General features: G+C 43.4%; 17 protein-coding genes and 1 non-coding gene across 55 annotated transcripts in view; 9 read left to right on the top strand and 9 right to left on the bottom strand.

Moving 5' to 3' along the window:
- The window catches only part of LOC101172483 (GTPase IMAP family member 8), a 10,455-nt gene extending 1,160 nt beyond the window's left edge, over positions 1–9,295 (bottom strand). Inside the window, exons 1-6 of one of the 2 annotated variants that reach the window (XM_023954020.2) lie at positions 9,147–9,295; positions 5,415–6,149; positions 2,069–2,767; positions 712–1,485; positions 446–613; positions 1–370 (exon numbers count right to left, since the gene is read on the bottom strand). The exon at positions 1–370 is cut by the window's left edge and continues 1,160 nt beyond it. In XM_023954020.2, the coding sequence (XP_023809788.1) occupies positions 162–370; positions 446–613; positions 712–1,485; positions 2,069–2,767; positions 5,415–6,149; positions 9,147–9,162 (2,601 nt within the window). In that variant the 5' untranslated portion in view covers positions 9,163–9,295 and the 3' untranslated portion in view covers positions 1–161. The remainder of the gene's footprint in view (positions 371–445; positions 614–711; positions 1,486–2,068; positions 2,768–5,414; positions 6,150–9,146) is intronic. The other variant, XM_078945664.1, reaches the window with a different exon arrangement.
- A 4,081-nt stretch (positions 9,296–13,376) lies between these two features.
- On the bottom strand, positions 13,377–23,364 carry LOC110014813 (peroxidasin homolog). The gene is made up of 7 exons (XM_020701873.3): positions 22,924–23,364; positions 22,311–22,349; positions 17,379–17,669; positions 16,881–17,174; positions 16,522–16,794; positions 16,345–16,429; positions 13,377–14,960 (listed from the first exon to the last, which is right to left on the bottom strand). The coding sequence occupies exons 1-7, from the start codon at positions 22,952–22,954 to the stop codon at positions 14,798–14,800; spliced, it is 1,176 nt and encodes a 391-aa protein (XP_020557532.1). The 5' UTR covers positions 22,955–23,364; the 3' UTR covers positions 13,377–14,797.
- Positions 23,365–26,423: 3,059 nt separating this feature from the next.
- Positions 26,424–61,606, top strand: LOC101171983 (capping protein, Arp2/3 and myosin-I linker protein 3). 5 transcript variants are annotated; one of them, XM_020701861.3, is made up of 40 exons: positions 26,424–26,686; positions 28,413–28,507; positions 30,672–30,722; positions 30,843–30,902; positions 31,951–32,072; positions 32,212–32,306; positions 32,570–32,640; positions 32,759–32,832; positions 32,907–32,982; positions 33,070–33,158; positions 34,714–34,808; positions 35,075–35,161; positions 35,595–35,704; positions 35,801–35,878; positions 35,974–36,050; positions 36,455–36,559; positions 40,989–41,058; positions 42,103–42,184; positions 42,270–42,366; positions 42,564–42,618; positions 44,114–44,286; positions 44,368–44,436; positions 44,803–44,896; positions 47,464–47,562; positions 47,639–47,758; positions 47,831–47,944; positions 48,014–48,189; positions 48,310–48,397; positions 48,484–48,591; positions 52,799–52,865; positions 53,182–53,369; positions 53,798–53,877; positions 56,183–56,356; positions 56,767–56,953; positions 57,028–57,724; positions 57,821–57,921; positions 58,746–58,827; positions 58,997–59,068; positions 59,347–59,454; positions 60,909–61,355. In XM_020701861.3, exons 1-40 carry the CDS (start codon positions 26,629–26,631, stop codon positions 60,947–60,949), a joined length of 4,485 nt encoding a protein of 1,494 aa, XP_020557520.1. In that variant the 5' UTR covers positions 26,424–26,628; the 3' UTR covers positions 60,950–61,355. The 5 variants fall into 5 exon arrangements, with proteins under 5 accessions (XP_020557520.1, XP_020557517.1, XP_078802612.1 ...); XM_020701858.3 differs by having other exon boundaries at positions 58,701–58,827; XM_078946486.1 differs by lacking the exons at positions 59,347–59,454; positions 60,909–61,355 and adding an exon at positions 61,497–61,606 and having other exon boundaries at positions 58,701–58,827.
- A 14,700-nt stretch (positions 61,607–76,306) lies between these two features.
- Positions 76,307–82,931, top strand: nrl (neural retina leucine zipper). The gene is made up of 5 exons (XM_023954018.2): positions 76,307–76,477; positions 77,991–78,788; positions 78,873–79,154; positions 80,158–80,376; positions 81,375–82,931. Exons 2-5 carry the CDS (start codon positions 78,171–78,173, stop codon positions 81,534–81,536), a joined length of 1,281 nt encoding a protein of 426 aa, XP_023809786.1. The 5' UTR covers positions 76,307–76,477; positions 77,991–78,170; the 3' UTR covers positions 81,537–82,931.
- A 535-nt stretch (positions 82,932–83,466) lies between these two features.
- LOC101155178 (GTP-binding protein REM 2) lies at positions 83,467–92,117 on the top strand. Of its 4 annotated transcripts, none has more exons than XM_011473766.3 (6): positions 83,467–83,816; positions 83,936–83,996; positions 84,785–85,094; positions 85,230–85,303; positions 88,194–88,371; positions 91,443–92,117. In XM_011473766.3, exons 2-6 carry the CDS (start codon positions 83,943–83,945, stop codon positions 91,730–91,732), a joined length of 906 nt encoding a protein of 301 aa, XP_011472068.1. In that variant the 5' UTR covers positions 83,467–83,816; positions 83,936–83,942; the 3' UTR covers positions 91,733–92,117. The 4 variants fall into 4 exon arrangements, with proteins under 4 accessions (XP_011472068.1, XP_078801784.1, XP_078801783.1 ...); XM_078945658.1 differs by having other exon boundaries at positions 83,509–83,816; positions 83,943–83,996; XM_078945657.1 differs by having other exon boundaries at positions 83,544–83,851; positions 83,943–83,996.
- Positions 92,118–96,811: 4,694 nt separating this feature from the next.
- On the bottom strand, positions 96,812–107,269 carry paics (phosphoribosylaminoimidazole carboxylase, phosphoribosylaminoimidazole succinocarboxamide synthetase). The gene is made up of 15 exons (XM_011473765.3): positions 106,816–107,269; positions 106,172–106,663; positions 106,046–106,099; positions 105,375–105,959; positions 105,201–105,266; positions 104,808–104,950; positions 103,366–103,405; positions 103,075–103,272; positions 98,921–99,099; positions 98,649–98,828; positions 98,455–98,568; positions 98,277–98,360; positions 97,984–98,164; positions 97,136–97,294; positions 96,812–97,050 (listed from the first exon to the last, which is right to left on the bottom strand). Exons 1-15 carry the CDS (start codon positions 107,171–107,173, stop codon positions 96,884–96,886), a joined length of 3,000 nt encoding a protein of 999 aa, XP_011472067.2. The 5' UTR covers positions 107,174–107,269; the 3' UTR covers positions 96,812–96,883.
- On the top strand, positions 103,568–111,892 carry ppat (phosphoribosyl pyrophosphate amidotransferase). Of its 2 annotated transcripts, none has more exons than XM_004067627.5 (11): positions 103,568–104,044; positions 107,595–107,661; positions 107,782–107,988; positions 108,149–108,261; positions 108,334–108,479; positions 109,604–109,676; positions 109,758–109,909; positions 109,980–110,107; positions 110,201–110,422; positions 111,279–111,399; positions 111,476–111,892. In XM_004067627.5, exons 1-11 carry the CDS (start codon positions 103,917–103,919, stop codon positions 111,631–111,633), a joined length of 1,515 nt encoding a protein of 504 aa, XP_004067675.2. In that variant the 5' UTR covers positions 103,568–103,916; the 3' UTR covers positions 111,634–111,892. The 2 variants fall into 2 exon arrangements, with proteins under 2 accessions (XP_004067675.2, XP_078801782.1); XM_078945656.1 differs by lacking the exon at positions 103,568–104,044 and adding an exon at positions 105,394–105,570.
- Positions 111,785–117,155, bottom strand: LOC101171480 (uncharacterized). 3 transcript variants are annotated; one of them, XM_011473760.3, is made up of 6 exons: positions 116,688–117,155; positions 115,999–116,062; positions 115,009–115,064; positions 114,835–114,868; positions 114,670–114,756; positions 111,785–113,618 (listed from the first exon to the last, which is right to left on the bottom strand). In XM_011473760.3, exons 1-6 carry the CDS (start codon positions 116,754–116,756, stop codon positions 112,246–112,248), a joined length of 1,683 nt encoding a protein of 560 aa, XP_011472062.1. In that variant the 5' UTR covers positions 116,757–117,155; the 3' UTR covers positions 111,785–112,245. The 3 variants fall into 3 exon arrangements, with proteins under 3 accessions (XP_011472062.1, XP_078801781.1, XP_004067825.1); XM_078945655.1 differs by having other exon boundaries at positions 116,600–116,739; XM_004067777.5 differs by lacking the exon at positions 116,688–117,155 and adding an exon at positions 116,147–116,577.
- On the top strand, positions 116,714–124,689 carry aasdh (aminoadipate-semialdehyde dehydrogenase). The gene is made up of 14 exons (XM_011473761.3): positions 116,714–116,955; positions 117,035–117,155; positions 118,733–119,016; positions 119,088–119,280; positions 119,352–119,593; positions 119,667–119,767; positions 119,841–120,013; positions 120,673–120,952; positions 121,023–121,135; positions 121,204–121,861; positions 121,927–122,090; positions 122,696–122,821; positions 122,911–123,042; positions 124,299–124,689. Exons 1-14 carry the CDS (start codon positions 116,714–116,716, stop codon positions 124,683–124,685), a joined length of 3,216 nt encoding a protein of 1,071 aa, XP_011472063.1. The 3' UTR covers positions 124,686–124,689.
- A 66-nt stretch (positions 124,690–124,755) lies between these two features.
- Positions 124,756–151,827, bottom strand: cracd (capping protein inhibiting regulator of actin dynamics). 2 transcript variants are annotated; one of them, XM_011473762.4, is made up of 9 exons: positions 151,657–151,827; positions 132,866–133,034; positions 132,239–132,371; positions 131,990–132,145; positions 131,700–131,885; positions 129,170–131,624; positions 127,301–127,494; positions 127,072–127,228; positions 124,756–126,881 (listed from the first exon to the last, which is right to left on the bottom strand). In XM_011473762.4, exons 3-9 carry the CDS (start codon positions 132,278–132,280, stop codon positions 126,721–126,723), a joined length of 3,351 nt encoding a protein of 1,116 aa, XP_011472064.1. In that variant the 5' UTR covers positions 132,281–132,371; positions 132,866–133,034; positions 151,657–151,827; the 3' UTR covers positions 124,756–126,720. The 2 variants fall into 2 exon arrangements, with proteins under 2 accessions (XP_011472064.1, XP_020557469.1); XM_020701810.2 differs by lacking the exon at positions 151,657–151,827 and adding an exon at positions 145,263–145,410.
- Positions 151,828–162,382: 10,555 nt separating this feature from the next.
- Positions 162,383–193,015, top strand: prrc2c (proline-rich coiled-coil 2C). 7 transcript variants are annotated; one of them, XM_023954002.2, is made up of 34 exons: positions 162,383–162,507; positions 165,865–166,034; positions 166,569–166,743; positions 171,804–171,907; positions 172,185–172,310; positions 172,443–172,738; positions 172,900–172,979; positions 175,848–175,984; positions 176,098–176,185; positions 176,567–176,750; positions 178,313–178,940; positions 179,983–180,146; positions 181,044–181,299; positions 181,383–181,593; positions 182,470–184,896; positions 185,380–185,537; positions 185,644–185,795; positions 185,873–186,260; positions 186,360–186,445; positions 186,534–186,728; positions 186,809–187,066; positions 187,152–187,244; positions 187,348–187,449; positions 187,531–187,699; positions 187,809–188,033; positions 188,104–188,225; positions 188,295–188,443; positions 188,529–188,760; positions 188,885–189,013; positions 189,098–189,292; positions 189,503–189,603; positions 189,955–190,081; positions 191,186–191,422; positions 191,516–193,015. In XM_023954002.2, exons 2-34 carry the CDS (start codon positions 165,920–165,922, stop codon positions 191,771–191,773), a joined length of 8,367 nt encoding a protein of 2,788 aa, XP_023809770.1. In that variant the 5' UTR covers positions 162,383–162,507; positions 165,865–165,919; the 3' UTR covers positions 191,774–193,015. The 7 variants fall into 7 exon arrangements, with proteins under 7 accessions (XP_023809770.1, XP_023809775.1, XP_078801767.1 ...); XM_023954007.2 differs by having other exon boundaries at positions 162,435–162,795; positions 187,812–188,033; positions 188,885–188,995; XM_078945641.1 differs by having other exon boundaries at positions 162,435–162,795; positions 187,812–188,033.
- Positions 193,016–193,192: 177 nt separating this feature from the next.
- On the bottom strand, positions 193,193–199,144 carry myoc (myocilin). Of its 2 annotated transcripts, XM_023954016.2 has the most exons (4): positions 198,508–199,144; positions 195,921–196,013; positions 194,195–194,406; positions 193,193–194,115 (listed from the first exon to the last, which is right to left on the bottom strand). In XM_023954016.2, exons 1-4 carry the CDS (start codon positions 198,992–198,994, stop codon positions 193,534–193,536), a joined length of 1,374 nt encoding a protein of 457 aa, XP_023809784.1. In that variant the 5' UTR covers positions 198,995–199,144; the 3' UTR covers positions 193,193–193,533. The 2 variants fall into 2 exon arrangements, with proteins under 2 accessions (XP_023809784.1, XP_078801780.1); XM_078945654.1 differs by lacking the exon at positions 195,921–196,013 and having other exon boundaries at positions 198,508–199,143.
- A 1,392-nt stretch (positions 199,145–200,536) lies between these two features.
- vamp4 (vesicle-associated membrane protein 4) lies at positions 200,537–220,316 on the bottom strand. 8 transcript variants are annotated; one of them, XM_078945659.1, is made up of 9 exons: positions 212,910–212,940; positions 212,266–212,376; positions 210,080–210,181; positions 207,091–207,137; positions 206,871–206,921; positions 205,154–205,254; positions 203,717–203,796; positions 203,581–203,632; positions 200,537–200,633 (listed from the first exon to the last, which is right to left on the bottom strand). In XM_078945659.1, the coding sequence occupies exons 2-9, from the start codon at positions 212,266–212,268 to the stop codon at positions 200,560–200,562; spliced, it is 510 nt and encodes a 169-aa protein (XP_078801785.1). In that variant the 5' UTR covers positions 212,269–212,376; positions 212,910–212,940; the 3' UTR covers positions 200,537–200,559. The 8 variants fall into 8 exon arrangements, with proteins under 8 accessions (XP_078801785.1, XP_078801789.1, XP_078801786.1 ...); XM_023954008.2 differs by lacking the exon at positions 200,537–200,633 and adding an exon at positions 202,673–203,510; XM_078945662.1 differs by lacking the exon at positions 200,537–200,633 and adding an exon at positions 202,673–203,510 and having other exon boundaries at positions 212,731–212,918.
- Positions 220,311–223,132, top strand: rangrf (RAN guanine nucleotide release factor). Its single transcript, XM_020701773.3, has one exon. It carries the CDS (start codon positions 220,311–220,313, stop codon positions 220,875–220,877), a length of 567 nt encoding a protein of 188 aa, XP_020557432.1. The 3' UTR covers positions 220,878–223,132.
- Positions 223,081–224,926, bottom strand: itpa (inosine triphosphatase (nucleoside triphosphate pyrophosphatase)). The gene is made up of 8 exons (XM_023954017.2): positions 224,773–224,926; positions 224,551–224,608; positions 224,405–224,469; positions 224,242–224,315; positions 223,737–223,768; positions 223,544–223,656; positions 223,393–223,469; positions 223,081–223,253 (listed from the first exon to the last, which is right to left on the bottom strand). Exons 1-8 carry the CDS (start codon positions 224,833–224,835, stop codon positions 223,121–223,123), a joined length of 615 nt encoding a protein of 204 aa, XP_023809785.1. The 5' UTR covers positions 224,836–224,926; the 3' UTR covers positions 223,081–223,120.
- A 36-nt stretch (positions 224,927–224,962) lies between these two features.
- mettl13 (methyltransferase 13, eEF1A lysine and N-terminal methyltransferase) lies at positions 224,963–235,592 on the top strand. The gene is made up of 9 exons (XM_023954011.2): positions 224,963–225,210; positions 228,158–228,430; positions 228,501–228,972; positions 229,050–229,249; positions 230,217–230,400; positions 231,106–231,267; positions 234,393–234,605; positions 234,969–235,100; positions 235,180–235,592. The coding sequence occupies exons 1-9, from the start codon at positions 225,058–225,060 to the stop codon at positions 235,461–235,463; spliced, it is 2,073 nt and encodes a 690-aa protein (XP_023809779.1). The 5' UTR covers positions 224,963–225,057; the 3' UTR covers positions 235,464–235,592.
- A 145-nt stretch (positions 235,593–235,737) lies between these two features.
- dnm3a (dynamin 3a) lies at positions 235,738–255,884 on the top strand. 12 transcript variants are annotated; one of them, XR_013655475.1, is made up of 21 exons: positions 235,741–236,144; positions 240,045–240,118; positions 240,310–240,459; positions 240,542–240,745; positions 240,923–241,039; positions 241,520–241,680; positions 241,747–241,877; positions 241,957–242,092; positions 242,186–242,253; positions 242,326–242,464; positions 242,536–242,622; positions 242,713–242,774; positions 242,848–242,905; positions 244,767–244,793; positions 245,211–245,324; positions 248,842–248,951; positions 253,455–253,566; positions 254,068–254,214; positions 254,330–255,033; positions 255,127–255,199; positions 255,300–255,884. XR_013655475.1 is itself a non-coding variant. In XM_078945648.1 (20 exons), exons 1-19 carry the CDS (start codon positions 236,005–236,007, stop codon positions 254,570–254,572), a joined length of 2,280 nt encoding a protein of 759 aa, XP_078801774.1. In that variant the 5' UTR covers positions 235,741–236,004; the 3' UTR covers positions 254,573–254,576; positions 255,300–255,843. The 12 variants fall into 12 exon arrangements, 8 of the variants coding, with proteins under 8 accessions (XP_078801777.1, XP_078801775.1, XP_078801779.1 ...); XR_013655474.1 differs by having other exon boundaries at positions 255,297–255,843; XR_013655476.1 differs by lacking the exon at positions 244,767–244,793 and having other exon boundaries at positions 235,738–236,144; positions 240,923–241,021; positions 255,148–255,199; positions 255,300–255,843.
- Positions 247,318–247,415, bottom strand: mir199a-1 (microRNA mir-199a-1). The gene has a single exon (NR_107086.1). It is a non-coding gene; the product is annotated as a microRNA mir-199a-1 (primary transcript).
- Positions 255,885–280,935: the final 25,051 nt, after the last annotated feature.

The following is a 280,935-nucleotide window of genomic DNA, read 5'->3' as shown; positions in this document are numbered from 1 at the left end:
AGTGAGGATTCAGTTTATTAAATTTTAGGTAGGTGGACTTTAAAGATTCCCGTAAAACCTCTAAAACCATTCTTTACAGACCTGCTTTTCCTTCAGGACCTTTTTTATCTGGTCTGGTCTGAGCAAAACCCAAATCCTGGGTCACCAGTTCTAAGGTCCATTCAATCGTTTTCTGAATCTTTCTGACCAGTCATCAGAGAGATTTGTGAATTGTATCCTGAAGATCTGGGGAAGTTGATCGTCATCTGGTTGTCCTTATTTGTGCTGATCTGAAGACTGGCCACCCAAGCCAGAACTTGGTGAAAACTGCTGGTTGGATTATGTCGTATGAGGGAGCCAGAGATAGAAGATGCCGAAGTTGCACCACTGACTGAAAAGGACAAAAACGGTTTAGGTAAAACTGTGTTGACGTGTTTACCAGCAGAGATCATAATTTCGAACTTACAGTTAGGCATCAAGGCATCCATGCTGCTTCTAAGGAACTCTGTGGATTTCAGGATTTCCTGATCCAGCCTTTCAACAGCCGTATTTATTTTTGCATTCATTTTCTTCTCCTTTACTTCTCTGTTCTTTTGATCAGCAGTCCTGCCCCTGGGTTTGGCCCGGTCACCACCTGGAATTTGTTGCAAAAAAACCTGGTAAGACCTCATTTTATGTGTAGCATACCATGATATTGGACAGAGTGATAGGACCTGAGGGTGTAATACTCACGGAATCCTTTAGTTTCAGATCTGGACGTGGTCTCATTCAGGTCCTCTTGCAGCTCGAGGAGTGTTGTTTTGAAGTTGCTCATCAGCTCCAGCTCCCTCCTCTTGAATTCTTTTTGCAGCCGTTGTTTCAGCACATTCTTCAGCTGAATCCTACAGAATTTCTCAGAGATTCTCAGGTAGACATCATTCATGTTGGGGCAGAAGAGCTGGCCTGTGTTTGCTGCCACCATTTCCTCTATCTTTTCAAACAGCTTTGTGACCTGACTCAGATCTGATTTCCTGTTGTTCATGGAGTGGTATCTGTTTTTACACTTGTCCACCAACCAGCGCAGAGACTCTTCTCTTTCAATGTGCTCTTCTATGGATTTGTTTGGTAGTTTGTCTTCATGAGTGAACAGAACTAGTGTGTGTTTCCAAATACTGGCACCAAAAAGGTTGACGTGCTCCTCCAGCTTGACTTTCTCTGTCTCTGTGAACTTCAAATCCAAAGGAACCACCAGCAGCACAGCATGAACTCCTGACTCGCTCAGGGACAGACTTCGGACTATTTCTCTGTCCATCTGCTCTGTAGAGCAGGAGGATTCCCTCCGCCACCCAGGTGTGTCAATCACTGTGACCTGTCTGTCGCCAACCTGCCTCACTTCCTTATGGCACTGCTCATCCTGACCCGCAGAAAAGACCTCTTTATGCAGGATGATGTTTCCTGTTGAACTCTTTCCAGAGGACCTCTCCCCGAGCAACACAATCTTCATCTCTTCCAGCTTGTTCCTCATTCCTGAGGAGAAAATAACTTCCATCATCTCAGAGTGGGATGCAAATGAACACAAATATTCTTTTTTCAAAGAAAAAAAACCCTTTTTCTTTGGTAAACATCTTGAGTTTTTCATAATAATGAGCAGTTTTGGGTAAATTACTTCTAAAAAAAAAAAAAAAAAAAAAATGGGGAAATTCTTCTCCACATTTGACCCATCCCCTGGGGGAGCGGTGAGCTGCAGCTGAACTGCACTCGGGAGGCAGTAGTGTTAAGGGCCTTGCCTAAGGACCCCCACTGGGTGATGTTAACTGCCCGCCATTGATATGGTAATTGCCCCCCAGTACCATTGCTTATTCCCCTCTGGGAATCGAACCCTGGATTCCTGCATGGTAGCTTGTCACCTTACCAACCGAGCCACCCAGCCAACATGAAAAATCCTTCATTACTTTACTCGGTTACTGATTAATTATCATTACCTATTTGAAAAAGTAATTCACTACTCATTACTTCACCTTTTTTTACTCTCAGATTCAAATTCTCAAGAGGAAAACATTTTGGACGAACTGGATCCTCTCGTCTCTCCCTCCCCCCCCCAATAACTCACCTGTAAGGAGATTCCTCTGGGTCTGGACCAGCTTCTGCCTCAAAATGGCTCCTTCTTCCACACTTCTTCGTTTCTTTTCCAGGCTCATAAAAATCTGCTGGTCTGGAATAAAAGGCTGCCATGCGTTTGCAGCCACAGTCCCGGTGATTTTCTCTAGCAGCTCTGTGACCTGTGTGTCTTCCTCTGCATTTTTGTTATTAAGAACGTGGTATCTGTTTTCACACTGTTCAATCAGAGACTGTAAGGCCAGCCCTTCACCTTCAATGTACTCCTCTATGGTGCTGGTTCTCAGCCAGTCTCCTCTACTGAAAACTAGGATTGTGTGTTTCCACACTGCTTCACCGAGGAGCTCCACATGCGAGGTCACTGCGTCCAGGTGCTTGGCGTTGAAGGAGGTGTCTGCGTCTATCACCAGCAGGAAGACGTGGGGTCCAGGGGGACACAGAAACAAGCTGCGCTGCATTTCGTCCTTGACTGCCTGGGGGGTGTCCTCCGCGGGGAAACCTTTCCACCAACCTGGACTGTCAACCACAGTTACTTCAGTTTGGTCCACAGAACCGTGCCGCACTTCCGAGTGCACTGTTCGTTTTCCATCATGTTCTTTGCAGCCCAGGATGGTGTTCCCGACACAGGTTTTTCCGACCCCTCGGCTGCCCAGCAGAACTATCTGGAGTTTTGGGATGGGCATCACATCTCCTGCTGTCAGACGAAACAGACAATGATTAGGTGTGGAGTTCATAGTTTGAATACCCATCATTTAACCCTTGTGCTATCCTAGGCACTTTAACATTGGGAGTTGGGTCATCTAGACCCACTAGACAGTGCTCTGAACCTTTTTTCTTCAATGATTTGTGATCTTCACTGGTGTCCATGGATTACATGAAATCTTTCCACCTTTATCCACCTTTGTCATGGTAGGGAGAACACGCCAATGTAAGGGTGGGGTCATCCAAAATAGCACAAGGGATACATGAATGTTTGTTTTACAATAAAATAAATGCTAATGGTAAAAATTTACAGTTTTCAGATTTCTATTAAAATGTGAGAAAATAGTCTAGTGATGTGTGCACAGAAATGATCGACATCTGAGTGGATTGATCATGCGTAGTTTTTCTGAAACTGTCTGCAGAGCTATGATGGGGGCGGCCGTGGTGCAGCGGTAGGGCGGTCAACCCATGATCGTAATATTGCAGGTTCGATTCCCGCCTTGCACGCCCATGAGTCAAAGTGTCCTTGGGCAAGACACTGAACCCCACCTTGCCTCTGGTGGTAGGTGGGCACCTGTGTTTGGCAGCGGAGCTGCCACCAGTGTTAGAATGTGTGAGTGAATATGTGTGTGTGACTGGGTGAATGGGTCCGTGACTGTAAAGCACCTTGTCCTTGTAGGAAGAAAGGCGCTATATAAGTGTACACCATTTATGATTAGAATCACTGTAAACATGAAATACTTTCTATTCATAAGAAAACACGTCTGTCTAAAGGCAGAAGAAACTTGAACCAATACCTGAAATGAAACAACTGCAGATATTTGCAGAACCGGTGAGCTTTTATGAGTCCTGATGGATTCAAATTAAGAAAATACCTGAAGGAGTTCTGGAATTTCAGTGGTTTCTTGTTTGCTTTCCTGCCTTCTTCTGCATTATGAACTGACTGTAACCCTTGTGCTATTATAGTAGGGGTGTGCCAAAATATCGATATGGCGATATATCACGATATTTAGTCCCGGGATTGATTCTCGAGACGTCTTCGTCAAGTATCGACCTTTTATTTACGTTTAAAGACCATGTAAAAGGTTATATTAACCATCCTTTGGTAAGACAATTCTTTGGAGGGTTGATAGGGGGCGCTCGTTGCGAGATTGGCTGTTGCGGGCGGGACGAAGAAGAACACACATTCAAACAAACATGGCGGGGGGGAAAAACAATGAGAAGCGAAAGCAACAACTTAAAAGACGCGCCGGCAGCATGGAAGCTGCATCAACGGAGTTGTGTGAGAAAGCCGTGGCTGTTGCTGGCCTGAAGCCGACACAGCCCAGCGCGGATACCTTTTTCCACACGAAGCTACCACCGTTTTCTGTGAGAGCACCGGCAATAACAAACGGAAAACAAAACGGGAGGTGGAGAACGAACGAGGGATTTCGGTTTTTATTGAATCCATTAGAGCCACGCTTTGACATTCCCTCTTGGAAATACTGAAAAAAGGATCCCTGCGCTGTACGGCCAGACCAGAGCTACAGTTGAGATGGAAACGGAAGAAAGAGGCATCCCTGCCCATGGACCCCCCTTCTCCTCTGCGGTAGACGAGCAGCTTGACGCTAAAAGCCTGTGGTTCTCCAGAAAAACATGAAACATACATCGCATGCAGCTTGTCCCCAATCGTGTTGTTCACAAAGATGTTTACTTTTGGATGCACTTTAAGTTCTTCGTGTATTTTATCCCTGGTCATTTATTTTGAAAGCAGTTTATGTCTTAAATAACTTAAAGGAAAGGTCCTAGCTACTTGATTTTTATTTTTCTGGGAGAATTTTATTTTTGTTTACTCCACATTTACACTAAATCGTGTCATTTATTTTTAACAAAGACGATATAATTTGTTCACAGAATTAATATCTGATTAACAGCTATTTCTTTTAAATTAAGAAATGGCTATGGTTATGTTTTTTAAAAGTTAATAACAATGTGTCTGGCATCTACTTGACTTATTCATTTTTTATCCTGTTTACAGCAATTTTGTACTAATTAATGACACTGCTGTTCATGTTCACTATTGTTTAAACCAAATTTTACAGATATTTCCAAATGAAAATTGTCATTGTTTGTCAAAGACAGAGTATTACTGATATCAGCAATGTTACACAAAAGTCTGTTATTCATTACACCAAATAGGACACAAGTTGTTCGTTATCATTGTTTAAAAAATAAATGGGGAAATATTTTCCAAAAAACAGTTTTTCAAGTTCTTCTTTCTTAAAGTTTGATATATCGTGAGTTGTTAGAGACAAGATATATCGATTATCACAATATCGCCATATCGTGATAGTATCGTTATCGTGAGTAATGTATTGCAAATCGTATCATATCGTGAGTTACCCAGTGATTCCCAGCCCTATATTGTAGGCACTTTAACATTGGGAGTTGGGTCATCTAGACCCACTAGACAGTGCTCTGAACCTTTTTTCTTCAATGATTTGTGATCTTCACTGGTGTCCATGGATTACATGAAATCTTTCCACCTTTATCCACCTTTGTCATGGTAGGGAGAACACGTCAATGTAAGGGTGGGGTCATCTAAGATAGCACAAGGATTAAATGAACTCTTTAATAGACCGTTTTTCTGCTGTGTTCACCTTGAATGAGTTTCAGCATACGTTGTCTCTCTTCCTCAGCTTTTCTTCGTCTCTCTTCCGCTCTTGAAGCCACCTCGTCTTGCTTCTGTCTGATCTTCTTGAGAATGCGCTGGTCTACTTCGTAGCATCTGCCGCTGTTGTTCCTTGCCATCTCCTCAATCTTCTCCAGCAGCAGAGACACCTGAGATGAGTTATCTTTGTCCTTATTGTTGAACATGTGGTATCTGTTCCCACACTTCTCTATCAGCCACCTGAGGGCCAGTCCTTCGCTCTCGATGTGTTCTTCTATGGTCTTCTCTCCCAGGAAATCTCCAAAAGTGAACAGCACCATACTGAATCTCCAGGCATGCTCTCCCAGGAGCTTCATGTGCTCCTCCACAGTGATCTTTTGCTCCACAGAGAAAGCCGAGTCCACAGGGATGACCAGAAGGAAAGCGTTGGGGCCCGGTGGACACTTGGAGACATTGAGCCTAAACCTTTGCTGGTCTCTTTGTGGGACATCTGAAAGGCAGAGAGAGCTTCTCCACCCTGGAGTGTCCACCACAGCCAGCTTCCTGCCCCCCACCTCCCCCTCAATCATTTTGGACTGATGCGTCCTGATCCGGCCGAAGTCGAACTTTTTCTGCCTCAGAATGGTGTTGGCAGATGAACTCTTTCCTGCCCATCTCCCACCAATCAGCACCAGTCTGACCTCTGACAGGAAGGGGCTCTTCGGTGAAACACATTTCCCATTGTCTGAAACACAAAGATTAATTCATGATCTGTCATTTCATAAGCTCAAGTATAAACCAACAGGGACCCCCATTTAGGGTCCCTTGGTGGGGAGGGTGAGGGGACGTCACTGTGAGTAATCAGGAGATGTCCCCTTAGTGCCCTACCCGCCAATTTTAACTGCACCCCCCTTAGTACACACACCCCTCCCCCCTCAATATATACATCCCAACATAAACACAAACACATGCACACACACACCTTCTCAAACACACATACACGCACACACTTTTTGCAAGGAAGGTGGGACCTAGGACCATCTGTCCCCTGCCTCTTCCCTGGTGGGGGGTACGGGCCCCTTTGCAACGGCGGCCGTGTCCCCGGGGTGCCGGCTTCCTGGGCCCGGCGGTGCTCTCTCCGCGCGGTGGGGGGGTTCACATTACATCTGAGCCGGGGGTGTTTGTGTCCCTGGGGGGTGGGTTCTGGTCCTTGCTCCTGAGCGCTGGGCCCCGCCAAATTTCCAACTGTGGCCGAGCCTGGTCGGGCCATATTTACAGCACCCCTTGTGGGCCCTCTTTTTTCCCCGGGGTTCCCCCATCCTGGGCGGGGGCGTCGGGCCCCTGCCTCGCTCCTCCCTGGACCGGCCGTGGGCCGGGCGGATGGCTGCCTGGAGTGCGGAGCGGGTCTCCCTTGGGGGGTCCTGGCTCGTACCTGGGGTTGGGGCGGGGGGATGCCCGGAACTCCTGGGTGGTGGTGGGGTGCTCGTCTGGGGCTGTGGGCGTCCTTCTCCGGTGGGGCCCTGCGTTGGGTTCTCCCGGCGCGGCGGGGGGGCTGCTCTCCTGGTTGGGCTGGGGCGGCGCTCTCTTTCCCTCCGTGCTTCCCTGCTCTCTGGCTCTGGGGGCCTGGCGGCGGCCCTGCTGGCCCTGGGCTGGGTGGCGGGCTTGGTCGCCCGGGCGGCGGTTGTTCCCTGCCGGTTCCCGTGTGGCGTTGGGGGGATTCCGGCTGCCGCTGCTGCTGCGGTGGGGGTCTTGGGGTGGGGATGGCTGGGCATTCTCCCTCCTTCTTTTCACGTTCCACCATCCATTTTAGAAGAACATAAACACTCACCTGAGCACTGGTGTTAGCTCACCTTTGCACTAACAGTTGGCACGATTGATTGACTGAAATATTTCACACTAGTTGGTTTTAAGGCATAAGTATGCGTGTGAACACTATCTGTTTTGTGTACATGTCGACAGGTGGACATTTTTGCAGCTAGCAGGTGTGTTTATAACATTTGAGTGTGTGTGTGGACAGGCTCCGCCCTTTTTTTTTTTTTTTTTTTACTACATTTGAACCTTACCATAATGATTAAAAACCAGTAAACTTGTTGCTTTATGCTGCTTCATGGTCTTATCCCCCTTCCCCTCCTATTATCACCCCCTACCCCCCCTCTCTCTAACATCCCTCTCTCTTCTTCCCTCCTTTCCTTTTCCGTCCGGTCCAATACCAAAGATTTTCAGACATGATTGAAATTAATAAAGTTTGGCCTCAATTACAAAAGGGATTTATTCAGACATACCTTTGGTTTGTCTGAAGATTAATAACCCCTCTTGTTAAAGTAAAATATGTCCAACACAAGAGGCCCTCAGCTCTCATCTGTCTGCCCAGCTGTTGGACAGGACAAGTTAAAAAAAAAAAAAAAAAACTGCACAAGACAAAAGCAGGAAAGCTTATGGCTACTCAGCTGAAACAGAAAGAGGATAACTTTATAATATTTAAAAATGAGGAGGGGATTGTAGTTTAAAACAATCTTTTTTTTCTGTCTGCTCCTGATTCACCATGATATGAAAATAGAAGTATTCAAAAATACAGTTTAAATCTTAATTTTCTTTATAAATGTCCTCCATCATGAGAAAAATGCTACAACAACATGTTAAAAACAACATTTGCATTGGAGTAGGTCTTGAACACTCTCCTTCAGGTATTTATTTAAAAACTGTCTTTTTGAAATAACTTTGAAATTAAGTAACCCATTAAAAAGCAAAATTCAACAAAAGTAAAACAAAAACTAAATAGAAAATGAATCATGAAAACATGCAAACAGTGAAAAAGTTGACGCACGCAGCACCACATTTCAGTTATGTTTGTTAATGAGGATTTTTCGCACTGGTTTGTTATTACCTCAAAACTAAACTGTTTTCCAGCACATAAAAATGACATTTGCTGTTCTAAGTTAAATCCACTTACAACCAGCCTAAATGAGGACAGTTTGAGTTTGCAAAAGAAATATGAAAAATTTCACAAGTCAACTTTTTAAATTTTTTATTTGTACATTTACTGTAAATATGACAGCCTTGTTCCTCCTTTTCATTCGGAATGTTGTTTTGGTGTTTTTGGGCTGTCGGGAACTCAGTGTGTTTGTCTTCCTTGAACTAAAAAAAAAAATCTGGTCTGACTGGTTTATGCGGTACCTAAGTTCTGCTTTTAAGTGATTGACTTCAGGCTTTGCAGCCTAAATGCAAAACTGTTGCTGGAATAAAATGACTTTATCTGAAACTGAAAAGTTTAAATTGTTGCAATAATACCAAAAAAGCAATCTGTTTGCAAGATTTTAACAGTCAAGTTTCAAAGAAAACAATTTTTGTTGGTTAAATGTCCTGCATATTTCATTAAAAAAATCCTGCAGAGTGTTAACCTAAAACTTTTTAGACAGGGTTCAAACAATTCTTACAGTTGATAGAGAAGTGTTGCACAACCAAACTCCTGCAGCAAAGCCCATAAATGAACTTCATCACTTTATTCTCTTCTAAACTGATGAAATGCAAGTGAATTGTGTAAACAGAGTTACGCATTTCCCCAATAGCTACATGTAAAAATGTGTTGGGGTGGTTTTGACTTAGCACCTCACAGATTTTCTTCTTTTACTTTAGTCTGCAGACTCTTCCAACTAAAACCAGCAACCAAATCTAGACACACACTAAGGTTTTAGAGACATTAAAGAAAAAAAATATGAATTTTCAGAGCAAAATATCAACTCACCAACTGCATCGCCCATTTTGCTCCTCTGTTTGTTCTTTTTCCACAAGTGATGTTTAAACTCCTGTGAGATCTATGGAAGGATCAGAACAGATTCCTTCTCTCGTTGCAGCAAAAGAGAAAAGACCGAGCTGTCCCACTGCAGAGGTGTGTCCCAGTTCTAGTTTGCAGCAATGTGGTCTAACCTGTCAAACCCAGACAAGTGTTTGTGTGCTTGACTAAAAACACAAAAGTGAAAGAAAACATCACTAAGATGAAAACGCAGAAGACCCAAATGCTTTATGAAGACTTGATACAAGGATTTGATTTTTTTATAAAAGTCAGATGATTTGAGGATTGTACACAGAAAAAAAACTTTGAAATGTATTTGCAAGAAAAGTCAGCTGTTCTGTTGATAATCCTGTACAGATGGAATCCTGACTTGTGGCATTTTTCAAAGGGCAGCACACATTTCCCCTGTGTGGGACACATTGTTCATATAATTAAGTATCCATCCAGAAATTTAAACGCACAAATGTAATGATACTGGAGCTGCTTGTGCCATTTGTGTTCTTTTTATTTGTCTTTTTTGCTTCAGTATCTTTACAGGCTCCTTCCTGCAGGACATGCGGCTGTGAAAGAGCGGTCAGGTCAAATGCTGCAGATCTTTCTCCCTGTGTGCATGTTATGACAACAAGTTATTCCACATCCAGACACCCATCCATCAATTTTCCGAACCTGCTTAATTACTTTAGGAGTCACAGGGTTGCTGGAGCTTATCCCAGCGAATGTTGAGTGAAGGCAGGGTTCACCCAGGATGATTCACGAGTCCATCGCAGCAGCGCACAACAATGCACAGATACATTCACAGTTTAGAGTGATCTATAATCTATAATTTGGTCTGTGGGAGGACAGCGGATTGCTCAGGGAAAACCAAGAACACAACTCACAAAAACTATTCAATGCATACCCTCTTGAGATGGGGCGCCCACATTCGAGGACATCATGTTTTGGGTGTTTCTAACATGTTCTTTTGGCATTTTTCTAATGATGGAGGACATTTATAAAGACGTTAAAACTCAAAATATCATTTCTGAGTATCTCTTTCCCACCTGGCAAATGATGTCTTTTAGATAACTAATATACATCCACTGTAAATGTCTGCAGGACATCTTTGACAACTCTATTTTACTACTCTTTTAAATGTTAAATTAGAGGTCTACGACACATCTACCTGTCATCATTAAATCTTGGTATACTTCTAGTTGTCTTCCAGAGTACTTTTTCTAAACATCCATTCATCCTTAGAACGCACTGAGGCTATTTGTTCACAGAAAACTATGACAAAGTTACAGACACCTGCATCAAAACAACAATCAAACACATATTTCTGTTTAGATTTTTAACTTGTCGTATGACTAAACAAACTGATGGTAAAAGGTTTCATGTTTTATCAGAGTGGATTATTGTTATTAGAATGAGCTGATAGCACATTTTCTGATCTTCTTCTGCACAACAGAGTCTAGTTGTGGTTCAGAGGCAAAGTTCTAAAAGTATAGAAATTGTATTGACATATATAAAAGGAGGAAAAGGATGAAGGCGCACCAAAGTCTATCAAAAGAAACATGTTTAACTTGACTTTTCTATTTTCAATCTAGGAAATGTTTAAAAAGCTTCACTTTTAGACGTCTAACAATATACAATCATTAGATGTCTACAGGTAGACGTGTAGGAGACATTTACTGTATATGCAGACATCTTTCAGAACACTATTGGTGGACCTCTGATGGAGAAACAAAATAGAGATGTCTAGAATAATATTAGACAACTAACAGACATCAAGTCTCTTCCATCACGTGAAGAAACTACCCAAATGGCTCACTTACAACGGGCAAGGCTTGGAGAGGCCGCGATGCAATTAGATGTGGGAAAGTCGTCTGCTAGAGATATAAACCGCAATGTCTAATAGACCTCTATAAAGTGATCTTTATCAGATTCATTATGCATATCTACAGCTGAAAGCTTTGAAATAGCTGTGATTAAGATATTTAGGATACATGTCCGTGCCTAGTGGGTAATTCAAATTGCATACAAAAAGATGCCGTTTGAAAAAGCTTGTAATTGTAACATAGAAGCTATAGTTGGTTGTCCACAAGATCCCTGCTCTGCTCCATTCTGAAGCATCCACTTGCAAATAAATAAACACATTCATTTCCTCATTTTCCTCATCCAAGCTGGTCTCTGGCTCAAAACTGTTGGGCTGGATAGCTATTATTTTGCTCCCCATTTTTGTTGCACCGGTAACATTCGGTTGGAGGGGGCTGAGGGGCTGTAAGCCAGTGGGAAACTGTATAAAATCACTGTATGTTCCACTATATAATGGCTTTGCCATTTTGTAGAAGCTAAAATTCCAAAATCCAGTGCCCTAGAAATTTCCCAGAGGCCTCTGTGAAATACTAGTGTGCATTGATGCTCACTAGATTAGCAAAGATAGACCACCATGAATGGTGTTTGAATGTGAAATAAACGTTAATGTTAAATATTAGTTTAGGTGTTATGATGGTAATCAACAGGATGGGGTTTTCCCAGCATGTAGCAGTCAATCAAAATGCTAATCATTTTTCCACAGACATAAGCCAAGCACTGTTGTGTTACAGTTGATTGTCTACAGTGCATTTATCATTTATCTTTTCGTCAGTATTAACCTTTGTGCTATCTTAGATGACCCCACCCTTACATTGACGTGTTCTCCCTACCATGACAAATGTGGAAAGATTTCATGTAGTCCATGGACATCAGTGAAGATCACAAATCATTGAAGAAAAAAGGTTCAGAGCACTGTCTAGTGGGTCTAGCTGACCCCACTCCCAATGTTAAAGTGCCTAGGATAGCACAAGGGTTACAGTACACATTATTAAGTCATTATGCATAACATTCCCAAAAACTATATTTTACTACATTTTACTGAGTCTTTGCATTCTTAGCATTTCACTGTAATGACAATAAAATATTATATGTATGTTTATAAGTGACTAATATAATTTGCAAATCAGAAAAAGTGCATTGAATATTATACAGTATAATTTACATTGTAAATGCATTGCTATTTTTTATTTATTCATGTTCCCCCCATTTTTTTAAATTCTTGAAATAATGTTTTTATAAGACTAGTGTGGCCTTCTCTTCTTCTGTCCTCAGATGTGCTGCTAAAGAGCCGCTCCAGTCATCTCCACCTCTGCAGTGCAACCCAGAAGTGATGCAGCAGCATCAAGCGCTTCTCCTCCTCCAATAGACCTAGCTCACTCCTCTAACGCAGTGTTTTTCAACCAGTGTGCCGCGGCACACTAGTGTGCCGTGGGAGATGGTCAAGTGAGCCGTGGGAAATTGCCCTCATTCACTGATCTAAAAACATTTTCCATCTTCAGGATATCAGCTCTGTGTTCATCCAAACAGGCCCTGATAAAACACTGAGTAGTTAGGAATATAAAAGATCTTAAAATTACTTTTTCTTTGTGTTTATTTAATTCTATTAAAGACATTTTGATAAGAATGCAGGTACCGCGATTTAGCTGCAGCTATTACTGTGTAAGGAAAAGTCCCGCCCCTTTAACTGTCTCCGCCAATCATTCTTGAAGGCTTAATCACATGTCATCAGTCTGACCAATCAGAAGTGGTTAAAGTCTTCACTTCCTTGTTCTTAATTCTGCTGATAGAGTTGCTCAGTTCTAACAAAAATACCAGCTAAAGCTCGTCTTTAGCTGGTGGTTCATCTCTTAGAAAAAAAACAGCCGCAACTTCCTGCTTTTTCTGCCACAATTGTCACAAAAATCCACATGAGATTGCGGGGGGGGGGGGGGGGGGGGGGGGGCTGTCGATCAGTGCAGACCATGGATTTCTGCTTTTTTTTTTTTTTTTGGGATGCTGGTGTGCCGCGGAATTTTTGTCAGGGTTAAAGTGTGCCGTGGCTCAAAAAAGGTTGAAAAACACTCCTCTAACGGATACGGTGACTGCTACAGCACCTGCTTGCAACCCTTGTGCTATCCTAGGCACTTTAACATTGGGAATTGGGTCATCTAGACCCACTAGACAGTGCTCTGAACCTTTTTTCTTCAATGATCTGTGATCTTCACTGGTGTCCATGGATTACATGAAATCTTTCCACCTTTATCCACCTTTGTCATGGTAGGGAGAACACGTCAATGTAAGGGTGGGGTCATTTAAGATAGCACAAGGATTAAGAATCTCTGCCATCCTTCCTGTTACAGGGAGAATTGATTCAAACACTTGAAATTTACGAAGATGCAATAACTTCTAACTGGACTTGCCATGATAAGTGTAAACCATGTGGTCGCAAAACAGTTGTCATGTGAAGATCTTGTAAATGACTCTGATGCAAGAAAAACCAGAAGAGTAAATCTGTGGAATGTTTAGTCAGATTGAGGATGTGTGGTTTAAGAAATTCAAGTTAAGGCAGCAGCAAAACACCACCTTGTCTTTGTAAAATCCTCTTTTAAATGAAAAAAACATAATCCTATGTTTGTGTTAATGTCCCTCATTTACGTGTTTTCTTATATTCTTTAAGCTATTTATATTGTATGTAATTGTATATCTTCAATTGTTCATATTTTAGCCCATGGAACACGGTGGCCCAGTGGCTAGCGCTCTTGCCTCACAGCATGAAGGCCCCCGGAACAAGTCCCGACTGGGGGACCTGAAACAGTTTGCATGTTCCCCCCGTGCATGTGTGTGCTTTCTCCAGGGACTTCAGCTTCCTCCCACCATCCAAAAACATGCTTCATAGGTTCATTGGTTACTCTAAATTCCCCCTAGGTGTGAATGGGTGTGTGATTGTGGCCGTGCAACAGGCTGGTGACCAGTGCAGGATGTCCCCTGCCTTCGCCCACGAGTGTAAGGGATAGGATCGGCTGCCGGAACGGAAGAAGATGGATACTCATATTTTGTATTTGATCATTTAATTCTTTTGATGTGCAATTGCCTTGCTTAAATGTAAAAAATTTGCAGAGACAAAGTTATTACGTTTCCTGTGAAACACTAGCAGAGTAACTACAGTAATGCAAGGGTGCACAACTGAAAATCTTGCCTAGGGCACCAAATTGGCTGGGGCCGGCCTTGCACACAACGATGGCTCATTCCATTTATGTCCTTGGCGGGGGTGTGAGCCTCAAGTGAACTTCCAAGACAAACCAGCAGCTCCTCTCTATGACCGTCCATGGGCACGGACAATTTAAAGACCCACAGCACTCTTACGGGTCTGCCTCCAGAACCTTTGGCTGCCTGCTTGATTGAATGGTTTAGCACATTCAGAGAAGTTTGTTTTTAATGAATAGAGTTCATTACTCATTCAAAGCAATAGAAAGAAACAAAAACATTTTCATTTTCGGTTGTTAAAGAGTTTCAGGACTGTTCAGCGATCACACCACTTTAATGCAGCACAGTCCACAGAACAGAGGTCTGACCCATCTCTTAAACTGGCCTCATCACAGACCTGAACACAGGACAGAGAGATCAGAACAGCAAAAAAGAAATCTTTTGTTTTAAATTTCTAGAGTCAAAAATACTTGGCCCTTTGGCTGCCTGCTTCCACGTGGAGGATAAAACAGTCTGACAAATCGGTCTGACTGTTTTTAACTGTCAGCATGAACAAGCCAGGTCCTTTAAGTGCCAGGATACATCTGCTTGTCCATCAGACTGGTCATCTCCATCCAGGACAGGTCCCACTGTACTTCTGTCACATCCTGCTTGGTCTCAGGCAGAGGCACTGATGGGACATCGCCTTTAGTAAGTGGCCAGCAGCTCCGCGAGCAAACCATCTGCTGGCTTCAAATAAACACATAATTATCAGTAAAATATCACACGGTCGGATTATTTAGGAGTCAACCCAGATTACTATCAGATTACCATTACTGTCAGACTGTATAAAGCAGTGACGTGCAGTCAGGGGAGGCAAACTATAGCTTAAAAATACATAAATAAAATAAAATGAAATGAATATACTTTTTTAAAGGGCCCCTATCATGCAAAATCAATTTTAAGTGTATTATAATGTCCATGCCCCACCATAAACATTTGAGCTGTTCACACATTTCTGAGTATTCTTCTAAAAAGAAGAAGAAGGAGAGAAAGGCGGTGCCAAAGGGATTGAGTCGTCGTACTTCCGGGTTGGAAAAGAACTCAAGAAAATAACTAGTATTTAATTTAAAAAAACGTGTTCATCAATAATAATAATGGATTAGATTTATCTGTGCTTTTCCAGACGCTCAAAGCGCTTCCAATGTGTCCATTCTTCATTCACTCCTCACGTATAGTAGGTGATGACAGAGGCGTGGCTGCCAGTTCACGCCTACGTCCCTCTGACCATCAGCGGGACATTCCTACACATTCACACACCAGTGGAACCACACTGGCAGCAGGGAGGGTGATGTTTATTGCCCAAGGACACAACGACAGTTGACTGGGGGGAGCGGGGATCGAACTGCCGACCCTTTGATATTGGACAACCTGCACAACCTCCTGAGCCATTATCAGCTGCATGGATAGTGTTTACTATAAAAGGCTTAAGAATAGCATGATATAGCCCTTTTAAATGAAAAATAAAAATAAAATGTTCATTTTTAGACATTTCCTTTCAGTTATTACTTTTTCTGTGCGGGTTTTCAACATTTCTTTGGTGAAAAAAAATAAGTGAATTTATGAATTTCCTGTTCAAATACACGAGAAAGTGGCAGATTAAGCCCCAGCGGTCTCATTTAGTCTTTTTTATCAGCTGAAAATGCGCATTAGAAACACAGCAGGCGAGGCCCGCAGTACCCCTTTTTTCAAGGCAGAGGGCGCTGGTGACCTCAGAGAATGGGACACTAAATGATAATAGAATTAGTGGTAGCAGTTAAGTGTAGCCATCCAGTTATTCTTTAATATTGTTTAGCATACATTTTCAAATGGAGGATTTAGCGCCGCATGGACTTCCTTTGCAAGTAAGTCAGTAGTAACAATTTTGGTGATTTTTTTTACGGTACATCTTGTAAACGGATTAAAAATGTTGAATTGAAATTTTAAACAACACATTTTAACTGCTGCCAATCAAATGGTGAGAAAGCTACTGTGTAGGGTTCATTTGTTTGTAAATCTGACTGATGATGTCAGTGCCTTACCAGCCGTGAACCCCACCACACGTCACTGGTACAGAGGATATCCTGTATCTCACCTCCTGCTGTGAATTATCCAAACTATGAGCGGAATGAGACACAGAAGCACTATGGTAGACGACACGGCAAACCACTTCCAGCTGCCTGATGGTGAGAATAACATGACAAATCTCTGTAAATGCTGTTCTAAAACTGAATCTCATCATTCCAGATGAGCTAAAAGTCACTGTACTGACCTCGGTCAGGTGACACAGACAGCCAGCTCTCTGGACTCTCCATCTTCCTGTCTGGACTCGAGCACTTGTAGGAGCCTTCATCTGTTATTTTAACCCCCCCAATGGTCAGAGTTACAGCTCCATCTGAGCTGAAAAAATTAAAAGTCCCGATATCCATTCCGTCCCTAAAAAATGTTGCTTGTTTTTGCCTTTCTGTCCTGTACTGACAGAACAAAACCACTTCATCCCCCAGGTGTACGGGCAAGGCCGGAGTCCTCAGAAGCATGTTGCCATCTGTCAAGCAAATAATCAGATGTCATGATTTTATCTGTTTTATGTTAAAATACAAACACAGTATGTGGTAATCAGTTTAGACTCACAGTTTACTGTGATGTTAACCGAATTGCTGCGGCCTCCAACACCCTCACACCAGAACAATCCACTGCTTTCACTGGTGGCTTCAAAAGACCAGTTACTGGATGTTTCTGGGCAAACAGCGCCCCCTGGTGGTGGACATGGTGTTCTTTGATCCACTGTCGTGATGTTCGGATGGACAGGAGAAAGCTGCTTCAGCTCCCACCCCTTGGGAGACGTGGGGCACTGCACTGAAAAATTATCCCCTTTGAAGATTTGCCTGGTGTTGGGTGTCAACGTTAGTGAGGGAGGGGCCTCTTCTGTTGAAAGAGAAAAAAGAGTCGGCACAATTTTATGTTGGCTGTTTGCTCCTGGTTAAAAAAAAACAAGCTTTTAATCTGCACTAAAATAAAGATGGTTCTGCGTGTGTCTCTGCAGTTTGAAGATACTTCCAAAGGCGGTTACACGTTTGGAGTTTAAAGCATTTCTATGCACTTTCATCTGGAGGCGTTGCAGCTTCTTACCTGACACTCTGAGCACAACCTGAGCCTTAGAGGTGAGGTTGCTCTCTTGCTGTTCTGCTTTGCACCAATAACTGCCTGCATCCTCCTTTGTTACTGCCGTGATGGAATAGCTGTCTCCATAGAGCGAGTGCCTGTGGTTTGGTGTGGAGGCAGCGTGGGATGTGTGCCTGTACCAGAGGTAGGTCCATGCAAAGGAGAGGTTGGATGCCATTCTGCAGTAAAGAAATACACTCTCGCCGACGAAGATTTCTGGTCCCGGAGGCCACACAGACACGATGGGTACAGAAAGATCTGCAAAGGCAGACATGCGTCATTACGGCGTCCCCTTCAGGACATCCTCCTCTGTCTAGGAAGTCAACCGCACAAGTTACTGGGAAAAAACGCATGACAACTGGGTTGCAATGATTGATTCCTTGTAAAGACGATCCGATTCATATCATAATTTGCTGATCCGGTTTTGAGGGCAGGAGCCCATTATTTATATTATATTATTTATATTTCTTCAGATTTGTTGCTGAATAAATCATTAATACTTGAACACATTTTTTTTTACTTTACACATTAAATAACAAAATTAACTTACTGACTTGTACACACTTAGTTAATTTTGTTCTTATAGTTTTGAGTACTTCTATCCTTTTGAGTTCTCTCTGAGGCCTGACGCTGGAGCAAAGGGAGGAGCCGGACGACTTCCTGAACATTTCTATTTGGAGACGATGGAGGGGGAAGACATGGTTTATTCTTTAATTGAACCATTGGTTGCATTGTTGGAATATGTCAAACATGTTTTGAAGTGTAAGTTTAGTTTTGTTTGTTAAAGCTTTAAATTACTAGTAATTTACTTCTTCAGTTAATATTTGGATTTTTAATGTTTCATATTTGTAGTTCTCTCCCCTATTGTGTTGTGATCAGCCAGTATAAAATCTCCCTATTTCCTGTTGGTGGGTCAGTTTGGGTTCAGTTGGTTTGAGCTTTTCTTCACGATTCTCTCACTTAGATTTGTTTAGTTGTTCCCATTTGAATTCAGACCCATGCCATTTTTGTGTGGCGTTGTTAAACAAGAAGTATGGAGCCCGTGACCTGACATGGGTAAAATGATAAATATCTTGTTCCCACAAATTAATATCTTGTTCCCACGCATTAATTAATTTGTGCGAACGAAATAATTATTCACGTCATAAGTCATTCACAAACACGGATGTGAGCAACATTTGGATTTAAAGCAGATACCTTCACATTTCTGTCTGTGTCTCATTACATTAAACGGAGGACATGGATGATGTTTAGAGATCAAATTTATTTATTAAAAAGCACAAAAGCATCAAACTCGTTAGCAGTCATTTAACATCCAAAGGCTAGAAGGCTACATGCTACATATCCCATCATGCATCACACATCCCATTACGCATCTCGACCAATCACTGTGGCCCTGTAACTGTGGTGCATTCAAATGCAACAGGATAAATAATAGGCTACGTAGCATGTAGCCGACTAGCCTTCGGATGTAGAGTGACTGCTAACGAGTATGTTAATAAAAGATAAGTCCTGAATATTACTATTCCTAATTAACCCTAAACTCCAATATCAGCTGGCTGTCCGTCTGGCTGTCCAGCCAGCTGCCTGACTTTTCGGCATGACAAGCAAAAGAGCTCCGAGACAATAATAAATCGATCATTCTTGTTTTTATGTTTCCCGTCTTGAACGAATGTGGGTCACAGAGACACGAAAGTACCGGCAGAAAGCGGCTTTTGCAGCAGAATGGAGTGCGTGTGTAAATGAATCCAGACATGGAAACCTGATTCCCAATGCTTTTGTGCTTTTTAAAGTAAATTAATTTGATCTCTAAACATCATCCATGTACTCTGTGTAATGTCATGAGACACACAGACAGTAATGTGAAGGTATCTGCTGTAAATCCAAATATTGCTCACATCAGTGTTTATGAATGCCTTGAATGACGTGAATGATTATTTCGTTCGCACAACTTAATTATTGCATGGGAACGAGATCTTAATTTGTGGGAACGAGATATTCAATATCTTACCCATGTCAGGTCACGGGCTCAGTAAGAGTGAATGTCAAATCCATTCACATTTTAGTTTCCTAAAGTTCAGCCCACTGTTGTTTTTCCACATCCAAAGACTCCAAAGGGAACATTCTTAGAACATTCTAGAACACTAGATGGTCACATGACTTTGATCAATTCAAAGAGTCTCCACTCATTGGACTGGAATGATGGACGGATCAGTTTTTGCTGACATCACGTGTGTGTTGTCTGCTGTGATGCACTTGGTCGTTTTTACGTTATTTTAAAATAAACTCACTGTGTCTCAATTCAGATGGTATTTTCTATTATTGATTATAATTGATTTATTTCATTTTGAAACAATTTTATAATGGTAAAGGTTGATTTGATTGACAACTTGCCTCAGACAGATTGATTGGACTGCAAAAATATAAATCAATACAATTCATTTAAATTGATTAATCATTACACCGCCAATCATATATACATTCTGTCAGAACTCATTCCTTAAGAAAAAGTTGTTTTAGCAAATCTGTCAGGTTTTAAATGTGAGAAAATAGGTTTTAGGAGAACCTCTGTTGAATTTAGAATCTCTCTGTGGCATGAGAGCAGCAGAGCTACTGACAGAAAAGCACTGGAGAGAGTGTTGAGGTCGGCGGAGAAAAATCATTGGGGTCACACTGCCAACCATCTGGGACCCGGAAAAACAACACTGACTGATGAGGGCAACACAGATCACCAGGGGCTCCACCATACATACATATATACCACTGGATTGGCCGTCACGCGATATATGACGTTACAAACGTGCGCCATTGTGATGCATTGAGTCTTGCCAAGTGAAGTAATGAGGAGGTCCACACAGGTATGCAAAGAATCACAAAAGGGGACGCAATGTTTGGCCATCAACTGCAAAAATGACAACAAAATAATCAGATGGAGAGGAATCACCTCTCAGAGGTTAGTGATCACATTTTGACAGAGAGAAATCAGGCTGAGAAGCGTGATGTGAATGTTAAAGTTTGAGTCATCCATGCATATTAACAATTTGTGTTTTAATGTTTTATTTATGTATGTATGGACCCTTTTTTTATTTCACAGCAAATACCCTATAATCATAACATTAAAATTACTTATCAATTTTTGAAGATGATTAAAGTTATTGATCTCCAATCACTTCACTTACCCCAAAAACTGATTCATGATTTTTCTAATGAAAAATAATTCGCACATATTTTTCACTTTTGATACTTGATCTGTAAATGCTATGAAGATTTCTGAAACACTGTTATGTTTATTTCTTCTGATATAGTGTTATTTTTAATCATAGTGATGATTTTTCTAATGAAATTAACCTAAACATATTTTAGATAACTGATGTGCTATGTTGATATCCAAAATAGAGTTATGTCTATTTTACAGAATTATTAGGTAATTCATCGTTGTCATGTGATTCATTGATACTTAAGGATTCTTAATGACCTGAAACTGTTGGTAAGGCATGGGCATCTCATAAAAATGTAGGAACCGGATGATGATAAAACATGTAATAAAATGGTTACGGTAGAACAGAGGTGGGATTATATAAGTTTGCTTCCTTCCACTCCCTTTCAAGCAATCTTTGATTTAATAACTAATCATCCTAAATTTGATACATCTGTATCAAACTGTATCTGTATCAATGTATAAATGCTGATTGTATTGTTTCGTGCGTTATTCTTGCTTTGATTTTTTTTTAAATAAACCATTTCAAATCATATCAAATAAAGTAAAAAATTAAATTTTTATTACCTCCAAATTTGACATACTTGCTGTTTTGAAGACGTGTTTGGGATGTAGTGCAGGGACAACCTGAACTACAACTTTCACAAAAGCCTTTGTAGCTGAAGATTAGACAATTTACAGCCAAGCTACTAATTTCTAATAACTAAGCAAAACTACCTTGCTGATAATTTACACACCTGTTTAAAACCTACAAAACAGCAGTTAGTTAGTTAGTTGGTTACACTAATTAATGGCAAATTGTTCATTTATTTGTTTTGTTTGATTAGGACTAAAGAGAGCAACATTTACCAAAGTGTGTTATGTGGTTTATAATAAAACACATATAAAGTCTTGCAGTATTCACAGATTAGTCTTTGGAGATAGTAAATATCTAAATATACCAGGATTTCCAAGCTTTAATTTGAGCTATGTTTCGTGAAAATCAGTTAGGAAATGAAGGAGCTAGCTGGATTTTTGTGGCTGATTCCTGCCTGTCGTAAACTGGAACAGCAGGGTTTTTGTTGACGTGACTTAGTGCATAGCAAAGGCACCTGCACGCGCATATCACTGTGTATAACAGCAAATATGCAAAGGCCAATCCAGTAATATATATCCACCAGCCCAACTCATACCGCAGCCTGCCATGCAGAACAGCGAGGCTGCATGAAAGTTTCTGCCATCAGACTCCTCAACTCCTTCAAAGACCTCGGCTTCTAAAAATACCTGTTCACCAACGTCTTCCCCTGTTTTTCTTATCTCACACCTTGCACACACCACACAAATCCCGTTTTGCACAACAGTTTATATTGCATCAAACCTCTTGTTTAGTTGCACTTATTGTATTTCTTGTTCATTTTTAAATTGCACCTGCCTTACTGTTGAGTTTTAACCCGGTATGTGCTCCTTCTATTACTCTGATGTCTAGATGCTGTTCTGTTCTGGCTGGTGACTTGTCATTTAGCTATGCACAAATGACAAACAAATAATCTGAGTCTGAATTTTAGTTTAAGAGTCTAACAAAAAAAAAAGACAACTGAGGACAACTTACAATAAAATGAACGTTTCGGATTTTAATCATGCCTTTGTCACTTGTGTAATTGCGGTGTGTGTATAGGGGGCAGGTGTTTTTCTGTTTAATTTACCTTCAAGAGCAAAAGCGTGAAGAATAAATGCAGCCACACCTGAAACACAGAAACACACAGCTTGCCCTCAGTGACGTACCACACAACCCTTTGATTTAGACTTGAAACGCTGACATTTTCAGGAGAAATGTGGCTCCAACATCCAAACTGCCTTTAGTATCAGATAGCTGAGTTTCCCATTCTTTAATGAGGCTGTTTAGACTGTTACCCACCCCATGGGAGAGCAAGGAATGCACATTTTCTAGCTGCTAGACAACCACACTACCCGGCAATGAAACTTAGTGCTGCTTTGGTTCATGTACACATAAGTCAAGACTGTCACAGACAAAATAGCCAACACAACAATTTGGCGGCCTCATCCCAATCATTTCTATTAGCCCAGTTTCCGTTCTGGACGCTGCACATCATTTTAATTTAGCACAGACTGACAGTCCCAGCTGCAGCTGTTAAATTTACGAGCCTGCAAACCATTCTACAGTTATCTGCATCGACTTTAGCAAAGGAGCCCAGCTTTGGGCTGACATCAGCTCCGCTTTGACAGCTGAAGGCATTTTTAAGAGACTTGGATGCCAAGTCATCAAATTTGTCTCTTGTAGGTGTCTGAGGAACTCACCCAGCAGCGAGGGAACGAGGATGGTCTTCATTCTATCCAGGACTGAAAGTCCAGAAGCAGCTGTGCGTCTCCTTTGCTATATCTTAGAAAAATAAATCAATGAAAAATGCCACTTTTCTGGTGCAGACTACACATATATTCCCAAGATCCAGCAGCTATTTTTCACATAGGGTGCCTTTTTTAGAGAGGAGTGACTGTCACAGAACACGACAAACAGAGATGGTCATCTTGGTGGAGACGTTTCCTTCCTCTGTGGACTTCATAATAAGCCATCTGAGGGCAGATTTGAGCACCATGAAGGAGAGGGCTGAAAAATCCCCAAACCATAATAAAACCAATTCATCATCCAGTTCCTACACCAGTCCTGCTTCCTGCTCTGGTGCTGAAATGACCAATTGTTCTGACTCCAAGGAAAGCAGTGTTTCATTTCCTTTTTGCCACCTTTTGTTTGTGTAACCCACCAAATAGTTTGATAAGCACTGGAACTCTGTTTTGTGCAAATGCCCCCCCCAAGGATGAACCCTAATGACTTTGCTGATCCCGACCTTTCCTGTAGCGCCTCCAGCAGGCTGACATTTGCAGTTCAGGCGGAAATGTCTTCCTTCACAGCAACCAGAATGGTTAAGCTAACATTTTCTTGACCCTCCTCAGTATGAAGTGAAAAACTATGGATTTGACTTTTAAAAAAACAATCCCATGTGGGATAAAGTAAACATGAGGTTCGGTTTAGGACTATTTATTCTGACTCGCACACAGATGTCAAAAACCAGCTGTCTCACTAAACCCTGTCTTGGGTTTGTATCTTGTGTTTTGCCTCACTTTCTAAAAAACATGATCAAATTAAAAGAAATGCATAAATTGTCAAATCCAATCTTCTTTGAAAGAGAAGATTGGATTTGAAAAAACGTTTTGAAAAATCTACTTTCAAAGCGTTCCCAGTGGTCTTTTATTTATAATTGTGCTCATTTTAGCCAAAATCTAAAAACCTGTGTCGTTTTCTAGGACAGTTCAGTAGAGTTCATTAGAAATTCACCTCCGAGTTGTGGGCAGGACTGTTGGGGCCCAGTAAGCCCGCCCTGACTTCCCATCATCCATCTGTTTACACTCTCTTGCGCTAGCTTACAGCCCCTCAAAACCCCAACCTAAGATTTGCGGTGCAACAAAAATGGTGAGCAATTTTGGAGCTATCCAGCCAAACAGTTTAGACCCAGATCTCAGTTCAGACGAGGAAAACAAAACATTCATGGATCTATTTGTCTGCAAGTGAATGCATCAGACTGAGCGGAGCAGGGAGCTGGTGATCTGCCGATTGTAGCTTCTACATCACAAGTAGGATCTCATTCCAACCGCATTCTTCCGTCTGCTCCTGATTCACAACAACTTAATTAAAGAAATACTCAGAAATGCAATTTGAATCTAAATTTTCTTTACACGTGCCCTCCATCATGAGAAAAAAAACTACAAGAACTACTTAAAAACATTTTAAAAAATCACATTTTCATCAGATTGAGTCTTTAAAACTTTTTCTTAATTATTTGATATCAAAAGAAGTTCTTATTTAAGTTCTTTTCCGCTTCTGTTTTCTACATGCTTCTTTCTTTTTGATAAATACTGACCGCTTCCTGTCTCTTATCAGATAGAGTCTATCTGATAGACATTTCTACAGCTATTAAGACCAATGAAAGACTGTAAAACCTTGGGTTTGAGCATCTTCTTCATCTCCAGAACCTTCTAGGAACTCTTGAAACAGGCATTGTCATTTATGTTCAAATCTCCTGATGTCTCAGACTATCCAGGCTCCATCAAACAAGAAATATTATTTACTACACATGTAACCCCTTGTGCTATCCTAGGCACTTTACCATTGGGAGTTGGGTCATCTAGACCCACTAGACAGAGCTCTGAACCTTTTTTCTTCAATGATTTGTGATCTTCACTGGTGTCCATGAAAAATCACATGAAATCTTTCCACCTTTATCCACCTTTGTCATGGTAGGGAGAACATGTCAATGCAAAGGGGGGGGGGGGGGGTCATCTAAGATAGCACAAGGGGTATTTAGAAAGGTGCCATGGTTTTCTGAAGTCTTTATCTGTTCCAAATCTCAGTGTCAATGTTTTGTAATAGGGATGAAGGCCATCAGTCCCGTGAGTGAAAAGAAGCTTTGACTTGATAGGAGAAACACAACTGATGCTCAAGGAACATTTAGTGAGTGTTACTAGTTTTGAATGAGACAAACAAAGTTAAAGCAAAAATTGAAATTATATTTCTGTTAACTTTGTTCATGCTTCTTCAGACCCTGAACCAAACATCTGGGTGGAAAGTTGAGGTGTTACCCCCACACCTGAGTTAAAAAATATCAATGGAGACCTTCACAACTTAATTAAAATATACTGTACTAAATATTCTGTACTTTGGTAATTCTTATTGATGCTACTTTATTTGTATTTTATTGATCTCACAGTCTTTTTTGGGTTTTCACTTATTAATAATTACCCTCCGTCACCTTTAGCCTGAAGGGTACAAACGTCTGTGATTGCCGACAAGAGGGTCACATTTGGACTCATGAGGGCATTGACCCCTTCACGCCACGAACGCTAGTTTAGTACCGTTTCATCCAGGACTCCATTTAATTTAGATTCACCTTGAATGGAAAAAACACTCAAGAATGTTTTTATATAATTGGAATTCAATCCGATTTACTGATCTAAAATGGATTCAGATCATCTTTATCCAAACTTCCAGCAGTGAGACTCAGACAGAAATTCCTGCTACTGAACAGTGAAGTTTTCCAGATTCTTGGATTTCTTCCAGATCATCAAGTGTAAATGAAATATGTGTCCAAATATATAAAGTAAACTAAAATGAATGTCAGATCCATTCACATTTTAGTTTCCTAAAGTTCAGTCCACTGTTGCTTTTCCACATCCAAAGAATCCAAAGAACATTCTTAGAACATTCTAGAACACTGGATGGTCACATGACTTTCTAAATTCAAAGAGTTTCCACACATTGGACTGGACTGATAGTTGATCAGTTTTAATGACATCACATGTGTGTTGTCTGCTGTGATGCACTTGGTTGTTTTTATTATACATTAAAATAAACCTACCATATCTGTACAAATGGCATCTATGTCGATATAAAAGGGTTTTCTTTCAAACAATTTAAAAAACATAGGTCGATTAACAATTTGTCTCAGACTGATTGATCTGGTTGGATGTAAGAATTCAAATTGATTCTTTTATTAAGTTGATTAATCGTTACATCTCTAGTAAAAAAAAACACCAACCAATACTTCCTCCAAATTTTAAACCCAACAAGCACGTGCAGAACTAAATAAATACATTTTGGAATAGGTTTTCTTCTTTGTAAAGGTCCATCTGATACCCTTCGTCACAGGTAAGTACAGCAGCCTCATTATATCTCATTGATCCCGCCTCCCCCTCCTCATCATCCTCCCTCCTCCTCCTCCTCCTCCTGTTCCCATATCCAGCCTCTCATTCTTCACAGAGCATCTTCCAGGAAGCTTCAGCTTGTCCGATGCTCCTCTGAAATGCCGAGAAGAGAGACAATCCTATCTGTCCTTTTGTGACAGAGAGGAAGAGCAGGAGGAGGAAGGCAGCGAGAGGGAGCGCAGGGAGGAGGGAGAGAGGTCCAGCGGGGGGAGGAGAGAAAGGGGGAAGCGGCAGTAGAGAGGAGCAGACATGGCTTCTAAAGAGCTTACAGCCTCTGGTTTCGTCAGTGTGAGCAAAGACATTACAGGTGGGTTCACGCTCGCTTCTTCTTCTTGCTCTCCTTCTCATCCCCGCGTGCGCCAGCGGCGCGTGGGGCCGCGCGCGGAATCCTCTCTTCCGCGTGGCTGTTGGAGGCTGCGACCGAGCACGGATGCTTGTGAAAAGATCCACCTTCATGTCGAGTCCCGAGGCTTTCCGGGGGGCTGTCTCCCCCTCAGTGCACGCGAATTATATTCTGTGCAGATGAATTATTTAAGGGAAAGAAAATATCTCACAATGCTTAGGGGGGCTGCCCTGAAGGGAGGGGGGTTACAGGGACTTGAAAAAAAAGAAGAAAAAAATCTAACATCAGCTTTAGGCCAGGGGAGGAAAGGGGCGTTGTGGAAATGATGCTGAACTCGTGGGTTTGATTTCTCCTCAGCCTGATTCTGACCCTCACGTGGTCCACTTCGTCTTTGTCTGTTTGCGTTCCTGCAGCCTCGGTTCTGGTCCGGTCGTGCAGGTGCGCGTCAAAGTGTAGAAGGATGAAGAAGTGATGAGGCAGATGTTCACTCTTCCAATGTTGAATCCCACCCTGGACCTGTTTCTGTGCTTAAAAGCAACAGTTTCCACGTGTCAAAGTCGCAGCAATGCCCACAAACTCACGGATGACACGCGCAAGCGCGCGCCGCTGCGTTAATTACTCCTAATGACTCTATTAGGCGCTGATGTGAATCCCTGCCTCTCCTCTCAGACACCTGCCGGGCGGCTCCGCCTCCTGCAGCCCTACCGGCGCACGCTGCCAGCATGGAGCACCTGGTGGTCTGCAAGGTCACCTGAAAAAGGATAGAGCGCAGCAGCTTTTATATCTAACAATGAGTGCAACATGTGTGAGAAGAGCCTTAAATGATGCAGATGGCGGAGGGCTGTTGGTGCTTTTCTGGAAACTGATGTGCACTCAATAAAGGGGTTGCAGTCCATGCTTTCATTTTGGCTCAAGAAGTTGATCCCAGAGCCTTTAGTATTGATTTCCTCAATCAACTCATCAGGCCGCATGCTGAGCTGATACAGTAATTGAGAGGCTGAATCATATCATTCCTGCTGGCCAGTGTCTGCTTCAGCGATGGCTCGATTTTCCGCTGGTGCAGCAGGCGGGTCTTGTTCAAGCAGGGGTCACAGCACAGACTGAATCAGTGACTATCACATGCATGTTTCGCCCCACAAGAAAGATAGAGCATAGGGGGACATGAAGTTCAGTTTAGCTGTGGAGACTCCGTGGGATGGGCCAGTTAGACACACACTGAAGGCGGCATCGTTTCACAAGAGCTTATAGTGTCCCATCTTTCCTTGGTTTGTTGAATCAAACCAAAAAGCAGCTGCAGATGCGTTTCCCTGCTCGACGCAACTCTCAGTCTGTCCTGCTCTTTGAAAACTGGCTTTAACTTCAATGACCATTTTTCTAGTTTAGTCAGTATTGTGTTTGTCTGTCAAAAACACTGAAAAGCCTTGGACTTGTGCATACTTCCACCTCAACCTCCAGGCAGACTTCAGCTGTTTAAAAACAGATCTGAACAGACACGACGTTCTGCAAATAATCCTGCACAGCGAACGCGACGTCCCATTTTGTGTTCATCGAGGTGTCAGTCTATTGAAGTGCCCTATAACTGAGACACACCATAAGATTCTAACAGCACATTTCGGATTCACGCTGATGAACTGAATCTTTTCAGACCCACAGAAAGATAATCTGTGTAAATGTGTGTTTTCCTCCACAGAGAGCATCAGGAAAATCATTGATAAATCTTTGATTAAGTTCGTTTGTGGAATTAAGCTTGACACTAAAAGTGGAAAAACGGAGGACAGATTCCTGGTAAGGATTTTTTTTCTGTCTCTTCACATTTTCTTAACTCCCAGTTTGTGCTGATAGACACCATATTGCTGCTGCAGACACATTCGAGGGGCTTGTTTTATGCATTTGCAGTCTTTGATGTCAACTTCCACTGAGTCTTCCACCGTCACAGCGCTGATATCTACGTCAGCAGCGAGCTTGAACGTCTTGCTTCTACAATCACTTTGCGACTGCACCACTAACAGTGTGGGTCTCATGTTGGATGGAGTGGATCTGTGGGAGGGTCCCCTGCTTCATGGGCCACATGGAAGCGGTTGGGGAGCTGAACAGCCTTTGATAATGGGAGCTTTCAGAGCAGAGTATGGGACAGAGATGTGAAGCCACTGTGGGGGAAAATGAAGCTCTGCCATATATCTGAATTGAATCTGGGCCATTTAGTTTTCACACTGAGCTAGAAATTAAACTGGATCCTATATGAAGGCATATTTATAATAAAAACTGCTGTAACATTAGTTTATTTTATCTTCACTTTACTATCTGAGCTTTGTCTGCTGCCCATCAATTAGCAAATGAGTTTTTCCAAAAGGTCTCCTCTTGGCTGAGAGTGCCTCACTCACTGGGTGCTTTAATGGTTCATCTCACAGCAAGGATTGGGAGAAATGACAGTGATCTGTTTGATATTTATATGTCTATCTGCCAGAAAAAAAAAAAACGTGTCCCATTTACCGCTTCCTCTCAAAAAGCTAATCTCAAAAGCAATGTCTCTTTCTCCTGCTGCTTCCAGGCAGAGGACAGAAAAGATCACACCTCCACGGACCACATATTTAATTTCGGCAATTGCAAGTCTTATATGTCCATGTGTTGACATTTTTTTTTTCACTAATTCATTAAGATATTGGGGCAGAATGATGGTGTCAGATCAGTTGAAGGGTTCATTATCTCTTATGTAAACTTCACCAAAAATGCTGCTCTGCAGCAGCTCTTATACAGGAAGCGGGATGTTTGCACGCCGTCCCTTTGAAGTGAATTACTGGTAGAAAGGTTTGTCCACCTGCCTGCATCAGCAGGATTTACTTCTGTTTACTAGCTCCTTTAGGAACCAGCAGTGGCCTGGAGTCATCAAGGTAATGTGATATGATCTGGTTTTTCTAATGAACCCCTTCCTGAGAGCCTTTGAAGTAAGCGTTTGCCTCGGTCTCACAGTGTGCTTCAGACAAACCCGTGTCAAAAAAGACACTGGAGCAGTAATTTAATTGATGTTTCTCATTGGGGCGACACGTGGGATTGGTGGCGTTGTTCTCTCCTCTGGGGCTGTTTTAGCAGGTCCATTTAAGGGAAGGTAGTAAATGATCGGGACTGACGGAGCAGAAGAAGAGGAAGAGCAGAGGGCAGCACTCAGGGCTTTGTGGAGAGCAACAAAATGCCAAGGAATGGTAGCCTTTTGTTTGGCCTGATAGAGAGAGGCACTGACTTTTTTAAGGGTCTGTTTGCCAAATAAGAAATTACTGCTCACTGGGAGGAATCGGAAGGAAAAATCAAGTGTTTTCATGCTGAAAAAACCTAGCTGCAGGCACAGAAGTGCTGGGATTGTTCATTCAGATGGAAATGCACAAATTATTTCTGGACTTGAACACTTTTTTTTTCTTTTTATCTAAATCCCTCTCAACTTTGGATTAAAAAAAAAACCTCACTCAACTGAGAAGATGTAGAAAAAAAATATGAATACTTGGCATCCCAACCCAGTGTGACCAGAAAGATTATGCTTTGAGAGGAGCTGGAGGATGAAGAAGATTAAAAATCTGCAGTTGTTCCCTTTTAAGTTCTCTCATCAAAGTGGAGCCAAATGGCTGAAGGAAATTGCTCATTGACCCAACGCCGTCTGAAATTACACATATCGCACACGTCAGCATATGCCCACAACCCAAACAGATTATTGTTCATCGTTTGTGATTTGAGGGATTGGGATTCAACCAATTCAACAAGTCTGCATTTATTATCCCTTGGCACAGGATTGGTAATCTATCACTGCTTGACAATAAATACTGTCGTTCTGCTTTTAGCCTGATCAATACAGCAGAATTTCCTCTCATCATTACCATGGAAACTCCTCCTCCCCCCCTGGACTGTGACTACGCAGTCCCACTTAAAATCACTTATATCTTCTACTTTATTTCCTTCTTTTAAGGTGCTCACAACATGGCGCCTGTATTTCCTGGCTCCGAAGATCCCCGCTAAGGTACTCCTCTTAATCTATTGTGGAAAAAAAACAATGTTTTTATGATATCTGAATTTCTAATGTCTCCTTTCCTGACGTCATCTGACATCTTTGCTCTTCAAACTGTGCTTTGGACAACAGGCGGAAACAACCTTCAATTTTTTGGAGATCAGAGCTTTGAGTTCTCATCCTGAACACCAGGTATATTTTCTTTTCTTTTTTTCTTATTGTCAAAACAACCTTATTTGGGCATTCTTTCATTGAGAATTCTGCATTTAGACATCCTAATTTACTTTGAATTGAAACATTGGAAATAAGCATTTATCAAAGTCAAGGTCCCATCGTTGAGAACAAATGTCACACACCCAGGTGTGTGACATTTGTTCTCGGCACAGCTGCGTGTCAGTGTTGCCAGATTGGGCAGTTTTCCGCCTAATTGTGCTGTTTTGGTTTTAAATTTGCGGGTAAAATTGGCTTTAGGCAGTTAGGCATAATTTGGGCTGTTTTAGGATCGGTCGGCGGGTTTGTCATGAAAATATAATAGCAGACTAAATCAGGCTGTGTGGCTGTTGGAGTTCTATGTACTGGAGCCCTACGTTAGATTTCATTAATTTCACCACAGACAAAAACCACAGACAGCCACGGCAGGGTTGCGTCAGGAAGGGCATCCGGCGTAAAACATTGCCAAGTTAACCATGCGACTCATCCTCGTGGGAGGGTTGTTTTGCTGTGGCGACCCCTGATGGGAGAAGCCGAATGTGAAAGAAGAAGATATATATATATATATATAAAAAATCCTGAAATGCTTTCAATTTTTACACCATTATCAGACACTTGGCTGAGTCGGAAATCTTTTATTTATATAGTTATAATCTATATTTTTAAGAAAGTACTGTAAGTTGACCACTTAAACGACCACTTTACCACCAGAAGAATGCAGCAAATTAAAACAAGCCTTAATCCTTTAATTGAGTGAAACACGTAGAAGGATTATTTCAATGCTGGAGGTTAAAAAAAAATTAAAAAAAACCTGAGTTGAGTTCTGAAATCATTTAGCAAACAAAATAGACCAAAATCTCTGAGAGCTGCATTGGATAAAGAAGCTAAGGTCAGTGCCTAGTTCAAAGGAGAGAAAGGCAAAGCATGCAGAGCCCAAATGTGCTTTTGTAAACATCAAATCAATGTATTTCTGTAACACTGACCCCCATCTGTTGTTTGTTTCACACAGTCTGTTACACTTTGTCTCCAGGTTATCATCGACACAGACAAGTCCAGCCACTCTCTGCGGTTTGAGTCCCGCGATCATCTCAGCCATGTGGTCAGCCATATCAACTTTGCTCTGTCTCGAATTTTCAACAACTCCATTTTTGCGTGAGTGTCCAGCCTTCATACCGTCCCATGTTTGATGCATTGGCTGATTAACGGAGAATCCTAAGGGTGACCTTTATAAGGGCGGTTGTCAAAAGGTGCACGCTTGCTTACAGTGTTGGTGGTCCTTTTATGTTGGCAGCCCGTCCATATGTCACTCAGACAGTGACCTTTCCGAGGGCAGCAGGAAGTATTCGCCCAGCTCCGAGACTTCGGTGGAGACTCAGAGAGCCTGTGGTAAAACAGACCTCCTCATTTAGCATGTGCTGTCTGCTGTACTTTGCTTGGCCGGCTGGAAGAGAACCTGGCATGTAGGCCTTGCAAATGCTCCCCCAGATGTTCAGCTTAAAGCTGTCGTGCAGACAAAAGATCGATCCACTCGAGGAATGCATGCGTGTGAATTTGCCCCGATTTTGTGTCAGAAGCAGCTGCTCGTATCCTCTCTGACTCCTCTTTTCTGTTTTCCCCTTTTGTTTTCCTCTCCCGTCTGCGTCTCTCAGGAGGCTTCTCGGAGACCTATGCCGCTCTGTGTGACTATAATGGCATCAGCTGCAAGGAGGAAGTGCAGTGGGTAAGAGCTGTGGGACTGTGTCTGTGCCACTGTGAGAGCTTTTAGCGCTACACGCCGTACAGCACAAAGTGAACAGTCACGCTGCATCAGACGGCCTCATGTGTGATTATGTTCCTAGGATGTGGACACCATTTATCATTCCCAGGACAACAGAGAGTTTAACCTCCTGGACTTCAGCCACCTGGAAAGCAGGTGATGACTGAGAAGCGGTCAAACACTATTAGGTCCAGAAAACGGCTTTTGTTCATCTTATTTACTTTTTACAGAGATTTGGCCGTCATTGTTGCATCAATGGCCTACAACACATGGTTCACCAAACTGTATTGCAAAGACCTTCGCCTGGTGAGCATAAACACCCCTGACTATGCACGCTCAGGTTCTGATGAGTCACACAACCCGCAGCAAGTGCGACCTGTTTTTTCTTAACAGGGGTCAGAGGTCACTGAGCAGGTCCTGCACACGGTCAGCAAATCGTCCTGCTTGGAGGAACTGACCCTGGAGAATGCGGGGCTAAAATCGTGAGTTTTTAAAACTTTTCTGAACTTTTTGCTGAGTTAACGGACTTCATTATAAATGCTTAGAAATTAAAGTCTTGAGCCACACAGGCCCCCCAAAAATAAAAATAAATATTGTTAGTCAAAAAGCTGCTAATTTTATCTGAATGAAGATAATAGTATCTTTGGTTGAAAGATAACAGAAAACCTTGAAAAGTTGGATGAGTTTTTACATTTGAATAAACAGGAATAAATATTTAATTCAAAGCATAAAATAAATACTATAAATAATGTTCAAAATGTTAAATTGTACACCTCTAAATGAGTTCATGGCAACTTTGATGCCAGCTGCAGGTTTCAAAATAGCTGGACAAGGGAACAAACCTGTGGCAGAAAGTAGCACTCTTGAAGTCTATTCTATTGGATAAACTTGAGTAGTCATAACAAGTAGACTATAGACCATGTACATGTAGGGTTGAAGGTATCATAACTGAATACTTCTTCAGACTAAATAGATTTTTTTTGTTTACAATACATAGAAAGCGTTACTTTTAGTTCAGACTTTGTAGTACACTTAAATAAACTACTTTTTGTTAACTGAAGGTTCAAAATCATAGATATTTTGAAAAGATTCAGGACAATAAACATTTAAAATTTTGGACCATGTTCAAATATGGACTTCATAAGAACCAACATCTGAACCAACTGGACATAATGGACAGACTGGACAGAGCATTAAACATTAACATTAAAGTTTTACAGCAACATGCACTCCTTTCCTGCCACCGTCTAGCTTTTTCAGCTCAAGAACATTTAGAACACTGATAAATGAAAGTACGTCAAAGATGACCAGAAGCTCGTCAGCAGCTGGATATCAGAAAATAACGAGTTTACCCCACAAGCTCATGACCTGTGGTCTTCAAACTATTGAAAGGGCCTATATCCTGCTTTTTTCAGCCGATGACCTATAACCCCATGGAGAAGTGGCCGCTTGTTTTCATGGATTTGGTGGAGCTGGTGCTCAGAGGAATGCTCAGAAATACAGATCAAAAAACCGCTTTGGGGTTTCTGTTTTTGTTTCTGTTTTTGTAAGGAAAAAGCTCAAAAACTTGATTTAGCCTGAAATAGGCCCCTTAAAACAAGGGCATGCACCAACAAACAAGACCCGTGACGTTTCAAAGGAGCACGTGTCATTGGTATAAGTGCCTCATTTCTCTGTTTAAACATTTCTGTGTTTTCTGTGTTTTGTTGTGAGTAAAACATTGGTTCTAATGATTTGAAAGCCTTTTTATTTCCTTCAAATTGAAAAATGTGTCAATCTTTCTATAACTCAGAATCCACTTTTGGACTTTTAAAGACTCACTCTGATCGAAAGGTTGTTTTTGGTGTCTTTAACAAATGTCTTGTGGCATTTTTTCTGATTACTGAGGAGAAAATTAATATTAAAACTGCATTTCTAAACCCTTTTACAAAAGATCGAAAGAGGGATTAGAGTGGGTCTTTCTTTAAAAGGTATTTTTATTGACAAAAATCCATCTTTAAGGAATAACTTCTGCACTGTGTGGGTGTGTGGCTGCAGAGACTTTCCACAGAAGATGTCAGCAGCTCTTTCAGAGAACCCTTCCTCAGTCATCCACTCGCTCAACCTGTCCCACAACTCTCTGGACAACCAAGGTACGTGCTCGCACTGCGCTCGTCTCTCACTGCTGGAGCTGCTTTGATGTGATGACATGAAAGAACTTAGAAAGAAAGAAAGCCTTTGCTTTTAGTGGTGCTTACAGTTTAATGATCACAAGAAGCCGACTTTTTCTAAGATCAGTATATTATCAAAAGAATATTTACTTTGAATACAATTCCCCTGGTATGTTCTTACCATTTTTCAAAGCTCATTCTGTATGTAGAAACAGAACCATCCCTTTTATCGCATCACTTGTGTGCAGGCGTGTCCAACTTGATCCAGCAGCTGTGTCGTCTCAGCAAAGGTCTTCGTCTCCTCAACCTGTCCAAGACGTCTCTCACCTCGAAAGGTTTGTCTCCTCCTTGCTGCTTCCTCTCCGTCTGTTGACTTAAGAAGTGCTTCATCTCCAAGCGGCACAGTAACCCTGCCGACCATAGGAGAAAAGCAGGTTGGCTCCTTCTCTGGGTTTGAAGATGTACAGCCTCCTAAGCTGCAGATGATTTCGCTCCAAAGAGCTTGGCCTCATGTTTTGCTCTGCCATTACTCCACATTGACGTGAGGTGTCTCATGCTACTCAATTCATTCATCTAACCCACAAAGAACTAAGCTATTGCTCTGAACTGTGCAGTTTCATGTAGCATCTTCTGATACCTGCAGTTCCCAGATCTGTGTGAATTATGTAGGAACACAATATCGCATGCTCTGGTTTTTCTAATTTTTTTTTTTTCCATTTTGCCATCTGGACCCCTGGTATCTGCTTCCCTCTGTCTCTTCCATGTCAGGTCTGGTGTGTCTGTCTCAGGCTCTGTGCTCCAGCGATGAATACTCCAACTCCCTCCTGCACCTGGACTTGAGCAAAAACCCAGGGATCCTCTCAGGGGAGGACGCCTCGGTCAGACGGCACAATCCATCTGGAAACAAACACACAATTATTTAGAGAGATTTAGTTTTCCAGCCTAACGCCGTCCCTCTGCTCTGCTGCCTGCAGAACTTGTATGTCTTCTTGTCTCAGCCCAACTGCCTGGTCCACTTGGATCTGTCAGGCACAGATTGCTGTGTTGACTCTGTGAGTATTAACGGCCGGATCCGCGTTGGTGTGTGACATTTCTGCCTGTGCCGTCTTCAGCTCAGATTAACCGTCTCCACCCTGTGTCCGTGCAGCTATTTGGGGCTCTTCTAAGGGGGTGTTGCGCTGATCTTTCCTTTCTGAATCTTTCCAAAAATGCCTTCTCCCACAGGTTAGTCATATGTTTACGATCACCTGAACCATAAAGAGTGCTTTAAATCCAGATCCATGAAGATACATGTATGCAGTGATTCCATCATAGAAAAGTCTTTATTTATTTATTTTTTCCCGCATCTACCATCCATTCTTGTCTTTTCTTTTTGGTTAGTGGCTCTGAGAAAAGATGATGCTGTCTTTTAAACCCAGAGCAGTCCTGGTGTCTGCATAGATTTAGCTCATGAATCTGTATTTATCAATTGAAATCTTTTGCTTGTCGCTCGCGCTCAAGCTGAATTTGTTTATCATTCTGCACGTGCTTCTCTCAGTGCGTATCCATCAAACATGTTAACAATTCCAGTGTGTGGCTGTGATCATCTTTCCCTGTCTTGATCCTGCTTTTTTTTTTAACTATAACAGGAAATTGAAGGATACGTTGCCGTTGTTTCGACAGTTCTTCAGCTCAGCCTTCAGCCTCACTCACGTCAACCTTTCCTCTATGAAACTGCCTCCTGATGTCTTGAGGTCCGTCCACCTTTTATTCTCCCGCTCAGATCTGAAGATCTTTTCTTATCTCAATTGCTGCATTGAAAGCTGTACGAACATGAAGATGCTCATCTGTGTCTGTGTTCTCGAATAGAATAGCTTGCAGAAAATGCTGTTGAAAGACGATGAGTTTTTAAAATGATCGCAGACCGTTCAAAGATTATGACTGTCACTAGATGAACATATTTGCTGTGATACTAAAGTTGATTGTGTGAAACAAAATGACAAATGTTGTCTATGAATGAAAAGATAAATACATCAAGAGGTAGCCTAAAAATAGAAAGAAAACACTCATCTTAGGAAGAAAAGCACATTTTAAAATGATCTGTCCATACAGAAAGTCATTTTTACTAAACAAGAAACCTCATAATAAGATGTCAGAAACAAGGAGTTCCGCACAAGCGTTCAAAAAAGGGGACAGAAGGTAAAAAACCTAACTGTTAGACAGAATTAACTTGAACTGAATGCTAAACAGACCAGAAATTATAATATTTTTATTAGATCTAAACAACTTGTATTTTATGGGTTTTTATTAACTGAACTGTAGTTCATTTTGATTACAGTGACCAAAAAAACTAGTGTAATAAGTGGAAATTACTCATTTTAGAGCAAAATGTGAACAAAGTGAGAAAACTCAAAATCTAAAACTAGCGCTTATTCTCAGAACATAAATCTACATTTTTCTTTCCAACATATTGACAATAAATGTCAGTCTAAAGTCTTGAAGTTTGAGGCTTTTTTCAGTCTTAAATCAATTTTGTGAAGAGTTTGGAGCACAAGAATTTGGACTTATTTTTTAAAATAATTTACGTTTTTCTAGATCTTAGCTCATAATGAGACGAACAATTCAAAACTGTGCTGATTTTGAGAAAGCTGGGAAAGGTGTAGTAGAGAAAAAAAGAGTTAAAACGACGAAAAACCTGGAAAATGCATAGAATGTCCAAAAAACAAGGTTTGGAATCTTTGCAAGTGTCAAATATACGGTGGCCCAGAGGGGTCACACACAACACCTTAGATTTCGCAACACAACAAAAAATACCACACTTCAATTCGTCACATCACTAAAAAAACACCAAAGGGCTGCACGATATGATGAAAACTCGCAATGTGCGATATCAGTGATTAATATTGCAATGACGATATAACTAGCGATGTATGAACAAATAGCAAAACATTTCCTTTTCCATTTCACTGCAACAGATTAATTTCAATAAGAGTCAACATAACTTAAATTATAATCCAAATGACCCTCGTCTACACAGGAGGCAAACATCTAAAATAAAAGGGCTCCATCGATTGGTCAACAACTTGAAGGGCTCCATCGATTGGTCACATGCATAAAGGGATTTTTTTTTGATTTGTTAAATACTTCAAGTTGCCATTAGATTGTTTTAGCACATTTGAGATCGATTTATGCGGACTTTTGCAATATGCGTATTGCACAGCTTGATATCGCGATAACGATAAATTTGAGATTTATTGTGCAGGACTACAACACAATAACTCACAGCACGAAACTTTACCTCACAACACAACACTTTAACTCACAACACAACACTTTAACTCACAACACAACACTTTACCTCACAACACAACACTTTAACTGACAACACAACACTTTAACTGATAACACAATAACACAACACAATAACACAACACAATGACACACAACACAATAACACACAACACAATAACTCACAACACAATAACACACAACACAATAACACACAGCACAATAACACACAACACAATAACTCACAACACAATGACACACAACACAATAACTCACAACACAATAACACAGAACACAATAACACACAACACAACACACAACAGAAACAAATAGTTTGCTTTGAAAACACTGAGGAGTATTTCACCCAAGTCTTGCTGTGAAATCCTGCCCAGACGTTCCTTTGAAGACGACCTCATGTTCCTCAGCCGAGCCAATAGTAAACATTCCTCCTCTCAGCTATTTTTCTTGTCCCTCCATTTTCTTTGCTGCGTTCAACTTGACACTCCCACATAAAGACACATGCTTTTACTTCCTAACAGGACCCCAGCCGCTTACTAATCATGAATATAATGTGTAGTTCTGTGCATTTTAAGAAGGCTTTTATTTGGTTTGTTTGCAGACTTAAATAGTGCAAATATATCCATGCTGTAACAATAAAATCAACCTCCACAGAAACACTTTAGGCTGGTGTGAAACAACTGTGCTGAAATTCTCCTGCAGCTCAAAGGCTTTGTGAAGCTGCATGTTTCTGCTTGATGAAAGCTACGTCCAAGTCAGTGTGCCTTCAGACAATTCTGTGTCACAAAGGGGGGTTGAGGGACTATCCAGGTGCATTGAGGAGGCGGCAGGAGGCTCCAGGAGAGCAAGGTCTTTTAATGCTCCAAAAAAACAAAATAAAAGACCACTGCAGCAGGCAAGCAAACTCAAAACTAGAAACAGACTAACAGACTACTAACAGACTACTAAAAGACTAACAACAGACTCCCAACAGACTCATACTGGGTAGCTTGGTTGGTAAGGTGAAAGGCTACCACGCAGGGAACAATTCCCGGAGGGGTATGAACAATGTTAACTTGGGTACTGTAATGTTCGGTCTATAGAGCGCACCTGATTACATGCTGCACTCTTCCTATTTAATGAGGATTAACCATTTTTTTCATACAGAAGCTTCACTTGCATACAATCTGCAGGTTATGGCATTTCATCTGATGCGTCAATGATTACCTTGGCCCAAATACTAAGAGACCTTAGTAGTCTCAGTGTGGGAGAAGTAACTAGAAGTTTAGCCTATTTATTTGAACACACCCACATCTGCCAAACAGCATGGACCTGACTTCAGCTCACAGCTCCCTGAGTTATGGTGAGAAAATTCACACTCAGATTCCCCACAAGTCTTAGGGGTTTAAGGCGGGGCTAACCCCCGGTTCGCCACACTGTGTTGTAGATTGGGGATGTATATGTGCTGAAACCGCATGTGTGTTTAAGAAGGAGCAGGGAGCTGCAGCGGAACGCGAGGGCAGCTCTCCCCTCCTTCCGGCAGTAACACGGCAGCAATTTGGAAATAACAGGGCTGGTTGAAAAAACATTCCAGTAAAAGAGAGCAGCAGTGACTTATAAGTGCGCTGCACGCGCGCGCCTTGGCGCAGCGTGTGTGCCAGAAGTTTCCTATCACAACAGTGAGGAAAACTTCTGGCACGCAGCAGACCGGCTTTTCCAAACCCGTTGATGATGGTGAATTTTTTTCACACTGCTTTTGAATGCTTTTAACTTGAAAGCTGTGTCATATTGTAGTGGCGGTCACATTCACGTCAGGTCTAACGGTACTAAAGGATGGTGGGATGCGGCTGAGCATGGGTGTTTCTTTTATTGCACCATGACTGAAGTGTCTAAGAGCTGAAGTAAGGTCCATGCTGCTTGGCTGCTTGTGTGTGTCAAAGCAATTGCGCTTGATGCCAGACATAGAACTGCGCAGGCAGTCTCCCCTCTTAGACTGCAGGAGTGCTCCTGGCGGCTGTTAAAGACGCATCATTAAATAAGCAGCAGGGTCAAAGGTTCGTGACAAAAGTAGTGACTTACAGTCCGGAAATAGGATAATGGGAATTACAATAACCATATCAAGCCCTTGGGCAAGACCCTTAACGCTACAGCTCACTGCTCAGGGGATGGGTCAAATGCAGAGAAAAATATCCCCATTGTGGGTTAAATAAAGTATCAATTATTGATTATTATTGTAACAGACTAACAATAGAATCACAACCGACTACAAAAGATTCTGGACCAGCACCTGAGGAAGGGAAAGACAGGACTTAAATACATAAAGACAAACGAGACACAGGTGACAACAATGAGGGCAGATGGGGACCAAAGTAAAACTCGATACAACAACAAAACAGGAAACCTTTCAAAATAAAACAGGAAACCAAAACTCAAAACATGACAGAACAAAAAGAGAACAAAACACAAAAGCAAAGAAACGTAACCCGTAACATTCTGATGTAAAAAGCTGTCATTGCCACCTCAAACCGTTATTTCTCTGCCAAATTAGAGGAATCTTATCAAACACATTTAATATAAGATGCAAAAATGTAACACTTTACCTAGCATATTTTCACTTATAATAGCAAATAAATTAGCCAAAAAAATTGAGTGAAAAATTCTCTATTTCCATAAATAAATCAAGGTTTTGCTTCTGCTTTGCCCCAGTTCTGAACCAGTTTGCTCAGATTTAAAATTCATATTGAATCGCTCTAAAACTAAGACTCCTTGCTGAGAGTTTTAATGCAAAGTCAGCCGATTTGTGAGAGGATTCTTAAAAGCTTTATGAATACGGCCCCGGGACTTTAGTTCTCCTCCTCTTGTCTGCGTCAATCACTGCTCCTCTTGCTGCTCCCACAGGGCTCTTCTGACAGGGCTGACCTCCAATCCTCATATCAACGATCTTCATCTGGACATCAGCAGCTGCGAGGTAAGAACTTCTGCTGCATCCAAACAGGAGGCAGAACTAGAGAAGAAAACTTGCTTCTGCAGCTTTCAGTGACCTGTTATCTACTGCAGGGAGGCTTTTCTTCAGTAAGAAAAAAGAAGCAAATAACTGCTGTTATCTTCAAACACTCCCTCCATGCTTAGACTGCTGGTTAAAAAGTGGTTCATAAATATTCCTCACATTCATATTATGAGAGATTTTATATTAAGATCCATTTTCTCTGAAAATATGCAGAGAACTCTCATAGATTTGACTTTAGATCCTCAAGAGAAATATTTAAAAACCCATAACAAAACTTTGTTTTTTACATGTTCTTGTGCCCTTTTTCCAATGATGGAAGACATAAATATAGATAATTAAACTTAAAAATGCATCTCTGAATATTTTCTTTATTCTGCAAAAATGTTGCTGGAAAAAGATTGATGTCGGTGCTACAAGCTCCCTGCTCCGCTCCATCCACTTGTTGACAAAGAGATCCTTGTACGCCTTTGTTTTCCTGGTCTGAGCTGGAATCTGGATCAGAACTGTACGACTGGATAGCTCCAGTATTGCTCACCATTTTTTTTTTTTGGGGTGTTTTGGGGTGTGAGACGCTGTAAGCTGGCGGTGGAGTGTGTAAACAGATGGATGGCGAGATATGGGGCGAGCTTGCTTCTCGTCTTTTACTGTTTCACTCCCATCCACAACCCAGACGGAGGTGAATTTCTAATGAACTTTTGCCGCTCTGCAGAATCTATGTCCGAGAAAATAACATTGGTTTGTTGATTTTGGATAAAAAATATTGTTATAATTATATTATGTTATAATATTTATCATTATAATACCTCTGGGAGCGCTTTTACAATAGATCAAAAGATGAGTAGAGAGGGTTTTGCAGAGAGTTTTTACCTGCAGATCAGAAGGACAGCTCTCCACTCAGCAATTGAGGAAGCATCTATAGAATTCCCTCCTGCAGGAAAACAGAAGACTTTACCAAAGACTGAACATAAAAATGACTAAACTTCACTTCTGTCCATTTTTCTTCAGCTAAGATCTGCGGGGGCTTCTGTAATCCAGGAACTCCTCCCCAGAGTCTCATCCATCGCTACGCTGGACATCTCTGACAACGGTACCAGGACACGCTGCAGCTCACACTCACCTTGACCTGATGAGCTGGCCTGACGGTTAAACGGGTCATGTGTGTTCGTTTGCAGGTTTGGACACAGACCTTCTCACGCTACTGCCTGCCCTGTCCAGACACCCCTCCCTGAAACACCTCCACATGGGCCGAAACTTCAACATCAAAAACAGGTGCTGCCTCTCCGTGAGATGCCACTGCATTTATATTGGAGTTTATTTGAACACAAGCCTGCATATGCTCCATATGGCTGCTCGAATAAACACATCTGTGACTTTTTTTTTATCTGACTGCTTGAGTGGAACGCTTGTAAGCAGATAAAGCAGTTTGTGGCAGCTCACACAGCGGCGTCTCCATGTTTGCTCGGCAGGGTTCTGGATGAAGTCTTGCAGAAGCTTGTTCAACTAATACAGGAGGAAGAATGTGTAAGTTAAGACACGGAAAGATGCACTTTCAGAAGAAGACGTTGTGATGCAAACAAAGACAGAAAATTAAACATTTTGGGTTTTTTTTAAAACCCTTTGATGAAATCCACAAGAGACTTTTTCGATAACATGTAATATATACACACACACACACACGCACAAACACACACACACACACGCACACACACAATGTCAGTTTAAGAGGCAAAAATGTGACATGACTTTTCCAGGGAAAAAACGCCTTATTTAAACCACTGTCTTAAATAGGATACTCAAGTTTTTGACTATGTTGTAAAAAACAACTATCGACTAATTTTCATTTTTCAACACAGTGAGTTGTCATTTAACAAAAGAAATAACAATAGACGAGTTATTCTTTACGTCGGAGTATTAGGGCCACCATAAAGAAAGAAAAAAACCAAACATGTAAGAATGACGCTGAAAAATTATGAGAAGAAAGTCATCCAATCTGGAAAAAGAATATTCACATTTACAAAAAAAAAGTTAGAAAGTCATGCTTTAGAGTTTTTAATCTTGGTAGAAAAAAGTCATGGTTTTTCAAAAATAAAATAACATTTACCTTTTGAATATTTTTCCACAAACATTACTTGTTTGAATTATAGTATGTTGCAGACTATTCCGATGGAAATCAGACTGGTACTCAAGGATCTCGCTGAACTTGCTTTACTTTGTTCTAAATGTACAACTTTTATTTTCATAAAAGTGCAACTTTATTAAAAAAAATAAAACATGACTTTTTCCTTGAGAATTTATGGCTTTAAAATCATACATTTAGCATTATTCACTCGTAAAGTTTTGACTACTTTTTGGCAGAATCTTTTGACTTTTTTTCTAATAACTTAATTTCCCCTTTTTTGGTGAGCGTAATACCACATCATAACTCTCACTTTGATGTTTTGAAAATTAGCAAAACTTTCCCTTAAAAACATATTTTGGAGATTTCATGGAAGCATCCATTTTGAAATCAGCGGGGAAAGTCCTTCTACTGCCCCTAGTGGAATAATGATGAACTACATGGCAGAAAACAGACCAAATGATGTATAATACTTTTTTTTAAGAAAAGGTCTTATCATGCTAATGAGATAGGGGTCTCAGAAATGCATGTACCAAATATGAAAGCAATGGTCATACAGGGTTAAAATTAGTTAAACTCAGAAAAGATTTAATTAATAAAAGATGAGTGAGGGAAAACGTGTGATGTCATTTCACATAAAAAATCAAACATCATCATTATTTGATGATGTTTTACTTAGATATGTCTATATGATGAATTATTTCTTCCCCTCTGTCAACATACGTGGCACAATTTCTACATCACTACTCACATATGTTGTGATTAATTCATGAATGCAGCTTGTAAGGTCATGTTGGCAAGCTGCACATCAGTATTCAGTAAATCTTTCCTCCTCCTCTTCATCCTGGGGTCGTCTGCCAGTTTTTTCCTAAAAAGTAATTTTTCCACTGTCCACCCCAGGCCCTGCAGTCGCTGTCCCTGTCTGACTCACGTCTGCGCTCTCGGGGAACTGTGCTGGTCAATGCCTTAGGCAGCAACACCTGCCTGAGAAAGGTTGACCTGAGCGGGAACAGCATGGAGGACATCGGAGCCAAGATGCTCAGCAAAGCCCTGCAGATCAACACCACTCTCAGGTGAAGAAAATGTTGGGGGGAGGGGGGTGCTATTCTTTTTCTCTGATGCTTTTTCCATAACTGGTTGTGGATGCCCTGCAGGAGTGTGACATGGGATCGCAACAACACTTCTGCAGCGGGGTTCCTGGATGTGGCACGAGCTCTTGAACAGTAAGACGATTATGACACGGTCTGTTGCATGTAAGCGGGTGTTTTTCTGTGAATGATGAGTTCCCTCATTCGCCTTCAGGAAGTGTAGACGTTTGACGTCACTGAAATTCTGAACTTCAGGGGAACAAATTGTTGCATTTCATGTTTTATCTTTAACAGTCCAGACTTCCCTCGAGCCCGGGATGACTCGGTTGCACAGATTAATGTGCTACCAGTTGCAGGGGAAATATTTTGGGATTTACTCTGTCCAGTGGGGGTTTTAACCTTTGCTAACCATCGAATCTGTAACCCACTTCCGTTTCTCTTTTTAGTTCAGCACGTTGTCCTTGGGTAACGCAGCTCCTCCTTTGCCCTCTCCCCTCTTAGTAATTTCACCTTGCAGTACATGCCTCTGCCTCTCAGCGACATCAGCCAGGCTTACCGCAGCGCACCTGAGAGGACCGAGCTGGCTCTCACCAAGGTGAGCAGCAGCACGACAATGTCAGGGAAGTCTACCCAGAATCCCCTCATTTAAACTCATACAGAGCTTGAATACAGCAATGATTTGTGATTTTTGCAAAAGGCGGTAACACTCCTTACAGTGAATCAGCATGAAGCCTAAACCTTGAATAGATTCTGCTTAACTAATGCAGTTTTGAAAAGAGTCCCGAAAACTTTTGTTTTGATGTAATCGATCTTTTCTGAGGTCACAGTAATCTAGAGAAGGAAAGACTGATTTATGCTAACCTTCCGGAGGTGCTGCTTTAATTTAGCTGCGAGCAGCAGCCATGAAGAGCCTATTGAAGCCCGCTGCCCCTCCTCCGGCATGCATAACAAGCCTGTGAGCTTTTCGTGCACTCCTTTGTGAGGAGCAATTGGGACTTAAAGCACTTTCACGCTTTGCTGTTTGGTCCGCAACACAGTTTGTTTCATTGTTGTCATTTCCTCATTAAGGAACCTTGTCAGGCTGAGAGAAACAGATTCCAGGAAGCACACGGCTCAGAAAATAGTAAATAGTTTATATGTCAGAGTCTGATGGAACTAGGACGCTGCACCCTCAATCTAAAAGGCACAACAGGAGGGGAAGACATGTAGCCACTTCTGGGTGGCAGCAGTGAGGAGTGATAGGAGAAAGGAGGAGAGACACAGCAACACCCGAGCAGGTCACAATGCGCTGCCAAAACGCTAGAAACTGTCTCACATGAAAGTCCAAATATTAGAAGCACAGGCAAGGGGCAGGCAAACTCCGTGGTCCAGAACATGAAGCAAGAAAATCCACAGCCAGAGAACAAACGAGGACTGGAACCCATGAACAGGCAGCTGGAGAGTCTCTGGCTGCAGATGACTTCCAGTAGAGGGTCTCTGGGAAGAGCCTGCTTTAAAAAGCATTAAGACGGGGGAGAGTGATAGTGCTGATTACCTGTCAGCCAGCTCGTCACAGGTAGAAACAGGATCATGACAAAATAAGCTGCTCTTGTAAGAGTTTCTCGAAGCAGCTACCGATAAGGAATATGCACAGCTGTGTCATGTGCATGGATCTGCAAAGGATGCTTTTAGAGTGAGTGTTGTTTGAGAGGTGGAGCTTCGGTCTGCAGCATTTAACCAAGAGAAAAGGAGGCAGTGCTGTGGGTGCAAAATGTTCACAAAAAGCCTTCAATATGTTAAACACTTCTTGCTACTCACATTTGAAAATAGTACTTGTAAATATATATATAAAATAGCTTTATTGGGATTTTTAATTTGTCCCTGGGTGTTTATCTGAGTGTGTTTCTGCACCGGGCTGGTGACATGTCCAGGGTTGCCTTCATCCAACATTAGCTGGGTTGGCTTCAGTAGCCCCGTGATTCAGCGGGTTCTAAAGATGGCTGAATGGAAGCACGCTGTGGAGTTTTTTCTTACTAACATGTACAGAAAATAACTCTATTTGGTTTTCTTCCACTCCTTGATCTGTGCAACAGTCCATCTGAATTCATTCTGCAGTGAAGCAGACCAGGGTTCACCTGAAAGTAAACAGGAGTCCTCATTTTCAGACAAAATCAGACTTACTAAAGAAAAAACATTGTTGCCTTGACAACTTTCTAGTAAGCATGCTTTTGGGCTGTGGAAGGCAGCTGGAGAAAACCCAGTCATGCACAAGGACAACAAGCAACCTCCACACAGAAAGGTCCCAGCCAGAATGTGAAACAGGGCCCTCTCTCTGTGAGACGAAAGTGCTAACCGCTACACCACAGTGCAGTCCAGTGTGAATCCAAGGAAGTGCAACTTACAAAAATGTTTCAAATATGTCTGAGCAGTAAACATGGTGTGAGAAGCAGATGAAAGCATTCATCAAGAAATAACGGTCAGGGTTCTACAAATACTAGTTTGCCTTTTTTTGGAGCCTTTTTTCTTTCTTGGAGCAACTTTTCAGCCAATAGTGCCCCCAGACAAACAGCTGACATCGTTTCTGTTTGGGTGACTCATTGTGAAACAGAGAAGCCAAAAGAAAGTCTTAAAGTTATTTGACATTTCCCCCTAGATATATTAATTTCACAAATGTAAGAAAGAAACCTTTGATTTGATTTGATTTGAATTCTTTTGTGCATGAAGAGGTACATTCTTGTACACAAAGATAATCAAAACATAGAAGATAAAATGGTCGCAACAACAATAGAAATTCACATAAATAAACAAAAAATACATTGAAACTAAACAGAAAAAGATCTAAAACACAAAAAGTCAACATTTTATTGTCAACATCAAATGGTTATCATGAAGTAAACAACTGTTCGCTGTCACTGACAGATTTGGGGCTGTGATCCCACTTGTCTCAACATACTCTGGTTCATAAGGATTTTCTTCTGTTTGCTCTTTGAATATTGGTGCTTTAACAAAGGGTATGATCTTACAAAGAAGATGAACAGCAATGTGGGTGAATACTTTAAAATCAGATTCTTTAACAATCATAGCCTTGAATTGGTTAAATAAATACTTTGCTTAAAAATTGTAATGTAAAACAGCTACTAAAGTCCTCCTCTTCCTCTTCATCTGCCTCATGCCGCCTCACAGATCCAGCGTGCTCTGGTGAGGAACAACCAAACCCAGCGCTTCTCCCAGAAACAGGCGCTGCGGCTGCACCAAGGCTTGGTCACCAGCACAGCTGAACAGGTAGAGCTCATCCTCCGGGTGCGTTTGTCAGCGCTTGCCAAGTGCCTGTCACTCTAAGGCTTGCCTTGTTTCCAAGGTGATGGAGCGTCTCAGTGTGCGCGTCCAGCAGCAGGTGTGTTTGTTGCGAGGCATCGGAGAGAAGGAAGAGATTCAGGCTGCAAAGCAAGTCCTGAAAGAGGCCAAGAACTCCCGCGCTGTGAGTGTGGTGAAGCCTTCCACTTTTTTAGTTTCTGTTATTAGAATCCATCCATCTGTCTTCTCCACCTAGCTGTACCCGTCACTGTGCGAGCTGGCTCATGTGCTGTCTGTGGACGGTCCAGTGCGGCAGAGGCTGGACTCGCTGGCCGGTGAACTCGCCAGAGCTGCTGATAAGGAGCTGCAGGTACAGCCACGAGTCAAAAAACGATGCGCCTCGGCTGACAGAGTTGCTGATAAGTGGCGTCTGTTGCAGGTGATCGTGGACTCAATGGTGTCTCTCTGTCGCGAGCTCTGTCCGTTATCTTCTTCTGCAGCAGAGAGATTAACTCCCCCGCTCTCATCCGTCTCCGAGCGCGTGTCCATCCCTCGCTCTGCAATCCGCACCGCCCTCATGGAGAGGGCAGCACAGGACATTCACCGAGCTCTGGAGTAAGATGGGAATGAAAGACGGAATTTGCTAAATAAGATATTGATTTGCTCTCACTTCCACTAACATTCTTCATTTTTACCCCCCCATCACCACCTCACCCATGTCCTCTCATTTCCTAGAGAAGTAAAGCTGTCTGTGGTTTCCTATCTCACCAACTCCATCGTGGACCAAATCCTGCAGGAGCTCTACAGCACTCATAAGACTCTGGTAAACCACCAACATCTTACTTTGAATGAAGTGTGGTCGCAAATTGAGAGAGAGGCGGGTTTCAAAGAGCGTGCCATGTGTGTCAGAGCCAGCAGGTGTCTCAGCTCAAATGCTGGGAGGAGGGAACAGCTTGGAGGTTTAACAGACACAGAGACTCTCTGGACATCACGGACGAAGAGCTGGGCACCAGCATCGTGAGTGCACACACATAATAAACATTGACCTAAACTTGCATCCATAAGTATAACAGAAATGTTTTCCTCTGCTTTGCCTGATTTAACATGTTTTATTTTAAACCCTTTGTACAATCCCTCTGTCCTCTGGAAAGACTGACTTATCTGAATAAGACACCCCCCCTCCCTGGACTGGTTATTAAACTGAAGCATCACAACTAATCAGAGCGAGTGGTTGAATCTTGACAGAGCTGGAGAACATGAGGGCTTCTCTCACTGGGCTCCTGTATTGAAACATTGTTCTGACTTTTCTGACAAGAACTCTACAGTTAAAGGTCAACAAGGTACAGCCCCTCCACCAGAAACACTTAAGCAACGCTTCACTTGATGATGTATTGTCAGTTCTGTTGGCCTTCAGAGGTTTGCACTGATTGACGCACAACACCCTGATGTCGATATCTGAAAACGTAAAAAAGCTCAGGACACCAAGTGGATTCTTTTTTTTTTATTTGTAAAAAATGTTAACATCAGTGTTTGATCTTCTTTGAAATCATAGATTGTGCTCAAGTTAATAAAACAGATTCTAATAGAAGATAAACATCAAATCATGCAAACTTTGTTACTTCCTGCAAATTTTTGCTTTGTTTGACAATGATTTAATTCAGTTTAATATATATCGCACAATATTACAATGGGCTTCATTCCAGTAATTGTATAATAAACATTAAATCATAACTTGACTTCATAAACATCATGTTTTTAGATATTTTACACAACTGGTTCAGGAATAATTGCTGCTGCCCTAAGACTTGGCCTTAGTCCCAACTGCCCTTACAGGTGGGTCAAAAGTGGGCAAACCTGTACAAGTAGACCTCTCTGTGGCCAGGTTTTGGTGGTCAAATTGTGTGGGCATACAGGTGTCCTGCGGGCACTGATGTATATCACCTGCACACCCCTTGTGTGCAGCATTTATACGCTGTCAGTAAGGGCCCAGTATTTGCACCTCAGCAATGGCTAGTATGCGGCTTAAGGGCACCGTACTTTATAAGTGTGTGTGGCTTTTTCTACCCTCACAAAAACATTTATAACATGCTCCCTTTTCGTGACTTCCATTAAGGTGGTTGCACGAGTCCGAAGAGAACTCCGAGACACTGCGCTCCCTTTAAGATGTGACTGCTCCTCTATGACCATTCAAAGGCCATAGGGGTCAACCTCTCTGCAGGTCCATTGGACTCAGGAATACGTTCTGCCTAATTAGGTTTACTTTAAAAGAGTTAGCAAATCTTCTATGTCAAATTCCTCCATTCTAAAACCTCTTTTAAGTTTTTTATCATGTAAAATTGTGCTGCTTCATAGCTAAACTATATAACCGTTATAAAGTAATTGTCTTCCAAAGTTTGTTTCCGTTCTATATTAAGAAAACTTTTTTCCTTTTTTATCTTTTATCTGTTTCAAATGTAACAATTGTTATTTTTGATGAAAAACTGGCTTTGGTTCACATCCATACAAGTCTAGTTTCTTGTGAAATAAGCAAAAGCACAATGTTTTCTAAAGTTAATCTAAATCTTCACTGAAACTCCTGTCTATGATTATTAGTATAAAATGTAGCACATTTGATATTAGCAAATTTTTTAAAAATCTGCCATGGTTGAGCTCCTATTTAAACACAGAAATTGAGATTATTCGTTTTCTTTAAAAGTTTAAATTGATTTTTTTCCAAGATAAATGAAGAAAAATGTTTTTTATCAATGATTTAGCAGGAGAGTTAATTTAGGATGAGGTTTGTATGACATGAAGCTAAAAGGAAGAAAAGCAAACTGGGAAAACAAAAGCAGTTTCTCTGTTGGTTAAAGAATAGCAACATCTCAGCTTAAAAAAGTTATAATCTTCTTTAAACTCCTCACAAATAACACCTAAAGAACTTGGATGTTTCATCAATCATACTTTGTAAAATGTATTCCTATTTTTTTTTTATATTAAAAATATATAATAATTCTTCTTTTTTTTTTAGACTTTTCTAATTCCAATCTAGTGTAATCAAGCAAGACTTTATTTACCGTACAAATGTAGATTATTGGATGAGCTGTGTCGGGAACTTTCTTTAAATCCTGTAATTGTTGAAAAAAGGAACTTAATACTCTCTAACTTCAAATGTAATCCCAGAGATTTGAAAGACTGTTTCAAATTCTGTTGTAGACTTTTTTTTCTTTTCCTCCCAGGCTAACATGAGCATGTTTTCATCCTGTTAAAGACCTCTTACAGCTTCTAAAAGTGTCACAGAGGTGAACTGTGATCAAGAACAACCAAACTCAAGGTGACAGATCCGTATGAGACACTGTGTAGTCAACTGCTGATGACTTAAATGGAACTCTAAGCATTAGTAGGAGCAATGAGGCCTCTTAGCTTCTTGTTCACAGCTAAAAATGTCCTGTTTTTCAGTTTTCATAAATACCTTCAGCTCATTTCTAAATAACAGTTAACCGCAGCCTTCTTTCCCATTTTCTCCTTTTTACTCAGTTACAATCACGCATCTCTCTGTTCTCCAGGAGAAACCAACCCTGGAATAGACGTGTGTTTTAGTGTCTGTGCTGCAGGAAGATGCTCTAAATATTTAAAAACCAGCAGATGTTTTTTTTTTTTTATCTCTCTGTTCAGTCATGCTCCTCTGAAGCTCAAAGAACATCAAAAACATTTGAGGAGTCATTATCATTTTTTTTTATAGTTCATTAAAAATAACAGTTAACACATTTGGGAAATGTTGAGCTTCAGCAGCATCAGGCTGCAGTTAAACATCACTGCGTGTATTTGACATGAACCAGTCAACATGGTTCGTAAAGAGATTGTCTGGCTTTGGGTCTGGACTTAAATGATGTTTCTTGACCTTTTCCAGCCTTTGTTTGGTTTGCTGCTGGATCATTGTCCGGTTCCATGACCCAATTTCAGCAAAGCTTCAGCTGTCAGACAGCTGGCCTCACATCTGACTCCAGACCTCTGGAAACAAAGGAGTTCATGATCAGCAGCTGCCCATGAACCACCTCTGCTACCACACTTTCTATGCTGTAAATGCTTTTTTTCCCTCTTGGTTTTGTCTGTTGTTGTATAAATATACTGTTAATAAATCTGTTAACGTGAAATGATCCAAGATAGGCTCCAGCAACCCTTGCTACACCTTGTAACATAACTGAAATGCTACGACTCAAAAACTCTCACCAAGTATCTAGTTAAAGTTAATCTGAGATTTAATTACAGAAGAAAAAAAACTATTTACACAGTAATAAACAAATTAAAAGACCAAAGCCTGTATGAGCAAAGAAGAACGTTTAGCCCTGTTGCTGCCATCTTTTGGGGGGGGGGGGGGGGGGGGGCTCTGTCAGAAGTCAGAGCTCGGTCTTCCCCTCTGGTCACCGGCGGGAACCGTCTCCAGAGTACTGACTGCACTACATCTCCCAGCAACCCACACCTGACTTTCATTTGCAATCAATCACAGTACACCTAAACACTGCACTGAGCCTCACTCAGTGTGAAGTATTGTTTGTGCCACTCTGCCTGCATTACTGAACGTTACATCCAGATTCCCTCACTCTGTTTGTCTCTGACTCTGTTTGCCTGTCGCCTGCCCCGAATCTCGCCTGGATCCTGACTACTCCTGTCTCTCCTCTGTTGCCCCCATGCTCATTATTGACCTCTGCCTGCCTTACCCTGATTTAGCTTTGTGGACTTTTAGCTGTCCTAATAAACCTGCTGCATCTGGAACCAGCTGTCTGTCTGTTCTTGTGACAGGTTCCAACAGAAGATGCTCAGTATCTAAATGCTGCCCTGGAGGTCCTCATCCAATCAGGTGCTCTGATTAATCAGGCACAAATCTACGAACAAAGAGAGGCAGGAAACCTCCCAGTCTAACAGAAGATGTACAAGAAAACAAAAGACACAAAAACTATTCAAAAGTACACAAAAACTAACAAACAGAATTACAGCATCAGTTGTAGCTCCCCATGAGTCCAAACTGGACTAAAAGAGCAATGGAAGATTGACCTTTATTTAATTTAAATTACTAGCTTATTAAATATAGATATCCATATTTTATAGAATCATACAGAATTTATTTCAAAATAGAAATAAGAATTGAGTTTGAATCCAATCCATCATTTTGGCAGTTAGATTAGTCCTAATTTAACTTTCCTTTCATTCCCTTCTCAACATCTGAACTCATCTCTTCCTCTGGTTCCAGGACACAATAGCCATTAAGAAGCGCAGCTCCAGAACCAGGAGAATAAGACCCGTCTCCACCAGGCTGAGTGAGGGCTGCTGTTTTTCTCCCATTCTCCACTCTCACCTCTAACATCATCCCATCTCCCACTGTTCCCTTTTGAAGTTTTCCGTCAAGATCCTTTGTTGTCTCTCACCTCCTCATCTGGGATGGCTTTTAATGGCTGTTTCAATCCGTCCTGACCTCCAAGCCTGAGTTAGTGTGTCCCTGAGTGGTCATGGATTTTTTTTTCATGTCATAAGGTTTCCTCTAAGCCTGAGGCTTCTTTTCCTCTAGATATTTCTGTCTCTCCTCCGTGCCTTCAAATCTTTAAAAAATGTTTTTTATTTCTTTGCTTCCATCAGGTCTGTGTGATGACTCCAGCTCCTCTCCGCCCCCGTCTGTGCCATCGTACTCGTCGCCCCTGTCCCACTCGGCATCCTGTGACGGGCTGTCTGAGCTGCCCACCCAGGGTCTGCCGCTCCATCATGTGACACGAGTTCGACCCAGGCCGCCACGGAGGCACAAGGGGGGCCACATTCCTGCTGACACGGTGGGCAAACATTACGCTATTAAACTTACCAAGTTTATTATTCTCTAATCTTTATTTTCGGACCACACTACAGAGACTGAACAAGGAAATTTCCCCCCGTTTCTTTCAGAACAATTGTATTTGCTTTAATATGAGTTGTTTTCTTCTTATTGTATTGACTGACCCTTATTTTCTGTTATTTTCAACTTTTGTTTTCTGAAAACGTCATTCTATCACAGTGTAATGTTTCTTGTTAAGTCAACATGTCGCATATCAAGTGTAAAAACATATATTGACTAGAAAGGATCAGAATTTAACCAAACTGCGCTATAGTATATATAAAAGCATCATTTTGATGGGATGAATTTAATGTGTTTTATAGCCTTCATAACATTTTACAATGAAGGGCACAGAGCAGGTGTCCCCTCATAGTGTGTGTCTGTGTGCAGCCCTGCAGTGAAAATGGAGGGATAAGCCCTTTGGATGATGGACTCCCGGATTTCTACACCAAAAGAGTTCTGCCTGACAGGTGACATCTGCCTTCATGTCCCCACCTTCATCGTTTCCTCTGACAGTTTCATGACCGAGCTCCGCCCCATGTCAGGATCATTTGGCAGAGCTTTGAAAATCAACAAACCAGAGTCTTTCACTGCATCAGGGACAGCTGTTCAAATATGACAGATGATGAATTGTTTTCTAGATGAATGAACTCCAGTGCAGCAAATACTTAAAAATGTCAAGTTTACTTTGAGAAAACTCACTGGATAGTCGGCAGTGGCTCTGAGGAGACTTTAAACCAGCATTTGGCACAAACAGGTTTACTATAAACAACATGTCCCCTCATCATGTGAATTGTTCTTATTTAAAATATAACAAATATGGTTGCAGTCACTTGCTTACAAAGAAACACAACAAAAAGAGACACTTTGAACAAGCTGAACTGAAGCTGAAGTCTGTGAAAATGGTGATTTATTTGGTCATTTCTTACGTTCTCTAACTTCTTAATTATGTTTGCTGTCACTTAAATGTGGTTCACTGGATTTTTATTCATTGCAAATGTTTTCACATCCTTCAACTTCTGAGATTATGGTCGTTTCCTGATCGCCTCTGCTGAGTAAAGGATTAAGATCAGTTTGATGTGAAGCTGATCCCTTTACACCGGCTTCATAACAGCTGCATTTGCCCTGTGCGTGTTTTCATCATTTTCATGCTCTTTTAATGTTTTTAGAGTGTATTTCGTCTTCTAATTTATCCTATTTGCTTTGAATTAGTGGTCACCAACCTTTTTTATGCCGCGGAGCGGTACGACGTCATAGAACGTTTTCACAGACCAGTCTTTAAATTTAATTTGACGATCGCTTCGATGACGGAGACACAGAGACATGACGAGACAAACTCTGACATTTTAATTTGACAGGGATTAGGTGTCATCATCCTCTCTCCTTCCCACACTCATGGTGCAAAAAAGAAGTACTGTCTATTAAATGTAGCTTTCTTTTTTTGGAAGTGGAAGGCTCATCTTCTGTCTCCTGGCTGGGCGTTTTCCCCTTGGCAAAGAAACTTTCCAAAGACGTTTGTTTTTTACTCAGTTTGCTAGCTCCTGGGTTTTATTTTAGCGGTATCCCATCACGTGACTGATAAGAGCGCCTTGGCCTGCGTCAAGAGTGACAAAGACGGATGGAACGTAGAATCTGGCAATTTTTCAAAATAAAACATCTTTCAGATTCCGAAAGAAATAAAACGGAAGTAATGTATGTTTTTTTTTTTCTTTCTGTGCGGCCCGGTACCAAATGACCCACAGACCGGTACCGGTCTGCGACCCAAGGATTGAGGACCGCTGCTTTAAATCACAAACCCTCACTGAAGCCCCAGTGTGTTTTTTTATGGTTACCAGAGTTCAGTCAGATACCCTTGTGAGGTGCATTTTCAGTTCTGTGGACTGAGCTTCAGCAGGCTGCTGGACCCAAAGTCTGTCTGCAGACTCAGCTCTTACTTTTATTTGTATTCATTTCTCTATTTGCTTTTTTGTTTTTTTTTGTACTTGTGGGTTATTAATTTTACTTTACTGTCATCAGGAGGGCTGTCTACTACAGGAGGGCTGTTAGGTTGAGGAAGGTGTGTAATGTCGTGCCAAAACGTTGTCAGTGTCGAGCCTTTTCTTACCTTTTTTGCACCATTAACTTATGGTGATTACCATACATTACAGCTGATAGATTGTCTCTGCTGGTTCTGAGGAAGAACCAAAAATAACAAACCGTTTTGGTGTTTGGAATAAATACCAATGTCTCTACTTTTATCAAGAGCGTCAAACAAAAGTAACCCTCATAAATGTAGTTAGAAGTTAGAGAGGTGCCATTATGGTTAAAATAGGAAAAAGAGGGTTCTTCTCTTGATTGTATCCAAACTTAAACAGCGGTGAAGCCTGACACCAAATAAGATTAATTTAGAAATCAAATAATTGTAATTTTAACAAAAATTACGTTAGCCAAGACCTTTTTTGATAAAAAATTAACTTTGCTTTTCAAAAGACAGAAAACATGAGTAATCGTCCAAAACCAGTCATTTTTACTGTCTTAGGTTTTAGTTGTTCCAGTGTCAGTGTTCTGTGGTTCTCTGTAACTCATAGAGCTGTTGTGATTAAAAAGCAAGCTTAGACTTTAACCGCGCACGCAGAGAGATGCAGCCCAGCAGAGCTCAGCCTGCAGCAGCAGAGCAAACAGAGGCACAGATGGCTGGGAAGAATGCAGACGCTTCCCAGCCAAAGGGACTCATGTGTGAACGCGCCAGAACTGGACACCTTTTTTGTGACATTCGACTTTTCTCGACTCTTTCAGTCAGCTCTCGTCTCTGCACAAAGCACACTCTCTGAGGCGGAAGAAGAGGAGGAACATGCTGGCCATCTTTGGCTTCCGCAAAAACCGCAACCAAACTCTGTCCAATCAGGGCCCGGAGTCGGAAGCAGAGCTCTTTGGCGATGGGTGTCACACTGTTGCCACGGCCCCCACAGGGTGAGTGAATCATAAGAACACACCCCTACAGGAACATGTGGCTTTAACACACTGTGCTGTGTCTTTAAAACAAAGAAGAGAGCAGATTCTGCCCTCCATCGCTGCATATTTAGGATTAATCCTTCTGCCCGACCGAGGCTCATGAATGCGTGGCGAGTAGCGCTCTGAATCTCGTTGTTGTCTTTATAGAAATGAGACGTCTCAAAGCTGCCACAGCAAGACCTGGCTGACATCAGTGTGTATTCCGGTCTAGCTGGCAGCTGGCTGCTTCCTTTGCTCCGTTCTGGACCCAGAAATCAACAACGATTAGAAATAAACATGCTCGCGTAACACAAATTAGGACCTCAACAAGTAGGAATTTGACTAGAAAAGTGGTCGATCTCTCATGATACACACATGATGTATTTTAGGACAGCCTTGGAGAATGTTTACACCCTCCTCCAGCCTCCACGCCCTGCTGCCAGAGTGGGATCTCCCAGCAAGGGGTCTGATGGGAAAATGAACGACTATCAGGGGAAAAGTGGTCTTGTTGTGAGTCCACCACCTGTGCCAAGCATCCCTCACCCAGGAAAACACCCCTTCTATTCTCCCAGAGAGGTACTCTCGCTTCGATACTTATTAGTGCAAACCCCCCTGAGGTTTTTGACTGAACGGTGTTTTGTCTTTGACAGATCTCTGAAGTAGACGCTGTGTTTGAACAGCCGGGAGAGATGGACAAGTACTGGGCTGATGACAAACAGAGGGCAACAGAAGTGCTTCTGGCGGACAAAGAGTGGATGATGGAGGCCCGGCCCGGAAGGGACAAAGACAGAACTTTTGGAGAATTCAGAATGACAGACAGACAAGCCGAGAAGTACTGGACTGAGAGCAGACACATGGAGAAACAGTGGACAGTGGACAGACACACCCAGAGACAGATTGACAGGAAAATGGAGAGACAGTGGATGGGTGGCAGACAGATGGAAAGGTCGTGGTCAGAGAGCAAACAGATGGACGTACAAGTGGACGGTCAATGGACGGAGAGCAGACAGCTAAGCAGAAAGACAGACAGACAAGTCAAAGCGTTTCATTTGTGCCAAAGGCCGTTGCCTCCGTATCCGTCGGACAGGACGCCCTCGCCAAACCAGGAGGACGATGCCCCGAAAAGAGAGGAAGAGGCAGTAGACTGGTCCCCACAGAACATGGACGGCCACAAAGGCGCGAGTCCCGATGCGGGAGGAGGTCCAGCTGAAGGATGGAGGAGCAGTACAGGAGGAGGTGTCAGTCGTGTCTGTTTATCGAAACCGGATCCTCCACCACAAAGTAGTAAACCCAACCTGTCCAAGCTGAGGCAGAGGCCCCGACGAGAGAGCTCAGACGCTCTTCCAGGTACGACAGATTCCTCCAGAGCCTGTCACTGCGACATTCTACTCATGCCCGGATGACAATATCATCTTTTGTTGTTGTTGTTGTTTTTTGGTTCAGAGGAGGACGGAGATGAGGGGACGGATTGTGAAAGAGTTGAGAGGAAAGAGAAAGAAAAACTACAAGATTCTGACGGTCAACCCCTTTCAGCTCTTGAAAAGGTTAATTTAACCCTAAAAACATTTTATGTACATGAAATATTACCTGATCTGCTATAGAAAATAATCAGAATACTTTTAATTCCTGTTCTGATCATCCTTTGATGTATTATAAAAGTTTTCCCAGTGATCTTTTAATTATGATGATGCCGTTTTATCCAAAATCCAAAAACCTGTATTGTTTTCTAGGACATAGTTTCTGCAGAGGAGCAGTAGTTCATTAAAAAATCACCTCTGAGTTGTGGGCAGGAGTTAGCCTGCACTCATTTTCCATCATCACATTGTTCACACACTCTACCGCTAGCTTACAGCCCCTCAAAACCCCAACCTTACATCACCAGTGCAACAAAAACCAAAAATAGGCAATACTGGAGCTATGCAGTCATACAGTTTTAATCCAGCTCAGACAAGAAAAACAAAGATGTTCATGGATCTATTTGTGGATGAATCAGAATGGAGCGGAGCAGGAAGCTGGTGGCCCACCGATTGTAGATGGTACTACATCCTTTTTAATGACATTTTTCATCTGCTCCTGATTACATCAATTTGAATAAAGAAATCCTCAGAAAGGCAATCATAATTTTCCTCATACAGGTCCTCCATCATAAGAAAAAATACTACAAGAACACGTTAAAAACACCAAAAACACCATTTTCATTCGAGTGGGTCTTTATAACAATAAATTATTAGAGACCAGAATTTAATTTAAGGAATCTCTATTTCCACACTCCTCCTCTGTGCACTCATTCTTAATGAATTTCTCCGTTTTCTGTATTTTCTAGTTCTCTTCTCAGTCGAAAAGCTCTTCGCATTTCATTTTTCCAAAGGAGTCGGAGTGGAACCTGCCTCCCCCTCCTGTTCCACCTCCCATCAACAAGCATGGGCTGCCGGACAGAGCTGCAAGTCAAGGTTCTGACCCAAAAAAGCTTAGACTTTGCCGTGATTCAAAAAATGTCAATGCAGAGCCATGAGATGCTGTGAAGACATTTATATGAACAAATAAATATCTGATGCTTGGAGAACATGTAAAAGTGCGGGAATAGAGGATTTCCTAAAAGTGTGTCATGCTTGTTCTCAGGTGATGAGGGGCTGAGGCCTCAGGCTCCAGTGAAACCTCAGAGGAACAGGAAGGCGATGTCCTGTGATGCAGGTACCATCACGTTTTCATATCCTTCCTTTCCAAAGAGTAAGAGCAATACTTTACATTCATTTACAAAGCTATGACTGAGAATGTATAAAAGGAATGTCGATTTTAAAACCAGATTTGCTTGAAATGTGTATTTCCTGCTGAGATTTCTTGAGCATCCAGTGTCTTTTTTGCATTGTGTCAGATTCCTGAGCTTTAAAGATTTGTGTGTTCTGCTTTTGTTTGTGTGTGCGTCTGAATCTAACTGTCTATCTGTGTCTCCTGTCGCTCATTGAACTCAGGCACTGACAGGGAAAGCCCTAATAACCTTGAGAAGCCCCAACATCGCAAACCCCCAGTGAAAAAACCTAGACTGCCACAGAACAGAAATAAGTCTCTGGACTTGTCTGGTACACGTCTCCATGTTTCTATGTGTGTTTGTGTGTCACTGACATGAGGGTGGTATCTCACCGAGTGGAGGCACAAAATTACAAAAAAGTTGTTTCTTAATTGAGATGGCCCTGAGCGGCTTTTGCCTAGTTGTCACTTCCTGTGAGCTGGAACACAGCTGGGCTTCAGAAACCTGCTGAGCAGCTTCCACTCCCCGCCAGTGAAAGGATCGGATAAGGTCCTAACAGAAATGTTCTTTCTGTTCAGGAAAATATCATTTTTGTTGTAAACTAAATTACAATAAAACCCTTTTTCATGCTGAAAAAAGTAACAGAGACAGATTTTGTGTTTGTTCTAGTAAAAAGAGGAGGAAAGAAAACAGTTTTGTTGCCACACACGTCCGATTTTCTAACATGTCTGGTGTCACAGGACAGTTTTAAAAATTACATTTAATGTTTATTCAACCAAAGCATTCAATCTCTGCAAGTTTTTTTAGTTTTTGGGCTGCATGGTGACGCAGTGGTTAGCGCTCTTGCCTCACAGCAAAAAGGGCACCAGTCCTGGCTGGGGACTGACTGGTGCCCTGAAACACAATCACCAATGGGGTGTTGAGTTTGCTAGTTTAACCCGTGCTTGCTTAGGTTTTCTCCAGGCATTCCGGCTTCCTCCCACTGTCCAAAAACATGCTTCATAGGTTAATTGGTTAATTTAAATTGTTCCTAGGCGTGAATGTGCGTGACTGTGGCCCTGCGACTGACTGTCGACCTGCCCAGGGTGTACCCCGCCTTTGCCCAACAGTGGGTGGGTTAGGCTCCAGTGACCCCGTGACCCCAAAAGTGATCAATGAATGAAAAATCTTCATTTGGTTTTGTGAACAGAGCTGAGTACATTTACTTTTTTGTATACTGTCCATTATACTTTACATCTCTTAGATTGACTGCTAAGAGATGCTTTTTAACCTAAGATAATGAAACAAACGTTTTATTACAAATAAAACAAAGGCTTTATTTTAGATGTTTCCAATTCGGTCAATTCCTTAGGCATAATTCAAAACAACAAATTGAAAACAAATATGCTCCTGTCAAAATGTTACGCATTACTTAAGTAATTTTTTAACTTGTTAAATTTTGCTCTTATTCATTATTTCATAGATTTTCTTTTACTTCTATGTGAGCTTTATTACTCTGAAATGAGATTACTATAACTTAAGTAAAAAAGGAAATTCTCATTTCAGTCTCCAACTCTTTGAGATAAATTGTGGACACAGTCAGACACTTCTGGACTGTTTAGAGGGAATGTTTGTTACAAATTTTACAACAAAATTACGATGATTTGAAGGCGTTTTGAATGTCTGCTCTCAAATGTCCAGTGAGATAAAACCCTTAATGAATAGAAGGAAGGCTTCTAACAGCTGCAAAGTCAACGTTAATAAGTACTAACATCGGCTTTTTTGTGGTTTTTTTTCCCCTCACAGAGAGCATCCCCTCGCCGCCTGATCAGAGTGAGCTGTTGTGATGCTTGAGACGTCCGCCTATGGTTGTCATGACATCAGTGGAGAATTTCATGCAGCAGATAAACAAACAGGATGGCGGGTCTGGGAGAAAACACGACAGGCATTATAGAGCAGCAGTCATGCATCCCTGCTCCAACGCTCACTTTCTCATCCCAACCACGTCTTGTCTTTTTGCTTTGCCCTCACCTGCTCAACTTTTTTTGTGGCGTCAGTCATTTATCAGCATTTGCTTCTTCAGCAAAGCCTAGGTGTGCTCCGATGCTTTGCTAGAAAGATAAAAAGGTTTCCTCAGTAGAATGTGATTTCTTAAACTTGCGGTGCATTTGATCGTTAATCTGGTTTGGTTGCCTTGATTGACACTTAAAATGAGTTGCTTCTTATTAAATAAAACTTGATGATTTATACACAGTTTTGCTTTCAGGAACTGAAAGGTGATATATTTTATAGAGAAAACAAATATTATGTATGAGCTCCTTCACTGTATGAATAAAACACAAGGAAAAAAAACCTGTGACTTAAAGCTACATTTTCTTTTATTGTTTGTTTCAGATTTACTTTAAGATGATGCACATCCTCAGCAGCCACATTTTTTATTGTGTGGGGATATTGAATAATATAGAGAAGGGATTTTTCCTTTCTGGAAGGCTAAAGACATGTTTTTGGGAACAAAGCAAAAACTGGGCGGAGGCTCCAGGGAAGGCCCAGGACAAGCTGGAGAGACTATGTCTCTCTCCTGGCCTGGGAACGCCTCGGGGTCCCCCCAGAAGAGCTGGAGGAAGTGGCCGGGGCGAGGGAAGTCTGGGCTTAGACTGCTGCCCCCCCAACCCGGTCCCGGAAAGGAGGAGGAAGATGGATGGACGGAAAACAAAAACTGATCTTTGGGATCTGTTATTAGAGGGACGTAGCTCAATTTTTTAGCAAGATTACATAAGAGTGGACTGGTACAACAATAAAAGTGCCTTAAAAACTGGAATTAACAAAGATTTTAAGTCTAAACTCTCTATTTTCTAAAGGAACTGTTACCATTTGCAGCTTTTTGAATGCTGAAAAAAAGAAAAACCGACAAAAATTTGTATACTGTACAAAAAAAGACGTTTTAGAAAAAAAGGCATCATAATGGAATTGCTTCTAATTAGTGCAGTAATCTTGTGATTTCTCACTTTGATCCCTAAAAACAGAAGTCATTAAAATGACAGGTTACCCAATTTTGGTTTTACTGTAACAAGCCTCCAAATCCCTGCTTTGATTTGGTGTGATCGTGCGTTGATGATAAATTTACCTCCTGTCTTCAGAAATCCCCCTCCAGTTGGCATGGCGATGTGGGGCACCGTCACGTCAAAGAATGTGAAACAGCAGGGGGCGTCTGATTCCTGCAGATGAAGCAATCACTCACAGAAATACACAAACACAAAAGAGGCGGTCTCACAGGTTGTCATTAGCAACTGGGCTGTGACCTTTTTCCCTAATTTAAATAAATATATATATATATTTGTGTTTCAGCTGCTAAGATGCAGGAAAAGGTTGTTTTTTTTATTTTGCTGTGAGAAATGTTTTAGGAGTATGAGGAGATGATGAAGCCGTTTCCAATGACTGAGATTCATCCTTGCATTCATTTTGCACATGCAAATATTGTAGTTCATCACTGCTTTTCATATCAGGAATATCCCCCAGAAGATTTTGCTTTCAATGATACAAGGGTTGTTAATGTCTGACATTATAACGTTTGAATCTCTGATTTATTTCAAAGGTAAAGTGTCATGGCCTGAAACCACTTTTTAAAGCAGATCATAGCTTTAAAACCTGAATATGAGCTGAGCCTCTGCATCACTCCTACAGAAAATGTGGGATTTCTTATCTCTGACTTGCAACAAAAAAATGATTAATAAAAACTTAACTTAGGTGTGAAAACTCATCTCAAGTTTTGTCTATTTTGGATCAAACTTGATAACATTTTTCCTTTCCCAAATGCAAAAAACAATTCACAGCAAGGCTGAGCTTTGAAATGTGTTCGAAGAGTTGATGTTTCCAAAATTTTTCTAATTTCTGAACTCAAACACACAGAAACTGCCCTGCTGTGGTTACAAGGCCAACCGAGTATTTTCTTTTCAGCTGATGTGGGGACACATTACATCCCACAGGAGGCATATGAACACGTCCCACTCTTCTCATCATTCTTCCGCTTGTTACCAAGCAACATGGTCGCCTAAAAGCCAAGGAAAAAGAGCCAGAGAAAATGTGTGGGAAGAGAAGAAAATGGATTTGAAAAAATGGATGCAGGCAAACCAAAGAAACACACAGGACTGTCCTCGTACAGTAATCCACCGCCTCATGGCAAATTAAAAGGGCCTTAGAATTCTGATCGCTCCTCAGAGCTGCAAAAAGATTCATTCTGTGTTGTTATCTGACTTAAAAGCCATCTTCCTTTGCATGCACTGATCTAATTACAATGTTCCCCAAGCTGTCAGAACATCACTTTACAGGGAAAATTAGGGTGCTATGTAATTTTATGCAATTAGGAAATATGTCTACAGAAAGTCACAAGTGAGCTGTTCCGCTGAGTTGTCATGGGAACCGTTTCCCCAACAAGTGACAGGAGGGGCTGCCTTTGGAGTCACCTTTTGGCCAAGCAGCCTGTTGATCAGATTAAGTGGCTCAAGTGCGGACAGTTACTGTTTTAACGAAGCTGCCCAGCATTTGCTGCACGCAACCCAGCACACACTTTTACTCAGTTCTCCTTTTGTAGGAGCAACGCTGCTTTAACAATTTAACACATCATGTGGCCCTTAAAACTAATGCATATACATTGACAAATTACCTGACTAGATTCTCTGACATCATATTAAAACAGCTGTGTTGTTACCAGTTTCTGCCACATTTCACTGTGAAGGTCACACTGTGAGGCTGTGGAGGAATGCTAGAAACTGGAGGAAAGCAACAGCAAAACTTAATAAATGTTTAAACAGCTGAACGCATGAGCAAAAAGCAAAGAACTACACAGAAACATGACAAACAAAACTGAATCATGAGGGACTGACAACTATTAACCCACTTGGAGAGTTGTGTTATTTTTACAACTTCCACCATTAGCTACTGCTTCAGCCCATTCAGGTCCTCCTGAAGTGTACAATCTAATGATTTTTAAGCCCCCACCCCCCTTCATTTCTGATATGAGGTGGTTCTTGGGACATTTCTGCATGTCTGCTTCTTTATGTTGTTATCTGAGCTTTTTTAAAACACTTTTCTTATACTCTCAAGTGTTAGATGTAATCATTTTCCTTTGGCTTTTACACAATTGCAAATATATTTTCTGTTGTACTCTCTCAGAAGTAGACACTGATATAGTTTCGCTCAACACTGTCCACCCCAGCAATCATCGCATCTGAATTCAGCTGATAAAGTGTCTTCAGTACATAGAGTGTTTTGCAGCCCCCCCAATCTAAAGCGTGACCAAATATGGGTTGATCCTTACGAGCCATTTATAAACTGCTTGTGGACAGTTACTGCCCCTTGGAAAGGGCAAATTCTGAGTGCAAACATTTTGAAGCTTATTAAAATTTGTTTACTTTGAAATGTGTTGTGTTGTGACCCTTCTGGGCCACCGTACACTAAGGCCCAATCTGTAATGGACAGTACCTAAGTCTCACATTTCACATTTTTGTTTTGATGTGTTGAAGATTTGTTATATGTTTGTGGCTTTGGTTGGTGTTATAAAGGTCACTGTTCATATTCTGTACTTTATGGTTCTTTGCAACAAAACATATCCCACAGTTTAGGAGGCTGCAAAACACTCAAACTGTCAATAAAGGTTTCTCGTTCATTCAGGTGGTGTAGTCTGGAGGTTGAGTCTTATCAGCTGGACTTAAAAAAATGTAAGTCCAGCTGTTAAATACAGCAACTGTTAATATATTTATTAATGCCATACAAGCAATTTATATATTTACTTATTTTATTAGTATTTCCTTGCAGGTATGCAATAAGAACATAATTACAAATATCAAATACACACATGTTCAAAAAAAAACAAGAATAGAAATAGAAATAAGGTAGGGGGTTCAACTCTACGAGAAAATGTTGAATCTATCACATGGACAAGGTTTTGATTGCTTTGTGCTTCTCAGAATTACGAAATACTATAAATATCCTGGTTTAACTCAAAAAAGAACACAATGAAACAGGGTTTTCGACCAGAGAATTTACATTTACGAATATAAAATTTGGCCAAAATGAACAAGAGATTTAAAAGTAAAAGTAAACCAGAGTCCTTTTGTATATTTTTGGAGATTAGACATATTTGATAAAAGACATCTTTCCAGAATAAAACAAGACAAGAATCAATGTTATCATTAATGACATCACACATCTTCTGCCAAAACACTTTAACTTTAGAACAATACCAAAAGAGATGGATGACTGTTTCAGGGGAATTGCATCAAAAACTACAGTGAATCAATGTTTAATCTAAATCTATTTTAAATAAACATTTTAGCTGGGTAAATTCTGTAAGCAATTTATAAATGGCTTGTAAAAATCACCTCCTATTTGGTCACGCTTTAGATTGGGGGGGCTGCAAAACACTTAATAAACGGTTCGTAAGAGAACTGTTAATTTATTTTTTAAACCAATACAAGTAATTTATAAATAGCTTGTGAATAGGATTAAAAAATGCTAATAAATGTGTTTATGAGCATCTTAATACCACATTACTTATGCATGTTTATGTATTTATAAACAGCCTATTTAAACTTGTTAGTCAGTTGTAAGACATTTACTAATGCTAACTAATGTACTTATAAGCGGCTTACTAAAACATTACTAGTGCCTGTTAATGTCTTATAAATAGTTTATTAAAGACGTTTATTAAAGCGTTACCGTTTAATTGAATTCAATTTAAATAAATACCTTAAAATGTTGACTTTTATTTTAAAACGTTTCATCCTGTTGCCGCCAAAATACGATCATATGTATGTCATCACTGCAGGTTTTTTGTTGCTTCAAGGTTTAGGCATTAGTGTCATTTCTCCAGCTTTCTGTGTGGCACATCAAAGAGAATCAAAGTTTCAATTAGCTGATGCCATTATCTTCTACACTGTTTTCCTTTACGCTTCATTTTCATTAAAAGGGTCAGTGTAGGGGTTCATTAAAAGGAATAATGTTCAGTTTAAAGTCTCCCATTTATGTCATCTAAGTGGGGGGGTCACATTAGAGGTAATATTTCAGTAATGCCCCAGTCACAGCAGTCATTACAGGAGAAAACTGATCAAACCTCTAGTATGCAGGTGGTCCCAACAATATATCATGGTCATTGGTGAACTTGTAGGGTGAAAACCTTCATGCAAATTTTTTCTACGGACGTTCTGCGAGTGACAGGTGCAGTGAAGACTTATGCAACACTCAAGGGTAGAGTAAGAAGCCACCTTCTTCTATTCTTGCTCTGATAGCTTTTTTGCTAATGTTCTTGCTAATACTAATTTTTTTTCATGATATTTTTGCTGTTGCGCAAATTATTCAAGTCATAACCTGACCAATCAGATGCTTCCATAAAAGTAGGTGTCCACGCGTCGAACGCTCAAAGCGTTTGATTGACAGCTTCTCCAGACCCCGTATTTTAGTGGAAAGGGTGTGGTCTTCTAATGTGCTCACTCCTGTTTGGACAAAGTGGTTGCCAAAAAACTGTAGACGGTCCAATCACGGCTTTTTGAGGATGTCCGCTTCCAACATGGCAAGCAACATATCATGGAAAAATGGCAACTGAATTGATTTCCTTTCGTTGGAACCAGAACAAAGGCATTTTCTATGGGTGACATCAAACACGATTAGTCCACTTATAATATACAGTCAATGGGCTTTACCGACAGGTCTCTGAATTGTAGAAATGCCCTGAGAAGAAGCCAATTTACAAAAGAATAGCCACCAAACGGCTTAGCCAGCAAGTTGGACATGTCTTGAATCAGAATAACACTAGCTAATGGGCAACAGTCCGGAGAGAATCAGTTTAGAGATAACCAAAAATATTGCTGTTAACATTTGACTTAGTAACTTTAGAAACGACACCCCATTTCCCATTCAAATTGGAAGTATTAGCGTTTAAAAAAATGTTTATGTCAATTTTTAGCCCATTTGAAAAGTTGTAAATTATTGTTTTACAGCTGCAATGAATAGGCAGAGTTAATGCTTTAAGAACAACAAGCTTTACTGACCATGCTTTTTTTATTTCAAAAAGAGTACAATCTTGTAAGAATTATGGAGAACTTTTTCAAAAAACCGCGAGAGGAAGTGTGAAATTTGTACTGTGTTTAAAGTTTCAAAGCAGTTGAGCTGCTGAGAACACTATGAGGCATGCTAAACAGATATTTGAAGCTGCTCAATATTATGTATTGAAGCTGATTTTGACAAATGTTTTCTGTCTCCACAGTTTGAAATGAGGAAACAATATAACACAAAGAATACACCGGTTCTGTAGCCACTGCGGACAGATCTGCAGTTTTACTGCCTCCATTAACTGTTAGTGTTTTACAAACAACCTGTTGACTATTTCATGACACGTTCTGTGAAAAAGCATCCAAACTTCTGACAGATTACAGACTTGGTGTGATGATCAGAATGACAGTAAAAATGTCTTAATCCTGGGAGGAGGGGGGGGGGGGACGAGAATCAGAGCGAGGAAGGAGGGAGGGGCGGAGAGGGTGAGTGAATTAACAGATTTAGTGTCATCTCTCAGTCTGGGAGAGCAGCCAAAGTATCGACCACCTTAATCCATTCATCCCTCTCTTCCTCATCCTCCCCATCCATGTCTCTTGTCTCTCGCCCTGCTGCCATCCCAGATTTCTATCTCTGTTCATCTGTCTGTGAGTGTGTTTTTTAAGATTAAAGTCGTCTAATACTTTTTGTTTGTTCCTATGATCAGTGTTGACACGGGCATTTGGACACTTTAAGCTGTCTGCTTGGATCCATAGAAACATCTGCCGTAACTGCTGCTGCACTAAATCCACACCAAAAACCTGGGATTGTCTTTTCAGGCAAAGTTAGATTTTATTTTTCAAATACAGAACAGTTGAAACATTTATTTTTGAAAAGCTAGGATTGATGCTAAGAATAGAATCTTGTGTAAACTGTCATATCTGGACAAATTATTAAGTAAACTCCATCAAAGGCCCACAGTCTCACATCTTAGTATCAACCAGTATCCATCAGAAAATAATCAATGGTGCTGAGGGTGCTCATTGATCAGATGAGGGTGGAAGCTGCAGTGGGTGAGATAATAGCAGGAGTACTGACAGCTTATGCGTATATTACAGACGGTTTATGTGGTATCTGTTAATCTGACACTGGTGTCAGGGGGAGAATCAGCTCTAATCCCATGACTAGCCTGATAAGGGCGCTCACAGTGAGACCCCACGTGTTGAAAACATGATTAAACACACATCCGTACACACACACACACAAAAAGCTTCTTCATAATGGTCTGGAGCAAAATCAATAAACGTTAGTAAATAGCTTAAGAGGTATAAAATGTGTAATCTCATTGCTCCACAAGCTCAAAGTTAGATTTGAATGGGCAGTTTTCAGATTAAGAGTTGAAGTGATGGATTACATGGCTGTTACAAAAACACTCAGATTAAACAAACATGAGAGAAGTAAATCATAATTATTGATTATTAAGGCCACATATGTGCAGAATGTTTCTGTGAAAAAGAAAACGACACTACCTTAAGATGTTTATTAATTTTGAAACGTTGGTCATTGATTGTATTTAAATCCTTCAAACTGGAGAATTGTGAACGACGGTACACCCTCAGAGAGCCACGAGGTGTCCGGATGATGTTTCAGTAAAGTATATGGGGGGAACAGGAAAGTAGTGCATCATTTTTAAATCACAGCTTCTTGACATTAAACAACTAAGGATTTTTATTGTTTATTCCCACAGTGCAGAACTTTGCCACAGAGAGACTGGAGAAATCTCTGTGTGTCAGGGACAAGGCTAAAACTCCTTGTTGGAAACGTTTGGGTCCTCAGATGACTGCATCACAATTGTGTCACTGATAATAAAAATGATCCAGACATTCTTCACAAACCTCTGTGGGCAAATACAATCTTTGTGTAGATGAAAACTAAATCCCTTTCATGAAGAATAGAAGCCATAGTTAAACAGGGTCTGGAAGAACCGCGGCGTCCTGGAGGCCAGCATTCATCTCAAATGAACTGTTTCAAAGTGGGACGGAGTCCTGTGGTCAGACAGGTCCAAATTTGACATTGAGGTTGGTGTTTACCAACGTTGTGTCCTCCAGGGCTTAGTGGAAGGGGGGGGGGGGGGGGCATGGACTTTATATGAAACAGAACTGAGTGCGTGTGACATCACCCTTAAAACTGGTTCACCTCAGGCTCCAACCAATTTCGGTCAATTCAGTCGCCATTTTTATGTGGTACGGACGCCACCATGTTGGAACTAGACGTCACCAGTAAGCAGTGATTGATCTGAGTCGGTTGGAGTCATTGTTTCTACGGCAACCTCTCCCACCAATCAGGAGTGCATTTCAGGACAGAACTCAAGGCTGGACTCAGATGCAGAGTTTAGAGCTGTAAGATGCAAGGGTGGGAATCCCAGGTGGAAACAATCAGGGAGGCTTAGACAGTCACACCTGGAGGGAAACACACTAAGGCAGGAAGTAACAAGGCTTGAAATGAGAAGAGAGTTAGTGTTTTAGAGACGACACAGGTGACGCACATTAGGACATAACATAAGACTGACGAGACATGACAGTGCCCTTGTTGGAACTCCACACATCTTCCACTGAAAGCAGGCTCTGGAGAATCTGTCAATCAAACGTTTTGCCCATTGGACGTGGGGGCCACATGCTTTTATTAAGGCATCTGATTGGTCAGTTTATAACTTGAATTACTTAAACTACAGAAGCAAAATATCATGAAAAAAATAAGATTACCAAGAACATGTTAAAAAAATGTATCAGAGTAAGAAGGTTCACTCTAACTAATAGAATGACTGTTTATTTCTCTATGAAAGTCTATGGGATTTTGGCTTCTTGAAAACAGTGGGTACTTCCTGTTTGGGGGGGTCCTTCCCCAGTCCAGTTCTCATATACAGTCAATGTTCGTGAGAGCAGGTTTGTATTTTGAAGAAACTATGAATTCTGGAAGATAAAATAGTTCTGCAGCACCACCTCCTTCCACATGTGCTTCAGGGAAGGCCTTGTGCGTTTCAGACCCACAGAGTGCAGCTTTAACCACAGTATGGATTCAACCCAGAAGTTCTGAACCAACCTGTGTGCAGACCACACCAATACACAAAACCAAGAAACTCCATAACTCATCATCATCTTCCAACAACCGAAAGGGCGATGCTGCACAAATGTTCAGCATTAAACATTAAAATGGTTTTTGAGTGGATAAAGGTGTAAAAATGCCTTTGTTTATTTATTTCATCAATTAAATATTGTTTGTATTATTTGAAAGCTAAAAATGTAAAAAGATCAAACGAAAAAGCTTCCCTGCTGGCTCTAACTTCTCTTCCGGAGGGCCAGCCGATGCTGTGACTAAAGAGTGAAGAGGACAGAGGTAGGAGAGGAAGAGGGGGAGTGTGAGGTGAGACGTGTAAGCCGGCTGCTTGTAACAGAGTTAGCTGGGATTAGGACATGTATCTGTGGAATAAGACAGAGTTAGTGGGACCCTACAGGCCTCCACCCCACACCATCTGTCCAAACAGTGCAGACCTCCACTCATCTCCATCACTCTCTCGTTCCCTCTGTGCTGTCTGCCTGCTCTCCTCCAGTCATGTCTTGTTTTTTTTCAGACGAAATCGCAGGTTTGATCTTTACTCTAAAGATGCAAACAGCATTGAGCTGGACCTGGATCTGCCTGGAGTTCTCCCTGATGAGCAGATCATGTATCTTGACCTATCATGGCCTCAAGATCTTCTCAGAGGATAAAAGCTGAAGGCTATGAAACCCAGGCTAGCAGGGTGACAGAGGGGTCAGCGTCCCATTCATGGGGTTTTGAGCAATAACGGCTGATGTTGAAGCTTAAAGGGTCAGTTCAGTCCAATTAACAAGATATAGTTTCTCATTTATCTCAGTCTAGCCCTGGAGATTATGCCGTTTTTGTGGAGAAGCAGTAGACAAATCCTGTTTTCACTGCAGGCTCAAAAACTTGTAAAAGTAAACTGTTATTCTCAATTTTGGAGTCTATCTGCTGTTAGTTGCAGGAAAAGAAGAAAATAGAACAGCTTGGAGAAGCTGTCAGTAGTTTGCAGAGACACAAGTTTCACCATAAAACCTGAAAGTTTACCAGACTGAGACTGGATATAAATGGTAAACATAGTTCTTGGTGTTCCTGCTGCTCAGCTGGGGGACCCGTGGAACAGACAGTTTCCAAACTGAGATGGATGCAAATGCAAGTATAGTAGATTAGCATTCTAGGAAAATGCTCAAGTTTCTACAAAGATATGTTTTTAGACCCTAAGCTGTTTTATTAAAAGTTGATATTTTCATGTTTTAGTTTTCTTTAATATTTGCTTCTGTTTATTTTAAACCAAAGGCTTAATTTACAGCGTTTCTAGATTTTTAAGACCCTTTTCTTGAAAGCTGCTCCCCTTTTTCTCTAAACTGTGAACACAAAACCCAATTTTCAGGCTACAGTCACAAAACGTCAAACTCTTCCTGCAAAACCAAACTTTCACCTCAAAACAGTTGTGCTCAAAACTGAACTTTTCTGTACAATCGTGCCCTGAGTCAGTCTAGATTAACCCTTGTGCTATCTAAGATGATCCCACCCTTACATCGACATGTTCTCCCTACCATGACAAAGGTGGATAAAGGTGGAAAGATTTCATGTAATCCATGGACACCAGTGAAGATCACAAATCATTGAAGAAAAAAGGTTCAGAGCACTGTCTAGTGGGTCTAGATGACCCAACTCCCAACGTTAAGGTGCCTAGGATAGCACAAGGGTTAAGAGCAACATCTAACAGTCAGTAAACACTACGTAGAAAAATAGACAACACAACAGGACATCAAGCTGGAAAAAACAAAGTTTATTGTTTACTGTACGCTAAATGCATGTTGCAGAAAACTTGTACAAAAAAAAGCAAACAGACATTTTGGGCATTCACAGGTAGCACTTGTTAAAACAAACAATTTTGTCACTTGTTTACAAGTAAAAATTAAGTGCCAGAGCATCATGTCTCCGAACTGGGTCAGGCCACAGGACTTCATCCACACCACAGGCTAAGGTTTTGTCTGGCTGGCAACGGGGGGAAAAAACCTCTGGCATGCCGGATCCAGGCTTGGCATGCCACCCCCCTGTTACGGAAAGCGGAGTACGTGGGAAGGCAAAGATTGATCAAACCTTGGTTCATATTGAACCGCTCTCTAACCTGGAGGGCTCTGTGAAAACTCACATGGTCCCAAACAACATAGTTGTGATGCTCAGCCTGCTGCCCTCACAGAGCATCTCACATGTGATTGAGGAAAATGTTCTCTCAACTCCATTATTCACAAGTGTGATCAGTTTTGAGTTGTTGTGTTCAAGCGGTGACACCTGTGCTTTCTTCATGTTTGACTTTTGTCACCTGTGCACACCTTTGTGCAGCACGGGTGTATCACAATGACATGTGTTGGCTAGTTGTGTCTAAACAGGTGAGAAGTGCTTATGGTTTTGCCAAAGGAAATGTTTGATTTAATCAGTGGGTTCAGGCAACTGAGCATTTGTTTCAGACAATAGGGTTTAGTGTTTTACCAATTGAGGAAATATGTAATTGAACATTGGCTCATGTTCAGCTCAACTAATTTGCGCTGGGCTTTAAAATCAAGCAATATGTGATATTAATTCTACCTTTTATACTTAATCTACAGCTTTACAGAATCTCTTAACAGTCAGTGAATGGCTGTAAAACGGATTAACTATAGTATTAAAACAATCAATACAGCCACCACGACCGACACTGTCTCCATCCAACACTGTCATCAGCAGTGTGGCTCTGTGAAAAGATCTAATTACCTAAATGCAGGTTGTGTCATGAGTCTGCACAAACGCCATGGAGTCAGTTGGCGAGGCTCAGGAGTCCGGAGAGGCTGCAGGACAAATGTTAGCCGCTGCAGACGCAGAGGAGGTGGTGTTTGTCACAAAGTATGAGGTAAGTATGTCCATGTCTCTGCCTTTCTTTGTCTCTCACCCTCACGGGAGGCCCTGTTGGTTTAGCTGCTAAGCTTTCCCCGGACGCACAAATGATGGTCAGATAGAGAGGTTAAAACGGAGCAGAGGTAACAGGAACACAATTTTGAGGGGTCTTTTTTCGTAATAAACCTTTGAGATGTGTGTTTCTTTTCTTCCTTTAAATGTTGGAATTTTGCTCAACTAATCCCACTTTTTTTTCAAAATAAAACATTTTTGTTTTTAGTTTTGCACATTTTGTGCATGACTCAGCATGTTTGCTGGCATTAAGGGTTTGTTTACTATATAAATCAGATTTGTGAAGGCGCTATTAACTCACTGATTCCTCAACGAGACACCACTAAGACACATAGAGACTCTGGATTAACAAGTTTAGCTTTTAAGGAGCACTGAGAAATGCTTATTGAGCATTTCTTTGGTTTGTGGATTTAGATGATTCAAGAGTTTTAGAATCCATCCAAATTAGTGTTTTAAACATCTACAAAAAAGATTTTTTACGTATCCATAAAACATGTACAAGCACACACCAAAAAATTAATTTTATTTTCTTTAGAGTTAGACCAGATATGAAAGAAATTCTAAATTAAATAAATTTGACTAGAAATGACTGACAACCCATGAAATGAAATTCCAGTTGTGTATTTCCTAAAAGAAAGCAGGAAGTAAAAGAGACAAAGTAAGAGGCAAAATTTTAAAAATTAACACAATTAAAGAAAACGTTGAACTGGTGCATTTAGCTGCTAAATGTTTTCATTCATTGTGTCATTATCAGCACTTTTTTTGTCAGGATGCAGAACTTCATCAGTTCCTCCAAAAACCTGTTTTCATTGCAGTTTTTTTTAATTTTGTCAATGCATTACTCTATTTTTCATCAAATACATTAGTCTACTTTTGAGTCTAAGTGACTAAACTTGATCTAAGAAACAATAACTTACTAGGTAAGATTTTTTTGAAAAAAATAATTGGAAAAACTTTGAATATTAATAATAGTTCATTTGAATAAAATGTGTCCTATTGGCCAGAGTTTTTTTCATGTTATTAATCTTTATTTGTATTTTTCTCTTCAGATATTATACATTTGTATTTGTCCTTGATCAGATGTACCCAGCACCTAAAGATGCGTGTTATACCTAGAATGCTTCAAAATACAAGGAATATTATTCTGACTGATCACCTCTACTCTATAAGAAAACAGGAGTGATTTCTTAACCACAGCCATGGGTAATTAAATCCACAAATTAGTTTAATCCTTTGAACTGTTGTTGTTGCTGGGATAAACTGGACTAGAAACACTTAAAACGGTGTAAAAGGTTTCTTTTTACCTTGTCTGACAATAATTTTTTGGTAAAACTGAGCTTCATTTTGAAAATCAGTAACCCTGTAACATATTCTACACACAACAAAACTAAACAGCAATATTGAAAACCCATGATTGTTGTCGAGACGGACGTGAAAAGTCACTCACACATTTCAGTTCTGCTTTTATAACAATAAACCTAGATTAGGATCAACCCAATGCCAGCTGAGCTCACGAGGCATCCATCACACCAATAAATGCAACAAATGCATAAAAGTAATAATCATGGAAATACATGCAGAAGCACATATGATACTTTGATCTGGAACTAAACAAAATGCTGCAAGAATTCAGTTTAATTAAAGTAAAGGATTAAAACCTTTTAGTATCAAATTGTGAATCTGGTTTGATTAAAACATGTTGAGAGTGATGCTGAATCTTTAGAAAACCTGCATGGATATCATTTCAGTGTTTTCAGCCTGCTATTTGTCATAGCATCTGATCATTTCACATCATATTTTAAACAGTTTGTTAAATTCTGCAGAGGTCTGGGGCTTACCTTGACAATAATCTCCAGTTTTTTCAGTTTCCACAGTAAATTACAGAGCAGACGTGCCTGCAGGCTTCTCTGCTTCTCATCTTCCTCACTGTTAACCTGCAGAAATAATTCATGACTACAACGCTCAACATTCAACAGTTTACTACACCCCTTGGAAATAAAATAAATAAAAAAAAGATCGTCCGCTCACAGCAAGAACATGACAACGCCTTTGGGAACATGTTCAGGTAAAAGCAATGGGTCCTGCTGCCACAGGAAGGCTTCATTTCTTCATCCAAGACCATTTGAATGTTTCCTGCAAAGTAACCATTAAACAGCAGATTATTTTATTCTGTGTCATGTGAAGAGGAACTAAAAGCAGACTCTGATCTGAAGGTGGAGAGGTGAGGAAGAACGTGATGATTGATGTGAGGTGTGTATCGCAGCCTGTTTGTGAATTACTTTCTGTGTGATGCAATGATCATCAGTCTTTAACAGAGGTTTAGTGATTCATCAACTCAGTCATTTCAAAATTTTAAAAAAATCAATCTTATCTATATTGGAAGATACCATTTGGAACTGTATCTTGGTTTATTTTACTATAAGGTAAAAATGACCATCACAGTGAACAACACACATGTGATGTCATTATAACTGATCAGTCCATCATTCCAGTCCAGTGTGTGGACAGACTTTGAATTTAGAAAGTCATGTGACCATCCAGTGTTCTAGAATGTTCTAAGAATGTTCCCTTTGGATTCTTTGGATGTGGAAAAACAACAGTGGTGAACTTTAGGAAACTAACATGTGAATGGATTTGACATTCATTCTAGTTTACTTGTTTGTTTGGACACAGATTTAATTTCCACTTGATGATCTGGAAGAAATCCAAGAATCTGGAAAGCTTTATTGTTCAGTTGCAGGAATTTCTTTCTGAGTCTCACTGGTGGAAGTTTTGGATAAAGATGTTCTGGATCCATTTTAGATCAGTGAATCGGATCGTTCAAAATGAATAAATATCAACTATGAATCGTGTCGGCAACCACAAAGTATGATTTGAATGGAATCGTTGTTACAATGAATCGTTACAATGAATCAATTATAAATAAAGGAGGAGGTGGGGGCTCTTAGGTGTGAAACAAATCAAAGAAAGAACACCTGGAATAAAAAAGAGAAAAAGAGTGGGGGGGGGGGGGGGGCAGAGGGAGCGAGACATTGCCAGAGAGAGCATACATGAACCACGGATGAGGGGGAGGCAGAGGGAGGAGGAGGAGGGGATTGTTGCAAACAGGGATTTGCAGCAGAGGGGAGAGACAGAAAGGGGGCAGTGGCACTCAGTGACAGAGAGCTGTACACACTGACATGGACACACACACACACAAACACACAACTCTGTGTCTCTTTCCAAACGTGTCAGTCAACCAGTCAGTCGATTATTTTTAGTGTGAGTGTGTGTGTCTGCTGCGGATGTTGAGAAGAGCTGGCAGCCATCCTTCACCCCTGTGACCAACGGTAAGGCCATTTCGTCCAACTCATTTCAGACCTTCCTCTCCGCCTGCTTTCCTCCTGCTTTTCCCCTGTGGCGGGCGGCTGTTTCGGCTGAACGTGGTCCAGAGCCAGGCTGAGGCCTCCATGGAGCTCTGTCACTGTTTGCTTTCTTTTACGACCCATTTTGAGCCATGGGGGGCAAAACTAATGAGCTATGGAGCAGAGGCACCAGTCAAAGGTGGATTTTTAATTAGATGTTCATTTTGATAATAGTTGCAATTAAATCTGAAGCTCTATAATTAGAGTTGACAGGGAAAGCTTAGCTTTCTTTGATGCGGTTACCAGAGTAGAATGATGGGAAATGTCAAACTTTTCATTCAAATTGTGAGGAGATGCTTGTTTGCTTTGTGCAACCCTGTTCCGACATTTGGACATAAAAACAACACAATTATTATGTTGAGAACAGAAAAACTGACTTTGATTTTATTTCTTCTCCATAAAAGTATTTGACTTCATTTTTAGAAAGTCTGTGGCTCTGGATTAAACTCAGAACCTCTTGGTAATTGGATTTGCTCTCTTGAGACTTGAAAATCTTTCTGTCAAAAATGATTAAGCCTTCTCAATATTTCTTCTTCATTTGGATGTGATTCAGTGAGAATCTTCATTGAATGACTGACAGTCTTTTCCTGGATGACAATCCTCTGAAATATTTCTGATGAAAACACGAACAGGGGCCAACGTGTTGCACCATGAGTATGAATATAAGAAAAAATGCCAAAGCGACAAACGTTTTAAAGGTTTTTCAGAGCACGTTCAAGCGTGCTCAAGTCCTGCTCTTGTGAATGTTAAGGGCTGGGGATGGCGTGCTAAAGATTACTGCAGTCACATAAAGTGATCACACTTTAAATCTCATTTATTTGCAACAAAATCAAACATTTTGTTCAAAGAAATGGAGGTAAAATCGTTGCAAATGCAGTTTTTAAGTTGGATAACGGACATATACGCAAACTAATGAAACTGGATTTGACTGATTACGTTTTTGGTAATAAATATTTGAAGTGGCGGCTTACTAATAGTCAATTAAGCTCTAAAATGCTTTGAAATTTCCTGGAATTGGCTTTGTTGGGCCCATTTGGGTGGTCTGTTCATCTGAATGGGTTTAGGGTAACTCGACAGCATGCAGGGCTACCACTTTACCCGTAAAACATTTTATTGTGTTTGTAACAGCTTCACCAGATGCTCATGAAGAGGTTTTGGCCGATTCTTGAGAAAGTGGTGCTACTCCTGATCAAAAGTATTGCTCTGCAGGAACCAGTGGTCAATCAAATCTCTGATTAAGAACTGGCCAAACCTCCTGGCAGTCACAATGCATTGTGGGAAGACTGTTAAGTTCTAGGAAGAAGAAGATTTACTTTGTGTCCCAGAAGTAAGACACACATCTCCCATTGAGATGCCTCAATGGGAGACATCCTTCCTAAGATGTCACATGAGACGTTCCTATTTTAAATAACCATCTTTTTATTTCCTTTCTTCAAAGCAAAACAAACGGTGTGAGGAACGTGAAGAGTTTGAGGAAAACTCATAAACCGTTCGGCTTCCTGGCATCCCTGCTGTTGCTGCCGTCTATGAACCGCTCTGAGGCGGAGGATTGGGCTTTCCAACAATCCTGACACAAGGAGAAACCTTGGTGAAGCTCCCTCCAACAGCACCAGACACCATGTCCTCTCCACCCCTCCCCATGCCTTCTCTGCCCCCCAGCCCCCTTGCCATGGAGTACCTGAACGACTTTGATCTTCTAAAATTTGAGGTGAAATCTGACACTCCTCCACTCCCCCCGTCATGCGCTTATCCCAAAGCTGGCATCAGTCAAGACCCCTCCAGCTCTCCGTACACCAGCCACCCCCCGCAGGACTCCAGCTTGAACTCCAGTCCTTACAACTCGCTGCCACCTTCACCGACGCTCAGCGATGCCCACCCACCACCTTCAGGTTCTTCCTCCCTCTCCTCATCATCCTCCTCCATCTCCTTCCCCCTTTCCATTTCCAACAGCTTCACGTCTGGCATCGGCTCTGGCTCCCAGGGGACTGTGGAGGGAAGTCCAGCTCATGGAGGCCCTCAGGGTCCCACCCCTGCCTCCTTGGAGGACCTGATCTGGTTGGCTGCTCTGCAACAGCAGTTTGGAGGTGAGATGGCAGGCCCCGCCTCTTTGCTCGGAGCCTTGGGAGGGGTGCAAGACAGAGGGGACAGAGAGAGGGGGCCGGTCAACAATTTCCTGGGTTGTGAGGATGCTGTGGAGGCTTTGCTCAACTCTGCTGCTGCAGCGGTCAGCTCACAGGTAACAACTATGCCTGTGACCTCTTTATTTTTACCACATGTCCAAGATTAGCCGTCTCCATCTTCTTCCTGATCTCTTCCACAGTTTCCAGGTCTTTCCCAAAGTTCGAGCTCCAACCTGGGAGACTCCAGCAGCGACAGCGGAGGAGACATCTCCTGCGCCAAGGCAGCAGACATGTGCCATCGCCCGCTTGTTTTTCTGTCATCAGCCCCCCCGTCACTGTCCAACGGCACTCCCATGTCAGCTCCCTTCCCACAGCCCCTCAGCCCCCAGGGCCGCCTTCATCACCACCAGCACCATCATCAGCATCATCCACACCACCCCATGCATGGTAGCCATCACCATCATCACCACCAAGTCAGCCAGGTACACACAAATTCAGAAGTCTGGTGAAAGCTTCCTGATGAGGAAGATGCTCAACAACAAAGAGGATCAGTTCATGCCAGAATAAAATTACATCACACAACCACACTAACTTCCCTTATTCATGTAACGGACCACTTAAAGGGTTATTTTTGTGACTTGTAGAGTTTTAAAACTTTTAGTGGGCAATAGAATCATCTCTAAATCAATGTATTGTTTGTTTTAATGTGGGACGCAGTTCAAAAAACCATGTGGTCTAATCTGTTATTAGCAACAACAAAAAAAGATCCCTTTGTTTTCTTATCATTGATCACCTGAATTTTGTTTCAGCTATGAAAAACAAATTAACTTGTGCTTTTGCTTTCAAGTAGATGCTAAGTTAAGGTCATTTTGGAGCCAAAGTGGTTTGATGCGTAATTGCATCAATAGGTGTCAAGGGGTTACACGTCAGATTGAAAAATAATAGTTTTAGGCATACTTTCCTGCAAATGTCTATGTAATCTATTCTAAAAGACTTCCTATTGATGTTAGTCTTGAGCTTTAAGGAATCTTTCTTTTCTTTCTGCACTAAATCCAACAACTCATTCTTGTCCTCGTAGATCGATGCAGTTTAATCAGTAAACAAACTTTGTGTTCCGGCTGATTAACTGGATGAATCTTTATGTAGAGCACAGTGTGAGCTTACCATAATATCTGCTATTATTGCTGTGCGTAATCCTGATAACTGTCACCCACACTTAGTCAGATTACATGACAGATTATGGACATGTGGCGCTGAAATGTGCCCCCTGATTGACAGACCTGCACACAGCACGCGCCTGCGCACTCAACTTGACTCATCATCCATACACTTGTCACTTCCCCGTTTTATAAAGGAGCGCACCTGGACAGAATCAAACTCCCACTCCTCCACCAAATGCGCACACTTCATGTCACTTCCGCGCGTGTCTGTGCCAATTAACGGTGAGAAAGGCATCTCCTCCTTGTGTTCCCTCCATCTGCTCAGCAAAGTGGAGTGAATGAGCGTTTCTCTGACGAGCAGCTGGTGAGCCTGTCAGTGCGGGAGCTGAACCGACACCTGCGCGGCGTCAGCAAGGATGAAGTGGTGCGCCTGAAGCAGAAACGGCGCACGCTCAAGAACCGCGGGTACGCGCAGTCGTGCCGCTACAAGCGCCTGCAGCACCGCCACGCTCTGGAATCGGAGAAGCACGTGCTCACACAACAGGTGAACAACCCCTGATCTCACACACTGTTTCGTGTAAAGTCATGATCTGAAATAAATTGCTCACAACTCCGCATACAAAAGACAAATCAAAGTGCCAGATCTTAGCACCGGATTTCTGTACATCAGTCTGGCATGTCCAAAGTCCGACCCCTGGCCCGAATGTGGCCCGGCTGACATTTCTGTCGGCCACAGGCTCTTGTCATAAAAAATTAACCTAATGGCCCAAAGCCCTTTCTTTAGCCTGTGTAGGATTTTTCATTGTGATTGGCTAAATTTAGTTGTAGGCTGTTGTAAAGGTTTGGCAACAACCTGTTGCTTTGACCTTTACAGCCTACAGGGACAAACCAGAAGAACATCATTTATTATTTTCTTTGATCAAAAACACTTTGGTTTGTAAGTCTGAGTAAGATTTTAATAATGAAGATTTATAATGAATAATGTATAACATTTCATGTCAACCCAGACAAACATTTTCTTCATTTTAGTTCTGGACTTCAAATCAGAAATTCACAATAATTTTGGTTAAAATGTATTTAAATGAAAAATATCCCATTGGAAAGATTTCTTTTCATTAAATATCTCTATTATAATGCTATTATAAGGGTTCGGAGAATGCAGGCCGAATGGTTGGCCCTCACATTTTCACCTTTTGTAAAACTGACCCTCTTTGCCCAAAGTCTGCCCCCCCCCCCCCCCCCCCCCCCCCCCATCGTGGGTTTTTCATATCTTCTCCTGATTATCTGAACACCTGCAAAAAAACAAGATCCATTTTTTTTTTTCAGAAGAGGGAAATGTTGACAAGTAGAGGTCAATCCAGTTCAGACAGAGTTGCAACTCAAGAATTAAAATTTAAAAAGTAATTGATGACCAGGATCTTGGGCCCGTTTTTCTTCTAGACCCCTAATAGTTTTCTTTTGTATTTTGGAGTGTGCCAAATAACTCCTATAGAAAATTGAGGATTCAAGTGTGTGTTTTTGTTCCTTGGGTCTTTATTTCAGCTTGAGCAACTACAGTGTGAGCTGACCCGAGTGCTGAGGGAGAGAGACGCCTACAAGGCTCGGTACGAGAAGCTCCTCAGCACCAACCCTGGAGCCGGTGGAGATGCTCCTCCAACACGCACAGGCAACCCAGCCTCCCCACCACCTGACTACTTCCTCTGAGTTCAGCTCAGGAGGACGACCAGCCTAAATGGAGCATCAGCTGTCGAGTAATCAGACTTTCAGAGGAGTATAGTATTTGTGTGGGCCGTGTGAGCGTGAGAGAGAAAAGGCAGGCTTTGGCAGATAGTGTGTGGGGCTGCACAACAGCAAAAATCTCCCTGTGAGTGACTGACTTTTGTTTGAAGGGGTGTCACTCGGGCCTCGGCCGCTTTATGGACTTAGATTTCCTTCACTGTGAATGCACAGCTCTCCAGCGCAGAGCTCCTCAGTGCAGCATTTGACAAATGTAACTTTGAGAATGCACCGGAATCGCTTCATTATGCAAAAAGAGAGAAAAAAAACACAGATGAGTATGATATCTATGCAAAAGTACACTTTATCTGCTCTCCAAATGAGTGGTTGAAGCTCGCTGTAGTTAATTATTTTCATTTTTATGTGCTGCTAAAGCTGCAGAGGTCTGAGTAGTGCAGTGGTGATACACATGGAGTGGTATGGGCCTGGATGGAAGTGTCCACAGTATGCAGTTGAATATCCGCCAGCTAATATTTCACAGTTGCCTACCAAAGTGTTTAAGCTCACCAAGACTTCTTATTCTTTGTAAGATGAATAATCATAGATGAAAGAATGTAAAAGAATACCTTTCATGGGAATTTTCCAGTGATTGTGCTAAACGAATAGTGGAAATATAGCTCTTGGGTTTCAGCAAAGAAAAGTTCTTTTTGTTAGTTGAAGACTTTATTAGCCATTACAGTGACAGGGTGTAGGTTTGTCATTTTGCTCTGAAAAAACATGTTTTTGTGGGACTCTTGACTCAGACGGGGGCCGATGGTGAGCTTGATGACAACAAATGATAAAGACAGAAGAAAACATAAAGGTGTGGCATGATTTGTGTGGTTTTGTCTAGTTCTCCGGCCTAAATACCATATTTATGGGGGAGTCAAACAGCTCAGACGTTTGTGAACAATCACTATATTCAACGTGGCACTAGAGAGCTGGTGACTATGGAATACTGATGACTCATTTAAGGTGCAGGGATAAACAGAAATGCAAAAAAAAAAAAAGATTTTCATGGAGACTCTTTCTTAAATGTCCCATGGAACGTTTGCCAGGTTTTGTGCATTAGAGCTATTTATTTTGTTTGGGTGTAGGTTCCAATAAGTTGTTCTTTTATTTATTCACTTATTTATGATGTATTTACCGTTTATTTATGTACGGATTCTAATTATTTAACTGGTTTTATTCCATTAGCATGTATTTTTACTTTCCTACAGTTTATTCTTTTATTCAGTTGTAATTAGAATTAACAGAACAAAAAATGGCCATTATCCTGGTTTTCTGCTCTTGTTGTAGTGTGGTTTTATATGCCTATGAAATAAACAAAGTTCTTTAACATCCTTTACAGTGTGTCGGCTGCGTTTTGTGCGTCCTGCGTGGCTTTTGACCTCCTCCGTTCCCCTATCGGAGCATCTCCCACGTTCAGCGCCATGCGGGCCTTTTCTCTGTGCCCGGCTCCATGCCTGTCTTTATCCCTCAGCCTCCATATAGTGAGGCTGTGACCCTGGTTGTGTGCTGTTTGGGATGACCTCATCTCCAGCTCTGCCTCCCTCTCTTTGGCCTGTACAATAGGACCTGGATTAGGGCTATAATAGCTCACTGCCGGAGTCTATTGTGGCATTGTGTGGGAGGGGCGCACCACTGCTCATGGTCCTGCTCACATTTTGACAGAAAACACATCCAAATATTGGGTAAGGAGACGGACAGGGGCCGTGAACCCATTCCTAACAAATGCAACAGATGGTAGATGTGGTTCTGGTAGAAATGTTTTTATTCGGTCTCCACTTTTTTAACAGAAATAAATCAAGCATGAGCTCAAATAGAGTACTAGGACAAAAAAGCCCTCAACTCTCTTTGAGGACTCTTGTGTTACACCGCCCCCTAGCGGTGGCGTTCTGTACCGCCTCCCATCTTTTGTGGCACGGAGCATCTTTGCAGAAAACTGCAGGCTGCCTGCATTTATCCGCTCTGCTTTGATCGCAGCGATGTCACGCTTTCACAGATGATGGGGGGGGCATTTTATCTCATATTACTGTCAGTCAGTGTAATGACTGACAGACTCGTGCGCAGAACTGGACCCTAACATGAGTAGCAGGAGAGAGGGAGATACGTTAACTGAGGAAGAGGAGGAGGAGGAGGAGAGAGAGAGAGAGCACCGGGGAGAAAGCCAAAGAGACATAAGGAGAGAAGGAGCTTCCTTTGCAGTTGCATCCAGACACCTGACAGGTGAGAGCTCAGAACTGCATACCCTGGCTCATCAAGTGAGTAGGGTGGGGGTTCAGAGGGGTGGCTCTGTTCTCTTTGTGCCTCTTTGTGTGGATTCCTCACAGATTGATTGATTTCAGTTTGCAGATGCCGACAGATGTGCCCGAACACAGACTCAGCGCCGAGGAGACTGCACACAAGGTAAGGGACGTGAAGCGTGATGAGAGGCTACGATTTGTCACGTTTTCTTGCGAGTCGAGTGAGAGTGGATGTTGTGGGTGGGCAGTGCTGCACGATGTGGGTGTCCTGCATAAAAAATTACTAGATGTGAAGTTTGCAAGCGTGGACTCTCGAATCCCCCTTAGAATGGCAATGCTGGCTCATCTACTGAAATATGAGTCCAAAACGCTAATTTATACATTGTTTGGCCATTTATTAGGCACTAAGCATGTTAAAGGTTCCATGTTTTTTCTTCTTCTTGTATGTTTTTTTTCCCAGCTTTTTGGAAATTTTTACCCAACTTAAGCAATATAAACAAGTTGGGTTAGGTAAAAAGTTAAGTTCTTTAAGCCTAGGTTGAGTAAAAATTCCCAAAAAAGCTAAAAAATAAAAATAAAAAAAATAAAAAACACACAAGAAGAAACAGAGACCCATTAATATGCTTTAAAACAATTCCTTAACCCAATAAAGTTTTTTTCCCCACAATTTTCCAAGTTTCCATTATTTCCATTATTGCGCAAACCAAATTCACTGTCTATAAAATTCTTGGACTCATATAGAGAAGAAATTCTAACTGGATCAAATGTTTTATTATATAGTTATCTCTCAATAATATTTTTAGGGATTCATGTTATCATGTTAAAGTTTGTGACAGGAGATGTTTTATATGTCATATGTAAGCAAAGCAAAAATGGAAGGTGGCCAACAAGTCTTCAAATTCAAAAAAGGTTTCAGATTGATCATTTGTTCAATTGCGTCTCTCCTACCAGTGTGACAGTATGACTCTGTCCAGCACCCCGACCGTCCGCAGAGGAAGCACTCCTCTGCCGCTGAAGCACCAGCTCCGGCGAGAAGAAGCCGTCCACGAGGATGTAGAATGGACCTCAGGTGCAGCTGGACCCTCAGCTTCTCCAAACAGCTTCAACTCTGCCTTGGATGACATTCCAACTGTGGCTCTGGAGGGCCGGCCTGATGGGCCGCTAAGGATTGCCTTGCTGGGGCAGAATGGCGTGGGGAAGTCTTCTCTGGCCATCGCCCTCGCCGGTGACCTGGACCGAACTGCTTCTGTTGATTCTGAGGGTACACAGTTTTGTGTTTTGACAGGGTCAATGCAGCAGGAAGGCAGCCTTTGCTTTGTCATTACTGTGCCAGCAGCAGGTAGTAAATAAGCAAAAGCTCTCATCAGAGACCTAACCGTTCCTGTCCTTGTCCCAGGGGAGGGTTATGTGCGCACAGTCACAGTGGATGATGAGGAGAGCACCATCATTATCTATGACAACTGGAGACAGGTGAGCTGAACAACACCTCCCCGCGCTTTCCTTCACAGCTCCTCCTCTGCCGCTGCACACAGTTTGCTCTGCGGCCTTGACTCGTCAGCTCTGGTAGATGCTTTTCTTCTTATTGACTGAGCTATTGCATGAACAAAATCAAGCTCAAAGTGTTCCTTTTCAGTATGGATTTGTCCCACTTGACCTGGTTTGGTTTTATTTAAAGAGTTTAGCGAGCTGTCAAGGACAGCGTTCATTCATTCACAGAATGGCCACATGAATCGTGACAACTCCTGGATTTGTAGCTCAGAGTGTAGAGAAAACACAGGAATAACATTCATTATTCTATATAATCAAGATGATGTGTAAATAAATATACTCTCCTTGTCACTAAAGGAAAGCCATAACATGTAGTAATTAAAAAATAAATAAATCAACTTAGAGGTTCCAAAATTCTTCAAAATATAATTAACAAATGTTAAAACAAAATGTACAATGAATATATGAAAAGTGAACTAAATTTGATATGAAGCCAAGGAAGGAGAAATTTGATATGAATTCATAAAATCAGGACTAAAGTGAATTACATTAAGTTCTTCTTCCAGGTGCAGGAAAAACTCATCGGGAATGGAGTTTGAAGAAGGATCCGAGTAAAGAGGCTAGCATCAAAAAATCTGTTTAATTACAAACCTTTCAGCACGTCGCCACAACAGACCAGCTTTCACCGATCCGCACACTTGGTTTTGGCAGAAATGTTTACTTCCTGACACAACCCGGTTTTATCCAGGCCCAGGGAAACCCAGAGCCGGGGCAGCACATGGCTCATAGTTAGGCAGTAGCATGAAAGGTCTTTTGCCCAATGACCCACACTGGATGAAGCTCATGGCGCTCCCTGGAGACTGAACCCTGGTTACCCATGCGCCAATCCTAGATGCAGCCAGCTAAGTCATCCAGCCGCTGATTTAATTAGACAATTTCAAAAAGCAAAAAAGTAAAATATGAACTTAACAGGAGAAATGGGAAACGTGAAGCAAAAGATGCTAAAAGGGATGAAGAAAAGCAAGGACTTGGATGTGGGGGAAAAACTGTGCTCTTGAATATACGGAAGGGTGATTACCGGAAATACAAACAGCTGAGTCAGCGGAAACTCCAACATGGTGACTTGGAGAAGACGGTGCTGGACTTAAAAGATGACTGAAGAGATGAAAAAAAATTCATGACAGCTAAAATTAAAATGATCTCCACATTGCCAGGATCATGAAAAACCTCAGACCTGAACAGTATTTTATGTGGAGTTTGTTTGATGTTCAACCTTATCTGCATTGTAGTTTAATGGTTTCTTAGGTTTGTTAGCTTTTGGGTTTGTTTCTTCCTCCTTCCTCTGTTTCTTGTCACTAGATTTGATTAACAGCATAACCCAGTTTCTGTCTCCAGACTGGGCTGAATGGAATGAGTCATGCAGGCGGCAGAAATAAGGCTTTGAAGTTAAGGTTTTAAGATCCCTGTGTTCAAATTCTAGATTTTTAGAGACGTTAACAGCATTTACTCAAAGCATAGCTTTATCACTTCATCAAATTCACTCAAACATTGAAAAGAAGAAGATTGTTTTGTTCTGCATTGTGGAATAAGGTCAGATTTGAAACAGAACCGGCAAAAAATACTTTATTTAAACCTGAAATATTATTCATAAAAGTATCTGAAAACTACATTCGGTGAGATGAATGTTTGTCATTGCTGTCCACTTGTTGATACGTCAAACAAAGATCCATGTTTGGCAGTTGTACTTCAACTGAATTGGTGTTTGCTGGTTCAACCCTCAAATGCGAAGGACAGAGTGGTTTTCTGGTGAATAGGAGGTTTCTCTTCTGTCTGTCAGCTCAGGTTTGCGTTAAGAAATTTGCTCAAAAAAGCTTTTACTGTAGTATTTTTTTATAAGTATTAATTTAGTATTTATTTTCTGCATTCTGAGTACATTTTTAAAGCAGGAGTCATCGTTACAAGTGAAGTCGTTTGTCAAGTGAAATGAATATCTTTGACCAAAACGTGGCCCAGTTTTTGAGAAAGACGTATAGTTTCTGCTGTAGCAGAATCCTGGGTCAGGTCTGGAGAGTGTCTGTAATAACAGTTACAGCATAATGGGTCCTTTGGGACACAAACTGCTCATCTTGTTTTTCTGAAGCCCGTATACAAATCGGCCACATCTGCATGGAAAGCTCCCTCTCAGGCTGTTTTCTAGTTTTCCCAGTATTCCCCGAAGAGAAACCGAGAGGTGACTGAAGCCGCCCACCGAGTGGGCGGGCATTACTGTTTCTGACTGAAGTGGGTATGCGGCGCCTCATGTCTCATGTTTGTGTTTTTTCCTGAATGAGACTCTTTGTCCGTGCTGTTTTTGACGCTTCCTTGGCTCTGCAATGAGTTCTGTTGTGTAATTCCAGCACTGTTGGTCATTACGGTGAGAAGCTTGCTCCTGGTGTGATCAATAATGAATATAATCAGAATGAAATTACAAGTCAATGAACCATGGCAGCACATGCCGAAGAGACACAGAACTGTGAAGGATTTTTACGTTTCGGTTATTTTTAGTCTTAGTCTGCTGTGTGGGGAGGGTTTGTCACAAGGAACAAAATCCAAAATAGTGTTGTTTTATTTACCAGAATATCCACATTCTTGACTCTTCCTTAGCAGGTTCTCTGATAGTATTCTGAGGTTTCTCAGTGGGTAATTGGGGATTAAAGTGACAGGATGTCTTTTTCCAGAGGATTCTCACATTATTAGGCTCCAACCTTGAAGGATTTCTGCTAAAAAAAAGAAGAGAGAACTGCATGTGTTTGCATATTTTGCTGCTGTGCAGGAGGCTTCTTCCTGCCATAATTCCTCCTGCTCTGACTTTCTGCGTCTGCTCATTTGTCAGGACCTGTCAGCCCTGCAGTGTGAGGTATGTGTCCTGGTGTTTTCGGTGACTGACAGGCGCAGTTTCCACCGAACCGCTCAACTCCGTCTCCTCCTGAGAGAGACCCAACCCCACACTCCCATAATCCTCGTTGGCAATAAAAGTGACCTTGTCCGCACACGTGAGGTCACCTGTCAAGGTAAGCGGCGCTCCGCCCCTTTCCTTTCTAGCCTAATTTGTTGTTTGTCTTCCTTTACTGCTGGAGTTGGTCTTTCCAGCCAGTGTTGACAGTAAACATTAGCGTAACTGTAAATGTCCTGCCTCATCTCTGCGTGGGAGAATGAAGGGTGCTGTGACTGCAGCCACTGCCGACTCACATTCATTCATGCAGTTCTACATCCACACTGTGCTGTTCTCCAGAGTGCACTAATGTGAACAGATCAGATAAGACATTCCACATTACAGCAATCAGCAACAAGAATCATCAAGCATCGGATTTTGACTTAAAGCAGGGGTTCTCAAGGTGTGGCCCGGGGAGCCACTGGCGGCCCTCGGGAAGATTTTTTGTGGCCCTCAATAAAAGAGAGACAGAGCAGGTTCCTTTGAGGAAAAACTTTGTGTTGGCGAGGAGAAAAGTGGACAAATGCTTACTTTGTGGTACCTCAAGGGCTGGATAAAGTCCCGTGCCTTATTTGCAAGCAGGTAAATGCAATGCTCAAAGAATTCAATATAAATCGTCACTATGTTACAAATCATAAAAACTATGACAAATTTAGCGGCAAGGAGCGCAACAATAAGCTCCATTAACACCAACAAGGCTAAGCTGCACAGCAGATAATGTTTACAAAAATGGGAAAACCAGTGAAGCTGTGACAGAAGCTTGTAGCTACGTTGTGGCTTTGGAAACGGCCCGGTGTAGCAAACCCTCAAGTGACGGGGAGTTTGTAACAAGAATGTATGCTGAAAGTAGCTGACATTGTCAAGTGATACTAATACAAGATGAGTAGAAGATTTGGGCAGCAACCTCCAACCACAACTGGGCAAACATCTGGAGGGTCTGGTTAACTGTACAAATGACACTTGGTCTTTAAAGTTATTTAACCCTTGGGCTATCTTAGATGACCCCACCCTTACATTGACGTGTTCTCCTACCATGACAAAGGTGGATAAAGGTGGAAAGATTTCATGTAATCCATGGACACCAGTGAAGATCACAAATCATTGAAGAAAAAAGGTTCAGAGCACTGTCTAGTGGGTCTAGATGACCCAACTCCCAATGGTAAAGTGCCTAGGGTAGCACAAGGGTTACAAGTGACTGCTCTACTTTTGGTTCCACAGTTAGGGAAATTAATAGAAATATTGATCTGCTGATTACAGAACATTTGACTGCCAAGTGTTTCCTCTGTATACAAAAACAAAAAAGAAGATCTACTTTGTCTGAGGCTAAACTGCTTTGGTTCATCTTTGGTCAACATGTCTGTACATCTTTGCTAATAATAGCAGGACAACTTAAAACAATTTCTGGACAATGTTCTTTTATTCTCCACATGGTTTCCTCCCACACAGAGAATGTGCCGCTATACCCATCACAACCCCAGGCTTGGTTTAAAAAGGGTTCCTGACACCCGAAGAACCAACACCTGAGTTTCTCTGTCTTTGATCAAAAGAATCTGATGGCATTAAAACATTCTGCTTTTATTCAAATGACAGACTTCATCTTTTTTCTTTTCTTCCCATTTTTTATGTCAACAGCTGTGTCTGCAATAAATACTGCTGCATTATACTACATCACTGAAAGGGAACTGCACGCATTTCTGCACATTTTACAATTGCAAGCATTTTAAAGTGCTCTTTCTACATGCAGAAGGCTCATCTTTCTTGCAATGGCTTATCTTGCTTCAGGCACTCACTAAAATGTTTTGAGGGATGTCTTCATTTCCTTAATTTCTCATATTCAGCTGGAGCTTGTTGGAAGAGCCACAATCACTGATGTTTATCTTTTCTACAATTGCTTTATCTGTTCCTGACAAGCCCTGCAGCGGATTGAGACGGTTTACAAATTTAATCAAAACACAATATGTGCAAGTGTCTTCAATGTCTTTGTGACAGGAATAACTAAAGTTAGGCTTCAATAAAACAGGTGTACTATCATGGCGCTGATTCTAAAATCAAGTTGTTGTTTTTCTTGTAACCCTTGTGCTATCCTAGGCACTTTAACTTTGGGATTTGGGTCATCTAGACCCACTAGACAGTGCTCTGAACCTTTTTTCTTCGATGATTTGTGATCTTCACTGGTGTCCATGGATTACATGAAATCTTTCCAACTTTATCCACCTTTGTCATGGTAGGGAGAACACGTCAATGTAAGGGTGGGGTCATCTAAGATAGCACAAGGGTTAAAAAGGACACCTGTGATTTCAGCATTCATCTCACTTCCTCTTCTCCAAACGGTCTTCTCTTCCTGCGTACAGTTCATGCCAGCTCAGACGGGGAAATCAAAGACGGTCATGGATCTATTTGTCTGCCAAAGAACTCATCAGAACACAGCAGAGCAGGGAGCTTGGGGCTTGCTATTGTTGGTTATATGTCACAACTACAAACTTTTTCCATCTGTCCGTCTGCTCCCAATTCACATCGATTTGAATAAAGAAATACTCAGAAATGCAATTTTAATCTGAATTTTTTTTATATACTCATTGTCCTCAATCGTCAGAAAAAGGGGAAAAACATTATTTTGGAGTGGGTCTGTAACCCTTGTGCTATCCTAGGCACTTTAACATTGGGAGTTGGGTCATCTAGACCCACTAGACAGTGCTCTGAACCTTTTTTCTTCAGTGATTTGTGATCTTCACTGGTGTCCATGGATTACATGAAATCTTTCCACCTTTATCCACCTTTGTCATGGAAGGGAGAACACGTCAATGTAAGGGGGGGGGGGTCATTTAAGATAGCACAAGGGTTAAATGAAATCTGTTCAATAAAATGGTATTTGTTAAGTCTCTGTGGGTTCCATAAGGTTTAGTGATCTTTTAGTTTCAATAAGACAAATGTATTTTACTTAATTTTTCATCTTCACTTCAAAAATTCCCACTGACACAGTCTGTCATTTATTTCCAGATTGTTGTGTTTTTTAAATGTGTGAGTTTAATCATCCAACAAAGAATTGTTTACATTGTTACACTTTGAATGTATTTTGGCTTGTCAAGATGTTGACAAAAGAACTTTCTTTCTCTTGCTTTTTCATTCCTTCCTTCCTTTGTTCTCCATCAGAGGCCATGTCCAGTGCTGCTCTTTTCAATGGTCTCTATGTGGAGATCTCCGCCTCCCTGGACCACCGCACACTAGAGCTCCTGGAGTGTGCCGTGCGACTAGCAAGAGGCCAGTCCCCGTGGCCCCCGGGTGCCAGTGCAGAAGACATGAGCGGCGGTCAACGAGAGAGCATCACTTCGCGGGCCAAACGTTTCCTGTCCAACCTGATGCCGCGGTACCCGCGGGAGCGAGAAGTGGGAAAGTTCCTGAGACAAAAGTCCAGATCCTGCCATGACCTGGGGGCGTTGTGATCGAGGAAGCAACAGTTTGATAGTTAGCAGAGAAAACTCAAAGTTTGCCATTGGTGAGGAGGAAAGAGTGACACAACACTTAGTGGACAGAGAGAGGTGGATGTGAGTGACAGAGGTGGTGTGAAGGTGCTGGAGTAATAACAGGGTGTCAGTACTCTATGTTGTGAGAGATTGTCATGCACAGTGGAGAGGAGGAAGACGAGCAGTAGAAAAAGTCAGTAATGATATTTCTTTGAATGACAAGACTGCATTTTTGTTACCAGGCCAACCATAGCAGAGTAAGTACTGATTTAGAAAACATGTAAATAAAATAAGCTGTAGAAGTGACATTTAACTGCCACCCTCATAGTTTTGAGAGCTAAATAAATGGCTTTTTGAGTCTCAAGAGACGTGTTGTGTTTGTGTACACATTTTCCTTTTTCTCCTTACCTTAGAGAACTACGCAAATGCTTAAAAGACAAGCAAAGAACAAAATCATGACGGCACAAACTCTCACGTCTTTTACAGGGTCACACTTTAACAGCAATTCCTGTTGTTCTCATGAAATCAAAGTCGGTTAGGTATTCATGACGATGTGAAGCAGAAAGTAGTCAAAGGTCAACCAGAACAGATGGGAATTAAAGAGAACTCTGTGTGGCAATAAGGGAACCAGCAGCAAAGGAAGGACAGATTATTGTCCAGACTGATTGTTGCCACGTTACTGTTGTCATGGAAACCTGAAGTCATACACATTATGTCCGTTTCAGCACTGTGAATACACTGCTCTTTTCTTATCTGGTCGGGAAAAAGGTGGCTGTGTCTTGCACAGCAAGTTGCAATTCTAAAATTCAAGACCTGAAGAAAATAACAGCTGAGTACCGATATCATATCAGCCCCCACACCTGTGTACCAACCCACAGCATTTCCATCCTCCCACTGCCACCCACACACCAGCAAAGCTCATTGTAGGTCATTATACCCATCATTTCCATCAAAGGGAGAGCTGCACTGCTGTAGAAGAAAAGAGGAAAAATGGTGCCACAAAAGTCTGACTCATTCCTTTGGCTGAAAACTCTTGGAACCAAATGAAAGATTGAGATTTTGCTATTTGTGTTCCCAGGCGACAAACTCCATCTTGTGGTTCAGTTAAAGTCCTACATACTCAAATCCCCAGCAGTCTGGAGAATGAAAAAAAAACTTTCAATGTACACAAACCATTTTGTTTTTACTCTCGATGTTGGTGTTAACATAAAAATAAGCTATTTTTAATCTAAATGTATGCACCTGGACATTTGTTATCATGCTGATGTTTTGCAAAAAAAGATCTAGGTATTCTGTATTTCTGACAAATTTCCAGGTATTCGATCATTCAAATAATGACATTTTAATTAACCCTTGTGCCATCTTAGATGACCCCACCCTTACATTGACGTGTTCTCCCTACCATGACAAAGGTGGATAAAGGTGGAAAGATTTCATGTAATCCATGGACACCAGTGAAGATCACAAATCATTGAAGAAAAAAGGTTCAGCGCACTGTCTCGTGGGTCTAGATGACCCAACTCCCAATGTCAAAGTACCTAGGATAGCACAAGGGTTACAGAAGATTTAAGAGGGAAAATTAGAATAACATTTAACACATGTAACTGTCAGACAACCGTGGAAATCTTTAAAAAAAATACAGACAGTACAAATAAAAAGGTTTACAATTCTCAATTCAGTTGTTTAACCCTTGTGTTATCCAAGGCACTTTAACATTGGGAGTTGGGTCATCTAGTCTGATTTGTGATCTTCACTGGTGTCCATGGATTACATGAAATCTTTCCACCTTTATCCACCTTTGTCATGGTAGGGAGAACACGTCAATGTAAGGGTGGGGTCATAGGATGGCACAAGGGTTAAGATAATCAAATACAAGTTCAAACACTTTCTTTCTGGACTTTTTTTTTGCAACAAATGAAACAAATCTAAATATGTTGAAATTAAGACAAATGGTTTAAAAAGGATGGAACTTGGAAGCAATCTATCTAATATCATAGTTAAAGATATTTCTACTTATTGAATGTATTTATGGTCATTTCTTCTTGGATCTGTGTTCAGGTAGTTGTGGGATTGACACATGTAAGCATTGACAGATAAGTGTGAAAGAAGGGGTTTGAAAATGATTGGCTCACTGCTTAGAGTCACAACCCACTGCTATCCACATGTAAAGAAGCTCAACAGACATGGAAGATTCCTGGAAAATCAGAACAGTCGTTTTCATGGGTGGGTTGCTTTTACAGACTAGTAGTAGTAGATCCTCTGGGGGATCCATCGTTCTTGGGCACCACCAGCTTGACCTGTAGGGCGTGCCGTTGCTGTGGTGCCCGTTCTGGTTGGGCGGGCTGGGGTCCCACTCTGTGGTCTAATAGCCATGGATGGGGCCCTGGGCTGCCCTGTGTTGGGCGGGCGCTGCGGTAATGGCCCCTGTGGTCCGGCTGGGCCTTGGAATGAATGGATCCCCATGATATCGTTTCCTCACAGCAGTACCAAGCCAGACCTTCTTCAACTGCAGTTATTTGTTTCTGTTTTCTGTTCTACTGGGGTAACTGGGTGGGTGGGGATGGGGGCGGGGGGTGGTGAGGGAGGGGTACCTTCTTTGTGGGATTGTCCTTTGTTTTCTGTTTTGAACAACTTTCATTCTTTATGACTGTTTTATCTGTTTTTATGTTAAGCGCTTTGTGTTTTTAACCAAAATGAAAGGCGCTATATAAATAAATAAAGTTTGAGTTTGAGTTTGAGTAAATGCCGATTGGCTAAACTATAGTGTCACTTTTGGGGTTCAGAAAAACAAACCCTGAAATGAGACAGGCATGTAAAGTCCAGACCCTTCCCAATCAAAGAAAAAAACATCATATTGTAGAATTGTGACCTCCATACAACAAAATAACAAAAAACAGTTGCTGTGAATATGAATTATAGTTATAAACAAAAAACATATTTTTGAAACCAGACAGGAAACTGTTTCATTTCTGGTGTAAAATCCCAGAACTTGTGTTATCTTTATTATTTTTATTCCAGTCCTCATTTTAAAGGCTGGGGTTTTATATATATATATATATTATCTTTAGCTTACTGTGTCACTGTATGAAAGAAACAGTTCACAAAGTGAAGAAATTGGTCCACACAGACTCCCATTGGTTGTAATTCTCCCTTACCTGTACCATCAAAGTACAAGAGACACAAGGCCAAAAATTAGGAATGAAGAAAAGAAAAACATAAAATACAACTGATTATTTCTGCTTATGGATCTAGTCATTTACAGGTTGTTTTCAATCAATAAATCTATCAAGGTGAGTTGTTCCGCTGATTTCAGCACCATGGACAATGACGGCACAGATTTATGTAACAGTGTTTCCTTTCATCCCTAAAACACGGCATGTTTGTTACTGAAGCAGCAGAACATTTGAGTAAAAAAAAAAAAACACTGAAATGCTGTAATGTGAATTATGTCTGCATGCTAGTGGCACAAATAAGCTTGAGTTATCCAAACCCAGAGGTCACATGACACCTTGTTAAAATACAGTTTTACTCATTAACACCTACAGTGAAATAAAGCAGAATTTATTGGCTGAAAAAAAAATCTTCAAAAAGATTCTAGATTTTAGAAGAATTAAAAGGTAATTTATTGTTTTAAATTATCCATTCTTGTACTAAAGTGTTACTGCCATGTTTCTGTTTTCCTTTTAACTTTAACCCTTGTGCCATCTTAGATGACCCCACCCTTGCATTGATGTGTTCTCCCTACCACAACAAAGGTGGATAAAGGTGGAAAGATTTCATGTAATCCATGGACACCAGTGAAGATCACAAATCCATTGAAAAAAAAGGTTCAGAGCACTGTCTAGTGCAGGGGTGTCAAACTCATTTTCACTGAGGGCCACATCAGCATAGTGGCTGTCCTCAAAGGGCCAGATATAACTTATACATGTAATGAAAAATGTAATGAAAAAGAAATGTAACTACTCCTTAATGTTAAAGAACTCATTATTTATTTACTATAACTTTTTAAAGTGACAATTCCAGCTGCATATAATACATATGTTTGCTTGTTACTCTAGCATAAATCCTTTTACATTTGATTCTGTCAGATTGGGTTATATGGACAGTGTTTAAGTCCTAATTTATAGCTGCTCAGTCCCATATTTCAAGTCTGATTCCCCCTAGAAATGAATAAATAAAGACCAATTTTTATCTTTTATTCCAAGAAATTTAAAACTTTTATGCTCTCACGGGCCACATAAAATGACATGGCGGGCCACATTTGGCCCCCGGGCCTTGAGTTTGACACGTGTGGTCTAGTGGGTCTACATGACCCAACTCCCAATGGTAAAGTGCCTAGGATAGCACAAGGCTTACACCCCTGAAGACATCATGCAACCTTTTTGTCCATCCATCTTCAGAATCCCAGTGAATCCTTTTTGGTGTCACGGGGTTGCTGGGGCTAACCAAGCTACCGTCGGGTGAAGGTGGGGTACATCCTGAACAGGTCAATACTCCATTGCAGGGCCAAATCCTCACACCCAGAGCCAACATGAACACCAATTAATCTGTGAAGCATGTTTTTGGACTAAGAGAAAACCCACCATGCATGGAGAGAATATGCAAACTCCACACAGAAACAACCCAGCCGAAATTTAAACCAGGGCCTTCTTGCTGTGAACCAGCCCAGGACCCCTTTGTCTGTGGAAATTTGACCGGCCAAGTTAAAAAGGTTTACCTCACACGTGTGTGTAGATCATTATAGGTTTGGTTTTCTTATGTGAAATGGTTTGGAAATAGTGTCAAAGACACATTATTTCCTATTTCTCAGTCTTTCCATTAGTTAGGGGGGGAGGGTGAAGGGGTTGTGTGTAGGTATGGGGAGGGGACTCTTAATTTTCGTGCTTGTTTTTATATTATTTATTTTGTTTTAATGTAAAGCACTTTGTGTAATGATTTAATGGGAAAAAGTGCTTTATAAATAAAGTTTGGTTTGATTAGATGTAGCAGAGAGGCTTACAATAATTTTTCAGGACTGGCACGAGTGTTTTTTAGTTTTGATAAACTGAAGACAAGAACTTTGAAATCATCTCTTTTAATGGAATGTGTCGTCAACTGTAACAGGAACAGCATAAATGGATCTTTAACCGATCAGAGGCTGCAGGCCTGTAATTTCTGGTCTGCCTGCTTGAGAGACACCCAGGTGTTGAGCATGGAGGCCCGAACTTTGGACCAAACCAGATGATTGGTCAGGCCAAAGATCTGTGCTGCGAACTGAGCAGCAGCTTCAGGAGAAAGGATGGTGGAGCATCCGAGACCTGCCAGGAGACAAACCAGAGGACCAGATGAGAGGCTGCTCTCCTCACCTTGTTTGTGATTGTGTTCGCTTTGAGATCAACTCACCGCTCGGCATGCGGAGCGACGACCACACGTCTTGTGCTCCCCAGTCAGGAGTGAGAGGCGGGCAATTGATGACAGGATAGGTGGAGTTTCCGGACATAACGGGCCCGAGGCCGTTACTCCTGCCAGCTACAGCCACAAAAACAGTGGGAATGCCATCACCTGTGGAAAACAGCCAACATCAGAGTACATTTTTAAAAAGTGCCGCTTCCAGTCAATAAACCAACGATACCTTCAAAGAAGGAAGTACACAAACAGGCCGCCAAGCAGGTTTGTCGGGTAACACGATTCTGGGCAGGACAGCATTCAAATCTACACTCAAAAACCTCATACAGCTGTACCAACACACTCAAGTATAAAGAACTGATTATCAGCAAACTTTCAATTCTTTTAGTACCACAAGTAGTCAATTAAAAAAAATAGATTTTCACCATAAAATGTTGAATATCAACTAAACTTTTCCCACCAAAAGTTTTTTTTAATTACATGGAAGCAGCCATTTTGAAATTAGCAGGGATAACCTTCTACTGCCTCTAGTGGAATGATGAGGAACTACAGGGCAAAAAACATGGACCAAGTTCTGTACAATGGGTTTTTAGGGAAAGATCGTGCCACTAAAGTAGGGGTCTCATAAATCCATGCATCAAAGATGGAACCTATGGTTATATAGGGTTAAGAAAGTAAGGAGGCCAGTTTTGATTCATGAACATTTAGCTCCAATGGATGAGAAATTATCCAGAATATCCGGAAATTAAAAACGTGGTTGTTTTCATCAGGGACAGAACAAAGCGGTGGTCTGATGTGAAAACCTGGACACCACTGAGCACAGAAACCCAGGAACTGATGCTCACCTTCATATTCTGCTTTGATGCGGAGAGTCTCGTCTGGACCCTTGTGAGCGGAGGTCACCCGCAAACTGCAGGAGATCCCAAAGGACACACAAGCCTTCTTGATTTTTTCACAATGAGCCATGTCTGAAGTGGAACCCATCAGAACCACCACTCTGCCGCTGACCTGGGGCTCCAGCAGCATCTGCAGAGGACCAGACCATTCGTTGGTCCCACTTCATCCTCATGGAGGAGCAGCTTTTACAATGTTTATGGCCAAAACAAGCCCTGAAAACAGGACGCCAAGTTTGTTTTACCTTCACCCTTTCAGCCACCCACTCAAAGTTTCTCTTCACCACCTGCATCGCTTCTGGGGTGACTTCCTTCAAATCTCTGTAAACCTGGGGAAAAGCAGGATGGGCAGAAATAGGGTTTCTTCTTTCTGACTCATTTTAAAAAAAGCATCTTCATAGGAAATGGAGAGCCGTCAGAGACCTGCTTATCCTTCTGCTGGCTCCGATCGCCCGATGGCCACAGCCTCCACGAGTCGTTGTCGATCACATCAGCGAGGACAATCTCCTGGGTTTTCACATTTACACCAAACTCGATCTGCAAGCAGGAGGAGCACGTGCTCAGAGGAGCATCCTCACGCTAGACACACCAGCAGGGGGCAGTGTTGTGCTACATACCTTCATGTCCACCAGAGTGCAGTCCTGAGTGGCCCAAGCTCTCTCCAGAATCTCAAAGATGGCCACAGTGCTGCGATTCATGATGTCCACCTCGCACCGGCCAATCGGGAGCCCAGACAGGCAAAACTTCGCCTCCAGCAGCTGCTCCTCAGACCACTGGGGGTCATTGTTGGCATCGTCCTGAAGGGCAGCATTTCTGATTATCCAAATTCGACCGCACAAACTTGTTTTTAAGATCGAAGAGAGCCTGGGAGTGTCAAAGTGAGCCTTACTTTGAAAAACATTTCCATCTTCAGGGGAGAGAAACGAAAGCCCTCTTTGACTCCAGGATTCCTCTTAAGGAAGGAGCCGGTCGCCACTCTGCGGCACACCCACTCAATGGGGATCATCTCACAGTGGGCTGCAATGAAGGCCGTGTCCGAGTGCTGCTTCACAAAAGCAGTCTTAATGCCTGGAAAAAGAGGGGTCGGCAATTTTATAGACCCACTCTAATACAAGTAGTGTTTTTAACATGTTCTTGTGGTATTTTTCTGATGATGGAGGACATAGAAAGAAACTAAAGCTCAGATTACCCAATTATTTTATTTATTGTATTCAATTTGAATTTTATTGTATTCAAATTGTTAATCAGAAAGAAAAAATAATTGTAAAAAGCTTGAAGTCTGTGCTACAATTGGCAGACCACCAGCTCCCTGCTCTGCTCCATTCTGATGTATTCACTTGCAGACGAATAGATCCAGGCTCGTCTTTGTTTTCCTCGTCTGAGCTGGAATCTGGATCCAAACTGTGCGGCTGGACGGATACAATGTTGCTAACCATTTTTGTTGCACCGCCAATGTTGAGTTGGGGTTGTGAGTAGGGGCGTGACGATAACCGCATCACCGCGGTGAAGAGGTCATCACCGCGGTGATGCACTTTTAGCTTTTTGTTTTTTTGTTGTTGAAAGTTCTACATATGTTACGTGATTGGAACTATAATAAACACATTCATCTTTGCTGATCATTTACTTTTTCTGTTAGTCCTGTGTTCAGACTTCAAGGGTTTCTGGGGAAAACCTTTTATTACTGTTCTCCTTCACTTCCTGCACCGTGCCCCTCACCTACGCGGCTCCCTCTACTCACACACAAGCGCAGTTTCAGAAACACACACATCCTCATTCTACAACAGAAGTTTCCGTCTTGCGAGGAAATATGAAAAATTTACTGCGTTCTAATTATTCATTTCCATTACAAGCTGCATGCGTTCTTGAGTGCGCGACACGGCCACCCGCCGGAGGATTTTGTGTGTGTGTGTGGGGGGTATTACTGTTCCCAGTCACTCTTTAACACCAAACATGAACGTGCACTGTTAGATTTCCATGAATATCACTACATGTTTTGTTTGGGAACTATTTTGTGCAGCGCAAAGTTCCGTGTCTGTATAAATAAAGGTGGAGCCTCCTGCCCCGCCTTCTTCATGGGTGTCAGGCTCACGGCTACCAGAAAGGTGACAAAGTGTCTGTAGTCTCATTTATGACTGGGCAATATATAATATTCTGAGAAGATGTCTGTACCAGAGAGCACAGGTGAAACACATGTGCAGAGACAGCGGTCCACTGCAGAACAATCAGCACACACCCCCAACACACACGTGTGTGTGTGTGTGTGTGCACACTCCTTCCTTCTACACACACACACAGCGCCTGACACAAATTCTACAACAACTTTATAGTTAGTTCCTTAGTTAAATAGGTATCAGTTAGTTGTTACTGTTATTTGTCAATAAAGAATACTGCATTGTGACGCAGCCGCCAGGGGGGTATTCCAGAAAGCAGGTTATGCTGGCTCCCACGATAAGTTTGAGGCTAAGGAAGTTGTTAACCTCAGCTTTCGGTTCCAGAAATGGAGGTATGTTTCAGGGTAGGTCAAGTTACCATGGCAACTCATGCTCTGAACATAACCTGGTCCGGAGCAGGTTTAGTTGAAGCTTAGTTTGTTTTCAGAGAGGTGAAGCAGCATGGCGTGTCCATTTGAAGATGATTTAGTGGATGAAGAAGCTCAGATAATACTTTTTCCACCATGGGAGGATGATGAGACCACGTATGGATGTTGGAAAGATAAACTTTTTTACTTTGATCTAACTTAATTATTTGCTTCAGTTAAGATAAATCATTTTTATGTTAGGTCACCTTAAAAATAACACGTGGTTTTCAGACAATTATTTTCCTTTCGTTCAAATTAATTCAATTAAGTAGGTGTAACTTTGATGCTGCCGTTAGATTGGCACCGCAAGGGATTCTGGGATATCATTCCCTTTGCCTGTCTGGACGGATTTGGGTTTAAGTGTGGGTTTTTTACAAAATGTGTTTAGTTGTATAGCTGTTTTACAGTGTTTCACCGTGTTTGGCCGAGCTATTTTGTCCTACTATGCTTACGTCTCTGCACCATGAGTGAGAGTAAAGTAGAGGATGATGATTTTATATAGCACCTCTACCACCCAAACCTGTTATGACAGTGATGGAACATTCTGTAATGAATTTTTGCACTCCGTGCATTTTTTCCGTTCTTTTTATTGTTATAAAAATGAGCATATCTGCCACTTCAAACTTAGACATATGAAAGTTCAAGAAATATAAGTAATTAAGATGGAAAAAAGATTAATGAAGTAATGTGACATTTAGTTAGATAAATATGTAAATTTGAGTTGTATAAACAATTATTGAGTTTGAATAAATTTAACTAAATTATCTTTCAGCCGTGTTACTTTTTTGATGGACTTATAATTTCTATCCGCCGTCATTAAAATCTCGGACTCCGTCTCACTTCAGTCTCAAGTGTCGCCCTTTTTTTTTTTTTTCTCCACGCGTTTCCATGGTGACTCCAGAAATCAGCGATCTATTGAGAATGTCTTTATGTACCGTGCGTTAACCCAGGGTTACCAAGTCGAGCGTAATTACGCCAACTCATATCCGGTCTTTTGGAACCAACATACCCAGAGTAAGCAAGTTCAGGCGGATTTCAGCCAGAGTTCAGGCTTAAAGTCAGGCTAGTTTAAACATGCTTCCTGGAATACCCCCCAGGGGATTTGTGTGGGTTTTTGTTTTGTTTGTTTTTTTTTGGGGGGGGGGGGGGGGTAACCACGACCCCTGCTGGTTCATCACCGCGGTAATCAAAAAAAAAAAAATCAAAAAAAAAAAAAAAAAAAAAAAAAAAAAAATCAAAAATCCCACACTGTCACAGCTCTAGTTGTGAGGGGCTGTAAGCTAGTGGTAAGGCATGTAAACTGAGAGCTCTCAGTAAGTGGGATGGGGTTGAATTGCACCAATGGCCCCGCCCACAACTCAGGTTAATTTCTAACAAACCCCTGCTGCTTTGCAGAAATTATGTCCAAGAAAACAATGCTGCTTTTAAATATTTTGGCCAAAAACTCCATATTCATTCATCTTCTGCCGTTTTGTCCCTTTCGGGATCACTGGGCTGCTGGAGCCTATCCCAGCTACTTGTGGGTGAAGGCAGAGGACACCCTGGACAGGTCGCCAGTCTGTCACAGGGCCACAATCACACACCCATTAACACTCACATCTAGGGACAATTTAGAGTAACCAATGGACCTATGAAGCATGTTTTTGGACAGTGGGAGGAAGCCGGAGAACCATGCATGCACGGGGAGAACATGCCAACTCCACACAGAAAGGTCCCCCGTTGTTGTTCTGTTTCAGGTCCCCTAGCCGGGACTTGAACCGAACGCCTGCTTGCTGTGACACAAGAGTGCTAACCACTGCACCACCGACCAGCAAAAACTGCATAATCATAATTAAAAAGACGACTGAGGACACTTTAATTTCATGGGAATTCAGGGGCAGGATCTCTGGTGGTCCGTCCGGCGCATTCTGGTGAATCATGCGTCTCACCGCTGCCGATCACAAGACTGCATTAGAGATACTCGACTGACACACACTCCAAAGTCATCAGCGGCGTGTGGTGGAAACTTATGCCATTAGATTGTGATTTCATTTTCCGAACACAAGGCTCCACAGGGACTTGTCTGCACGTGCTCACTTCACAGTTTTGAGGCCTTCACCTCAACCAGTTTACACAGCTTCTTCATGTCACACAGAGACATTAGGCTGAATCTTTGCATGTCCAAACACAGGTCACATGACTGACCTTTTAATCAGACCACCCCCTCCCCCTCCCTGCCCCTACAAAAACCATGTTGCTCCTAATTGGAAATAAAAAACTCCCACTGTGATTCGTTTGAGGAAAATTCTTTCATGCAGTACTAAAAATCTATTTATCGATAAACAGGCGTTTGTGGTTTTAATTGACGCACAGATGGGAAGTATGGGAACCCAGAGGGATCAAAAGTCATGCTTGCCTGCACAGGAACTTTAAAAAAAAAACTTATTTTTATTGCATGGATTGACAATGTGCTGCAGCTCACTGACCAGATTCCTGCAGCAGTCGGAAGACGCAGCTCGTCGTCTTGTTGGCCATGGCAGCCTTTCCCTCCATTTGGTCTTTCCTCGCTGCGTTCCCGGCGGTGATCTGGTCCTTGGACTGGACCAGGACCAGGCCGGGTTGGTCCACGATTTCAAAGATCTGCTTAGTCTTCCCTTCATTGAGCTTCTCCCCAATGTTTAACTCTGAAAACACAGACAGGAGGAGCGGGATCAAACACACCTGGAGGCAAAGCCGGCGCCGTGTAAGGCGTGCGTGCGTACGCGCTCGCGGGCTACCTGGAGTGGAGGCCATGGCGCTGCAGGATCCCCAACGCTCCTGAAAAACAAACCAGAAAAGTTGCTGGGAGAAACGGCAGGAGGAGCGCAGGCATGCGGCGGAGGACGCCGTGAGCGGGTCCCCTATTACGTCCTCCAACAGCCAATCACAGCTCTCCCCGGATCCCCTCGGCCAATCATCACCCGTCGCGTCCGTCACGTGATCAAAGATGACCATCAGACTTTTAAGGAGACGAAAAACTTTGAATCCCCTCCATGTTCGCTGCTGATGAAAGGATCGATTCAGTCAAAACTCAATCAAACTAGAAGGGCGTTCTTTGACCGGATCGACTGATCTGTTTGCACACGTGATCAGAAAAAGCTTTATTTAAATCGCGAACCCCTTTTTTTGTTAAAGTCTAAAATCAGTCATCAAAGTCATTGTTTTGGACTCGTGACACAAAAAACCGTCAGGTGAAGGTTCTGCTCGCCACGTTCCCGCAACTCAAGCACGTGCTCGGGCGCACGCTCGCAGGCACGAGCCCGCCTATCGGGAAAGGATCGGAGCCGACATGGAGTTCGAGGCGTCCGGGATCGGGGAGGAGTGCGGCGTTTTCGGCTGTGTGGCTGCGGGAGAGTGGCCCACCCAGCTGGAGGTGGCCCAGGTGCTGACCCTGGGGCTGGTGGCCCTCCAGCACAGGTGAGCAAGCTCCCTGTCTGTGGAAACGCCGGGTCTGAAGTGAGACTCACTCCGGTTTGCAGTTAGTGATCCAGTTGGTGGGAGATAAATGGAAAGATTATTTGTATGATTTGGTGGACAGATGGGAATTTCCAAACGTACAGTTTAACCACCAAAGGTAGAAGTAGAGAAGAAGGCTATAATTTCACTGAACAGCAGCACGGTGCAAAAAAATATCATAAAGTGATAACATTAAAAAAATCAATTTTCTTAAAATTCAAGTTTCTCGTGATTTGGTTTAGTAAAAGTCATTACAAAGATTTAATTGTGAAATATAACTATCAGCCCACACAAATACTGTTTTGATCACATATTTATGGTATTTTACTGCTATTGCTGACCTAGTTCATGTGGTTTTCTTGTTCATCTCTCTGCCTGTTTGTTTGTTTGTTTGATTGTTTGTTTGATTTTTGAGTGTCAGCATGGCATTGATTGTAGTTTACTGAGGTCTTCCTTACTCTGCTTCATGAAAACCTTCAACTCCAAATCTTGTTTAATCAGTGTCTCCTTTTCTTTTCACTCTTTTTCAATTTTTAAATGAAATATTTTTGAAAAGGAAAATACAAAACAATGATTTAAATACATTTCAGAATTACATCTTTCATTGAAAGCTAAAAACTTTGTCTCCTGCTGTTGACAGAAATATATTCACCATGGAAGTGTTTAACAAATTGCAGACATTGAATGATGGCCTTAAATAGACGGTTAGTTTTTCATGTCTTACCGGTCTTCTTGCAGCTGGACTGGCCATGGAGCAGACCGATTTGATCTTTATTATTGGGATGAGGTCCGGCTCCTCTTTGCAGCGGGTCTCTGCTTTATCAAGTCTGGGGCTGAGTTTTTTCGGAACAACGTGGGCCGAAGAGTCTGCAAATATGGGACAATTCTGTTAGTTTGTGACAAAGGAAACCTTGTTTTTACAAGGTAAAAACTGAACTTTTTAAATGTTTCTTAAGGCAAAGTCCGGCTGCAGTTGGTGACTCGGCCGTGCCAGACCGTGATTTGATTTAAAGGGTTTCACGGCAAATCACGCGACTGAGACAGAAATGACAAAGGCTGCAGTGATTTGAGATCATGTGACGTGCAAAGTGATAGCAGACTGTGTGGCATTTCAAACCTTGATCTGCAGCTTTCCTCTTCAGCCCTCTGTTGGCCGAGGAGCTCGTCTCTCTGTCAGGAATCCCTGCAAACACGGGAAGCCTCCTCCTCATTTCAAGTCTAAGTTTGTGTTCTCGAGTTAAAACTGTGCCAGTAAATGCATTCTGAGTTTAAAGAACAGTGATCTGCTCACTTGTGTCTCTGTGCAGTGGCTCAGAGTGCTCTCTGTTGGTTGGATGGAGCTGCAGATGGTTGGCGGTTTTCCCGACTTCACTGAATGTGGAGGAGACTGAATCTGAGCTGCAGGTTTTGTCGTCCGTTCCTCCTGGGTTCCTCAAACACACCTCAGCCCGTTGGTCGTCCTCACAGCCCTGCCGCGCCGTGACGGGGTTCGTAGCGTCCACGGCTCCTGCGTCCCCGTTCAAGGAGTGTTTCATTATGGCGTCTATTTCATCGTAGAACCTCATGTTGCTTCTCAGGTCGGCTTCGTCCGTCTTCCCCCTCTGAAGGGTCCGGTAAAGATACTTGAGGTTCTTGTACTTGGTGTGGCACTGTTTCCAGTCGCGCTCGATGCCTTGCTGCATTAACCTGTTGGAGATCTGGACAAAGATGTCCCTCTTTCTGGTGGAGCTCTCCAGCTGCCTGCATATTCGCTCATCAGACCAGACTTGAACCAGCGCCCGGACTTCTTGGTCGCTCCAGTTTCGGCCTGTGTCTGACATTGTGACCACGTGAATCTGATCGGAGCCGGGGGAATCCGTGTGGGGCAAGTGGACCTCTGGAGTGGATCAGGAAATGGCAGATACGCTCATTAATGCCCCATAATTAAGCCAACTCTATTTGATTACCCCCCCCCCCCCTTACCTCTCCATTGATCGTCTGCGTCTCCGTCGATTTCATAATCAACACTGTTATCATCTGAAAATCCAAACAGTCATGTCAATGTCTTCCAAAGACAGGATGTGTGTGTTTTCATTAACGTATACCTACCGTCATCGATTTCTATCACTATCTCCTTGTCTGTGTTCTGCGCTGTGGTGCCGTCTGCCTTCTGCAGGCTTTCTTCTCCCACTTCTCCGTTATACAACCTGCTCCTCATTTCCTCCATCCCATTTTCCAGGCCTCTATTGAGCAGGATGGCCTCCACCTCTTCGAAAAACTTCATGTATTTGCCGGGGCTTCCCACGCTGCTGCCTGTGGCTGCGTGAGCACTTTTGGCCGTCTTGTAGTCGTACTTGAGGTTCTTGTATTTTGTCCGGCACTGCTTCCAGTTGCGCACCACCCCGAACTTCCTCTGCATCTGCCGCGCTATTTCTTGAAAGATGCACTTGTTGCGCAGCGTGCTCTTCAGGTGCTCCCGAATGTTTCGATCGGCCCAGACGCACAGGAGCGCGCGCACCTCATCGTCTGTCCAGTGGCGGCCTCCCTCCTCAGCCATATTTGGAGTAAAAGGAAGACTTGGGCGGCTTCGACCTTTGACCCCTGAGGGAAACGCAGACGCTTTCAACCTCAGAAAAACTTTGTTTCATCACAAATTTGCCACCAAAAGAAGCTGAAGCTAGTCCACCTGACGTGCTTTTTTTTAAATATAAATCCCTTTGTTGTCCAGTTGTTGGTGTCAGACTGATACTTACCTTCCTGCATTTGCACTGGGGCAGAGGAAGGGCAGCTTCGTCTTCGGAGACCCTTTCCTTCTTCCCAGCCCTCCACCCCTGGGCTGTAGTTGGGTCCTGCTGCGTCAGGCTTCCTGTTGGGAAGTCCCAGGCTCCTGCTCTTGGCCTGACACTCCCTCCAAGTGCGCACAACGCTGAGCCGCCTCAGACGCTCTGAGATCAGTTCAAATGTGACTCTGTTCTCTGCTACGTGCTGAGTTCCTATTTCATCCCACGCTGCTACCAGAGCCAGCACCTCTGCTTCGCCCCACTGCCTCTCCACCGGGTCCTCCTGCGCCTCCCTATCATCCCCCCTTTGTCTCTCGGCTCCTCTCTCCATGTTTGAGCTGACCTGGAAACGCTTTCTTTCCCTCAGCCCTTCTGTCTCTGCTGCCCGGTTCCCTTGGCAACCAGGCGGTTAAGCCTGAAAGCAACGCCTCCGTGCTGAATAGCAGCCTCACCACTGGCTTAAGCTGTGTGCAGAGGGGGAGGGACCAGCTGTAATCTGAGAAGCAGCTTGGTAAATGCACTGAAACTGCAGCAAGACGACTCCATTATTATGCAGCTCTGAGGCAGAGCGGCTCTTGTTTTTCTGACTAGTCTGTCGGTTCTGATCCTTTTTGCCCAACCAGTTTAATGTGCCTGCAGGCAAACACCGATTCATGTTTTGTCTTGCAGAAAAGATGGCGCGTTTTATCATCAGTCCCACTCCTGACTGGTATTTCAAAACACCCATGTTGTTGTTGTTGTTGTTTACTCAGGGGTCAGGAAAGCGCTGGGATTGTCACAAGTGATGGAGGCAATCCACCCACATACATGAGCCACAAGGTAACATGAATTACTGCAGGAATCTGTCTTTTACCACACAGGAATATGCTCGATTTAATCTTTTTTTTCTCTTGTATTTCATTTTGTGCGTTGATCTAAAATCTGTCCGGCTCCTCTCAGGGCATGGGACTGGTGAACAGCGCTTTCCCACCGGAGGCCCTCCTGAAGCTGCGCCACGGTAACCTTGGCATTTGTCACACGCGGTATTCGACCACTGGCATCTCTGAGCTGCTGAACTGCCAGCCTTTTGTGGTGGACACGCTGCATGGCAGGATCGCTGTGGCGCACAACGGCGAGCTGGTTAATTCTCGTGCATTGAGGACAAAGGTGAGCGTGACCCTGACGTTACCGGGCTCCTACGGCTCATCCTTTCAAACGCCTGTTTGTGTGCATGTTTACTTTAACAGGGAAAATGACAAACATGCATTCTACGTGTCTAACGGCTGTCATGAAACACGCTCTGACGTGTTTTTCATGTGACAAGCAGGTGATGCGCCACGGAGTCGGCCTCTCCACTTGTTCAGACAGCGAGCTCATTACTCAGCTGCTGGCCTTGACTCCGCCCATGGAGGAGCTTGACTCACCTGACTGGGTTGCCAGGTGAGTGCCAAAGCCAGATATCGTAGTATTTCTCTACTGCTCACGTGTGACAACTCTTTTAATAACTTGTAGAATTAAAAACCTGATGACGGAAACGCCCACGTCGTACTCACTGCTGATCATGTTCAAAGATGTCATTTACGCCGTGCGGGACCCCTACGGGAATCGGCCCCTCTGCATCGGACAGCTTGTCCCCGTCTCTAAGCTTCACAGTTCAGGTACTGGTTTGCAACCTGGTTTTGGAGGGCAGAGTTGCATCATGTCCGTCTTTCAGGAAGCACATGGCACCTACAGTTCAGTAAAAGAGGAAGACGCCTGCAGAACTTCTGCTTTTGCTCCGCTTTTGATGTTTCTTTTGACATGTTGAGCAGCTAATAACCGGTACTTTTCTCTGAGCATTTTCGGTGTCTCCCACTGTCCCTTGGTTTCGACTGCGTATGAGGAGTGGACTGAGTGAGTGTGACGTCATCCGTGGAAAACTGTTTACTTCCAGCTCCATCCAAATAAAGTCAAAGCAGTCGCTGATACAGATGCTGCCATGTTGGAACCAGAAATCGCCAGTAAGCAGTGATTATTCCAAATGGATCTGAGCCACTGTTTCTATAGCAACCACTTTCACCTATCAGGAGTGAGCTTGTTGATTGACCACACCCCTACCGCTTGATACTTCTTTCAATTCGGGCATCTGATTGTTCGGTGTTTTGCTTTTGTGTCTTACTGCGAAGCCCTTTGTTATCTTTATCTTGAAAGGTGCTCTATAAATAACGTGTATTATTATTTATAACTTGAATACCTTGCAACACAGAAAAATTACCACCAAGAACGTGTCAAAACAAAAGAAAGCAGATCCAGAACGAATATTCTGACAAAGAAAATGACTGTGTATTGTTTTGTGTTACTATATTGTGGTTCACTTCCACATAGATTTTGTTTTAGCCCAAGTTTGCGTGTTTTGTTGTTTCTTTTCAACAGCACACTGTTCTGTGTCCTGATTGGTTGTTGATCTTGTCGATCAATTTCTCCTGTGCCGTGTCTCCGGGACAGAATGTGTGCAGCTTGGCAGAGTTGCATAAATCTTCGATCAAAAACTGGCCTTATTTTTCTATGGAGGTTTGAACTTTTAGAGTGTGAAAACGTTCATGTGAGTCTGAGAAAAGTGGCTAAAGTGTGTAGCGGGGAGTTTCACAGCCTTAACACATCCACTGTCCTGCTTTAGGGATTTCAACTATCACTGGTTATTTATAGGGCGTAAGCCCCGCGATAAATGGGGGAACGCTATAGTCCATTTGGTCAGATTGGAATACAGGTGGATGATTGACGCGAGCGTCTGCTCCACGCTCAGGTGCAGGAGAGGAAGACACTGAGGGCTGGGTGGTGTCTTCAGAGTCCTGCAGCTTTCAGTCCATCGGTGCAAAGTAAGTTTGTTCTTCTGGTGCAGCGTCCTCTGACACTCGCAGGTCTGACAGTTCTAACCGGATCTTCTCGTCCTCGCTCAGGTATCACAGAGAGGTCCTGCCAGGAGAGATCGTCCGGATATCCAAACGCGGCATCGAAACTCTGAATGTTGTGCCCCGTCCTGAGGGAGACCCCCCTGCCTTCTGCATTTTTGAATACGTTTATTTTGCCAGACCAGATTCCATTTTTGAAGGTGGGCCTGTTTGTCATTTATTTACTTTGTGTTCTGTATGCCAAGCTACTAAGATTCGAGTGTACTCCAGGACAGATGGTGTACACTGTGAGACAGCGCTGTGGTCGGCAGCTCGCCATCGAGGCTCCAACAGACGTAGACCTGGTCAGCACTGTGCCCGAATCTGCCACTCCTGCCGCCCTGGGCTATGCTCAGCAGGTCTGTCCCAGCTCGCATACCAGGAAACGCCGTTGCACCGTCTGCACGCCGTCCAACCTCCCATAATTTCCCCTCCCTGTGCTCTCCTCTCAGGCTGGGCTTCCGTACATGGAGGTTCTGTGCAAGAACCGCTACGTTGGGAGAACATTCATTCAGCCAAACACGCGCCTGAGACAGCTGGGAGTGGCAAAGAAGTTTGGAGTTCTGACGGACAACTTTGCAGGGAAGCGTGTGGTGCTGGTGGATGACTCCATCGTCAGGGGCAACACGATCTCCCCCATCATTAAACTGCTGAGGGAAGCTGGTGCAAAAGAGGTCAGTCACACAGACTGACAAAAATCGGATACAAGCTCATTCAGATGGTGTTTCCCTGCCGCTTTGATCTGCAGCTCAGTGATGTTACAGGAACAACACTGACTTTAACTCTAATTACGATGTTTGAAGTCCCACTCTGATCATTCTTTTATCTATTTGTAAAGTGTTCCCAGGGATCTTTTTATTATGATGGCGTTTTTGGCCAACACCAGACAAATCTGTCGTTTTCTAGGACATACTTTCTGCAGAGCGGCAGGAGTTCATTACAAATGCACCTTTTGCATTTTGGCTGGAAGTTGAGAGCTCTCTGTTTACACATTCTCCAGCCCCTCAAATGGCGAGCAATATCAGAGCCAGACTCCAGCTCAGACGAGGAAAACAGACGTTTGTAGCTTGCTGACTGTAGATTTTGATAAAACGACTACAAGTTTATTCAAACTGCATTTTTTTTTCTGCTAATGACTCAATAATTTGAATAAATAAGTACTCAGAAATGCAGTTTTAATCTACGTCTTTGTCATATATATATATATGCCCTCCATCAGAAAAACGCCCCAAAGTCATGTTAGAAACACCAAAAACGCCATTTTCATCAGAGTGGGTCTTTTTAAAGGTTTCCCATGTTTTGCAATAACATGAAAAACCTTTCCCGGGGGGCTGCTTCCCTCTCATTTAAATCATTTACTTAAAGTAAACCAGCCAGTCCTCTTCCGTTAATAGAAAAACTCCAAATCTAGATGCTCTGAAACTGCAATCCCAATTTGCGCCTGTGGGGGCAGTAATGCATCAGATTCACAGTTTCCCCCTCAAAAAAGTATCTGTTGAACCGTTTCGTGCCACTGTTTGGTTGCTCCAGGTTCACATCCGGGTGGCGTCTCCACCCATCAGGTTCCCGTGCTACATGGGGATCAACATTCCAACTAAGGAGGAGCTCATCGCCAACAAGCCTCAGTTTAAGGACATCGCTGGTTATCTCGGTAAGCCGTTGTGTTCAGTTTCACAGCAGCACTGCGGCCTGCAGAAGATCCTCCTACTCTTACTATGGGTGTGCAGGTGCCGACAGTGTGGAGTACTTGACTGTGGAGGGGCTGGTTACAGCCGTCCAGGAGGGGGTCGCAGCCATGCAGGACCAGATGGGCTCCAGAAAATCCAGAGTCGGCCACTGCACCGCCTGTCTGACGGGGAAATATCCAGTGGAGCTGGAATGGTAGCTGCTGTAGGGACCAGTCAGCAGATCCACAGTCTGTGCAAAACTAGAAATGTGTGTTAGAGTCTAAGGACTGAGGGTCTTTACAATCTGAAAAAACCTGGATGTGATTTGTCTTCTGTGGACTTTATCTTATGTAAGGAATGCAAGAGCAGTTTGTTACCAAAGAGTTAACTTTATTTTATAATTTAAAATGAACCATTGGTGCTTTGTTTTCCATTCTAGTAAAAAAAAACCATGTTTAATAAACAGCATTCAGAGAACACGCTGTACTAAATTGTTGAATTTCCAAAACCTGATGCTTTTCAGCCTCACCATCCAGATAACAGAACTTTAAAAACATTTAACGGCTACTTTCAAAGTGAAATAGCAACACATAAAAATTTGGCAAAAGCCCAGAGAAATAGAACAGTCTCAGTACATGCTTCAAGACATTGGACATGGAAAACAATTTCCTGCTGTTTGTTCCTGTGGGTCTCTTCACCTCCAGCCTGATTTTGGAGATTTAAAATCAGAGGAACTGCTGTCCAGACCCACCAGCAGGAGTTCCCCAGAAAGCAGACTTATTATACATGATGTCCTCCTCGTAGAAAGACCCCACCTCTTCATTTGGTGTTTAGTAGAAGAGCTTGACGGGACTGTTTGCTGCAGAGAAAGCTCTGCTCTGTGACGGGCCCCGTTTGGAGGGAGTGTAAGGGGCCCTGCTCAGCAGCTCCTGGGGAGACGGCACGGGCCAACGCCGCAGCATCTCTCTCCTGTGATGTTTGGACCCGGGGGAAAGGGTGCAGCTCTCCTCCCGGAGGCGTTTGGACTGGGGGCTGGTGTCACATCCCAGCTCCCAGTGGCGCTTCCTGAAGATGGGTCTGTGCGGCGACAAGGCAAGAGCAGCGAGAGCTAAAGAAGAGCGACACCTGCTGGCCACGGAGCTGCGAACACAGAGGCGGCATGGAGGGGCGTGCGAGGACGCCATCTTGTTCTGACACACAAACTTGTGGTAAAGTTTCAGAAAATCTTCGTCGATCTTCTGTGGGGAGTCGGAAGCGGCGCGGGGCTGGGAGGAGTCGAAGGAGAGATGTCGCCTGAACTGGCGCCGGCCATCTTTAGGGCCAGATGAGCGAGGAGAGTAGGTCTGAGGCTGATGGGGATCCTCTGGATAGAGCCTCCTTGGTGGCACGTCAGGCCTCTTAAGAGGAGAAGAAAGAAACGAAGGCCTCGCTGATTCTATGGAGTCTTCAGGGTTTCTGGAGAAGGAAAAGGAGGATCGGAAGTTTGTCTTCCTATCCTTCAAAGGACTCTGCCTGACTGGGGAGCTGCAGACTTCAGCTCTAGTCTCGACAGGAAATGGGAGGAAAGGAGCCATCTGTGAGGAGCGTAGAGAAAACGAAGGCTTTTTCAGGCTGGAGGGATGCAGGGGGGATTTAGGAGCAGGACTGCAAGGCTGAGAATGCCTGAAGCTGTACGTGGAAACAGGCGCTGGTTTGGCGGGAGACAGCACGATAAAAGTCTCATTCAGAGAGACGTCCACTGGTGCAGAGGGTTCAGAAAAATCCATCACAAGAATGGGAGGCTTCTCTCTCCTGACAGGAGACGGCAGGTGTGCTTGACCCTCGCGGAGACCGGACAGAGTCTGTGCAGAAGAACCGTTCTGAAGATTTGACAGGGTGCTGGAGCCTTTTGGGAACAGCGGCCTCCTGCTCCTGTGGTTCTGGCTGTCATCAGAGGAGCTCACATCAAAAGTGTTGTTGAGAACGCTTCTTGGTGGCTGCTGCCGCCACCTGCGGTACTTCCTCAGCACGGTGTCGGCGGCCTGAGAAACGTTCTGCGTGTGCCAAGCTCTCTCTATTCTCCTGACCATGCTGGGGTAGACCTGCCCCAGAGAGCAGCCATGACTGCTCAAAGACATCTGCAGCGTCTCGTCTTCATCCTCCGGCTGGGGATCCATCTGGGAGAAGCTGCTCCAACCCGACTTCAGTGAGCTGCCGCTGGCGTCTGCAGAAGGAATTTGGAGAAATATCATGACCTCATTTCACATCAGTTTGGTTTTAAACTCTGAAATGTGTGCGCTTACCTACGACAGTTTTAGGGCCACCAAAAAAAAAGAAAAAATTACGCAATTTAAAGTCGTAAATAAACAAGAACAAACTAATAAATTCACGAGATGAACGTGGAAATGAGGATACAGTACAGTAAGTGAACGCCACGCAGCAGCAGAGCAGACCGACTAAACTCAATGGAACAGGTCAGCTGAATGTTTGTTGATAACGTTCCAAATGTTTGGAAGCTCCTCTGTTCTATTAACGATTTATTAATGTTTTCTTCATTGATTGGTGGCTTGTAGGATTTCTGCAGTCCGTTGATGAAGAGTTTCCTGCAGCTTTCCACTTCAATCCTTTCTTCCTGCACCTAAGACCAGATCTCCACGTCTGTGTGACGCCTCCGTCTGAGGAGCAGCACTTTGTGGCATTTTCAACGTGCTTATGCTATTATAACAGACTATTTTCATTCATCTTTGTTGTTTTATGTTGAAACAGGTTTCATCTGGAGGAGGGGGCGCATGTAACTGTTTACACATTAGTGTCGTGCGCATGACAGGTTCATGATGAGACAAATGGACTTCTGGGTTTGTGAAGGAAAAGGAAGATAAAGTAGTGGTCCTCTTCACCCAAACGTGTCTGAGCTTCTTATTTTACAGATGAAACTCCACTTCACCCACACCGACCCCCGGAAAGCCGTCTACACTGACAATAATCTGATTTTGAGTCTGTAAAAGGTTCTTTTTTTTCTTTGTTTTTGAAATCTATTCGGAAATAAAGCTTCACAAAAGGCTCCACATCTTTTATCTTTGAGCTAGGCTCCGATAAACAGACGTCTGTCCCGCCTCAACGTTTTTTTCTCATAGATTTACTACTTAAGATTTTGTAATTTAACAGTTATGACTTTTTTTCTCTTAAATTTATAACTTAATAAGTCGTAATTTGGAAAATAAATAAATTAATACATTGTTGTAAGCTGGCCCTAAAACTCAGTCGTCCTTACTTACCACTATTTTCCACAGCTAACCAGCTGGTGGAGCCAAAAGTCTCATTTTTACACATGGATTGCAGCGGCTCTCCTGTTGTGTCAGAGGCTGAAAAAAAGATCTAAATTAGTTTTGGTCAGGACAGAAAATGTGATTTATTTATCATTGAGTCCAATGAAATCTTACAGCTAAATGAATCACTGCTCTGGTCAGCCATGTTCTGAAGAGAAAATACAAGTAATTAAAGAGGATTCCAAGATTACAAAGATTTTTTATTTTTACTTGATTAACTGGCAGGTTTTTTAAGTGGTTCACTCATGTTAGTCTGTGAATGCAGACGACGAGAAATGGAAGCCAAACCTCGGACTCCAGCCTGCTCAGCTCTTGTGATGCATCTACAATGTGGTTGTAGATCCCTGTCAACGATTGAGGAGATAAAACAAACACACAATTAGACAAAACTTTAAAAAAAACAAAAGAAGATGAACTGGATCAGTTGTGTTACATTAAGTATGAAAAGGGTTAAATATCTGAACATTTATTTGACATTTAAAACTAACATTTACAACAACAAATATTATGAACACTTTGGGGGAATGAAGACATATTGACTAAATCTAAACTGTGGGTTCTTACTAGAGATTTTTAGCTTTAAACAATTATAAGATTCAATAAGAAATGTTAGAATCTAAAAATAAATTTTACTACAAAACTATACTTTTAACCATTAATCTGTATTAATATAATTTTAGTTCTTTTAAGAAAATGCATACATTCTTTAATTCAAAACTTCCTCGTCTTAACATTACTGGGTTACTTTAAAAAGCAGGTTTTGATTACAAAAATAATTGGAAATTGAGAAAATTTTCTTTAACTAATAAGATTAATAATTGACTGAATGAAAATGAATAATTGATGGATTTGTGCAGCTGTGTTTATGAATTACAATCTTTATTTTCTTCTATTCACACATGGGTTTTGTTTACCGGGTTTTGTTTTCAAAACAGTTTAAATTAAATACAACTAATAACTTAACATGCAACAATATCAAAATGGATTTTAATGTGTGTGAAATTGTGTTTATTGTTTTTGCTTCTTTTTACACCTGTTTTGGTTGTTTTTATTTATAGGTTTGCTTACAAATATTTAGAAGAATAACTTATTTTACAGAACAGCTTTAAAGGAAAAGCTTTTTTTATTTAATGAGGGGAAAACGTGTTTTGGGCAGAAATAAAAATGACTTTCCTCGCATTCAGCGAATCTCTCCGTTTTCTCCCAGTAGCAGCTAGCATTAGCATTGCTACAGACGTCAGGAATCAAATGTTTGTGATCGGCTTTAAAGCAACTTACTCCCATGACTGGAATTCTTCATATCCAGTTCCACTCCTCCATCATGCGACTGAAGTCTCGTATACTGTTGAAAAATCAGATTAAAAGGTTCAAACCTATTCGCGACGTTTATTTCGGCTAAAGCTAAGAAGCGCACTAGTTCACAAACCTTGTCTATGATTCTTTCGATTGACTTCATAAACACGCGGGCATTTTCCGATAAATTGGAAGAAGGCAGCATTTTTGCACAGGAAAACCGATTTGGTCTTATGGAGAAAAAAAGAAAAATAACGGCTCTGATGTCGCGTTAGGCGCCCATCGATTTAAAAAATTCACTGTTACGGAAACAGCGAAATCTGATTGGTCGGTTATTTTTGCGTTGCCTTAAAGGAAACTCAGAAATAAAACCATTCCGGATCTATCGCTTTGTTAAAACAAACCAGCATGTATTAATACAACTATAATAATCCATATTTTTGTCATGGGCTTATTCATACATACAAATATATAGTCCTTATGTGTCCTTTACGCTTTTACTGAGTATATTCTGGGTTAAATTTTAGTGTGTGAGCTCTTTCGAAGGAACCTGAAGTGTGAATGACGTCATCATCACTCGACGTACCGGACCAGTCTAATGTAAATACTATGACCATGAAGCACACATTCCACGCTGATGAAAATAAATGTAGAGATTGTTTCAGAATGAAGACCTGGAGGTCATAGCCGGTAAATCGGAATGGCCGCTCGGACGCTGCAGGCCGCGGTGTCCGCCGCCGCATCCCTGCATGCTGACAGGACGGCTGTGGTTTTCGACAGCGGCGGCTTGGCGCCTGGACCCCCGGCGTCGCTGCTGTATCGAGAGCTGGCGGACCTCAGCGCAGAACTTTCATGTGTTTTTCTGAGCAGATGCTCCCCCGTCAACGGCGTTATTGGTCTGTACTGCAGTGACGACCTGCTTGTTCCTGTCTGGATCTTGGGGTAAGGTGTGAATCAGCTTCCTTCTCCTGCTGAACGGAGCAGATTGTGACTCCGTGCTGTCCTGCTGATGCTCCTCCAGGATCTTGCAGTGTCCTGCTGCTTATATGCCGCTGGACCCCGAAGCTCCTGCTCTCTTGACGGCTCAGGCCATGAGTCAGAGCGGACTGACGTTCTGCGCCGTGAACACCCACCTGATGCAGGTCGCTTTCTTTACGCGTGATGGTGTTTGGTCCTAGAAGCTGCTGTGACCCCTCCTCAGTGGAGTCGGGTCCCGTGGCTCCACATTAAAGACAGTCTGTGTCTAACCTGGGTGTTAATATGGACAGGGATTTTAAACGTGACTGTCAAATCAGCTCAGTGGTCAAATCCAGATTGTTTTTGTTTCGTTTTTAATCTGAGGCAGTTGTTGAAGGTGAAACCATTTTTATCTTAACAACATTCCAGAAAGTTATCTACTATGCTTTTATTACATCTCGACCTGATTACTGTAACTCTTGTTTTGGAGACCAGCCAACTGGTCCAAATATGGCAAGCGAAAAGGATCAATAATCGCCAGGAAAAGGAAAAGTTTAAAAAAAAAACGGCACCACCAAAAAAGTACCACGTAAACTACACCGTCTTGTGTTGTCCCGAGACAGGCGTTTTATGGCGTCCCAAACGCCGTTCTTGCGCGTCCAATACGGGCCAAAACGCCATCATGCTAGAACAATGCAGGTTATGTTACTTGAGTTCAAATCCTGCAGTCACAGTTTTTTTATACATAGTAACATTTCATTGGGCATACAAAGTATAAATAAACAAAAAATTAAAAAAAATCAGGTTTGTAACAAACCTGATTTTTTTTTATTAATCTTCTCCCGTTTTTTCCCTTTCGGGGTCACGGGGCTGCTGGAGCCTATCCCGGCCACTTGTGGGCAAAGGCTGGGGACACCCTGGACAGGTCGCCAGTCTGCGACAGGGTAGAATGTCCACAAACACACACCCATTCACTCTCACACCTAGGGACAGTTTAGAGTTGCCAATTGACCTATGAAGCATGTTTTGGGACGGTGGGAGGAAGCCGGAGTCCTTGGAGAAAACCCACGCATCCACGGGGAGAACATGCAAACTCCACACAGAAAGGCCCCCCCCCCCACTGATGTTCTGGTTCAGGGGACTTGAACCAGGGGCCTTCTTGCTGTGAGGCAAAAGCGCCAACCACTGCACCACCGTGCGATTTTTTTAAAAATACTTTTTAAAAATAGCCAAAACTATTAAGCCAAAAGTTTGATAGTTTTTCTGAACTTGGCAGTTTTTACACTTCACTTGTGATTTTTCTTTATCAGAAAACCCTTGATTTAATAGTTGTTGTTTAAAAAAAAAAAAAAAAAAAGATGTTCATTTGAATAAAAAAAAAAGAATCATGTTTTTTATTTTGGACGGGCGGTTTGTGTGCCGTCTTTTGTGTTGTTCCAAGACAGCGTAAATTACATGCTACTTTTAAAGCATGCCTCATAAAGCTGTCTTTTTAACGTCCAAGGCGCCGTTCTTTACGCCTCTTTTTATGGCGATTTATGATACTTTTCGCTTGCCATAGTCCTGACCCCTGCTGCTCCTGTTCTGGTTGGAGAGTGTAAGAGGGACCAGATAACCCCCATCCTGGCTACCCCTCACTGGAGAGGGTCTCTAAAGTGTATCTAGATAACATTTTACTGAAAGAATACATTTTTAAACCAAATGTTGTTGTTTTTTTGTGCTTTTCGGTAAATGTTCCCCTCTGATCCGCCTTCCTTTCCAGCGGTTCCAGGCTGCTCTCAGCAGATACCTGACCTTTGAGGTCTGCGAGACGCTGCCAAAGTTTGAGCTCACCCTGATCCAAATTCGGAAGCTGTCGTTTGCCAAGCCTGAACCTGGAACACAGCAAGACAGCCATCAGGAATCTGGCTGTGCTGCACCGTTGTCGGAGGGCGGTGCTGCTCACAGAGAGTTGGCGTATGTGCTGCACACATCTGGAACTACAGGCCCTCCCAAAACCGTGAGGGTGCCACACACCTGTATCGTTCCCAACATACTGCACCTGAGGTAGGTGGGATGTGTTGGTCTGCGTTGCCGTCCTGTTCAATGGAAACATCATCGTGTCTTTCTCCTCTCAGGTCTTTGCTTCAGATGAGTGCGTCTGATGTGGTTTTTCTCGCCTCCCCCTTAACCTTTGACCCCTCCGTGGTGGATATTTTTCTGGCTTTGTCCTCTGGAGCTCAGCTGCTTATCGTACCCAGCCTGATCAAGAAAACGCCCCGTCGACTCGCTGGGCTTTTGTTCAAAGACCACAAAGTTACCGTCCTCCAGGTAAGCGGCTGTCCTCCCAGCGGAGGTCCCGCCTCAGCGTCTTTTGAGAAGGAGCTTCCCTGTTTCTTCAGGTCACCCCCTCTCTGCTCCTGCGCTTTGGCCACCGCACTTTAAAAGAGGAGGCGTTGTCGCCCGGCTCGTCCCTGCGGGTGTTGGCTCTGGGGGGGGAAGCCTGCCCGCCTCCAGCCCTGCTGAGGAGCTGGAAACACCAGGAAAATAAGACCTGCATCTTTAACCTCTACGGCATCACGGAGGTCTCCTGCTGGGCCTGCTGTTACAAAATACCAGAGACTCTGCTGCAGTCCAGCGACCCGTGAGTGTTGGAGATGATGCCTTATTTTCTGTGCGTTGGGATGAATGCTCATGGAACACCACTGGTCTCGCAGCGGAGAGGTTCCCCTCGGGGCTCCTCTGATGGACACAGAGGTGGAGGTCAGGGATGAGCTGGGCCGGGTCGTCACAGAGGGAGAAGGACAGCTGTTCCTCGGTGAGCATCTTTTAGGAAAAGCACAGACAAACAACAGGCTGATGAGGCTCACAGATCCACGGCTTTGCTGCAGGCGGAGGGGACAGGGTGTGCCTCCTGGATGGGGAAAGCACCGTGGTTCCCGGGACGATGAGAGCCACTGGAGATTGGGTGAAGATCAGAGACCAACAGCTGCACTATCAGGGCCGGAAGGACCGAACCATCAAACGGAACGGGAAACGAGTCAACTTGGACCGTCTGCAGCAGGTTAGATGTTTCATTTAAAACGACGGTTCATCTGGAAACAAAAACAGTCAAGGGGTTCCTGTGCTGAAAGAGACAGCTCTTATAATGGTTTTATCATCTAGAAAATGCTGCTTCACATTGCAGCGTTCCCTCGTTTATCCCAGGGGTTATGAAGAAGAATTCCAGATGTTTTAAGGCTTTAAAAAGCACAGCCTAAACACTTTTGACGTTTTCCTCTCTTTTTCAGACTCTCAAAGTTAAAAAATCTGACCGAAAAGATTTATGTCAACTTGGGGAATCGAACGTATTCTGTTCAGGAGACATGACACCGAAGGGGTTGATTGACAAGGTCAACAGCCAATCAGGATGCAGAACACAGTTTGGTTAAAAAAAAAAAAAACGACCGCTAAACTGCACTTAGAAAAAGAAATGCAAAGCAGCCTGACCAGGAAAGGTGAACCGTGATGAAGAGGGAACAGTGTATTACCGTGGAATCTAAGGGTGTGATTTTAAAATCTGTCTTTCTGAACTGTTCGGAGTCAAAGAACAAACATGTTTCAGTGAATCATTTCAATTACATATCTCACAAGTGTTCAGAACGGCTAAAATGTTGGTAAAACTGAAAATGCAGCAAAATAAAAAGACTGAGAGGCCTCCACTCTTCTCCACTCTTCTTTCAGCTCCTCCTGGGTCTCCCTGAGGTGGCAGCCTGTGCGCTGGGCCTCCACAGCAGCTCTCGACTCCTTGCTTTTGTTGTGAGCGCCGGGGCGGCTGAGCGCCGCTGCTCCTCCTCTGCTGAGCTGGACCTGCTCTCCTCTGTCAGACAGCAGTCCGAGGAGGTCAGAGGAGCCGGCGGAGATGGAAAGAGGCGGATTCTGGAGCAGCTGTCTGTGCTGCTGCCTTCTCATGGCATCCCTGACACGCTGGAGCTCCTACCAGCTTTACCCGTGACTCCTCATGGTGAGTGTTGGAGACTCGGTTCCTTCCAGGTAAGAACGTTCATTTGCTCATCGTTTATTTTGTTTTTCAGGGAAAGTAGACATGGTGGCTCTGATGACATTATATGAAAGACAGAGGGAGCATTTAGGATTTCCAAGAGGAGAGGCCCACAAACTGAAGCAGCGTCTTCAGGCGTTATGGAAGGTATGTCCTCTCTGTGACACCGTTCATGATGTCGTGATGCTCAGACTCAGAGTTTCGTCTCTACGAAGGATGCATTAGGTCTGCCTGGAGATGCAGACTTGGACGAGCAGTCGAACTTTCTGCAGAGTGGGGGGGACTCCCTGAAGGCCGTGCGTTTGTGTGAAGACATCGGCGACGGTGTGGGAGCGTCCACGCCGCAGCTTCTGGAGGTGCTGCTGGACGGGACCTTCTCAGAGCTGTGGCGGCACGTCGCACTGCTGCTGGAGGGCTGCCCCCCAACATCACTTCCGGCCAAGAAGAGACATGCCGATCCCCCATCTGACGCGGCAGCCAAGAGGGAGCGGAAGCCAGCGGAGAGACGGGCCGTGAGAGTGGTGCAGCGAGCGGGTCGGGTGACGGGAATGAATGTGAGGACGGACACAAGGGAGACGCTGGGAGACGGTGGACGGAGGGGAACACAGTCACACAGAGCTGTGAAGGTGGAGCTCAGCCTGAGCTGGGCTTCAGACTCTGGCAGATGTGTGGACGCCTCCCCGATGCTCCTGGTTACTGACGGTGTGAGCGAGAGGCCCGATGGCTGCAGGACCACCGTGTTTATTGGCTCCCACTCCCACAGGGTGCAGGCTCTAGACCTGGGTTCCGGCACTCTTCTGTGGGAGCGAGTCCTCGGGGACAGAGTGGAGGCCTCGGCTGCCACATCTTCCTGCGGCACGCTCGTTATCGTAGGTGAGTCCGGGGTCCCCATGCATCTGAATTCTGAACTGTGGATGATTCCGGACGTTCTCCCTCAGGCTGCTACGATGGCTGCATCTACTTCTTAAGCGCCGACTCTGGAGAGACCCGGTGGACGTTTAGGACGGGAGACGCCGTTAAGAGTTGTCCCGCTGTGGATGGCGTCGGCGGTCTGGTGTTTGCAGGCTCACATGATGGAAACGTTTACGCTCTGGACCCACAGGTGAGGAGGACGGAAGGAGAGGGAGCCTGCAGGCCTTTCCCACACCCGCAAAAACGGCTGACTATGCTTGAAACTTCACACAACCTTTCTACAAGAACGAATTTAAAATGCAGAAAAGAAAAAAAAACAATCTGTAACTTGCTAAAGGAAGAAGAAGAGCGCCCCCCAGTGGTCTCTTTTATTATGAAGTGTGAAGCACAAATTCTGCAAATGGGATTATTTGTTTTAGTAAATAAAACTGTTGATTTAGGTGATGAAAATATTCTAGAGAAAAGTTATTTACCAACTGAAACAATAACAAAAAGTTCAAAAGCGATGTTAAGTTTCTTCTCTCTGACTTAAGTAAAGCTTTTCTCTGCACAAATATACCAGGCTCAGTTTAAGATTAGGAAACATTTGTGACTTAAAAAAAAAAAATCAATCCACATATTTGAACATCACCTAAATTGTCTATATCAATGGGTAAATATTCTCATAATAAGGCTCATGTTTTGGCTAGTTAAGAAAAAACGTTAATAATTATCATAAACCTTCGGTTATTTCAGGGTTTTCAGGCGTTCCGGTTTCCTCTGCGTGTTTCTGACTGAACTGACTTGTGTTTTCAGGCTCAGCGGTGTGTTTGGAAGCGTCACTGTGGCGGCGGCGGCGTGTTTTCCTCCCCGCACCTGCACGATTCCCCGCGACAGCTGTACGTGGCGACCCTCGCAGGACGTCTGCTGAGCCTGAACCCCGTGAGTCAGACGGCGCTGTCCATCTCTGCGGGGAACGCGCGAGCCTGTGCATTTCCCCGTTTAAAAGGGTTGCTGCGTGCTCTTTGTAGGACAGCGGAGACGAGTTGTGGTCATACCACAGAGGCGTCCCTTTCTTCTCGTCACCGAACAGCTCCTGCAGCGGCGTGGTGATCGGCTCGGTGGACGAAAACATCTGCTGCGTCGCACACACAGGAGAACTGGTGGGTAGAAGGCCCCAGACTTACTTTCTTTATTGGTTTCTTTTGAGTTTTTTCACTAACACCTGGTGTATTCAGTCTGGGAAAACCATTTGGTCCGGATCGAGTCCTGAACCTTGGGTATGGGCTGTATTCAGACTGCTGTCAAGTGGACTTTCCTTCCTGGGAGTCCTACATTTCTAACCGGTTTACATCACGTGATCGCCGGCTAGGGTGGCCGTTTTGTTTCAGTTGTTCCACTGGATCTAAACTGTACGTCTGGATAACTCTGAGGGTGGGGGGCTGTAAGCTAGCAGGAAAGAGTGTACACAGATGAATGTTGGGAAGTGGGGGCGGGCTTACTCCACACCAACAGTCCCGTCCACAACTCACAGGTGAATTTCTGATACACGTCTGCCGCTCTGCAGAGACTATGTCCTAGAAAACGACACAGGTTTTGGCTAAAAACAGTGTAATCAAAAAACTGGGAACGCTTTGAAAATATATCAAAAGATGATCAGAGTGGGGCTTTAAGAGAAGTAAGGAAGTGGATAAGAAAGAGCTGAAAGTGCTTTTCTAAAAACTCCTGAACAGCAGTGTTCATAGTGTGTTTGTGAAATATTACTGTAATCAAGACTTTAGCAGTACTTCCTAAATACCCATGGAACTTTTTTGTCCTTTCAAGTGTTTTTAGAGGGTCTACTGAGTATGTCGTATTTATTTATGGACGTGATAAAATTTAGGCTGACTGGCTTGTCTTCTGTTAAAATTCCCACAAATGAAACGACCATTTTAGAATCAGCATAAACATCTGTTTCATAACCTCCTCCAGGTTTTTCCAGTTATGAGTTTTACAAAAATGAAACTGTTCAATTCTTTCCAAGTTCAGCTCCTTTAGTGTGGTATAAAAATCAGCCGTCAGGAACGGGTGAAGAACTCTGTAGAGCTTTAGACATTTGTGCTGACAAACTGAAGCATCAGATGGTGTTTGTGGTTCCAGGTCTTCTTCTAACTCCTGAATGCTCTGTCTGTCATTCAAATGTGACCTTACAAGAGCGAGATGGCAACACAATCCGTCAGTTCAAAACCCCTAAAACCTTCACCTTTGCCTGGAGTTCATGTTTGTGTCTACATTACCTTTTATTTTTCTTGATTTAATTGTTCTTTAGCATGTATTAATTTGACATAATCAACAGATTCAAAAGAAGCCTTGCTGGCTGGACTTAGTGATCATGCACTGAAACAGCTGTAAACACTGCGTTTGTTGTGTTCTTCTGCAGCTGTGGCAGTGTCCCACACAGGGGCCGGTTTTCTCCTCTCCATGCTTCATCCGGGAACAACGAAAGCTTCTGTGCGGATCTCACGACGGCCGCCTGTACTGTCTGAGCGCCGCCGACGGCTCTGTAGTTTGGACTTTTCAAACTCCGGGCAGGGTGTACTCCTCTCCTTGTGTGTTTGATGGCTGCGGCGGGGGGGCCCTGGTGGCTCTCGCCTCCACAGACGGGACCGTCTGGATCCTGGAGGCAGAAAACGGACAGATGCTGGCCTCGCACGCTTTACCCGGGGAGCTGTTTTCATCCCCCGTAGTGTGGGCGGGCTGTCTCGTCATCGGGTGCCGCAATGATTATGTTTACGCTTTGAATTTGACTTATAAAGAGGACGCCTGACGGATGCGTTGGTGTACAGATGTTGTCATTTTCAGCAGTAGAGGACCCTCATAGAATGAGAAGACAGCGGCACGGTTCAGACATCAGTGTTTAATTTACAGTTTTCATGACAATGTTTTTGATCTCTTCGAGAGTGTTTCCGTGAACATCTCCCTAAACGAGACAAAAAGTGCAAATAATACCAAACGTTGCTGTTACACGTAACACTGCGTACATCACACTACTGTGCACCATCAAAGAAGAAACAAAACGAGTGAGTTTGCTGCAGCTGATTAGCGGACAGACTTCACAGACCATGAATGCATGGCATTGCCCCCACGGGGAATGCTCATGTTCTGTAGGATTGCATCACATGTAGGAGGAAGTGATAGAATAAACCAACGAGCGTATTAACGTAGGGCTACTGTCATTCAAGTTAGCAGCCCCTCTTTTAACCCCTTCTCCAATTTTGGGTTTGAAATCACTAAACACGTGGTTCACGGGTTTGTGAGTCTTATTTTTCTTAAGGTAAAAAAAAAAGTCTATTACTAAAAACAAAAGATGGTGTTTGTGTGGAAAATGGAACACTCCTTTACTGAGGTGCTGATTATCACACATGCCACAGTTTCTCCATAATAAAATCTGAAATGACAGCCAGTAGATTGAGTTTGGTAACTGCTCAAGTCCAAGACGACACAAACAGAAGACCAGGTCAGTTCCCGCCCAAAACGACAACCGAGATTCACAAAAATCCACCTGACCTAACCAGAAAAGTTTTGGAAAAATATCCCGCAGGCAGAAAGAGACTAAAGCAGACTTCTCAGGTCTGAATTTACTTTGTTCATCTGAAGCACGGAAGTGGAAGTGTTATGATGAGGGCTTATTTTACAACTAACAGGACCTACGCATGCAAAACATAACCTGACCCGTGTGTCAGAATATTCTAGAGTCCAATATGGGGCCGTTTGTCAAAGATGTGAGGGATCTGAGACACAGCTGTCTGTCTCTATTAGAACAACTCAAACTTCAGTAGGACAGCTGTGCATGAGCCAGTGTTCAAAAAGAGAGTTATGAGGAAAACATAGAGTGAAATTCCACAATGATGTGAGAGTTTGGTGAAGTCCAAACAGGAAGTGACGTTTCAGTTGAAGACAGTAAAGGACACCACTGAACCATGAGATTTCTTTCCCTTTAGCGGAAAGTTCCAATGTTTTAAATGAGGATAAAAGCTGTGTTTTCGTTATACTGAGAACTATATCGATATGGTCTTGCACATGAAGGAAAAAACAGGATTAAATGAGGGTCGAGGAAGCCGAACTCCACCGTCTCCGCCATGGCTTCATGTATTACAGCACAAAAAGCGTCTTGGACGGTTTTCACAGTCGTCACGGGCAGAACTGTTCTGTTTCCCAGAGGGACTTTCTTTCTTTTTTTCTTTTTAAAAAGGTGCATTTTTACACGACAAAGTTTAGAGAAAAGTTACAGAAGAGTTTAAGAGCAGATAAATCTGCTGCTTTACATGAATAAAACCAAGGAGGGATAAAAGAATGCCTGTTAGACTTCAGTTCTTATTTTCACTTTTAGCCCTTAAAACACAGTTCAGACGCACACCTTTGATAGATTAAATACTGCCATTCATCAGAGCTTCAACCTTATAGTACAGAAAAGTTATAATGGGATTAGCCAAGGACTTATTTACATCATGATGACACAGTTGGCTCCAAATTAAAAAAAAAAAAGGAGCTTAGGGTTATTGGCTACTACATTGGCCAACCGTGATTGGCTGCTGAGAACTTTGCCCTCAGGGTCATACACTGTCTGGATAGAACATATGCATGCTTGCAGCCACTCTTTCCATACATCTGTGCGATTTTAGTGGAATATCTTGTGTGAAGCGCACTTTAAGAGGACGGTAATAGCAGCCAGTGCGTAGTGGGTCATGAGGGGGGTTTACCTGGTTCACAGTCAGAGACAGGGTGTTATTGGGGGAGGGGGCAGGCGAAGGTGACTCTGCAGTGTCCTGCAGCATCAATGCAAGCTGGAGAGGGTGGTTGTGTTATTTGATGATCTGGGGACAGTCACTCCAAGCTTTGGCCTTTCGCTTGGCCAGCGCCAGCCAGGCCGGCTCTGTGGACACCCCCGGAGAGTCGCTGGAAGGGAAGCGCTTCGACAAGTCCTTGACAGCAGGTGGGGATGGCGTTGAGTCTGCAATTTCAACTGGAATTCAAAAAAAGAGGTATAGGTTGCAACTCAGCAACTTTTCTACAACAAAGTGATTGGTCAGGCTTTTCATCCAACTCCAATACAAAGGTCTAGTTTGGTGGTTATTCCTCACTTCTTCTGGTGATTTATATCTACTTTTCTATTTTGATCAGCAATAATAACGTTGTAGTTTGCAGATTCTTACCTGTGACAGAACCCGGTAAGGTGTTGGCCTTTTGTAAATGCTCTCTGCGCTCAAACCGTCCCAGAAGGCTGTCGGGTCTCTTGAGTTCCTCCGGCGTCTGAGGCTTGGAAGAAGGACTGGTGCTCCCTTTACTGTCTGTAGGGCTCATCAGTGCAGCCTGCAAAGGAGTGGTGACAGCGGGATCAGGAAGCTGTGGGGCAGTGGGGAAAGGGGGAACTGGGGCGCTCACACTCTCTCTTTCTCTAGTTTGCTTCTCGGCCAGCCTGCTCTCTCTCTGGCTTCGCCGCTCCTCGCGGTTTTGCTGCTGCTCCCTGAAGCCTTTCTGCTTCTGCAGAGCCAGAGTGATCCACAAGGGCCCGGCCTCCTTGTCTTGGACCTTTGGACTGTCCAGAGAATGCCTGCTCTGGAGGGATGGCTTCTCAGCTAGAGGACACACAAAAACACCAAAACACACACTGCAGCGTAGAGTCAAAGCAGGATGGGCTTCACTGTCAGTTCAATTACGTATTGAATCAGGAGTATTTATGATCAAATATTGATTTATCTTTTTTTCATATTTATTAACAAAACCACATTTTTGGGTTAAAATGATCTTTTTTACACAAAACGTTTTAAAAAAAAAACAGATGTGCAACTTTCTAAAATAATCATATTTTTTGTCAATAAAAATACGAGAAATGGCTTAAATAGGAAACTAATCCATGGATTTTATGATATCTTACCTAGAGATGCACAGTCTGGCATGTGGTGTGCCACAAGACTCTCGCACACTTTCTAACCTATAAACACATCTGTCACGTATGCTGATGACACCCAGTTATATGTGGCTGTGTCTCCTGGTCACACAGAGCCCATTGATGACCTTCTGAGTTGTATTGTAGATATTGAAACGTGAACAGGAGCGAAAGTTTTAAACTCCATCAAGACGAAACAGAGATTTCAAATATTAGTGGTGAAGATGAGAGACAGAGGGTCCAATCCAACTTATCAACTTTTAACCTGACTTTTAACCTCTGGGTGATTTTAGATGCAGATCTCACATTTGAAGCACAGACACGTTCCAAAGACTGCATTTTATTTAGAAATATTGCCCGAGTGGGACCCTTTCTCTCCAAAGCCAGTGCTGAAATATTAATCCACGCTTTTACAACATCTAGTACAGAATATTGTAATGCCCTTCTTTCTTACTTTAAAAAATACTATCTATCAGCTGCAGCTGGTTCAAAACTCGACTGCACCAGAACCAGACAGAGGGAGCACATGACTCCAATTCTGAAATCTCTGCACTGGCTCCCAGTCAGCTTTAGGATAAATGTATACACTGGAGGGTCTTTTATTAGTGTGTAAATGGTTTACAATGAATTGAACGTTTTTTTTAAATCAGATTTCCTTTTAGTTTGTGACCCTCCTAGACCCCTCAGGTCCTCGGGTCAGGTCCCAAAAGCCAGAACTAAAGCCCACGGCGAGGCCTCATTTCAGCACCGTGGGCCTCGCCTGTGGCACAGCCTGCCTGAGGACGTTAGGGCTTCATCCACTGTGGAGGTTTATTATTTTATGGACCTCTTGCTTTTGCTGAATGGGTATGTGTGTTAGGGTTTTTATTTATAGTTTTACTATTTTTTATTAAGTATTTGTTTATGTATATTACTCTGAGGTGTTCTGTAGCAGGCAAGGTGCTTCATAAATATTGTTACATTTGAATTTATAAGTAGAAGTGGAGTCAAATCGATTAATTAGTCTCTTTAAAAACCAAGCCCCACTTCATTAATGCTTTTGGGCATCTATGAAACATTTAATGTTTCATGCGATGAGCTACCAGTGCTTCTATACGCTAAAGAGTTAACTGACGGCACTGAAGGTGTGACAACCCAAAGATGACTGAATCAAGAATAATGAAGGATTAAATAAAGGATCATGTTGTTGTTTTTTGTCAAACAAAGCTCATTCCTGTCCTTTTACTGCAGATTTCTAGTTAAATCGCGTTTAAAATCTCTAATTTCATGCAATTCTGGGACATCAAAGCAACTATCCGGTTTCCTTTGGATAATATTCTCTAAATTTAAAGACTTTTGAAGTTTGGGGTGAAAGCCACACTGACCTTTCTTGACAAGCTCCGCCTTCCTGTCAGCCTTCTCTCTCCAGGGGATGTTAATGGAGGGGAAGAATGACCTCTTTTCCTTTGGCTCCTCTTCACCTTGGCTGCTCCGGTACAGTTGGCCTGTGGTTGATGGTTCCTCGCTCCTGCTGGCCTGATCCAGGCTTGATGAACCTGCGTGCTTCTGGACCACATCGTCACAGGAAGCCTTGTGGCCTGCCCTTGGTTTTGGGGATGGAGGAGGAGTTGGGATTCCTCCGGAAGGTTTGGGTGATGTTGGTGGCCTTCTGTAATGTGGGGGCTTGGAAAGCACTTCGCTGTGTGCAGCCGGGCTGGCAGACTTGGCCCCCTTGGGGAAGGCGGGAGAGGAGGCGTGCAGGAATTTGCACGCTGCTCTATCTTTCTGAGGCGAAGTGGGACTTGGTTTGTCAGAGAAGACAGAGGACACATAAGAGTCCGGCTCCATGGGGGTCAGAGGAGATGGGACGCCGTCAAAGCTGTCTCCAGCACTGTAGCGCTTCTTCCTTTTCTCTGTCGACTGCTCGCTGTGGAAACGCAGGGAGTAGTTAGTCCTTCTCAGCTTAATCCCAAAAGGAGAGGGCTTGTCTTCGGCGTCCCGTCCTCGCTCCTGTCCCTCGTTTCTGCTGTCGGACCTCTCTGGTTCACTGTGAAGGCGGCTCTTCAGCTCGTTCCCCTCAGGTCTTTCTCCTGGGCTGGGAACCAGGAATGACGGGAGATCTTTTGCAAACATGCACTCCTCAGACCCTCTCTCCACAATACGAACAGTTTTACTCGTCCTGTGGGGAGGTTTCGAGGTGGAAGCTGGGGAGGATGCAGGGGGGCTATCATGTCCAGAAGCTTCCTCTAATGCATCCTTTTCATCTGGGCCATAAAGTTCAGAGTTCCTGTTTATATCTCCAAACTTTTTCTTTGCAGGTGTGATGGAGAACTTGGCGCTGGAGGACACAGTCTTTCTGAGATTGCTGTGAGCAAACGGAAGCTGTTCATCACTGGGGGGTTGAGGGTTCCTGTTCTGTGGTTCTGGGTACTCGTCGTACTTCCCATCTTCCACCCCTTTAAAGATCTTTGATCTAATGCTGGCCCACTCCGCTAGCACCGCCGCACTTGCCTTGTCAGTCGAGAGCGCAGACTCGGTCAGTGATTTGGTTCTTCCGGACCTGCGCTCTGGAGAGGTTTTACTCTTCGTCGGTGGCGTTCCTTGGGTTTTCCTGTCTTCGCCCAAACCCAGCAGGGACTTGCAGGCGGTGTCTTTGATCTGGTCTAAATTGACAGCTGTCCCACAAAGCTGGGCGCCCGTCACTAAGATGGCCGTATGGGGGACATAGGGAGATGTTGGCAGGTTAGTGGGGTCTGGTCCTTCAGGGGGGGAGGTCCTGGCTCCCTCTCCTTGACCAGCGACGGTCGCAGTCTGGAGGCTGGAGGTAACAGGAGTCAGGTTGACCTTCTGGAAGAGGATCTGTTTCTCTCCGGAGGAGACTTTGAAAGAGAAAGGCCTCTGCCTCTCCTCCATCTCCTTCCAGCGCAGCTCTTCAGCTCTCCTCTTCCTCTCTTCCGTGTCCAAGCTTCCACAGTCTTCCTCTAAAGACATTTTCCTCTGCTCCTCTTCTTTTCTCATCTTTTCTTTTTCCAAAATGCTCATGTTCTCTATCTCCTCTGACCTCAGTTTCTCTTCTTGCTCTTTTTGCTTTCTTTCCTGTTCCTCCTTCCTCTTCATTTCAACTTCCAGCTCATGCTGCCTCCTGGCCTCCTCCTCTCTCCTTCTCCTCTCTTCCTCCTGTTTCTGTTGATGCTCTCTGTCTTGTTTCCTCCTTTCTTCTTCCAGCTTCGTCATGCGCTCCATCTGTTTCTGGATCCTCGTTTCTTCCTCCTTTCTTCTTCTCTCCTCCTCCTCCTCTTGTTTCTTTCTCTCTTCTTCCTTTCTCATCCTCTCCTCTTCGTTTCTCCTTTTCTCAGCCTCCTCATGCTGCTGTCTTTCTAACTCTTCTCTGATCCTCCTTTCCTCCTCTTTCTTTTTTCTCTCAGCCTCCTCCCTTTGCTTCCTTTGCTCTTCCTCTCGGATCTTCTTTTCCTCTTCTTCCTGTCTTCTCCTCTCAGCCTCCTCTCTCTTCTTCAGTTCCTCCTCCTCCTCTCTGATCCTCCTATCCTCCTCCTCCTTCCTCTTTCTCTCTGCCTCTTCCTGTTGCTTCCTGAACCTCTCTTCCTCCAGTTTCTGAAGCTTGAGCTCCTCTGCTCTCTTCTCTTCCTCATCTCTGAGGATCTGCTCCTCCTGCTCTCTCCTCCTCCTCACTTCTTGTCTTTCCTCCTCATGGAGCCTTTGCTTCTTTAAGTTTTCCCAGTGAAAGTCCTCAGCAGATGCTCTGCGCTGGTCGAACGAGGAGCCAGCTGCTGCCTCCAGTTCTTCTTGCACTAGTCCAGGAATGGAAACCTCCTGGAGGTCCTGGGAGAGCAGAACCACAATGACCGATTCTTAGCCAGAGCAGATGGTGGAAAGTATGATAAAATAGGATCTCACCTGTGTGAATCGTCTGTGTTTCCGTGAAATCCTCTGGTTTTTCGGTTTGACTGACAGCTTATGCCTGGCGGCAGCGTTGTCCAAAAGAGGAACCGACTGCGGGACGGCATCTAGGTTGACAGACTCGATTGTACCAGTTGGGGGAAGAACCTGTTTGGAGCGGGGAGACTTCACGGGGGTGCTGACCTGTTTTTCACATGAAAGCACAGCAGATGTTTAGAGTTTCTCAATGCTTCTCTCATGCAACATCTAGAAGCATTTCTCTGTAGAAATGCAGCAAAGGAGCTTACCTTAGCTTCTGCTTTTTGTGGCTCTGCTTCAATCTGAGCCAGAACCTTCAGAGGGCTCCGAGGAACCTCCTCCTCCTCTGAGCTGCCTTCATCTCCCTCGCTCTTTCGTAGTGAAGGTGGCCGCTGGCCAAACTTGATACCCTGTGCTATCTGCTTCTGTGTGTTGAGCAATTAGGAAAACGTCAAAAACAAACAAAAACAAAAAAACAAGGCAGACAAAGAAAATGCTCAAATCCCTAAGGGTCTGACCTGCAGATGCTTCACTTTGTCGGAAACGTTTTCCTGGGACATGCTGTGGTTTAGAGCGAGCTCCCTCAGCGCCTCCTCTGGGATGAAGATGCTCTCATGCGAGAGCGCTCGAGACCCAACAGGATGCAACTCCCTGCAAAATTGCAGAGAGGCATAAGAAAACAGCACAGACACTCCAAAAATTAGGGGTGTAAAGATGAATCCATTAATCAATGAATCGAAATCTATTCCTATGATCCAAACACGTTGATCTGTCTGAGGAAAGTTGTTCATCAAATCAACTAATATCATTTTAAAAAAATTGTTTCAAAGTGAAAGTAAGTAATTATACTGGAAAATACCATTTGGATTGGTAGATTTATTTTACAATAATGTAAAAATGACCAAGAGCCATCATAGTAGACAACATACATGTGATGAGCTCTACACGCGTGCAGTTTCATCATCACTCAAAGGACAATCACGTTTTATTGGTAGGCTATTTTTAGACTGAATTTTGTTTTCCCAGACTAAGGAAAGGTGGAAATGTGGTTCAGTCCGTCTGCTCAAAATGTGAAAGCTTCTCAAATGCAACAGTACAGCTGGTTTACTTACGTACTGAGGGAAAAAAACGGTTCCAGCACTCACCTCAGATTTTGATTAGACTCTTCATCCTCAGATACGACTCCGTTGCACACCTCCCCAGAGGAGAAATTGGCTTTCAGCTGTGCTCCATCAAAGTTCCCCTTTGCCTCTCTTTTCTTTTTCTTCCCAAACAGCTGACGGAAAGGCTTGAATTTCCCCTGTCGTCTTCTGTCTGGCGGCAAAAGACAATAAACGATGAGCGCAGCTCCATCCAGTTAAACAATCAATCACTCTCACTTTCAGGGCAAGATAACCAGCAGGATTAGGAGGTGTGGCTTATTATGGAGCATAGTGAGCAAACATTTTACATGAAACTGACAAGAGGTGACAGACACGGGCCAAAAAAGCAGATGAAATGAGAGGAAAACCTTGGCTCTTTGTATCATACTTACTTGGGACTATCTAGAGAAACAGTGATCTTAAAAGCAGAACATCAAACACCACAGCAGATAAATACTCCAGAGAGAACGTAAAACAATAAAAAGTGACACAGACAGCCTTGGAACTCCCACAACCGCCCGAGATGATGTCAAACGTTTGACTCCTATCATCTGCAATCCAGCAGATATCTCTCAAAGTTCAAGCCTTTAACCGTTTATCGCTCAAGCAGATTCTCTAACGGTCTCTAAATATGACACGACGGGGAGAGAAACGTGCTGACACATGAAAACCTGCGTCCAGGTCATGGAACACAGTTATAAACATGCAGGTTCATGACAGGACATTGAGCCAAAGGCAATAACTCAACTTTGGACTCTCAGCTGGCATATGTCTATTTCCTCTGTATCAATATAAGTATAAATTAAATTTCCCAAACATGGAGATAAAACATCAATAAAACGCCCTCTGCTTCCTCAATCGGACCCAAAAGAGGAGAATTATTAAAGTTCTGTCATTCAAAGACGTGGCCAAGATTCAAGTTCAACAAACAGGCAGTGATGCCTCAGTTTGTTTGTTTTTTTTGTCTGTGTACATGTGGAGTCTGATGGATGAATAGAGTCGGCGAGGCGCTGAGCTACTCTACACCCTGGCCGGCCTGCTCGGGCACCGGGGGTATCTGTTTCAGGGCTAAAAGTAGCAACCGGAGTTCAATTTCACTTCACATGCAGCTCGCTAAACCAGAGGCATGATGGAAAATGATAAACGCATTTGTTTCCTCAACACTTTTGACCTTAAATGTTGTTTCTGTGGGAAAGTAAGGAGCCTTTTAACTGATGCGCATGTGGCGTTCTGAGCTGAAAACTAAAAATATGCTGCACAATAAGTGCAATCATTATTTATTTAAACACAAGGAACAAAAGTCATTTTGCAGCACAGTATTACCACATCTGTCTGCAGGCTTTTTCATTCATTTACAGAATGGACATACTTGTGAGAATAACCTGAATCAATAATGGTCACTTGAAACTAACAAAGATTTATTAGTAAGGGTGTAAAAAAGTTCAGATTTTTATCATGTATTATTAATGCATCATTATCAGAGGGGCTACAACAATCTCGTTTATGTCCGTATTCACATTTCTTTTTGGTTCAAATCTATCTATTTGCACAGAGCATTTCAGTTCTGGTAGATTTCACGCATAAAGGCTTCAGAAAACTCATTTTACGCGTTTCTGTGTGATCCTCTTGTGTGGTTTTTACATTGAGGGAGATGCTTTTGAAAAAGTCAAACATCTTCTAGCATTGATCAAGCCTTTTCTTTATGTCTGTTCAACCAGATGTTTAAAAATTTCGCCTATTTTACAGCACAGTAAAAAATCCCTTACAGCGATGTAGCAGTTAGTTTATCATTGACTACAGTCAGGCTATTAAACCAATTAAATGCTAGATTTAGCAGGTTTAAATATTTAGATTACATGTATTTGTTCATTTACACATAGGACTCAGCAGTTAGATTTACATTTAAATATAATGTTATCATTTGGAGTTAATGTTTTCCATTTTTACAAAAAGCGTAAGAAACCCTCATGTTTACATTGACGGTATATTCAGCATTTAAATATGTGCTTGTAGTCAACACATATTTGCAATAGTTTCTTACTTTAATGCGATAAAAATTGGGCAAATGTGAGAAAAGTCGTCTCAATGTGATCATAGCGCATTTTAACTAAAGGAACTTTTGTGTGTGGTGCCCCAGATGTTTTTACACTGTTTTGGAAGAGTTAATTCAGTCATCCCTACTAATTGTTCTGCCAATTTATCATTTTATGATAATGCTGTTAGAGGTTATGTGGCTAATTTTGTCACCGTATGTATCTTTCTCTTCATCTGCCTGATGTTCTATACGGTTTCATCCCTTCAGGGTCACAGGGTTGTTGAGGCCAACACAGCTACTGTTGGGCAAAGGCAGGGAACACCCTGACCAACAACTCACATCCACACCTGAAGGCAATTTTAGAAGGGCCAATTAAAGACATACTTCACCGAAAACATTTTTGTGTATGTGTTTTTAGCATGTTCTTGTGGCATTTTTATCACAAGGCAGTACATGCACAAAGAAATTGAAGATTATAGTTGCATTTCTTTGTTCAAATCATAGTGAATATGGACATAAAAATCATGTTTGAGCTCAGCTTGTAACTGTGGCGTTGGTGCTACAATAGGTTGGCCACAAGCTCCCTGCTCCGCTCTGTTCTGATGCATCCGCTTGCATTAAACAAATCCAATAGATCCATTTACGTCTTTGTACGGCTGCCATTTTTGTTGCACCGGTTGGAGGTGTGAGGAGATTGTAAGCTAGCGGGAGAGCATATTAACCCTTGTGTTATCTTAGATGACCCCACCCTTACATTGACTTGTTCTCCCTACCATGACAAAGGTGGATAAAGTTGGAAAGATTTCATGTAATCCATGGACACCAGTGAAGATCACAAATCATTGAAGAAAAAAGGTTCAGAGCACTGTCTAGTGGGTCTAGATGACCCAACTCCCAATGTTAAAGTGCCTAGGATAGCACAAGGGTTAACATAGCAATGATGGGAAATGGGGGCGGGCTTCCTCCACACCAACAGTCTCATCCACAACTCGGAGGTGAATTTCTAATAGCTCTGCACAAACTATGTCCTAGAAAACAACACAGGTTGGATTGTTTTTTATGTTGCCAAAATTCAGCATAATCAACACTAAAAGACCACTGGGAACACTTTTACAGCAGTTTAAAAGACAATCGGAGTGAAGCTTTACCCAATGAAGCATGTTCTCACACTGTGGGAGTAAACCAGAGAAAAACCACACATGAACGAGGAGAACATGCAAACTCCACACTGGACTGTCCCAGTTGGGATTCGATCCAGGACCCTCTACCTGCAAGGCAAGAGCAGCAAACGCTGCCCCCCCCCCCCCCCCCCCCCCCCCCCCCCCATGAACCAAATCCACATGCATTTGACCTGGTTTTTAGTTCTTTAGTCTCTCATTTTTGGTCCAGTTTTCCTTTCTTGAACACTTTGCAGGAAAATACAGTATCACTTCTTGAGCTCCTTTTGCACATTTACCATCATAAATCTATATTATACACAAAATGAGCTCGGTGTCGTGGTTAAAAACATTTATAATAAACTTTAACCTGTTATTGATTAGCTAATCCTAAACTAAAGTTGTATAAAGTCGTTAAAAAACCCATGTAAGTTTATTTTCTACCTGTCGTCCCAGGCAGATGTAGTAAAAGAATCAATGCTTCTTTTTCTGCTCAGACCTTCAGGTCTCGACTGTCTACAATTTTGTGATTTTATTTCCCGGAGCCTTTGTCAGAATGGAACAACAGTGCGGGCTGATGATGTCCTTGTGTAATCTGTGAATGGTGGAAGTGAGTGAGCACTCTCTTGCTCAGCAGTCTGTGGGCCCTCTCCACTGAGGTCTGTTCTGTTTTCCTGCAGCGTGTTCTCTCAGCATCACGCCGGTCGGTCCAGCCACTCAAAGCCCATAATGCATTGCTGCGGGCGTGCTCGCACACTCATGCATGAAACAGGACAGGACACTTTTTCTGCAGAGCAGCCGACTTGGCAGGAGCACTCCAGCTCTCTGGAGCAGTGATCAACGTGAGGTTAACTCTGACTTCCATAACTCACTCCAACTCAAACATAAACTTAAACATCTAAGAGAAACAAGCTTCCGATTTCCAGATATACTGTTGATCAGTTACATGAATTGTAACTTTAACTTGTAACTTTGCGCTATTTTCACATTAAGCTGTGATCGATCGGTGGATGCTAGCTAAGTTTATCTTCAAAATAAAGAAGAACGACCGTCTGATTGTTTTTTTAACACTTATGTCTGGTAATTATCATTAAATCTGCCTTAACTCCTCTGTGGCAAAAAAAACAAGAGTCACTACATTTGATCTCATTGAACTCCTGAGGTGTTAAATCTTTTAAAAAATTCCATCCAAACATTTTTTATTTTGTCCAAAAAACACCTGCATAGTGCCGTAACAGAATGACAAAAGCACTAAGCATCCACTAGAGAGAAAAAAAACGAACACTGAGTTTTAAAAAAACGTTTTTTCCCCTTGTGGTTTGACATATTTTTCTGATTACATTTTAGATCATGATCCATTTAAATGAACTCACGTCCCTGATAGAGCTAGAGTGAGGGTTTCACCTCCTACACATTATAGAGACATCAGATCCTGGGAGGCGTTCATCAGTAACTTCTCATCCAGCTAGTTTTAAAACTGGTTTAGAAAGTCAGAAATGCACTGAAAGGAAAGTAAAATATATATAATATTTTTCTAACTTGAAATAAATGTTAAAATACTTATTTATCTTTAAATTTAAGCACAGTCAGCTGAAAATCAGCGCTAACATCTACAGCATAGCTTTGTCACTTAACATTTTTCTGTTATGCTTGTTGAAAAAAAGTTGATTGGAATTTATTCCAAATACCAGAGCTTCATCTTTACTTCTTTATCTGTGCTGTCAAAAGCATTTAGACGTAAATGCAATCAACATTTTTTTTTTTTTTTTTTTTTTTTTTTTTTTTTTTTAACTTGTCCTGTCCAACAGCTAGGCAAACAGATGAGAGCTGAGGGCCTCTTGTGTTGGACATATTTTATTCTAACAAGAGGGGTTATTCATCTTCAGACAAACCAAAGGTATGTCTGAATAAACCCCTTTTGTAATTGAGGCCAAACTTTATTAATTTCAATCATGTTTGAAAATCTTTGGTGTTGGACCGGACGGAAAAGGAAAGAGGGGAACAAGAGAGAGGGACGTTAGAGAGAGGGGGGGGTAGGAGGGTGATAATAGGAGGGGAAGGGGGGTAAGACCATGAAGCAGCATAGAGCAGGCAGGTTTACTGGTTGTTTATCGTTACGGTACGGTTCAAATGTAGTACAAAAAGGGCGGGGCCTGTTCACACACACTCAAATATTATCAACACACCTGCTAGCCGCAGAAATGTCCACATGTCAACATGCACACAAAACAGATAGTGTTCACGAACGCATACTTATGCCTTTAAACCAACTAGTGTGAAATCTTTCATTCATTCAATCATGCAAACTATTAGTGCAAAGGTGAGCTAACACCTGTGCTCAGGTGAGTGTTTATGTTCTTCTAAAATGGATGGTGGAATGTGAAAAGAAGGAGGAGGAGCGCCCAGCCACCCCCACACCCATACCCCCGCCGCAGCAGCAGCGGCAGCCGGAATTCCCCCAGCGCCACACGGGAACAGGCAGGGAACAACCGCCCCCCGGGCGACCAAGACCGCCACCCAGGCCAGGGCCAGCAGGACCGCCGCGAGGCCCCCAGAGCCAGAGAGCAGGGAGGCGCAGAGGGAAAGAGAGCGCCGCCCCAGCCCAGCCAGGAAAGCAGCCCCCCGCCGCGCCGGAAGAGCCCAACGCAGGGCCCCACCGGAGAGGGACGCCCACAGCCCCAGACGAGCACCCCACCACCACCCAGGAGTTCCGGGCATCCCCCCGCCCCGACCCCAGGTACGAGCCAGGACCCCCCAAGGGAGACCCGCTCCGCACTCCAGGCAGCCACCCACCCGGCCCACGGTTGGTCCAGGTAGGAGCAAGGCAGGGGCCCGCCGCCCCCGCCCAGGAGGGGGGAACCCCGGGGAAAAAAGGGCGGCCCATAAGGGATGTTATAAATATGGCCCGACCAGGCTCGGCCATGTTGGAAGTTTGGCGGGGCCCAGCGCCCAGGGGCAAGGACCAGGACCCACCCCCCAGGGACACGAACACCCCCGGCTCAGGTGTAATATGAACCCCCCCACCGTGCGGAGAGAGCACCGCCGGGCCCAGGGAGCCGGCACCCAAGGGACACGGCCGCCATCGCCAAGGGGCCCGCACCCCCCACCAGGGACGGGGTAGGGGACAGATGGACCCAGGTCCCACCTTCCTTGTAAAATGTGTGTGCGTGTATGGGTGTTTGAGAGGGTGTTTGTGTGCATGTGTGTGTGTTTATGTTTGAATGTATATATTGAAGGGGGAGGGGTGTGTGTACTAAGGGGGGTGCAGTTAAAATTGGCGAGTAGGGCACTAAGGGGACATCTCCTGATTACTCACAGTGATGTCCCCTCACCCTCCACACCAAGGGGCCCTAAATGTCTAAGGTGCGGTTAAAATTGGCGGGTAGGGTGCCAGGAGGACATCTGCTGCTTGCTGGCAGTGATGTCCAAGCACCCCCCCTACCAAGGACCCTACGTGTCTAAGGTGCAAATAAAACCGAAAGAGGGGGGGCCCACTCCATACGGCAACCATAGGAGGGGGGCCACTCCCAAGTAGCCCCCCCCCAAGGCGCATCGCAGGCTAAACCCCCCACCCCCTCACCCTAATATGAGGTTATATAAGGAAGGGGGTAAGTTGGGGACAGCTGGTAGACTGTCCCCCGGTGGTCAAACAGCCGTCCCCCAGCCCACCCCCAGCAAAGGGGCCAGGGCCACCCAGCCCAGGGGCCCACCCCCGGAGGCGCCGACACCCCAGGCCCGGCACCACCCACCCCACACAGAGAGAGAGGAGCCAGAAAGCGTCGCCCCCCCCCCGGAGCAAGCCCAGGCCCCCACCCCCAGACGCCGGCCCTAGAAGAGCTCTGGTCAGGCCTCGACGGGACCGAGGAGGCCAACCGGCCGAGGCAACCACTGATTGCCTCAGCGGAGACCCCGACCCGCTAGCCCCCCCGACCCGTACTAATAATGGGCCCCCCCTCCCCCCCAGAACGCCCCCCCACAGGACAGGGCCGACAAGCCCCCCACCCCACCCCACCCCAGACCCCGCAGCCGAAGCGGGTGACACCCAGAGCGACCGGGGGCCCCGAGAGGGTTGTCCCGTCCCGTCCCAGAGCCAGGGAAGGGCCGATCCCAGCCCCAGGTGCAGATGGGCAGCCCATCCGGCGCCGCTGGGCCCCCCCCACCCGAGCAGGGCCCCCCGCCAACCCCCCCCAGCACAGGCAAAGGGACCACCCCCCCAAGCCAAGCCAGACCACCACCCCACCCCCCCACCACGCACCCCCACACCCAAGCCCAGAGGACCACGCAGCGCCCCAGCCCGCCCCACCCAGGCACCGGACCCGACCCCCCGACCAACGGAGCCCCCCACCGCCCCCGCCAGGCACCGGAAGCCCCGACCCCCACCCCAAACCACGGCAGAAGGGCAAGGAGCAGCGACGACCAAGCCCTCCACCCCCTAAGTCATGGAGTCAACCACAGGAGACCAGAGAGACTGAATTCTTTCAAAGTTACTTGAGCTTTGGGCTGACATTTTTTCCAAGCTGATATGATCAAACAGCAGATTTCTGTGTTGACTTATGTTTATATTTTTCTTGTTTTTCCAATTTATTAAAATAGTTTTTTTGGCAATACAAAGAGTTATGAAAATGATAGATGCTAATCCTTCTTCTATATCGATGGCACTCATGTCACCAAGGACACAAAGTGACGGTGAGGCAGTGATTGAAACCTTAAGCCAGACTGATAAATCGGCACATACCTGCTGCCAGAGAGCCCTGACAGGAGTGCAGAACCACAGTGCGTGCATGTAGCTGTCGGGTAGATTATTATCACAGTGCTCGCAAATGTCTGAGTTACTGAGACCCATCTTGAACATCCTCTGTCCAGTGTAGTAAATTCTGTGAAGAGTTTTGAGATGGATTAGCTGCAGATTTGGACTTTTTGTCAGTTTAAAGGTGTTTAGACAAAGTTCTGACCAGAAGCTTTCATCTGTGCTGATGCTCAAATCTGCATCCCATTTTTTTGTTGGAAGGGCAATATTGTTATCTAAATTACATAAAAGTTTGTATATTTTGGAGAGAGTTCTATTCATTGAAAAATTAATCAGAGTGGTAACTACATCTGGTAGCTTTAAATCGTCGTCTTTAATTTTATACTTTTTAGTAATACTTGATTTAAGTTGCTGATATTCCAAGAAGTTATTTATTCCATGTTTGTCTTGAAGTTCCTGGGGGGTTATGAATCTTCTATCAATAATTACGTGCTCTAGTTGTTTTATGCCCCCTGCTTGCCAAGCTGGGAAGTGAATCATTTTTTTGTTAATAAGGATGTCCGGGTTGTTCCAGATGGGTGTCATTTTGCACGGTTGAATTGATGATTTTGATATTTTGATATTTTGAGAAATTCCCACCAGGCTGTTAAGGTGGCATTTATATTAATGCTTTTGAAACAATCTCGTTTTTTAACTGTTTGGCTAATAAATGGTAGCTGTGACAGGTTGATCTTTCCACATAACACCTGTTCCAAGTCTAACCATGAGTTGGTTTCTGGATTATTTTTTAACCATTTTAAGATATATTGTAATCTATTTGCAAGAAAGTATTTGTGGAAATTAGGTAGTTCTAATCCTCCACAGCTTTTTGCAGATTTTAAAGTTTTTAGACTAATTCTTGCAGGTTTGTTGTTCCATAGAAAGCTTGATATGGATGAGTCTAATGTTTTGAACCATTTTAATGGCGGTTGTGTGGGAATCATTGAGAAGAGATAATTAACTTTGGGTAAGATTTTCATTTTAACCGTGGCTACCTTGCCCATAAGGGACAGAGGCAGGTTGGTCCAGCGTGTTAGATCGTCCTGTATGCTTTTCAGTAATGGGGTGTGGTTTAGCTGCACCAGTTCTGATAGTTTGGGGGAAAAGTAGATACCCAGATATTTGATATTTCCTGTTTTAACTGGAATTGTGAGTCTTTGTTCCATATTCCTGTTGAGTGGTAATAAAACAGACTTATTCCAATTAATGGAATAGTCTGATATGGAGGAGAATTCATTTATGATCATTGCTGTTTCATTTACAGAATGTAAATTCCTTAAAAACAGTAATATGTCATCCGCATAAAGACTAATTTTATGATGGCTGTGTTTGGTTTTTATTCCTATAATGCTCTCATTCTGTCTTATTGCTGCAGCTAAAGGCTCAATGAATATAGCAAAAAGAGAAGGAGAGAGTGGGCAGCCCTGTCTGGTTCCTCTTCCAAGAAAAAACCTGTTTGAAGTCTGTTTATTAGTTTTAACTGATGCATTGGGGTTGTGATATAATATTTTGATCCAATTGATGAATGCTTCTCCAAAACCAAACTTATGGAGGGCAGCAATAAGGAACTTCCAATTAACTCTGTCAAAGGCTTTTTCAGCATCCAGCGATAGTACCGTCATTTCCTGTTTTTTAATGGTGGCAAAGTCTATTATATTAACTAGTCTACGGACATTATCATCCGAGTGTCTGCCTTTGATGAATCCAGTCTGGTCGAAGTGAATTATGTGAGGAGTGATTTTTTCTATTCTCTGTGCTAGTGCTTTGCAGATAATTTTTACATCTGCATTGATTAAAGAAATGGGGCGATAGCTTGAAGGACTAGTGGGATCTTTGTCTGGTTTTAGAAGAAGAATTATGTTGGCTGAGTTCATGTTAGGTGGCATTGATTGGCTCTCATTAATAGATGTGACAGTTTTATAAAATGTTGGTGCCAGTTGTTCCCAGAATTCTTTATAAAACTCAGCAGGAAAGCCATCAGGCCCTGGTGCTTTACCATTGGGCATAAGTAACAGAGCTTCATGAAGTTCAGACGGCGAGAGCGGAGAATCTAAGTTTGTGATTTGATCCTCATTTAGCCTGGGTAGGTTTACATTATTAAGAAATGAGTCAATACTTTGCTCTGACGGATTGATCTGCGGTGTGTACAGGTTTTTATAAAAGTTTTCAAATTCGTTATTAATTTTGACCGGGTCATGGGTGACATTTCCTGTTTGGTCCATAATAGAGGTGATTGATGATTTTTCTCTGTTAATTTTAAGCTGATTAGCCAGAAATTTGCCAGATTTATTAGAGTTTTCAAATCTTTCAAGTCGTAGCCTTTGTATTTGAAATTGTGTTTGTTTATTAATGATGTCATTTAACTGCAGCTTTAAATTTTTCAGATCTCCCAGAATGCGTTCCTGTGCAGAAGCAGCATAAGCAGTCTCCAGGGTTTTGATTTTATTTTCTAATTCTAATAAATCTGCTTTCTCTTTGCGTTTTTTGTGCGTTGAATAAGAAATGATTTTCCCTCTCATGACTGCCTTTGCTGCTTCCCAAAGAACGCACGGTGGGATGTCTGGAGTATTGTTGAAGTCTAAGAAGGTTGCCCACTCTTTTTTAAAGAATTCAAGAAATTCCTGGTCCTTTAACAGAGACGTATTAAACCTCCAGGTTGTACCAGAGGGTGTGGATTTTTCCCTAGAAATGTTTACAGAGACTGGTGCATGATCACTGAAATGCAATCAACATTTAGGAGCTTTCCAGTTTGCATCTTTCCAACACCAGCATGGTGAATAATTCTTCAACCAGAGAAAGATGGGAAAGAAGGCTGACAGAGGCCAGAAATGTGGTCACGGCAAATCACACAGACATGCTTGTCTAAATCCCTACCATCACTTCAAACTCATCACCACATCATGCAGCTTTCAGGGAGACAGCAGGAGAAGAGCTTCAGCGTGTCGCTCGTTTCCATGCTATCTCTTTAAAAGCCTGTAACAGCGCTTATTTGTTCCTGTTTACCTGGGCGTTTGGAGTCGTTTACCTCTAAAAGCCTTTGGTGCTTAGATTCTGCAGCGTCCGTTGCCATGGTCACCACACACCTTGTCTGCAGTGAGAGAAGGAGGTGATGAGGAAGCTGTCTTTCTGGGCTTTAAGGCTCCTCCCTGTTAGCTTGTTACAGGGAGGAGGTGAAAAGTTCCCAACTGTAAAACAGCTCAACTTCTACATCCTTTACATTTTTCTTCAACGCTCTGCTGTCTCAGTCTTCTTCATCAAAAAGGTCTGCGTTGCTGCTGGAGCTTTTGGACAATGCCTCTTAGGTAGGGGGTTCATTAGAGGAAGTTAGCACTTCTTCCTTAGAGGTAGGGGCAGGATAAAGCCCCCGCTGTATTAAAAGCAACATGAGCTCTGTGAGAGTCCCGTTAGGAAAGTGAGCTATTCCAATGAAAAGCTAAAAATCTAAAATGAATATTTTCTCATTTTTATTTCATTATTCAAACAAAAAGAGATTTTTAAAAAGCTAAAGAGATAAAATATTCTACAAAGTGTTTCCCAAACCCTTGAAGGGCACATATCATAAACATAAAGGCAAGCTTTTACCTAAAGGAACTTCATTTGGTTAGATGTAAAAACTTCAAACACCACAACTCTCTTTGAAGACGTGAAACGTGTTTGGATTTGCATAAATCTGTGACGTAACACGACAACCAGTGTGTAATATTCCGCTTCTCTTTTTCCCATTATGAAGATTATTTTTACTGTACTGGCAAAGGGCAACAGGAAAGCTTTGGCACGCAAACCAGCTGCTGCAAACAGAAAAAAATGCTGCTGTGCATATTCTCACACAGAAATTTCCCTAAGACCTCCTTTACTTAACAGCTAATTTCACCTGGGCCGAAGGTTTTTTGAATGCTCTGCTGAAACGTGCACTGTGCAAAACCAGAGCGCCCCATCGTCTCAGTATAACCAGACTTTAAAGGACAGTCTGACAGTTCCAAAGCAACCACCACGCTTGTTCCTGAAGGTGACAAAGCCGGCTCTCTAAACTAAAAGGCTCTCTGTTCTCTCTGACTCCAGCCAGAACAGATCAAGGAGAAATCAAGCATGTTAGACTGTGTGAGAGCACACGAGTGTCTGCTGATGGAAAGACTCGTCATCATTTGGCTGCTGGTCCCGATACTCTGTGCTTGTTTGCGAGATCTGACTGCTGCGAGGGACAAATAGATGAGATGAGGGAAGCACAAGAAGCATCCATGTGCTCTGCAGAAGCTGCATCATATTGGGGAGGGGGCATGGCACCATGCAGCTTTTAACAAGCTTTCCAAAAAAAACAGAAACCCCACATCCACTTTGCCACACAACTAGCAGCTCAGTGTCAAAGCCTGAAAGAGGAAGAAGCTTGCTGACGAAGCAGACAGACCACCGCGGCGAGCAGATTACCTATTTTAGCAGCACAGCCCGAGATGGCTGCGCACCACTGCAGCAAAACCTTTGGGAGCATCGATCTGCTCTTTATCACAACGCCTGTTTTACCCTGAAGAACGCTGGAGCCGCCTCCGCTGTGGCTTTTCCGGGAGAAAACCGTCAAATAAACACAAAAAGAGGACAAAATAGCAAATTGGAGTTTGCTAGCAGTATTTTGTATGAGGATGGCATGGAGGAGGAGGAGGAGGAGATAAGAGGTCGAAAATGAGGAAGATCTCTAAAACGATTCACAAAACCATGAAGGTAGATGGCTTCAACATCCTCCAAAGATCCACAGAAACGCATGACTTGATCACCAAATGCCATCTTCCAGCTTCATCCCTCCTCATTCTCTGAAGTTTGAGCTGGTTTCCGTAGCAACGCGCTGCAGCTAGCATCAGGACACACAAAAAAATCCTCGTCACAGACACAGACTGATGCAGGTCCTCTGCCTCTGTAACTCCTCGTGTGGCTAATTTACATCATCTGCAGGTCACGCGCACAGAGACGAGCAGAGCAGACAAGTGCCCTTGACATTTAGTTAAGTGCTGGTTAATGCTAAATACAGAAGAAAATAACAGAGGTGTGCAGGAATTAATCACCATATGCTCCGCCAGCGGTGAGAAAATGTTATGACGTGAAGGTATTGATTCCCTAAATGAAGAGATTTCACAGCTTTTTTGGGCTGATTTTATATGTTTTGTAAATCTTCAAACACACAAGTGACCTCCGAGTTGTTCTTACATTTTGAAAAAAAACCACAGCATGCCGGGAAACCACAGGAATTTATAAAAGAATCTATACAAGAAATGATGGACTACAACTAGTGCAAGTTTCATGTTTCTGGGCCCAGGTATACAGCAGTAATCGCAAGTTAAAAAACAAACATCTTCTTAGAATTTTCTCCACCTTAAAGGCCTTGGGGTCAATGAGAGAACTCATCATCTTTTGCTGATATTTGGGACTGCTGTAAGAAAACTACATGCCACAGGGTTTTCAGAGTTAGATTGTCAGAAAGCCAGGAAAAATGTCTACGTTTTGATGTAAAAACTTTTTCTATGAGGGACACAATGGCAGCAACTCACTATCCTCCTCTCTTCTGCCTGGTCCTCACTGCTGTTTGTTTCGCTTAGACCTTCATTCATAACTGAAAACTGACTCAAAGATGGCGTGTCGACTTTCATCTTTGACATCTCAAAAACCGTAAGGAGTTTTTAAAAGTAAAAATACAAGTTTAAGAGCCCAAAGTCTGCTGAGTTGAAGGGTTTTTGTGGTTGAAAGTCCTCCCGAGTTCTATTGTTTTGTAGAGCTGAACGTTTTTGGTTGAAAAAGGGGCATTTGACAATTGTCTAAGCCATTTTCAATGGAGTTAGAAAAGTGTGGTTGAATAATTTAAAAAGTTGAAGTGGAATGTAGTTGAAACTTTTGAGCAGCCATGAGGTGAACCTTTTGACGGTTGACGTTGAATAGATGAAGGGGTTGAAGAGCTACTGCGGTCCAAGAGGGAGAAAAACAGGAAAACTATACTGCTATAACACTGTAACAGAGAATTTCTACACAGCCAAACAGCCCTGTCACTGTTTTATTTTGTCTGTTTTTTTATTTTTGTGTTGCTCTATGCATGTAAATAATGACTGGAATACGAATAATATAGAGTTAAAGAAAAGATCATGGTGCATGCACTGTGCTCACCTGGCTTATTTGCATTCGTCTTTTTGATGAAAACATGTTTGTTTTACAAATGCAAACTACATGGTGATTCCATAGTGGGGGAAGTTTTTGTCAAGGAAGGTTAAATGACATCATTGCTGTACTTGGCTTATGGACTTGATATTTAAAAAAAAACATCTACTAAAAAAAGGCCATGCATTCCTAATAGCCAGAACTTTTCCAATTTATGTTATGAGAGTGGATTTCATATTTTTATGGACTCTAGTATCAACCTCCAAAAGGATTAACCCATTTGGGACTTTGACTGTAAATTGTTGAGGCTGTTTTTTGTGGAAAAGCTGGAGACAAAACTAGATTTCCTGAACCTTTGACAAAAAAATGAGCAAATTCCGGTAAAGGAGTTGCAGGTTTTATTCAGTCTGCTTAACCAAAGAGTTGCTGAAGCGAAACAATGGATTTCAGTGTCACATGCAACATGTATCACATGACCCTGGTTCTATTTTCCACATTAGCCTAGGTGTGCAAACAAACAACAACCTGGTCCTCCTCTCCAAGCTGAGCATCGCACACAAACACTGAAAAGTTTTTGAATTTACAGATGCCGAATTTCTGAACCGTCAGGAGAACAATAATACAAACAAACTTCATTAAAATTGCTCTGAGCACAAGCTGCTGAGGACATTTCTGAAAACATGGAAACGGCAGCAAGTCACCTACATGACATTACATAACGGCGCTTCTTCCCAAAAAAGCATGTGTGCAAAGACTGTTTTCTTACCGTGCTGCAGTAGATCTGTGTGCGAGGCAAATGTGCAGTCGTTCCACCTGCCTGCTGTCACTGAGGATCTAGGGCATCACCTGGAGTCAGGTGTCAGATGGATTACCCACCCGGTTGTGTGCGCATGTGTGTGTCCAGTAGCATCACAAAGCTGACATCTCTGCACTTCATGATTCTGATGAAGACTTTGTTGCCCTTGTGAGGCTGCGTGCATGTGAGTGTTGTGTGTGTGTGGGGGGGGGGGCACATGCAGGGTCTGGGGAGGCGGTGTTTTGGGCAGAGGTAACGCTCAGTTAAGAGAGATGGGCGTTCTCTTGTGTCTGCTTGTGCCGAGGAAGCACAAAGTGACACTTTGTTTTTCTGCCAGGGAGCCGGTGCAGGAGGACAGAGTGGCATTCATCACTTCCACTGGCTGATGCACACAAAGCCTTTCATTGTGGGTCAACAGCAATATGCACATGTGTGATGGAGAGTGTATTGCAGCAACTCACAGCTGTTTCACAGCATGATGGCCATGCATTTCCTGCACTGTCAGGTCGGGGGAGGTTGCAGTCTTTGTGGAGGCGGCGGCAGTCCTGGCCGCATTAAACACGGTTTACTTTATGGAATCTACTCCTGTATGTTTATGTTCAGTTATTAATTAAAAACTAAACCATATTTGCTTGATTTACCACGTACCTTTTCAAAAAACCTGACATAGATTGATGTGTCTGTGAGAATCAGCACAGTGTTGCTGGGTAACAAGGACCGCACCCCTTGTCTCCAGTTTTGGCAGGATTACACTGCAGCCTCACAGGGATATGGTAATGACGGGGCTTTACCGCTCTGGCTGCAGCCTCTACTACAACAGCACAGCGCTTCAAAGACAGACGGCTCTCTGACTGACAATGTTCAGGAATAGAAACCCGGAGGAAAGCTGCACACACACAGGCTCCCACACTGGTTCTCACAAAGAGCCAACAGAGGGTCCTCATGACTCCAGATTTTGTCAGACGAAGCCTCAGCACTGATGTAAACATAAAGAACCCGGCAAAATTCATTGTTCCGCTGTGGGAATTCACAAAGGGAACATACCAGAAAGTCAGCAAACATCCCAGGAGACATCTGAAAACACGACAAACCAGGAAAACCTCATCCCAGGTGACTGTGTGCAGAAAGGAGAAATATTAAAGGACAACTATCCCCCAAGACTGTGCAACACATCACAGAAACAGCCCCCGCACCATCACCAATAGCCAGTCTCACACAGCTGATAGTATTTTACACATCTCTTTTCCTATCCATGTTTTTGTATTACTGGTTTTCTAGTGGTGTAATAACTAATCGACTTATTTAAACATAAAATTCCTACGATCCGACCAGATCAATCTGTCTGAGACAAGTTGTTAATCAAATCAACCTATACCATTGTAAAATACTTTCAAAATGATAAATAAATTATCATCCATATTGGAAAACACCATTTGGAATGAGACATTTTACAAGGATGATGAAAGTGTATCACAGTGAACAACACACATGTGATGTCATTATAACAGATCCGTCCATCATTCCAGTCCAGTGTGTGAACAGACTTTGAATAAAGTCATGTGACCATCCAGTGTTCTAGAATGTTCTAAGAATGTTCCCTTTGGATTCTTTGGATGTGGAAAAACAATAGTGGTGAACTTTAGGAAACTCAAATGTGAATGGATTTGACATTCATTCTAGTTTAATGTTTGTTTGGACACAGATTTCATTTACATTTGATGATCTGGAAGAAATCCAAGAATCTGGAAAACTTCACTGTTCAGTAGCAGGAATTTCTGTCTGAGTCTCACTGGTGGAAGTTTTGGACAAAGACGATCTGGATCCATTTTAGGTCAGAGAATCAGATTGTTCACAATGAATAAATACCAACTATGAATCATCTCGTTGTTAAAATGAATCGTTACTTCCCTATTTTTTAGTCCACCCAGTACGTAGATTTGAATTAATTGCAGATATTATTATATGTGATTTCTTTCTCATTCTTTTCCACTGATGACACAGAGTTTAGGTTTAAGTTTAAGTGCTCAAGATTATGACAGATGCGTTAAATAAAGACTGCAGAACCGCTACACTACAGTTACATTACAGACTGTGTTTGTAAATGAAAAGCTAATTCTCCTTTATCTTTTTAATAAGCTGCCTATATGGATTTGTAGGCATGTATATCTCTGCAAAGTCTCACTAACTTGCTATGGTGGTTATGTTTGTACATGGCGATGTTTTATAAACTCACATGACAGTGTTATTAACCAGAAACTTGAAGATTTTTAACAGTGAAATTACTCAAACCTGTCTGTGCATTTTCGTTTGATTCATGCGTCTCCTTCATTTTTCTCTGACCTACATAACTCAGGCGTGCCATTGAAACATTATGAAGAGCATTTTCAACGCATCATTTACGGATGTAGAATGAGTTATGCAAACATTTGGCCTTTTTCAAGTCTTCTTCCATCTGAGCATTTAAACATCCAAAGAAAACCTGAAGGTTAGCAGACGGAAAAGAGAGAAATTATCTTTTTTTTCTGTGAAAACACACAAGGTGATTTAGACTTTTTGGGATTTCAGTGAATGGAAGCTTCAAATTGAATGACCACATGATCAGAATAAGAAATGGCCAACAGTTAAAGCAGTTAAAGCCTTACATTGGATCACAGATTTTGTGCAAAACCCAATACGTTACACATGCGTGAACATACATACATGTATGTGCACTCAGTACACCACATAATCTCTGATCCTATTGTTTATTTGTAATTAACATACAATCAAACAAACACAAATAAACTGTACCCCAATAATGATAAAATATACATCACTGTGACCGTCTTAAACTTTCCAGAAATTCTCAATTTGATTTCTGGATACGAAAAAAGACTATTTTAATTTGTATGACAGCCAATGCAGCCTCCTCTCCTCTGTGATGTATAAACAGAGGGTCAGACGGTCCCCGGCTGCTTCACGGTGATTAAAATCAAAAGCATTCTACCATTTTTATCAGAGGTCACCGGGTGACACATGACTCAGATAAAATAGATGTCTGGCACTGAAAAGACCTTCACACAGATATATCTGGAAGAGGAAGAGTCCTTATTTTAACAGCAACATCCTGATCGTTGCAACAGCAACACCTGATAGTTGCTGTTTACAGACTTTAAAAATGCACCATCAGTGATGGTAGCTTCACATCCTAACCAGCTTTTGGGATGTCATCAGTGCCACACACCAGTGGACCAGCTGGCAATGGCAGAGGCCTGTGGATTCATCCACTACAGCCAGTGTCTGGGCTCCACGGATGGAGACAGGAACATGAGCAACGATTTAAAAGCCTGTAAAACACAAACGTTCTTCTTCCTCGTGCAGGCCTGTGCCGCGTGCATGGCCTCGGTTCCGAGCCGATTCCAACACATCCCGACATTTCAGAGGCTCGTGCTGGGTTTCGTCGTGGTGACGACTCCATCAGCGCAGAGCCTGGAGCCACCGATCAATACCAGCGGATATGTGCCGCACCGGGATCGCAGTCGGTTCATTGCTGCGTAAAAATGCGCGCGGAGAACAAAGAATCGGGCATCCGATCTCAATAGATTTGGACCCAAATGACACGCCGAGGGTTTACATTGGAGCCGTCGCTCGGCTCCGGAGTAGAAGAGGCGACGACTGCCCCCAAAGCCGCTGACATGGCGTTTGCACAAAAGCACAAACGGCAAGTGTCAGCTCATTAGGAGCGCGCGCACACGCAGACGCACATCTGGGGCTGATGGAGCAGCGGATCCCAGCAGGTCAGCGGTAAAGAGGAGTGAGGCGCAGTGACAAGGTCACCAGCTTCGTTGAAAATGGAGAGGTGCGCGCACAAACACGGCCAAATCTGGAAGAACAGAAGGGAAAGCCATCCACCTTTTGTCTGCACGCGCAGTTCCTCCCTCCTAACGGCTCGGAAGTGAGCCCAGCTCCGGCGGCTGCGTCTCCTTTTGTGTTGCTGATGCTGCGGGTGCCCGACGCGCGCGGAGACACGCACCGAGCGTCGGCCCCGCACAGCTGCAAGCGTGCGAGACGGAGGAGGGAGGGTGTGGCAGGCAAGATGCGAGCACGTTAGCCCATGGGGGGGGGGGGGGGGGGTTGGGGGGTTAGACCGTTTACTTATAATAACCACTGTTGGGCTACTGATATAGAGATGTCAAGTAACCTGCACATTTTTGCTACAAAATCTTTTTGTGCTAAAAATAATTACTGTTCCCATAGCAACGACTATGTCTCTTTGTGGTCTGGACTATAGACTAAGAATTGTGATCCCTCTTTTCAAGAAGAGGAATCACAGATGGTGCTCCAACTACATGAACATCAGACTATTTGCAGGCTCGGTCTTGGTTTCTTGACCAAAACCAGTTTGGATTATCTATTTATCTATTATCTATCTAATGCTAATGATGTTCTCCCATTGTTGGATGCTGACCACAGTCAACGGAACAGAGAGTATGAGTGTGGCTGCAGCACTGCTGATGCAGATGGTAGTCCACAAAGGATGTCCTATTTTATTAAAGAATCTTCAATTTAGAATTTCCTGAGAGCTCTACTATATCTTTCTGCCACAAAAAAGGGGGGGGGGGTAGATGCATTACACTATGTGACCACCAGCGGCAGCACATGAAAAAGATCAGTCCAGTTTTACAACTGATTGGGGTTGCAACAAATGAAGGGCAAAGGATAACTACACCCTGAACAGTTTTCCAGTCCATCGCAGGACCACACAAAGACAACCCGAGTCGATGGAGACGCTCCGTCTGGCCCAGCCGTCCTGAATCATGTGCTTCTTGAGTGCTGCCCGCAGACCAGGGGTCTGTGCTGTCACCTCCACACAGCCGAGCAAGGCCCGCCACCTCAGACCATTAAGAGCATTTACAGTCAAAGTTTGCTACTAAAGTTAAAGCAAGAGCCTGCAATACGATATGTATCCTGATGAGCGTCCCACGATACGATACATATTGCAATTTAGTACTGGAACACATTTTCTTTTCTCTTTTATTCAAGAGTATAACTTCGAAAAAGCTCTACCTGAATATCAATACGCCTTTTGTGATAAAATGGTAAAAATTCATTTTATTTAATGATCTCAATGTTAAGCACTGCAACTATCTCATATATGTTGCTTTTACCCAAGCAAATTCATAGGGCTTTTATTTTGGTAACTTAAAATATACAAAAGAAACAGTCATCTTTGTCTGATTTCCACAACAAAGTATTTATCAGTAAAAGAAAAAAAATGGAATGAGTGTGCCTTAACCAACAAGGTTCTAAAAGTGTGATTGAGGAAATAAAGTGCTGTTTATTTTCAACATTGTTTAATTAAGCTTCTCCTGTATTTTTAAATGGTTCAGGAGCCTGAATGGTGCTTCAAAAATAAAAGGGAAAAAAACACCAAGTGTGATGATGAGGCAGCACGACAGGGTGAAGGACAGTGATTTAATGTGGCTAAGATTCTTTATTTACATGCAGCTCCGCTTTCTCACACGCAGAAGTAAACAAGGATTTCACTGCCATAATGTTAGTCTTTTTTCAGAGCGTTGTACACATCACTCTGATCCATCATGTCACTAAACTAGAATCTGTTGCTGTGAGGTTCTACAGAACTTTCACCCGCTTCGCCAACAGCATTTTGACTGATGCTCCATGCATTAGCCGCTGTGCAGCTGCAGAGTTTCATGTATTTTATGTTCTCCCTGCGCACGTGTGGGTTTTCTCTGAGAAATCCACCAGTCTCTAAATTGCCCCTGGGTGTACTTGTGCAGCCCTGCTACAGACTGGTGACCTGTTCAAGGTGTACAATGCCTTCACCCTACAGTACCTGGGTTGGCTCCAGTTCCTCTGTCACCCGATAAAGGATTTAGAAGATGGATGAATGGATGTTTCTGCAACCTTTTCTGAAACACTTGTTTCAACTTTGGGAGGTTGAAATGTTCTAGGAATACAAATTGGAAGGCCACACTACCTATGAGTTGTTTTTGTGTCTTTTTTTTATATAAAATTACACAGAATGTGTAAAACCATTGGTCTGTATCCTCCAAATAAAGTAGAAACCTAATCCAGTAAAGCTAGTCATTTGTAATATACTTGATGACCTCATGTCGGTGCTGTTGAGCTAATTTTGCTTCAGCACCTTTACAAGGTGGGCCTACTGGAGAGAAAACAAGAGCGGTCAGAAATTCGGATATTAATTTCAGAATTCTGATTTATTTCTGACTTTAATCTCAGAATTGTGAATTCATGTAAACCACTTCCTTCTGTCAGCACTGTGGAGTCTGTCTCACATCAATAAGGAACTAATAAGAAAATACGTCCTCTTGAAGTCTCTTTCTGCAGTCGAGGGATATTTGAAGATGTCATTTCATTAACTGAAAAACAAAAATAAATTAAATTTTTAAAATTAAAATTAAATAAAAGACTGATAGACGTAACATTTTGTAACTTCTATCAGGTCTTCAAATGGATGAGTAGTAATAAAAGAAAACAAAACTCAGCCCTATTGAGTTCCAAGTTGACAAACTTCTTCATTTACATGTTCACAATTTCATCTAACAGCTGGAGAGTGAACACAAAGTTTAGTGAAGGTGCAATACTTCATTGATCAGGTGTTGTATCCACCTCACAAAGGAGGTTCTTGTAGATAAAATAAATGTTTTAGTCACCACATCATTGTTCAAATGATAAGGATACAGAATGCATGACCCTGTTTGAGTTGTGGAAGAGCTGCTGTGTCGTACTTTTCATGCTCTGAAAGAGCCATTCCTCTCTTTTGACTATTGCAACATTATCCTCAACGGCTCTCATACAGTGGTCTGCACTCAGATCTGTAAAAATGTAAGTTTATGCAAGTGGCGGCGCCATAATTATTTTAGTAGCCTAGGGGTTGGTAAGTGACTGTAAGGAGTTGCTAATTTATTTTTATGTAAAATTACATTTCAAATAAGAAAAGTAACTGACGGTAACAGGAACGAATCAGATTAGAGAGAAAGTTCACCTCTTACCGCTTGTTTTTGTCCGGAGGATGAAGCAAAAGATTGTTTAAAGAAGCCAGAGTAGTGATACAGAACATTTAAGCTAGGTGACCGGAACTTGTTTTTTAGGCTCGCGGTCATCACTTTTTAATGTACACCCAGCAGCCAATCGGAATTGAGTATTCCCCCAGACCATGGAATAATAGAAATGAAATCATAAAGAACATGAAGTCCTAGAATTCAATAGGTAATGGCTAAACTAAACACAGTAGGCTAAACTGGACGTCCCTGCCCTCAGACCGTCATTCTCAGTAAGGTAAAACTATGTAAAATAAATAAAAATGTAGGATTCCAGAAAACCAAGAAGAAACCTCAGGAATGTCAACATGAAGGAGGGATCCTCTCCCAGCAGGTGGTGTACCAGAACTCGTAGAAAAGAGTTTACCTAACTCCACAACTTTCACAAGAGCAGGCTGGATCAGCTAAAAGTCCATAAAGCTAAATCAGGGTCAGGCAGGCAGGAATCAATGATAGACAGTAAGTTCATCAGAAGAGTACCAGGGTTGTCAAGATCCAGGGGCAGGCAGAGTCCGGCAACAGAGGCTCAGGTCCAAACATAATGCTTGGTAAAGAAGGCAGGGTGGCCCAAACAATACTTCACTGCAGTACTTAAATAGACTGTGATTGATTGAGGGAATGAGAGTCAGGTGTGTGGCATCCAGGAAGTGCACGCTAGGGTTTCTGGGAAATGTAGCGAACTCAGAACTCTGGAGATGGTTCCCGCTGGTGACCAGAGGGGGAGACAGAGCTCTGACTTTTGACAACAACTACATGTTGGAATTGTCCAGCAAATGGACTTCTTTCAGATGGAGTTGGGGGACAGCTTAATGATTGTACCCACCCACCACCTCTGTGATCATCTTCCAGATTTCCTTAACCCTCCTATTACGATTCTTAAAAACTATCTGTTTAGCTTTTCACTTTTCATCAAATTTTGTTGGTCAGGTCTTGACAGTTCTTGCCTCTTTGCTGCCCTGTCCTGGTTAGGGCCCGAGCACGTAGTGCAATGACCCTTTTGTATCTGCTAGGTTTATTTTTTTCTACAGACAAAAGAGTCGCCCTTTTTAAGCCCTTTAACATACCTGGAAACTCACCAAATTTGGCACACACATCAGGAGTCGTGAAAAATTTCATATTTTATGGGAGAACGGCATGGGTGTACAAAAATGGCTCGATAGCACCACCTACAAAATTTGTTTTCGCGACCCCCGCCATATGCTTTAACGTACAAACAGGATTATGGCAGGGCATGATCATCAGACAGAAACCTACAAAAAAAGTCTCTTGGTACCAAGCTGTCACTCGCACAGGAAGTCTGCTATAATGATGTCAATTTGTCATTTCTGCTGTATTTTGGTCATTTGTAGGCCTCGTACTAGAACGAACTTCCCCTAGAGATTTGAGAGTAATAACTCCAAAATCCGTTTTTGCAAACTAGACACATGTCCGATGTTATATTGTGGAGGTTTTAAGTTTTTTAGGATGTTTGTTACCGTGGTGGCGGGTCGAACTTCGAGGTCGTTTCGAAAACACGCTATGATAAGAAAAATGGCCATTACTCAGCCATGCATAATCTAATCTGATCCAAAAATGATGTGCATGATCCCTGGTAGGGGGTACTGGGCCCTTGGCAACAGCGGCCGTGTTCCCTGGGTGCTGGCTTCCTGGGCCTGACAGTCCTCTCTCCACGCAGGTAGAGGGATCCCTGAGCTTTCTGGCAAGGCCAGAAGCCGGGGATCACATCACACCTGAGCTGGGGGGTGTCCGTGTTCCTGTGGTATGGGTTCTGGTCCTTGCCCCTGAGTGCCAGGCCTCGCCAAATTTCCAACTGTGGGTGAGCCTGGTCGGGCCATGTTTACAACACCCCTTGTGGCCCCCATCTTCTCCTGGGTGCCTTACTCCTGGGCGGGGACGGCTGGCCCCTCCCTTGCTCCTTCCTGGACCAACCGTGGGCCGGGTGGGTGGCTGCCTGGAGCGCGGAGCGGGTCTCTGTTGGGGGGGTCCCGGCTCGTACCTGGGGTTGGAGCGGGGGGATGCCCAGAACTCCTGGGTGGTGATGGGGTGCTCATCTGGGGTTGTGGGCGCTCCTCTGGAGCGGTGCCTTGCGTTGGGCCCTCCCGGTGCGGCGGGGGGGCTGCTCTCCTGGTTGGGCTGGAGCTGCGCTCTCTTTCCCCCCATGCCTCCCTGTTCTCTGGCTCTGGGGACCCCGCGGCAGTCCTGCTGGCCCTGGCCTGTGTGGCGGATGTGGTCGCCCGGGGGGCGGTTGTTCTCTATCTGCTGCCGTGCGGGCGTTGGGGGGGGGTTCTGGCTGCCGCTACTGCTGCGGCGGGGGTCTTGGTGTGGGGATGGATGGGCAGGTATGTTATAACATCTGAGTGTGTGTGTGGACAGGCCCCACCCTTATAGACTTGTATTACATCTGAACCTCACTGTAATGAGTATAACCATTCAGAAACTTGTTGCTTTATGCTGCTTCATGGTTTCACCCCCCCCCCCCCCCTCTATAATCACCCTCCTATCCCCCCCTCTCTAATATCCCTCTCTCTTCCTCCATCCTTTCCTTTTCCGTCCGGTCCAACACAAAAGATTGTCCTAATCAGTGCTCCTTTCACCTTGCTGCCTCCGCCCACTACCCCTCCCCTTTTCAAAGACGGGAGCGTGCATCTGCCGGGACGGCAATTCACAGGTTTCAGGCCGTTAAAGATTCGGGGTTTTGATGCACGGTTTTACGGTTTTGATGGCCAACACATTAGGCGCTGAATTGACACCATACATTACAAACTGGCATCGCATTGCGCCCGAGAAAGACTGGTCTAACGAAACGTTGTTTTTTTTATAATTAAAGATTTGTCTGCGAGGCAGATGTGGCCATCAAAAGAGCCAGATATGGCTCGTGAGCCATAGGTTCCCGACCCCTGAGTTAGAATTTGGCCACAAAAAGCCAGTTCAGCACTGAAAGAATGCTTTTTTCATTTTTTTCTATGTCTTTTATGCATTTAGTATTAATCATTGCTTTTTTTTCATCCAAAATGCAATTAACTCAATATTTTATCTTTTTTTTCACAAATAAAATATGAATATGGTCCAAAACAAAACCCAACCTCACTACACTCCTACAGATGTAACATAGGACAACAAATATCTCATATCTTTTTTATCAATGCTGCAACTTCTTTTCCTTTCTATACATCCAATGAAATTAAACTACAATACCAACAAACACAACTGATAACAAATGTCTCTAAAAATGACGTGTATATATGTAGCACCTTTAAACACCAAACAAATAACAAATGCTTCCCAATTAAAGCACAAAAAATGAAACACAAAATGTAAAACCCAAATTAGAAATTGCAATTTTAAAAATATATGTTTTTAGCAGCTTTTTAAAATAAATCACCAAGTCAACTCTTTTGAGGGTGAAACAAAGAACTCCAGAACAATGAAGCCACTTCTACAAAGTCTCTGTCACTTTAAGTTTTAAACAAGTTCTTTTAAACAAGGATTGCAGTTAGATCCTGTGTGATGGAAATGGTGGAGAAAGATGAAGTGGATTCATTGATCATGCCTACAGCGCCCCCTTTTGGTGAAAATAAGAATTCAACCAAATACTTGGAAATTGTGTTGGAAAAATGACGAATTCCTGTGAACACTGAAGCCTTTTGCAGATGTTTGTGCGGTTTCTGAAGATCAGGTTGCGGTCGTGAGGCCGTGATTTGAATGTTGAATTATCGAATTCGATGTCTCAACGTCTCTGCCTTCACAATAAAAGCACAATCTGTTTTCCCACCGCTCATCATCTCCTTCTTCTGACCATGATATTCATTCATTCATCTTCTTCCGTTTGTTCCGTCTCGGGGTCACGGGGCTGCTGGAGCCTATCCCGGTCACTTATGGGCAAAGGCACGGGACACCCTGAACAGGTCACCAGTCTGTTGCAGGATCTGACCATGACAGTTACATAGGAAATGGATATTTAAACATAATTTCAGTCCTTATAGCACTCCTATGTGGAATTCATGATAAGTCTTACGCAGAAAGAAATCTTTATTTTTCAAAAAATTGGATGGCTAAAGGAAATTTCCCCAGTGTTACATTTGATTGACATCATTATTGAATGAATGGATCTTTATTTATAAAGCACTTCACAACACAGTCAGCGTTCCAAAGTGCCTCACAATAAAGGAAAGATAGTCGAAAGTTTAAAATTACGCAAATTAAGAACAAAATTGAAAACACCATAACATTACAAAAATCAACAAGCAATAAAATACATTAAAGATATATAATAATGTAATAAAATGAATAAAATAAAATGCCACCAACTACTGAGCATTCTAAAAAAAATACATTTGTGTGTTTTTAGTTGACATTTAAAGCTGGTCAGGTCTGATATCCTACACAGTTCTGCAGGAATGTTACTTAACAACTCAGGGCCGGCAAAGGAAGAAGCGCGGTCATCCCGGTATTTCTGTCGTGACCTGCAGGCACATGAAGCAAATGTTGATTAGCTGACCTTAAAACTTTATAACCTTAAAACTATTCCCTAAATCACACTATTTATAGATGAAATGCAGTCTTTGGAACTTGTCTGTGCTTCAAATGTGAGATCTGCATCTAAAATTACACAGAGGTTTCTGACTTTACTGCACACATTCAGGTTAAAAGGTGATAAGTAGGATTGGATCCTTTCTCCTTTTAGCTTCAGGACCCACAATTAATATGTCAGTTTTGTCTTGACTGAGCTTTAAAAAGTTCTCTCCCGTACATGTTTCAGTGTCTAAAACACAACTTAAAAGGTCAGCAATGGGTCCTGTGTGATCAGGCGACACAGTCACATATAACTGAGTGTCATCAGCATAACTATGAAAATGTATGTCATGTCTCCTGATGACATCACCAATCGGAAGCATGTAAAGGTTAAAAAGTGTAGGGCCAAGGACTGAACCTTGTGGAACACCACATGGCAGTCTGTGCCTCCCAGATGACACATCAAAAAAATCTCTTCCTGTGAGGAAGATTCAAACCAGCTGAGTACCATTTCAGTGACTCCAACCACGTCATGGAGTCTGTTCAAAAGAATGGAGTGGTCAACTGTGTCGAAGGCTGCACCCAGGTCCAGCAGTACTAAAACTGATGTTTTCTTTTTGTCAGTGTTGAACCTGACATCATTTATAACCTTGACCTCTGTGGAGTGATGGGGTCTAAAACCAGACTGAAATTTTTCTAAAATATAATTGAATAAAAACGATTTTTTCTAAAATTTTACTTAAAAATGGCAGGGTTGACACTGGTTGGTCATTGTCCAGATCTGAAGCATCTAAACCGCTCTTCTTCAGGGTGGGTCTCACCATAGCTGTCTTTAAGGACGTGGGGAAGATGCCAGTCTGAAGAAAGCGGTTTAGGATGTTCAGGAGCTCCTCCTCACAGGACGAACACACCGACTTAAAAAGCGAGGTGGGGATGGGATTAAGAAAACAAGTTTTAAGTTTAAGTTGGGAAATCACTTTCTAAAGCTTTGCAGCATCAGCCAAGGCAAAACTCTTTAGTGTGTTCTCAGAAGCCAGAGGAAATTCAACAGAATGAACTCCTAGTGGTTGTTGGGTGATGTCAAATCTAATGTCATTTATCTATTCAATGAAGTGGGCTGAAAACTCTTTTGAAGTGCTGAGAATAGAACAGAGACTGGAAGAGATTGGATTGATTAATCTGTCTGCTATTAATTGCTAAGAATATTAATTAATTAATAGACAATCTGTCGCCAGTTTACTTAGGTCAAATGAATTCATACGCCCCTCTTTTGTCAAAGTTATTTCCAAATGTTGAAAAAAACTAAAATTTCCCGACATCATGGGGAAGTGAGCAAATTGATGTTAAATTTCATAAAATTCCCAATCAATCTAAAATCCAAAGAAGTACATTTTAAAATCATAAATGCTGTCTTCTTCTTTCACTTTTGGCTTCTCCCATCAGGGGTCGCCACAGCGAAACAACCCTCCCTCCAGGATGAGTCGCATGGTTAACTTGGCAATGTTTTATGCCGGATGCCCTTCCTGACGCAACCCTCTCAATCCAACCGAGCTTGGGACCGGCACAGCAGCAGAGAAGGGAACAGGGAGCAGCCCGGAATCGAACCCTGGTTCCACGGATGGAAGGTCACGTACGGAAGGCGCCTCAAACCAGCACGAGCTAAAATGTATATACTCATAAAGAAAGTTTATGATTTCGATTTGAGGAAAATAATTGCATTCTTTGTGTTGAAAACAGTAAAATGATTGACCATCTGTTTTTTATTTGCTTTTGGGATGATTTTCATTTCTGGTGTTCTTTCAAATTCTCTGCTATGGTAAAATTAGAAATAAAAAACATTTCCTTTTTGGCGTAATTCCACACAACAGACTGTTTGATTTTAATTTTATGTATTAATATTATTTGGCGAGTTTTATATTCATAAAAGTACATGTTTAAAAACCAAACCCCCGTTTAACATTTTTCTTAAGATTTGTTTATATTTTCCTTTCTTGAGATTTATGAAAAACAAAAAGCAGGAAAGTTTCTCATCTTTGTGAAGGAGAATAAGTTATGAAAAGTGAAACCCTATATCTGTATTTTTCTTTAATTGCGTAAAGAATTTGCTTTACTCAAACTGTTCTATAATTATGTCTACACGTTTTTCAGTGTTCATTAAAAAAAAAAAAGTTTACCCGGAAGAGATACTCTCAACCCGTGACTCTGGGTTGCCAGATTTAGTTAACCAAGTAAAAGAAAGGAAGAAAAAAAACGATTGGTACGGTTATGCGGTTCCAGTATGCTGCAGGGTTCTACAGCAGCCTAAATGTGTTAAGGACTAACACCGAAGTTAAGAGTTCTAAAATAGACTGAGTTTTGTTTTGTTCATTGGCAATCTGGATGTTTGCCTGAAATAAATACGTTTTGGGCAGATTATCACAATTGCTCTTATTTTAAGATACCATTTTAATCTATTTTTACTCATGGTATGTTTTCTGTCTCTTATCCCAGGGATCGAGGACTGCACTAAAACGTTTGGTCTTCTGTGCAGGAAGACCAAACATCAGACACTTTTTTCCAGAATGTGAACAACTAAAACTCAGAGTCATGCCTAAATATGCAGCACACCATTGATGTATTTGAAATCAAATGTAATATAACGTTATAACTACCACATCTGCTTGGTTTGATTTTTTTCATGAAGTAACTTGAGACTATCTTGACTGTAAAAAAAATATTTATATATACATATATAACTTAAGTTATAAGCTACCTAACTTATATAATATAGGTTAATTTTTGGATGGATAATTTAGACTCTTTACAAATCAACCATCACTAAACTTTGGCAGAATATGAGCATCTTGGAGATAAACCCTAACTCTGTTTTAATTGGAATTATTGACTGATTAAAACAAGAAAACAAATAACGTGCTATTTTAGTTGACATTTAGCGACTATTTTATAGTTTACATCATATTTAGTTGTGATAAGACTCAAAGGCTGAATCTGGATTATTGAACCTTAATTGCTGAACACAAACAAGAACAGATGGTTGACTATGCTGATCGCTTTTAAGCGGGTATGAGGAATGAAATCTGGCAACTCCAACCTGCCATCTTTGATTGTGCGACGGCCGAGCGGGGGCCTCACTCAACGAACAAACTGGTCTGGCACGAGATAACGGGTGGGGAAAAGACGCCGAGCCACGAGTCCGCCGCGCACCGGTTCCGGTAGAGACGGCCGAACAGAAGAGAAGCACGAGGGGCAGGAAGGCGCGCCTGCGCTGATATTCTCCGTTATTTGTGCGGTCTGTCGGCAGCGAGGGGCGCCACTCGTCGTTAGCCGAAGCGGGTTAGCGGGCTAGCCAGCTTTTGTAATCCGCCGGCCGTACCAGAATTCAGCTCTCGCACTCCAGGCCGAAAGCGGGTTTTAAGCGAGGCCGCTAAGGACATACGGGTGCCGGAGGTAGCAGGTGCGTCTTGATTTAAAGCAAGTCTCCATGCTGCAGCGGTGCTGCGGGCTAACGTCCACTCGGTCTCTGTTGCTAGCTAGCTAGCTAGCACGTTACGGCTACCACTGCGGGGCTGAAAGGGGATGCGCGTGTGAAGCCGAACCATGCTAAAGGATGCGAGCTGGTGGCACCGCGTTTGGGCTTCACGCACGTGAGGTGCTGCTGCTGAAAACCCACCATAACATTTGGAAGTGAAACTCTGGAACCCGGCTGCTGAACTGAAAGCTGGGCTGCCGTTGGGTCTGGCCTCCTGTCGCCGATGCAGACCCATGGCCTGTAGACGCCTCAGAGATCTGAGATGAAGCTGAATCAAACACTTTATCAATCAAAATGTTTGTTAGGGGCTTTTTACATTGACAGTCTGGCCATGACACTTAATAATTCCTGAAATGTAACGTTATCAAAGTGAGAATGCAGAGCGTTTGTGTGCAAACGTCTGGCTGCGCGTGGTGGTTCTGAAAAAGTTCTAAGCAGAAGGACATGATTTTTATAGACATGAACGGATCTTTGCTTATTGGACAGTAGATGAGGGGAAGGTAACTTTCCTGAAGCTTGAGCTTTTCTGCAGGGACCCCCCCCCCTCACCTGGAGTTTAAGTGGAAGCAAAGATGAAGTCCAAATTTAAGTGCTAACCTCTAGTTCTGTGTGGTTTAAGAAAATCTGATTTACGAACTTCAATCGCTAAGCAATTCCCAAACCTGTGGAGCTTTAAATGTACTCCGCATACTGCTCCTTGCATTGACATCTTGCCTCTGAAGCACAATATTCTTAATTGGTTTCCAACCGACTTTTGTCTTTACTGCACATATTTTACTACCAAAATGGGAGTAATTTAGGGCCATTTCTCTAAAACATAAATGCTGTGGCATGAGGCCCTCAGCTCAACGAACAAGGGAAGTTGGAGTGGAATTAAGTTAGCTTTCTGTGTCAAGCAGTAAACGGTTATGATTTTAAAATGACCCTTTTGTAGGGGATCAATGATTAATTGATTCATCCAACGCAGATCGATTTGGTAACTGTTAAGTTGAATCAAATTCCATTCCATCTGAATTGAGACACAGTGAGTTTATTTTACTGTATAATGAAAACGACCAAGGGCATCACAGCAGACAACACACTCATGTGATGTCATGTCAAAAACTGATCCGTCCATCATTCTAGTCCAATGTGTGGAAACTCTTTGAATTTAGAAAGTCATGTGACCATCCATTGTCTAGAATGTTCCCTTTGGATTCTTTGGATGTGGAAAAACAACAGTGGACTGAACTTTAGGAAACTCAAATGTGAATGGATTTGACATTCATTCTAGTTTACTTGTTTGTTTGGACACATATTTCATTTACTCTTGATGATCTGGAAGAAATCCAAGAATCTGGAAAACTTCACTGTTGAGTGGCAGGAATTTCTGTCTGAGTCTCACTGGTTGAAGTTTTGGACAACGATGTTCTGGATCCATTTTAGATCAGAAAATTGGAATGATTGTGATATCAAGTGAATTGTGGTCATAACAAATCGTCACAGCCCTACTTTTTAGCCAGAGTACTTTCTGGTCCTCCAAATAAGGAAGTGGAAATTAGACTGGTAGGATTCTTAAATCATTATTGTTTGTGTTGTTTCTCCTGGTTGAATGGACACCTAATCAGGTAGACTGTTTATTGTGAATATTAGTTGGTAAAAGCTGCAAGGAAATTTTTTGAAACACTTAATTATGAATTCTCTTGTATTTCATCTCTTTTAAAACTAAATGATCAAATCTGTTGTAGGTTTACAGTGTGCTCTAGCCAATTGTCAGTCAGTTTAGGCTTTGCATGATATAAATAGGCGTTTGCCCCTCTTGATGAAGGATTGGAAACAATTGATGAGAGGGAAGTGAAAGTTGTGTTCTGTTCATCTTTGTCTGCAAATGTCCGTTAACCCTTAAACCAGGAGCTGTCGAAATGACACGTTCTGTGAAATACTGTGACTTTTCAGCGGTTTGCACACTGAACATGATCAAGGCTAAGCTGCTTTTCTCCACTTTCAGATTTGGTTGGAATTACTGTAATTGGAAAAAAAAACAACAACCTGTTAGCAGCATGGTATCTTAAAGGGTGCAAACGTCTGCTCTGTAATGTTACAAAGCTACAACACAGTGGATTAAATTCTTATATTTAGAAAATAGATATATTTATATATTTATTTATTGTAATGAATATCCTGAAATAATGTTGTTGTATTTATCCATCGTAGCATTGGGGTCATGGTGTTTCCAGTATCTTAACGCCACCGCTGTCTCCAAATCACTTTTTACTCAACTTTCTCTTGCTGCTCCAAGTCCAGCAGGTTTATCCTCTCGTTCTGACTGGTTCCAGTTAAAAATCGCCACATGTCCAGCAGCTTCGTCAGCCTAAACTAAACGCTACATCCAAGTGAATTAACGGGGGGGGGCTATCCCCATATTGCGTGCGCTTGCTCGTGTGCAGACAGTACAGGAGGAGCATTGAAGAAGAAAAAATTCACCAAAAGGAGAGCTAACAAACATGAGTAACTTGGCGCAGAAATGTACTCGCCATGTGGCGACTGACCCTCTAGCTTTTACTCGCCAAAGATGAGGAAATGCATGGGAGTGGCGAGAGACGCTGCTCATAGGTGAAATAAAGGATTTCTCGGAACATTTTGTAGTTTGAGAAAATTCTGTAAACGTGTGACGATATACATTTTACACTTCAATTAAGTCCAAGTGCTTGTAGGATATGAAATCTCTTAAAGAAGCTTTTTAGTTCAGATGCAGTGACTTGTACTTATTTTAAGATTTACCATTTATCTCATTTGTGCTTTCATTGGGGTTCGGTAATAAAAGTACGGCCGCAGAGCAACTCGCACAACAACAACTGCGAGCGCAAACTGTGTATGTTTGGGACTTTTTTTTCACCTTGACCTAGATGCTGTGATCTTTACTCTTTTGCTTTCCATCTAAGTATATTCTCTCCTCTAAGTACTGATGGATGCCTATAAGTAGGGTTCAAGTTTTCTCTTTTCCTTACTCTCTAGGAGGCTGGTTCTGGAGGTGCAGCCAGTGGACCAGACTCAATGAGTTTCCAGCGAAATGTCAGAGAAGTCAGGGCAGAGCATCAAGGCAAAGGATGGCAAAACCAAGTATGCAACCCTTAGCCTCTTCAACACATACAAAGGCAAATCTCTGGAAACCCAAAAAACTGCTGGTAAGAACCCAATGTTGTCTGCAATTCTTGATCTGGTACTCTGCCTCTAGAGCTTGTAAGATTGCCTCGTTGATAATTCTTGCAGTCTTTATTGCAGATGAGCACAATGTTTGTTGAAGGTTCCCATGAAACCATACTGCGTATTCAAATGTTGGCCTCCTTTAAAAAAGAATACTTTAGAGGAAACTACAAACAATTGGCATTCAGTTTTTGAGAAGCAGGGCGTATCAGTCAAAACAGCCATTATTTAACCAGCCAATGCTGGGACTTATACTCCAAATTTTCTGGAGTATAAGATTATCAGATTCTCATTCATGTTTTGGACAGCACTTCTTCTGTGTCGCTACCAGTCGCAAATACTGATACACGCACCTACAGTGCCCTCTAGTGGTTGTTGGTGGGAAACAACCACTGGACGGCAACTGCTTGTTAGTGAGGCAAATAACATCTATACGAGCCTAATTATGTTTTAAAAAAATAGCTGCTAATAAAGTGTTTCCGTAACTTACCTTTTACATCCTTTGTTTGTTAAAGTGGCTGCTAGACATGGCCTCCAGAGTTTGGGCAAAGTTGCTGCCAGTCGGCGCATGCCCCCTCCAGCAAACCTGCCCAGCCTGAAAGCAGAAAATAAGGGAAACGACCCCAACGTCAACATTGTCCCCAAAGACGGAAGCGGCTGGGCGTCCCGTGCCGAGGGAGGGGAGGAGAGGTACATTTCCCAATGTCTCTTTTCTTTCTATTCCCAATTAAAGTTCTGGTGCTACACAGCTCGCCCTGTCGCAGCTACGAGTCACAGTGGCCGGAATTGAACTTTTGACTTGCTGGCCAAGTTGGCCAGTAGATTAAAAAAAAAGAAAAGAAAAACTACCGACCAAGCATATCTTTTACTTGGAAAAACAACATTTCACCCTTTTAAATCACCTACAAATGATCAACAATTAGTTTATTAAACAAGAACAACAACAAAGAAGACTTGGGATGGACACGAAGTTGACGCTCCTCACGAGCGCGTGCTCCTTACTGCTGTTTAAAGGCAGTAAATCCATCGCTACACACACACATTAACATTGTCACACTTCTCTCTTGTTTAAATTCTCAAAGTTCAAACTTTCATAAGAATAATCATAGAATGGTTTATAGACTGAAAGCAAACATCTGATCGTGAAATGCAGCTCTTGAAAGCTGCACTCATCTGTACAAAAGACACGGCACGGAGGAGATTGACACGGTCAACAGCCAATCAGGATGCAGAACTCGTGCGCTTGTAGAAAGAGAGAGGAAAAAAACGCCATGCTAACCTGCACCGAATAAAATCTGCAAAACAGCTAAACTACGATGCAGCGAGGGAACTTAAAAGGAAAAAGGTGTGCTGTTTCTGACCATCTTAAAGGTAGGTTCATTTGAACAGCGAGAGAGTATTTGATCCCCCAGAAACAGAGTTCTGGTTCACACAGACCAATTAGAGCAGAGTCTGCAACCTTTACCCCTTACAGAGCCATTTGGATCAGTTTCCCACAGAAATGGAAACACAGGGAACCGCAGCACCCTTTGGAAAACATGGTGTTTCCAGTGAACTGCATCATTTCTCTCATTTTTAAAGTTTTTGTTCGTTATTCTCTTCTCATTCAACCTCATTCAACATGTACTATCTTCAGAGGCGGTCCTGGCTGGTCTGATGCCCTGGGCGAAACAAAATATACTTGAGAGTTAAACATGTGTAAAGCATACTTGTATAGTTTAATTCACAATTCAGATATAGTGTGTAGTTGGTCCACACTTATCACACATCAGTTTGTGTTTTCCTTTGTTTTGTTGTTGTTTTTTTCCTTCTTGATCTGAATACAACCCTGACATAAATTCTGAACGAATAAATTCTGGTCATTTCCATTGTCTTCATGAGTGAACATCAATGGAAACTTAAGGACAAATTCTCCTGTTTTTTATGCTCAAGTGTCACATAAAACTGGGCAAAAAAAGACAAACGATTGTGTAGATTGCATCTGAAACATTGACCATATGAGAACGGCAGAGAAGCTTAGATGAAATCCACCAATAAGATAATTAACAATACTAGTCTACTGAAGTGCAAACCTTCATTCGCCATGTGACAAATGTTGTCCAAGTTTTTTCTCCTCCAACAGGAAATTTGGTCTTTTTGTGCACCTAGTTGGTGTTAATTTTGGACACTGCCTGCATTCCTTTATCCTTGTAGTGTTTTTCTTCCTATTCTTTCTAAACTGATGTTTCCCTCTGACCTCTGAACCTTGAATAGACTTTTCCGTCTGTCAAACACCCAGAGTTAAAATGAGTGAGATGATGGAAACAAATTCACTTTGATGCAGACTCCTTTCTATCTTTTTTTCTTTCACTTTTCATAAATTCCAGTAAACCCAATAAAGTACCGTAATTTCCGGACTACAAGCCGCTACTTTTTTCCTGCGCTTACAGCCCTGCGGCTTATTCAGTCACGCGGCTAATTTATGGATTTAATTAGCGGCAGCCATGTACGTACTTTCGAACTCAGTGAAAAGTTTGAATTCTCTATCTAACACCAAGCACAACGCATTTATATTCAACACACCTCTAAGCAGCCAAACAGCATGGAGTTGACTTCAGGTCTTAGACACTTCAGTCATGGTTCAACAAAATGAAACACGCATGCCCGGCCGCATCCCAGAATCCTTTGGGGCCATTAGACCCAACGTGCACGTGATCGCCGCTACATTATGATGAAGCTTTCAAGTTAAAAGCAATCGTTAAAAGCAGCGTAAAAAAGTCCACCGTCACCAACGGGTTTGGAAAAGCCGGTTTGCTGCGTGACGGAGAGAACAGCGCATGGAGTGAATTTACACTCCATTTACGGTTTCTAAGGAAACCGTACAAGTGGAATTTTGCTTTGAAAAACTGCCTCCGTGTGAGCTGGAGACATCTTCTCCTGCTGATTGAGCTGCGGGGCCGATGGCAGTCTGATGGCTCCCACACGTAACAACGCATCCGCCCCTCATACACAAAACGTACAGTATTAAGTCCGATTGCTTTGCACAGAAACGATTTGGTCCGTCCACCGGCGCAACGGGGACGAAGTGCTCCTCCCTGAAGCCGCCCTGGCCATAGGTGTCGGAGTAGATAGGAAGGGGAGACAAGGAGCGCGCGGGGCGGGAGCGGAGCGCGGAGGCGTCTGCGGAGTGCAGAGGCTTCTGAATTCTGACGCACGCGCCGCACTGAGGCGCGCGTATCGCGTATCGCGCTGAGGCGCGCGCTTTTCAGTCGCTGCTGCTGTATTTTACCGGTGTGTTTTTTTTAACCAGCCCTGTTACTCCCATAACGCTGCCGCGACACAAGCGGAAGGAGAGCTGTACCCGTTCACCCCTCCATGCACTGCTGATACTTGCTAATTCTTAAACACGTACAACAGAATGGCGAGCCGGGCGTTGGCCCCGCCTTTAGCCCCTAAGACTCATGGGAAATGTGGAATCGCGGATGTAAATTTCCTCATCATAACTGAGGGATGTAATATTGATTGTATGGTTACTGTTTGTAATTTTATGTATGATACCTAGATTGTCAATAAGTAAAAAAAAAAATGAAATAAAAACACCATAACTGAGGGACTTGTGAACAGAATAGAGGTCCATGCTGTTTGGCAGATGTCAATACACTCAAATACATGAGCCAGAGGCAAAGCTGGCACCACCCACAATGTGCTAATGAATTGCACTCACTCTGGGATGCTGGCCGTGATCGGTCAGGATGACAATATCGCCTAACATTTGCGCGGCTTGTACTCTGACGCGGCTTGTGTATGCATAAAACTAATTAAACACGTGAAAATGGGTGGGTGCGGCTTGTAATCGGGTGCGCTTTGTAGTCCGGAATTTACGGTATATTAATTTTATGGATGACAACTTTTTTAATTAGAAAGCAGCTGTTCTTTTGTTGCAGGGTCTTATTTTACAAAACCACAGAGAGCCAAAGCACAGGGATGAAAGAGCAGCAGGTTGCCGACCCCTGAGTTGGAGTATCCTAATAAACCTGTCAAAAAAATTAAAAACGCCTTCTTTTTTTTAACTAAACACCTGTATAAAAGACACCTGTTGACAGAATCTCTCTGACTTAGGAAAGGGAAATGGGAAAGAGCTTTGAGTAGATTAAAATGAGAAGATTGTAGACCTGCATTAAAGCTAGAGGCTGAAGGTTAAGGTGACAACTGTTGTTTTAACTGGGACAAAATACAAGAACGTGATCATCAATCCACCTTTGGGTCTGGGACTCCAAACCAGATCGGACCTGGTGTGGTTTCCATGACCATGAGAACAGAGAGAAATCAGCCTAAAACAACACGGCAGAAGTTAGTTGATGATCTCAAAGCAGCTGGAACCTCAGTCACCAAGACAAACCATTGGGGAACCATGGGAAACATCTTGCAGTGCTGGTAGAGCCCCCCCTTCTGGAGAAGACTAGTGTGCTGACCCGTCTGAAGTTTGTCAACGAACACCTTCATAATTTAGAGCAAGGGTTGTGAACCCAAATCTTTACTTTAAAAAAATAAAATTTCATTAGATCAGTCCTTCTCTGCACGATGCGATGCCAGGGGGGGTGCGCAGTAGCAGCGGTGCTTGGAGGGAAAAAATCTGCGCCACTATTGGTTTCCTTTTATCGGTTATATCACAGAGTTTGTACCAGCCTGAAACTGAACTGCCGTCCTGCAGATGTGCGCTCCTGACTCTGAGAAAGATCAGGGGAGGGGCAGTGGGCTCAGGCAGCAAGGTGAAACGCCCACTGATTGTCAAAACCTAAAACCAGCTGCCCGTCACATACCACACACTGCAGCGTGTGAGTATTGCTGACAATGTTTGGCTCCACGTAATTAGACTAGACCATCAGCAAAACCACCATGCAGCACCAGAAGCCCCATTAATGCTAACAAATACTCATCATTTATTAGCAACAGCATAATGTAGCGTCCCTTTCTCACACTGAGGCACGGAGACTTAGTCTCTTTTAAGGTTCCTTATTCTGGTTACTGTAGGCCGTAACCAACGCCGTACAACTTATTCAGCAACTCCTGAATCTCTCCCACTGAGAGGCCCCCCCCCATACACACACACACTTTTTATTCCCCTGTTCCCGCACCAGCCCTCCTCTTTCCCTTATTCGGCCCATAGCTGAACCCCATTGGTCCAAACTCCCAAACAGCATCGCTGCTCGATGCGTTCAATGAACTCCGGAACTTAGAACGCGACCCAACAGCCACCCAGTCCAACTCAGCACTCTACAATTACAATGTTATTAAAAAGAATCCACAGACTTGTTGTACTTTAAAAGTGTTGAAATGACACAAAATGCACACATTCACTTGTATTTTTAGTTTTAAACATATTGTATGGCTCTCACGAAATTACATTTAAAAATATCTGGCGTTTATGGCTCTCTCGGCCAAAAAGGTTCCCGACCCCTGATTTAGAGAGTGATTGGGAGAAGGTGCTGGTCGTCTTGTTTAAAATTATTCTGGTCTTTCTCCATGTTTGTTGGCTAACTAAGATGTGCTTTGATTTAAAATGGTACTGTAAAGTGGTGTTGTAAATACTAGAGGTGCTTATAAAACAATTATTTTTCTACCCTCTAGATAAAATGTATGAGCACCAAGCCCTAGAACTATCTAAACAAGTATTGTTTCTTGTATATGTAGATTTGCTGGAGATGGCAAACGTATGGAAAACAATTAGTCTAAAGTTGATCTTAAAGCAGGTTTTCTTTGACATTTCACAGGCAACAAGAAACTCCCCCACCTCAGATTAAGCCTGTAGTGTCACAGGAGCCCCCTGCTGGTAGTAGCCGGTCCTGGGCAAACAACAAGCAGACACAGCCAGATGGTAAATATGCTCACATTTGTTTTTTTACTCACTTTGATGATGGGCCACTAAAGAAGTATTTGACTGAAGATTTCCTTTATGCACGTAAATGTGCTAAATGGCACCACATTGATTCGGTGGTTGAAAAATGCGTTGTTGGGTCATTTTGCTGAAAAACATATAAATTCCGTTTTGATTCAAAAAGTTAGCAGTTTACCAGACGAGGTTCAATTCTGAAAACCATTGTAAATGGAGATCTGTTCCGTGTTGTGGTAACTCTGGGCATTGCGTTGTACAGGATCCTTACGTGTGAGCAGCCATTTTCACCAAGAGTTTCCCAGCCTGCAGGCAGCTGGTGAGGCTGAGAAAGGGGATGGGCAAGATGAGGAGCCTTATGGACCAGGCCCTAGTCTCAGACCTCAAAGTAGGGACAAACGCATCTACTGCACACTGAAGTAACACAACAAATGCAACAATATCTTGGCTTCTTCCAGTGTCAGCAGCTCTTAATTTGTGTCCCTGGAAAGTAATGCCTTTCTTCCCTTTATCTTTCCAGATGTTGGTAGTTGGCGTGAGGGTGGAGGCAGAAATTTAAACACCGCTTCCAGTCCTACTGAGATGGACAACATGACTCAAGAGGAAGGAAGTACAAGTCAGGGTACTTCTGCCTCACCGGAAGAGCCTGATGATTCTGCTCCTACTGTAACCACTGACAGCCAAAGAGAGAAGGAGGGAAGAGAGAAATTGCCCCCTTCCGGCCCTCCCCAGCCTAAACTCAATGGGGGGCAACAGTCTCCAGCAGGGATACCAACTCACTTCGACCCTGCTTTTAGAAGCATGATGCCACCTTATGTAAGTTAATTTGATGTTTTAGATTGAAAATGTTCCCTGGATTATCACAGGGGTTAACGCACTGAAAAAAAGTCAGATAAAGGTGAACTGGAATATAGCAAGGGACCTCTGTATTAGTGTCATCTACTTTGTGGTGTTTGATGATCATTGTCCTGCTCTAGATGTTCCATGCTTATCCCCAAATGACGGTTGGCCCAGGCCAAGGGAACCTCAGATACCCTGTACCACAAGAAGGAGCAAAGTAAGTTTAATGGACACTCCTTTAGATCAGTGTTTTTCAACCGGTGTGCCGTGGGAGATGGTCAGGTGTGCCGTGGGAAATTACCAATATTAACTGATCTTAAAACATTTTCCATCTCCAGGATATCAGCTCTGTGTTCATCCAAACAGGCCCTGATAAAACACTGAGTAGTTAGGAATATGAAAGATCGTAAAATACTTTTTTCTTTGTGTTTATTTGATTAAATTAAAAGACAATTTGATAAAAATGACGGTACCACGATTTAGCCGTAGCGTCAGCTGTTTTAGAAAAACTGTCTCCACCAATCATTCTTGGAGGTTTAATCAAACGTCATTAGTCTGACCAAGCAGAAGTGGTAAAGTCTTCACTTTCTTGTTCTGATTCTGCTCATAAAGTCTTTCATTCCAACAAAAATACCAGCTAAAGCTCGTCTTTAGCGGTGTAGCTTTCCACAGAATCCACAGTCTGTCTGCCATCGCCGGCTGTCGCACTGCATCTCCCATGATGCATTGTGTTAAAGTGGCAGCGTCTCAGTGTAAAATGAGTCTTCCCTGTTAAATGTCTTGAAACCACAACGAACACGCATCAAACAGTTTTTCAATCTTCTTGATGAAATCAGAGGTCAACAGTTTAGTTCTTCTTCAAGGTTTGTGTTTATTAACAGCCAAACATCCCAGAGTTTGGTCCAAGTCATCTTTCTAACTGAAACACTTTTCTAATAAGGTCTGGATTATTTTATATGTTAAACTTAAGAAGTAATAACAACATTTAAGAAACAGGATTAAGGTGAAGTTGCCAACAGACACAATTAAACTAAATTGAAACAATTTAATCATCTAAAAAGAAATAAACAAAATTTGTTAAAGTTTTCAAAGACTTAATTTTTGATTAAGACAAAAGAAAAACGAATAAAACTTCAACATGTTCACTTTTGTGTAGCTACAGAAAACATAAATATAATGCTAGTCTTTTTGTGTAAAATTTAACATATTGTGATCATATAATTGTTCAAAAATTACAGTTGCCTTTATGCTAACATAAAAAAAATTAGAATATGTTTGTTTTTTTTGGGAGGTTACATAAAATTGCAAGTTAAACTGGTGGGAAAAACAACTACCAGGGTAAAATTTCAAACTATAGAGTTTCTCCTTTTTTTAGTTTTAGGATGCTGGTGTGCTGCGGAAATGTTGTCAAGGATAAAGTGTGTCTTGGCTCAAAAAAGGTTTAAAAAAAACACTGATCCAGAGCTAAGATGGAGAAAAACAAGTTTGACTGTATGTTGAATCGCTCTTCCAGCAGTCCGCAGAATGATAAATCACGCTCTAATCTCCATCAGTGTTAATGGGAGCATTAAACCACTTGGAGGCACTTTAACATTGGGAGTTGGGTCATCTAGACCCACTAGACACTGCGCTAAACCTTTTTTCTTCAATGTTTTGTGATCTTCACTGGTGTCCATTAGGGTTGTGCCGATGGACGATATCATCGTCCATTGTGATGGGTGACTGACATCCCGATGGAGAGACCACCATCGTGATGCCACGCCCCCGCCACGTTGCGAGTCGACCCCATAAGCCGCGGTTACATGTACAAAATATCTTGATCGGATCAATAGTCGGATTAGAATCCAACCGTGTAGATGGGCCCAGAAAAATGTTTTCAGAATATAAAAACGTTCACTAAGGTCACACTTTCCGTCGGAATAAATCATTCGCACATGCGCAGTAGGGTTTGAAAAACGGAAGGATATAAACTCCGCCGAGCGGCTTTTTTTTTTCAAACTTTATTGTATGTAACAATTCAATACAAAACATTGTTAAACAGCGCCGAGCGGCTATATACATTGACATGCCAGCTCGGTAATATACGAGACGATCTTCTAAACGTGCTTTTAATAATGTTACGGTTATTATGAAACACCTGTTCGCTCATCATTTGAATTTTAATCCGTGTGGTCAGTGCTTTTTCTGAACGAAGCCAGGATTAGCAGTATGCTAACACGGGCTAACAACATTAGCTTTGGGTGGTGCTGCTTGCTGGCTGCACGTAAACATGTAAGAATAACATCAGCCTTTATTTAGTCGGGACACGACTGGAAACACAAGTCCGCGTGTTTGTTTGAATGTTTTCTAAGGACTGAGCGACATTTCTGCTTTGAAGCTCAAACCGCTGTGTGTGCTGACGATCCGAGCTGTGCTCAGACACACACTTTTAGACTCGGTTCTGAGTTCGGTAGCTAGTACCCCTAGAGCTGCGGGACGGATCGCAGTCTTAAATCTCCCACACATACCGCTCATGTACCCCCCCCCCCCCCCCCCTCCCATCAAACACAAAGTTCCCTCAGTTTATACTGGATCATCGCAGATTAGTCATCAGTTGGGAAATAAAATGAAAAAGCAAAAAAAACGAATAGCAGTTATATAAGAACGAAAAATGTAAAATTACCCCCCCCTCCCCGACGATGTCATCGTCCATCCCGATGGTTGACAGCAAACATCGTCAACGGCCAATTTAGGGGACATCGCCCAACCCTAGTGTCCATATTACATGAAATCTTTCCACCTTTATCCACCTTTGTCATGGTAGGGAGAACACGTCAATGTAAGGGGGGGGGTCATCTGGACCCCATAGGATAGCACAAGGGTGAAGACATACCCTTCTCCCATGAATCTTGTGCATTTCTTGGTTACCTGGAAACTGGTAGCATTATGGGAAGTTGGCAGGCTAGAAAACGCTTTAGTCTAGATTTTGCTGAGAAATTGTGGTCCCTGTCATTGTCTTCGTCCAACAGCTCTAGAATTCGTAGGGTTTAAAGGAATTGTTCATTTGACGGTGTTCCTTCATGAGTCTGTTATGCTTGGTCCTCAGAGTTGTTCGTCCAGGACGCTCCCAGCAGCCCCCTCCTCAGTCTTGGCTCCAAGACCCTGACAGGCCGTCAATCATCAGTGCAACAGACCTCAAGGAGCTTGATAACTTGGACACCGATGGAGATGAGGGCTGGGCAGGTCAGAAACATCTTTGCATACATTTCACATTTGTGTGAGAATGGGTTGGTTAAAAAATAAGTCTTCAAAAAAGAAAAAGGCATTAAGGGCTATTGTTTTTTGTGACCACTCAGGAGCTCAAATGGAGGTAGATTACACAGAGAAACTCAACTTCAGTGATGATGAAGAGAACCACGCTGCTAAGGAAAAAGCAGAAAACTGGTGAGCATTCTAACTGACATCCCTGTTCATCTCCAGCAGAAGCTCTACAGGGTTTTTTTTTTTTAGTTCTGTTTATGTAACATTTGCTGCAGGTTTTTTTTTTGTAAAGTCAGACCATAAAGTCTATTTCTTTTTTCAGTTATAAATGCACTGAATGGGTAAAACTTCAATTTAGGGGGTATAAATAAAGTCTCACTAGCCACTTTGGCAGGTGAGGCATTGTTCATCATCTCTGACAGGGGGCTCAAACTCACAACCATGACTTTTAAATTTATGGATGTGTATACATGTATGTGTATCTACATATTTATTTATTTGCCATAGGCTAATCAAAGCAAGTTTTTGAAACCTGTCCTAACAAGTTCACCTCATAACTTTCAGGGAGTGGGTGAGTAAGGTGGATCACATGAGGTCTCGTGCGCCAGAGAGTCAGGTGGCGTGGAAAGAGGGATCTGAGGAACGTGGCAGCGGTAAAACACCATGGGTTGACAGTGTGGACTCCAGAGTGGCATCCCCTGGCAGTGTCACGCAGTACAACAAATCAGTGGCTTCACAAGTTTACCAGGTAACACGTGCATGAACTTCACATATATATATCTATATATAAATCAGGATATTTTCCGGCCGTTTCAGAGTAAGCTGATGCGGTTTCTCCATCCAGGGGTACAAACTCAGTTGTAGCGATTCAGGAACCGGTGGCTGTGAAATGTTCTTTAGCAGACGGGCCAGCATGCTCTTCATTTCTGCCCCCTCCTCCCCCGCAGCACTTTCTGCGGCCGCAAAAGTCTCATACAAGCATTTTGAGTTTTTGTGATGAACCGGAGGAGCTACATGACTGAATAAAAGTCTGCAAATACACAAAACCGTGAATAGTAAATACGCGGGGAAAACCTGTAGATAGATATAGAGAGACATAAAGAAATATATGCATATAAAGTATTTTGAGTCTTAATTACTGTACTAATAATTCAAAAACTACTCTAAGACTACATAAATCTTTGTAATGGGATAGCTTTGTTGTGTGTTTTATCTTTGTAGTAATACAAAATTAGAGCAGAAAAGGCATTTTATTATGAAAGCATAATGATGGGAGAGCATGATGTTTCTAAAGTGCGGCGGGCTTTACCACGGCGGGGCGTGGTTTGTGGACAGAATGTAACCAAAGATCAGCTCAGTATTGAAGATTTAGGTAATTGTTGCAAACTAAAGAAGAGATTGATCGACAAAGTCAGCAGACATTCAGGACACAGAATGCAGTGAACTAAGAGAGAAAATGTGCAAAACAGCAATAGTGCACATTTGAGCCATGATAATAGTGAGGGTACCACTTTGTTACAATTATATTTTCATGACCATAGGGTTCACTGGGTAATAGGGCGCAGTCTCGGTTATGGGTCAGTATTTGACACATTATCTCATCATCAAGCTGTGCAATATGCATATCGCAAAAGACGGTGAAAATTGCAATAAATGGTAAATCTTAAATGTGCTAAAACAATCTTATGGCAGCTTGAAGGGATTGCTGGTGTTTAAGCCCATCTACATGTTACACACACACACCCATCCTAATCTGGAGCAGCATACATGTATTTTGTGCTGCTGACCTTTTTTTTCTTTTTTTTTTAACCTTTTATCATGTCATGCTACTTACTGCAGCAAAATATAATTTGACTAAATATCAGCTATAATACATATTTCCCCCAATGTTTAGCACACCTGACTAAAATACTTGTGACTCACTGCTGGGGGAAAACGTGAGATACCTGAGGACCTTATCATACTTGTCTCAGCATCTCATGTTTGGTCTGTAATGTTAAAACACTTGAACTTGTCTCTGGGTTCTGTCAGGTTTGTACCCTTCAGGTGTTCAGTGCGTCCCTCTGACATTCTTTGGCTGTGTTTCTTGCACAGTAGAGAACTACGGTATATTAAAGTCGTGGCGGGCTAAAAATGCTCCGTAACCGAGAGTTACCCTGCCAAAGTTACGACTATGTAGGAGAGTGTATCCACTTTCATCTTAATTGTTAGATTTTACTAGCTAAATGAGGGGGGATCCAGTTTGAATCATGCCAGTAACATTGGTTTGTATATATGAATGATTCACATGAATTCTTTTTGCTCTCTTAGACCAACAGCCGTTCTGCAGGGAATGGAGCTCCGCGGGGAAACAAGCAACAAGCTGCAGGGCTGCTTGCTGCAGAAGAGGACCCAGACGCTTGGAGGCAGAAACGGAAGAAGCCGTCAGATGTGTCTGAAGCTGTAGAACGAGCAAGGCGGCGAAGAGAAGAGGAAGAACGGCGCATGGAGGAGCAGCGTCTTGCTGCTTGTGCTGAAAAACTCAAGCGTCTCAATGAAAAACACAAGCAGGCGAACGAGGGCAAGCTTGCCTCTGCTCAGACTGCTAACAATGAAGCAGAGGCTAGCCGAGAGGAATCCTTACCAGCTTCTGCATCCAGTCCTTTACCTTCAGCTACAGTTTCACAATCACAGGCTCCAGTCAAGCCAGAATGTTTACCTGACGGAATGAATGAAGAAAGGGAAAGGTTGGAGCGTGAACCAGAGAGAGTTACTGAGGATGAGGCTCTGCTGCCTCCTCTGCCGAGCTCCCCTGCTTTAAGACCTGGGGCTTTGGAGTCCCAGGGCGACGTAGAGCCCCCCTTGATTAAGCCTCATCAGGTGGAGATGGAGGAATGCCAAACTGATGGAACTACACCGGCACCCATCCGCGACTACTTCAGTTTGGAGGAAAACAGAGGTAAACCGATTCTAAATGATGTTTAATGTTTCAACTAAGAATGTCCCGATAAGAATGTTTTGTTCCTGAGCCGATTCCGAATCGTTTGATTTTCATCCAGAGTCCAGATCCGATACTTTTGTAAAACATTATTAGAAATTAAAAAAAATTGTTATCAACTGATCCAGATCGGTCCCTATTTTAATTGTATTCAGTTGTTTTTATTATTTAACACTTAAACAGAGCACCTCTCTAAAGTGGCTTCAAAAATTAAGGAAAAACTGTGTACATGAAAAAATGTGTTTACTATAAACTAGAAAAAATAGTTAAGAATTCATCATATGAGAAAGTTTTGTGGCTGTAGTTTCAGGATGTTGAGAACATTTTTCATCAGATGTGATTCACATCTCCATTAGAAATGAAAAACAAACTTCTATGATTGTTGTTGTAGCATGAATGTGATGAGCTTCCATGTCTAAATCATATTAATGGAACCATTTATTAGTTCCGGTTGTTTGTGTGAGTTTGGATTTATTTAGGCCTTTTTTCCCGGGCCTGCACTCTGCAGCCGCCTCACTGCCGTCTCTCCGTCGGCAGCAGGAGAGCGACGTTCTCATCACGAAGAAACAAAAACCAAATCTTTTTTGGTTGAAATGCCTGTTTAGGTCAATGTTTTAGTTGAGACAAAACCCAAGAGACACTTGGTGACAGTTTTCAACGTTTAAGACATTAATTGAACCCCGAAGTAAATCTGTGAATACTTTCTAACTTTAGTGATCCGTTTCTGTTAGCGTTAGCCTCCTGCTCAAACTGCTGCCGTATTCTGCGGCGCTCTATGAGAGTAAAATGTCGTGATCCCTTCACGATATGCAGACATGTATTTGTAACGACAAGCTTGAAATATAAAGCCTTGATCAAAATAATAAAATAAAATATTCTGATCGAGTCTCCAACCACGTGTCCTGATCCAATCACGTGATTGGATCAGGACATCCCTAGTTTCAACATAGGAATAGCTTTTGATAACTGAAACATTTGACCTTAATTTTATTCTGTTTTGCAGTGGACGAGCCCCACGTGTCTCTGCCACACCTGGAAACTCCAAGTGGTGAAGAAATCCCCCCACAGCTGGAAGGAGAGGCTGCCTCTGCTGTGCGTCCATCTCTCATCTCAGGCTATTCCAAACAATTTCAAAAATCCTTGCCTCCCCGTTTCCTTAGGCAACAGGTAAAGCTGTCACCCTTTTAAGTTTACGATGATCTAACTCAAAATCACAGGTTATGATCCTGTTTGTGCTGGAAAATGTGTCTTTCCTAAATGTTCTATATCACTGACATCAGCTCATCAACATCGTGAGATTCAGCGTTTATCGTTTTTCTTTGCCACTGCAGTCAATGTCGGCGCCGGCTTAGCGGCGCATTGTCATGTTACCGTGACATGTTTCACCACATGACAAATAGTCAGTTTTTTGTAAAAAAAAACAAAACGATATTTTGTAAATGACGATGGTATAAGCGGGCCACAGGGTGGCATTCATTTCTGATAATGCACACTTTGTCGGCCATTAACACTTATATCACCTTATAGTTTTGTTTTACTATTAGCTATGGTCAGGATGAATACTGGATTCTGATTGGCTGCTGGGTGTGCATTAAAAAGTGATTAGCACAGTGATAACCACACACCTAAAAAAGAGGTTCCGGTCACATATCTGAAATGTTTTGTATCACTGCACTGGCTTCTTTAAAACAACCTTTAGCTTCATCATCTGGACAAAAACGAGCTGAAAGACGTGAACGATAGGCGATATCGTGTCAAGTTCCTTTACCGCTGCAGTCGCGGTCGGTGACGGCTCAGCCGTTACCATGACAATGCGCCGCACAACAAATAGTCCACCTTTTGTGAAAAAGTGATTTTAAACCTAAAAAGTAACACGACTTAATTACTAACGGTTGATTTAAGAATTATTTATTTTGTAAGTGACCATGGTATAAGTGGGATATTGGCCTTTGATGTGTCCAATACCAGAAATGAATGGACATTATTTCAAATAAAATTGGGTGAGATGTTCACCATCAATTAAACATTTCTTCATTATTTGCATCTATTTGTTTTTTTTCTCAGGAACAAATGAAGCAACAGCAATGGCAACAGCAACAACAAGGTGGGGGCACTGCCCCCACGCCAGTTGGTGGAAGTGTCCCAGCCACCCAGCAGCAGCAGCAGCAACACCGGTCCATGTATCAACCCATGGGCCCCCATCCCCAGCACTTGGCCTCAATGGGGTTTGACCCACGCTGGCTGATGATGCAGTCGTATATGGACCCCCGCATGATGTCAGGTCGACCCCCAATGGACATGCCAGCTAACATGCACCCTGGTGAGAAAATGCTCAAGAAAGCCTTAAAATGTGAAGGTTTCCTGTGATGGCCGGTATTTTTAGCTCTCTTCTAAACTTTTTAGGGAGAATGCCTTCAAAGCAGATAGTGCGGAGAGAACCAGCTGACAACTCCAGCTCAAGTTCGGACTCATTCGACCACTTGACCCGGCCGGTTCGTGACCATGGCTTGCACTCAGACTCACGAATGGTGTGGGGATCTGACCCATACCCACAGTCTGAGCCATTACCTTCTGCAACAACCCCAAAAGGACGAGATGATAATGAAGAACCAAGGTAAAATTAAATAAAACCTTGTAATAAAGCAGGATGACAAAGTCATCCCTAATAGTTTTCATCACTTCTTCTTACCATATAGATATTTTTTTAAATCACCAGTTCAAAGCACGCCGCCTCCTTTTCTTTCTTTTTTTTATAGCAATGCTTAACAAATGTTAACCAAAAAAGGTTACACTCATTAAATATACAATTATGACAGAAGTTACCCCTATATAACATTTTTTCACATTTAATTTGACAAAGCTAATTATGAGCATAACTTAGTTTGTATTGCACACCTAAGCCTTTCCAGGTAAGTTGAAAAGTATATTACTGCAGATGGTGTCATGTTTGTTTGTGCTGATATTTTGTCATAAATGAGTAGAGAATGGAACAAATAGTTTATTTCCAGCTCTGGGACCTACCTCTACCCAGTTGTGGTGGCTGTTGCTCCAGCAACATCCAGCCACTTTCCCTTAACCCTTGTGCTATCCTAGGCACTTTAACGTTGGGAGTTGGGTCATCTAGACCCACTAGACAGTGCTCTGAACCTTTTTTCTTCAATGATTTGTGATCTTCACTGGTGTCCATGGATTAAACCTTTATCCACCTTTGTCATGGTAGGAATAACACGTCAATGTAAGGGTGGGTTCATCTGGACCCCATAGGATAGCACAAGGGATAACTGGAGCTGTGTGACCGTTTAGACCCATCTCAGTGTTTTAACTTGGCTTGTTCCACCTTCTCTAGCTCTTCCCACTGTACGATGGAGGTTTTGTCTTCAGGCTTCTAAATCATTATCACCCTTGATTTTATTTCACTGTTGTCAGATCCAGTTGAGATCGTTTTCCAAAGATTCTGACTATATGATGTTTTTTCTTTTTTTTTTTTTAGAGTGAGCTGTAGTTTGGATCTGGACAGAGGTATTTCAAATCCCTATACTCAGGATCGCAATACTCTGGAGCCTCACAAGAAGGACTTTTTTCAGGACCCTTCAGAGTCCCTGCAAACATTTAAACAGGACCCAGACAGTGTTTCAGGACCTTTAGACAGGGTCCCAAGCAGTTCCAACTTTGATCGAGCAGAATCGGGCTTACCTAGTGGAGAAGTGGAAGCTCTTGGTAAAGCCATCCTCCAGAGAAGTGTCTCGCAGGGCTCCAGCCATTCCCTTAAGATAGATGAACCAAGGTTTGATGGGCTACCTCTGTCAACAAAATCATTTGAGCTACAGGATGCTGGAGAACTGAGTGAGAAACCCCAGAATGAACTCTGTGCTCAGTCAGCCTTAACCAGCAAGAGTGCCACACTTCCTTCTGATGGATTACACAAACAAGAGAAGTTGCCTCTGCCAGCTCCTAGTAAGCAAAAAGCAGAGCTTCGTTGGGCTGGAAGATCGGGGATTGGACGCAGAGAAGGACTAGGGGGAGACAGGCCGATTCGCAGGTCAGGGCCAATAAAAAAACCTGTCCTAAGAGATATGAAAGAGGAGAGGGAGCAAAGAGAAGAAAGAGAGAAACGTCATGAAAGGGGGGAACGAGGGGATCGGTCGAAAAAAGACCAGTCATCCAAAGTTACTAGTGCTGCTGCTTCTGCTGCTTCTGCTGTTGTGTCTGAAGGTTTTAAGTCTCACGGTGAAAGCAAGAAAGAATCTACGGAGATGGAAGACATTCAGACATCCCATTCAAGAGCCAGAGAATCCCAGCCTTCCTCGGGAGTGCCTACCTCTTCATCGCAAGAGGAGAAAGTGGAAAAGCCCAGTGCTGACAAGCACCCAGAACCAAAGTTAGCTTCTCGAAAAGAGTCCAACCTGTCTTCACGGGTTTACAGGCGAGAGGAAAGAGAGAGGGATCGGGACAGAAATAGGGAGAAAGACATGGACAAGGACAGGGAAAGAGAATGGCCCACTGATGCCAATTTCAAGGGGCGTGGCAGAGGGGAGTATTATTCTAGAGGACGGAGCTTTCGAGGATCTTATAGTGGTCGAGGTAGAGGGAGTCGGGGACGAAGTCGGGCAGAGTTCTATCGAGAGCCCAAATTACGCTCAGATCTGCCTTCTGTTGGAGGTGCTGCGGCCTTTCGCAACAGAGAAGAAAGCGAAACGCGCAGCGAAAGCTCAGATTTTGAGGTTATACCAAAACGGAGAAGGCGCCGGGGTTCTGACACTGATTCTGAAAGTGAGGGTGGAAGGGAGTCTGCCAGCGACACGGGACCTTCTGACCGCGAGCCCAGCACCAAACCTAGTCGTCTAATGAGGAGAGACCTTCCAGTTGACGGTCGTTCGGTGTCTCACAAGCCCAGCTTTGGGATGCCCCACATGGGAGAAAAGCTCGGGATTAGAGGTGAAGATGAAAGCAGGCCCAAGCCAGGATTTCTTCCAAAGGGGGAGCCTTCTCGCAGGGGAAGAGGTGGATTATACAATCGACGGGGTGGAACAAGGGAAAGGGGAGCCCCTCGGTCAGTCCCTCTCAGACGATCAACACCAAGAGATTGCGCTTTCCAGTGGCCCTCTAAACCTATGGAAACATTCAGGCCTGAGGATGCCGATTCTATATCAAAACATGACAATCTTGCCGACAGGCGCCCCCCTAAAACAGAGAGCAAGAAATTAGGAGAAGGTGCTCCTCATAGTAGAGAAAGGCCCCGTAGAGCCAGACCAGCTAGGCCCCCTAGGCAGGATAAGCCTCCCCGCTTTAGACGTTTGAAGGAGCACGAGGCAGCAGTGATGGCTTCTGGTGAGACAACAAAAAGTCCAGCCACCTCTTCGGTACCTACTGCAGCTGAGCCCGGTTTAACCCTAATTCCTGTTTCCCCAACCATTTCTCGAGCCCCCCCACCCGTGCCTGCCGACATGGCCACAGCCGTACCTGTACCCGACCAGCCTTCTCCTTTAGAAGCATCCTTAGCTGAGACCAGCAGTCCTGCCACTGGGGCAGTAGGTACCAAGTCCCCCGACTTGTCGAACCAGAACTCCTCCGACCAAGCAAATGAGGAATGGGAAACGGCTTCTGAGAGCAGTGATTTCAATGAAAGGAGGGAGCGAGAAGAAAAGAAAGGAGCCCTGGAGGCTGCTACTGAAGTAGCCTCGGCCTCCACCCCAGCACCTGCATCTCCCCAGGGCTCCATGACTCCCAATAAAAGCTTTGCAGATGGAGGTGCAACTCCAAAACGGGAAGGGTCCCAAGCAGCCAAGAGAAGTTTCTCAAGCCAGCGACCTACAGAGAGGCAGAATCGCAGAGGCAACAGTGGAGCTAAACCAGGTCGCAGTTACGCTGGAGGCAAAGGAGAGAGGAGAGGAGGTGGATCGAAAGCTGGTCGAAAAGGGTGAGTCTGAAACCTTCAAGCTTTAGTCTATTGTCCGTCTCTGTTTAAGCCCAACAGCAAAAGGAAGCTCAACTCCAATACCAGGGACTTCCCCATGTAGTTCTTAAGTCATGAAGAGTTCCTGTAAATAACATAAACATGTAAACACCTGTGTAAGTGCTTTTGATGTGTCAAACTTTATGTTTCATAAACCCTTGGAGTGGAAAAAGTCACACTGCAGAAAGAGAGTGCTAGACGGACAGACTCACGAGAAAAGCCTCAAATTCTGCCTGAATCTCTAAACCTTTGAACTTTATTCTGTAATGGCACAACCTCTTTGACTGCCCAATTTCCTTTTTCAGCCTCTTCACAAATGGTTGCTCAAAATGTCAGTCATCTTTGTTTTGGGTGAATGTTTATTTGCAAGTACATGCCTTTAAACTTTAGAGCAGTGACGAAAGTAAAAGTTTAGTTTGAAGTTGCTTTTTTTTCTCCTTAAAACAGCCTTGCAGCCCAGCAGAACGTTGATGCACCAGCAGCCGGAGGAGCAGCCCAGAAACTTGCTAAAGAGCAGTCTGCCCGTGGTAAAGACGAGGGCAAACTGGCCACCAAGAAGCCCAAGGAGAATGCGCTTTCTCAGTTTGACCTCAACAACTATGCCAGTTAGTCAACACTTTTCTATCGTTGGCACTTGTCACACACAAAGTCTATGCTACGCCCTTGCTGGTCGCTCTTACACAGCAAGAAACGAATGTCTGATTCTTGTAGGTGTTGTGATTATCGACGATCACCCAGAAGTTACCACAGATGACCCGCAGTCCAGCGCCAATGACGATGGCTTCACCGAAGTCGTCTCCCGCAAGCAGCAGAAACGCCTGCAGGACGAGGAGAAACGGAAAAAAGAAGAGCAGACTACTCAGGTGAGAAAAGTTGTTGTTTTTGCTGTAAATTCCAAAAACTAATGATGGCCAGCTGTACTCACCTGTTGATCTTACAGAACTGGGGTAAAAAAGGCTCTGGTGAAAAGAGCAGAGGAAGTGGAGGAAAACTGCCCCCAAGATTTGCCAAAAAGCAGTCGTCTCAACAGCAGCATCATCATCAGCAGCAGCAGCAGCAGCAGCCGCCGCCGCCACAGGCCTCGCAGTCTCAGCCTCCTGTCACTGCTGCCCCAACTTCCCAGCAACATTCTCACACTGCCCCCTCCCAGCCCACTTTGGCTTCGCTGGAAGGAGCCACAGCTCCCATCTCATCCATCCCCCCTGGTACTGTGGACGCCCCCTCAAAGAGCCTCGCCCTGGCCCCCACGCAGACCCACAGCACTTTGGGCACCGAGCTGTGGGAAAACAAAGCAGCAGGCTCCTCTGTTCTTCCTGATGTTAAGAAGCGTGAGTGGACAAGTTGATTATTGACTTTGTCTTTAGGGAAATTCTTGATCAGTTGACATCTATTTGCCAAAAATAAATACGTGTAACTTTTTGTCGCAGTTGGTCCCATCAGCCCTCTGCAGCCCCCGTCAGTGAGTGCTTGGAACAAACCTTTAACCTCCTTTACTGCTGCGACCTCTGCTGAGGTAACCTCACGGCCTCTATTCCTTCACTCACACATGAATCTCCTTCCGTTTGGGGCATACCAAATAAGAATTATTTTTGTCCAATTAGGGCCTAAAACCTGGAGTTGACGCCAGTGCAGATTTGGGAATAGACGCCATCCAGTTTGGAGCACCGTCATCTGCAGGCAGCACCGACAGTGATGGAGGCCCGGCGTTGTTGGAAAGTGTCCCTGAAATCAAACTGCCGGCTCCCAAAGAACAAAGACAGAAACAAACTCGAGCCGGTCCAATCAAAACACAGAAGGTGGGAATGCTGCTGAACAGATTTTTTTTTTAGCTGCTGGACTGTGGCCAAATGTTGAACATTTTTCTCCTCTTCCTCAGCTGCCTGAGATGGAACCGGTAGAAACCAAGGAGTACAAACCGGGCCCTATTGGTAAAGAGCGCTCCTTAAAAAACCGCAAAGCCAAAGACGCTCGTGGAGCCGAGGGAGAAGCGCTGGAGGGCGGGGTTTCAGCTGGAAGTGCCACCAGAACCGCTGACCCCAGTCCTCCTTCCAGTGACACTGTAGTACCTGAACTGGGAGGAGAGATGGAGGGAATGATTACAGTACCTTCAGCAGAGTACAGCACTAACTCGAAGGTACGGAACAGAAACATTTATTATTACAACAATCAGAAGTCGTGTTGGGGTTGAGGGTTTTTTTGTTTTGTTTATCCTCTGTTAGGAATCTGTGATGGACTATACCACACCCTCCTCCTCCCTAGCTGACAGTGTTCCTACTGGAGGGAACAAAATGGAGGAGAGTTTAGTGGCCAACGTGAGTCCAAATCCTCAAACAACAGTATATAATGCCAACACTTTTTAATTCCACGGTTGAAGTTTGGTTTCTTATTTTTCTCTGGGTTTTTTTCTTTCTCTAGGTGGCTCTTCCTCATTCCTTGCCTCTTCCTCGCCGAGAATCCCTGCAGCAGAGCTCCAGCCTCAGCACAGTTTCCACCGCCACTGCTGACTTAACGTTGAAGGTAAGGCCCACCGGCCCACCGCCGTGCTGCCCGCTTCTATACGCAGGCCATCAAACATCCGTTTGTGCCCGTTACCCTCAGATGGAGTCGGCCCGTAAGGCTTGGGAAAACTCCCCGAGTCTGGAAAAGAATTCTCCTGTCACCTCCTCGTCTTCTCCCATCACCTCCTGTGCGTCTTCATACTCTTTTTCCTCGACTTCCATGCCACAGATCCCTGTGGCTTCTGTAACCCCGAGCACCTCCCTGCAAGGTAACTTCTGACTTTTTCCCATCTTAACTTGCTGGAGGCGTGCTTTACCTCCGTCATTCCGTAGTGAGTCATTTCCCCCCATCCTCAACATGTTTCCCTTCACACCCAGCAGGTTCTGGCACCTACACAACACCCTCCCACAGCACCAAGACCACCTCCGCCTCTGACCCCCCTAACATCTGCAAGGTGAAGCCCCAGCAGCTTCAGGGTGGGGGTCTGACAGCCTCCGCCGGTGGCACCAACAGCGCCAGCAGCTTCTCCCAGCTCAGCTGTGTGCCCCCCCTCCTTCCACAGCAGCAGACTCCCCAGGTCTACGTCTCTCAGTCTGCAGCAGGTGAGAGCACGCGGCCCCCGCAGCATGAATGAAAACAGCGTGATGTTGCATCTCTAACAAATGTCTTTAGGTTCTGCAGCTCAAATTCCAGCGTTTTACATGGACACCAGCCACCTTTTCAGCACCCCTCACCATCGTCTGGCCCCTCCCTCTCTAGCACAGCAGCAAGCCTTTCAGCCTGGCCTTTCACAGGTAGGCTTTCGTTTTGGAAACACGTTTCAAAGTCCTTGGACGTCGGACTCTCAGCCAACTGTCTTGCAGCCGACCGCCGTGCAGCAGATTCCCATCCCCATCTACGCGTCAATGCAGGGCCAGCCCCAGCACACACACCAGGCTCAGCTGGGGCTCAGCACCGGGCCCCCGGTGTCTCAACCACAGGACCTGTTCAGCTCTTCGCTGCAGCCTTACAGGTATGACGTTGCCTCCTAACCTTTTAGAATCTCTACAAAAGAAGCCGCGTGCCCTCCAAACATGTTCCTGTGGGCGCTCCCTCAGGTCCCAGCAGGCGTTTATGCAGAGCAGCCTGTCCCAGCCCTCCATGATGCTGTCAGGGCCGTCCCTGCACAGTTATCCTGGCGTTCAAGGCCCCGACCTGGGAAAGGCGCAGTCCAGCCTGGCCTATCAGCAGCCTTCCTCCACTCAACACATTCCCATACTGTTTGAACCACAGCTCAACCAGCCCTCTGGTATGGGAGCCTCCCAGCTGATGGACACTCACCTGCTGCAGGTAACCGCTGACCGGATGGATCAGTGCTGAACTCTTCTCACGTGCTACCAGACGTTTGCTCAAATTCAGAGGTGTTACGGTGCGGCTCATGCATGTTTCTGAGACATTTCTGATTGCTGCTTAGGCTCGACAGAGCATCAGTCAACACTCAAACTTGTACTCAGGACAAGTACAACAGCATGGACAAAGCAGCTACTACAGCAGCACTCAGTCACCCAGTTCTGCTATGCAGCAGGCAAGGACTCAACGATATGTTTGTGCAAACTTTTTTCTACAAATTTATCTTCTGCTTGTGTTTCAACTGAAGTTGTGAAGAGGATTTCTAATTTTTCTCCAGGTAACGGTTCCACTGCCAGGTTCCCAGTTGTCCATGCCAAACTTCGGCTCGGGTGGGGGCCAGCCCCTCTTAGCCCTGCCCCCCACCCCTCCTCAACCCCAGCCCCCCAATCTCAATCGACAGCCCCCAGCTTCTCAGGCGTACAGGGGGATGATGGGCCCTAACCACAGCCTGATGCAGCCTCCAAGCAGCAAGGTTCGTGTTCAGCTTTTAGTTGCTCCTGTAATAGTTTGTGTTGTTTGAAACTCCACAAACTCGTTTTTCAGACGGGTAAACAGGAAAGATCAGAATTATTTTAGACCTTTCAACTCTTTCAAAATGCTCTTCTGCTCTGGTCAGACAGAGAGTCTTGCGTTTCCTGAGTTCATCAGCAGTTTTCCCGTCTTTTTCTTGTGACTCCTGCAGATGGACATGGATCTGAAGCTCTTTGGCAGCGGGATGGATGTGAAGCCTGGAACTCCTCCAGTCAGCGGCAGGAGCACAACACCCACCTCCAGCCCATACAGGTCCGGTTCTGTTGAGCATGAGCCTTTTCTGAAACCTTTGGAATGTTCTAATGCTGTCACAGGACCTAGGTTAGGCTGTGTTCACCAGGGCACAAGCTCCTCTGGCGTTGAATGAAATTGTTTGTTGGAAAAGACGCTGTCCTCAGTGTGCGAGTCTGTAAATGAAGGGCGTCACGTTTGCAGCACAAAAAACACGCAAAGCGCTGTATGCACTCAAAGTGTGGAGATGTGAGCGTTCTGGTGCCAGGGACTGCAGAATCCTGAGTCTCCACTCTGCTAGCAGAGTCCAGAGCTGCTGCCTCTCCGGCTGTCTGACCGCTTGTCCGTGTTTTCCCCAATGTACTCGTGCAGGGCCAGCTCCACCTCCCCCAGCAGTCAGTCCAGCAAAATGAACAGCCTGCTGTACCAGAAGCAGTTCCAGCCCAGCTCTGCTGGCCTCAGAATGACACAGCACTTCCCTGGACAGTTCAACCCGCAGGTTAGAATCCCTTGCTGATCTCATAAGCATTCTTTGTTTTTGGTTAAATGCTATATAACATCAAAAAAATGGCAGAAGATACTAATAAAAAGTTTTCCTGTATCTCTTTCTTCATTATAGTATCTTCTGCCATTTTTTTGATGCTTAAGTCCTTCCACAATTTTTCAGCAATTTCAACCGTTATTCAAATGTTCAGCTTTTTCCAGCTGTGTCTTTTGGTTCTTCAAATCCTTGAACTTTTCAAGATATTCCAGGATTTTTGCTTCCATTGAAAAACATGGAGAATCCTTGTAAACCTTTTCTTGTTTCAACCATTATAACTTTGACATACTTTTAGCTAGAGACACCAATCAAACTACAAAATATCCACAATACTTTATACTGATTCCAATTCTTTCAGATTTTTAAAATATGTTTTAGTATTTGAGATATAAACCATTAAACTTATGGTAATTTCCGCTTTATAATGGGTTTTAATGGGAGAGGCTTCCGACATTTTCACCAAAGTTCCCCGTTTCTAAGCTTCTTATTTTGTCATTCTTTCGGCTAGAGACACCATTAAAACGTTAGTCCTCTCAAGGTTTTGGACTGCAGCATATTTTAGTCTTGTGATTGATGCAATTTACAGTTCTTGTCACAAATTGACTTCAAGCTTTGATAACTTTTCAACAATCTCCCCGCTCTGGCGTGACGTCATACCTTAGCCTTCAACTTTTACAAACAAAGCTTCCTTAAGTTTAGAATGTCAAATCAATCCCAAAAAATATGTAAAAATGTAGGCATTTTTGTTGGCTTTTCAATAATGTATTTTGTGTCAAGATGTTAGTTTTACTTTTCGTTTTAATCACCCCTGATGCCAGAGAGTCGCAGCACTAACTGATCAAAAACAGCTGTAATGTGTGCCGTCCACTGTACCTGGTTGGTGGCGTCATGGCGTGACACGCTACTTTGCTGGTTATTTACTGCATTTTTCACAAATATCTTTTTTGTTGTTGTGCTGTTGTCACTTTATGGTCACCTTTGATCATTTCTTTCTTTATTTTTTTTCCAATTATTACCCTTTAAGTTCCATTTTCACACATCTGTTGCTGTTTTTCCTTTCAGATTTTATCTCAGCCCAGCATGGTTTCTCCTGTGATTCGCACTCCTCGTGCTACATCCTACGGGGGGGGTGTCCAGCGTTCTCCCATGGGACCTTCGCTCAATGTGGGCGCTGGTCTCATGCCCCACCCTCGACCCCAGCATCCACAACACGGCCTGCACCCACCCCGAGGCCCCCCTGGTCCTTCCCTCACTGCCAGGGCCACCCAGGCAGCTCTGAAGGCTGAGCAAGACCTGAAGGTAGCTGCAGGTTCCTGTGCTTTGGAGTCCTGCTCGGTGTGGTTATTTTGAGGAATGGGGGTGTCTCATTTCTTTTTTCTGCACCCCCTTAAGGCCAAGCAGCGAGCTGAGGTGCTCCAGTCCACTCACAAGTTTTTCTCGGAACAGCAGCAGCAGCAGATGAAGCCCCCCCAAGTTGGCAAACCTCCTCGACTCGACCAAGGAGGAAAACCAGCTCTGGACACGTCGGGCTCAAACCACCAGACGGGAGCTGAACGCCCCGATGCCGACAAGCCCCCCCTCTCTACAACCAAGCCCATTCGGACTGGTCCCATTAAGCCACAGGCCATCAAACCAGAAGAGGGCAAATAAAGAGCTGGAGGCCTCTTCTGGTCCCAGAATCCATGCTGATCTAGTGGTTTAGGCCTCTTGTTAAACCTGGAGAAGAGTGGAGGAGGAAGAAGCAGAAGACGGTGACGCTGCCGTCGTCTGCTGCGTAATCTCTCATCACTGCAGGTGTGGGGGGGTCGTTCGAGGTGGATTTTTTTTTTTTTTTTTTTCATGGCTCGATGCTGATTTTAAAAAAAGATCCACAGGTTTGACAGATATGTAATTCCAAAAGAACATTGGAGGTTTGCTGTTGTTCTGTTGGAACTGTTTTTTTGTTTTTCAACTTTTTCCTGCAAGTGACGTCACAAACATGAATGGAGACGTTTGAGTTCAGTATTCTTCTTTTCCTGAAGGAGATGTTAGTGAAACAGACTTTACCCTCCTAATTAGTGCATAGAATGTGCCGTTGCTCCTGTTCAGCCGTTCCATCCATGGACTGGCGCACGCAGACACCAAACCACAAAAGAAAATGTGACAATAGCAGCATTTGACTGACTGACTGACTGACTGGTCTGCCTGTGGGCCTTCGCTCCTGCCTTCTGCTCTCGTTTCCTCGCCTGCAGTCGTCTGCGTGTCGGGTGTGTGTGTTCGTACACGGCTTGTTTGTCTCGAGCCAAAGGGTTAAGGCGACGGCCTCCTTGAGCTGCTGTCAAACCAACGCCGATGCTTTGAGTGGACTCTGAGGCTTGCATGGATGATGTCAGATCACTGTTTTACACCCGGTTCAGTATCAGAGCAACACGCCCACCCATCCGGCTTTCACACACGCCTGACTATATGAAGCTCCCAGACCTGCTGCTTAGAACGGTTTCAGCGCCCTTAGCTAGTATTTCATGGCAGGACGAGATTTGAAAGAAGTCAAACGGTTGAGGGTCTTTGCTGACTTTCACTGAAAAAGCAAACGAGTTAAGGACAAAGAAAATCCGAAATCTCAAGTCCTGAAGGACACTTCTCTGCTGGCCCCTCCCACAACGCTCTCGTCTTAGGTCGCTGATGAGAAACCTTAAGAATTGTACAGTAGTATACACCCTGAGGTGGGGAGGGATTCCCCTCACATCTGCCCACGCTGGGGGAGACTCCTTCGTCGGGAGGATGACAGAAGAGGAGGCGTAATGACCTATTGTTTTTGTTGTACAGGGGTTTCATCACTGTATTAAATATGTACTGTATTATTTACATTCTCTTGGTTTGGTTACAGAAACTAATAAAAAATAATATACTGTTTCATTTAGTCAGCGCCTTCATTTTTCAGGCTGAACTGCTTTTGACCACTAGGGGTCCTCAGAGGTTTCTGCAGGAGCTGCTGCATGAAGTCAGGTCTGAATGTGACGTTTCATCCTAGATTTAAGCTGAACCCACACAGATTTAAGCCACAAGACTTTATGTGCATTTGACACAAAATGGAAAACAGTCAAGTTTATTTCATACGCTGTCTTGATGCTGCAAATGCATGCAATAACCATGCATTCTTTCTCAGATCTATGTAGAACCACGGGATTCGGCTATACAAATAGTTGAGCTTTAAGCACAAACATTGCTGCTCCATTTCCAGATATACTTTGATTAAAACGTCAAACATCAGGATTAAAAGCGGTATAAAAATAATTCCTCTTTCATTTGCCACTAATCCAGTTCTCCACAGTCGTGCTTGGGCTAACATCTGCCGCTCGCGTTGCTCTAAAGGTTTGAGTCTCTGATGCAGGAACAGGTCGGCGTCGCTGAAACGGTTGGGCCTGCTGGCCTCAGGTGGCCGGGCTGTGACTCATCCTGATGTCGTAGGACACCAGGTGAAAGTTGTCCCACGCAAACAGCTTCCTTTGGGCCAAGCTGTAGTCGATCATGCTGTTGTAGCGATACTTGTTTTTGAAAGGGATGGATACGGCCTTCCCCTGGCTGGTTTCTGTGTCGTAGACATAGTTGATGGTGCTGTCCGGAGCAGAGTAGCTGGCCACGGTGTACATCTTCCCACAGATGATGAAGGAGTTGGCCACGGACGACTTCCTGATGTTGGTCTCCCAGCTCCTCCTGACCTCCAGACTGAGCGGATCCAGCAGTGAAATCACGATGGCTCCTTGGGCCTTGCTGGTGGAGTAGACCGCCCACAGCCCCTTCTCGTCCACAGCCAAGTCGATGTCCGTGTAGCCTCCCCAGGAGTAGGGGAACTGGCCGTGGAAGCCGGCGTGAGGAAGCTCCCGGCGGGCAGCCACGTGCTCAGCAGCCAGCTCGTAGCGGATCAGAGTGCGGCTGAGTCTTCTCTGGTAATACAGGGAGCCTCGGTAGAGAGTGGCCCCGGTGCTCTCCAGGGGGTCCAGCAGCAGCAGGACCTGAAACGGAAAATGAGGAGAACTTGACGGGGAACGCTTTGGGGTTTGTGGCTCAGTGTGAGTGCTGGGGGAGACCTACTTTAGATGGGAAACCTTTAGAGAGCTGCTCCAGGTCTTCATATCCAAACAGCTGCCTGACCTCCGTGCCAACGGTGTCAATGCGCCACACCATGTTGGGTCCATATGGAGAGACCGGCTCAGGATCCTGCATCCAGACTCCATATTTCCCCGCGATGTTGTCGGCCCTTCTGTGACTGACCGGCTCTCCAACTGACAGCAGGTCACCACAGCCTGCAGGGGGAGAGAGGGATCGAGATTCTCAGTCAGCTCTTTAAAGCAGGTTTGTCGTTTTCATCGGCGATGTGCTATTTTGGTCTTATTCAATAAAAACTACACAGTCAAACGGGCTTGATGGGAACTTAAGGACACTCCATGATTTCGTTCGGAGCTTTTTGAGTGTTAACTGCTGGAGTCCGGCCTGGGCTCCATCGGAGCGCCAAGACTCGGCGTTCCAGCTGTGGAACTATTGGTTTTAGCAGTGGGACACATGGAACGCCTGACTCTGGTGCAGCACAGCCTTCATGGTGGCCTTCATGACTTTAAGAGGCCTGGTTCTGTCAGTACAGCCTCAGCCTTATGTAGGACAGGTGCTGTCAGGTGGGAAACGCCCTTTCGTTTGGCATTAGCGCCAAACATCTCAGGTGTCCTTTCTACATGGGGTGGTGTTTGCTCAGAAAAATGGCAGCTATGATGTCATGCACTTCAAAAAAGAGGGTTATAAGCCTTTGAGAACAGATGGCTCTTGAAAGCCTGATCACTCTGCTTGTTTTTAACAATTTAACCCTTGTGCTATCTTGTGGGGTCCAGATGACCCCACCCTTCCATTGACGTGTTCTCCCTACCATGACAAAGGTGGATAAAGGTGGAAAGATTTCATATAATCCATGGACACCAGTGAAGATCACAAATCATTGAAGAAAAAAGGTTCAGAGCACTGTCTAGTGGGTCTAGATGACCCAACACCTAATGTTAAAGTACCTTGGAGACTAGACCCTAGCTGTACATTTCTTCTATTGGACCAGTCATCACTGTTTGGGCTGCATCAGGTGTTCCAGGTTCTGTTGGACTCAACACCCTTGGTCCAGGTAATCAGCGATAGAGCAGGAAGGGTGGAAGATTTCCAGCCTTGGTGTGTTCTCTCATGCAAAGATCAGGACGGTGATGGCGTTTCTTCTCATTATGGAGGCAGGCGGGACACCAGAAGAAGCTCCCCGTTGTTCTCCAGCTTCTGCACAACCAGAAGGTTGCTTGGATTTTTAGCGCCTCCCTAAATGCTACCCTGTCGCCAGGTTCCAGGACAACACATTTAGGGGCCACATGGGTCTGAAACACATGTCTGTTTGGCTTTCAGTGTTGATAGAAGAAGGTTTTCTGTTGCTGGAGGTACTTTTCCCCACAACATCAAAGTGGGAAGAAAACCCAACCAGAGAAGGTCAAAGGTCGTCTCTGATGGCATCCTAACTGGAGGGGCTTTCTTTCTCCTCCTACGAAACAACAGAAGTCCTCTGATCACAGCTCAGCATCCAGGCTGGATTCCTGTCCTAAATTCCTGGATATTTATAGCAGGAGTTTGTTGACAGGAGCGACAGACGCGTTTAGCTGGGAAGGATCACAGTCCGGCGCCTCGCCGGGCTCATCTTTCACTCTCAGCTTTGCTATGTCTGAAACGTGGAGGTGTCGCTTCCTAGACCAAAATGTAAACTGCAGAGAAGCTGGAAGTTGTGGTTTGGGTCAGAGACCGATACCTGTTTGGTTCTGTTTGCTGTCAGGAACTGGAACCTCCGTCACCTCCGCCTTGAGCTCCTGGAATGCTGGGGACCCATACTGCCACGCGGAGTCTGCGACGACACGACACAGAGTTAGATCAGGAAGCTGCGCGGGGCGGGCGCGTGGCCGGCGCTTGGCCCCAGAGCCGCGCGGGGCCGGCGCGGGCCCCAGAGCCGTCTCACCTGTGCGCCCTCGCCACCAGGTGAGACGTGGAGGAGACACACAGGCAGTTTCCCTCCCAGGGATTCCCGTTCACGCTCAAGATGTCTATGTGCGCGCGCGCGCTGACAGTGGGGAATGTGACCGCTGTCATTCGGGCTACTGTGGCGTCAGACGGTCCCGCCACGTGACACACTGAACAGCACGCACGCTCCCGGGGCTGTCAACTCAAATGGCCTATGGGCACCACAAGCCCGACTCTCTGCTTCCCACTCCTTTTACAGGACGATGATGATGATGATGATGATGATGATGATGATGATGATGATGATGATGATGATGATGATGATGATGATGATGATGATGTTCTCAGAGCGAAAATCCGCCGCGAAGCAGAAGGACCTCCCCCGGTGGCTGAACGGATCCCCGCCGTGATGCAGGCGGAGCTGCTGGCTCAGAAACCAGGATTTTCCCCCTCACCTGCTACGCAGTCACACTTTCACACCAGGGAGAGGCAGGAACAGCTGCTGGAGTTCCCCTGCATCCAAGATGAGCCACAGGCTGTCAATCAGATCCACAGTCATGGATGGAGGATGTTCACATATCCTATCAAGTTCAAGCTTTGCATGCAGAGCAGATAGGCCAAGAATGGTCTGCATCAATGCTCAGAACAAGTGTCCGGTGGTGACTCGGCTGAAACGAGGGAGGTTTGTCACGTGACTCAGCCTAAAACTAAACATGGACACACCAAGCAGCAGGAAAGAGTTCACCAATCACATCCGTGATCGGATCAGTGAGATCTGGAGCTGTGGCCAGCAGAGAGGGACCCCAGAACTGTGACCTGAAACAGCTTAAAGCAGCCGAGATCTGTGAACGGCGAGGAAAAACATCCTACAGGAACAGAGACTGGAAAGAACCACGTGAGACAACGGAGGTTTGTGCTGGCCCTCCGTTGCTGCTGTGTGCCGGTGCAATGCCAGCAAGAAGAACAACAAAATCATCAAGAGGGTGAGCTCTGTGGTGGGACTGAAGCTGGCTCTGGAGGAGGAGGCAGAGCAGAAAACTGAGCAGGTTCAGGGCCATCATGAGGAATCCCTCCCATCCCCTACATGAGGAAGGAGGAGCACATTCAGCAACAGACTGCTGTCAGCGCTGCTCCACAGACCGACTGAAGAAACGTTTTGTTCCACGTGCCATCAGGCAGTACAACTCACTGGAGGAGCAGCTAAGAAGCAATTTCTTCTAATTCATTTTAACCCACTGATTTTTTAATAATTGAATCCATTGATTTTTGTATCTATTAATCTATTTTATCCATTGATATTTTTATTTTGTTTAATCTATTGATTTTTAAACCATTGGCCTTTATTGTTTTTTATGTGTGTGTGTGTTTTATGATTGTCAGTAGATGGACATTTTTTAATTTCCTCAGGAATTAATAAAGAATCTATCAGCTCAGGCCTCCCTGATGCCATCAATCATCCTGCAGGTTCATGCTTTCTTTCATTTTAAGGGAGTATCGTACATAAATGAAGATTACTCGCTGCAGAACATTCACTCGGAGGTTTTGAACAGGAAGTCCCGCCTGGCTTGTTGGTGATGAGGTCCAGGAGTCAGAGTGAGAGCACAGGCAACCGAAAATAGTTTGACGAATGTCTTCTGTCTTCTGGTCTTGGATGTCCTCCACCTGCTGGGATCCGTTGGTCTTCCTGAGGGGCCCTCTCGGTATGCAGGTGAGAGCCTGACGCACTCACCAGATAACCTGCTACGTGGTGGAGGGGCTTCGGAGGCCCCTGAAGCGTGGGGAGCCTCTCAGGAACTAGAGAGAAAAGATTTACTGCTGCTGGAAAACTCAGTCGTTCACAGCAAATGAAGCCGAGAGCCAAGAAACAAAAACAGAGTTCTAGTTGTCCTAAGAAACAAAAACAAAACCCCTTTTTTTGTGCTCCTGCTGGAGGAGAAACTGCTTGTAAAATGAGCAGGACTTCTCCACAGATATTAAACTGATCCTCTCTGCACCCCCCCCCCCCCCAGCTGCTAAATGCAGCACAGGAAACTGGACCTGAGGGTCTCCAACAGACAACCAAAACATTACAGCGCAAACGCACACATGAAAAGAAGCGTGAGCCGCTGCACGCCGCACAAACATCATCCCTCTTTCAGGAGACCGGAGCTGAGATGACAGAAGCACAACGGTCCAGCTCACTGAGAACAGCCTTCCTGTCCACGTTAGGGAAAAGCAAGTGGCATCCTAAAAGTCGGGATTTCCATTTGCTTTGACAGAACATGAACATTTCTTTGCAAAAAGTCAACGACTGTCACAAAAAAATGTGCCAACAAAGTCCAAACTTGAAATGTTATCGACCGTGTTGAGATGTCTGTACAGCATGTGTGCTCCTCCCTTACCCTCGAGGGGTCTCGTCGGGGCCCTGTCCCTCTGGGGGTGGCTCGGCGGGGCCGCCGGCGTCTGAGGACAGGGTCTCTTCCTCAGCCGTTCCGTCTCCCTCCTCATTTCCTCCATTCTGAGCTGAAGAGCCTTCATCTCCCTCTTCAGACGCTCCTTTTCGCCCTGCAACAGACTCCTCTCTGCCACGGCTCGGTTCAGTGCGTCCTGCAGCTCAGCCTGAGCTCTGTCTCCAGCACCCTGACGCCCCCCCGGAGGCTGGAGGCTCTTACCGCTCAGCTGGGACACCAGCATCTCCAGCACGCCGAGTCTGACCTTCAGAGCCTCCACTTCTGGAGCTGCAGGCTGTGGGCAGCTGGCCTCCACAGGGCTGGGTACGGTGAAGCTGTAAACACACCTCCCGCTCCTGTCGTTTCCTCTCCACAGAGACGCCTGGTCCTGAGCGTCACCTTGCAGCAGGAGCCCGGCGAGCAGCAGGAGCAGGAACATGTTTGAGACGCTTCTCTGATCCGGTTCCTCTGAGGCCCCTGATCTTCTCCGTCCAGCGCTGGAGCGTGGCTGAGCTTTACCTCCAGTCTGCTTTCCCTCCCTGTGAGCTGAGCTTTTCACCAACAGCTCACAGATATTTATACAGCCTGGAAGAGGGAAGCTGAACAACTGAGGAGGGGGTAACAGGGAGGGAGGGGGTTTGACGGGAGGGAGAGAGAGATGGGTGGGAAGATCCATGCACAGAAACATCAAGTTTTTCCATAAGCTGAAGTTTGTTTGGAAATAGACAAATAGATTTTTATGTCTCTCATTTGACTTGAACGCTGAAGAAACCTCCATGTGTCTGTGAGGACTTGTCTGTTGGTTTTCGTTTCGTCTTTCGAAGGATCCGTGGATGTCTGACTCTGTTCCCGGTCACACTGTGGCCTCTCAGCCAAGCTTGCGTTGTGTTCTCTTCTTGCAGAGTCCAGACTCCTTCCAGTTTGATGCTATTTGTCTTCCAGCTGCTTTCTCTCCATCTTTGGAAGAGACTCTGTAAAGGATTTCTTTGGGGTTATTTGAGGCCACGTGTCGGGCGTTTCACCTGTCGGGTTTCTCTCGTGTCCTGATTCTATGTTTGGTAACCTCTTCTCCCACACACAGCTCCTCACCTCCATGTCTGTTCCAACTCATCATCCATCAACCTGTAGAGCCCCCCAAGCCCCAGTCAGGTCATGTTCTGCAGCTTCTGTCAGTAAACAAATGAAAATGCCTTTTTAAATCCAGTCAGTAAAACTGGACACTAAAAGCCACTAGACATTGATGTAGTGAAAATGTTACTTTTTCAGGTCTGAATGTCAAAATAAAATGCATCCTGCTATTGAATAACTAAATGGCATTTTTCTGATGATGGAGGACATTCAGCTCTGTATTTCTTGATTCAACTCATTGTGCATCAGGATGGGAAAATGCCGTTTAAAAAGAGTTTGTAGTTGTTAAGTAGAAAACATGCTGGATGGGCTGAACTCCACCCTAATGCAAGGTCAGAAAGTGAACCACATTTCATACTAACATGTTATGAGGCAGATGTTCTATTTTTGAACAAACTGAAGGATTTTAACTATGATTACAAAGGCTGTGAGGGTCACTCTGATTTAATTTTTGTCAGGAAGCTGTACGCATTTCCTGTTAAGATGCACCACAAACAGTTAAATAAAAGTTTGTTTTTTAATCATTGCTGACATTACACCACTTTACTTGTAAGGCCATCTTGGGTGCCCATAAAGTCACCACAGAAGTAAAATGCATTAATATTATTATCATAATTATCACCTTCCACTGCATCTGCTGCATCAAGATGATCCAATGTGACACTTTAGTTTTGAAAAGAACTCTGAACCTCTGTTAAGTTATAAACTATTTCCTATTTTCTCTTGATGTTTTATTTGTGCCAATAGTTTGTTTACATTTATCATAACAGTAAAAATGATAAATGCAAATCAGTGTTTTATTTCTCTAAAGGGTGAAAAGAGAATTTGTGGCTCCTACCGGGTTCCAGTCAGTGACAAATCGACCCAAATGGCTCTTTAAGTGTGGAACGTTGCAGAGCCCTGGATTAAACAGACACCACTCAGCCATGGGTGATGGGAAGAGGGGTTGCCTATGAACAGCATAATCATAATTAAACTGCAGCTGGGAATGCTTCGTAAAGACCTCAACCCTTGTGCTATCCTAGGCACTCTAACATTGGGAGTTGGGTCATCTAGACCCACTAGACCTTTTTTCTTCAATGATTTGTGATCTTCACTGGTGTCCATGGATTACATGAAATCTTTCCACCTTTATCCACCTTTGTCATGGTAGGGAGAACACGTCAATGTAAGGGTGGGGTCATCTGGACCCCATAGGATAGCACAAGGGTTAAAAGATGATCAGACTGGGTCTTTTAGTTCTGTTTTGATGCCAGAAATCAGCCTGAACAGCTGGTTTTGTTCTGAGAGACATGATTGGTCCAAATCCAGCAAATCTAGAGCAAAACCAGGTAAACAGTAAGAGACTGTAGAGTTATGTATTTCATTCTGGACTGACTTTTGCCTTCGTGAGAAGATGAGCAGATAAAAACAAACTAAAAGGCTTCACATCCTTGGAGAACATTTCATCGTCAATGCAGCGGCTTCTTCTCCTTCTGGACAGGCTTTTTTGCAATTAACTGTAGCTCAACCAATCACCCCGAGATGCATTTAAATATTTTGGGAGAACACATTTTTTTTCAGCAAAAGTCTTCCTTTTTGTCAGCAAAGTTCCAAAAAATAGCTTCCTGCGTGTTGTCCAATCTCCTGTTTCTTTGCCTGGATGCAGAGGTCATCCGACTGTAGACAAAGCATCAATCTGTGCTGCAAGAGTGGGCGTGTCTGTGCAGAAGGGATTATGTGAAGCCAAGATCAAGCTATTTAAAGAGCCTATGTCATGCTTTTCTTAAGTCTTTCAGAGTAAATTATTTCCATACGATAATATGTAACCTTTGGAACACTAAGGAAAGACTTTTGTATGCAACATTAATTGTTTTTACAGCTCATTTTCCAACCTGGAAGTAAGACAACTCTCTCTCTGAGGCTCCGCCTTTCTCTCCTTGTGGGTGCCGCCCATTTCATGACGTCAACCTGGTGTGTGTCTTCGTTTCTCCCACAGAAACAAACATCCAAACTTTTGTAAAGATAAATGTGCATACTGTGCATGTAAAATGAAAGAGTTTAGCCGATCACCGCTAGCTCCACTGAGAAAGCGGGTGTGTGTTTTAGCCTGGGGGCGGGGCTGCAGGTTCCTCACTTTGTGATGTCACAATGTGAGGACCCACTCGTTTTCATGCCCTGGGAGGGGCTGTTGCTCAGAGAGCAGGTTTTTAGAGGAATACTCAGGAATGGGTGAATGGATCAAAATACCACTTTGGGGTTGTTGTTTTTTTGTGAGGAATGAACATTAAAATACACTCAAAAGCCCCCAAATGGATTTTTGGTGTAGGCCCTTTAACCCTTGTGCTGTCCTAGGCACTTTAACATTAGGTGTTGGGTCATCTAGACCCACTAGACAGTGCTCTGAACCTTTTTTCTTCAATGATTTGTGATCTTCACTGGTGTCCATGGATTACATGAAATCTTTCCACCTTTGTCATGGTAGGGAGAACACATCAATGTAAGGGGGGGGGGGGGGGGGGGTCATCTGGACCCCATAGGATAGCACAAGGGTTATAAGACACGCCCGAGACCTTCAGAAACATCTCATGATGTTGCTAATTCAACTCTTCAATAGGAAAGCTGGGCGTGAAACGACCTCTTCTTCAGAAGTAGAACAAAGCAGTCACCAAGGTGTGTGTCAGGTCATGTGGTGTTCAACAAACCTTCCAGGTCAGCCTGGTCTCCCAATGGACAAAGCCACGTGGGCGTGGCTGAAACAAGAGCCGCAGGTCTGTTAGAGCAATAAGCCTTCAGGGGTTCCAGGCCCTCCAGCTTTAGTACCATGTTGGGACTCCGCCATGCCAGTAAAGCTGCAAACCACTTCAAATGTCTAGTAATGAGCCGCTGAAAGCACGGACCTGGACTGGCTCAGACAGCAAATGGAGATTCCAGGTGTGCTCAGAGGTGAGGGGCTGGTGCAGCAGTTTTACTCTCCTCGCATTATTAACTCAAGAACAGAGTCCAAAAGTGCTCCTTAAAACCACTTTACTTCAGAGCAAAAAAAGATCACAGTCTTTCAATGTTGTATATAATCAGTACAGATAACTATTGACAGCTAAAATAAATTAGACAAACAGAATGAAGTTACAATGCCAAGTTATTACAGTCACATTTCCACCATTACATCCATGGCCTCAAATGTCCCACAGGAGGAGATGAACGCCACCCGTGGACGAGCAGAGCATCTCGAAGAGCAAAACCCAGAGCTCCAGGATGTCGGAAAAAGCGGTGAACCAATCCCCTCCAGAGTAAAACTGAAACAGAACCACCAGGAAAGAGGAGAAGACGACGTTTGCTGACGAGGAACCAGAACTCAAAGGTTCAGTAAAGTGGGATGAAAGCACAGATGAAGGTTTCTTCACCTCTTGCAAGGTTGGAGAACATGTGCTTTTGGTCAAAAAAAGGGGGAATGGTGGGTCAACATCAGAGGTTCATCAACCAGAACCAGCTGCAGCAGGGTCTCTCCTGCCACAAACACTGCTGATCTCCCTCCACATGTGCTGCCAAAGCCAAACGGGTCATGGAATGGAGGACGGATCCACGGGATGCCGTTCTCCCTTCTTCTGCCCCTTCTCTCTGTGAGCAGGGGGACGTCCAAGCAGCAGTGGAGCGTCCTTCCAGTTTAAGTAGGAATACAACAGTCTAAACAATACTGGAGGACCGGACCATGGACCCTGGGATGTGGGGGGGGGGCGACAGCTGGAGCCTGTGTGCAGGTGGATGGGTTTCCGATGGAAGAAGAGAGGGAGACAGGCTGTCCCTCATCCTCCTCATCAGCTGCTAATGATATCTGATGATTACTGGAACTACAGAAACACTGGAATGAGTCAGCAATCCTCCCCATTCCAGACGTTCAGACGCTTCTCCAATACTCACTGATGATAACCAGCAGCAGAGCAATAACAACCAACGCCACGATGATCTTCATCTGTGGAGGAAAGGACACGTCAACACACTCCCCACAACGCTGGACCCTGACCTGCCCCCCCCTCAGAGTGTTGCGCTGCCCCACCTTCATGTCTCTCCACCACATCCTCCTGTGCAGCTGCTTGGCTCGGCTGCTGAAGGCGGAGGCGTTGTCTGACAGACTCTCTGCCGCGGCGACACCGGAGCGGGCCGTGAGGAAGAAACAAACAGCGTTAATGTCAACACAAACTCTCTGGAAGAGGGGAAAAAAACAGGCCCCTCTGCGCCTCGGCTCCATTTGTTCCTAACAACAGTTTAGGCAAAGTCGGCTGTGGTGGACTGAGACGTCGAGGACAGAAAGACGCACCATCGGCCACACACATGTGGGCTCACGTAAACAGAGCAGCCCAACCAGCTCCAGATGTGCATGTTGTTTCCCTCTTCCTGCAGACCACGTGTGCGGGAGCCGACACTCAGACTCATGACGAGAAGCTCAGAGCACCAGACCAACCGAGGCACCGAGTCTCGGCCAAAGCTCCTCCCAGCACACATGGAGGAGCACTTAACCTTTGAGGACGTCCGGCCCCAAGTGAAGATGCTTTGATTTACGTACACAAGCGGCTGGGGCCAAACTTTAACCTCTCTCTGCTGCCCTCTTTTCCGCTGTAGCACATTTTTCGACCCAGGAGCCACAACAGTTTCTGCAGTTCAGATTCTGAGGATCCAGGAGCTTGACAGCAGCCCAAAAATGCCCTCAATCTGAACACGGGACCTGCAGCTCCTGTTTAGTGCCGTCACTGGATCAGAATCAACCACATCTGAACAATTCTCCTTCTCTGAAATATCAGAAATGGACTTCAACAATACTTGGAGAACATTCAAAGTGTCCCATGCCTCAGATGTTAACAACTTGACCCTTCAGAAAACTCATGCTAGTACTCCTTTTCTACTTTTTCACCCTCTGTTCAACCTGGCTATAAGACAATCTGCGTTTCCTGCAAGGTGATAAACAGCCTGGATCGGCCTTTTTTTTTAAGTCAGATGACCCCAGCTGTGTGGCCCTGCGACAGACTGGCGACCTGTCCAGGATGTCCCTATCTCTGTCCACTAGTGGCCAGGATAGGCTCCAGCAGCCGTGTGACCCCATAAAGGGACAAAAACGGGTTTAGAAGAATGAATGAATGCTTCCAACTACCAGCCAGTCACAACTGTCTAGGGATGGGTGGATAAAATTGATTAAATGATCTGAACCGATCCAAGCTAAACTATAACATGGACTTTCTCAGGTGTTCAGATACTTTTTAGCAGCATTAGCATCCAAATAAATGATCTTAAACATCACACAATGTGATTTCCAAAACTCTTTTAGACGTCTGTCACAGTGGACATGCACCTAGGATGAAAATGTCAGACCCCTCCATGATTTCTAGGTGGGAGAACTTCAAATACTTTGGAACTGGAACTCTGACACGATCGGAACGGTGAGTTTTGTGGTCCGTTTCCCACGAATCTGTTCTGTCAGAGGGGCGTGTGCTCGACTCACCTGACTTGTCCTGCAGGTCATCGAGACGCTCCCCCCTCTCGATCACCTTGGAGATGTTCTCCTGCATCACGTCGATCACCTCATCAACCTGCGACTGCACACTGAAGAAGCATGTATTCAGTGAAACATTCCCCGACTCTAACCTCACGCAGCAGGCAGGTGAAGGGGAAAAAGGAGCTTTTCAGCTTCAGCGTGACAGTTTGATCAGCAGCCTTCGCTTCCTTCACAAAGTCTGCTCCTCTAGATCAGTGTTTTTCAACCTTTTTTTGAGCCACGGCACACTTTATCCTTGACAGAAATCTCGCGAAACACCAGCATCCAAAAATTAAAAAAGTAGAAACTCTACAGTCTGTATTGATGGACAGTTCCTCCATGATCTCACATGTATTTTTATGATTATTGTGGCAGAAAAAGCTGGAAGCTGCAGCTGTTTTTTCTGAAAGTTAGAATAAAAGTTAAGTTAGTTTTCAGTTGTTTTTCCCTTCAGTTTATTAACATGCAATTTTATGTAACCTCACAAGAAAAACAAATATATTCTTTCTAAATAGTGATTTATTTATTTAAATATATTTTTTTAGATCAGTGAATGGGTAATTCCCCACGGTACACCTGACCATCTCCAACGGCACACACCGGTTGAAAAACACTGTTCTAGATGATCCCTGACACACACCATCACTTTAAACAAAGTCAACATCTCAAAATGTTCTTAAAATGATGATGAGTAAGGGTTAATGGCCGACAAAGTATGCTTTATCAGAATCAGAACCACCTGACGCGACACATCGGACGGTTGCTTCCGCGAAGTGCGTTTAAAAGTGATAACGCACACTTCGAAGGCCATTAACCCGCTTATACCACGGTCACTTGCAAAAGAAATAAATAGTAAGCAGGTTTTAGTCCTTAAATCTTTTTTTTTATTCTAATTTGAAACACTTTTCTCACAAAAGGAGACCTATTTGTTAACAACACCGCTGCAGTCTAGATTCGGTGATATAGATATGCTGATATTTCCGAACAAAGCATCAGTTCAGAGAGAAAGTTCTCCTCTTACCGCTTGTTTTTGTCCAGATGATGAAGCTAAAGTTCGTTTTAAAGAAGCCAGTGCAGTGATACAGAACGACTAAGCTATGTGACCGGAACTTCTTTTTTAGGCATTCATTACCACTGTGCGTTATCACTTTTTAAATGCACACCCAGCAGCCAATCAGAACTGAGAACTCAACCGGACCATTAAAATGACCCAAGATAATGACTCCTCTAACAAACCAGGGATATTCCCAGCTTGACTGAACAGATGTGGCGGCGAAAACATCAGGACAAAAGCAAAAGACATTAAAGGACAGAGGACCTGCAAACACTTTAAGCTGCCAGAAATGTGTGACCACTTCAAAGGAGGACGAGCAGACAGAGCCAGACACTACATCCACTTGTGCAGGTGGCATTCCTCTACTCTGTGATGAATGCATCACATCCCTCAGACTGCCAGTGCCCTTAAAGCCAACATGGACAAACAAGTCTACAGAGCTGAAAAGGGCTTTTCTGCTCTCTGGCAGACTTAAACAAAGCCGAGGAGAAGTCCAGCAAAGGTTACACAACATTCTGCAGCCGCTCTCACACCAAGTCATCCAGCAGCCTTTGGTAAACACATGAGTTACATAACACAGAGATGGCAGGGAGATGCTGTAGCTACAGTGAGAAATGTGTTTGTACTTACTGCTTGATTTTGTTGTTCGGAGCTCCAAATCTGGGTCCTGAGGGCCCCCTCCTGCAAAACAGTGGAAATGAGTTCCAGGTGTAAAGTCATAGACTTGTGAGTGTCATAATGTCAGCCAAAGGAATTATTTGCAGAGAACACTGGCTTTTAAACTACCCCGTCTTTCTATTTTCTGACAGTATACTTGGTGGAGAAAATGTTTCTTATCAAAAGAACTCACAGAAAAAAGTCTTCCTCCTCGTCAGAGTCTTCCTCCAGGAGGTTCCTCTGTAACAGTGCAGACAAGCAGTCAGGGAGCAAGAAGATCCAAAGAAACAATCACATACAAAACACATGAAAGATCTTCTGCAGATCAATAAGATCAAACTGGTTCTTCACACCAGCCTGTTCACTGCATGTCATTAGTTCACAAATAAAAAAAACCCCACATCATTTTACATTTAATGTTGCAGATTAGGATGCAAATTGACTGTCCTGCTGTCCAACAAGCCCTGAGCTGCAAATGACCTCTGACTTCACAGAAGGTCCAGTAGGTTTAAGCACCAATGAGTGAATAATAATAAACGCCCTGCTTCTAATGGTCTTCTCTGACACTTCTAAACATCTGGAACTAGAAAAATCACTGCATTGAAAGCTTAAATGCATCACTGACAACTTTAAGTAAGACTGCGTGCAAACTGAACCAAATGGTATATAAGAGAATAAGTGCAGAAAGCTGGATTCACTTCTCTAAGGAGGAGAAAGGAACGGCTCGTTCTGATTGGGCCAAATGCAGCAGCACAAAATCCATTAGTGAAAAAAAAGCCTTTAAATGTTTGACTTTTCAGTAGTTTCTGTCATTAGAATCATCTTTTAGACAAAACAACACCTGCTACTACAAAGAGAAGCAAAATGAAGAACCGCGGTTCCAATAAACCGACTTTTTCCTTGTAAACATGTCATCTGTCAAACCGCTGCAGGGATGGCAGGAGGCCTGGTGAAAATGAAACACTTTCTCAGCCAACGCCTAACGCTTTCCCTCTGTGTGAGCGTCTTTGAAGACAGACGAGGGCTGTAGGACGGTGGGCTGTGATAGGAAGGAAGGAGGATTTGTTCCTGGGGCTGGGTCTCACCAAAGATGTCCAGAATCGAATCACCAGAGCCTGGATCCATTTGAATCATGACTTTAGATTCAATTCAATTTGAATTGACGCTGTTTACACATTTAGACATACTTGTATAGAAACACAAAAATACTCTATATATGTTTTGTAGTTATTCATATCACTCTGATAAAGTTCACAGACTGTCAAATGTATTATTGAAATAATAACCAACCAGATTGTTAAGACCATACAGTGCTACCTGGTTTTTTACGGAGCCCGTGATCTGACGTTAAAACGTTTGAATGAAGAAGTGTTTAAAACAAAGAAAATCCTAAACCAGAAGTAGTTATTTGTCGGGGAGTCTCTTTTCTGGCCCCGATTTTGTGGAAAATGAAACAAATCTTCTCATCTACTTTGTTAGATTTGCCAAGTTTAATTTGGAACTACACTGTTTCCATAAATATGTGAATAAACCAACTCACGCCATGAGTCATTCATAAAGACGGATACTTGGATTTACAGCAGATACCGTCACATTTCTGTCTGTGTGTGTCTCCTGACAATGCATGGAAGACACAGAGGATGTTTAGAGATCGTATTTAGATGTTTTAAAAAGCTCTGCAGACAGCCGCTCTGAGCTTCCTCCGTCTGCCGTACAACCGGCGGTCCAGGGGCCGCCCGGCGTAGCGATCACCTCGCCGAAGTCAATGGAAACATCAATGATGCAATGGCAAAATATATTTTATTTATATTAGAGCTGTGACGGTGTGGGATTTTTGATCAGCGCGGTGACGAAGCTGTAATAATCGCGGTGTCGCGGTCAGGTAGTTGATCTGTGTGCTCACAGAGCCGACCAAGCTGAACAGCAGGACCCACGCCAGCGGGTTTTTCACCACGTTTGTCCCCGCTATGGCTTCCTTGACGGCAATGCCCACTCCTTTGACACACACACATAATATGGGGTGTGTAAAAAGGTCCCCATTATTTTGAAGGAACGAATTTCTATTTCGTGGGATCGAGTAAGTATTTTTTTACCGATGTAGGATCACTGGCTCCGTAGGTTTCTCAAACGGAGAAGCTCCAACAAAATGTGCAGATTGTTCAGAAACCTGCGTTTGAGTTTGACCACTAGGTGGAGCTTTGGCTATAGCGTTACACTTCATTTCAGAAGAATGAGCAAATACCGCTGCTTTAGACCACAAATGGTTACGTTGAAAAAAAAGTTTACTTAAAAGAGTTTGGAAAATTCATGCCTGTGAGTATATAAAGCTGTTCATTTAGTTAGCAATGTTTGTTTAGATCGACCGAGCGTTAGCATTAGCCATCCTATGGGAAATTCCATTATACGGTAGCATTAAGCTAGCAGAGTTTGCCTTTACTGTTGTTATGCGTTAGGTTCCAGGAAAAGGTAAGGCATAAAAGATCAATCTGTACTTTTATGGATCGATTACTGATTTATTAAGCTTGGATCAATTCATATCGATTGATTGATTTGACCAACCCAGCCTTATTTTGTTCAACAAGAATTATCCATTCATCCATCCATCCATTTTCTTCCGCTCATCCAGGACCGGGTCGCTGGGGCAGCAGTCTAAGTAAAGATGTCCAACCTTCCTTCGCCCTGGCCACTTCCTCCAGCTCCTCTGGGGGGACCACGAGGCATTCCCAGACCAGCCAAGAGACGTAGTCTCTCCAGCTTGTCCTGGGTCCTCCGCCCAGTGGGACAGGCATACAGGAGGCATCCGGACTAGATCCCCGAGACACCTCAACTGGTCCCTCTGAATGTGGAGGAGCAGCGGTTCTACTCTGAGCTCTCCACGGGTGAACGAGCTTCTCACCCTATCTCTAAGGGAGCGCCCAGCCACCCTACGGAGGAAGCTAATTTCAGCCGCTTGTATTCGGGACCTCGTTCTTTCGGTCATGATCCAGAGCTCATGACCATAGGTTAGTATTGGAACAAGAAGGGTATCCTTCTTCATTACTTTACTTTAACACCTTGAAACATATTACTGAAACGTATTTCCAATCATTTGATCAAATCATTTTAAGGAGGGAACCATCATCTCCATTCGTTCAGCTTAAGAACAACCAAACCTTAAATCGGTATCATCGGTTCCATCTCACCCTTTCACTGCGGACAGATCCTGTGACCTCCTCATCATTGAGATGCCGTTTAAACTTGGGGGGCATGTTGTCTTCAGGCTGCTCCTCCCACTCTGGCTCCCTCTACAGGCCAGAACAAACAGTCAGTTCATGACAGGAACAGTCCGCAGTTATCTCTTTGTCACAGGTCAAAATACCAGAAAACCTGTCATTCTTCCAGAGGGTTAGGGTGAGTGTGTACTGGAGTTCTACATGTCATTTAGTATAAACCATTGATTGTATAAGACATTGTTTTTCAACCTTTATTGAGCCAAGGTACACTTTTTCCTTGACAAACATCCTGCAGCACACCAGCATTCAAAAATGCTAAAAAAAGGAGAAACTCCACAGTCGGTATTGATCAACAGTCCCTCCACGATCTCGTGTGGCAAAGCTGGAACGTTCACCTGTTTTTCCCGAAAGCTGTAATAAAAATTAAAACAATTTTCAACTAAATTAGTTGAAAACTTGCCCTGGTAGTTGTTTTTTCCTACAGTTTATTAATATGCAATTTTATGTAACCTCACAAAAAATAAAATAAATAAAAACAGTATATTCCGTCTAAACAGGGATTTATTTTTCTTGAATGTTTGTGCAAAAGCAACTGTAATTTTTGAACAATTAAACGATCACATGCTTGATAAAGTTTACACGAACAAAGACTAACATGTTTATGTTCAATTGTAGCTCCACCGGCAGCCCACTAGTGTGCCATGGCTCAAAGGTTGAAAAACTCTGGTAAAAGAGAACTGGACTGAGCAAGTGTGACGTCATTCATGGACAACGACTTGTTTCCCGTTCCATTGAAATAGAGTCAATTCAGTCGCCATTATTTTTTGATACGGCTGTTGTCATGTTGAAACCAGAGGTCGTCAGTAAGCAGTCATCTGTCCAAGTGAGTCTAAGGTTGTGTCCGAATTCCTTCTCTGATCACTATAAAGTGCGTTTGCCACTTTCTAGGATCTCTGAATGGATGGATGTCTGAATCCACTATTCCAAAATCCAGCGCCCTAGAAATTTCTCAGAAGTCTCTGCGAAAAACCAGTGTGCATGGATGCTCACTAGATCTGTGAATATAGACCACAATGCATTGCGCCGGTACAATTTTTACCCAAAAAGTATCTGAATGTATTTTTTTAAATAAACCATCAGAGTTTTTATCTTCAAAAGACAGTGGACTCATAAATAATCCTCACAAAATGCTAAATTTTAACTTTGTAAAAATCGATGACATCATATCCACCGTTTAAAAAAGAGAAAGAGTAGTGAGCGTAGTGTCCGAATTATTATATTATCATTATAGTTCAACACTATGGAGCCCCAAAATGTTGTTATTAAATAAATATGACCTTGTGCAATCACACAATCAACCAATGAATCTCTCATAAATATATAAAAAGGTCATGAAATTGTGAAAAACCTGCACACGTATTTTAAATTAGCCATTATATTATTAAATATGTTTCATTTTGCTTTAAAAAACCTGTTCATTATTTTAAAACAGCATTTTAAAATATTTATTTTTTATTATGTTGAATATTATTCTAATTGTCTTTTTTCAGGAACTGAAATATTTATTGGTATATTGTGTGATTGCACAAGGTCATATTTATTTATTTAATTATGAACAGTTTGGAACTCCATACAACACTATATAGTTTAGTTAGTAGTTAGGGCGAGAATTCGGACACAGCCTGAGTCTACATTTCTATGGCAACCACTCTCACCAATTATTAGTGAGTGTGTTAGAAGACCACACCCCTCGAAATTGGGTTCGGGGGATCCTGTCAATCAAACACTTGAAGCTTTGGACACACAAGACCACCTACTTTTACTGAGGCATCTGATTGGTCAGTTTATAACTTGGATATCTTGCACCACGGCAAAAAATATTGTGGGGGGGAAAAACAGATGTTTTAAAAAAAGATATCAGATCAATAATGTTTATTCTGACCAATAGAATGAGTAACGACTGTTTGGAACGCCAGGGGGCGGAGTTACCCGGTCCAGTTCTCTGTGTACAGTCAATGGTGTAAACACAACAAGCAGGAAATCACTAAAGGGATGCTGGGAGGTGCTGTGATCCACACACACACACACACACACACACACACACACACACAATCATCCACAGACCTCACTTATCTCACAAACAAGACAACGGATACCATTGAATCTGATACAGTCGGACAGTGTAGCTATGGCTGTGTCCTTTTCTGGCACTGCGACTGGAGAAAGGGCCTCTGGGCGGAAGAGGACAGCAGAAGCATCGGACAGCTCTGAGGCGGCGAGGAGAAAAGCAGAACCAAGACTAACCTGTTACAACTAAAGGGAAAGCTTTGGCAAACATCACACCTTTGTCCAAGTAGGACTCCTTTGCTGAAGATCATGTTCCGAAACTACCAAATACATTTGTTTGACTCGAAGAGATCTAAGAAACTGCAGTGATTTTTTTTAATTATTCGTTTAAGTTAACAGTTTTTATTTACAGATTTTCATATGAATAAATGGCTATCCGTTAGAAATGACAAGGAACTAGGCTGAAGCACAACTACACCTGCGAGGCTTATGACCAGTGACTGACTGACTGACGCAGTGACAACTTAGCCGATGGAGCTTTTTTGCTAATTTACCCGGAAACTGCACAGATTCCGGTCACCACTCAAACGTGAGCCACTGTCCGGTACTGCCCGTGAACCGAAGCTACCGTAACCGTGTGAACGTCACCAAATCGTTCATTCAAAGGCAAAAGTCAATTTTAAACATAGCTCAGCTAATCTATGCTAGCTAAGGATGCTAAAGAGAAAGCTACCTGTTGTTCAGAGCTGCGGCGCCGGAAGTTCTTCACAGAGACAGGCTAGAGGGGCGTGTCCATAATGTATGTGGGCGTGTCCTAATGCAAAATTCCCACGCACTTTACCGAGAGTCACATACACACATTCAGAACAGTGCCTTTGGTGTGAGAGAGGTGTTTTTTGGACTAGCTCTGTGTGTGCTATGTCATTAAGTATTGTGGGAAGAGTCTCAGCTGTGATTAGTCTATTTCTACCAAAGCTGTCCAGAATTTTCATAAGATCGTCACAGTCAACTGCAAAGATGTCACTCATTGGTAACATCAAAACTTCAAGTCTTTGGTTGCTCACAAACGGCACAATATGAGCTTTAAGGTCTGTGTTCACACGATAAAAAAGCACTTGTTCAATGAAGGGAAGTTTGGGAGATGCTTGCTGACAATCCAGGTAACCAAAAAAAAAAAAGAAAGAAAACCTTCCAAAAGAAATCTGGCTACTGCTTTCCATGTTTCAGCAGTAAAATCGTGTTGAACGTGCAAACATTTGTAGAAATCATGCCAGAAGCAGCTCAGAACATCTCTCAGTCTTCCAGATCCATTTCCTACTTCCTCTGTGTTGTCTGGAAGTCTGCGTTTCACAATCACTTCTGTGTTTAAAATTTCAGCATCAGAGAAAGCAGCAATCAAATCATGCAAGGTGTTGCTATGATGTATGCTGACTCTTGTTTTATCTTGTGAGGTAGTCGAGCTTGGGGGGAAAAGAAAGTCTTCGTAGATCAGCGTGTCACTTTCATCTTCACCCCCATTGTAAACAGGACCAAATGTGATTTCTGAGTCAACAGACATTTTTATTTATTTTTATTTCACCTTTATTTAACCAGGATAAAAACTCATTGAGATTAAAAATCTCTTTTTCAAGAGCGTCCTGGCCAAGAGGCAGCAGCACAACAATAACACACAACACTTATATACACTCACACTCAATCATAAAAGACAGTTTTAAATAAAGCATTTACAATTTGAAAGCTTTGTCTCACGTTCATTTAAAAGTTTTTTAAAAGAGCCCAGGGAGATCAATTCTTTCAATTTAAAATCTTTCTGGAGTTCATTCCAAAACTGTGCCGCAGCAAATCTAAAAGCCTTTTTTCCCATCTCTGTGCGCACTCTGGGCACAGAGAGCAGGACCGTGTCCTGAGAGCGCAGGCTGTAGCTGCTGCTGCTCTTCAGTTCTATGAGCTGCTGGAGATAAGACGGTACCAACCCAAGAATGCATTTATAAATTAAAAGGTACCAATGTTTCAGTCTGCGCTGGGATAAGGAGGGCCAACCTACCCGAGCATACAGAAGACAGTGATGGGTTAGTGACCTCATGTTTGTTATAAAACGCAGTGCACCATGAAAAACAGTATCCAAAGCATGCAAAGCATCAGCAGAAGCATTCATATAAACCACATCACCAAAATCAAGGACAGACATAAAAGTAGCAGTGACAAGTTTCTTACGGGCTTCGAATGATAAACATGATTTGATTCTGAAATAAAAGCGTAATTTTAGTTTCAGCCTATGAGCCAGTTTCTGAATATGTGGTTTAAAAGTTAGACAATCATCAATTAAAATACCAAGGTATTTGTATTCTGTGACCAGTTCAATTAAATGCCCTTCTTTTGTAGTAATTGGGAGCAGGTTTTTGAGTTTGGCTTTGCTTTTAGAGAATAGCATGTATTTAGTCTTATTTGAGTTTAAAACCAGTTTTAAATGATAAAAAGTGTTCTGCAGTTGATTAAAAGCTGATTGGAGCTTTGATATGGCAAGCTCAACTGAAAGTGCTGAAGTGTACAAGATGGTATCATCAGCATATAAGTGCAGGTTATCGATGATACCTTTATCAAGGTCGTTTATATAGATTGTAAAAAGCAGTGGCCCAAGAATCGAGCCTTGTGGAACCCCTGCGGATACTTTTAAAAATTTTGATTTTTGGTTCTGAACCTTTACACACTGTGTCCTGTCAGACAGGTAGTTTGCAAACCACCCAACAGAATGCTCTGACAGCCCAATACTGCGCAGTTTATTTTTAAGCACAGCATGGTCCACAGTATCAAAGGCTTTAGAGAGGTCGATGAAAAGGGCGGCACAGTGGCGTTTGTCATCCAGAGATTCAGATATGTCATTTAAAACTTTAAGAGCTGCGGTTGTTGTGCTGTGTTGCTTTCTAAAACCTGATTGTGATGGGCTTAAAATATTATTTGAAATGAGAAATTCTTTTAATTGTACGCTTATAAGACCTTCCAAAACTTTTGCCAAAATGGGTAACTTGGAAATTGGTCTATAGTTATTCAAATTTGTTGGGTCACCACCTTTAAGTAGAGGTAACACATAAGCGGACTTCCAAGCATGCGGAATGGTGTTTGTGGACAAAGACAAATTAAATAAATAGGTCAGTGGAAGTGCGATAGAGTCTGCTGCCGCTTTTATAAAATATGGTTCCAGATCATCAGGACCAGCAGATTTAGTAGGATCAAGGAGTTTAAGGGCTTCTGAGACTTCTGAAGTTGTGAAGAGGGAAAATGAGAAATTATGTATTAAATCTTCGTGATTCACAGGGAGGGAGTACTCAGCTGAATGTTTTATAGAATTAAATAATGATCCAGAGGAAACAAAATGCTCATTAAAACATAAAAGCATCTCTGTCTTGTCTGTTATATTACAAGTGTTTTTCATTATACTTGAAGGGAGCTCAATACCTGAATTATTTTCATTTAGGGACTTAACTATCTTCCAAAACTTTGAGGGATTATTTAAATTTTCTGTAGTATTTTTCAAAAAATGGTCAGATTTCACATTTCGAATTGCAGTAGTGCAAGCATTGCGTAGTTTTCTGAATGCCAGCCAGTCAGATGCATTATCAGAATGTCTAGCTTTTGCCCATGCTACATTCCTTTCATGTAGTTGGTTAGCCAAATCTGAGCTAAACCACGGATTATTACGACCTTTCACTTTATAGTGCCTGATAGGAGCATGTCTATCAAGGATTTTTGTAAATTCATTATGGAAATAACTCCAGGCCCTTTCAACATTATCAATTTCCATCATCGTGTGCCAGTCAAATTCATATAGTTCTTGACAAAAGGATTGTTCACAAAATTGCTTGACATTGCGTTTTATGATAATGTGTGGTTTGGTTTTGGGCATTTTTGTGTTTCTCGATGTAGCAATGATACAGTGATCACTTATATCATTTGCAAATACAGCAGCAGTTGAATACTTTGAAGGAGAATTTGTAAGAATCAAATCAATTAGCGAGGATTTCTCCGGAAATTTGGGGTTAGGTCGAGTAGGATCATTTACTAATTGAAAGAGGTTCAGGGAATCACAGTAAGATTTAAAATCATCAGAAACAGCTTGCAACCAGTTCCAGTTTAAATCTCCAATTATTACAACTTCATTGTATTTTAAGGAAGACAGCAGTTCCATTAAAGAGGGAAGAGCAGAGCCATCAGCAGAGGGCGCTCTATAGCAACCAACTAGGGTAATATGCAGAGAATTAGAGATCTCCAGATCAAGAGCTAAAAGTTCAAATTTCTTTGCCATTGATGTTTGCAGAAGAACTTTTGCATTAAGTTTAGTTTTGATATAGATGGCTATACCTCCCCCCCTTTTGGGACGATCAGCCCTAAAAACATTATAACCATTGATATGTATGTCAAAGTCAGTTATTGATTTGTTTAACCATGTTTCAGAAACAACAATTACATCTGCTTCAGTTGAAATTGCCCAAATGCGTATCATATCCATTTTAGGCAATAAACTCCTTACATTGAGATGAATGAATCCAAGACCATTACGAGATTTGAAGTCTTCAGGAGTACTAAAAGTAGGACTATCTGGTCCAGGGTTTGGTGGAATATTCCCGGAGATTAACAACAATAAGAAGATGAGGCGTCTTTGAAGTTGTGGTTTCTTACATACTGCATTTGAAGGTCCTAGAGATGGGAACGTTTTTAAGAATGCTATAGTAGAGTTTATAGTAAAATTCTTCTGAAGAACCATTACACAGCTGAGGTGCAGCAGTTCATTTGGATTGTCTGAGAGACACACAGATGCGTATGCATTATGACATTCATGAATAAAAGTTTTTGTTCCAGCATGAAATACACAACACACTGGATTCACTGGACGGGAGTCATCTGACTCCCGAAGAGCTACGGCAATGCCAAAGTCTCCGATGGAATATAAGGCCAATGTTAGCAGGAAGAATATTTCAGCCCTTGATATTATTTGCCGGGGGCTTTGAAGGAAGGTATTTAAAACTTTGGCCATGGCAGCCTTCAGTCCAGATATCTGCCAGAATCCAGTTCGGGATACACCGAGAGCCGTTTTTTTTTTTTTTTTTTTTTTTTTGTTTTGTTTTGTTTTTTGTCAGACGTCCTCCCGTGACGTGCCACACAAACAGCAAGGAACACGGAGCTTGAAAGCTGCGGGCAAAAAGAGCGAAATTACTGCCCAAGCTTAGTTCAACTTTAAATGGGTATAGATCACACGATCCGAGGGTTGAATCAAGCACTTTCCTTCACACAAAGATAGCAAGCTCATCAACCAGCCAAGCGCTCCTGGATCTGCTTCGGATAGGGCATATCACACAGGTGCTAGGAAGGCAGGACGGCATCAGCATCTCAACTTTGGCAAAAATATATACAATAGTGCGCCAGCTTCGATAGAAGGTAAATTGGGACTTCCCTTAATTGATGAAGTATAAGGCCCGTCAAGGTTAGTCACGCCAGGAATCCAGCGACGATCACCCGGTGATAATCTTCATGATGACCGCATACAGTTCATGATCGTCGAAAAAATAAAAAATAAAAATAAAAAAAATAAAAATAAAAAATGGAGCGTTCCTTCGAATATCAGTGAACCAACCCTGGTTTTGGGTCTTAATGAATCGAGTAGGCTTTGACTCACAGAGTTTCGGAGCTAGCCTTTCTAAAAACAAGCACGGTAATTGATAAACAAAATACCATTCTCAGAAAGGCCAGAAACAACTATAAATTATAATCTAAAATAGCTTAAAAGTCGTTAAGAAAAAATAAAAATAAACTCATTCATTCACAGGACGCTAACAGACAGACAGAGTGCGTGCTGCCATCTTGGCGTCTCGACCTGTGCACCAAATAAAAATAGGACGCCCAGACATGGATAACCAGGGGGGTATTCCAGGGAGCATATTAAAACTACCCTGACTTTAATCCTGAACTCTGGCTGAAATCCGCCTGAACTTGCTTACTCTGGGTATGTTGGTTCCAAAAGACCGGATATGAGTTAGCGTAATTACGCTCGACTTGGTAACCCTGGGTTAATGCACGTGCACAGCAAGTACATAAAGACATTCTCAATGGATCACCGATTTCCGGAGTCACCATGGAAACGCGTGGTGAAAAAAAGAGAGCGCTACAATTCAGTGAGACGGAGTCTGAGATTAATGACGGCGTATGAAGATTATAAACCCATCAAAAAAGTAACACGGCTGCATCATCAAAAGAAAAAAGGAAAAAAAAGAGTTTCTGCTTGCAGAAAAATAACGGACAAAGTAAAAGCAATAGTTTCTGATCTTATTTCTATTATTCTTGTGACGCATATATATATATAACTTATCCAACTTAAATGAATTACTTATTACTTTATTCAACCTAATTTCTTACGTCTATCCAACTCAATATTTCTTTTTACAACTCAAATTTACATATTTATCTAACTAAATATCATATTACTCCAGTTTAATTAAATGTTTTTCAATCTTAATTTATTGCAATTCTTGAACTCTCCTATGTCTAAGAGGCTGCAGATTTTCTCATTTTTATAACAATAAAATGAATGAAACAAAATGGAACCACATTATGAAGTCTGTTCTCTGACTTAAATATTCCTCCACTGGGCAGTAAAGGTTCTAAATAAACTCGTGATCCTCTTCCTCCCTCTCCCTCATGGTGCTGAAAGAATTAAACATAACAGGGTAAAATAACTTGGTAAAACACATTAAAACAGCTAAACAACTAAACACATTTTGTCAAAAAACCACACTTGAACCCAAATCCGTCCAGACAGGCAAAGTGAATGGTATCCCACAATCCCTTGCGGTGCCGATCTAACAGCAGCACCAAAGTTACACCTACTTAATTGAATTAATTTGAATGAAAGTAAAATAACTGATAACTACGTGTTATTTTTAAGCTGACTTAAAAATGATTTCTCTTAACTGAAGCACATAATTAAGTTAGATCAAAGTAAAAAAGTTTATCTTTCCAACATCCATATGTGGTCTTATCACCATTTCACTGTGGAAAAAGTATTATCTGAGCTTCTTCATCCACTAAATCATCTTCAAATGGACACGCCATGCTGCTTCACCTCTCTGAAAACAAACTAACCTTCAACTAAACCTGCTCCAGACCAGGTTATGTTCAGAGCATGAGTTGCCATGGCAACTTGACATACCCTGAAACATACCTCTGTTTTTGGAACTGAAAGCTGAGGTTATCAACTTCCTTAGCCTCAAACTTACTGTGGTAGCTCACATAACCTGCTTTCTGGAACAGGGCCCTGGGCTTTCAGTAGTGCTACGTCTGAATCACTCAACACCGCATAAACTATTTTACGATGCAGAAACGAGCTTTGCGTTGCGTATTGATAATTCCTGTAGCCATGATAAATGCCTCTAAATAAACTGAATAAACAAAATCGTAAACAAATCTCTTTTTTTGCAACTACAGAAAGTAAAAAGCATTGAAAATAACACGTGAATAATTAACACGATTCAGATATTTTTAGGCCTTCAGAGAAGGCCTTGACGACCCACCACTGGACAAACGTCATCATCTGATCAGTGATGATCTAAATTACCAACCTTTCTTCTTTTGTTTCATTTTTCAACATTTTATGTTGTTTTCTAAAACTTTTTTTTTCATTCATTCTTTTCCTTTGCCGTTTTTCCCTCTCGGGGTCACTATCCCGGCCACTTGTGTGTGAAGGCATGGGATGTCCTGGACAGGTCGCCAGTCTGTCGCAGGGTAGAATTTTCTAAAAAAAAAAAAATGTTTTAAATAAGCTTTGGTTTCAGGATTTGTTGTGGTTTCTAAAATCGATTGTTGTTTTTTTGTTATCTGTTTTCTATATTTGTTGTTGTTATGATCTTTAATATGTTTTTGTGTTGATTTGTTGGTGATTTCCCCTTTAGGGCAAAGTCTTCTGACCTGCGAGAGCCCCACCATTAAACAAACGGGCAAGATATGTTACTCCCTTCCTGACCTGTAGGGGGCAGCAGAGTGCGTCTCCAGTCTTCTGTGAAAGAAAGAAGAAGTAGAAAGTGCCTAGGAGCGGGCGTTCGACTCGTTTGCGTGTTTGTACGGTCCTATCCTTCCTTTTCCTGCATCCATGCAGACCGCAGGCGGCGGTACTCGTCCTCTCTTCGGGGGGTCCATGTCCGCTGTCTTCCCCTCAAACGCCACGGATGTCAGCGTCTTTAGAGACATTCCGGACAACCAGGAGGTGTTCGCGCATGCTCACACGGACCAGAGCCTGATCGTGGAGCTGGTGGAGTACCAGGCCGACGTGGCCGATCCGGACGCTGCCAGGTTCCACCTGGAGGACATCGCAGGCAGCAACGGGGCTGTGGGCGCTTCCGAGGTGACCGGCGTGCTGGAGCTGCCCAGAGCGGAGCTGTCTCTGGTGGAGTGCAGCTCCGCGTGGAAGGCAACGGGCGCGCAGCGCGTCGCCAAGTTCAACGAGGAGACCCGGAACGCGGTGACCGTACACCTGGGCGTGTTCCGTCTGCCGCAGTTCTCCACGGACGTCCTGATAACCTTCAACGACCCTCAGAGCATCAGCCCCGGCAGCAGCAGCGCAGCCTTGGCGGAGGCGCACCGAGAGCCGTGGACGCTGCAGGACTTCCAGCGCCTCCTGCAGACCGTCACTCTGAACGACCCCGGCCTGTTTGGCTAGAATCTGCTGGGCTTTTGGACAATCTGATGGATTTTGCGTGACAATAAAAGCTGAACCTGTTGTCAGAGAATGAATTTCAGCTGATGCTGGAAGGCTTGTTGAATACTGATGTGTGATGCTGAGAGTCCTTTCAAAAACAGACCCGTAGAAACTAAGTGCGTGACTGCAGCTGAATCTGTGCTGTGTTCAGAAACATGACAGTGACACTAACTTAGTGTCCCTGCTCTGTTTTTACGGTCCTGGGCAGAGATGGCGCCTGAGACTGAACTGTCACTTGAGCTGGTTGCCATGGCGATGGCAGCAAAGTGGTGGTAGACCCTCCTGCACACCTTTCCTTTTCTTGACCATTTCAGACTGTTGCTTTCCGTTTCAGTGTCTGGAATTTAACTTGAAAAGAGGGAATAAGTTATAGTTACATTGCCCAAAGAGTAATAGTAACCCCATTAACGCATCCTAAAAGTAATTACTCAAAGTAATTTCAGTGATACATTTTGTTAAAATACAGCAATACATTGTATGTTTTTTTTCAGCTGTCCATAAACATAAAAAATAACTTTAGTGCAATGATCCAATGAAAATGACACTTCCAGTATTCTGGTCTAATTCTACCAATTAAATTATGTTTAATTATAATAGGATTGAAATATTTATCAGAATTATCTCACAAAACAGCAAAAAGCACCATAGGGGGGGGGGGGGGCACCATCCTTCCACTTAAGAAGAATAAGGCGTCTGGCTAAGAAGGTTGAGAAGGTGATCCTGCAGGCAATGTTGGCGCCACGCCGTTTATTCAAAACAACAATCCAAGTGGGTTTACGGTTCATTTGACTCCTAAGATGCAGCTAAGTGCCTCACAGATATCTCCCCCAAAGCACTGTAGTTTAGGACAGAACCAAAAAGTGTGAATTCATGTGGCTTCTGATGACTTGCAGCTGCTGCACAGTGGATCAGTTTGTGGATACATTGGAGTCAATCTGGCTTTACAGAGGTGGGAGGGATGCCCAACCTTAAATTGTAGTGGACAATGTTTTGCACACTGAGGATGAGTTAATGTTCCTAAAAATATTGTCCCAGTCTGTTCCACTAATAGTTTCACTAAGATCCTGTAGAGCAGCGTTTCTTAACCCTGGTCATCTGGAACACTGTCCTTCGTGTTTTCCATGTTGTCCTGCTTATACATCGTCATTGAAGGCAGGTTGGATTGAAGACATGTAGGACAGTGTTTTCAGAGGACCAGGGTTGCTATAGAGAAAGAAGCAGCTGTTACTCAGTCATTTTATTGGTCAGAATAATCGTACTTGACCTTTTTAGAAACAACTGTGTGTTTGTTCATCTGCTTCTCATCCCCAGCTAGGATGAGGGGGTTTTATGACACGCTGTCCTAAGCTGATAAAGAATGCTGTTTGAACTGAGAATCCACCCAAATGGTTCATTATACGACACCCCCAGATGAACTTTTCTCTTTGTTTGGAAATTGTCACCTCCTACTTGTGTTCTTAATAAAGCAGCACTGGGAGAAGCAGTCCTTTGAGAGGAGAAGGGTGGTGGACATCTTCCGTCACACTTGCTTTGATTCTTGTTGTGGTTTGTTGTTTCTTATTGTATTTTTCTTTAATGTCTAGATGCATTTATCTGACAATACCTCAGTGAAAGCAAGTGGTGCCTGCTGGCCCCCACCTCAAATGTTTGACTGATTCTCCCGAGCCCGGTTTTAGTGTGGACTTTGAATTAGAGGTGTGTCTTAGTAAGAGTCTGGTGATACGATACCTATCCCGTCACTCTAGATTGTTCTCCTGTCCATCCTAGGGCCCCGCTAATAAATAACCTCATGCACTCACATTTACACCTAAAGAACAATTTAGTCTCCAATTAACCTACAAACTGTGTTTTTGGATGGTGGCTGGAGGAGACCAGTCCGTGCACCAAGAAGACACACAAGCTCCACACAGAAAGGACCCAGTTGGGATTCGAACCAGGGCCTTCTCACAAACCCCTACATGGTGCAGTGGACCATCACACCAAGTTTAAAAAGTTCAAGTCCGTCCTCCTCAAAAAAGATTTTGCACAAAAAGAGACTTTTTGAGGAAGAAAACCAACAAACGAGTTAACAAATTGTTTTTTCAGAAAAAAATGAAGAACCGAGGATGTTTGTCTGCAGATGTGTTGATGGACACTGGCAACAATGGAATGAAAGCTGCTAGAGTAAATTGATTCTGCTTTTATTTTGCAACAGATTAAACAGTTTAGTCCTCCTGCTTCTTCTTCTTGTTTTCTGGCGAAGAGTTGTTTGTCTGTGAAAAGTGCTCCGACATGGCGACCAGCGCGCGGTACCTGTGCGAGATGGAATTCTTCACAGCTTTGGGCATCTCAGCATACCTGCAGTCAAAGAATGATGGAGGAAAGGATGAAGCTCCAGCAGTCAAAAGGATCAGCTAATCACAGGTTTTGGAATTTTCAAACTCATAGACTGGTCTCCGATGCCGTCAAGGGAAACTATCCGGCTCTGACCGCTTACGTTTGGTCATATCCATCTGGCTGGAAACAAGGGTCCCAACCGAAATCGGGGGGCCCCCTCGGCGCCACAATTTTACCCTGAAAGACCAAATCAGAACAGCGGATCAAAACGGCCCTCGTGCACCGCCGGGGGACGCCAGCTGGACTCTTACCTCAGTCCGCCCTCTGAAAAGATGCACAGGTTGATCTTTGCCAGCACAGAAGGCAAAGGTGCAGAGAGCCCACGCCGATTTATCTTCAAACCCTGCGAGGAGTCTGTACAAACCTAACAAATGCAGCACAAGCGGTTTGGTTTGGTAGCTTCCCTTTTCGTCGTTTAAAAATCCAAACTTCTGTAAGAATTACCGTCTGGCTGCAGTTTGTCCAGAAACCATTTGCTGTAAAAACACAACAAGGAACAATGGGCTTCAATAATTACTTACTGTCTTTCTATTTTTATTCAGAACAGAAGTGACACCCAGTAAAAAACAAAAAAAATTCAACTGTACATCCATTGTTCAAAGTCAACGCCAGAAGGGATACATACACAAAAATAAACTTAAATTAAATTATTAAGCTGACCAATATGACACGTTTCAATTGTGTTTTTGTTTGTACTGGGGGAAATTGAATTCAAGTAAAATTTAATTTGCGCTGATAAATCCCAAAAATTGGTTTTGTGAAGGTAAAGTTTTATGAATGTAATTCTTGGTTAGTAAAGTCAGGAGATGTATTAAATAAAAGTGAAACTAAGGTTCATCATCATAATTAATGAAACCAAATAAGTTGTTTTTCCGTGTTAAAGTAAAATGTATATAAATTTGAGTTTTGATGAGATTTATTAATTGGTCCCACAGGCTGGAATACATACATGTAAGGACCGGGTAGTCCGCCGAGAGCTCTGAAACAAAGGCAGGTATCCTCCACAATCACTGGGCCGTCGATCTTTTGGACATAAAACAAACAAACAAACAAACAAAGGTTTTCTTATGTCTCTTTCCTTACCACACAGACGGACAAACAAACTGCTATACCTGCCGAGCAGCTTCTTTACACTTCTGAATGGATATGTCGTCCGGCTCTCCTTGGTATTCAGGCACTGAGAGGGAAAAGAGGTCAGCAGACATCAAAATTCACTCCGAATATTCGTTTGAATATTTGTCTTTTTTTTCCTCCTTACAGTCGATCTTTTTAGACACCAATTTGGAAGGAAACTTGTCCCCGAGAATCTGAATGACCTGATGGATGTGAGCAAAAATCAATTAGGAGGAGCCTTTTACATTAAACTAAAGCCATGATGATGATGTAAACATACGACGGTGAAGCGGCAGCATATGGAATCAGACTAAAGCTGCTAAAACACAGTAATTCTACAAAGTGTCACAGAGATTAAAGGTCCTACTTCTTCCAGTTTCTTTGCGTTTCCAGTGACGAACACCACATGCCTTCCACAGGGCACCGCCATGATGGTTCACAGCCGGAGGAAAATAAACGGCGCACCGAGGCAGTCCGCCGCCTCAGCAAGGGCCAATCAAATCCGAGATATTTAGCTCCGCCCTCAAAGTATCACCCTATCACCGAGCGGTGCGGGCACGAAAGGATGTCCGGCTGGAAACGCGGACCGCCATGCGTGTTGACAGCTGCTGAAAACAACAATCCTGCCGCTGAAATTTAAGAGAGCCGTGAAATGAGTCTTCTACCTCGAAGCGCAGAAGAGTTCAGCTCTGCGGAATATTGGGACAAGTTCTTTAAGAGCCGTGGAGACAAAGCTTTCGAGTGGTATGGAGATTACAACAAGCTTTGCGGCATTCTACACAAATACATCAAAGTTCAAGATAAGGTAAAGATGAAAAAGCATTCTTAAATTGTAGTAACGTGCACACACACCTGGATTATTACCACCAAACAGCCAGAATAAAGTAGATCTGGCTGATAAACGTCTCTTTAGGAAGGACACTGACTGCATGTCTGCAGTCGTGGATTCACAGCAGGACAGAGGATTTGGTCAACTTTGCATGATGGTCGTCATCATTCACCAGTGCTCTATTGTGGCTCCATTGGAAAGGCTGGAAAAGATTTTCAGAATAAAGGAATTATTTTCCACCAGAGACTTCACTCTTTTTTCATTTCCTCTCTTAGACATTACAATCAAGGCATCTTCCTCTTTAGTGTCTTTAGAAGACGCTGAAACAGCAGCAGAAGAGCACAGAACACATCAACTCTTAAATGAATTTTTTTTATATATAAACATTTTATATATAAAATTTTAAAAAGAATTTTAAAAAGAATAAAGGTTGAGGGAATTAATCTAAAAGCCTGAACTTTTACATAAGAATGTTTTTGTGTGTGTGTTTTTTTTCATGTTTCTGTATATCATTTAAGGCAGTTTAAAGGGCGTTTATGTTGGGTAAAAACCAGCACGTTCATTATAAAGTCTAGATTTGTTTCTTTATCATCACTAAGGTTTATTTGATGTTTTTACTGGCATTCCAGTTTAAATTGTCTAATCTGTCAGCCAAATAAGAAAAGAGGACCAGAATAGTTTAAGATCTCAGAAAACCTGTGTTAAAAGTTGCTGGAAGGATAAATCTCATTTAGTATTTCAAAAGTCACTTCTTTTGCTTTATGTGGGACAGGAAATGATAAATACGATTTCCTTACTTTACTGCTTCCATGATGTCATATTTCTGGAGGACATTTTTTTCAACTAGAACCAGAAAGAAAGAGCACATGACTCCAATTCTGAAATCTCTGCACTGGCTTCCAGTCAGCCTTAGGGTACATTTAAATGTTCTTCATTATTTTACAAACGTTTAAATGGAACTGGCCCCTCATTTTGGTCAGATTTCTTTTAGTTTATGACCCTCAGGTCTACAGGTGCAGGTTTGGTGGTGGTCCCAAAAGTCAGAACTAAAACCCACGGCGAGGCCTCGTGTCAGCACTGAGGAACAGCCTGCCTGACTTCATCCACTCTGGAGGTTTTTAAGAAAAAATCTTATTAAGTCTATATATAGGTCTTATTAGTAATATGATTGATTTTGATTGTACTTGTGGGATGTGTTTTTATTCTTTTTTATGTTTGATATTTAAACTACTATTTTTTTATTGAGTGATTGATTTCAAGCATTGTAGTCAAAGCAATAAAGAATGTATCGCTAAACAAATTAATCAAAGTCATTACAGAAATGATGAAATGCATAGTTTAAAAAAAGAGGAAAAAAAGTCACTTAAATCGCATTTGCTTCATTAACTATAGTGATCATTAACTAAAGTCAAGTAGAGCTTGATTTATTGCTTGAAAAGGAGGGAAGAAGCAAATTTATATAATCCCAGCCCTACTGAGTTAATTCATTTTATAGTTTTCAGTTTTTGTAATCCGGTTCTGATCAGATAGATTCTCTTGAAGTAACAAAATCCAGTGCCTAGAAATGATTGATGATCTTCAGAAAACATTCCATCATTATTTCAGTAAACAGTAACGGTACCGATATGTAATAATCATTGATTATCATTAGAACACATGATCACATGTTGCAGATCAAATAAAGAAAATCAACAGCTTATTGATTGCAATTTAAACATTCAGTAATCATTATTGCACATTACAATGTAATACTCAGTGGTTGTAATTAAAAGAGCTTTGATTATTTCACCACAATCAAGTTTACACATGGATTTGGAATTATTCAAACACCTGTTGATCCTTAAATCCTCTTATCTTTAAATCATGAAATCAGAGTTTCTTTACACATTTTCTTGAATATTTGAACATTTCTTGAGCTCATTAATGAACCCGTTCCAAAGTTTAGTGCCACACACAGAAACTTTTCTTTGTGGTTCTTATCAATTCTATCTTGAAGTTCCTACATCCCCTCAGTCTGTAGCCTCCTTCATTTTCTAAGAACTGTGTTTGGACATTGAATGTTAACCATTTCCAACTGGCTCTGTATAAAAGTTGCGCAGTGTAAAAATCCACATGGTCATACAGTTTTAAAAGTCTAGATTGATAAAATAGATTGAATGATCAAGATATCCGGCTTTACGTACAATTCTGACGGCTCGTTTTTGGAGTAAAAAGAGAGGATGTAGTGAGCTCTTATAATTATTCCCCTAAATTTTTACACAGTAGGTGAAATATGGTAATATTAAAGAACAGTACAATAAGTATCTACTGTTGTATTCTAATATATGTTTAGATTTATTCATCATTGAAATACGTTTTTAGACTTTAGTTTGTGTTTGATTTGTTGCTTCCAACTTATAGATAAAAACCCCTAAGAATTTGATTTCTGCACCACTTTCAATGGAAACATCATTGATTTTAATTGAGAGCTCGGTATTGGCTTTTTAGTTACCAAAAAACATCACTTTGGTTTTATCTAGATTCAAAGATAATTTGTTGTAATCCATCCAGGATTTTATTTTTGTTTATTTTACTATTATCTATTCTTTTCCTGGGAAGCACTTTGAGATGCTTTGTAGCAGGAAAAGTACTTCACAAATAAAGTTGAGTTTGAATAAAGTTGAATTCTTCTTTTTATTGGGGAACAGTAATAAATAAGATTCCGAATTTCTCTGAAGAATGTATTTGAAAGTTTTTTTTATCACCCATCTGAATTCCCTCCAGACAGAGCAGCCTCATTTCTGAAACAGGTTGAGCCATTATTGTAGTAGGAATTGGAACGGATTTAATTCCCTTTAATTTCTTTAGAACCAAAGGTTTCGAACGTCAAATGAGAGGTGCGTTCTTGGAAGTGACTGACGGTGGCGCTGTCTCTGTCTCTCAGGTGCTGGTGCTTGGCTGTGGGAACTCTGAGCTGAGCGAACAGCTGTATGATGTTGGCTACAAACATCTGACTAATATAGACATCAGTGAGACGGTGGTGACCCACATGAATCAGCGCAATGCTGCACGCAGGCCAGGGCTCAGCTTTCATCGGGTGGATGCCACCCAAACTCTGTATGAGGATGCCAGCTTCCAGGTTTCTCTGGATAAGGGGACCCTGGACGCCATGGCGGCAGAAGAAGGAGGTGCTTTGGCCCGCAGAATGCTTCAGGAAGTAAGAAACCGGCTCCTTTGATAAATGCTTTTGTCTTTGTTTTCCTGACTGCGGTGTGGTGTGTTTCCAGGTGAGCCGCGTCCTCAGCGTTGGGGGGCGATATATCTGTGTGACTCTGGCTCAGGAGAACGTCGTCTCTCTGGCGGTGGAGCACTTCGTCCACATGGGGTGGGCGGTGAGGCTTCACTGCATGCAGGAAGAGAGGGGAACCGCAGAAGAGGACTCCTTTGCTCTTCCCGTCTTTGTGCTTGTCTGCACTAAGTTCCGTCAGCCCATGGCCACGCCCCCTCTGGAGATGTGCGTTGGGGACAGTGGAGCACCTGTCAGGCACACACAAGTGTGTGAACTGTTGTCGGCTGTCAGGGAGCATCAGGCATACGCTGTTTTGAGAAAGAGGCTTCGCACAAGTTTGAACCCAGACTCAAACCTCTCGCTGACGCTCTGCCAGGCAAACAGTGGCCTTCCCAGATACACACTCACAGTGCAAGACAGTCCTGCAGGCGCCAAAACACCACGATCTAACCAGTTTGCCATATTTATTGGTGAGCTGATCATATTTTCAAACCGAGCTTTACTATTGGACCGTGTTCTCCATCTTTAAGACATGCTTGTGTTTCAGTTCCTCGAGGCAGTGAGACAGCTTGGCTCTACAGCTCGTCTGAGGGCAGAAGACAGCTGGGAGCCAACGCCAACTTCCGGCGACTGGTCATTGTTGCAATGCACAGAAACCAGGAGTACACAGACATGCAAGCGGTCCAAGCAGAGCTGTCGCCGGTGGTGATGGACTTGGCTCCCCCAGGCATGCCTGCCAACCACCAGGTGAAACATTGACTGATTGATTGCTTTATTTATTTCAAGCATTGTAGTCAATACAATAAAAAATTCACACAGATTTATCAAACTCATTACAGAAATGATGAAATGCATGGATAAAAACAAAGACACAGCTAAGTCACATTTGCTTAATTAAATATATTCAATTTCAATTCAATTCCATTTTATTTGGATAGCACAAAATCACAACAACAGTCTTAATGGCTTCATACCAAAAAATGTATAGTAAATATAAAATCATAATGAACACGAAGTCATAGAATTCAATAGGTAATGGCTAAACAAATCTAAACAGAGTTAACTAAACGGGGCATCCGCAAATGGAGTTGGGGGACGGATGGAGGCGCGAGACTAACTTAAGACAAGGTCCACAGTGTAGGAGCACGGACGAGCCAACTGGAATCTGGAATCCAGAATCTGGAATCTGGGAAAGAGGGACAATACAATGCAGGTTGTCCAATGATCGAATGGTCGGCTGTTCTATCACTTCCCCCTCCCTGCCTCCAGTGTGGCTCCACTGGTGTGTGAATGTGTATGACTGTCCCGGTGATGGTCAGAGGGGCCGTAGGCGCCAACTGGCAGCCACGCCTCTGTCTGTCTGCCCCAGGGCAACTGAGGCCACATCAGTAGTTACCATCACCAAGAATAATGGACACACTGTAAGAACTTTGAGCATCGGCAAAAGTGCAGATAAATCAATAATTTATTATTAATACATGAATCACACTGCACCCAACAGATGTATGGAGAACTGAATGATAAATAAAGGGTCAAGGATAGAGGAGAGGAGAAGTAGATGAGAGTAGAGGACAGAGCCCCAGTGCACCATACTTTATATAGTGACCATTAACTGAAGTCATGAACAACATGAAGGTGTGGATCTTTTTACATGTTCTTTTTGAAACCCAAAGCTCATTGGGTCATGCAGATCGCCATCACTGTCCTTGTGCAGGTTCCTTTTCTGACAGTAGGAGGGGACCTGGGATGGCGAGAGGAGGTCTTCAGGGGCCGGAGTCAGCTCAGCGGGGAGTACTGTGTGGAGAACGTTCGAGGGGAGGATGGAGAACCCTATCGCAGACTGGTCTTCCTGTCCAACAGCGCTCTTGTCCAGTCAGAGAGCCGGCTGCTGTCCTCAGGTCCTGCTTATCGTCCACGTTTGACTTAAAACAGAAACATGAGTCTGCGGGATGGAACAAAACAAAACGAGGACAAATTTGTCATCTTTTCAGGCTGCATGTTTTTATAATCAGAAATTAGAAATGTTGCATAGGTGTAGTGAAAAAAAGGCCCATTCAAAAGAGCTGAAAGTGACGTGTGTGAGCATGCGTGTGCATGTGTGTGTGTGTGTTCTCCTTCTTGCTTTTGTGTAGAAGCTGCATAAAGAAACAACGTTTTAAAAGATTTAGATTTATTTTAGAAAGAAGCTTGAAAATGTGTGAAGACAACAGCTGGGGATCAAACTGCTGAATGGATTTGACTTCAAATCATGTTCAAAGTTCAAATCAATACATTCAACCAGATTATTTGACTTATTAATGTTTGTTCTAAAACCAGCTTTGTTTGTTTTGGAAAGACTTTGTACACATCTGAACACACATAGAAAATCCGTTCATTGATTTTAGATCAATCAAATTGTGATTTATCTCTTGTTTTAACCATAAAAAAGAACTGAAGCAGTTTGTCTCACTCACCTGCCAAAAGGAAAAAAACTCTGGCATGGAGACAGCGTTAAGCTTCTGTGTCACTGCCCACAACTCCCAAGAATCTGGACAACAGTAACAATGGAACATGTCTGTTTATGGTGATGAATAGAAACTGAGCGACCATGTGTGTCTCTGCAGCTTCAAGACACAAGAAGAGCAAAAAGAGGGCGAAGGCGTCTGCGGCGGCCTCCTCCTCCTCCTCCTCTCTGTCGGTGGACAGCGGCTTCCTCTGCTGCGCTCATCATCAGGTCATGGTCGCCGCTCTTGCTTTGCTTCAGGAGGGAACGCGACACGACACAGGTGCGTGTTTGAAGAGCCAGCGCAGGCTGGGCGGCGTGATGGGGGAGTGTTGTAAAGGCAGTGCGATGTGGCAGGGGCGGCCAACCCTGGTCCTCAAGAGCCTCAACCCTGCCTGTTTTCGAGCTCTCCCTCACCAGCTTGCTGTTGATTAGCTGACTCAAGTGATTTCCCATCCTGATTGACTAAACACTCCTTGACTCCCAGGAAAACTGAAGCTTTGGTGCTACGAGTTTGGGCTACTACCCAGACTTATGTGGCCCTTAACTATGTATGAGGTCTCAATTAGCCATGTCCACCGTCTGGAAAGGCTTGTGAACTCTTACCTGAGGAAGTGACTTGGAGTTCCCAACTGCCTCAGCAGTGTTGGACTCTACAATGATGGAGTCCTGTCACTACCAGTCTCTAGCCTAGTGGAATAATTTAAATGCGCCAAGGTGAGGCTTGACATGTCACTCACCGATTCCCGAGACCCGATGGTGAGAAGTGCAGCTCCAGTCCTAGCAACAGGGAAGAAGTGGACCCCTGCTGTAGCAGTGCTACAGGCAAAGTCTGCTCTGCGCCATCGCGACATAGTGGGCAACGTCCAACAAGGTAGAGGAGGCTTTGGGTTGGGGGTGGTAAAACCTCTCTGGCAAAAGGCATCTGCAGCAGAACGTCGAACAATGGTGGTAGAGGAGGTACACCAACTGGAAGAAGCGGGTAAACGCTGCACAGCTGTCGCTCAAGCAAAACAGGGCCGATGGGTAAGGTGGGAGGGAGTAGAAAGGAGGAAACTGACATGGAGCGAACTTTGGAGCATGGAATCCAATAGGCTAAGCTTCCTTGTACGAGCCACCTACGATGTGCTGCCCTTCCCCACAAACCTGCAGCTTTGGCTTGGGAAAGATCCATCCTGCCCCCTTTGCTCTGCAACTGCAATGCTAAAGCACATCCTAGTGGGCTGTGGGACCAGCCTCACCCAAGGCAGACATACATGGAGACACAACCAGGTCCTGAGATGTCTTCCCAATACACTTGAGTGCAGGAGGGTATTTATCAACGCCCAACCCAGCAGCAGCCTGGATGTGCGCCGACACCCACCACCATTTGTCCGGGAAGGGGAGAAGCCAAAGAGTAATCCCTCCCTCCCTGAGCTGACCCCTCTGAATGCAGCCAGGGACTGGCAAATGCGAGTCGACCTTAACCAGAGGCTTATCTTAGCCTCTGGTTAAGATTGCAGCAACCACTCTGCGTCCAGACCTTGTCCTCTGGTCTAATTCGTGCCGACTTGCCTACATCATAGAGCTGACAGTCCCCTGGGAGGACTCCCTTGACGAAGCTTATGAGCGTAAGAAACTTCGCTATTCCAACTTAGTAGCTGAGGCAGAGGATAGAGGCTGGAACATCAGCGCCCAGTGGAGGTGGGATGCAGGGGCTTTGTCGCCAGCATGACTACTAATCTCCTAAGGGAAGTTGGAGTCAGAGGACGGGCACACAGATAGCCTTTAAAAGAACTGATCATCACCGCTGAGAGGGCGAGCCATTGGCTGTGGCTGAGGAGAAGTGACATCACATGGACAAAAATGACCAACTAGCAGTGAGACACACACCCAGGCTTGATCAACCTGTGGTGGGCCTACCTCAGCGGAGGGTGTATTGTGATAAATGGCCGAAACACCTTAAGATGTTGGGGTGCACAACTGATGATGTGTCTCGCTGGCAATAAATGGAAGTCCAAGAACCTCAAGAGCTCCTGAAATTTAAAGTGGTAGTAACCTTAGGGATTGTAACACCTAGTCCTTTCTACAGCATTTATGCTTAAAACTGCATTTCAGAGTATTCCTTTATTCTAATTGAAGGGAAACAGGAGATGCAGTAACTGAAATGGGCGGGGCCAGAGTCTCCCTGCTCTGCTTTATTCTGATGCCTCCACTCTCAGAAAAGTAGATCCATGAACATTTTTGTTTTCCTCGTCTGAGCTGGAATCTGGATCTAAACTGTGCGGCTGGATAGCTCTGATATTTACGCCATGATGTTAGGTCGGGGTTGTGAGGGGCTGTAAGCTAGCAGGAGAGAGTGTGAACATGTGAATGATGGGAAATCAGGAAAGGTTTACCGGTACTTCTGAGCTGACAGTCCGATTCACAACTCTGAGGTGAATTTCTGATGAACTACTGCCGCTCTGCAGAAACTATGTCCTAGAAAACAACAGTTTTTTTAGACTTTGGCTTAAAATGACATCATCGTCATGAAAAACCACTGGGACCACTTTAAAATAGATCAGAAGATAATTGGAACGGGACTTTAAACAATCTGGGAAAATAAAAAAATTTAGTTGTCTCATTTCACTTGTTAAAAACTTGAAATTGTTTCAAAGAGAGGCCTCTGTAAGAATAAATAAAGATTAAAGCCGTATACTGGCTTTTCAAAATAAAACGGAATAAAACCTTATTTTTTTTACCCTCTTCTCATAAGGCTTCACCTACAGAGATACTGGTGGATAAAACATTCAGAGAAACTGATAAAAACCATCTAATCTATTGTATTTTGTATCATAGAATTTCTTTAATGAATGAACGCATGAACATTTATTTTCAAAGTTACTAAAAGAAAGAAGAGTCAGATTCAGTTGAGCAGCTCTGTCAAGCTTTTGCCATCAAAAGTTAAAGTTTCCATCCACCCATTTTCTTAAACCCACTTCATTCTGTTGGGAGTTGCTGGAGCCCATCTCACCACTGTTGGTTCACCATGGACAGTTCTGTAGTCCATCACAGAGAGACACAATCACGCACACACATTTCACACCTGGGGACAATTTGGAGTCAACAGTGAGGCCACAAAGCCTGTTATTGGTCTGTGGGAAGAAGCTAGACTGGTGTGTGTGTGTGTGGGTGTGTGTGTGCGCACGCGCGTGCGTATGTGTGTTTTTCCGGACGTGAATGAAAAGAACGGGAAAACTTCACACAGAAAGGTCCCAGTTGGGATTCAAACTCTCACTGTGAGGCGACAGTGCTAACCACTGCACCCCCCATGCAGCCCTGTTCTGGTTTTCATGAATCTGAATCTTTTTCTAAAGGTCTCGTGTCCAAATCTGCTTAAACGTTTCATTCTGATGAGTATACATGTCCTTCCCATCTTCACTGCAGATGTCCCGGTGTCCGTTCTCCTGGTGGGGCTCGGTGGGGGCGGCCTGCCTCAGTTTCTGAGGGATTTTCTTCCTGGAGTGTCAGTTGAAGTTGTAGAACTGGACCCTGTCATGCTGGAAGTGGCAACGCAATGGTTTGGGTTCAGACCAGACAGTCGTTTGACTGTGACTGTTGGGGACGGCCTGGAACACATCTGTGCTCTGGAGAAAGAAGGTCAGTCAGGAGGACAGAACAGAACCATCGACTGTATTATAGAACTGGACTGGGAACATTTTCTATGGGTGATGTCACACGCGCTCAGTCCAGTTATTTGATACAGTCAGGAAAACAAAACAGAACCATCAACGGTATCAAATAACTGGACTCATTGCCTTTTGTATGGGTGATGTCACACGCGCTCAGTCCAGATCTTTGGTACAGTCAGGAGAACAAAACAGAACCGATGACTGTATCAGAGAACTGGACTGGGAACATTTTCTATGGGTGACGTCACACAAGCTCAGTCCAGTTCTTCTGTACAGTCAGTGGGGTTGTTTACCCTGTAAAGATGTGGCTGAGCTATTTGTTTCTATGCAGGTGGTCGTTTGTTCGACGCCATCATGTTGGATGTGGACAACAAGGACTGCTCTCTGGGGATGAGCTGCCCCCCTGCTGCCTTCGTGGAAACCCCGTTCCTCCAAAAAATTCACAACTTGCTGACCCCCAGAGGTACAGGATGGTCCGGTTCTTCCCTTTTCGCCTTGGTTACATATTTTGAAATGTGCCTCACGTTTCCACTCCTTGCCAGGTCTTTTCATACTAAACCTTGTGTGCCGCGACCCGGCTCTGAGGAAAAGCGTCCTGGAGGGCGTGAGCAGCGTCTTTCCCACAGTCCTCTCTCAAAAGATAGACCAGGAAGTCAACGAGGTCCTCCTGTGCTTCCATGACCAGAAGGACCCCGCCTGCATCCTGACATCTTTGGACAAGCGTGCGCGGCGCCTGCAGGGCGCCCTGAGCTCCAGCACAACCCCAGCCTGCTGCAGAGCACAGATAGACATCTCAGAGCTGTTGAAGGACCTGGCCGTGGCGTGAAGCCTGTTGGGCCAAGTACTGTGCTCCCTTCCATCAGAGTCCAGACGGCGTCCTCAGATGGAGGCCTGAGATGATGTCAATGTCATGTTTGGTGTCAAATGCAGTAATGCAGCAGTAATGCAGCAGAAATGAGCTTTCTGTTTCTTTTTCGTGTCTACTTTCCTATGAACGTGTCAGTAAAAGAATGCTTCCCGTTACCGCCAACGAGCCCCGGCTTGATCTGCCCCCCTCCTCCCCCGACTCCACCCCCGCGCGTGCGCCAGGGAGAGGGGCGCGCAGACCGATGGGCTGCGCATGCGCTGGGAACTTTTTTCCCCCGTAGCTGTCAAAGCGGGACTTTCTCAAACTCTTCAAAGCAAACTTGGCGTCGGGTTACCGAGCCTCTGTCAGCCGTTCAGGAACCGGGGCATCGGACGGTCGTCGTTACAGAGCTTTAACGGGGGTGTGACGCAGCAGCAGCCTCGGGGGAGAAGGTTACACACACCGGCACCGCCGGTCACGCTGGGACCCAGGTAAGACGGGGCGGAGGACGGCGTCCCGGATGGAGGCTCCGATCCCGCTGGTCCGCCGCCTCCAGGATGCCCTCGACAGCCTGGGCCAGAGCCTCCAGCTCCCGCAGGTCGCCGTGGTGGGCGGGCAGAGCTCCGGGAAGAGCTCGGTGCTGGAGAACTTGGTCGGCAGGTGAGCCTCGCGGCGGGAAACGGCTCCTCCGCGCGGATTCGGTTTGAAAGTTTCTGAGCGCGTGTGTGTCCCCTGCTGCTGCGCGCGCGTGTGTGTCCACCACCAGAGGTTAGGGTTAAAACACCGACCCCCTCCCAGGATGACGCGATCTCACAGCCCCAAGAGGAAAAGCTGTCACTTTGAATTAAAAACGGTCAAAGTTTGATTCCAGTTGATCTTTTCCCTCCGCGTCATCATGTTGGTCATGAGGTTCTGATGCTGACTGCTCTGAGGGTCTCTGCAGGCCATGGACATCCTCATGCTTCCATGTGTTTGTAAAGTCACACAGTCAAATATTAACGATAATGTTTTGGGTATTTAGTAAAAAATAAACCCACTGGGAGCTCAGTTAGTAATTTAGCCTGTTTAGGGCGAATAATCAGGTTACATTTTCCAAATGCATATTTCATCTCCATGCATTTGAAAAAGTATGCATGCTTTCATCCTCATTGTTAAAGCCCTGCTTGCTGGTGCTCTAAAATAAAAAATAAAAAAAAGCATCAAGAACCTTCAGCTTCTCCAGAATTAGTATGGAGGGATATTTCTGCCTCCACGTTGCACACAAAACTTTGTAAGTCGCAAGTGAAAATATTAAATATTTGCTTTTCAATTATTTTTTAATTTGCTTTCAATTTTTGTCTTGTTTTCTGTTTTTTTTAAATTTCAAAACCTTTTTTTTTTTGCGTTTGCATACACATGTTTTTGGGTGCCTTGTTATCAAGTCTCGCTTATTTCTTATCTCACTCAGACTAGTAGTGAGCAAAATCAAAGATAGGAATAAAGCGAGACTTGATAACAACGCACGCGAAAACATGTGTTTTGCAAACGCAAAAAAAAGGTTTTGAAACCAAAAAAAAATGTGAAAAGCAAGTATTTAATATTTTCATTTGCAACTAGTTTTGTGTGAAAGTGATGGCAGAAATATCACTCCATACTGGAGCTCTCACCAAAATCGGCTCCCATAGGCGTCCATCCATTGCTCATATTCAACAAATCTTTCAGCAATAATTCCTATGATATGAAAGCTTTAGGTTTTTCTTCTTTAAATGTGAATCTCTTTAGCTTTGAGAAGTCATCAAAAACCTGCAAAGGCATCCAGATTCACTGCTGTCCCTATAAGTTTAACAGGGTTTTAAAAGATGATGTGTACAATTCTGGTTTTTCAAGTTAGACACTGTTTTACTTGGAATACAATACCTGTGATAGTTGTCATCATTGCCCCTTATGGTTAAATAATGGGACTAAAGGAGGAAAATGGTTATATGTTTTTCAGTGCTAAACAGTGCTTGTTATTATAGCTGCACGATATGAGGAAAATCAATATTGCAATGAAGATATAACTTGTGATACATGAACAAATAGCAAAACAACCAAAAAGATTATTTTCATTTCACTGCACAGTTTAATTTAAATTAGAATCAACATAACTTAAATTATACTCAAAATGACCCTCGTCTACACAGGAGGTGAACATCGAACATTAAAGGCTCCATCCGATTGGTCGAATGCATAATTGGATTTATTTGATTTGCTAAATACTTCAAGCTGCCATAAGATTGTTTTATCACATTTAAGACAACCAGTCATTGCGGTTTTTGCCATCATTTGCGATATGATCATTGCACAGCTTGATATTTTGCGGTAATGATAAATCAACGATTTACTGTGCAGGTCTATTTGTTATCATGTTATAACACACAAAAACAAACTTACAAACAGCCTAAAAAGGTCTACGTGTCCAATTTTCTCAAAAATATCAATATTGTTAATATGATTTTATGAAAACATCTAGAAAGATCATTTGTATGGCAGAAAACTGCAAAACCCTGGAAAGTAAGAGAACCGGTACAGCTGCTGCACGGCTTCAGCTACATAGCTGAAGGATGACTCAAAATAAAGCTACTTCCTTTGGCTTTTGTCTTTGATTTACTAACTACGCACAAGTTCTCAACACAAAAGCAACATGAACATTTAGTCTGACCCACGAAAACTAAAAATGTTTTGTATCTGCTCAACACATTTGAAAGTGCAAATGATGAAGCTGTCAAAGACTAACATGTTGATGTCTAAATCGTAGCACAGCAGTAGTGGTGCGTCCTTGTGACAACCAGCCCTGGTCTTCTGCTTTTAACAGTCTTTAAATGTCTTAACAGTCTTTTTCCGGCTTATCTTTGAGTCAAACATGAACCCTCACAGACCCTGAGATCCTCTGGTCTTCTAGCCATCCGACTGTAAAAACCCTTTGATTGTGGAACCGTCTGCCAGAGAACCTGAGACCTGCAGAGAGTAGATGCTTTAAGAAAAGGCTCAAGACCCATCTGTTCAACCTGGGTTTTAGCTAAATCTATTGTTTTTATAAGCTTTATTTATTTTTCTATTTTTTTTATTTTATGATTTTACACTGGACTACTAATAATTAATTTTAAAATTCAGTATTTCATGTTAAATTGTTAATAATTTCTATCAGTACGTTTACTTTTTAATTCTCATTTTCATATTTAATTTCTGGTGCTTCCTCTGTTGGACCCTCTACCTCTGGGTCGGCTGCTGTTTAGCCACTGCAGCTCTATGTGGGGACCATCAGTTCTAGATGGGGCCATCAGCTCTGAATGGGGTTCATCAGCTTTAGAAGGGGACCATCAGCTCTAGAAGGGACCATCAGCTCTAGATGGGGGCCATCAGCTTTAGAAGGGGACCATCAGCTCTAGATGGGGGCCATCAGCTTTAGATGGGGGCCATCAGCTTTAGAAGGGGACCATCAGCTCTAGAAGGGACCATCAGCTCTAGATGGGGGCCATCAGCTTTAGAAGGGGACCATCAGCTCTAGATGGGGGCCATCAGCTTTAGATGGGGTTCATCAGCTTTAGAAGGGGACCATCAAGGCAAGGCAAGGCAAGTTTATTTGTATAGCACAATTCGTACACAAAGTAATTCAAGGTGCTTCACAAAACAGAAAAATGCATTAAAATCACAGGTTGGTGGTTGGTGCCTCTATTTCTATATTAGTTGTTTTATTTATGTTATGTTATATATGAAAACTACCTATATAAATAAAGACTAATTTGATTTTCACCTTTTCATTTATCAATGTTGTGTAGTTATAAAAACTAAACATTTAGTTCCAAAGTAAATATTTATTTAGTAAATGTAACATTTATAAATACTTAAAAAGTGAAAATATGCATTTGAAAAATGAAAGCTGTTTTTTTTTCATTTTAAAGCAGGTTAAATAACCCAAAATATTGCTGTTGATATCTGACTGTGCAGCTTTACAAACAGCACCCCATAGTCAGGCCATGCTGCTCCTGAAGAAGATCCTCAGGTTTTCGTGGTCATCCCAGGCGCCGTCTCTGACCTGCTGCTCATCGATAAACCCAATTCCCGTCTTTGAAGGATGCCCTTGATCTCAGTTCAAGATGTTTTTCCTCAGACTTTTCTTTTCTGGCTTCATAATTCTTATGAAAGAAAAGTAAGAAGCGTTAAGGTCAAGTGTTGCCGCTGGATCCTATTTGGTTGTTTTCCCAGCTCTACATTCTGACCTTGTTAGTGATGGAGAGTAGCTGTTGGACCAGAAACAGGATGTCATAAAATAAACTTCCTGCTCAGGGGTTTTTAGTTGGAAAGAGGAGGACCCGTGTCTTCCTGTCACTTCAGTTTCTGTTGGATCGTTTCTGGATTGAGTTTGAAGAAGCCTGTTCATGTATCGCACAGCAGACGGTTTCTCTTCCCTCTGTGGAAAGATCCGGTTCTCTGAACAAACAACCTTTGGCACGTTTGATCCTTCAGACCTGAAGCTCATCTCAGTGAAATGTTGGTGTTAAGTTTCTCTTTGAGGTTGTGTGTTTTCTTCCTCTTTCACAGAGACTTTCTCCCTCGGGGTTCAGGGATTGTCACTCGCACGCCCTTAATCCTCCAGCTTCTGCATTCGACAGCAGGTAAAGGATTCCTTTGGGGGGGCTTTTAATTGGCAGATGTGCATAAAACTGCCACCAGGTGGCGCTATAATGTCTGTTAGCTTAGTGGTGGAGCTGAGGTCTGAAATGTCTTGATGCGTCATGATAGTCTTACGGCTTCATGAATTTGTTGTGTGTGTCTGATGTTTTTCTTCTACACTTTTCCTCATCAGAGTACGGGGAGTTTTCCCACTGTAAGGGAAAAAAGTTCACGGATTTTAATCAGATCCGAATGGAAATTGAAGCGGAGACGTGCAGACTTACAGGATCGAATAAAGGCATCTGCTCTGCCCCCATCGTCCTACAGATTCACTCCCCACATGGTAATGCCTCAGCTTTTGCCGTGCGTTTGCTGTGAGCACAGATCAACCGTTTCTGTGATCTCGGTTCCTTCTTGTGTTTCAGTTCTGAACCTGACTTTGGTGGACCTTCCCGGCATGACTAAGGTTCCTGTAGAGGACCAGCCGGCAGACATCGAGTACCAGATACGAGACATAATCATGCAGTACATTTGCAACGAGAACTGCCTGATTCTTGCCGTTGTTCCTGCCAACACCGACCTGCCCAACTCTGATGCTCTTAAACTGGCCAAAGACGTCGACCCTCAAGGTCAGCCCGGCTTCAGCCTTTGCCTGACTGTAATGTTTCTCTGTGGCGTAATCGTTCAACGCCTCATTTGTCGGTACAGGCTAAAATAGGGTCAAACAGATCCCAGCATTCACGGTTTTTCTGCGAACGCCTCAGGGTTGGAGAGATGAAGTAACCAACAGGTTCGTGTCCTTGTAGGTCTTCGCACGTTTGGTGTGATCACAAAACTGGACCTGATGGATGAAGGAACAGACGCCAAAGAAATCCTGGAGAACAGGTTCCTGCCCCTTCGCAGAGGTGGGGGCATTTGTGTGGGTGTGTTATTGTTACAGTCACTACAAAACAGCAGATTAAACAAAAAGGTCACATTGCTCGGCACACACCTGGATGTGTGAATCTGACCCCTCACGCCCCCCCAGCTCACCCCCGTCTGGTATGACCCGACCATGGGTTTAAACCCACAACCTATCACACTAAACCTGTTTGTCTCTTAATGCTTGTGAAAAATGACCTTTTTGAGTCACTAACGGGTCACCTGTGGGTTTTTGACCACAGCGTGGGTAAGTAAAATAGAGACACGGGGGGAGGACAGACTCTTGACTCCTTCATGCCTCCTCTTCACTGTTACGGTGGAAGCTAGCAGATACAAAAGCTTTGCTGGCATTGAGCTGCAGCAAACATGCACACGTCCTGCTTGTATGCTGCGAAGAGTTCCTGAGAACATACCAGGAAGTTGGAACTTGGAGACTCTGCAGCTTAATGTCGCTCTCTCTGCCTTAATGTCGTCTCTCCCAGGCTACGTAGGAGTAGTGAACCGCTGTCAGAAAGATATAGACGGGAAAAAGGACCTTCAGGCCGCCCTGGAGTCAGAGAGGACCTTCTTCCTGTCCCATCCGGCTTACAGACACCTGGCTGACAGAGCGGGGACTCCATATTTACAACAAATCCTCCACCAGGTTTTGAATGCAGGCTGCTGAAATGTAAACACGTCGTCTGCATAGATTGACTGTAGTTGTTTGCAGCAACTGACAAACCACGTTTGGGAACGGCTGCCGGCCCTCCGCAGCCGTCTGCAGGCGCTGCATGAAGACGCTGAAGAGCTCAGTCAGAGTGGTGCTGATGATCCTGCCGGCAGGATCCAGACTTTCATTCAGTCAGTTGTGTTTCCTCACACAGAACGTTTTTCTGCACGTTGGTTCCATCTCAGCCGGTCTGCTTCATGTGTGCGTCAGGTTGGTTCAGCGCCTGGGGAATGACTTTGGGAAAGGAATCGAAGGCCGCGGAAACAGAGTTGACACGTCTCATTTGTCAGGAGGAGCAAAGATTAACAGAATCTTCCACGAGCGTTTGCCCCAAGAATGTCTGAAGGTGATAGTTTCCCAGCATGCACTGAGTTTGCTCCACATGGATGCTGTGTCCGTCACTCCGAGCCTCATTCTGGTTGTCTGGATGTTCCTTTAGATGAAGTCTGACGAGATCAAACTACGGCAGGAGATCCGCTGTGCCATCAGGAACATACGTGGCATCAGGTGCCGTCAAATCTTCACAGCCAAAGTCTGTAAAAGGCTTTATTTCTGGATGATTCCGTTTTTCCCTCACAGGACAGGCATGTTCACTCCTGACAGCGCCTTTGAAACGGTAGTAAAGAAAAAGATATCCAGACTGAAAGAGCCATGTCTTCAGTTTGTTGACATGGTCAGCCAGGAGCTCATGACCACTGCGCGTCAGTGCACCAGCCAGGTACAAACCCTCACATCTGCTGTCTCTGTGTGGGCTTTCAGAGAGCCATGTGTGTCCCTCTTCTCACGCAGCTGAACTCCTTTCCTAAACTGCGAGAAAGGACGGAGAACATCATCACCGCTGCAATTCATACGCACGAAAGTAGATGCAGAGAGCAGGTTGACACGCGTTTGCATCATCAGATCTACTGTCTCCTCCATATTCCACTGGTTCCAGTCTCTGCTTTTGTGCGCCGTGGTTTTCTTCAGGTCACCTTGCTGATTGACATCCAGCTCGCCTACATGAACACCAAACATGACGACTTCATTATGTGAGAAACCTTTCTGTTTTCTCAAGGAAAACACACGAAACGGGACAATTAAGTCAACCCTTTGTGCTTCCAGCTCCCATTACACACACAACGCAAACAAGAAGTCTGCAGCACAGGTGACCGGATCACAGGTGAGGCAGTCATGGACGCAACGAAACCATCAGATAAATGGACCTTTGAGCTGCGTTTGTCCTGTTCCCTCACGGAAACATGCTGAAACAGTTTCAGGAGTCATTGATTCAGCTTTTGGATAAGGGCACTTCGATTTCATTCTGTGACGATGAGGCAAAGCAGTGAAGAATCCTCAGCCTCATAGTTTATCATAGTTTGTGAAAAATCCAAATTCCTTGGTTCTGGTCATGAAAGACAAATGATTCCTGTTCTTCCTGTTCTTTAAGGCTGCACCACATTTGGGACTTGCCATATAGATGAAACAAGAAGTTTACATACACCACAGAAAAACACACAAATGCTTTTTTTTTCTCACCGTCAGACATGAAATGAAAGTAAACTTTTCCTGTTTTAGGTTATTTACAATTAACAAAATTATTTCTATTTGCTAAATGTCAGAATAATGAGACTATAGTTTTGATAAAAGTCATAAAAGTCAAAAGTTTACAAACGCTAAGATCACTGTGCCTTTTGGAAACCCCAGATGATGATGTCATCTCTTTAAAAGCTTCTGATACGTTTATTGACAGCATTTGAGTTCATTAGAAACACACCTGTGGACACATGTTACGGCACATTTGAAACACACGTGCTTGTTTGTAAAACATCATGGGGACGTCCATCCGTCGTATCGCTCAGGAAGGAGACAGCTGTCCCAGAGATGAAGGTACTTTGGTCCAATATGTCCAGAACAACCCAAGAACGAAGGCAAAAGATGTTGTGAACAGTGAAAGGAGGACTGTACAGACACGGGCTGAAAGGCTACTCTGCCAGGAAGAAGCCATTAGTCCAAAAGAAACACAGAAAAGCCAGATTAAAGTTTGCTAATGCACACAAGGATAAAGACTTTTGGAGACATGTCCTGTGGTCTGACAAAACTAAAATGGAACTGCTTGGCCACAATGACCATCGTTATATTTGGAGGAAAAAGGGGGAAGCCTGCAGGCCTCGGAACACCATCCCAACTGTAAAACATGGGGGTGGTAGCATCATGTTGTGGGGTTGTTCTGCTGCTGGACGGTCTGGTACACTTCACCAAATAGATGGCATCATGAGGAAAGAACAATATGTGGAAATATTAAAGAAACATCTGAAGAGATCAGCCAGGAAGTTGAAGCTTGGGAATAAAAGGATCTTCCAAATGGACAAGGACCTGGAGCATTCTGCCAAACTGGTTACAAAGTGGCTTAAGGATAACAAAGTCAATGTTTTGGAGTGGTCATCACAGAGCCTGGATCTAAATCCTATTGAACATTTATGGTCAGAGCTGAAAAGGCGTGTACATGCAAGGCGACCAACAAACTTGGCCAAAATTCAAATCAAATCAAACCAAATCAAACCAAATCTTGTGAGAAGCTTGTGGAAGGATATCCAAGACGTTTGACCCAAGTACTGCAGTTTAGAGGGAGAAGTACCAAATACTAATGAAATGTGTGTAAACTTTTGACTTCAAGTCATAAAAACGTGTCTAAAAACCCTAGTCTAATATTCTGACATTTAGCAAATAGAAACACTTTTTTTAATTGTAATTGACCTAAAACGGGAAAAGTTTACTTTCATTTCATGTCTGGTGGTGAGAAAAAAAACAAATATGTTGTGAACTTCTGGTTTCAATTGTGACTAAAACCTGGTTTGTGGAAAATTCCACTGAGGCATGTCTGATGAACAGTAACCACGGCTGTAGATTTGACCTTTTTATCCTCTTTTTCCACAGTCGTGTTGCATCTGTTATCATGAGTAGGCTGAGTCTAAACCTGTGTCGTGTTCTGTCAGAGACCACGGTTCTTAACGTGTTGTTGTGCTTCATCTCCTGTTCTCCAGGGCGGGGCCTCTCCTGCACATCTAACAGTAGGAGGATTTCTTCTGTGTACAGCTCTGTTCAGGCTTAGCGGTTGTGGGTTAGCATGTCACTGAGCAGAGCTCATGCTGTCATTTTTACTGAATCCTTTCTGCAGTGTCGAGAATATTCATGAACTCAAAGAGCTCCCATGTTTCCTGGAAGTTTATGTCCAACTCGGACTTAAATTCTTGCTTCCCGTCTCTTTCCTTTCCACAGGCCTGTCAGCCATGCCTTGTCTTCTTCTTCTCCCACTTTTTTTCTTTCCAGTGATGAGCTCCCTGTCTGTCTGCAGCATCTGCATATCTTGTTTCATCGCTAACTCTAACTGATGGTCATGTTCTCATGCTGCATAATAGTAACTCACTGCATGACCCGTGACCCCTGGAGGGTGTTCTTGAGCCACTTCTTTCTGCCTTTTGTTGTAGGTTATCCGAAAAGGCTGGCTGACCATCAGGAACATCGGCATCATGAGAGGCGGAGCCAGGAAGTACTGGTTTGTCCTGTCTGCAGAGAGCCTGTCCTGGTTTAAGGATGAGAAGGTGAGACCTTCACCTTCTGGAGAATGTGATAAAAATATTATTTGATTGGATGGCTCAGTTGGATGCGTTAGCACACAGGACACCAGGGTTCGATTCCCAGAGGGTGCAATGAGCTTCATCCAGTGTGAGTCCCATGGAGCCACAAGTGTGCCAGATAAAACAGAGGGTTGTGTTTTATCCCTGAAGGGAAGGGGAACAACAGCAACAAGACATGACAATCAAAGCAGTTGATCAGGATTTTATTGCGACATTTACATGTTGTGTTGAACGTTGCGCTGCTTGGAGGCGGCGTGAGGACGTTCTGATGTAAGGGGGGGGGCTGCCATCTGTCTGCCTGTCTGTGCCTGCTGTACAGGAGCAGAAGGTCTGCACAGCAAGTGTAGACAGGCAGACACACCACAACAGGTCTGACGGGGGGGGAGTTGGAGCGGCCGCCGCTCATCGGACAGTGTTCGGAGGGGTTGCCATAGCGACAGCGTGGGAGTACAGCCGACGTTTTCATCAATTCAGTTTGCTTTTATTTACATAGCCCAGTATTACAACACAGCTGTCTGAACGTGCTCCACTTCACTTCATCAAAGTATGAGTTGATCGCAAAGGATGCCGTGATATTTGAAGGGATGGACTGCATCCCATCCCGACTCCTTTGTCCAGCCGAGCCTTTCTCTGCTGCCGCCTGGACCTACCATGACCCCCACCGTGGCCTCCTTTAGTTCCTCCTCCCTCCCCTTTTTTTTTCTCTTCTGGGAGTATAGGCATGTGGACCGGCCTGACACAGCTGGAGCTACCCCAAACTCTCACACACGCGCACGTGCACACTCAGGACAGACTTGTATATACAGTATGCATTCATATGCAGGCCCTGGTGTAAACAAATAGCAGAGAGAATACAGCGCCTCACAGGCAGACGCACGGTCACTCCGGATAAACACTGAACCACTTTAATGTTGCAAACCACTTCATGTATGTACTACAGCTGCTGGCTTTGAGAGACCAGCTCAGCCACGTTAAATTACAACACACACGGTGTCTTCTACAGCCTCCCAAACGCCAACAGGGAGAAACCACCGTCTGAATTTGCTGGGCTTTGTGTACGCTCACACAGTTAGTGTTTGGAGTTGATGGTCAGTCACGGGGGTCATCCGCGGCCTTCGTGTGAGCACATGCGCGATTACACGAACCCTTCTCCTCTCCCACACCTCCTGTTCTCATAACTCTCTGCCCCCTTTGAACGAAGCCAGTAGCGTCTGCAGGTTCTAACCCCTCTTTTGCCTTTTCCTCCTTCTGCCGGTCTCTCCCTCTCCACCCTCTCTGTGGTTAGCAGTCTCCCTGGGACTCTGCACATTCCTGGCTGGAAAATCTGAAGCTTTGTCCAAACATCAGCATCCAAGATCTGCCCAAAGAAATCCCACATGGCTGTTTCTGCACTGCAGAACTCCTCTTTTTTTTTTTTTTCCCCTCAACCATGCCTCAACCTTTCTCTCAACTCTCTCAGTAAAAGGCCCCATCTTTCTCTCTTTACTCCCCTAAACCTCTGCTTGCTGTCGCAGCGGGACCGACTTCCATAACCCTTTTGTATTTAATGGCTTTCTGCACAAGACTGAATCTGAGCAGACGTCCCTGTTTAGTGGCTGAGCAGACGTGCACTCCTTCACCCTGTTGGCATCCAGGGCTCTATCAGGCAGCCTGAAGAAAACCAGACGGCTGGAGTCCATACACTAAATGTACGTGCACTGCCGTGTGTGCGTGTGTGGGGCCCCGTCAGATCTTCCAGTCTGCAGAAAGCAGACAGACAGCAACCAGACCCGGCGCTTTTCATGTTTGGACCTTCAAACCCACACGGAAAATCTGGCAGCTTTACACATGTGTGGGCCACAGTGGGAATGCAGGAGCCACCATAATGCCGTTTAGACGCACATGCAGAAGCTCACACACCAATGTCTCCATCCTCAGTCATGTGTATGAGCAGATGACATCAGTAAAGGCTGCTGGGATACTTCCATGCACAGTCTAACCAATGTGCAGACTACTGTACACCAGGAAGATTCTGAACAGGTAGTCTGAACACTGGGATGACGGAGCAGGATGCCTTGTCTCGCCTTTCCATCTCTGTCGTCCCGCTGAAGCACAGAAAAGTTGGGAGAACCTTTCCTCTCTTTTTTCTCTTCTATTTCTGTTATCCAGCCTCCGTTTTGGGCTTCCACGGCAAAACATCTGCTCCTAAAAACGAGGCATCAGCTCCCATGGGTGTCTCTCCTCTGGAAATGGGCTCTGGGATGACTTCTTGCAGGACAGTGTCCCGGCGTAGTATCCAGTATCGACGTGGCACATTCACTCATTCGGCTCAGGATCTGCCTTTCCACTCAAGGAAGGCATAAGAAAATAAGGGGAGTGAGAGAAGGAGAGAGAGATGGGGAGGAACTTAGCAGCCATATATGGGTTGATGGGACCCATGGGAAATCAGCTTCGTACTGGTCTGGGGTTTCTCCCTCGTTCTTTTACGCTCTCTCCTGCTTTGCTCCTAAATTTCCTGCTCTACATTTATAAAACATACCTCCTTCTATTACTCAGTCCAGCTCAAGTCCTTCTTTTCCCGTCTTTCTCGCCTCAACTTTCTATTTCAACGCCATCCGAGTACCCTGCACCCGTCCCAGTCTCCTCCCCTTCGGTTTAAAGTGATCCCAGATGTTGGTGTTGAAGTGCCAATCGCGTTCTGTCATTTTTTTTAAGGTCTCTTACAGGAAGTGGGCCTCTTTGGAAAAATGGAACGGGGAGCAAAGCGGGAGTCATATAAAGTTTGGGGAGCGCTGATCGAACAGACATGCGTGTTAAACTCCACACGCGGTAAAAATGGAGGCAAAGTGAAGGAGGGGGCTTGCACTAACAGAGCATCCTGGTTATTTAGCACCCCCCTTGTTCCACGCTGTCACCATTTTCCCTCCAACATCCATGCGGTTCTTGAAAGTGGTCTTTCTGGAAGATCACGTCTTAAAGGTTTGTCTAAGGGAGTGGGTGAGGAGGAGCGGGGAGGGGGAAGGGCTTCACTTCAGGAGAAATGTTGACTGGGAGTAATGGCTTTCACATGTGGGCCCGGCTTCTTGCTCACTTTTTCCCTCCCTTTTTCTCGTCCTCCTCGCTCCACTTCTCTGTCATGCTCCTCACACCCGCCACTCCACTCCTCCAACTGTTCTCTGTCAATCATAGGGACAGGAGACCATGCACTAATGGCTTCTCCCCCTTCCTCCTCTCTGGTCTCCTTCTTACCCGTAGGTGGATTGAAGGTCTGAGAGGCAGAAGCATCGGGACATCATGAGAACTCCACATCTTCCCCTCACTTCTCTTTCACTTTTGCCATTAAAGTTGAAGTCTGAAGTATTTACTGCCAGACGCAGTTTTTAACCCCAACCCCCCCCAGATGAACTTCTCCCCGTCTGTACATGGTGCTTCTCTGTGAAGCCATCCTTTACTCTGCATTCCTCTGCCAAACCTTATCTCCTCCTCCTCTTGTCTTTTTCAGGAGACGGAGAAGAAATTCATGCTTCCTCTGGACAACCTACGGCTCAAAGATGTGGAAAAGGGCTTCATGTCCAGCAAATGTGCTTTTGCAATCTTCAGCACAGAGTCCAGGTGTGTTTGGCTGGACCTTCCCCAGTCTGTGTGTGGTGGTGGGGCGTCTGAATCCGAACAGGACAGGAAGACTGCAGCGCGTCACTTTTCGTCCAACCTCTCCACTGAACACCTGAACTGGGCTCCGGCTCTTCAGGCTGGGTTCTGTGTGTAAACCCGAGAGCTGGAGCCGACCCAAAGCATGTGGGCTTTGTTTAGACGTTTGTGCTATGCTGCGTTTGGCCAAGCAAACTGGATTTGCATGTGCACATCTTAGTACGTGCATGTGTCTGGCTGTGCACGGAGCGTGCCTTTTGACCACAGGATAACGACGGCGGGCTTAGAAAGCAGCTAATCAAAGCCAGAGCGCTCGGATCAGAGAGGAGGCGGCTCTCGTTTGGAAAGAATTGCTCGCCCCACCGCAAAAAAAAGTAGAGCGGGAGGGAAAATTTGGAATGGTCCAGAGGAGAAAGCAAGGCGAGGAGAGAGATCCAGCGCCATTGGCCAGGAATGTGTCAAAAAGTTAGTCCTGTGGCGCCCCCTCCTCTCCTCGCGCTCCCTCTTCCTCCTCAGTTTTTGTGAGGGGGCAGATGTTGCAGGGCTCTGTCTTCGTCTTAGAGGCAGGAAAAAAACCTTCAAATCTTTGGTGCTTTCAGATGACCAAAACCGACGTTCAGCTTGCTGTGGGGAGGGGGGGACTGCCAGAAATATGGACAGGAATCTGAATCTGCATGATATGAATCCTGTGTGCTCTCACTGGTGTGGAAGGATTTTGGCCTCTTTATTCTGACACAACAACATGCTAATACCACCTTTGCTTTATTGGCTTAGCCACCACGCCCCGACGTCGTCACTTTAATCGTCCTGATGGTCATAAAGACACAAACAGAGTATTTTCTTTCACGGTTTGACGGTATTTTGTCATTCTGTGTTTGAGTTCTCTTCTTTCTCATAGAGTTCCTGTATTTGAGGGGAATTGGTCTGCAGTGTTAATGTAAGCCTGATTAAAGCCAAATGTTACACAAATGGCTGGCAGGCTCCCTTTGCAGACACACTTCCAAAGACCAAACGCTGCTTGAAGCACAGCTGAACCTGAAGGCTTAAAGACGGAAGAAAAGGATGGGCTGAAAGGAGAAGTGGTCTTCAGGGTGGATGAATTAAAAGCTGTCTGTGTACCGGCGTTTCAGTTTCCATCCGAAGCACTGCGCTGTTTCCGTTATGAGGCGTGTCCGGCATCAAACACGACTGGGATTCAGTCCTGCGGGTCTTCACAGCTTCATGAAGACCACGAACTTCCTCAAACTTTCATATAAAGCCTACAGACTGAACTAAGTTTGGGAATTCTGTCCACGTTTACAGCTAAAAAAACACTCTTTGTTTAATTAGCTCTACACACTCGGAGACCAGATTCACTCTTGCAGTTTTCATCAAAGCAGCAGCCTATAGTATCTCATCACATTGTATTTGTGCACAGAGATCCAACACTGAGAAGAAATGTCTTCCTCAGTGTAACATCAGCTTCATGAACCAGTCATTTATTTGAAATCGGTTCACTGGTTCCAAGCAAAAACTGTCAACTGAGTGTAACAAAACAAAGGCCTTTGAAACCAGCCGTCTCCAAACCAGCTGAATCCTTCACATTTTCACGTCAGGTATCGCCTCAGGTGGGCTTTAGCCACGATATGATACACCTGACCTGACTGTGGGATTAGTAGAGCCGTCCTTAAAGACCCCCTCCAGTAAAAATAGTGCTTTTAACATCTTCTTGTGGCATTTTTCTCATGACTGAGGTTAAAAGAATTTAAGCTTAAATCTGCATTTCTAAGTGTTTCATTATTCAAGTCGTCGTGAATCAGGAGCAGCTGAAAAATGTTATTTTAAGAAGGATTAAATCTACAATGGGCGGGGCCAAAGTCTCCCAGCTCCGCTCCATTCTGATGCATCTACTGTCAGACAAATGGATCCATGTGTTTTCCTCGTGTGAGCTGGGATCTGTACGACTGGATAGCTCCAACATTCCTGCCATTTTTGTTGAGAGGGGCTGTAAGCTAGCAGGAGAGAGTGTAAACAAAGTGATGATGGGAAATGAGTGAAGCCAACAGTCACACCCACAACTCAAGAGGTGAATTTATAATGAACTTCTGCCGCTCTGCAGAAACTATGTCTTAGAAAAAGACACAAGTTTTGATTTTGTCTAAAAACGGCATCATCGTAATTAAAAGACCGCTAGAAAGACTTTAACAACAGATCAGAAGATGATCAGTGTGGGAATCACATTTCAGTTCTATCAGGGAAGTATTCCAGAAAGCAGGTTATGCTAGCTCCCACGGTAAGTTTGAGGCTAAGGAAGCGGATAACCTCAGCTTTGGGTTCCAGAAATGGAGGTATGTTTCAGGGTATGTCAAGTTGCCATGGCAACTCATGCTCTGAATATAACCTGGTCTGGAGCAGGTTTAGTTGAAGGTTAGTTTGTTTTCAGAGAGGTGAAGCAGCATGGCGTGTCCATTTGAGGATGATTTAGTGGATGAAGAAGCTCAGATAATACTTTTTCCACCGTGAGAGGGTGATAAGACCACATATGGATGTTGGAAAAATAAACTTTTTTACTTTGATCTTTCTTAAAATTTTGCTTCAGTTAAGATAAATCATTTTTAGGTCAGCTTAAAAATAACACGCAGTTATCAGACATTTATTTTACTTTCATTCAAATTATTTCATTTAAGTAGGTGTAACTTTGGTGCTGCTGTTAGATCGGCACCGCAAGGAATTGTGGGATACCATTCACTTTGCCTGTCTGGACGGATTTGGGAGTTATTTGTCCAACTATATTTAATTCTTTCTGCACCACGAGTGAGAGGATGATGAGTTTATATAGCACTACTAGTGTGTAGTGGTGTAACGTCAAGTCAGAAAAATACAAGATAATATGTTTCATGTTGCAAATCCATTGTGTTTCATTCATTTTGTTATAAAAATTAGTCTGCATGCTCAAACTTAGACATATGAGAGTTCAAGAAGTACAATAAATTAAGATGGAAAAACATTTAATTGAATTGGAGAAATATGACATTTAGTTGGATAAATATGTAAATTTGAGTTGTAAAAAAATATTTTAAATTACGTGTTACCAATTAAAGTAATTCATTTAAGTTGGATAAGTTATATATATATATATATACGGACAAAGTAAATGCATTCAATGTAACGCGCATATATATATATATATATATATATATATATATATATATATATATATATATATATATATATATATATATATATATATATATATATATGCGTCACAATGAAAATGGAAATAAGACCAGAAATCATGCGTTTACTTTGTCCGTTCTTTTTCTCCAAGCAGAAACTCTTTCTTTGCTGATGATGCAGCCGTATTACTTTTTTGAGAGACGTATAATCTTCATACGCAGTCATTTAAATCTCAGACTCCGTCTCACTGAAGTATAGCGCTCTCTGTTTTTCTCCACACGTTTCCATGATGACTCCGGAAATCGGTGATCCATTGAGAATGTCTTTATGTACTTGTACACGAGCATTAACCCAGGGTTACCAAGTCGAGCGTAATTACGCTAACTCATATCCTGTCTTTTGGAACCGACATACCCAGAGTAAACAAGTTCAGGCGGATTTCAGCCAGAGTTCAGGCTTAAAGTCAGGGTAGTTTAAACATGCTTAATGGAATACCCCCCAGAAGATTGTCTAAAGTGTTCAGATTATTCAGAAATGAACAGAGCTGCATCTAGACACTCCGTTAACACAGAAACAGAATGCAAACCGCTTTCGCTTTTTTGGTTGCAGAGTCTCCTGTTCCAGTTTTTCATAGGATGCTCGCAAAACACTAAGGCATTCAGTGTGGCTTTAAGGCTCAAAGTATGTCTGCGGAGAGTCAGAGAGAGACAATGATTCATGCAAAAGGCTGGAAATAATAGCTAGTTTTTTGTGAAAGGTGGAGGTCACACCAAACCCTGCAGCTGCCTCGACATTAGAAGTTTGCATTACGAAATGTGAGCTCTGATTCAAGATCAGATTCCAGATTCCTTCAGAAAGTGGAAACATGAGCGTTACTAGATCCTCCAGAGGGACACAAATCCCAGAAACCCAAACTCTAAAGCCAACACAGTTTGGTTTCAGAGGATGTCCCTGAACATTTACAGCTGCTTTCACAAGAGCCACACTTGTGATCAGGCCTGAGATGGGCTGGAGGCCGCCTGTCGCTGTGCGTCACATGTGCAGCAGTTAGACCTCTTCTTCTGTAGAACTATATCATCTTTTTTTTGCAGCTTCACACAATCAAACTTTCTTTTTGATCACAAACAAATCAAACGTTTTCTTTTGTGATGGTTGCTTAGATAATTAAGCTGTGATGCCTTTTTTCCGGTGTTTGGATGAAGTCGTTTTTAATGTGCGGATTGGGGTATTTCTGTGTGTGCAGTTGAAAGCTCTGAAATAAGAATTTGATTGAATTATGAAGACATCTGACTTGAGCTGAATGGTTTGCAGGACAGTGTATAAGGACTACCAGAGCCTGGAGTTGGCCTGTAACTCCCAGGCGGAGCTGGACAGCTGGAAGGCGTCTCTGCTGCGGGCTGGAGTGTTCCCCGAGAACGTCGCCGTCAGTACATCAGTTTAACCCCACAGCCCAGCTGGACCTGAGCTGTGGGGAAGCGGCATGCACCCTCCGTCCACCACATGCACCGCCCCCTCTTACACCCAACCCCGTACCCCTTCTTTCATGCCCCCCCCCTGTCTGTACTGCTGAAGAGAAAAGCAAGTCCCCCACTCCTTCAATCCGCCCCGGCGCTGGCTCCTGGGCTGCATTCCTGCTGTGTGATGTCACTGCGTTATGTGTGTGTGTTCTAGTCTGTTTCTAATCAACAATTCTCCGTCCCTCACCCGCTCTCCTTCTCCTTCCTTCTCCTTGCATCCCTCTTTTGTGTTCCCTCTGTCCTACTGGCTCTTTTTCAGATGTGTTTGATGGGGCTTGTGTGCTGCTCCACATCCCTGTAACGAGAGGGATGTTTGTCGGCCTCTCAGCACAGAACACCGACGTTTTCATGGAGTCCTCTGTGTATGTTTGTAAGCTAAAGGCCTCAACTTGTCTATGAATGTGCAGGAAAATGGACACAAAGACCTGACAGATCCTCAGCTGGAGCGTCAAGTGGAGACCCTCTTCAGCCTGGTCGACTCCTACATGAACATTATCTATAAGACCATCAAGGATTTAATGCCAAAGACCATCATGCACCTGTTGATTAACAGCGTAAGCTTTTTTTGAACAAACCGTTTTTCGCTTTTGCTGCATCCCAAACTTTGTGACGTTCATGTTCGGTCAGAAACCTGAGTGCATTTCATCATCGGTGATGATCTGTGTGCAGGTGAAGGAGTTCATCCGCTCGGAGCTGCTGGTGCAGCTCTGCGCTCCGGGAGACTGTGCCCTGCTCATGGACAAGTCACCAGAGGAGAGCCGGCGCTGGCAGGAAGTGCAGCCCAAACAGGCTGCCCTGCAGGAGGCGCTCCGCATCATCGCAGAGATCGACACATTCATGCGGGCCCCCCCTCCCACTGCGCCCGGGGACTCGTCTTGGATGCAAACCACCCCGCATGCCGCACACACATAGACCAGTACGTGGCTGTTGGGTCAATCATTTCTCTCCTGTTCAGCTCGAACCCCCCTGAGAAGTGCAGTGCTTCCCCTCCCCTCCCCTCCCAGCGCTCAGCCTGCAGTCTGAGCAGCAGCTGTAAGGAGACGCTCCAAGGTGAATCCAGAAACTCAGGAAGTTGTCCTTCACGTCCCAACCGGTGGCGTTCCGTTGCCCTCATTTCCTTGAGAAACCTGCAGTTTTGGCATAAACACGTCTAAATACACAATCCCCCATTCCTCCAGAGGAGCTCAGGGTTAGAGTGAGCTGAAATTTGATCTGGGTAGGGGTCAGATGGAAAATGTGTTGCTGGACCTCCCCCTGCTGGAGCCAGAGGCAACCGGCCGAGAGCTGTGTCGAGTCCTCCATCCTTCCTAGTTCACCTCCTCTCCCTGCATGGGTACCTTTGATCGTCTTTCTTCATTCATGCTGTATTGCAGGTTTGTTCTTTTCCGTTCTCCTCTTGTCTTTTTTTCTGCTTTTGGCAAAATTCGGCATCGTTAAAGCTGCCTCATTTCTGCTTTGCTTCCTAGCATTCACTCTTTTGCTTCCAGACTTGAACCAACGTCTGCTCCTCAGTCCTCACACACACAGACACAGCTGTTGGTTAGTGTAAGACAAAGGAATCAGACAAAAGTCATAATGAATAATAAAAGGAGAATTCTGTAACCAGTGAAGGTCAGACTTTGCTTTCATGCTTCAGCAGGTCTGGACAGAAACGGTGGGGTCGCCGAGCGCTTATCCCACCAGGCAGAACGCTGTAAATAAACAGAAGAAAAGACTCAATGAGTGAAGGAATCAGCTGAAGGCTACAACAACATGGAGCTCTAATCTCTCCTCTCTCCAACAAACAATCCCCCAGCTGTTTACATACAGGCATCCACCAACTCCCTTTATTTGGAAGGAATTTGATCAACTAATGACTTGACATGCATCCCAACAGAAGTGTGAAATAGTATTACAGCGATGTTTGCTGGACACCAAAAGTTCTGCATTTGTTTTTTGTCATGCCTACAGCAAAAGGATTGTATAAGCTAGAAGAAAATACCAGCAATATTTCTAAGAACTTCACAACCACTAACCTGAAAATAAATGAGTGTATTTTGGTTTATTCATCTTTTGTTGCATTGTCAGCCTGTGTAACTTTATGTAAGTCCGTTCTGTAATGGTGCTTTCATTGCATGTAAAATGAAGTACTTTTACTTTTTGCTTAGTTTGCTAATTATAGTCAAATACATTTTTCACATTTGGACAGTGTTATTACTCATTATTTGAACCCCTGGTAAACAGAGTGGTGATCTGCTCTATTACTGTTACATTTTAAAACTTGTTCACATTTCATGTTAATATTTGGCAGAACAGAAAGAAAGTCTGAGTCTAATCAGACCTCGATTGGTTATTATTCAATAAACTGAACTAGCTTTATTTATAAAAAGTTCTTTACAACCCATCCCTTTGCCCCCCCCCCCCCCCTCTATTTACAGATACACCCCACAATGCATACAGCCATGAATAAATGACTATAATTATGAAGAGACGTATGGCTCGACTCTGCTGTTAGGAAATGTGTTATACCAGGAGCAGCTGAGCCACAAAACATTCGTCAATGGAAATGAATCAGAAGTTTAACATCGAATGTGGAAGTAATGTGCAAATAGTTATAAGCCCCAGCTCAGCTTCCTCTGGTCCATCTTCTAGTGTGCATCCAAGTGGACACTTTGTGGGGGGGGGGGAAACAGCTGCCAGACTATAAACTTTGCAAAAAAACAACAACATTCAATTCATGCTGAATACTCAGGCTGCTAATCCATGTATTTTGTTGCACAACCTTTTGAGGCAATCACACAACTCCAGGTGGGTATTCCAGAAAGCAGGTTATGCTAGCTCCCACGGTAAGTTTGAGGCTAAGGAAGTTGATAACCTCAGCTTTCAGTTCCAAAAACAGAGGTATGTTTCAGGGTAGGTCAAGTTGCCATGGCAACTCATGCTCTGAACATAATCTGGTCTGGAGCAGGTTTAGTTAAAGGTTAGTTTGTTTTCAGAGAGGTGAAGTAGCATGGCGTGTCCATTTGAAGATGATTTAGTGGATGAAGAAGCTCAGATAATACTTTTTCCACCGTGAGAGGGTGATGAGACCACATATGGATGTTGGAAAAATAAACTTTTTTACTTTGATTTAACTTAATTATTTGTTTCAGTTAAGATAAATCATTTTTAGGTCAGCTTAAAAATAACACGTAGTTATCAGGCAGTTATTTTACTTTCATTCAAATTAATTCAATTAAGTAGGTGTAACTTTGGTGCTGCTGTTAGATCGGCACCGCAAGGAATTGTGGGATATCATTCCCTTTGCCTGTCTGGATGGATTTGGGTTTAAGTGTGGGTTTTTGTCCAAATGTGTTTAGTTGTTTAGCTGTTTTACTGTGTTTTGTCTAGTTATTTTGCCCTTATGTTTACGGTCATTTTTTCTGCACCAAGAGTGAGCGGAAGGGAGAGGATGATTAGTTTATTTAGCATCACTACTGGCAAGTTTTGTAATGACAATGATGGAAAATTGGTAAATGAATCACTGCATGTTGTGTGTATTGTTTCTTTTTTTTTGTTGTCATAAAAATGATTATATCAAGAATTATAATAACATAATTATAATAAATTAAGATGGAAAAACATTTAATTGAAATGGAGTAATATGACATTTAGTTAGATAAATATGTGAATTTGAATTGGATTAACAACTATTGAGTTTTATAGACGTAAGAAATTAGGTTGAATAAATTTAACTCAATTACTTGTTACCAATAAGTAATTCATTTAAGTTGGCTAAGGTATATATATATATACATGCGTCACAAGGAAAATGGATATAAGATCAGAAACTTGTGCGTTTACTTTGTCTGTTCTTCTACTACAAGCAGAAACTCTTTCTTTTGATGATGCAGCCGTGTTACTTTTTTGACGGACGTATAATCTTCATACACCGTCATTAAAACCTCAGACTCCGTCTCACTGAAGTATAGCGCTCTCTTTGGTTCTCCAAGCGTTTCCATGGTGACTCCGGAAATTGGCGATCCATTGAGAATGTCTTTATGTACTTGACATGCACGCGCATTAACCCAGGGTTACCAAGTCAAGCGTAATTACGCCAACTCTTATCCGGTCTTTTGGAACCGACATACCCAGAGTAAGCAAGTTCAGGCGGATTTCAGCCAGAGTTCAGGCTTAAAGTCAGGGTAGTTTAAACATGCTTAATGGAATACTCCCCTGTTACCATCAATGAGACACTTACACCTGTTGACAGGTATTCTGAAACACTCCTCATGAGCAAACTGCTCCAGTAGTCTGAGGTTTGGAGAGTCCCTTTCCCAGACGGCACGTTTCAGCCCCTTCCAAAGGTTCTCCATAGGATGTAGGTCCGGCTTCATAGACGGCCACTTCACAACAGTCCAATGTTTTCCTCTTAGCCACTCTTGGGTGTCCCTAGCCCTGTTTTGCATCACTGTCCTGCTGCAAGTCCCATGACCTTTGACTAAATGGATTGTTCAAAATAAACCAAAGTTGAAAGTGAATGGAATCAGCAACCACAAATATGGAATTGAATTGTTCAAATGAATTGTTACACCCCTAAAAACGAGGCAATGCAAGGTATTTAGAACGGAGGGGTGTAAACTTCTGATCAGGATCATTTGGGAAGTTTCTGTTGACATTATGATTTGGTTCCATTTAAATGACTGTCTCTTTGATTGATCATCTATTATCTCTCCAAAAACATGCTCCATAGTTTCATTGGTTACTCTAACGTGTCCCTAAGTGTGAATGTGAGTGTACATGGGTGTGTGATTGTGACACTGCGACAGACTGGTGACCGGTCCATGGTGTCCTCTACCTTCGCCCGTAGGTGGCTGGGATAGGCTCCACCAGCCCGGTGACCCCGAAAGGGACAAAACGGATTAGAAGATAATATGAATGATTATCCAGAGAGGCTGAGCTACAGTCCTATGGATCTTAAATTTCTGTATAATATGTACAACTGTTGTCAAAGGGAACGTCAAGCAGCTTGAAGATGGTCTTAAAACCTTTACCACTGACATTCTTGTCTATCCTTTTCTTTCTAATCTCCGGGGACAACTTTGTCCACGTTGAGTGTGGAACACATTAACCCTTGTGCTATCCTAGGCACTTTAACATTGGGAGTTGGGTCATCTAGACCCACTAGACAGTGCTCTGAACCTTTTTTCTTCAATGATTTGTGATCTTCACTGGTGTCCATGGATTACATGAAATCTTTCCACCTTTATCCACCTTTGTCATGGTAGGGAGAACACGTCAATGTAAGGGTGGGGTCATCTAAGATAGCACAAGGGTTACACAGCACAGTGACTGTTGCTCTTTCTATAGGCCCTCTGACTGATTAAAACACTCAAAGCGCCTGTGGGAATCGAACCCGGGGACCCCATGCTTTCCCACCAGCAGACAAAATCCTCAATGAGCTTTCTGTACTCGTCTTCACACATCCCACAGTGTCACCTGAAAACCTCTGCAGGTGGCAGCCGTCTGAGTTGTAGATGAAGTCATATGTTTACAGGCCGAAGGAGGAGGAAAGGATTGTGCCCTGAAGAGCTCCTGTCCTGCAGACGACTGCATCCCACACAGTCATGGAGCCTGGCATACTGAGGCAGTCGGTCATCCATGCAGTCAGTCGCTGCTCCACCCCAGCTGCCTTCACTTTCCCTTTTAGGCTGAATAAGTCAAAGAGGATGATCCTCACAGAGGAGCCTCCTCCAGGTGAGAGAGAGAGACCGGCAGATACAGTTGGAAGAAAAGGTATGTGAACCCTTCGGGATTACTTGGATTTCTGCACGAATTTTTTCTAAAATATATTCTGATTTTCATTAAAGTCACACATGAGTAGGCCTGCACAACATACCGCAAATTTATCGTTATGGCAATATCCAGCTCTGCAATACGCATACCGCAAAAGACGACGAAAACCGCAATAAATCGTAAACCTTAAATGTGTTAAAAAAGTCTTATGGCAGCTTGAGGAATCAAATAAATCCTTTTCTGCATTTGACCAATCGGATGGACGCCTTCATGTTGTTGACCAATCAGATGGAGGCCTATTACATTAGATGTTTGTCACCTATGTCGACGAGGGTCATTTGGAGTATAATTTTTAAACTGTTGCAATGAAATGGGAATAATGTTATTGGTTATTTTGCTATTTGTTTATATACCGCAAACTATATCGTTATCACAATTTTAATCTCTAATATCGCGAGTTTTCCTCAAATCGTGAAGCCCTACGCATGAGATTGGTTAATGCTGCCCGGCATTATAACCCCCCCCTCGTTTCCAGGGTTACCAAAGTGTCTAAAACCTTTGGTGTCCATCACGCCAAGACAGACCATTTACAAATGGAGACAATTCAGCAAAACAACCTCAGTGAGGTGAAATAGAATGTCAGCTAAAGACTTACAGGAATCTCTGGATATTTCTGTTGACATGTCTACGATACAAAAAATAATCAACAAGAATGGAGATCATGTGAGGAGACCACAGAGGAAACAATTGACGTCACAAAAAAAACCATTGTTATGTGTTTGAAGTTTGCAGAAGAGCACCTGGATGTTCCTCAGCATCACTGGCTAAATATTCTGTGGACAGATGAAATGACACTTGACTTGGAGAATAAAAAAAATTAAAGCTACAAGTATCATTTAGCGGGCCCGAGCACGTGCCACCGCCTGGCACGAGCGACCGCCCCGTGAGCAACGCCCTGCTCGAGCCATTCTCGTTGTTTTTTCTTGTCCATTCTGGAGCTCCAAGATAATGTTAATATGACAGCAGCCTGTGGGGGGGGGGGGGGGGGACTGTAATCTGTTTCCTTAAAGGACAAAGACTTATGCATATAGCATGAAAAAAATTCTTAAATCTAAGCCTCGTTTAGACCTGCTCAATTTCTCATCAAGTAGAAGAAGGTTTTTATCAGATTAAGAAACAAGCAATGATGATAATTGCTATCACTGCTCCTAAGAATGAGAACAATAGAACTCATTCAATTTCCACTACAATGTCTAGATGAGTGTCAGCTATGTCTGATAACTTGGCCAATTAGCTGGACCGGGATCTTGCAAAGTGCAGAGGGTTTACGTCCAGTGTGATGAGTCTGTGGACGGCAACAGTACAGCATAGCCTTTGGTTTCCACAAGAGAAGAACTCCTGACACATCTGCCCTAACAGACAACTACAAGAGGAGTTGAAATGTATAACACGGTGAAGGAGTTTTTGTGCAGAAAAAGGTACCATTAGAAAAGCCAGTAGCAGTGACTGCAGACAGGTTTCATCACTCACTGTAAGCTGTAAAGCTGACCCAGACTTTCCAAAATGTCTGCATTACTGCTGCTTCTTTCACCAGTAGGCCTTATGTGCAGAAGTGATTGGCTCTGGACACATAATGACTCCTATTGTGAAAATCATAAAAAAAACCTCAGCTGCAAAGCAAAACAGAACAGGATTTTTAAGGTGCTATTGGTGGAGATATCTGCTGAATATGGTGAATATGAATATGGTGAATCTGAACTTGTATTCTTGACTGACATTACTGGAAAACTAAACCACTTGATCTGCGAGCTGCAAGACATTGGCAAAACTATATTTTTTTATTGACCAGCCTGCCTGAGCCAGTGTTTTTCTTGTGGGGATCTTTTCTGCCAGGGCTTGTCAGCTTGGTCAGTGGATGTTGCTGCAGTTGTCTCCCTTGCTGGGACAGCTGGAGTTAAACATAGCAGCCTCACGGCTGTGAAGTGGACCCCGTTGCTGTCCCAGTCTGGATGGGCACTGTGGTGATGTTCCAATGTTCAGGCTGGCTCCTGGTATGAAGAGATTCCCAATTACCATTTCCTAACCGCAGAGCCAAGGATGTGTTTACATGTTTAGGTAAAAAATGTGATGGACAGCTTCATGTTGTCTATTGATCTAAGTTTAAACCTAAACATGCCACCCTGTTACTAATCCAGTTGATGTGGTTCTCCACCTGTGTCTAGGTGATAGAAAAGCATTTTTTTATATTTAGAGCTCTAAGCAAACAAACAGTTGTCTATATAAAAGAGCTTTTACAATTGTGCACTTTTAGCAGGTCTCTGAATACATGTGACCAATGTATAATGGATTTTCACAGACTTTGTTTAAAACTGAAGGTGACAGAGACTTTGGAGAAGTGGCTACATTATTCTGGACTTCTTTGTTTCATCCACAGAAGAGTAAAATATGTGATTGATTTTGAAAAGCTGCTGAAAAATGTATCTTTTTAAAATTGCAATTTCTAATTTGGGTTTTACATTTTGTGTTCCATTTTTTGTGATTTTATTAGAAAGATTTGTTATTTATTTGGTGTTTAAAGGTGGTACATATTGTATATACACAATCTTCTTAGAGACATTTGCTATATGTTGTGTTTGTTGTCATTGTAGTTTAATTTCTTTGGATGTATATAAAAGGAAATGTAGTTGCAGCATTGATTAAAAAAGCATAAAAGAGACATTTACTGTCTGATGTTACATCTGTAGGAGTGTACTGAGGCTGGGTTTTGTTTTGGAGCACATTCATATGTTTTGTTTGTAAAAAAAAAAAAAAAGATAAAATATAAAGTTAATTGTATTTTGGATGAATAAAAAAGCAATGGCCACAGGGGTTTGCAATCTAGCCACAGGGGTTTGCAAGCCAGTAACTTCTGTGCCGGTCCCAAGCCCGGATAAATAGAGAGGGTTGCGTCAGGAAGGGCATCCGGCGTAAAAATTGCCAAAATAACCATGCGAATCATCCACAACACTTTAGACATACCGGATCGGTCGAGGCCCGGGTTAACAACGACCGCCACCGATGCTGTTAACCTACAGGGTGTCGGTGGAAATTTGACTACTGTTGGTGGAAGAAAGAGGGGAGGCAGAAGGGTCCGTGGCCAGAGAGAGAAGGGAAAAGGCAGGAACATAGGTTTGAGAATAGGGACTCTTAACGTTGGCACAATGACAGGGAAAGGCAGAGAGCTGGCAGACATGATGGAGAGAAGGAAGGTAGATGTACTGTGTGTGCAGGAGACAAGGTGGAAGGGCAGCAAGGCACGTAGTATTGGAGGAGGATACAAACTGTTCTATCATGGTGTTGATAGGAAGAGAAACGGGGTAGGAGTGATTCTGAAGGGGGAGTTTGTGAACAGTGTTCTAGAGGTGAAAAGAGTCTCAGACAGGATGATGAGCCTAAAGTTAGAAATTGAAGGGGTGATGGTGAATGTAGTCAGTGGGTATGCGCCACAGGTTGGCTGTGAGTTAGAAGTGAAGGAGAGATTCTGGAGTGAGTTGGATGAGGTCATAGAGAGTTTTCCCAGAGGAGAGAGAGTTGTTATTGGAGCAGACTTTAATGGGCATGTTGGTGAGGGCAACAGAGGTGATGAGGAGGTGATGGGCAGGTTTGGTGTGAAGGAAAGGAATCTGGAGGGACAGATGGTGGTGGACTTTGCGAAGAGGATGGAAATGGCTGTAGTCAACACTTACTTCCAGAAGAGAGAGGAACATAGAGTGACATACAGAAGTGGAGGTAGGAGTACTCAGGTGGACTACATCCTATGTAGACGAGGTCATTTGAGAGAGGTTAATGACTGCAAAGTGGTGGTAGGAGAGAGTGTAGCCAGACAGCACCGCATGGTGGTGTGTAAAATGACTCTGGAGGTCAGGAAGAAGAAGAGAGGGAAAACAGAAAAGAAGACCAAGTGGTGGAAGCTACAGAATGAAGAAACTTGTGAGGAATTTAGGCAGAAGTTGAGGCAGGTCCTGGGTGGTCAGGATGAGCTTCCAGAGGACTGGGAAACTACAGCAGAGATTATCAGGGAAACAGGTAGGAAGGTGCTAGGTGTGTCATCTGGAAAGAGGAAAGACGGTAAAGAGACTTGGTGGTGGAATGAGAAAGTACAGGAATGCGTCCAGAGGAAGAGGTTGGCTAAAAGGAAGTGGGATGTAGAAAGGACTGAGGAAGGTAGACAGGAGTACAAGGAAGCGCAGCGTAGAGTGAAGAGAGAGGTGGCAAAGGCCAAACAGAAAGCTTACGATGAGCTATATGACAGGTTAGACACAAAGGAAGGAGAGAAGGACTTGTACAGGCTAGCCAGACAGAGAGACAGAGATGGGAAGGACGTGCAACAGATAAGGGTGATTAAGGACAGAGATGGAAAGGTGCTAACAACCCAGGAGAGTGTACAGAAAAGATGGAAGGAGTATTTTGAGGAGCTGATGAACGAGGAAAATGACAGGGAAAGAAGGGAGGAAGATGTGGTTGTTGTGGAGCAGGAAGTAGCAGAGATTGGAAAGGATGAGGTTAGGAAGGCTCTGAAAAGGATGAAGAGCGGAAAGGCCGTTGGTCCTGATGACGTTCCTGTGGAGGTATGGAAGTGCTTAGGAGAGACAGCAGTGGAATTTCTAACAAGGTTGTTCAATAGGATTTTAGAGAGTGAGAAGATGCCTGAGGAATGGAGGAGAAGCGTTCTGGTCCCGATCTTTAAGAACAAGGGTGACATGCAGAACTGCAGCAACTATAGAGGAATAAAGTTGATGAGCCACACAATGAAGCTGTGGGAAAGAGTAGTGGAAGCCAGGCTTAGGAAGAAGGTGGAGATTTGTGAGCAGCAGTATGGTTTCATGCCCCGTAAGAGCACCACTGATGCCATTTTTGCTTTGAGAATGTTGATGGAAAAGTACAGAGAAGGTCAGAAGGAGCTGCATTGTGTGTTCGTAGATTTAGAGAAGGCGTATGACAGGGTGCCGAGGGAGGAGCTGTGGTACTGTATGAGGTCGTCTGGAGTGGCAGAGAAGTATGTCAGAGTAGTTCAGGACATGTATGAGAGAAGTATGACGGTGGTGAGATGTGCTGTAGGTCAGACAGAGGAGTTCAAAGTGGAGGTGGGACTACACCAAGGATCAGCTTTGAGTCCTTTTTTGTTTGCTATGCTGATGGACAGGCTGACAGACGAGGTAAGACAGGAATCTCCCTGGACAATGATGTTTGCGGATGACATTGTAATTTGCAGTGAGAGTAGAGAGCAGGTGGAGGAACAGCTAGAGAGGTGGAGGTTTGCTCTGGAAAGAAGAGGTATGAAGGTCAGTCGTAGTAAGACAGAATACATGTGTCTGAACGAGAGGGATCAAGGTAGAAGCGTTAGGTTACAGGGGGCTGAGGTGAAGAAGGTGCAGGAGTTTAAGTACTTGGGGTCAACAGTTCAGTGTGATGGGGATTGTGGAAAAGAGGTGAAGAGGCGAGTGCAGGCAGGTTGGAGCGGTTGGAGGAAAGTGTCAGGAGTGTTGTGTGACAGAAAAGTGCCAGCAAGACTCAAAGGAAAGGTGTACAAGACAGTGGTGAGACCAGCTCTGCTCTATGGGTTAGAGACGGTAGCAGTGAGACAGAGACAAGAGGCTGAGATGGAGGTAGCAGAGATGAAGATGTTGAGGTTCTCCTTAGGAGTGACCAGGTTAGACAGGATAAGGAACGAGTACATCAGAGGGACGGCTCATGTTGCCTGTGTTAGCGACAAAGTCAGAGAAGCCAGACTGAGATGGTTTGGACATGTTCAGAGGAGGGATAGTGGATATATTGGTAGAAGGATGTTGGAGATGGAGCTGCCTGGCCGGAGGGCAAGAGGACGGCCAAAGAGGAGATATATGGATGTCTTAACAGAGGACATGAAGTTGGCTAATGTTAGGATAGAAGATGTTCATGATAGAGTGAGGTGGAAAAGGATGATTCGCTGTGGCGACCCCTGATGGGAAAAGCCAAAAGAGAAAGAAGAAAAAAGCAATGATTAGTGCTAAGGATGTATAAAAGACAAACAAAACAAAGGAAAATGCTGTATTTTAGGGTTGAACTAGGCTTTCTAACTGTTCTACTTTCTGTCTGCCACTCCTGGCTAATTTACATGTGAGCACACAGCCGGGGGGGGGGGGGGGGGGGGGGGGGGCTAACTCCACTCCTGCAGCAGGGGAGACTGATGAAAAGCTTGAGGATGTAAGATTGAATAAATAAAATCCTAGAGTTGACCAGTTCATTTTATAAATGTAAATATTTTTTATTTTGGTGCTGATAAACTAAACAGAAGTTATGATAAAAATATTTGCTTGAGTCAAAATGTCCAAAAATTTGCTTTTAGCACAATAGGGTGATTAAGGTGGTTAAATGTTTCTCCTACGTATAGTGCTGCTTTTCAAACGTGAAGCTTTGTAGGACGCATCTAATTCTGAAATCTCAGCTTCCTGAGACAAACGGCTGATTTCCTATAAAGCTTGATTATATGACTGCAACGGAATCGACCACTTCCTGTTTGGCAGTGCCTTACGCAGGCACCGTCAGATGTACAGCCATGAAACTTGAGATGATGAGAGAAGAGCCTTCTGAGTATCTCCAGTTTTAATTTCATGCACATCGGAAAAAGCACATAGAAAATACAGGGCAGAATGTGCCCCATGCAATAACTAGGTGGCGCTATAGAGCTCGTCCAAAGTTGTCATATCCATGGGTTCAGAATGGAAGCTTCATCATATCCATTGAAATTCAGTGAGATTGGACAAGGAATGTGCACATGAGAGCAACATTTGTCTGCATGGCGAGACGCCCAACTTTGCCGCTCTGTCAAGACCACACCCCTGCGTTGAAAGATATGTTTTATATCAGAGTAAACTTCAATGGTTTTTCAACAGGTGGACGTCATTTTGAGGTGTGTCGGCTCATCCTACTTGGAGCAGTGATGCTCCAAGTAAAACATGTCATTTCCTGTTGCCAACAGGTGGCGCTACACCTGTTTCGGATTTTTCGACTGCAGATGTGTTCAAAGTCAGACTACAATCATGCACAACAAATTTGGATCAGATTAGATTATTTATGGCTGAGTAATGGCCATTTTTCTTTTCATGGCGTGATTTCGAAACGACCTCAAATTTTGACGCGCCGCCACGGTCACAAACAACCGTAAAAACTTAAAAGCTTCGCAATTTAATATTGGACATGTGTTTAGTTTACAAAACCAAAGTTTGGAGTCATTGTTCAAAAATCTCTAGGAGGAGTTCGTTCTAGAACGAGGCCTGCAAATGACCAAAATACAGCAAAAATGACATATTGACATCAATATAGCAGACTTCCTGTGCAACTGACAGCTTGGTACCAAGAGACTTTTTTGTAGGTCTCCATCTGATGAACATGTCCTGTAAAAATCAAGCTTGTATGTTAAAGAACATGGCGGGGCTCTCAAAAACAAACATGGTAGGTGGCGCTATTGAGCCGTTTTTGTTCACCCATGCAAGTGCTGTATATCTAAGTTGGAGATATTTATGAGGCATCTCATTCTGAAATCTCAGCCTCGTGATACAAACGGCTGATTTTTTATGAATTTTTAATTATCTGACTGCAACGCAATCAACCACTTCCTGTTTGGTGGTGGCTTGCGCAGGCACCGTCAGGTGTACACCCATGAAACTTTAGACGATGAGAGAAAACCCTTATGAGTATCTCCTGCTGTAATTTTATGAATGTCGGACAAAGCACAGAGAAAAGATAGGTCAGAATGTGACATAAAATGTATTTGTCAATATCTAGGTGGCGCTATGGAGTTCGTCCAAGATTGTCATATCCATTGGTTCAGAATGGAAGCCTCATCACCTCTATTGAATTTCAGTGAGATTGGACAAGGAATGTGCACTTGAGAGCAACTTTTGTCTGCATGGCGAGACGCCCAACTTCGCCGCTCTGTCACGACCACACCCCTGCATTGAAAGTTATGGCTTTTTATCAGAGTAAACTTCAATGGCTTTTCAACAGGTGGACATCATTTTGAGGTGTGTCGGCTCATCCTACTCGGAGCAGTGATGCTCCAAGTAAAACATGTCATTTCCTTTTGCCAGCAGGTGGCGCTACACCTGTTCTGGATTTTTCCACTTCTGATGTGGTCAGGGTCAGACTACAATCATGCATATCAATTTTGGATCAGATTGGATTTTGCATGGCTGAGTAATGGCCATTTTTCTTTTCATGGCGTGTTTTCAAAATGACCTCCATTTTCGACGCGCCGCCACGGTCACAAACATCCGTAAAAACTTAAAAGCTTCGCAATTTAACATCGGACATATGTCTAGTTTACAAAACCAAAGTTTGGAGTCATTACTCCAAAATCTCTAGGAGGAGTTCGTTCTAGAGCGAGGCCTGCAAATGTCCAAAATGAAGCAAAAATGACATATTGACCTCAATATATCAGACTTCCTGTGCGAGTGACAGGTGGGTCTTTTCAGACTTTTTTGTAGGTCTCCATCTGAAGAACATGCCCTGTAAAAATCAAGCTTGTACGTTAAAGCGTATGCGGGGCGTCGGGACAAAAGTCACTGTAGGTGGCGCTATCGAGCCGTTTTTGTGCGCCCTATAAAATACGAAATTTTTCGCGACTCCTGATGTGTGTGCCAAATTTGGTGAGTTTTGGGGTATGTTAAAGGCCTCAAAAAGGCGACTCTTCCGGTAGAATAATAATAATAATAATAATTAAAGCTACAAGTAGCATTTAGCGGGCCCGAGCACGTGCCACTGCCTGGCACGAGCGACCGCCCCGTGAGCAACGCCCTGCTCGAGCCATTCTCGTTGTTTTTTCTTGTCCATTCTGGAGCTCCAAGATAATGTTAATATGACAGCAGCCTGTGGGGGGGGGGGGGGGGGGGGGACTGTAATCTGTTTCCTTAAAGGACAAAGACTTATGCATATAGCATGAAAAAAATTCTTAAATCTAAGCCTCGTTTAGACCTGCTCAATTTCTCATCAAGTAGAAGAAGGTTTTTATCAGATTAAGAAACAAGCAATGATGATAATTGCTATTACTGTTCCTAAGAATGAGAACAATAGAACTCATTCAATTTCCACTACAATGTCTAGATGAGTGTCAGCTATGTCTGATAACTTGGCCAATTAGCTGGACCAGGATCTTGCAAAGTGCAGAGGGTTTACGTCCAGTGTGATGAGTCTGTGGACGGCAACAGTACAGCATAGCTTTTGGTTTCCACAAGAGAAGAACTCCTGACACATCTGCCCTAACAGACAACTACAAGAGGAGTTGAAATGTATAACACGGTGAAGGAGTTTTTGTGCAGAAAAAGGTACCATTAGAAAAGCCAGTAGCAGTGACTGCAGACAGGTTTCATCACTCACTGTAAGCTGTAAAGCTGACCCAGACTTTCCAAAATGTCTGCATTACTGCTGCGTCATTCACCAGTAGGCCTTATGTGCAGAAGTGATTGGCTCTGGACACATAATGACTCCTATTGTGAAAATCATAAAAAAAACCTCAGCTGCAAAGCAAAACAGAACAGGATTTTTAAGGTGCTATTGGTGGAGATATCTGCTGAATATGGTGAATCTGAATATGGTGAATCTGAACTTGTATTCTTGACTGACATTACTGGAAAACTAAACCACTTGATCTGCGAGCTGCAAGACATTGGCAAAACTATATTTTTTTATTGACCAGCCTGCCTGAGCCAGTGTTTTTCTTGTGGGGATCTTTTCTGCCAGGGCTTTCCAGCTTGGTCAGTGGATGTTGCTGCAGTTGTCTCCCTTGCTGGGACAGCTGGAGTTAAACATAGCAGCCTCACGGCTGTGAAGTGGACCCCGTTGCTGTCCCAGTCTGGATGGGCACTGTGGTGATGTTCCAATGTTCAGGCTGGCTCCTGGTATGAAGAGATTCCCAATTACCATTTCCTAACCGCAGAGCCAAGGATGTGTTTACATGTTTAGGTCAAAAATGTGATGAACAGCTTCATGTTGTCTATTGATCTAAGTTTAAACCTAAACATGCCACCCTGTTACTAATCCAGTTGATGTGGTTCTCCACCTGTGTCTAGGTGATAGAAAAGCATTTTTTTATATTTAGAGCTCTAAGCAAACAAACAGTTGTCTATATAAAAGAGCTTTTACAATTGTGCACTTTTAGCAGGTCTCTGAATACATGTGACCAATGTATAATGGATTTTCACAGACTTTGTTTAAAACTGAAGGTGACAGAGACTTTGGAGAAGTGGCTACATTATTCTGGACTTCTTTGTTTCATCCACAGAAGAGTAAAATATGTGATTGATTTTGAAAATCTGCTGAAAAATGTATCGTTTTAAAATTGCAATTTCTAATTTGGGTTTTACATTTTGTGTTCCATTTTTTGTGATTTTATTAGAAAAATTTGTTATTGATTTGGTGTTTAAAGGTGGTACAAATTGTATATACACAATCTTCTTAGAGACATTTGCTATATGTTGTGTTTGTTGTCATTGTAGTTTAATTTCTTTGGATGTATAGAAAGGAAATGTAGTTGCAGCATTGATTAAAAAAGCATAAAAGAGACATTTACTGTCTGATGTTACATCTGTAGGAGTGTACTGAGGCTGGGTTTTGTTTTGGAGCACATTCATATGTTTTGTTTGTAAAAAAAAAAAAAAAGATAAAATATAAAGTTAATTGTATTTTGGATGAATAAAAAAGCAATGATTAGTGCTAAGGATGTATAAAAGACAAACAAAACAAAGGAAAATGCTGTATTTTAGGGTTGAACTAGGCTTTCTAACTGTTCTACTTTCTGTCTGCCACTCCTGGCTAATTTACATGTGAGCACACAGCCGGGGGTTGGGGGGGGGGCTAACTCCACTCCTGCAGCAGGGGAGACTGATGAAAAGCTTGAGGATGTAAGATTGAATAAATAAAATCCTAGAGTTGACCAGTTCATTTTATAAATGTAAATATTTTTTATTTTGGTGCTGATAAACTAAACAGAAGTTATGATAAAAATATTTGCTTGAGTCAAAATGTCCCAAAATTTGCTTTTAGCACAATAGGGTGATTAAGGTGGTTAAATGTTTCTCGTACGTATAGTGCTGCTTTTCAAACGTGGAGCTTTGTAGGACGCATCTAATTCTGAAATCTCAGCTTCCTGAGACAAACGGCTGATTTCCTATAAAGCTTGATTATATGACTGCAACGGAATCGACCACTTCCTGTTTGGCAGTGCCTTACGCAGGCACCGTCAGATGTGCAGCCATGAAACTTGAGATGATGAGAGAAGAGCCTTCTGAGTATCTCCAGTTTTAATTTCATGCACATCGGAAAAAGCACATAGAAAATACAGGGCAGAATGTGCCCCATGCAATAACTAGGTGGCGCTATAGAGCTCGTCCAAAGTTGTCATATCCATGGGTTCAGAATGGAAGCTTCATCATATCCATTGAAATTCAGTGAGATTGGACAAGGAATGTGCACATGAGAGCAACATTTGTCTGCATGGCGAGACGCCCAAATTTGCCGCTCTGTCAAGACCACACCCCCGCATTGAAAGTTATGGCTTTTTATCAGAGTAAACTTCAATGGTTTTTCAACAGGTGGACGTCATTTTGAGGTGTGTCGGCTCATCCTACTTGGAGCAGTGATGCTCCAAGTAAAACATGTCATTTCCTGTTGCCAACAGGTGGCGCTACACCTGTTTCGGATTTTTCGACTGCAGATGTGTTCAAAGTCAGACTACAATCATGCACAACAAATTTGGATCAGATTAGATTATTTATGGCTGAGTAATGGCCATTTTTCTTTTCATGGCGTGATTTTGAAACGACCTCAAATTTTGACGCGCCGCCACGGTCACAAACAACCGTAAAAACTTAAAAGCTTCGCAATTTAATATTGGACATGTGTTTAGTTTACAAAACCAAAGTTTGGAGTCATTGTTCAAAAATCTCTAGGAGGAGTTCGTTCTAGAACGAGGCTTGCAAATGACCAAAATACACCAAAAATGACATATTGACACCAATATAGCAGACTTCCTGTGCAACTGACAGCTTGGTACCAAGAGACTTTTTTGTAGGTTTTCATCTGATGAACATGTCCTGTAAAAATCAAGCTTGTATGTTAAAGAACATGGCGGGGCTCTCAAAAACAAACATGGTAGGTGGCGCTATTGAGCCGTTTTTGTTCACCCATGCAAGTGCTGTATATCTAAGTTGGAGATATTTATGAGGCATCTCATTCTGAAATCTCAGCCTCGTGATACAAACGGCTGATTTTTTATGAATTTTTAATTATCTGACTGCAACGCAATCAACCACTTCCTGTTTGGTGGTGGCTTGCGCAGGCACCGTCAGGTGTACACCCATGAAACTTTAGACGATGAGAGAAGACCCTTATGAGTATCTCCTGTTGTAATTTTATGAATGTCGGACAAAGCACAGAGAAAAGATAGGTCAGAATGTGACATAAAATGTATTTGTCAATATCTAGGTGGCGCTATGGAGTTCGTCCAAGATTGTCATATCCATTGGTTCAGAATGGAAGCCTCATCACCTCTATTGAATTTCAGTGAGATTGGACAAGGAATGTGCACGTGAGAGCAACTTTTGTGTGCATGGCGAGACGCCCAACTTCACCGCTCTGTCACGACCACACCCCCGCATTGAAAGTTATGGCTTTTTATCAGAGTAAACTTCAATGGCTTTTCAACGGGTGGACATCATTTTGAGGTGTGTCGGCTCATCCTACTCGGAGCAGTGATGCTCCAAGTAAAACATGTCATTTCCTTTTGCCAGCAGGTGGCGCTACACCTGTTCTGGATTTTTCCACTTCTGATGTGGTCAGGGTCAGACTACAATCATGCATATCAATTTTGGATCAGATTGGATTTTGCATGGCTGAGTAATGGCCATTTTTCTTTTCATGGCGTGTTTTCAAAATGACCTCCATTTTCGACGCGCCGCCACGGTCACAAACATCCGTAAAAACTTAAAAGCTTCGCAATTTAACATCGGACATATGTCTAGTTTACAAAACCAAAGTTTGGAGTCATTACTCCAAAATCTCTAGGAGGAGTTCGTTCTAGAGCGAGGCCTGCAAATGTCCAAAATGAAGCAAAAATGACATATTGACCTCAATATATCAGACTTCCTGTGCGAGTGACAGGTGGGTCCTTTCAGACTTTTTTGTAGGTCTCCATCTGAAGAACATGCCCTGTAAAAATCAAGCTTGTACGTTAAAGCGTATGCGGGGCGTCGGGACAAAAGTCACTGTAGGTGGCGCTATCGAGCCGTTTTTGTGCGCCCATGCCAATCTCCTATAAAATACGAAATTTTTCGCGACTCCTGATGTGTGTGCCAAATTTGGTGAGTTTTGGGGTATGTTAAAGGCCTCAAAAAGGCGACTCTTCCGGTAGAATAATAATAATAATTAAAGCTACAAGTAGCATTTAGCGGGCCCGAGCACGTGCGACCGCATGGCACGAGCGACCGCCCCGTGAGCAACGCCCTGCTCGAGCCATTCTCGTCGTTTTTTCTTGTCCATTCTGGAGCTCCAAGCTATTGTTAATACGACAGCAGCCTGGGGGGGGGGGGGGGGGGGGCTGTAATCTGTTGCCTTAAGGGACAAAGACTTTTGCATATAGCATGAAAAAAATTCAAGCAATGATGATAATTGCTATCACTGTCCCTAAGGATGAGAACAATAGAACTCATTCAATTTCCACTACAATGTCTAGATGAGTGTCAGCTATGTCTGATAACTTGGCCAATTAGCTGGACCGGGATCTTGCAAAGTGCAGGTGGTTAACGTCCAGTGTGATGAGTCTGTGGACGGCAACAGTACAGCATAGCTTTTGGTTTCCACAAGAGAAGAACTCCTGACACATCTGCCCTAACAGACAACTACAAGAGGAGTTGAAATGTATAACACGGTGAAGGAGTTTTTGTGCAGAAAAAGGTACAATTAGAAAAGCTGGTAGCAGTGACTGCAGATGGGACTCCTGCTATGATCAATAGACAAACAGGTTTCATCACTCACTGTAAAGCTGACCCAGACTTTCCAAAATGTCTGCATTACTGCTGCGTCATTCACCAGCAGGCCTTATGTGCAGAAGTGATTGGCTCTGGACATATGACTCTTATTCTGAAAATCGTAAACAACCTCAGCTGCAAAGCAAAACAGCACAGGATTTTTAAGGTGCTATTGGAGGAGATGTCTGTTGAATATGGTGAATATGAACATTGTGAATCTGAACTTGCATTCTTGACTGACATTACTGGAAAACTAAACCACTTGATCTGCGAGCTGCAAGACAATGGCAAAACTATTTTTTTTTGACCAGCCTGCCTGAGCCAGTGTTTTTCTTGTGGGGATCTTTTCTGCCAGGGCTTGTCAGCTTGGTCAGTGGATGTTGCTGCAGTTGTCTCCCTTGCTGGGACAGCTGGAGTTAAACACAGCAGCTCACGGCTCTGAAGTGGACCCCGTTGCTGTCCCAGTCTGGATGGGCACTGTGGCGATGTTCCAATGGCCAGGCTGGCTCCTGGTATAAAGAGATTCCCAAATACCATTTCCTAACCGCAGAGCCAAGGATGTGTTTACATGTTTAGGTCAAAAATGTGATGGACAGCTTCATGTTGTCTAAACATGCCACCCTGTTACTAATCCAGTTGATGTGGTTCTCCACCTGTGTCTAGGTGATAGAAAAGCATTTTTTTATATTTAGAGCTCTAAGCAAACAAACAGTTGTCTATATAAAAGAGCTTTTACAATTGTGCACTTTTAGCAGGTCTCTGAATACATGTGACCAATGTATAATGGATTTTCACAGACTTTGTTTAAAACTGAAGGTGACAGAGACTTTGGAGAAGTGGCTACATTATTCTGGACTTCTTTGTTTCATCCACAGAAGAGTAAAATATGTGATTGATTTTGAAAATCTGCTGAAAAATGTATCTTTTTAAAATTGCAATTTCTAATTTGGGTTATACATTTTGTGTTCCATTTTTTGTGATTTTATTAGAAAGATTTGTTATTTATTTGGTGTTTAAAGGTGGTACATATTGTATATACACAATCTTCTTAGAGACATTTGCTATATGTTGTGTTTGTTGTCATTGTAGTTTAATTTCTTTGGATGTATAGAAAGGAAATGTAGTTAGAGCATTGATTAAAAAAGCATAAAAGAGACATTTACTGTCTGATGTTACATCTGTAGGAGTGTACTGAGGCTGGGTTTTGTTTTGGAGCACATTCATATGTTTTGTTTGTAAAAAAAAAAAAAAAGATAAAATATAAAGTTAATTGTATTTTGGATGAATAAAAAAGCAATGATTAGTGCTAAGGATGTATAAAAGACAAACAAAACAAAGGAAAATGCTGTATTTTAGGGTTGAACTAGGCTTTCTAACTGTTCTACTTTCTGTCTGCCACTCCTGGCTAATTTACATGTGAGCACACAGCCGGGGGTTGGGGGGGGGGGCTAACTCCACTCCTGCAGCAGGGGAGACTGATGAAAAGCTTGAGGATGTAAGATTGAATAAATAAAATCCTAGAGTTGACCAGTTCATTTTATAAATGTAAATATTTTTTATTTTGGTGCTGATAAACTAAACAGAAGTTATGATAAAAATATTTGCTTGAGTCAAAATGTCCCAAAATTTGCTTTTAGCACAATAGGGTGATTAAGGTGGTTAAATGTTTCTCGTACGTATAGTGCTGCTTTTCAAACGTGGAGCTTTGTAGGACGCATCTAATTCTGAAATCTCAGCTTCCTGAGACAAACGGCTGATTTCCTATAAAGCTTGATTATATGACTGCAACGGAATCGACCACTTCCTGTTTGGCAGTGCCTTACGCAGGCACCGTCAGATGTGCAGCCATGAAACTTGAGATGATGAGAGAAGAGCCTTCTGAGTATCTCCAGTTTTAATTTCATGCACATCGGAAAAAGCACATAGAAAATACAGGGCAGAATGTGCCCCATGCAATAACTAGGTGGCGCTATAGAGCTCGTCCAAAGTTGTCATATCCATGGGTTCAGAATGGAAGCTTCATCATATCCATTGAAATTCAGTGAGATTGGACAAGGAATGTGCACATGAGAGCAACATTTGTCTGCATGGCGAGACGCCCAAATTTGCCGCTCTGTCAAGACCACACCCCCGCATTGAAAGTTATGGCTTTTTATCAGAGTAAACTTCTATGGTTTTTCAACAGGTGGACGTCATTTTGAGGTGTGTCGGCTCATCCTACTTGGAGCAGTGATGCTCCAAGTAAAACATGTCATTTCCTGTTGCCAACAGGTGGCGCTACACCTGTTTCGGATTTTTCGACTGCAGATGTGTTCAAAGTCAGACTACAATCATGCACAACAAATTTGGATCAGATTAGATTATTTATGGCTGAGTAATGGCCATTTTTCTTTTCATGGCGTGATTTTGAAACGACCTCAAATTTTGACGCGCCGCCACGGTCACAAACAACCGTAAAAACTTAAAAGCTTCGCAATTTAATATTGGACATGTGTTTAGTTTACAAAACCAAAGTTTGGAGTCATTGTTCAAAAATCTCTAGGAGGAGTTCGTTCTAGAACGAGGCTTGCAAATGACCAAAATACACCAAAAATGACATATTGACACCAATATAGCAGACTTCCTGTGCAACTGACAGCTTGGTACCAAGAGACTTTTTTGTAGGTTTTCATCTGATGAACATGTCCTGTAAAAATCAAGCTTGTATGTTAAAGAACATGGCGGGGCTCTCAAAAACAAACATGGTAGGTGGCGCTATTGAGCCGTTTTTGTTCACCCATGCAAGTGCTGTATATCTAAGTTGGAGATATTTATGAGGCATCTCATTCTGAAATCTCAGCCTCGTGATACAAACGGCTGATTTTTTATGAATTTTTAATTATCTGACTGCAACGCAATCAACCACTTCCTGTTTGGTGGTGGCTTGCGCAGGCACCGTCAGGTGTACACCCATGAAACTTTAGACGATGAGAGAAGACCCTTATGAGTATCTCCTGTTGTAATTTTATGAATGTCGGACAAAGCACAGAGAAAAGATAGGTCAGAATGTGACATAAAATGTATTTGTCAATATCTAGGTGGCGCTATGGAGTTCGTCCAAGATTGTCATATCCATTGGTTCAGAATGGAAGCCTCATCACCTCTATTGAATTTCAGTGAGATTGGACAAGGAATGTGCACGTGAGAGCAACTTTTGTGTGCATGGCGAGACGCCCAACTTCACCGCTCTGTCACGACCACACCCCCGCATTGAAAGTTATGGCTTTTTATCAGAGTAAACTTCAATGGCTTTTCAACAGGTGGACATCATTTTGAGGTGTGTCGGCTCATCCTACTCGGAGCAGTGATGCTCCAAGTAAAACATGTCATTTCCTTTTGCCAGCAGGTGGCGCTACACCTGTTCTGGATTTTTCCACTTCTGATGTGGTCAGGGTCAGACTACAATCATGCATATCAATTTTGGATCAGATTGGATTTTGCATGGCTGAGTAATGGCCATTTTTCTTTTCATGGCTGTTTTCAAAATGACCTCCATTTTCGACGCGCCGCCACGGTCACAAACATCCGTAAAAACTTAAAAGCTTCGCAATTTAACATCGGACATATGTCTAGTTTACAAAACCAAAGTTTGGAGTCATTACTCCAAAATCTCTAGGAGGAGTTCGTTCTAGAGCGAGGCCTGCAAATGTCCAAAATGAAGCAAAAATGACATATTGACCTCAATATATCAGACTTCCTGTGCGAGTGACAGGTGGGTCCTTTCAGACTTTTTTGTAGGTCTCCATCTGAAGAACATGCCCTGTAAAAATCAAGCTTGTACGTTAAAGCGTATGCGGGGCGTCGGGACAAAAGTCACTGTAGGTGGCGCTATCGAGCCGTTTTTGTGCGCCCATGCCAATCTCCTATAAAATACGAAATTTTTCGCGACTCCTGATGTGTGTGCCAAATTTGGTGAGTTTTGGGGTATGTTAAAGGCCTCAAAAAGGCGACTCTTCCGGTAGAATAATAATAATAATTAAAGCTACAAGTAGCATTTAGCGGGCCCGAGCACGTGCGACCGCATGGCACGAGCGACCGCCCCGTGAGCAACGCCCTGCTCGAGCCATTCTCGTCGTTTTTTCTTGTCCATTCTGGAGCTCCAAGCTATTGTTAATACGACAGCAGCCTGGGGGGGGGGGGGGGGGGGGGGCTGTAATCTGTTGCCTTAAGGGACAAAGACTTTTGCATATAGCATGAAAAAAATTCAAGCAATGATGATAATTGCTATCACTGTCCCTAAGGATGAGAACAATAGAACTCATTCAATTTCCACTACAATGTCTAGATGAGTGTCAGCTATGTCTGATAACTTGGCCAATTAGCTGGACCGGGATCTTGCAAAGTGCAGGTGGTTAACGTCCAGTGTGATGAGTCTGTGGACGGCAACAGTACAGCATAGCTTTTGGTTTCCACAAGAGAAGAACTCCTGACACATCTGCCCTAACAGACAACTACAAGAGGAGTTGAAATGTATAACACGGTGAAGGAGTTTTTGTGCAGAAAAAGGTACAATTAGAAAAGCTGGTAGCAGTGACTGCAGATGGGACTCCTGCTATGATCAATAGACAAACAGGTTTCATCACTCACTGTAAAGCTGACCCAGACTTTCCAAAATGTCTGCATTACTGCTGCGTCATTCACCAGCAGGCCTTATGTGCAGAAGTGATTGGCTCTGGACATATGACTCTTATTCTGAAAATCGTAAACAACCTCAGCTGCAAAGCAAAACAGCACAGGATTTTTAAGGTGCTATTGGAGGAGATGTCTGTTGAATATGGTGAATATGAACATTGTGAATCTGAACTTGCATTCTTGACTGACATTACTGGAAAACTAAACCACTTGATCTGCGAGCTGCAAGACAATGGCAAAACTATTTTTTTTTGACCAGCCTGCCTGAGCCAGTGTTTTTCTTGTGGGGATCTTTTCTGCCAGGGCTTGTCAGCTTGGTCAGTGGATGTTGCTGCAGTTGTCTCCCTTGCTGGGACAGCTGGAGTTAAACACAGCAGCTCACGGCTCTGAAGTGGACCCCGTTGCTGTCCCAGTCTGGATGGGCACTGTGGCGATGTTCCAATGGCCAGGCTGGCTCCTGGTATAAAGAGATTCCCAAATACCATTTCCTAACCGCAGAGCCAAGGATGTGTTTACATGTTTAGGTCAAAAATGTGATGGACAGCTTCATGTTGTCTAAACATGCCACCCTGTTATTAATCCAGTTGATATGGTTCTCCATCTGTGTCTAGGTGATAGAAAAGCATTTTTTTTTATATTTAGAGCTCTAAGCAAACAAACAGTTGTCTATATAAAAGAGCTTTTACAATTGTGCACTTTTAGCAGGTCTCTGAGTTCATGTGACCAATGTATGGTGGATTTTCACAGACCTTGTTTAAAACTGAAGGTGAGAGAGACTTAGAGAAATGGCTTCATTGTTCTGGAGTTCTTTGTTTCATCCACAGAAGAGTAGAATTGGTGATTGATTTTGAAAAGCTGCTGAAAAAAGTATCTTTTTCAAATTGCAATTTCTAACTTGGGTTTTACATTTTGTGTTCCATTTTTTGTGCTTTAATTGGGAAGCATTTGTTATTTGTTTGGTGTTTTTAAGGTTCTGCAAATATACACATCATTTTTTAGAGACATTTGTTATCAGTTGTGTTTGTTGATTTGTAGTTTAATTTCATTGGATGTATAGATGTCGTGTGGGGGGGAGGCTCGAGAGCAGGTAGGACCCAGGCGCAGAGACGGGAGGCAAACGGGTTCAGGGCAAGTGGGTTTATTTAACTAACAAAAAGCGCTGCAGAGCAGGATGACAAAACTAAAAACAAAAACTTACTGTGGCATGGCAAGGGACATGGACGCCAGACAAGAAGACGTGATCAACATGAGCAGAAGTTAATGGACCAGCACAGGAGGAAGGCAGAGACAAGACTTATATACAGACAGGGCAGACAAGACACAGGTGAACACGATTAGGGCAGATGGGGACCAAAGGAAGTAAAACTCAAGAAACATGACAAGACAGGAAACCTTTCAAAATAAAACAGGAAACAGAACCAAACAAGACAGAACAAGAACTAAAGCGAAAAAAAAGACAACAAACTGAAACCATGACAATAGAAAGGAAAAGAAGTTCAAACATTGATTATAAAAAAGGATATAAGAGATAAATAAAAAAGAAAAAGGAAAAGAAAAAAGATAAAATATTGATTTAATTGCATTTTGAATGAATAAAAAACAATGATTAATAGAATCAGAATCAGGAATCAGAAAAAGTTTTATTGCCAGGTTCAGTAGAGCGCACTTTACAAAACGAGGAATTTGACTTGGTGTATAGTGCAATTAAGAATAAGTTAAAAATTAAGTTAACAACAACAACACACTATATACAGTAGAGTAAGGTGAATTAAAGTGGGAGCACAGATGGGCTGGGATGGTGGGGCCTGTAAGTGGCACCGACAGTCCTTTGGTGGGCGGGGGGTGGAGGGGGGGTCACCTGGGGGAGTTGGGGTTCTGTTCAGCAGGCTGGCTGCAGTGGGGAAGAAGCTGTTCTTGTGGCGCGAGGTCCTGGTCCTGATGGACCGGAGCCTCTTGCCAGAAGGGAGGGGCCGAAAGAGATTATGTCCTGGATGAGAGGGGTTGGCTACAATCCTGGCTGCCCGCCTCCAGGTCCTGGAGATGTGCAGCTCCTGGAGAGACGGGAGGTGGCAGCCGATCACCTTCTCTGCTGAGTGGATGACGCGTTGCAGCTTGGCCTTGTCTCTGGCCGTGGCCGCAGCGAACCAGACTGTGATGGAGGACGTGAGGGTGGATTCGATGATGGCGGTGTAAAAGTCTACCAGCATCTTTTCAGGGAGGTGAAACTTCTTCAGCTGCCTCAGGAAGTACATCCTCTGCTGGACCTTCTTAGTGATGGAGCTGATGTTCTGCTCCCACTTGAGGTCCTGGCTGATGATGGTTCCCAGGAAGCAGAAGGACTCCACAGAGGTCACCGGGGAGTCACAGAGGATGACAGGGGGGAGGGGGGCTGGGGCCTTCCTGAAGTCCACTGTCATCTCCACTGTCTTCAGAGCATTAAGCTCCAGGTTGTTAGCGCTGCACTATGACACCAGCCTGGCTATTTAACTCCTGTAGGCCGACTCATCTCCGTCAGAGATGAGGCCGATGAGTGTGGTGTCGTCAGCAAACTTCAGGAGTTTGACAGACAGGTGACCAGCTGTGCAGCTGTTTGTGTACAGGGAGAGTAACAGGGGTGAAAGGACACAGCCCTGGGGGGATCCGGTGCTTGTGGTCCGAGTATCTGAGACGAGCTTCCCCAGCCTCACATACTGCTGTCTGTCCGTCAGGAAGTCTGTGATCCACCTGCAGGTGGAGTCAGGCACATTCATCTTGGAGAGTTTTTAATACTAAAGATGTATGAAAGACATACCGAAAAAATATGTCTTTCAG

This window comes from Oryzias latipes, chromosome 4, assembly GCF_053564925.1.
Source record: "Oryzias latipes strain Hd-rR chromosome 4, Olatipes_Hd-rR_3.1".
NCBI classification, from domain to species: Eukaryota; Metazoa; Chordata; class Actinopteri; order Beloniformes; family Adrianichthyidae; genus Oryzias; species Oryzias latipes.
The sequence above is the reverse complement of the archived record's forward strand: the minus strand, read 5'-3'. Positions and strand labels throughout refer to the sequence as shown.

Excerpts from the sequence above, each read along its gene's own strand:
- myoc (XM_023954016.2), bottom strand. The coding sequence starts at position 198,994 with ATGTTCCTGCTCCTGCTGCTCGCCGGGCTCCTGCTGCAAGGTGACGCT. Across the intron at positions 196,014-198,507 it reads CCCGACGAGACCCCTCGAGG|ACTCCGCGTGGCAGTATGGG; the intron begins GTAAGGGAGGAG and ends GTGTCGTCGCAG. Across the intron at positions 194,407-195,920 it reads CAGCAAACAGAACCAAACAG|GCTGTGGTGACCTGCTGTCA; the intron begins GTATCGGTCTCT and ends CTCCCCCTGCAG.
- rangrf (XM_020701773.3), top strand. The coding sequence starts at position 220,311 with ATGCAGACCGCAGGCGGCGGTACTCGTCCTCTCTTCGGGGGGTCCATG.
- LOC101155178 (XM_078945657.1), top strand. The coding sequence starts at position 83,675 with ATGAGTAGCAGGAGAGAGGGAGATACGTTAACTGAGGAAGAGGAGGAG. Across the intron at positions 85,095-85,229 it reads TGCTTCTGTTGATTCTGAGG|GGGAGGGTTATGTGCGCACA; the intron begins GTACACAGTTTT and ends TCCTTGTCCCAG. Across the intron at positions 85,304-88,193 it reads TCTATGACAACTGGAGACAG|GACCTGTCAGCCCTGCAGTG; the intron begins GTGAGCTGAACA and ends CTCATTTGTCAG.
- LOC101171480 (XM_004067777.5), bottom strand. The coding sequence starts at position 116,218 with ATGCTGCCTTCTTCCAATTTATCGGAAAATGCCCGCGTGTTTATGAAG. Across the intron at positions 116,063-116,146 it reads TCGAAAGAATCATAGACAAG|TATACGAGACTTCAGTCGCA; the intron begins GTTTGTGAACTA and ends ATTTTTCAACAG. Across the intron at positions 114,757-114,834 it reads GAGCAGTGATTCATTTAGCT|CCTCTGACACAACAGGAGAG; the intron begins GTAAGATTTCAT and ends TCTTTTTTTCAG.
- ppat (XM_004067627.5), top strand. The coding sequence starts at position 103,917 with ATGGAGTTCGAGGCGTCCGGGATCGGGGAGGAGTGCGGCGTTTTCGGC. Across the intron at positions 107,662-107,781 it reads CCACATACATGAGCCACAAG|GGCATGGGACTGGTGAACAG; the intron begins GTAACATGAATT and ends GGCTCCTCTCAG. Across the intron at positions 109,677-109,757 it reads TTTCAGTCCATCGGTGCAAA|GTATCACAGAGAGGTCCTGC; the intron begins GTAAGTTTGTTC and ends GTCCTCGCTCAG.
- nrl (XM_023954018.2), top strand. The coding sequence starts at position 78,171 with ATGTCCTCTCCACCCCTCCCCATGCCTTCTCTGCCCCCCAGCCCCCTT. Across the intron at positions 79,155-80,157 it reads ATCACCACCAAGTCAGCCAG|CAAAGTGGAGTGAATGAGCG; the intron begins GTACACACAAAT and ends CCATCTGCTCAG. Across the intron at positions 80,377-81,374 it reads AGCACGTGCTCACACAACAG|CTTGAGCAACTACAGTGTGA; the intron begins GTGAACAACCCC and ends TCTTTATTTCAG.
- LOC110014813 (XM_020701873.3), bottom strand. The coding sequence starts at position 22,954 with ATGAAGACCATCCTCGTTCCCTCGCTGCTGG. Across the intron at positions 22,350-22,923 it reads CCTCGTTCCCTCGCTGCTGG|GTGTGGCTGCATTTATTCTT; the intron begins GTGAGTTCCTCA and ends TCTGTGTTTCAG. Across the intron at positions 16,430-16,521 it reads GTCTGTGTCACCTGACCGAG|GCAGCTGGAAGTGGTTTGCC; the intron begins GTCAGTACAGTG and ends TCTCACCATCAG.
- paics (XM_011473765.3), bottom strand. The coding sequence starts at position 107,173 with ATGGAGAGAGGAGCCGAGAGACAAAGGGGGGATGATAGGGAGGCGCAG. Across the intron at positions 105,267-105,374 it reads GCCACTGCACAGAGACACAA|GGATTCCTGACAGAGAGACG; the intron begins GTGAGCAGATCA and ends CCGTGTTTGCAG. Across the intron at positions 98,569-98,648 it reads GCACTCTGGTGGACATGAAG|ATCGAGTTTGGTGTAAATGT; the intron begins GTATGTAGCACA and ends TCCTGCTTGCAG.
- vamp4 (XM_078945659.1), bottom strand. Across the intron at positions 205,255-206,870 it reads CCGAACAACAAAATCAAGCA|TGTGCAGTCGCAGGTTGATG; the intron begins GTAAGTACAAAC and ends ATGCTTCTTCAG. Across the intron at positions 203,633-203,716 it reads TGTGGTGGAGAGACATGAAG|ATGAAGATCATCGTGGCGTT; the intron begins GTGGGGCAGCGC and ends TTTCCTCCACAG.
- LOC101171983 (XM_020701858.3), top strand. The coding sequence starts at position 26,629 with ATGGCTTCTAAAGAGCTTACAGCCTCTGGTTTCGTCAGTGTGAGCAAA. Across the intron at positions 32,073-32,211 it reads TTCAACAACTCCATTTTTGC|CCCGTCCATATGTCACTCAG; the intron begins GTGAGTGTCCAG and ends TTATGTTGGCAG. Across the intron at positions 57,725-57,820 it reads GAGCTCAGACGCTCTTCCAG|AGGAGGACGGAGATGAGGGG; the intron begins GTACGACAGATT and ends TTTTTGGTTCAG.
- dnm3a (XM_078945648.1), top strand. The coding sequence starts at position 236,005 with ATGGAGGCTCCGATCCCGCTGGTCCGCCGCCTCCAGGATGCCCTCGAC. Across the intron at positions 242,093-242,185 it reads TGCCCCAAGAATGTCTGAAG|ATGAAGTCTGACGAGATCAA; the intron begins GTGATAGTTTCC and ends ATGTTCCTTTAG. Across the intron at positions 254,215-254,329 it reads TGCACCTGTTGATTAACAGC|GTGAAGGAGTTCATCCGCTC; the intron begins GTAAGCTTTTTT and ends ATCTGTGTGCAG.
- cracd (XM_020701810.2), bottom strand. The coding sequence starts at position 145,323 with ATGCTCCCAAAGGTTTTGCTGCAGTGGTGCGCAGCCATCTCGGGCTGT. Across the intron at positions 132,146-132,238 it reads ACAAAGTGAAGCATCTGCAG|AAGCAGATAGCACAGGGTAT; the intron begins GTCAGACCCTTA and ends CTCAACACACAG. Across the intron at positions 126,882-127,071 it reads CTTACCGGGTTCTGTCACAG|TTGAAATTGCAGACTCAACG; the intron begins GTAAGAATCTGC and ends TTTGAATTCCAG.
- itpa (XM_023954017.2), bottom strand. The coding sequence starts at position 224,835 with ATGGCGGTGCCCTGTGGAAGGCATGTGGTGTTCGTCACTGGAAACGCA. Across the intron at positions 224,609-224,772 it reads ACGCAAAGAAACTGGAAGAA|GTCATTCAGATTCTCGGGGA; the intron begins GTAGGACCTTTA and ends CACATCCATCAG. Across the intron at positions 223,769-224,241 it reads GGACTACCCGGTCCTTACAT|CAAATGGTTTCTGGACAAAC; the intron begins GTATGTATTCCA and ends GTGTTTTTACAG.
- aasdh (XM_011473761.3), top strand. The coding sequence starts at position 116,714 with ATGGCCGCTCGGACGCTGCAGGCCGCGGTGTCCGCCGCCGCATCCCTG. Across the intron at positions 119,768-119,840 it reads AGAAGGACAGCTGTTCCTCG|GCGGAGGGGACAGGGTGTGC; the intron begins GTGAGCATCTTT and ends GCTTTGCTGCAG. Across the intron at positions 120,953-121,022 it reads TTTACCCGTGACTCCTCATG|GGAAAGTAGACATGGTGGCT; the intron begins GTGAGTGTTGGA and ends TTTGTTTTTCAG.
- prrc2c (XM_023954002.2), top strand. The coding sequence starts at position 165,920 with ATGTCAGAGAAGTCAGGGCAGAGCATCAAGGCAAAGGATGGCAAAACC. Across the intron at positions 176,751-178,312 it reads TGGCTTCACAAGTTTACCAG|ACCAACAGCCGTTCTGCAGG; the intron begins GTAACACGTGCA and ends TTGCTCTCTTAG. Across the intron at positions 185,538-185,643 it reads TGACCTCAACAACTATGCCA|GTGTTGTGATTATCGACGAT; the intron begins GTTAGTCAACAC and ends TGATTCTTGTAG.
- mettl13 (XM_023954011.2), top strand. The coding sequence starts at position 225,058 with ATGAGTCTTCTACCTCGAAGCGCAGAAGAGTTCAGCTCTGCGGAATAT. Across the intron at positions 229,250-230,216 it reads GCATGCCTGCCAACCACCAG|GTTCCTTTTCTGACAGTAGG; the intron begins GTGAAACATTGA and ends GTCCTTGTGCAG. Across the intron at positions 231,268-234,392 it reads GGGAACGCGACACGACACAG|ATGTCCCGGTGTCCGTTCTC; the intron begins GTGCGTGTTTGA and ends TCTTCACTGCAG.